This window comes from Ahaetulla prasina, chromosome 2, assembly GCF_028640845.1.
Source record: "Ahaetulla prasina isolate Xishuangbanna chromosome 2, ASM2864084v1, whole genome shotgun sequence".
NCBI classification, from domain to species: domain Eukaryota; kingdom Metazoa; phylum Chordata; class Lepidosauria; order Squamata; family Colubridae; genus Ahaetulla; species Ahaetulla prasina.
In genome coordinates, this window is record NC_080540.1 from 168,287,421 (window position 1) to 168,575,778 (window position 288,358).

General features: G+C 43.4%; 2 protein-coding genes and 1 long non-coding RNA gene across 4 annotated transcripts; 2 read left to right on the top strand and 1 right to left on the bottom strand.

The window, feature by feature from the left end:
* Window positions 1-59,524: 59,524 nt before the first annotated feature.
* KRT8 (keratin 8) lies at window positions 59,525-75,897 on the top strand. The gene is made up of 9 exons (XM_058170922.1): window positions 59,525-59,954; window positions 64,435-64,643; window positions 67,369-67,429; window positions 67,525-67,620; window positions 68,990-69,154; window positions 70,095-70,220; window positions 71,359-71,579; window positions 72,559-72,614; window positions 74,825-75,897. The coding sequence occupies exons 1-9, from the start codon at window positions 59,613-59,615 to the stop codon at window positions 75,013-75,015; spliced, it is 1,467 nt and encodes a 488-aa protein (XP_058026905.1). The 5' UTR covers window positions 59,525-59,612; the 3' UTR covers window positions 75,016-75,897.
* A 2,379-nt stretch (window positions 75,898-78,276) lies between these two features.
* ITGA5 (integrin subunit alpha 5) lies at window positions 78,277-180,796 on the bottom strand. Of its 2 annotated transcripts, none has more exons than XM_058170198.1 (30): window positions 180,480-180,796; window positions 151,408-151,541; window positions 139,470-139,570; window positions 129,671-129,794; window positions 127,164-127,225; window positions 126,768-126,813; window positions 125,183-125,308; window positions 122,739-122,783; window positions 120,364-120,407; window positions 117,690-117,746; window positions 114,156-114,208; window positions 113,117-113,325; window positions 108,294-108,485; window positions 105,927-105,972; window positions 104,729-104,836; window positions 102,210-102,265; window positions 98,673-98,827; window positions 97,725-97,862; window positions 95,238-95,305; window positions 92,860-93,010; window positions 91,067-91,159; window positions 90,437-90,516; window positions 90,010-90,090; window positions 85,966-86,065; window positions 84,916-85,068; window positions 84,077-84,178; window positions 82,711-82,824; window positions 81,789-81,890; window positions 80,385-80,507; window positions 78,277-79,336 (listed from the first exon to the last, which is right to left on the bottom strand). In XM_058170198.1, exons 1-30 carry the CDS (start codon window positions 180,686-180,688, stop codon window positions 79,253-79,255), a joined length of 3,156 nt encoding a protein of 1,051 aa, XP_058026181.1. In that variant the 5' UTR covers window positions 180,689-180,796; the 3' UTR covers window positions 78,277-79,252. The 2 variants fall into 2 exon arrangements, with proteins under 2 accessions (XP_058026181.1, XP_058026182.1); XM_058170199.1 differs by having other exon boundaries at window positions 180,734-180,794.
* Window positions 180,797-231,725: 50,929 nt separating this feature from the next.
* On the top strand, window positions 231,726-238,895 carry LOC131190255 (uncharacterized). Its single transcript, XR_009153273.1, has 3 exons — window positions 231,726-231,881; window positions 236,448-236,566; window positions 238,849-238,895. It is a non-coding gene; the product is annotated as an uncharacterized LOC131190255 (long non-coding RNA).
* Window positions 238,896-288,358: the final 49,463 nt, after the last annotated feature.

Here is a 288,358-nt window from a genome sequence, read left to right on the forward strand (position 1 = left end):
GTCTCCTGATCTCAGACTTTGAGGGTTGAAACATATATGTCAAATTAGGGGGAGGCTTTTTTTTTTTATTCCATACAGATTTTGCAATCAGAAATTGCTTGAATTAAAACAGATACTATTTCAGGGTGTATTAATACATAACAGTGCAAAAAACAATTCTGATCTGTTATGATCAAACAAAACACACAATGGAAAGAGCTCAGATCATTTGCCCAGTTTGGGGTACAAGCGGTGGTGGGATTCAAGTAATTTAACAACTGGTTCTCTGCCGTAATGATTTCTTCCAACAAACTGCCAAACTGCTCAGAAAGTTAATAACTGGTTCTCCCGAAGTCGTGCAAACTAGCTGAATCCCACCACTGGGTACAAGGTCTCTTGACTTGGGCCAAGGAGGCTCCCTTTGCTGCTCTGCCTCAGAGTTCTTAAATCTGATGTGTTCTCCATTCTGCAGGCTGCTTTAAAGCAGGAGGAAAATAGAATTCTCATAATAAACCTGCAGCATCTTTAACCTGTGGACACAAATCAGAGCAATGCCATGTCTTTCCTCCACCATTCTCTTCCCTAGAGAAAAGTCACATCCCAGGCTAATGTCTGGGGTGCAAAAAGATGACTTATACTGATCCCTTTGATTTATGGGTGGGTTGGAAGCTGGGATTTCTCACTCTCCCCTTCCAGGTTGAAGCCCTGACACATTCCAGAGATGGTGGAGAGCTTTAACATTTCACTAACAGCTATCTCCACCATCCTCTAAACTCCAGCTGGACTTGGAGAAGCTCAGCTTGATGAACAGTTGAGATAGCATCTCCAGCATTCCAAGGACTCCTGATTTATCTCTGCTCTGTTTACAAAAAGCCTTAAAACTCTACTTTTCAATTGTGGTTTCCATAAGTGAGGTAGAAGGTTTTGTTTTTTTAAAAAAGATATCCCTTGCAGAAAAAGACCAGCTCAAGTACTGGAGGAATATTCTAAAAAGGACCTGCCAGTGTGATTAGCGTATTTTATTCCAATAAACTTATCTAGTGGGTAATACTTTTAATGGGCCATGAGCAAGAACACGAAGGCAGAGAATATAGCAGGGGAAAAAAAAAAAGACTTCCAGGCCATGTCTGTATTGCACTTAAATGCAAGTGAGGAAAGACTCATAGCATGGCCTTTTCCATAGATGATTGCCCTATGAGATAATTGCCCAAGAAAACTCTGTATGTTGGCAGAGGGCATTAGTAAAGCAAAAGGTGCATAGCTCAGACAGAGCCTTGCCAAACAGGGAACTGGGCATTCCCACCATCCAAAGCAGAAGCAACTCCATGCCTTGTTGCAGGGTGATTGTTGACTTCCCGGTCTTCAAGCTCTTGGATTGCTTCCCATTCAGATCCTAGGTCTGATTCACCTCAACTTTTAGGCTCAGAGAAGAGCAAGCAGGAGTTCTCGCTGCTCAGTTCCAATTTCTATACCATCAACTAAATGAACCCCTTTCATTCTCTATTTGAAATGCTGTCCCTCGACCAAACTCACCACTGGTGGAACTCTTCCGTGCTTATAAATTATAAACATGTTTTATAATTATAAACGTATTTTATATTTAAAAAAAGATGTTGAGATTTTGGAAAGACAAAGATGATTGGGGGGGCCTGGAGGGTAAAACAATATTAAAAATGGTTGCAGTGAAGTAGTCTAGTAAAAAGAAGGATTAAGGGAGATATGAGGGCAGTGTTCCAATATCTAAGGGGATGCCACAAAGAAGAGAGGCTCAACCTATTTTCCAAAACACTAGAAGGCAATACAAGAAACTGGATGGAAACCAAGCAAGGAGAGAAGAAACTTAGAAATAAGAAAAAAAAATCCAGAAAGTGAGAACAAGTAACCAGTGGAATGGCTTGCCTACAGAAGTGGTAGGTGCTCAGTTTTGTTGTATACATGATGTACAATGACAATAAAGGCTATATATTATACTCCAATACTGGAGGCTTTAAGGAAGAGTCTTGAGTTCCACTGGGATGGTATAGGGCAGGGGTGTCAAACTTGTGGCGTCACATGACATATGAGGACATTTTTGCCCCTTTGCTAAACTGGGCATGGGCATGGCCAGCCTGTGATGCATCTGGCCCATGGGCCATGAGTTCGACAGCCCTGGTATAGGGTCTCCTGCTTGAGCAGGGGGTTGAACAATATGACTTCCAGGCTCCCTTCCAACTCTGTTAATTCTGTTATTTCCCAAACTTACACCCTCTCTGTGTTAAATGCGAGTTTTTCAGCCTGCGTTTTGCCTCCTTTTCTTTTGGCAAATCGGCAAATGTTATCACCCTTATTATGTGTTTAAAGAAAACTCAACTGGCTGACCTTGATAATTTTAATTGATGGTGGATTTGCAGTTGGGGGGGGAGGGAAGAATTGTAATCTCTTGCCAGTTCTTTTTGTTCTGACTTTGCTTGTGTTTAGAAGCTTGGTTGGTCAGGGCTTGTTGCAAACACAACAGCTGTGCTGACACACAACATGCTTTACCTGAGCTGTGTGAAGCTGACAATATTGTGGTTGAATTGACCTCCTGACATACTGCCAGATTCTATGAGGAAGCAGAACTTTGATGTCCTTAATGCTTTGCAAAGCAGGGGAAACTTCAGCCAATAGCCACATATTTTTCTTTTCTATCAAGTGAGGCTAGCAACCCACTCTTGGCCCAAGAATTTGGGAGTTCATTGTGGTGCTGATTATTCCCCAGGTGAAAGCTCTTTGAAATAGTTACTCATTGGTAGCACCCGCCTTTGATGGTATGGTAGCTTGAAGGGATAATCAGTTTTTATCTTCTTTCAATCTTTCGTTTTCTTCAAGCTTTTCTGCCTTTCTTCTTCCATACACCTTTGTCCCAGGCTGCCAAAATAAATAAATAAATCAGCCAGGAAATAAATCAGTCAAATACCTCTTCAGAAAAGGCAATTAACCACCCAAACTTCCTTCTGAATAACTTCAGGGAAAGAATGAACTCTCTATGCTACAACAAAACCACATTAACCTGGAAGGTTGCCAGAAGCAGATGCTGATTTTGAAATAATCTATGAATCCTACAGCAGGATCTGAATCTTTCCCGTTCTTGTGCTCAGATTGCAGCCACTCATCAATCACACAAGTTTGACATGGTTGTCAAGTTCACTGAAGTTTCCTAACCCTAACCCAGCCACAGGAACACTGTTGTGCATATTGAGAGAAACACACCTGAAAATCTGCCAATAAAGGAGAATGTTTGTAGCTCGGGGTTGAAACGATGGGTCCTCGAGGCCCTCTGAGCTTGGTTGCAGATCAGTGGTGGGTTTCAAATTTTTTTACTACCGGTTCTGTGGGTGTGGCTTGGTGGGCATGGCTTGGTGGGTGTGGCTTGGTGGGCATTGCAGGGGAAAGATACTGTAAAATCTCCATCCCCACTCCAAGGGAAAATTACTGCAAAATCTCCATTCCCTCCCAACTCCAGGGGAAGGTTACTGCAAAATCCGCATTTCCTCCCGATCAGCTAGGACTTGGGAAGCAGAGAATAGATGGGGGCAGGGCCAGTCAGAATTTTTACTACCGGTTCTCCGAACTACTCAAAATTTCTGCTACCGGTTCTCCAGAACTGGTCAGAACCTGCTGAAACCCACCTCTGTTGCAGACGTTTCATTACCCAAACTAGGTAACATCATCAGCACTAGCGTGAAACGTCTTGCAAGAAAAAAACCAAGCTCAGAGTGCACCAAGGGCCCTCTCATGTGAAAATGTGTAGCGTAATATCTTTGTGGCGAGACATTTTTGGTATGAAATTCACGGACCTGATTGTGAATTGAAACAATTGGGAAAATGGAAAATGTGAATAGATAAAAGTTATTCATTTCTATATCTGCACCCATGGGGAGACAATATTTGTGTGATACGCTTGTAGGACGTTAGCACCCACCCCTCTCCTAGAAAAATGAAAGATTTTAGGAAATATTAAAAGGGCAGAATATTTTCCCAAAAAGGGAGGCAGAAACTCAGCCCCCCCCCACCTTTGTTAATGAGCCATTAAGGCCTGAGCCAGTCCATTCTACATAACAAAGGTAGTATTAGCCCTCTACCCATCTCATCACATGGCATCTGGGAAGATGACATCATCCTCCAGTAAGGTTCAACCAAGCCTGGAACTCAAAAGACAGCCTACAGAGTTGCCCCTGCATGGCCCAATGGGAGTCTGACAACCAATCAGAATACAAGCTCAAATTCAAAGCCCAACAGAGGGCATAAAACCAAGGCACTCTCAGCATCTCTGCCCTTTTCTGCACAGGAACTCAAGCCACGTGATCCTGTTCATCAATAAACCTTCTTTCCACGCAACTTCCATGAATCCAGTGTCTTTTTTCCCACTTGGAACTGGACCCAGGAGGATATTTCTTCCAACGTGCTCATCTACACTTTTGACTTTATCTTCCTTTTTGTTTTGCCTTAGTATAATTAAGCAGATCAAAGCCCAAAAGAGAGCAAAACAGTGTGGTGACCTTGGACCAGTCACTTCTGAAAAACTTGCCAAGAAAACTGCAGCGGCAGGCAGCCACTGGGAAAAAGCAGGACTGCCTTGTAATTGTCCATACATAATGTGTACATGGGTTATTAAGCTAATACATAGGGTGGGTTTGCACAATACAAATAGGTTAACATGTAGGTGGTAAATTTCTGGTTCAGAGTGTTGTAGGTATGAGTTTTCTGACTTTCCCTCCCTTTGAAATGTCACTTGCTTCTTGCTTCTTTAGTAACTGACCCGAAAGGGGGGAAAAAATACCCTGGTTGGCCAAATAGCTGCTCCCTATTGTTTCTGCTTAGCTGGCAGGCCTCAAGCAAAACACAGATTTGCAGAGAAACTGAGGACACAAAGATCGTTAGATTTATTTTATATTAGTGCTTTTTGTTTTTCAGGTTTTAGATGCCTTCATTCCTCTTTTAAGTTTCATAGTTTTAATTCACACACAGACAGATATCCCTTCACATCCTTTATATTGCTTGGGGCATTTATTGATAGTGAGACCATGCAAAAAGACAGTTAAATAAACAAGTAAAAAACAAGCCCAATGCCAGTGATCTTCTGGGCTAGGAATTTAGTCCAATTCCCTTGGAGGACAGCAGTTGGGAGAGAAGAATCCTGTATATTTTCCATTTTTGCTGCTTCACAAGCTGCTTTCAGTAGTTGTTTAAAAAAAAACTGCCACTCAGTATCCCTGTTACTTGTCTTTCTTTCCTCCCAACAACTGCTAAATCTCCCAGCATTCACCATAGGTCAGTTTCTCTGTATGTGCCAAAAGCGCGCGCGTGATAACTTATGTGCAAGCCGGCACCGATAATGCAATGAGCACCCCTGTGCATACGCACATGACCTCCCCATGCCCCCCCATGCATGCGCACATGACCCACCACACCTACTCGGCCTCCTGCACCATGGAGGCTTTCCTCAAAGGGAGGGTGAAAACGGTCTCCAGAAACCCTCCGGAGGCTGGAAACGGCCCCATTTCTGGCCTTCCAGAACTTCTGGGAGGCCCGTTTTTCACCCTCCCCAGGCTCTGGAGGCTTCTCTCGAGCCTCTGGGAGGGCGAAAACAACCTCCCCCAGTCTCTGGAGGCCTTCTGGAGGCCAGAAATGGGCCCTATTTACAGATTTCCGGGAGACCCGTTTTTCACTTTCCCCAGGCTCCACGTGAGCTCTGCAGTTACCTGGCATCCAAAACAGGCCGTGTGGAGCCTCCTGGGTCCAAAAAACAGGCTGTTGTGTCTGCGCCCCCCGAGCCAGCCCTACTGACTTGGAAAGTGAGAGGAAAGGGCCGTCAGGACTTACCTCAGGAGTACCGGCTCTCCTGGCTCAGCTCCAGGAGCCAGAAGCAGGCCAGGTGGAAGAAATAATGAGGCCTCCATCCCCTGACTCTTCCCCCCCCCAGGCCATGCCTGCAGACCCAGCTGACAGCAATCAGGCTTGGTTGAATCCTAGGTTTCGTAGGAAGGAGAGGAGGGAACAACAGAAGCAAGGGTGGGGCAGGCCTAGGAAGTGCTGAGTCATGGAGCCACACCCCACAGGATATAAAAGGCAGCAAGAGCTGGTGTGTCTCTTTGTAACAGGCAAATCCACTGATTGACTAGAGCTGAAGTTTGTGACTCACCAGCGTCGTGGAAGATAACGAGGGCTCTTGGCAGACGTTGGCTCTTTTGCCGCCAGAGCTGATAATGACGGCTAATTAAGCCACCATTCGGACGGAGGCGGAGGAGGACAGAACACAGGTCCTGGGGGGCATGTGACACCCCGCGCTCCGTCCCACGCATGTGCATGTGATCCCTTCCCACCCATGCATGTGTGCGCATCTCCCGCATGCCCCCTGTGCATCCCAAGAGTCAGCTAGCCGGCAGGCGGCACGCATGCGCATGTGCAGTGGAGCTGAGCTGGGTGACAGCTCATGTGCCCACAGAGAAAGCTCTGCATGCCAGCTATGGCACATGTGCCATAGGTTCGCCATCACGGCCATAGGTTAACTTCCCCTAATATAATGTAAGAATGCTGCTGTGAGCATTTGTGAGCCATGGCGACGCAGTGGTTAGAATGCAGCATTGCAGGCTAATTCTGCTGACTGCCAATTGCCAGCAGTTCAACAGTTTGAGTCTCACCGGTTCAAGGTTGACTCAGCCTCCTATCCTTCCAAGATGGGTGAAATGAGGACCCAGATTGTTGGGGGCAATAGGCTGACTCCATAAATCACTTAGAGAGGGCTGTAAAGCACTGTGAAGCGGTATATACCGGTAAGCCTAATTGCTATTACTATTGCTATTTTCACCTCGCATATCTGATAAAATGGAGGAACACCAGAGCTGTCTTTTGCTGGTGTAGCCAAGTGTTTCATGTTGTCTTGGAATCTCTCTGAAGTTTCAAAAGTGGTTTGAAGTCAAGAGGGATTTGGGAGAAATCTGCAAAGTGGTTAATATAAAATGAGTTGTATGGCCCTTGGATAGCAGTTGAAGGAGGAGCAAGGTCTGGCTTTACTTGAAGCCTGTTGTGGTTCCTGTTTTTCACCTACTAGTTTTGGTTATGGTTTTTTAGTAGTTTAGAGCAGGGGTCTAAACTACTCAGCTTTGCTGGCTGAGGGACTCTGGGAGTTGAAGTCCACAAGTCTTAAAGGGACCAAGGTTGGAGACCCCTGGTTTAGAGAATCTTTATGCCCTTGTACAAAGTGTAGAAGGATCCACCTTGTTATGTTTTTATTTTCCTCTAAGAAGATTAGGGCAGTGGATGTGATTTGACCTTCCCTTGTTTATTTTTTTTTATGTCTACGTGCAATAGATTTAGTTGAGATCTAATGTTTGGCCACCCTCAAAGCTTTACTGTTGAAATATTTGTGGATTCTGAGTTACTCCAGTCCTAGTCCAAGGCTTGATGGGATCTTAATCCACACCAGACCGTTATCCCAATCACTGTGTTTACTAGACTTGCTAATAAATCAAAGCTCTACCCAACACTGCCTGTTTCTCATCATCTGACAATTGATGGCGATCAGAACTTATCCAGAAGTTATTTGAAACACCACTGATGCAACTATGGGAATGTTACCCGATGTAATGTATGGATTATCATGCCGAAGGACAAGTAGATAGGGTGATGGATATAGGGGGCCTATAAATTGCAGGAGATCCTCCCAGCTTGTAAAAGGTTTGCCAGTATTCATGTCATTTATAAAGCTTATCTCCACACCATCCATCTCCCTGGCTTTTATTTGGAGGAAAGGATGCTAACCTTTAGCCTCAGCATCTGTGTGCCTGAACTCTGAATTGCTCCCCAAGGTGTGGCTGGAATGTATAAAGGGATAGCCAGCAAATATTTTGAGAAAGCAAAGAGGCTCTTGCTGAACTCCAGTGCTGAAGTCAAAGTCTGGCTTCTGCCAGTCAAAAATATTCAGGAAGAGGAGAAAACAAGTTTTCTATTTCTCCTTTTTCCATCCACTCTGGGATGTCAAAATGGGGACCGAGGAAAGCTGCATGGAGAGTGTTGGGGATTCGCCAGAGTCCATTTGAGTCGAGTAGCCAATACATTTGAATGAAATAAATGTTATGATTTAAAACACAAGATAAATATTTTTGATCGATTGATTGCATGCCATCAAATCAGTATGGACTCTTAGCAACCGCATACATAGATTTTTCTTCATGATGATCTGCCCCAATCTGGTCCTTTAAATCAGGGGTCACCAACCTTTCAGACCTCAGGGACCACTAAATTCATACTTTTAAATCCCACGGACCACTAATACGATCTGCCTAATTGACCAGCTGGGTGGGTGTGGCTAGGTGGTCATGTGACTGGGTGGGTGGGGCCAACTCAATGTCACTCACGTCAAGGGGCACCTTGCCAGCCTCTACTCGCCCCTCCCCTCCCAACCACTCCTCGCCTGCCCACCTGGGCTCCTTAAGGCCCAACAGGAAGCAATTGTTGGGCCTAAGCAGCCACCATGAGAAAGAGTTGGCAAACAGCTGGGTCAGTTCAAATTGGATGTGACCGAGAAGGAGACTCAACAGAAGCACCTCACTCAGGACTAGGAGCATAGGCTTTCCAAGCAGAGGGAAGACCTGCGGGAGTGCAAGGCCAGGTACCAGTGCCTGGAGGTTCAGTGGGCTGAGATGGTCAGCCTGTTCCAGGCCATGATGCAGTCTCACTGGAACAAGGTCCTCTTCTCTTTGCCACCAGTGTCGTTTCCCTCCAGCCTTCGCCCAAAGCCCTGCACCGGGAGGCTGAAGCAGACCCCAAGTCGGAATTCCCCCCCCCGACCTACACAGAAAAGACCCCGAAGGGGGAGATTCTCTGCAGCAACACAAATGTTCATTGCACCTATCTGTCTCAGGGGCTGTAGTTTGAGCACCCCTGATTTAGTGCAATATAAAAAATGCAAATATTTTTTCTGTGGACCACCAAAATTTTCTCGTGGACCACCAGTTGGTGACTGCTGCTTTAAATCTTTTGACAGGATACTTATAACAACTGTAACTGAGTCCGTCCACTTTGCTGTGGGTTGTTCTTTTCTTCTCTTTCCTTCTAACATTGCCAGCTTTAGAGCCTTCTCCAGAAACCTAAGCCTTTGTGTAGTGATAAAAATAGCCTCCAGCAATCAATAATAATAATAACAATAATATTTTAATTTGTATACCGCCCTTCTCCCAAAGGACTCAGGGCGGTGAACAGGCAGATAAAATACAAATACACACAATAATTAAAAACATCCCTTAAAAAACTAATTTAAATGCCCAAATGTTAAAATAATATACTCCCCCATAAAATCACAAAACTTTAAAAACCCATCAAATAAAGATAAAAATCAGGCTAGTCCAGCCATACGAAATAAATAAGTTTTAAGTTCGCGGCGAAAGGTCCTAAGGTCAGGTAATTGTCGAAGTCCGAGGGGAAGTTCGTTCCACAGGGTCAGAGCCCCCACAGAAGGCCCTCCCCTGGGGCCGCCAGTCGACACTGTTTGGCTGACGGCACCCTGAGAGTCCCTCTCTGTGGGAGCGTGCGGACGATGGGAGATAGAGGCCGGCAGTAGGCGGTCCCGTAGATAGCCGGTCCTAAGCCATGGGCGCTTTAAAGGTGGTAACCAATACCTTGAAGCGCACCGGAAAACAACAGGTAGCCAGTGCAGTCTGCGCAGGATAGGTGTTATGTGGGAGCTCGAACCGCTCCTCAATAACCAGCGCAGCCGCGTTCTGAACTAGCTGAAGTCTCCGGTGCTCTTCAAGGGAGCCCCATGTAGAGAGCATTGCAGTAGTCCAGGCGAGAGGTAACGAGAGCATGAGTGACTGTGCATAAGGCATCCCGTCCAGGAAGGGACGAACTGGCGGATCAGGCGAACCTGATAAAATGCTCTCCTGGAGACGGTCGCCAAATGGTCTTCAAAGGACAACCGACCATCCAGGAGCACGCCCAAGTTGCGTACCTTCTCCATCGGGCCAATGATTCACCCCGACAGACAGCCGCATCTGCAGCTGACTGTACCGAGGTGCCGCATCCACAGCCACTCCGCCTTGGAGGGATTAAGTTTGAGCCTGTTCCTCCCCATCCAGACCCGTACGGCTTCCAGACACCGGGACAGCACTTCGACAGCTTCACTGGGGTGGCCCGGGGTGGAAAAGTACAGCTGAGTATCATCAGCGTACAGTTGGTATCTCACCCCAAAGCCACTGATGATCTCACCCAGCGGCTTCATATAGATGTTGAACAGGAGGGGTGAGAGAATCGACCCCTGCGGCACCCCACACATGAGGCACCTTGGAGTCGATCTCTGCCCCCCTGTCAACACCATCTGCTTCCGGTCAGAGAGGTAGGAGGAGAACCACCGATAAACGGTGCCTCCCACTCCCAACCCCTCCAACCGGCGCAGCAGGATACCATGGTCGATGGTATCAAAAGCCGCTGAGAGGTCTAATAGGACCAGGGCAGAGGAGTAACCCCTATCCCTGGCCCTCCAGAGATCATCCACCAGTGCGACCAAAGCTGTCTCAGTGCTGTATCCGGGCCGGAAGCCGGACTGGAACGGGTCTGGATAGACAGCTTCATCCAGGTACTGGGGTAGCTGACATGCCACCGCACTCTCTACAACCTTCGCTGTGAAGCGAAGATTGGAGACTGGCCGGTAGTTCCCTAAAACAGTTGGGTCCAGGGAAGGCTTCTTGAGGAGGGGTCTCACCACCGCCTCTTTCAAGGCAGCGGAAAGACCCCTCCCAGAGAAGCATTTGTAATCCCTGAGCCAGCCTCGTGTCACCTCCTGAGTAGCCAGTACTAACCAGGAGGGGCACGGATCCAGTAAACATGTGGTGGCGTTCAGCCTACCCAGCAACCTGTCCATGTCCTCGGGAGTCACAGGATCAAAGTCATCCCAAACCACCTCAACAAGACGGGCCTCAGAACCCTCGCCTGGATCTACCCAATTTTGATCCAATCCGTCCCGAAGCTGAACGATTTTGTCGTATAGATAACCGTTAAACTCCTCGGCACGCCCTTGTAGGGGGTCCTCCCGCCCCTCCTGTTGAAGGAGCGAGCGGGTCACCCGAAACAGGGCGGCCGGGCGGTTATCTGCCGACGCAATGAGGGAGGAAACGTAGGAACGCTTCGCAACAGTGCAGTCTTCGGCAAAGATAGTGATCAGTGGTGGGATTACAAAAATTTTACTACCAGTTCTGTTGCCGTGGCTTGGTGGGTGTGGCTTGGTGGATGTGGCAGGGGAAGGATACTGCAAAATCCCCATTTCTTCCCAATCATCTGGGACTCGGGAGGCAGTGAATAGATGGCGGTGGGGCCAGTCAGAGGTGGTATTTACCGGTTCTCCGAACTACTCAAAATTTCTGCTACTGGTTCTCCAGAACTGGTCAGAACCTGCTGAATGCCACCTCTGATAGTGATATATCTAGACACCTACCCATTTTCACTTTTTCCTTGAGTGTAGAAAAAGTGCTTGATAGGAAAAAGAAATAGAAAAAAAAAATCTATTTCTAAAAGAGAAATTGAGCAAATTAGCTTCTGCTTACTAGTATTGTAAGAGGGCACAGGATTTTTGGCTCAGAGGATCTTTGCATTAAGAATTCTCCTCCCTCAACTGGCAGCATTAGGGAGAAATTAGCTATGGTACTTTGGCTGTAGGATGAGTGTAATGCAGGTAGTCTTTGAGTTACAACAGCTCATTTAGTTGTCGTTCAAAGTTACAACTGTACTGAAAAAAGTGACTTATGACCGTTTTTCACACGTAACAACTGTTAATAATAATAATAATAATAATATTTTAATTTTTTATACCGCCCTTCTCCCGAAGGACTCAGGGCGGTGAACAGCCAAGTAAAAACAATACAATATATTACAATAAAAACTATTTAAAAAACTTATTCAATATGGTCTAAATTTAAATATAAAATACATAATATAAAATAACCCCATTTAAAAACAAATTAAAAACCCCTATCAAGCCAGTCCTGCTCGGAAGAATAGATACGTCTTCAGCTCGCGGCGAAAAGTCCGGAGGTCAGGAAGTTGTCGAAGTCCTGGGGGAAGCTCGTTCCAGAGGGTAGGTGCCCCCACAGAGAAGGCTCTCCCTCTGGGGGTCGCCTTCCTATGGTCACGTGATCAAAATTCAAACGATTGGTAACTGACACATATTTATGATAGTTGCAGTCTCCCTGAAGCTTATATGATCACCTTTTGTGACCTTCTGACAAGCAAAATCAATGGGGAAGTCAGATTCACTTAGCAACTGTGTTATTAACTTAACAAGTGCAGGGATTCACTTAGCAACTGTGGCAAGAAAGGTCGAAAAGTGGGGCAAAGCTCACTTAACAACTGTCTTGCTTAGCCCCAGCAATTTTGGGCTCAAATATGGTCATAAGTCAAGGACTACCTGTATATATCTTTCCTCCCTGAAATATACAATCTTTTGACCACTTTTACCTAAACTTAGTTTCTAAAGTGAGGATTGATGTCTGGTTTTAAATTTGGTTGTCAGGGGCTGAAAAGGTTTAGAGGAATATCAGCATTTGCAGGTGGAAGGGAGAGGTTAAAAACAGTCTATAATCTCGATGGTAATAACTGTGCAATTCGATTAATTAGAATAGAGCTGGAAGGGATCTTGGAGGTCTTCTAATCCAACCCTGCTCAAGCAGGAGACCCTAGACCATTTCAGACAAGTGATTGTCCAGTCTCTTCTTAAAAACCTCCAGTCAGTGATGAAGTACCCACAACTTCCAGCAGCAAGCTGTTCCACTGGTTGATTGTCCTCAGTGTTAGAAAGTTTCTCTTCAATTCCAGGTTGCTTCTCTCCTTGATTATTGATGCCCTATTTACTTTCTGTATATGTTGGTATCACATATACATCAGTATAACTGCCATGTTACTTTTGAGAGTTAATAGGGAAGCGGCTGAAACCCCTTAGTGTGGGTAAGAATCAAAGAATTCAGTATTGGCTCGATGAGGTAGATTTTTTATTTTAAAACAGTTTTTATTAGTTTATAATATAGCATACAATGAAGATACAAAAGTAAATAGCAGGGAAAATAGGGAAGGGAAAAGTGAGGGAAAGAAAAGGAGAAAGGCAATGACTTCAGACTCCCTTTGGTGTAGTAGAATAAGGAATAACATCAAACCTCAACTTTTTACTTTTACATAATAGTATAAACCAGAGGTTTCCAACCTTGGCAACTTTAAACCTGACGGACTTCAATTCCCAGAATTCCCCAGCCAGCTTTGCTGGCTGGGGGATTCTGGGAGTTGAAGACCGCCAGGCTTAAAGTTGCCAAGGTTGGAGACCCCTGGTATAAACAACAACTAATCTATCTAATTGGTAAAACCCAAAATGAAAGTTTCATTTTTTTTACACGTCAAACACAAAGTCCAGAAGTGTTTTCCAAGTAAAACTAAAAGTGTTTCTACTTTTTCCTTTGATCAAAACAGTCAATTTAGCTGTCTTGATGAGGTAGATAAGTTTTTCCTCGATTTGCAAGCAAGCTTGTCAACATGGCATGTTTCCTTCTGGTTTTGCATTTGGTTTTTGTTTAAACAAATTAAGTGAGCTGCCTATGGAAAACTAATCAGCAGGTGCTGATGATAGGATTATGTGCAATTGGTCAGACAATGGGATCATATTTTGAGGGCCATATTCCTTTTCTTTTTGCATATGTGACTAAGTGTTCAGAGTTGATTATTGTTACTAAAGAGGGAGTAACAGAGCTGTATAAATTCCTGTTAAATTAACTCCTCTGTGGCATTGTGTGAAAGAGGAATCTATTCATTAATTTAGAAATGAATGAAATTAAATAAAGATAATTTAGTGTCCCATTTGTACTAATTATCATATATTATTGGCAAGGGTTGGCTTTAGCTTTTCTCAGTGATAATAGCAACAGTGACAATACAACTGAATGTCATAACTTTATTTTATTTATCAAATTGGTAAGGTTGCCTAACTCCATGTCTGTCAGCATTATATAATATTAAAAATTATACGAGAAAGACAAGGCAAGCATCCAGAAGCAGTAAAACAAATATTATCCCTCACAAATAAACCAGTATTTTTATAGTAAAGTTATATGTAAGGAGTGGTGAAATTCAAATTTTTTTTACTATCGGTTCTGTGGGTGTGGCTTGGTGGGCGTGGCTTGGTGGGACCCTAACCCTAATCCCACTCCACAGGAAAGATATTGCAAAATCCCCATTCCCTCCCCACTCCTGGGGGAAGGATACTGCAAAATCTCCATTCCCACCCCACTCTAGGGCCAGCCAGAGGTGGTATTTGCCGGTTCTCCGAACTGCTCAAAATTTCCACTACCGGTTCTCCAGAACCTGTCAGAACTTGCTGGATTTCACTCCTGATTTAAGGGATCCATTTGTCGTCTAATGGTCCTTCCGCTTAGTAAGTGATTTCTTGTATCTAAACTGTTTAAAGCTTGTTTATTAGTTTTAATGAAAACCCCAATGTGTCTCACAGCTCTTATGTACAGGAATAGGATAGTAAAATGGCCATTTGCTTCACCATTGAAGTACGAAACATATTACATTTGGTAAAGCAATTTACTCACAATAAACTATGATTGAGATGTTTGAAAGCTTCTTCCAATGCTAGTGGACCATTGCTTGTGCTTCAGACTAGAATGGAATGTTATAAGATTACTCTCCATGTAATGTAGGGATTACTTTTTCCCACTTCAATCCCATCTTTTTCTCACGTTCTTTATTTCTCTCTAGATTCCACTATACCTCCATCATTCTTTTTTTATCCTTCTTTTACCATATTAAAGAACTAGCTTCGTATAATGGTTAAAGCACCAGGCTAGAAACTGAGGGACCATGTGTTCTAGTCTTGTCTTAGACAAGAAGCCAATTAGTTGTCCTTGGGCCAGTCACTCACTCTCAGCCCTAGGAAGCAAGCAAGGGGCAAACCACTTTTGAAATCTTGCCAAGAAAACTTCAAGGACTGCTCTGGGCAGTCTCCAGCAGTCAACAATGACTCAAGGGCACAAAAACAAGGACAAATAAAACCACACACCATATTATTTTAAAATTAGTTTCAAGGCAATTACAAAATGCAGTTATTATCTGTATTACTCTAGAAGGTTTCCTCAAACATGTTGTCTAAACAAATGTTTTTTCTTTGTTTCAGTTAAATTAAATCTTTGTTCCCCATGGCTAACAACCTATTAACTCTTTAAGCCTTGGGGGCCATTGTAACTCTGGGAGAGATTTCACTTTGATGATTGTTGGAAGTACAATTCCCAGGAATCTTGAAGGCAAGTATGACGTGAAAGCATTTCAACATAATCAAAAAATGTAATCTTTATTGTGGCAATCTTTTCAAAAAGGGGGAAGACCTTGGCCAGACAGATGGCCACAACCAGCAGAGATTGTTTTATCAAAGTTAGAAAATGTATGCATGTTGTTTCAAGGTGGTAGATTAGGGCTGTAAGTATAATTGCAAGGTGATTGAAACTTTTTTTGGGTCAGTTAGAGAGCAGTTTTGGTTAAAGACTCTGGCTAGGAACCAGGAGATGTAAATTCTAGTTTGCCTTAATCGCAATGAGTGGGGTGAGTTTTAGCCAGTCACTTTCTCTCAGTCCTGAGGAGAAGACACAGGCAGTCAAGAAAACACATGGATTTGTCCACGTAGTCATCAGGTGTCAAGACTTACTGGACAATACAACAACAAAAGTAATTGATACTCAGCAATGGCCAAGTTATGGTGACTAAGTATGCATCAAAGAAGGAAGGAAAAAGATGGGTCATAGATTTGCATTAAAAAAATACATATCCTGATTTATATCAAAAGGTGTAAGTATAAAAACAAAGAATTTAACTTGACTTGCAATTTGTCATCCTTTGGGAGAAAACTGGGCCTAAGTGATCAATACATGGTTTTAGGTGCTAACTCATTTTGCAGCACGATGGGCAGCTAAATAAATAAATAAATAATAAAATAAAATAAAATAAAATAAAATAAACTCTTTAAAACTGTCCTGATATTCATTTTATGATTTTCCCCTTAAACCAGATGAGGGCCTCTTTGGCCCAGGGACCACTTGGCCAAGAGTTGCTAGGCTGATTGCACTTCCGAGGAATAATTTGACTTTGACATGGATTTGAACCTTATGTGAAATCTGTCTGGTTGCACTCATAGCAAAACTGCAGTGGCTCTTTGCCTGCTTATAGGAGAAAATGCTATTTTTAAAACAGAACAATGAAGGATGATTTTGGGGCCACATTGTGAGGATATACCAGAAAAAAAGATTTTTAAAGAAGAGATTGGACAACCATTTGTCTGAAATGGTGAAGGGTTTCCTGCCTGAGCAGGGGGTTGGACTAGAACAGTGGTCACCAACCACCAACCACCAGTGGTCCACAAGAAAATTTTAGTGGTCCGCAGAAAAATTATTTGCATTTTTTATATTGCACTAAATACTATTTATCTTTTAAAAAAATTCATATTAGTGGTCCTCGGGATTTAAAATTATGAATTTAGTGGTCCCTGAGGTCCGAAAAATTGGTGACCCCTGGACTAGAAGACCTCCAAGGTCCCTTCCAATTCTGTTATTCCATACTCTTTAGATATTGCTAGAGCATGTTTGTGCCATGCTTAGATACAACTGGGGAAAAGCTGTTGAATCCGACAATGCCTCAATTAATTAGTTGTAAATGAAGTATTAGGTAGACGGGCTCACCCTTACTTTCAGTGCACCAATAATTAAAGCTCTTTTTTTCCTTCTAAAATTATCTCAGTTTCTATATCTCTTCCCAGAAGCACAACACACAAGAATTTAGCTGTCCAAGCATTTTCTGCCCCGCAGAAAAAGGGATGAGGTGCCGGGAAGCTTCTTTGACTGAATTCCATGTAAGGCGTCAAGGCTGTTCTTTAAGGAATGAAAACTAATGGTGTGATGTTGACCTCTTTGCTCCAAATTATTTCTCATCTCTTTTTGCTGACTTTTTTTCTGGGTGCACTTGCTGCATTCTAGAGATCTGCATTCCTTCATTATTTTGCTCATCATGCATGGTGCATTGATTTTAGGTTGTTGTTATTGGTATTCCTGCCGTGCTGAACTATAATAACTATTTGGCAAGATATTAACCCAGAACGGCAGATCTTCTGCTTTTACAAACACAGTTGCCAATTCTTATCATCTCACGGGAAAGATTCTTGATTGGTGAGATTAAAAGAAAAACCAGGTTGATAACACTGTGCTTCTGTGGCATACCGCATTTTTCACAAACCAATTTTGAAAATTGCTGGATTGCTAAGGGCTAATCCCTGTTAGAACCAATGGCATTTTGAAACTATCCAAATCACTCAACCTGGATCCAATAATCCTTTCTTCATTGAACTGGGGCTGGTTTGAAGATGGTGATATTCTCATTCAGATGCCAGAAAAAATTAGAATGAATTGGTTTGGGCAGGGAAAGAGATTCAATATATATAACATCTATTCTGTCCACTTTCTTCAGGAAACGCCTACACCTTGTTGGAAGAAATGTCCATCTGGGTTCAGTTCCAAGTGGGGAAAAAGACACTGGAAACATGGAGACTGCTTGCAAAGATGGTTTAATGGAGGACAGGATCACATGGTTTGAGTTCCTGAACAGAAAAAGGGCCGAGATGCTGAGCGTGCCTTGGTTTTATGCCCTCTCTGAGCTTTGAACTTCCTGGGGCACAGGAAGAGTATCCTGATTGGTTGTCAGACCCCCAGGGGGTGGGGGTCTTAGCTAGCCTTGCTGGCTGATGTAATCTTCCCAGGTGCCATGTGGTGAGTTTCTGTTGCAAATGGGATCTATTGTGTTGCAGATGATGGTCCATTGACAAAGATGGGGAGAATGAGTTTCTGCCTCTGGCCCATTGACAAAGGTGAGGGGGAGGCGGGAAGCTGCAGGGAGCTGCTTTGTCCTTAAAACATGTTTCTCCATTTCTCATCCAGGGAAATATAATATTCTGCCCTTTTTAATATTTCCTAAAATGTTTCATTCTTCTAGGAGAGGGGTGGGTGCTAATTTCCTACAATCTCATACAACAGGAGTGTCAAACTCAATCTCATTGAGGACCTCATCACAGCTGTGGTTGATCTTGGGGGGGGGCTGGCATGGCTGCCTGGGTGGGTGTGGCCAGCTTGACGCCATTCCCCAAACTGCTGCATGTTTCCTCTTTGCATTGGGTAGATTGGGCTGAAGCGATGCTGGCCGGCCCCTTATATTTTCCAGGCCAGCCCCGCAGGCCAGATCAAGCCTGCGGGCTTTGTGTTTGACACCCTTGTCATACACTGTTACATCAGGAGAAACCTGGCAGGATTGTAGCTCCTTCTTTAGTGACTAAGCTGGTACCAGTAGGTGTGACTTGAGCACCACGGACAATCAATGTTTGGGAGATATATTTCAGGTTGCCTACGTTTGGCAGTAAGGAAGAGCTTTGACTCATTCCAATGAAAAGCCGCCACCCTATTCTTTCCAGCTGTTAACCTTTGAAGACAGATGTGGAAACTTAATCAAATGACTGGATGGAGTCACTTTCCATAATGCAACACAAGAGACTGGGTGCAGCTAGTTCAATGCTGCTCAAGATTGATTTTCTTTGGGATTCATTTAACCCTATGGGGCAGTGTTGAAATCCAAGTTTTTAATACCGGTTCTGTGGGTGTGGCTTGGTTGGTATGGTGTGGCTTGGTGAGTGTAGCTTGGTAAGCGTGGCAGGGGAAGGAGACTGCAAAATCTCCATTCCCACCCTACTCCAGGGGAAGAATACTGCAAAATCCCCATTCCCTCCCCACTCCTGGGGGAAGGATATTGCAAAATCTCCATTCCCACCCGACTCTCGGGCCAGCCAGAGGTGATATTTGCTGGTTCTCCGAACTACTCAAAATTTCCGTTACCGGTTCTCCAGAACTGGTCAAAACCTGCTGAAACCCACCTCTGCTGTGATGGTTGTAAGAATGAAGACTGGGCCTGTTATTTTTTTTTTTTCAGTGCTATGATAACTTTGAACAGTCCCTAAACAAGTGGTCATAAGTTAAGGAATACTTGTATCTGGTTCTCAATTTTATAATTATGAAAGAAAGGTATGAGCTTTATTCCAATTTATTTCTAATAATACCGGATAAAGCAAATGAACAAATAAAAATTAAATCTTTATTATCTTCATATTAATGCAGATTCATTGTTGTCTTGTTGCAAGCTGTTTCAACCTTTGCTGGATTGAGAGTTCATTCAAGAATTGAGGGTAAGGAAATCTCCTTTCTAATGTTTTGTTAACAACTGCTGCCAGGACAAAACCCAAATATTAGATAAACATCGGCTTTCTTGCTCTTTTCTCTTCAGTTATACAGCTTTTTCCCAAGTCAGGTTTGCTTTCCGGAGGTATTTTCAAGGTCAGGACAACACACAAAAAAGGACAGCGTGGGATGCGGGAGAAAAGGCCAAAGAGTTTATTGTTGCCCTTTGCTTTTCTTGCTGGAATGTTTGGGTGTTTTGAATGGTATCCAAGAAGTACATTTCACAACTCTTCAGGGGAAGAACCCTCATTTGATGCCAAAGGACACATTTTTCATGCAGATGCTGGTGTCCAAAATAGTGAAAGATACATCAATAATATCACAATGCATAGCTCTGCTCTTTCACACTCTTTCAGACACCGCCAATGAGCATGTGAAGAGCGGAGTCCGCACTGTGAGATCACAATGCACAATTCATCATTTGCATTTCATGGCCCTTTTCTGTGGATGCCTATGGTTCTAGATTCAATCTAGAATCTCCAGGAAGGTATCTCCAGGAAGATTAGAGAAGATTTCTCTTTGGGATCCTTGAGCAGTGCCCCTCAAGCCAGTGGTGAAATCCAATTTTTTTTACTACTGGTTCTGTGGGCTTGGCTGGGGTGGGCGTGGTGTGGCTTGGTGGGTGTGGCAGGGGAAGGGTACTGCAAAATCTCCATTCCCACTCCACTCTGGGGCTAGCCAGAGGTGGTATTTGCCGGTTCTCCAAATTACTCAAAATTTCCGGATTTCACTCCTGCCTCAAGCCATCAGTCATCAAAGAAGCCGCATTGTATGGCCTGTTTCATTTTGACTTAATGATTCCCAGAACGCAAGACTAGTATAAATATGTGGAAGGACGTGGCTGTCATTTTTCCAGAATGGAAGAACGTGGAAAGGATGGTGCTAGTGCTAGATAGACTTCTAAATAGTTGAACAATCATATCAAACATATGTCTTTAATGGATTTACGTTTAGTTAAAGCAGTATACAGACTTTTAGAGTCCTGTCCTGGATGACCTGGTCTTCAACACTATTATAAATGACTTATGAGGAAATAGAAGGGATGCTCAGCAAATTTGCAGGTAACAACACATAGCTGGGCGGATTGCTACCATTAGACCCTATCCAACCAAATGGTGTTCAATAGTGACAAACAAAGTTCTGTACTTCGTTTGGAATAACCAGATCCACAGATACAAGTTAAGTGGTAATGGCTCAGTGGCAATATTTGTACAGAAGATCTGGTGTCCTAGCAGACCACAGATTTAAGTATAAGCCAACAGCTACCAAAGGGCCAATAGAAATTGAAGTTGCATCAACAGGGCAACAATATTAAGATTTGGAAACTGATAGTTCTGCTCTGTGCTGCACTGGTCAGGCTAAACCTGATTTTCTTTGTCCAGTTTTAGTTGCCATAATACAAGAGGAAAACTAGGGGACTGAACAGAATATAGAGAAGAGCAACAAAGATAGTGAGGGCCTTGAAAGCTAAATTGTATGAGGAACATATGCGGTATGTTTAGTCTAAAGAAAGGACTATGGAGAGACATGATAGCGGCCTTCCGATCCTTCCAGAGCTACCGCAGGAAAGAGATCATGTATTTGTTCTCTGCAGTGCCTGAGGATAAGATAAGAATGAATGAGTGGAAACTTTACAGAAGAACATTCAAACTTGAAATAAGGAGGTAGTTCACGGTCATGAGAACTATTAAGCAATGGAACTGCCTTCTTCCTGGAGATGTAGGTGCTCCATCATTGGACATTTTCAAGCAAAAAGTGGACAGCCATTTGTTTGAGATGATCAGAGGATTCCTGGATAGAAACTGAACCCTCAGATATCAAGAACGTTTTAATAAATTCTAGTGTACAGAGCGCATGGGAGATACACAGATATTTGGAGCTATTTCTTAGTAATCTGTTGAGTTATACATTTTTTCTCACTTTTAGGACCTCTCTTCTCTGGTAGTTGATGAGAATTATCTGTGGGCCAGAATTGGTAAGAGCTTGAAGATCTCAGAACATGCACCATTTATTATCGTTGGCCATCAGTGGTTTAAACTGAGAACTGCTAATTCACTGTCTATCAGTTAAATTTCCAACCACCTTTAATCAAGTCTTGAATAGTCTTGAATAGCATCCTTGTTGACTGGAAGTGAGTTCCCTGTGTTCAATAGAATTTAATTCCAAGGAACTCTGAAAATTCAGTAATGGTTACATTAATGCCACGGTTATAGGTGACATTGTGCCTAATTTAACTCTTTACACAAAAACCTGATTTTGTGAACAATAGTTTGTTAATGTAATACAAATGTGAGTAATATATCATGCTAAGCCATAAGCGATGGCTTACAAATCACAGTGCCTAGCCCAAACACTAAAAAAAACCCAAAACACGATTGCCAGCTCAGGCTTTGTGATTGTAAGGTCAGCCTTTCTTTCATTTGTTGTTTTGGCTTCCACATTTTGAGTCTTGGGAGTTTAGGATCCAATACTTAGTCTCCTATAATATATAGTCCCATAAGGACTACAGGTGATACAATATCAGTATTCCAGTATTTGAGGGGAGAAGAGGGGGTCAACTTGCACCGGAAGGCAAGACATGAAACAATGGATGGAAACTAATCAAGGAGAGAAGCAACCTGGAATTAAGGAGAAAGTTCCTAACAATGAGGACAATTAACCACTGGAATGGCTTGCCTTCAGAAGTCATGGGTGCTCCCTCACTGAAGGTTTTTAAGAAAAGACTGGAGAGCCACCTATTTGAAATGATATAGGGTCTCCTGCTTGAGCAGGGGATTGGACTGGAAGATCTCCAAGGTCCCTTCCAGCTCTATTCTGATTATTTATTTAAAAAATAATAGTAAGGGCCCATTGAATTTCCATTATAGGCCATTTCCCCACTAATGATTTATGGTGTCCTTAAGCGTGGCCTCTAACCATCCAACCTTTGTGCTGAAAATCAGCAATGCTTTGCAGTTGCCACAGAATGAATGAGTGAGGCTGGGAAAACCATAAATCATTAGTGGGAAATTAGCCCCAGGCTCTTTCTTCATGTCCGGCTTTGTTAGTAGCCACATAAATGTTATCAAGACCCATTCCATTCTGACAAAGTAATGGTGATTAATTTGTGTACAGAAAAAAGTGATGCAAAGCACGGAATGGTAAAAATTAGATAGGAATCAGGGCAGCTCAGCAGCTCAGCTTAAATAAGTTACCTGTTCCGCCTCTCCCACTTCCCCCATTCCATCATTCCACTGCAGACAGGCATTTCGAAGAAGGTTGTGGTCTATTATCAGCAAGCAGTAATGCTGTTCCATTATTCCCACTCTTTGAACAATGTTAAGTCTAGAAGTAAACATTATGAGGATCTCCCTGATAATTGTTTTAACAAAGGGGGAAAAAAAGGGCTTAGGCCACAAGGCAACGAGGATGAACTTAGACAGGCCCAGTAGACACTTAGAAGGGAATGGCACAATTCACTTGTCAGGGAAAGGGGCTAACGAAAGCAACTTGTACAGAGTGTGCCAGATGAAGAAATAGTCACACAACAGGAGGAATGATGCACATTGTAAAACTTTTGCTGGTGGATAATTAATGGTAGTAGTAAGGATTTACTCTGGCACGATTCCGTCTATTGTGTGTAGAACTAAACTATTGTTTGTAGAGCTAGCCACTCTAGCTGGTATCATTCTTAGACTGAACCTGACAGTAGAATGAAATCAGAGGCTACTGGCAGATTGGTGGGTTTCAAATTTTTTTACTACCAGTTCTGTGGGCGTGGCTTGGTGGGTGTGGCTTGGTGGGTGTGGCAGGGGAAGGATACTGTAAAATCTCCATTCCCTACCCACTCCAAGAGAAGGTTTATTTATTTATTTATTTATTTATTTGATTTTTATACCGCCCTTCTCCTGAAGGACTAAGGGCGGTGTACAGGCAAGATAAAACCAACAATACAATATACAGGTTAAAATACAATTTAAAAAACTTATTTAAATTAGCCTGAAGATTAAAATTTGCCATACTAAAAAACCCCGTTTAAAAATTAATAAATTTAACCATATTAAAATTTACCATACTAAAAACCCCGTTTAAAAAATTAAATTCCAATTTAAGCCAGCCCCGCGCGGATAAAAAGATGTGTCTTCAGTTCGCGATGGAATGTCCGAAGGTCAGGTATTTGGCGTAAACCCGGGGGAAGCTCATTCCAGAGTGTGGGAGCCCCCACAGAGAAGGCCCTTCCCCTGGGGGCCGCCAGCCGACATTGTTTGGCGGACGGCACCCTGAGAAGTCCCTCTCTATGGGAGCGTACGGGTCGGTGGGAGGCGTGTGGTAACAGCAGGCGGTCCCGTAAGTACCCAGGTCCTAAGCCATGGAGCGCTTTAAAGGTCGTAACCAACACCTTAAAGGTTACTGCAAAAGCCCCATTTCCTCCCAATCAGCTGGGACTTGGGAGGCAGAGAATAGATGTGGGTGGGGCCAGACAGAATTTTTAGTACTGGTTCTCCAAACTACTCAAAATTGCCACTACCGGTTCTCCAGAACTGGTCAGAACTTGCTGAAACCCACCTCTGGCTACTGGTCCAGTTCCTAAGGCAATTTCAGACATAAGTAATTCTATATATATATCTATTATTCCAAAAACGAAATACCTTCATCTACAGAAAGTATAATATGGTATTTATTTATCATCATTCTGATCTGTTGTGTTTGTTCTCTTGACAATAGTACATGGCATGGGGTGTGTGTCGGGTGGGTTTCAAAAATATTTACTACTGGTTTGGTGGGTGTGGCTTGGTGGGTGTGGCCTGGCTTGGTGGGTGTGGCAGGGGAAGGATACTGTAAAATCTCCATTCCCTCCCCACTCCAGGGGAAGGATACTGCAAAATCCCCATTTCCTCCCAATCAGCTGGGACTCGGGAGACAGAGAATAAATGGGGACGGAGCCAGTCAGAATTTTTACTACTGGTTCTCCAAACTACTCAAAATTTCCACTACCGGTTCTCCAGAACTGGTTCAGAACCTGCAGAAACCCACCTCTGGTGTGTGTGTCCCTATTGTCTTCTGCCAATTCTCCAACATTTACTTGCAAAACAGAGTAAGCCAGTCTTCTGAAGCACATTTTTCAGATTCTCATGGACAGCCCAGCCAAGGGAGCTCCTGCTTAAATCATCTAGCCGAGTCATTTATCCAGACAAAGTGGGTGTGATCCAGATGCTTTTGTCTGAAGATTGCTTATGGCGCAAGGAACTAAGCTGCCCCGCTCATTCTAAGTTGCTCAGTTTTACAAGACAAATTGGCAGATATGTATGCTGTGGGGTATTGCTCTTAGCTAAAAAGGTCTTTTCTTCTAGCCTGGAAATCTCAGAGGAATATTCATGTTGCAATGGTATCAGTGAAATGTCCTGTGATATCTTCAAAGCTTCACACTTGCAGCAACACAAAGCCAGAACTGATTCAGATACAGAAGTGCATTTCCATCCCTGCTATCACTTGACACACACATAGTAAATAGTGGTGGAACCATTAGGCAGTGGTGAAATCCAATTTTTTTAGTATCGGTTCTGTGGGTGTGGCTTGATGGGAATGGTGTGGCTTAGTGGGCGTGGCTTGGTGGGCGTGGCAGGGGAAGGATACTGCAAAATCTCCACTTCCACCCCACTCCAGGGAAGGATATTGCAAAATCCCCATTCCCTCCCCACTCTGAGACTAGCCAGAGGTGGTATTTGCCAGTTCTTCAAACTACTCAAAATTCTGCTACCAGTTCTCCAGAACCTATCAGAACCTGCTGGATTTCACCCCTGCCATTAGGTCAGGATTTGGGCCCCGCTCAGCTGAATACACATCACCTATCAGTATCAGAATGGAGTTTTGCTTCCAGTAGTGGGATTCCATGGGGCTGGATATTGATGAAATACTGCAGAAGATGGGACTGGCCAGCAGTCTTTCCTTATCAGTTGGTTCTTCTCATTCAAAATATTGGTTAATAAATACTTGCACAATTGACTTCACCCACGAGGGTGCATGATTTCCATACAACTAACTGTTGAGTTGTATTATGCTTTGCAGAAGTAGCTGCCATATCTTATTATGCTTTGCAAAAGTAGCTGCCATATCTAAGCAGCCCAGTCATCAGCTGTTAATTTGATTCTATGCATAATTTTAAAACCCTCAAGTATGAAAATCATAGCTTTTAATAAAAGGTGGAGGAGCCCAGTGGTTAAAATGCAATATTGTAGGCAAATTCTGCCCATAGCCAGGAGTTCGATCCTGTCAGGGCTCAAGGCTGACTCAGCCTTCCATCCTTCTGAGATCAGTAAAATGAGGACTCAGATTGTTGGGAGCAATATAAATAATGCTTACATTGTAAAAGGCCCAGAGAATGCTCTAAAGTGCTATATGGGGTGACATATAGGCCTAAATGCTATTGCTATTCTATCGTACCATCGTGGTTGCCATTTTGTTTGTTTTTTTAACTCTATGCTGTGGACCCCACTAAAATGGGTGAAATTCAGCAGGTTCTGACAGGTTCTGGAAATCTCGAAAATTTTGACTAGTTCAGAGAACTGGCAACTACCACCTCTGGCTGGTCCCAGAGTGGGGTGGGATTTTGCAATATCCTTCCCAAGGAGTTGGGAGGGAATGGGGATTTTGCAGTATCCTTCTCCTGGAGTGGGTTGGGAGTGGAGATTTTGCAATATCCTTCCTCTGGAGTGGGAATGGAGATTTTGCAGTATCCTTCCCCTGCCACACCCACCAAGCCACAAGCCACACCCACAAAACAAGTAGTAAAAAAATTGAATTTGCTTATTTTCATTGGTAACAATTGGGTTCTTCACCTTGCAGCATTGGTAGGTTTTGTGTATAGTTTTGCATACATAATCACGTGCTTGATGGCTTTTTTTCTGCTCAGAAACTGAAATATTATCTATCAATCAGGTTGCTTGCCCAAGTCTGCGCATTAATTTAGCATTTTTTTAATTTTGTGTGCAAAATAGAGTACCGTTTACTCAAAATGATTTGAATTATGAAGTTGAAAATAGGAAAGACTTAACTGAAATAGCAACTTCATATATATACATATATATATATATATATCAAAGACCTTGGAGTTTTCATATCCAATGATCTAAGTGCCAAAGCCCACTGCAACTACATCGCAAAAAAGACTTTAAGAGTTGTAAACCTAATCTTACGTAGCTTCTTCTCCAGAAACACTACACTACTTACCAGAGCTTATAAAACATTTGCTAGACCAATTCTTGAATACAGCTCGCCTGTCTGGAACCCATACCACATTTCAGACATCAATACAATTGAACGTGTCCAGAAATATTTTACAAGAGGAATTCTCCACTCCTCTGAATACAACAAAATACCTTATGCCACCAGACTTGAAATCCTGGGTTTAGAAAACTTAGAACTTCGCCGCCTTCGACAGGACCTGTGTTTAACTCATAGAATCATCTATTGCAATGTCCTTCCTGTTAAAGACTACTTCAGCTTCAATCACAACAATACAAGAGCAAACAATAGATTTAAACTTAATGTTAACCGCTTCAATCTTGATTGCAGAAAATATGACTTCTGTAACAGAGTTGTTAATGCTTGGAACACACTACCTGACTCTGTGGTCTCTTCTCAAAATACCCAAAGCTTTAACCAAAAACTATCTACTATTGACTTCACCCCATTCCTAAGAGGTCCATAAGGGGCGTGCATAAGAGCACAAGAGTGCCTACCATTCCTGTCCTATTGTTTCCTTTCATTATATCCAATTAATATAGTTATTACATACTTATACTTATATATATATGCTTATATATTATATAGTTACTTTCATGCTTATGCTTATATATACTGTTGTGACAAAATAAATAAATAAATATATTTTTTGCAGTGTACTGATAAACTCTTTAACCATGAGGAGACTTAGTTTTAGATTGTTACTTTCCAGGTAAAAGATGGGATTTGAAAGATGGGATTAGCTTTCCTGCTAATCCACACTGTGTTTAGGAGCTAAATAGAGTGATTAGTTTTGAAAGAGGAATGACAAATCGCACGTGGTAGGTTGTAAGCAGGAGAGCTGACACACGTTGGGTCTAAAGTTTTACTGTTCAGAAGAAATGTGGGTTGTGAAAGAATCAGCTAGAAGAATCCTGTTGCTTCACAACCTAGGAATGTAGAGGTTAAAGGGGAGATTTTTCTCTCAGCCCTTGGAAACCTGTCATGCCTGCATAGAACTGAACTTTTAAAATAGAAAGCTTTCAATGTTATTTGCCTTTCAGAGCTCTGTCCACTTGAGAACCATTAGGGTTAAGGCCCAAAAAAATCAGCAGTGAAGAACAAACAGGTCAGGGGTGAAATCCAGCAGGTTCTGACAGGTTCTGAAGAACCGGTAGCAGAAATTTTTAGTAGTTTGGAGAACCGGCAAATACCATCTCTGGATGGCTCCAGAGTGGGGAGGGAATGGAGCAGTGGTGGGTTTCAAATTTTTTTACTACTGGTTCTGTGGGCATGGCTTGGTGGGCATGGCGTGGCTTGGTGGGCGTGGCTTGGTGGGCATGGCAGGGGAGGGATACTGTAAAATCTCCATTCCCATCCCACTCCATGGGAAGGATACTGTAAAATCTCCATTCCCTCCCCACTCCAAGGGAAGGTTACTGCAAAATCCCCATTTCCTCCTGATCAGCCGGGACTTGGAGGCAGAGAATAGATGGGGGTGGGGCCAGTCAGAATTTTTACTACTGGTTCTCCAAACCACTCAAAATTTCCACTACCGGTTCTCCAGAATACCGGTTCTCCAGAATCCAGAAACCCACCTCTGGAATGGAGGTTTTGCAATCTCCTTCCCCCCGGAGTGGGGAGGGAATGCAGATTTTGCAGTATCCTTCCCCTGGAGTGGGGTGGAAATGGAGATTTTGCAATAGCCTTCCCCTGCCACATCCACCAAGCCACGCCCACCAAGCCACACCACGCCTACAGAACCGGTAGTAAAAAAATTTGGATTTCATCACTGAAACAGGTTATGCAAACCTGAACACCATAGTCCATTTTATCATCCAAGATGCCTCTGTCTTTCTGCAAAAGCTCTCTGGGACTATATCGAGTCTTCTCTAGCTTGATCTAGACCAGTGGTTCTCAACCTTTATAGTGCTGCGACCCCTTTAATACAATTCCCCACGATGTGGCGACCCCAACCGTAAAATTATTTTCGCAGCGATCTCAGTGCGCCTCAGCAGCCGCAGAAGGGGAAAAAAAGCGGCAAACTATTTTTTTGAATTTATCGCGCCTGAAGCCGTATTGGCTAGCGATCTGAACTGCTTGCGATTGCCTTGAGGACTGAAGCATTAAAGCAGAGACTCCTCCCCTATTAACTTTATCATGCCTGAAGCCAGATTAGGCTAGCGATTGGGAGTGATTGCTTGTGGAGTCAACCATTGGAGCGCGATTCTTCGACTCGCAAGTATACTTCCCATATTTCCGATGGTCTTAGGCGACTCCTGGCAAATCATCATTCGACCCCCAACGGGGTCCCGACCCACAGGTTGAGAACCGCTGATCTAGACAAAGTTTACTGCTTTTCTCAGGATGTGACCTATGCTTTAAGAAGGGACGCATCAGTTTTTCTATCTCAAGTTTCCCTTGCAGGACTAATGCAGAGGAAAGAAAAAGACAGGAGGCGTATAAGCTTCCCTACAAATCCTGCACAGGGTTTCTCTCTCTCTCTTTTTTAACCATTTTTTTTACTGAGTTATAAAATATTATAAGATACAAAATGCAAAAGTAAATAGAAAAGCAGTGGGGAGAAAAGAGGGGGAAGAGAAGTGAGGAAGGATAAGAAAAAAGAAAGAAAGAAAAAGAAGCATTGACTTACGACTCACTCTGTTGCCGTAAAATAACAACTTTTTGATGTTTCATCATAATACAAACAAGCCATTTCTACCATATGGAAATGGTATAAAGATCTGGTATATAGTATAAAGCCGTGATGCTGAATCTATGGCACGTTTGCTAGAGGTGGCGCGCAGTGCCCTCTCAGTGGGCACATGAGCTGCCGCCCCAGGTCTCTGCCGTAGATGCACAGGAAGCGGAGCGCACGTGAGGGACCCATGCAGGGCGCATTTAGGGGGCGCACACATGTGCACATGCGTGGGGCACACGTGCATACGCGGGGCGCATGCAGGGCCCACATGCGCATACACAGGGCTCGCAGGCGCGGTGGTGGTGCACACATTGCATTTTGGGGGTTTGGGTGCGCGGGCTTTGGGCACTTGGTCCAGAAAAGGTTAACCATCACTGGTATAAAGAAATGGCATAAAGATCTACCAATCTACTCAGTAAAACCCCAAATCGAAGTTTCATTCTTTTTTCCACTTCAAGCACGAAGTTCAGAAGTGGTTTCCATGTGGAAACAAAAGTACTTATGTTCATATCTTCAATCAAAATAGTCAATTTTGCTCTTTCAGCCGCACAGGTTTCTCTTGCCAATGCTTTTTCTCTTGGACTACGATATGGGGATATATTACAGCCCGGTATGTGCATGGTGCACGGGGAGGATTTCCAAGGGGAGCATTTATTGGTGTGGAAATGACTCGAGGTTGTTTTCCTTTACTTGGTAAGATATCCCTAGAAAGTGCCTACCCCCTTCTTTCAAAGCAGAACTACCAATGCACAACTGGCAGCATCTACCTGTTTACCAGGGTTAATAAAACACTTTGCGGCATTAAAAAAGTCTAATGGTTTTTTTAAAATGAGTGTTAAACCTATGTATATAAGAAGGCTATGTAAGAATTGACCTTATGGGCATTACGGGAGTTCGCCTTGTTGAAATGTGCCCACCGGGTTTCCGAGCATTCCATCAACCGAGGGCCCAAGGTAGAGGTGGGGGGGTGGCGGTTATTATTAAGGAAAGTCTAAAACCGAGGGAGACCAATGTACCTCAGATAGCCGGTTGTGAATCCTTCTTTGTGAAGTGGGGTCATAGGGTTCAGATGGGCTTGTTGATCACGTACCTGGCTCCTTGCTGCATGACTACAGCCCTGCCGGAGCTGTTGGAGGTGCTTGCCGGGGTGGCAGTTGAGACTCCCAGACTTATGGTCATGGGGGACTTCAACTTGCCATCGACCGGCTTGCCATCGACGGCGGCCCGGGAGTTCATGGCCTCCATGACGGCCTTGGACCTGACACAAATAGTTGATGGCCCTACTCACATTGGGGGAAGCACACTGGATCTGATTTTTATCTCTGGACAGTGGTTAAATGATCTGGATTTAGGAGATTTAGTGACCGAGCCTTTGTCATGGTCAGATCATTCTCTCCTTCGCCTAGACTTTCGGACTGCCACTCAACACCGCAGGGAGACGGGACCAATACGTTGGTTCCGTCCCAGGCGCCTGATGGACCCGGAGAGGTTCCTGACGGAGCTTGGGGCGTTCCCTGAGGATCTGGCCCATGGCACGGCTGAAGAACTAGTTGCGGCCTGGGACTTGGCCGCAGCTGGTGCTTTAGACCGGGTCGTGCCTTTGCGGCCTCTAACCCGGCGTAGATCTCAACCAGCTCCTTGGTTCTCTGAGGAGCTGAGGGAGATGAAACGCTGGAAAAGACGCCTAGAGAGTGCCTGGAGATCCAGCCGTTCCGAAGCTGACCGGACACTAGTTAGGTCTTATAGTAGGACCTACCTAGTGGCATTGAGGGAAGCGAAGCGTTTTTATGTTTCCTCCCTCATTGCATCAGCAGATAACCGCCCGGCCACCCTGTTTCGGGTGACCCGCTCTCTCCTTCAACAGGAGGTGTGGGAGGACCCCTTACAGGGTCGTGCCGAGGAGTTTAGTGGTTATCTATACGATAAAATCGTTCAGCTTCGGGATGGGTTGGATCAAAATTGGGTAGATCCAGGTGAGAGGTCGGAAACTCATCTTGTTGAGACTGTTTGGGATGGATTTGACCCTGTGACTCCCGAGGACATGGACAGGTTGTTGGGGAGGTTGAATGCCACCACATGTTTACTGGACGTGCCCCTCCTGATTGGTGCTGGCCATGCAGGAGGTGACACGAGGCTGGCTCCGGGGGATTATCAATGCTTCTTTGTTGGAAGGGGTTTTCCCTGCCGCCTTGAAAGAGGCGGTGGTGAGACCCCTCCTCAAGAAGCCTTCCCTGGACCCAGCTGTTTTGGGAAATTATCGTCCGGTCTCCAACCTTCGCTTTGTGGCGAAGGTTGTGGAGAGTGTGGTGGCACGTCAATTACCTCAATACCTGGATGAAACTATCTACCTAGACCCATTCCAGTCCGGCTTTCGGCCCGGATACAGTACGGAGACGGCTTTGGTCGCGTTGGTTGATGATCTCTGGAGAGCAAGGGACAGGGGTTGTTCCTCTGACCTGGTCCTATTAGACCTCTCAGCAGCTTTTGATACCATCGACCATGGTATCCTGCTGCACCGGCTGGGGAGTTTGGGAGTGGGAGGCACCGTTTATCGGTGGTTGTCCTCCTATCTCTCTGACCGGTCACAGATGGTGTTGGCAGGGGGGCAGAGATCGACCGCGAGGCTCCTCACGTGTGGGGTGCTGCAGGGGTCGATTCTCTCGCCTCTCCTGTTCAACATCTATATGAAACCGCTGGGTGAGATCATCAATGGCTTTGGGGTGAGGTATCAACTGTACGCTGACGACACGCAGCTGTATTTCTCCACCCCAGGCCACCCCAACGAAGCTATTGAAGTACTGTCCCAGTGTCTGGAAGCCGTACAGGTCTGGATGGGGAGAAACAGGCTCAAGCTCAATCCCTCCAAGACGGAGTGGCTGTGGATGCCGGCACCCCGGTACAGTCAGCTGCAGCCGCGGCTGACTGTTGGGGGCGATTCATTGGCCCCGGTGGAGAGGGTGCGCAACTTGGGCGTTCTCCTGGATGGGCGGTTGTCTTTTGAAGATCACCTGACGACCGTCTCCAGGAGAGCTTTTTATCAGGTTCACCTGATCTGCCAGTTGCGCCCCTTCCTTGACCGGGATGCCCTATGCACGGTCACTCATGCTCTCATTACCTCTCGCTTGGACTACTGCAATGCTCTCTACATGGGGCTCCCCTTGAAGAGCACCTGGAGGCTCCAGTTGGTTCAGAATGCAGCTGCGCGGGTGATAGAGGGAGCCGCACGTGGCTCCCACATAACACCACTCCTGCGCAGGCTGCACTGGCTATCTGTGGTCTTTCGGGTGCACTTCAAGGTTTTGGTTACTACCTTTAAAGCGCTCCATGGCTTAGGGCCAGGGTACTTACAGGACCGCCTACTGCTACCGAATGCCTCCCACCGACCTGTACGCTCGCACAGAGAGGGACTTCTCAGGGTGCCGTCCGCCAAGCAATGTCGGCTGGCGGCCCCCAAGGGAAGGGCCTTCTCTGTGGGGGCTCCCACCCTCTGGAATGAACTTCGTCAATTGCCGGACCTTCGGACCTTTCGCCACGAGCTGAAGACTTACCTGTTTATTCGCGCAGGATTGGCATAGGAATTTTAAATAGCCTTTAATATTTGATATAAATTTTATGGGGTTTTTATGGTTTTAAATGTTTTAATATGGCCTTATATTTAATAAGTTTTTTAACTATTGTTTTATTTGTATATTGTAGCTGTTTTATCTTGGCTGTAAACCGCCCTGAGTCCTTCGGGAGAAGGGCGGTATAAAAATCAAACAAACAAACAAACAAACAAACAAACAAACAAACAAATAAATAAATAAATAAATAAATAAATAAATAAATAAATAAATAAATAAATAAATTGCTAGAAAATGTGGCTGGGCATTATTTAATTTAGTTATTTATTTGTACTTCCCTTAGTATGAAACTGCTTTTGTGGAAACCAAGGGTCTGGCCACTCTCGGAGTCCCAGCCAAAATATCCAGGGAGGGTGGTGCCCAGTGGTGAAATCCTCCACGATTTGCCACCGGTTCACTGCTCGCGCACGCGCAGTTGCACGCCAAACACATGCTTCTCACATGCGCATGAACAGTGCACGCCAAACGCGTGCTTCGCGTGGAAAAAGGACGCTTAACAAGGTAAGTAGAACAGCAAGTGTGGGGGGGGGGAACAGCTGTGCCGCGCAATTTAGATTTGCTAGAAAGCAGGAAATCCTGCTTTCTAACGAATATAAATCACCCGGCACAGCTGATTGTTAGAACTACCGCTAGGTAGATTTTTTTTACTATCGGTTCGCCCGAACTGGTAGCTTTTATCACTACCGATTTGCCTGAACTGTTGCGAATTGGTAGGATTTTCCCACTGGTCGTGCCTAACAAGAGGAAAGGAAGCGACCTGCCTAAGTGGCCGACAGGAGCTGGGCAGATCCCAACCCCTGACTGCCTCATTATCTACATCACAATGGTGTGTGCTGTACCCCACCCACAATAGAATTTGTATCAGGAAAAGCGGAACAGGCAAAGGTGACATCACACTGCCTCACCTCAGGGGTGGGAAGGGCAACATTATGAGGACATTATGGAAGAACATTTGTTGAGATGACTATTTAAGATTGAGGAGGCTGAGATTCAGGACTTTATTCATCTTGAAACTGACTGAGGTCATTGGTGGGAGTGCCTCTCTGCTTAATCACAGAGTTCAGCCACTTTACCATGGCTTAGGACTGGAATACCTTCGAGACCGCCTTCTGCCGCCGATTGCCTCCCAACGACCCGTGCGCTCCCACAGAGTGGGCCTCCTCAGGGTGCCGTCGACCAAACAATGTAGGTTGGCGACCCCCAGGGGGAGGGCCTTCTCTGTGGCGGCACCAGCCCTGTGGAACGAGCTTCCTCCGGGATTACGACAACTCCCCGACCTCCGGACCTTCAGACGTGAACTGAAGACTCTGTTATTTCAGCGCGCTGGACTAGCCTAAGAATAAAATGTTTTAGCTAAATTTTAATGGGGTTTTTAATCGGTTTTTACCGTTTTTAGTGATTTGGCTTTGTTAATATTTAGTTTTAATTGGGTTTTTAATGCTTATTTATTATATTGTCTTTTAATATGCCTGTGAACCGCCCTGAGTCCTACGGGAGATGGTGCGGTATAAAAGTATGATTAATAAATAAAATAAATAAAATACCTAAAAGGGTGTTCTGGGAAAGTATTGTAAACCGAGGAGAAAAGCAGGATACTAAAGTTTGGCCTTTTCATGTCGTACTGAATCCTCGCATTAAAAATTGTCAACCGCTGAAGGAAAAAGCTAAGATTGGATACCTGAATTCTGGGAGAGAGGGAGGAATGGATGGACCCTGCTACCTTACTTTCCAGGTGAAAATGATCTGCCTCTGAACCCATATTATAAATTTACTACAGTCCTTGACTTACAACAGTTCATTTAGTGACCGTTCAAACTTACAATGGCACTGAAAAAAGTAACGTGACGGTTTTCCGATTTACGACCATTTCAACATCCCCATGGTCGCGCGCGATCAAAATTCGGTCGCTTGGCAACGGACTCCTATTTATGATGGTTGCAGTATCCCGGGGTCATGTGATCCTCTTCTGTTAAGCAAGGTCAATAGGGAAGTCAGACTGTCTTAACAACAGTATTACTAACTTAACAACTGCAGTTATTCGCTTAACAACTGTGGCAAGAAAGGTTGTAAAAGGGGGCAAAATTCACCTAACAAATGTTATCGCTTAGCAACAGAAATGTTGGGCTCAGTTGTGGTCGCAAGTTGAGGACTACATGTACTTCTCATGCATCAAACTCAAACTGGCCCTTAACTTGAGTTTGGCATGGAAGTCAAATAGACAATCTTTCTTCACTCCTTTCTGTGTTATCATTTGCACTTCCCGGGTGCTAGATAGATGTGATAATAGTGACTCTGTAAATTCCAGTGCCTAAAATAGTATATTTTCTTAGGATAATAGGAACCTACCAAGTTATAGAATTGCTCCACCTAACCTACAATTGCTTCAGAATGGTTTTGCACTGGGAGGCCCAACCTGGAGTTCACCCGGATGCTAGCGCTAAATTATGTCACAAGACCATGCAGTCAGGCCTGATCTGACATTTACACAGCACCCATCCCAATGGTTATACACTTTTGATCTAAGCCATAGTACTAATAGGTAGCAGGCAGACCCTGCCAGAAGTAGCCAAGATACATCAAACAGCAAATTGCATTTTCACTACAATATTAGTGAAGGGCCAACAGTTTTCAATCAGCTGCCTCTATGACCTTGTCCCCATCATTCATTTAAGCAAGCTGGAAGGTAGTGAGTTGTGAGAAGACTCAGGGGTTTTGACCCAAACAACTAATTCATGACGAATTAAAGATAGCCCTAAAGGGATCCAATCATGCACAGAGTTAAGCTAATTTTATCCTCTTTGCGCATTGGGAATCTTATCAATTGATCGCTTTTGAATAATACTCCCTCAGGAAAAAGAGCTGGAGAGAAAGAGTAGCCGACAGAGTAAGTCTCTCCCTTACTAAACTCTCTTTCAAAAATCTCCCCCCACCACCCATGCTGATTGGTCACAATGTCCAATCTCACCTCCCATTGGCTGCCTGTCATAAAGACTTGCTAGTACTCAAGAGTTCTGAGCTACCTGGCAATTTTTGATGAAAATGGGCAGTGCTCATTCTAAACCAAAATGACTTTTTTGTCTCAGCCTGATTTTGTACTACCAGAAATCTCTCGGTTGGTGGCTGACTGGGCATACGTTTGTTGGAGGAATATTGGTATGCAGTGAAGCATCTATATTTGAAAACAGAGTAAGAGTCATTTAAATTCAGATCCTTGCCAAGTTGGCCCCTGGCTTAGCCAGTAAGACTTACTAGTTCTTTGGCATCCAAAAACATGTTTCATTGGCTAGGCCGTTCATGGTTGGCATTGCCATATTATCCATTACAGATAATTCTTGATTTATAAATTATAATTGTTTGTTTAAAATGGTCCAGAACTATAATGGCCATTGCAAAATGATGCAAATCCCCCATTTCCCCCCATCCCCGAGATCTGTGGTTGCAATCTGGATGCTTGGCAACCTCTTTGCACTTACAAACAGTTGGCCAAGCATCCCATGGTCATGTGATTGCCATGCACAATCTTCTTTGCCGGCTTCTGTTTCTGGGGGCTGGCTAAAAGAATTGCTCCCTGAGGGGAACTGAAGTCCTTCAGCTGGGTGCAGAAATGGAGCTGAAATCCTGAAGATTTTATCTTTGTTCCCGCGTCCATGAAAGGAGTTGCCTTCCATGCATGGAGGGGAGCTGCTCTTTTGGCAGGCAGCTCTTTCAGCAAGCCCCCCCCCAAAAAGAAAAGACAACCAAAATCCAAGCAGAGAGTGTAGAGTCAGCATGATATGGTAAGGGGTATGGGCTGCCTCAGGTAGGTAGTGGAGGCCCTGCGAAAGCCGTGTGTGAATGCCTCTCTGCTTGGATTTCAGCAGGAAGGTTTTCAGCCTCTGAAAGGAGCCTCACAGGATCTCCCTCATGTCCCATGAAGCACGCCATTCTCCTTATCTGGGATTCCATCCACTTAAGGATCCAACCAGCTGAGATCCACTTTACAGCCACAGCTGGGATTGAAGTTGTTGAACAAAGAAGTCACGTGAATGTCTTGCTTAAGAAGCTGCTTTGCTGTTGGAACCAAAATCCCAATTCTAGTTGTGGCCCTAAATCAAGGATTATTTATCTCTATAAAAACATCAATTTGAAAAATAGCCTAGCAGTAAAATGCCAAAATTAGAACACTCCCTCAGGCCATTACAGGTCTCCATGGAGATGGCCTTGACTTCGCCCAGTTAGGATGTGTTTTGTTTTGACTGATATGTGAATTCCTCGGTGCAGCTGTGAGGCACGATTTCCCATTCCCCTGCCTATGGCAACTCAGAAGCAGGTGAGGAAAGCTTTGTGAGTTGACACCCATCACAGTATCCTAAATCCTTTTTCAAAACCTCCATTGCTTATCCACCCAAGTACAACTAGTCTGTGGTATATGTTGGTTGTTTATTGATAATTGATCTATATACCACTTGTGTATTTTTATTGTCAGTTCTAAAGTTGGTTGCTGTATCTGTTGTCATTAATTTGTTCTGCTCTATACTTAATCGTAGTTCCATATTTTTTCCCATCGTGCTTCCTACTTTCATAACTAAAGCTTGCACGTCATTTCTATTTTCACCTACTAGTTTGCTTCATCAGCAAAGGTGTTGTTTCTTCCGCCTATTTTAAAACTATACTTATCTTCTTCCAATCTACCTTCCTTCAATATATATTATGCATATAAATTGAATGAATAAGGAGAGAGTACACAACACCATGTCGCACTCCTTTGTCAACCTGGAGTCAGGCTGTTCCATCTATTCTGTGGCTTCCTGATCTGCATATACTGTAGGTTTCACATGAAAACAATATGATGTTCTGAGATTCTCATTTCGGGGGTCCTTAGTGCTGTCTGAGCTTGCTTGTTTTTGTTCTGACCCAGGCCCAAGTAGGGAGCAGGAAACTCAGTCAATGAAAAAACAAACAAACTTTATTCGAACAGCTGAGAATTACTTCATTCTCAGCGTAGTTCAACTAAATTAAAGCCAATTCCTCCCAGCACAAATTCCTCAGTTCTATCACAAACCTTGGTCCAATTAGGCAAACTGCCAAAGGCCTTTCTTGGCAAACGTTCAGAAGTCACTGATAAAAAATAAATGCAAGAAGACGAAGCTACCAACGTTGTTCTCCGGCAAAGCCCAAACGCTGTTGCTGGTCTGTTTTAAGCCTTATGGGAGGGACCAATCATCTCTTGGCCCTACTACCGAGTCGTGCTTTTTGCTTGAGCTGCTCTTGCCTTCTGGCAGCTCTTCTCAGGCATGCATTAGGAACAGGCTCCTTCTGTTCCTCTGCCTCACTACTATCAGCCTCTGGAGGCTCCGGAGTCCACACCTCACTCCCTGATGGCCCTGGCCCCACCTCAGCCTCTGACGCAGAGCCCTCATCCGGGCCTTCCCCAGCCTCCAGGATTAGCCCACACGCTTCTTCAAGCTCACTGCTCTCTGACTCCATTGCCAGCTCTGCAGGCTGCTGGCGGACCATAACAGTTTTCTTGCAGACGTTTCATTACTCTAACTAGATAACCTCATTCTCATCCTCAAGAAGCCTTCCCTGGACCCGGCTGTTTTAGGTAATTATCGTCCGGTCTCCAACCTTCGCTTCGCGGCGAAGGTTGTAGAGAGTATGGTGGCACATCAGTTTCCCCTTCACCTGGATGAAACTGTCTATCTAGACCCGTTCCAGTCCGGTTTCCGGCCCGGTTACAGCACTGAGACGGCTTTGGTCGCGTTGGTGGATGATCTCTGGAGGGCCGGGGATAGGGGTTGTTCCTCTGCCCTGGTCCTATTAGACCTCTCAGTGGCTTTTGATACCATCGACCACGGTATCCTGCTGCGCCGGTTGGAGGGGTTGGGAGTGGGAGGCACCGTTTATCGGTGGTTCTCCTCCTATCTCTCCGATCGGTCGCAGACGGTGTTGACAGGGGGGCAGAGGTCGGCCCCGAGGCACCTCACTTGTGGGGTGCCGCAGGGGTCGATTCTCTCGCCCCTTCTGTTCAACATCTATATGAAGCCGTTGGGTGAGATCATCAGTGGCTTCGGTGTGAGGTACCAGCTGTACGCTGATGACACCCAGCTGTACTTTTCCACACTGGGCCACTCCAGTGAAGCTGTTGAAGTGCTGTCCCGGTGTTTGGAAGCCGTACGGGTCTGGATGGGGAGAAACAGGCTCAAGCTTAATCCCTCCAAGACAGAGTGGCTGTGGATGCCGGCATCCCGGTACAGTAGCTGAGTCCACGGCTGACTGTTGGGGGCGAGTCATTGGCCCCGATGGAGAGGGTGCGCAACTTGGGCGTCCTCCTGGATGAACGGCTGTCCTTTGAAGATCATTTGACAGCCGTCTCCAGGAGAGCTTTTTACCAGGTTCGCCTGGTTCGCCAGTTGTGCCCCTTTCTAGACCGGGATGCCCTATGCACGGTCACTCACGCCCTCGTGACATCTCGTCTGGATTACTGCAATGCTCTCTACATGGGGCTCCCCTTGAGGGGCATCCGGAGGCTTCAGTTAGTTCAGAATGCGGCTGCGCGGGTGATAGAGGGAGCCCCTCGTGGCTCCCATGTGACACCTCTCCTGCGCAGACTGCACTGGCTGCCTGTGGCCTTCCGGGTGCGCTTCAAGGTCTTGGTAACCACCTTTAAAGCACTCCATGGCATAGGGCCGGGCTATTTACGGGACCGCCTGCTGCGACCGAATACCTCTCACCGACCCGTGCGCTCTCACAGAGAGGGACTCCTCAGGGTGCCGTCAGCTAGGCAGTGCCATCTGGCGACACCCAGGGGAAGGGCCTTCTCTGTGGGGGCTCCCACCCTCTGGAACGAACTCCCCCCAGGATTTCGTCAACTTCCAGACCTCCGAACCTTCCGTCGCGAGCTTAAAACATATCTATTCATCTGTGCAGGACTGGATTAGATTTTAAATTTTATATTGGTTTTAATGGGTTTTATTATTTATATTGTTTTTAAAAAATTGGGCCATGTAGAATAAGTTTTTAACTGTTATTTTACTCTGTATTTATATGTACCTTTTATTTGCCTGTGAACTGCCCTGAGTCCCTAGGGAGATAGGGCGGTATACAAATATGATAAATAAAAAATAAATAAATAAAATAAATCTCACTACAGACAATCCCACAGCATGATATGACTAACACGTTAAAAGGCCTTTATTTAATTAATGAAGCCTATACTGACTTTTATGTGTGTTATATGGCTTTCTCAATTATTCAGCATGCATCAGCAGTAATGTCTCATTATTCCTTAGACTTTTCTAAAGCCACTTTGGACGCTTGGCATCCTCCTTTCCATGGAGGGCCCTAATCTGCAATGGATGATCCTAAAATTATTTTGTTGGCAAATATCACTAGGGTTAGGGTTACGTGATTGTTTGCACGTTTGGTTTAAGTCTCTTTGGTACTGGCATTTAGATCGAACTCTTCTAATCTGATGGCTACTGAGACATTCTCTACATCTGATGCCACATATCAGATGTAGATCTGATATGTGGATTAGAACTTAATCTAATCCATATCATATTGGATTAGAATTTAAAACTGGTTTTTCTTTGCCTCCCTTTGCAGATATTTCATCCGAAGCTTTTCCAAAAAGGCCATTTTTAAAAAAAAAAATGAACAAGGATGGGGATAATGACTAAGCACTGATCTAGCGTCATCTTTTAGTGCTAGAGACCCTTGTAAGGAATATCTTCTAAACTATCTTGGATGTTGACATTTCTATTGCACAGAATGTCACTATATTTCTTCCGTCTTTGTTTGATCTTTGTTACTAATCTTTGCCCCTGACGTTCTTTAGCAGGCCAGTTGAGATTGGAGCCTCCCTCTGATTTTAGGGATCTTATAGAAGAAACATTTTGGGTGCGTCTGATTTCATTTTTGATATTTTTAAACCAATATCAAAATATCAAAGCAATTGCAATGTTATTGTAATTCTCTTTAATGTTATTTTTTTCGTTAAATAAATCCCTTCTTTAAAAATCTGTTTTTCTTGCTTTGTCTTTTCTTAGCAATTTCCACTACTCATTTTGACACCCAGCTTGGTTTCTTTAGTTTCTTGCTCTTTAGCAATTCTCCACCCCCCCGCCCATCACATACATCCTTTACAACTGTTTTGTTTTATTTCCTCTGGTTCCCTATCAATGAGATTGATAGGTTGGTGTAGCGCAGTGGTGAAATCCAATTTTTTTTACTACCGGTTCTGTGGGCATGGCTTGGTGGGCGTGGCAGAGGAAGGATACTGCAAAATCTCCATTCCTTCTCCACTTCTGAGGGAAGGATATTGCAAAATCTCCATTCCCACCCCACTCTGGGACCAACCAGGGGTGGTATTTGCCAATTCTCTGAACTGCTCAAAATTTCTGCCACCAGTTCTCCAGAATAATGGATTTCATCCCTGGTGTAGTGGTTAAGGTGTTAGCCTAGAATCCAGGAGTCGGTGAGTTCTAGTCCCACTTTAGGTCAGGGGTGAAATTTAAAAATTTTCCTTACCGGTTCTGTGGGCGTGGCTTAATTGGTGGGCATGGCATGGTGGTCAGGTGACTGGGTGGGCATGGCCAATAACAATAAATAATAATAATAAATTACACAAAACAATAAGAGGAACCAAAAACCAACTTTCACACTTTACACACACACAACACAACACAACTGACTCACACACAATGTAACAGCAGCTGCACCTCACCCAAAATGGCCCCTGTAACAAGCAGGAACCTCACACAGCCACAAAAAGCCCCAAAACCAACTTTCACACTTTTCACACATGCAACACAACTGACTCACACACAATGTAACAGCAGCTGCACCTCACCCAAAATGGCCCCTGTAACAAGCAGGAACCTCACACAGCCACAAAAAGCCCCAAAACCAACTTTCACACTTTTCACACATGCAACACAACTGACTCACACACAATGTAACAGCAGCTGCACCTCACCCAAAATGGCCCCTGTAACAAGCAGGAACCTCACACAGCCACAAAAAGCCCCAAAACCAACTTTCACACTTTACACACACGCAACACAACTGACTCACACACACACACAAAATGCCACATACAGCTTTGTGAGATTTTGTGTGCTTGTGTAGTTAGAGTGAAACACTACAGAAACACACCAAATCTCAGAAAGCTGCACAAATATTTTATTTTATTATTTTATTTTATTTATATTTTTAGATAAAAGCAGCTAAATTTAAAACTTCCTTAACTTTAAATTGCTGTCTTAAAAAAAATAAAACTCCTAAAAAAAACTCCAATTAACTTTTTTTTAAAGCTCCTCCCCCCTTACTTACCCAATTCAATAGAAAAGGCAGGCAGATTGAGTTGCTCACCGATGAGATGGATTGCAGGCAGGCAGATTCAGTTGCTAGCTGATGCAATTGATTGCAGCAGCCGAAGCAAGGCCAGAATAGCTAGTGAGACCGAAAGAAGCAGAAAGCTGCCAAGTAGGCAAGTGGATGACAGGGCAATTGGGGGGGGGGCATGGGCGGGGGGGGGCAGGGATTTTTGCTACCGGTTCTCTGAACTACCCGCCCTCATTGCTACCGGATCGCACGATCCAGTCTGAACCTCGAGCATTTCATCCACTGGTGAGATTCAGCCGGTTCGCACCACTTCGGGAGAACCGGTTGTTAACTTTCTGAGCAGTTTGGTGAACTGGTGGTTGGAAGAAATCATTAGGACAGAGAACCGGTTGTTAAATTACTTGAATCCCACCACTGATTTCACCCCTGCTTTAGGTATGAAAACCTGGTTGCATGACTTTGGGTAAGTCACTCTCTCTCGATCCAACTCACCCAACAGGATTGTTGTGGGTAAAATAGGAGGAAGAAATATTGGTTATGTTTGCTGCCTTGAGTTGTATATACAAATAAAAGTAGGATAAAAGTCTTAAAAAAAGGATTCAGGACTACAATATAATTCCTGATTATCTTCTTGAAAATGGTGGGTATATACCAGTGGTGGGTTTCAAAATTTTTTACTACTGGTTCTGTGGGCGTGGCTTGGTGGGCGTGGCAGGGGAAGGTTACTGTAAAATCTCCATTCCCTCCCCACTCCAGGGGAAGGATACTGTAAAATCCCCATTTCCTCCCAATCACCTGGGACTCAGGAGGCAGAGAATAGATGGGGGTGGGGCCAGTCAGAGGTGGTATTTACCGGTTCTCCGAACTACTCAAAATTTCCACTACCAGTTCTCCAGAACTGGTCAGAACCTGCTGAAACCCACCTCTGATATATGCTCAATATCATATAATGGGAACTTTGTTTTTCTGTTTTAGAACTCGTATATAAGTAACTCATAGCCAGTACCACAATTTTTGCTTTTCCACCTCTTTGTATCAATGTACACTTTGTATCAATTTGATTTCTGTGTATCCATCTGATGATGCCCATATATATAGGCATATTTTGGTTCATCTCCAAAATACAGACTTCCCATGTGAACATTTACAAATGCACATTTAAAAAGAATTACTTTAAGCAGAACAACAATGAGCTCATCTGAGCAGGAAAGATTTAATTATTTAATCCCAAGTGCCTATTTCATTAGACTATAAAGGTAGTTGTTTATGATGAGTGACTTCTAGGCTGTTCCTGCTCTTCCTTCTTTATCCTTAATCTTATCTTGGGTGAACATTTATTGTATTAAATAAACATTTAATACACTGGAAGTTCAGCTCAATGTAAACCTTTAGAAAGGTAGTCCTTTATAAAGTGGCCACGCTTTAAACCCAAGGATGGGGTAGATAGACTGAATTTTCTTTTAAAATATGCCAGTTCTGTTTTAGTTCTGGTAAGAAGAATCAATTCATTATTAATAAATACATTAACTTTTTTAACAAGTTCCTAGTTATTTGACATATTTCATATGATACCTACTCTTTGCATCATATAAACCATCTTTCCATCATCTGCATTCACCAACTGAATCTGTTACTCCCACAATTTTCAGACAGTATTAACAGTGGCCACGCTAGTTAAGAATTTTAGGAGATGCTATTTAGCACATCTGGAGAACTCCAAATTAGGGAACAATGACAGTTTCTTCTACCGCAGCAGAGTGAATATTTGTAGGAAACAGGCTAGCCATAGTGGAACTCCAAAGTGATGTTTGATCATACACTTGTGATGGAAATGTTTAATTGCACCCATTTTTCTAGACCCATATCCTGGACAAATCCTTGGGGTGAATCTAACTGCATTCTTCCTTCAGTCTCTGTAAGAATTCCACTGATTTATACTACTCCCTGGCAGAAACAGACGGGAAGTAGTTTGACCCCACTTGTCTTTGGGATGTTTGGTGGAGACTGGAATGTAGATTAAAATCTACTCCAGTTTTGTGTGTTTTAACTACCAGAACAGTTTTTGTATGGACCTGCCTGAGGGCAACTTAAGATAACATCCCCCTAGGGACATGCAGGTATATGATTCATTGTCTCATTCCTTAGGCTTTTAAAACCTTTTAAGGTTGCCTTGCTACATCCATTTCTTCAATGGAAACTCATCTTTTAATCTTTTGATTTTTAATCCTGCTTTTCTTCAAGAGTGCAAGATGATGTTTCTTTCTTGCCTCCACAACAACAAGCACTGTGAATGAAGTTAAGCTTCACCACTACTGCACTCTTACACTAGGAAGTAAATACATTCACAATAGGTGAACTGCCTTGTTTTCCCCCAAAAAAGGCTTGGAAAATCCCTCAAGAATAAAATAAAGTTCAAAATGAGCAAAAGCTGTTCACCAATGTGTTGGAAATGCGAGGCAATACCAGGGATTTTTTATCATATGTGGTGGGAATGCCCGAAAGCCAGAGACTTTTGGCATCAGATAAAACAATGGCTGGAAGGAATGTTAACACAAAATACAGAGTTAAAGCCAGAACTTTTCTTATTGGGTATTACCAAGGATAGATATAACAAGGGAACAATATATCTAATGTTACGTATTCTAATGGCAGCAAGATTGGCCTTTGCACAAAACTGGAAAAATAAAGAGACCCCCTCAGAAGACGTATTAGCTAAGATACTAACTTACGCTGAAATGGACAGGTTGACTTTGGAACTCAGAGATAAGAGCGAAACAGAGTATTACGAAATCTGGAATAAATTGTATTATTGGTTGGAGAGGAGGAGGAATGCTGGGATAAGGGATTATTGATGAGTTGAAAGTTTAGAAATCTTTAGGTTAGTTTTCTGCAGTAGATGGGAATGAAATTGGTATTGATGTAACTTTCACCGATGAAAGAATTTATGTACTTGAATTGTGATAAATGGTATATAATTGTACAGCAAAAAGAAACTGTATTTATTACAAGGTAAAATCTGACGGAAATGTCTAAACTGTCCAATGTTTTTAATTGTATTATTAATAAAAAACTTTGTTTTTTAAAAAAGAGTAAAATAAAGTTTCCTTCAAGTAGGACTTCAAGTTGGACTTAATACCTGGTGATTTAGTAGCCATAACTATGCATTTTTCTTGATAGTGATGTAAAACTTTTCTGGACCTTTCTGTTTTGATTACCAGAGCTATAATTATGACATTCTTTGGAAATCTCCATCAAGTCATACCAGCTCAGGAATGATCTTGTTTAGGTTGTGAATCCAGATGCTGCCACTTCTTCTTGGCTAAATTATTGGGATGTGTTCTTCAACATACTTGCTGTTTTCATCAAGAATCGGCCCAGTATGTCTTCACTACAGCTTTGCAAATGTTAAATCTGTAAATCAGTCAAACCCAGTCTCTGTGTTGCCCACTGTAAATTTAACAATCGAAGTGATCCACTAACTTAGACCAGAAGTCCATTAGTTTGGCATGGTGTTTACCATAATGGCAACAAATAGTCCGCCAGCTGGCTTCCAACAATGGTTTTGGGTGGCATCAGACTGCTGCTGAGGCTGGAGATTGTCTACAGCTGAACAAACTAACAGAGATAGACTTCTCCCAGATTTATCTAGTCTAGTCTCTCCTCCCAAACGTATCTATGGGTGGAGAAATTAGATTTATCTATATACTAATTCATCATCTATGTTACAAGCAATATTCATGTTTCTCCAGGTAGTTGTTTTGGAGTTAACATGCCTCAGTTCCAGATGGCATGCTCAGAGGGCAGTAATGGGTGAAGATGACAACAGCTACTCCAACATATCAGTAGGAGCCTCTGCACTTCAGTATAAAAGTCATGATATATTGGCTGGCCTTTTGTTTTCTCCAGGATCTTGTCAATACAGACATCAGCAGCAAGCTAAAGGAGCATCAAAATGATGTGTGTGCATAGTGATGTCATGGTGTAAATCCCATCCTTACATCTTAGCATTTGACACACGAAAGTTGCAACTTTTGCGTCCTGATGTCATGAAGCACTTTTCATCACCTGCCACTTTGCCGTAAGTATCTGTTGCTGGATGTGACAAAACTATGACAAACGTCTATGTCAATCTGCCCTTTTTTGTTCTTGCATCCTAACATTAGATACAGGTGTGTAAATTATGGGGTTTGCATTCTAAAGTCATAATGCATTTGCTTGTTAATGACTTTTGCCCGATCACTCCAAGTTTGAATAAGATCAAAGGAAAACAATTTCTCTCTTTCTCACCTTACCAGGTTTAATTTCATGCACCATCGGATCACTTTTGTTTTGGTTTGTTTTTAATATTTAGCAGTTCTGGGTGGAGGAGACATTCCAATCCTTTGATCATTTCAATTATTTTTTCTGCATTCCTTCCAACTGTTAGATAACCGGGTCTCAAAAATACATGATCTTTTATACATCGGCAATGAATTCATCTGCCAAGAATGAGCCTTGTCAATTTGTAGTTTCAGTTAGGCTACAAAGAATTTATTCATGTCGTTCCAAATCTTTGTTTTTCCCCTACAGCAATAAACACTAGAAAGGTATGATCCCCCACTTTTCCCATTGCATTCTCTAGATAAACCAGAGTATATCCAAAGGCATAATAGAAGAATAAAGGAAGTTAGTATAGCATTGAGACAAATTTTTTTCTGAGCAAGACAATTATATCATCTGCCAAACGTGATTGATGGACTGTCCTGGTTCACATATGAAAATGACACAGATTTTTTATTTTATTTTATTATTGTTTGGGACATTTTAAAGGAGAAGTCAGAAAAGAGCTGGAAAAAATAATCAAGAGGAAGTTGTTATAATAATTTCTTCCATAAACATCTAGCACCTTGGAGGGTAATCTATAGTAGTGGCCAGAATTGTGGAAACCTTTTGAGAAAACTTGTATTTTCTAAAACTAGCTAATAACACCACTTTTTGGGGGAGTAGTACCATTAAATTATATGTCAATGGAAAGATAATTTAATCAAGAATGTAATGCAATAACTTTTATGAAGGATTTGTGATTAGAATCAAAGTTACAGAAAAAAGAAGAAAAGTGAAACACGTAGAAAAAATGAGATATAAAAAAATTACCATGTCAGTTAATAGTTGGGTAACCTTTAGCATCTAATAGTTGGGTAACCTTTAGCATCTAAAGTTACCCATAGTTGGGTAACCTTTAGCAACTAAAATCATGGCATCCGTCCCTTTCAATTCCTGGCAGATAGATGGTGAAGAAATGGAGGTAGTGACAGATTTTATTTTCCTGGGCTCCAAGATCACCGCAGATGGGGACTGCAGCCAAGAAATTAAAAGACGCTTGCTCCTGGGGAGGAAAGCTATGGCAAATCTAGACAGTGTATTAAAAAGCAGAGACATCACTCTGCCAACAAAAGTGCGTATAGTCAAGGCTATGGTTTTCCCAGTTGCAATGTATGGCTGTGAAGGTTGGACCATAAGAAAGGCTGAGCACCAAAGAATTGAGGCCTTTGAACTCTGGTGCTGGAGAAGACTCCTGTGAGTCCCTTGGACTGCAAGGCGAACAAACAAGTCAGTTCTAGAGGAGATCAACCCTGGCGGCCAGATCCTGAAGATGAAACTGAAATACTTTGGCCACCTAATGAGAAAGAAGGACTCACTGGAGAAGAGCCTAATGCTGGGAAAGATTGAGGGCAAAAGAAGAATGGGACGACAGAGAACGAGGTGGCTGGATGGAGTCACTGAAGCAGTAGGCATGAGTTTAAATGGACTCCAGAGGATGGTAGAGGACAGGAAGGCCTGGAGGAACGTTGTCCATGGGGTCGCTATGGGTCGGACACGACTTCGCAACTAACAACAACAACAACAACCTTTAGCATGAATTACGGCCTTACAACGTCTTCCCATGGAGTGAACTAAGTCTTTTAGTTCTGTTATAATGTGCAACCAAGATTGAATGATGGCTTCTATTAACTGGGTTTTATTGCTGGGTCGCTTCTGACTAACACATTTCTTTAGTCGGCTCCATAGATTTTCATTTGGGTTAAGGTCCGGGCTGTTCCTAGACTGTTTCAGCAGTGGAATATGATTATCTTGAAACTCCAAAAAAAAAAGTGGTGTTATTAGCCATCAAACCTCAAAAATAGACTTTTCTCAAAAGGTTTCCAAAATTTTGGCCACTACTGTATTTATTTGCATAGCAGTTTGCTTTCCTATATAAGGGATATATTCCAGCTAGTGAAAATGGAATCTTTTTTGTGGCTCGGTGTTATAGTTAATAAAGTTGGTTTATTAAAAGGCTTCAAGATCTATTTTACTGCTTAATTTAGCTGAGGGAGTGAAAAAACAGATTTCCGTAATACAGTGCTTTGATGCTGAATTTCAGAAGGGCAGTCTTGGGGGACGCTGGGATTGCGAAAAATGTCAGGACACATCTAATGTGTCACAGATTGACAACTATTGTTTAAACAGTTTGGATTCCATCCTTCCTTTCTGCCAACACGTTCCTAATTTTGATCATATTCTTTTATTACTGTACAGATATTCCTCGACTTACAACAGTTCATTTAGTGACCATGTGAAGTTACAACAGCACTGAAAAAAGTGACTTATGACTGTTTTTCACACTTATGACTGTTGCAGCACCCCCACGATAACATGATTTACATTCAGATGCTTGACAACCGTTTCATTATGAGAGCCGTGGTGGCTCAGGTGGTTAGAACTCAGTATTGCAGGCTGACTCTGCCCACAGTTTGGAGTTTGATCCTGACCAGCTCAAAGTTGACTCAGCCTTCCATCCAGTGGTGGGATTCAAATTTTTTTACTACCAGTTCTGTAGGAGTGGCTTGGTGGGCATGGCATAGCTTGGTGGGTGTGGCTTGGTGGGCATGGCAGGGGAAGGATACTGTAAAATCTCCATTCCCACCCCACTCCAGGGGAAGGTTAGTGCAAAATCCCCATTTCCTCCTGATCAGCTGGGACTCGGGAGGCAGAAAATAGATGGGGGCGGGGCCAATCAGAGGTGGCATTTACCAGTTTTCCAAACTACTCAAAATTTCCGCTACCAGTTTTCCAGAACTGGTCAGAACCTGTTGAATATCACCTCTGCTTCCATCCTTCTGAGGTCAGTAAAATCAGGACCCAGATTGTTGTGGGAAATAGGCTGACTCTGTAAATCGTTTAGAGAGGGCTGAAAAGCAGTGTGAACCGGTATATAAATCTAAGTGGTATTGCTGTTGCTATGACTATTGCAATATCCCGGGGTCATGTGATCACTTTTTGTAACTTTTGACAAGCAAAGTCAATGGGGAAGCCAGATTCACTAAACAACTGTGTTACTAACTTAACAACTGCAGTGATTCACTTCACAAATGTGGCAAGAAGAGTCATAAAAAAGGGCAAAACTCATTTAACAAATTTCTCACTTAGTAACATAAATTTTGGGCTCAATTGCGACTGTCAGTCGAGGACTATCTGCATTTGTAACTCACCATGGGAAGCTGTACTTAGAAGATTGAACAGAAAGAATTGGAAACTCTTTTCATTACTAGGATTAACTTCCAACTTAATCACTAAACACTGGACATGACAGAATAGAAGCTGATGCAATGAAATTCAGTAAATTCAGTAAATCCAGTGAAATGTAGTATGTGTGGGAAAAGTGGAAAAAAATAAAAGCAGAAATACAAAATTGGGCTCTACTTAGGCAGCAGAATCACAAAAAATTAACAGGTCTGGTGGGTTTGGGTTTGATTTTGGTCTTCCTCCCCGACCACCATCAAACCAATACACAGTAGATTAAGCACAATGAAAGTTTCCCATTGTTATGGATAAAAGAAAATATAAACCATGATTACTACTGCAAATTATATACGCTTTCTTTGACACCACTGAATTTAGAAGAATGTACTTCCAAATAAGGAGCAAGAAGAATTAAACAGCTAATCCAAAGGGCCATGGCTTATTATATTATTTGTACCACTATTCAATTTCCTTGTTTTTATATCTATCATTGTTTTAGTATTGTAAACATAGCTTTTATGGTCTCATAAAAACTAATGCAAACTAAAGTCAAAGAAAGTAAAGAGAGAATAAAAAAATCAGAGAAAGTTTAAAAACAGAGAAAATAAAAAAAAAGTGAAATAAAAAAGAGATATATAAAGACTTGAAAATATATATAAATATATATATTAAAGATATATATACAGACTTGAACATTGGGCGCGATCTAACAAAATGAAATTCAACAGTGAAAAAAGTAAGGTTCTACATTTAGGCCAAAAAAACAAAATGCACCAGTACCATATATGTGGTACCTTGCTCAATAGTAGTACCTGTGAGAGGGATCTTGGAGTCCTAGTGGATAACCATTTAGATATGAGCCAGCAGTGTGCAGCAGCTGTTAAAAAAGCCAACACAGTTCTGGGCTGCATAAACAGAGGGATAGAATCAAGATCACGTGAAGTGTTAGTACCACTTTATAATGCCTTGGTAAGGCCACACTTGGAATATTGCATCCAGTTTTGGTCTCCACGATGTAAAAAAGATGTTGAGACTCTAGAAAGAGTGCAGAGAAGAGCAACAAAGATGATTAGGGGACTGGAGGCTAAAACATATGAAGAACGGTTGCAGGAACTGGGTATGTCTAGTTTAACAAAAAGAAGGACTAGGGGAGACATGATAGCTGTGTTCCAATATCTCAGGGGCTGCCACAAAGAAGAGGGAGTCGGGCTGTTCTCCAAAGCACCTGAGGGTAGAACAAGAAGCAATGGGTGGAAACTGATCAAAGAAAGAAGCAACTTAGAACTAAGGAGAAATTTCCTGACAGTTAGAACAATTAATAAGTGGAACGACTTGCCTTCAGAAGTTGTGAATGCTCCAACACTGGAAATTTTTAAGAAAATGTTGGATAACCATCTGACTGAGATGGTGTAGGGTTTCCTGCCTGGGCAGGGGGTTGGACTAGAAGGCCTCCAAGGTCCCTTCCAACTCTGATGTTATGTTATGTTATGTTAAAGAAGAGACTTGTAATCTATATCTCGCAACTGGTATAAAATTTGGTAGCTCCCATTTCCTTGTTCTCTATGGGACGTGAATCACAAGAAATAATAATTGGATTGGGAAGTGAAGCTTTTCTCAGTCTAGGGATAATAATTTGGAGACAAACTTAGTCAAATGTACAGTGCAGTTGTTGAAATAAATGGGATAAATTAGTTATGGGATTAATTTAGATCCTATTTATTCGAATGGGGGATATTCAAAGTCTGAATCCAACTAAAGGTCAAGCTGCAGTTGTGAATCCCAAAGCACAAAGTTCCACTTTTGTGTCAAACTGGGTGACACCTGCACGACAGGAATAAGATATGGTAAGTAGATGGTAAGCAGACTGTGCAATACTGAGAAAATAAGGGCAAAAAATGTATCTACCATGCGATAATCAAAATATCCCTTCCTTCATATAGCAACATCTGTCTCCTTGTTCCCAGATGCTGCAATCAGACACTAATATTTATCTTGGTGTTTATATCCAGGCAAGCATTTCTAATCATGCTTTCTTTTTATGTGCTTTCCCACTAAATACAAACAGGGCTTGGATGTTACACATTCCTTCTGTCTGTTTGCAGAGGCTTTTCCTAGTCATAAGAGGGGATTATCACATTCCTGTCTTCTGGGTTGAGACTTTCCTGCAGAGGGGAGGTGCAGAATTTAAGAGGAGAAATAAATCTCTCTTCCAAAGAAGATATTTTTTAATGTATTTACTTCTCTATCTGTTATTTAGGATGGGATCCCCAAAATGATGGGGGGAAACACGCTGCATTCTCATACTAGAAGTTCCCTTTGAGTGTGATGAAAGAAAATTTGCTTCTGAAACTTCATTCAAAGAAGAGAACTCTGATGAAATTCTCCTGAGTCAACTGTGAAATTGCTGTGTTCAACAATCATATCTCCAGTGGTCTGTGGCAATATCTGTCCTCCATGCTTTAAGTGAAGGTTATGGAAAATTCACAAAGGAATTCAGCTGGCTTTTCCAGACTGGAGTACACGTGCTGCTTTGGAAGGCTGGAAAAATGTTGAACAAAAAGCAAGACCAGCAGTAATATCCAGTACAAGCCTGCAAGAAATCAGAAACCAATTCTCAAGTGACCTGGGATTAAGGTAGAAAAACAAAGAGAAAAATCGCTTTGGACAAATTGCAAGGCAGGTTTTGGCACAGCATTTTCAAGAACTTTATTTCTCAGATCGAGATGATCTTCCAAAAGTTAAAAGTATGAAAATATATACAGTGAAGTGCAATGCAGTGCACTTTATAAGGTAGGTAAAATGAGGACCCAGATTGTTGGGGGGGCAATAAGTTGACTTTATAAAAATATACAAATAGAATGAGACTATTGCCTTATACACTGTAAGCTGCCCTGAGTCTTCGGAGAAGGGCGGGATATAAATGTAAACAAAAAAAAAAATACAATCATGGAAGATCGGACCGCTGATGGCCATAATATCCATATTCAGATGCAGTTCACCAATTCATACCAGATGCTACTGTAGAAAAAAAAAATTACCTGGTTTGGAAACAATATTTAAAATGAAATCTATGATGAATATGATGAGCAGCAAACTGCTTATATTCATTATTATCTTACTATGCTATTTGCTGTGATTTACGATAGATTTATGTAGGTATACAGATCTTGTTCCACATGCATTACAGAGGCATAATATATATATATATAACTTGCTAACCACACAAAGGTTTGATCAATGGCAAATATTTCATAGACTCATAAATGATTCACAAAAAGAAGAGTAGGGAAATTTTTTAATGTTTATTTTCGATTATTAAACTTTCAGAGTTGAAAATGCTTGTTATAACAACAGCTCTAACAACCTATTTTGATTCACTTCATCATAGTACAATTATGAACTATTTTAAAACATCATTAAGTTAGATAATATAGCACAGCAATTGCCTAAATTTAATCTTAAAAAAACAACAACCTCTGATACACGTTACAGTTAAAAACTCTTCTTTTCACCTTTGCATTTTTGTCTGATTTTGGAGACAGCGATTTCTGAAAGACGAAACAAAAAGAATAGGAAATATGCTTGAACTAAGTAGTGATGCTAGGCACTGGGCTGCAATCACCTGCCATTTTTATTTGCAAGGGGTTTGCGGGTTCTGAAACATTCTTTGAAATCAAGCAAGGCCTTAAGCAACAGAACAGGCCAAGATTGCTGGAGGACTGAGCCTTATGTACCTAACAGAGGTTAATTCACATTCGCTAAATACAAAAGAGCAGCTGAAGTGACAGTAAGATTGAACTACAACCTAGTCAGAATCTGTACCAAGTGAGATACTTTAGTCATGTGTAAATGCTGTGTCTCAATGAGACATTCTTTCTCCTAGTTCCTTATCTCACTTTTATTGATTGAATCTGATTAGTTGTGTCCAAGCCAGCAGCTGCACTGACCTCTTGGGATTTTTTGGCCAGAACAATTAAAAAAAAAACCAAGTCAGAGGTAGTGTTATCAAGGTTGCAACTATTACAGAGAGGGAACATATACTATAAGTGCACTCTGTACCCTCTAGTTGCTAGAAAACCCCCAAATATTATCTCTGTCCGCAGGGTAACCTTCTCCAGTTCATTTTTCAGACAGCATGGCTAACTGGGTGGAGTACCTCTAGCTGGGTTTGCACATACATGCTGGTTTATAAACCACCTAGGATGGGTGCATATAACATTCTGCTCTAAAATGTATAGTCTGCAGGTTCTCATGTTGTGCAATTCTAGTTACTGGGTAGGAAGTTATTTTTGATGCAATAGTTCAAGAATCTGTCAAAAATGTTCCTATAAATTCCTTTATTTTCAGAAAATATTGAATATAAAGGACTGATATTTTCCTGATTTTTTATTATTCTGGTGATGGAGGAGAACGTAAACAAAAGTTATTTCCTCTTTCCTATATTTCATTTCCCTTACCCAGGAAGAATCTCTAAGAAATAACATTCAACCCTGCTTGTCAAGTCTGATGATCTCACATTCATTAGCAAACTAAACACACATGCAATTAAAGTATTATTTGCTGATGGAAGTGTTTCCCAGGCAGAAAATAAAATGTGGTGCAAAAATAAACCCAAGGATTAGATCCAACATGAACTTGGTATCCTGACTTCTGAACTCCAGGGCATAATTCAGTTTAAGATTTGGTCAGTTTATATTATTTCCCCCTAATAATTGCTCATTTTTTTAACAATGTTAGCACATACCTGCAATCTACCAGTGGTGCTGTCAGAACTCCCGTTGTCCTACTTTCCAAAAAGGGAGTCAAATGAATTGCAACTTCAACAGAGGGTGCCAAGTAGAGAAAATATGTTCCATGTAATCAAAACTAAAATAAATCTAGGGAGTTGCAGGATTCTATGTTTTATTTTAAGACAAATTTCCCATCATTACCAGCTCGTTTTGTAATTTTTTACCCAAACAATTAACACTTTGTTACTGCTTAGACCTGGTTGTTTGATTATTGTATCTTCTGCAATCTATAGGACTCTTCCAAGCATGACAAGTCCTCTGTTGTGGATCTCAATGGCTGATTTTGGTTTTAAAATTGATGGTGCAACTTGCTGTTAAGAGGGAATGATTTACATTTCTCCCATCCATTGAATGCTTCTCTTCCATTTCATTCTGGTCTGCGTACTTATACACTTAAGATATCCCAGTGGACGGGATCATGACAGGAATGATGTATGCCAGTGCCCCCCAAATATTTGGACACCAGGGACTGGTTCCATGAAGAAAGGTTTTTCCGCAGACCGGAGGGGCCATGATTTTGCATGCTGTCTGCATCCTGCAGATGGGGCTTTGCTTCTCTGCGCAGTCCTGTTGCTGGCATGCCGCAGCCCGGGGAGGTGTCTATGAACTGGGGGTTGGGGACCTTTGAATCAGAGGTGGGTTTCAGCAGGTTCTGACTAGTTCTGGAGAACTGGTAGTGGAAATTTTGAGTAGTTCGGAAAACCAGTAGTAAAAATTCTGACTGGCCTCACCCCCATCTATTCTCTGCCTCCCAAGTCCCAGCTGATTGGGAAGAAATGGGGATTTTGCAGTAACCTTCCCTTGCCATGCCCACCAAGCCACACCCACCAAGCCACACGCACAGAACAGGTAGTAAAATTTTTTGAAACCCACCACTGCTTTGAATGTATGCTGTTTGCATTAGCTGAGTGACATGATGATGCTCCTGATGCCTTTGCCCCCAGCAGACACTTGTAAGCATCATAGTCTCTCTTTCTGACTTTGAGTTGGCTTTGTCTGTGCCTAATAACCTGGAATTAGTGCAGCACAGAAGAGACAGATTTGAACATAACTGCAAGTAGCATGCATTAATATTTTTTTATAGTCCGACACTTTGATCACAAGCTTACAGTGTTTGGTCTTAGTTCAATTTTTTTAGCAAAGTGTTTTAAGATATATTGTGTTGTACCAGCCCTACTGAGTTGAAACAGTTTTATACCACTTCTCATATAGATTCATACAACACATCAAGCATCGGTTAACAAAATATACTTAGTTCACATAGTCCAACACACTCAAATAAACCATATTATGGCTTAATATGATGGTTCATATGATGGAGGAAAGCTATGGCAAATCTAAACAGCGTACTAAAAAGCAGAGACATCACCCTGCCAACAAAAGTGCTTATAGTCAAGGCTATGGTTTTCCCAGTTGCAATGTATGGCTGTGAAGGTTGGACCATAAGAAAGGCTGAACGCCAAAGAATTGAGGCCTTTGAACTCTGGTGCTGGAGAAGACTCCTGCAAGTCCCTTGGACTGCAAGGCGAACAAACAAGTCAGTTCTAGAGGAGATCAACCCTGACTGCTCTTTAGAAGGCCAGATCCTGAAGATGAAACTGAAATACTTTGGCCACCTAATGAGAAGGAAGGACTCACTGGAGAAGAGCCTAATGCTGGGAAAGATTGAGGGCAAAAGAAGAAGGGGACGACAGAGAACGAGGTGGCTGGATGGAGTCACTGAAGCAGTAGGCATGAGTTTAAATGGACTCCAGAGGATGGTAGAGGACAGGAAGGCCTGGAGGAACGTTGTCCAAGGGGTCGCGATGGGTCGGACACGACTTTGCAACTAACAACGATGGTTCATGCAACATGCTAAGACAATAGTTTACTTCCATCATGTTGAAATACAAGTGACCCAACTCTACTTTAGCCTAGTCTAGCCCACTGTGTGATTCAGCCATAGCATTGCTGCATCATCCTTTCAAGGATTCAAGATGTTAAGTAAGCCGATAGGTTAAGAATGTAATTATTCCTTCCGTCTTAACTATCCCTCTGAGTCTCATAGATAGCCTTTTGCAACTAAGAGAATGTCCTCAGTTAAGTAATTGAGAGACTGATTTTCCCCAAAGCAATAAAGCCAATTGTGCCATAGTATAGGGAGGATTCTGTTTTGCTGCCTGTTTGGAATGCACAAACAAGACCAGAGAAAACCATGGGGATAACAAGCCAGCCATAGGACTTGTGGAAAAATATGGTAGGTAGAGTCATCGAAAGAGGTCTAAAAAAGGGATGATTTGGTTTCCCTTTTAGGGTATTTGATTTGTACTGTAAGTAACTAGGGATGGAGATTAATTAATTATTAATTAATTATTAAATATTAGAGATTATTAAATAATTCTACAGTGACTAGTCATCTAAACCTATGTAAAACTCATTTACCGGTAAATAGCATCAAGGATCACCCGGTTTACTCAGAACGGTTGATTATGTGCTGTGTATTTATTGCTAGAGATATTCAACAGGCAATTGCAAGTTCTACCAAATTCCAGTTTCCTTTTCAGCAAGCATGCAGATTTTAGCTTCAGGAATTCTTGAAGATATGAGAGAGACACACCCACCCATCCATTTAACATTGCAATCCCAAGGCATCCTTAATTGAGAATAAGTCCAGTTGAACTCAACAGGATTTATGTATGAGAAAACCTGCACCAATCAAGATACATGTCTGTTACAGTATATCTTCACGTCCCTTCTGTGTTTCTATCAACCTCTTGGAGGATTTCTTAATGATCAAACAAATTACACAACAATGGCTTTTCCGGATAATGGTTGTGTTTGCATAGGCTACCTCAAAAGGTAGATAATGACCAGAGTTTGGTAACCGCCTATCCCTACAAGGCTTTTATTAAAACTTTGAATACAAAGCAGTCATTATCTTGGATTTACAAAAACTGGGAGTCTGAAAGGAAATCCTGACATACAGTAGTTTCAATTGCCGGTTTGCATAAACCCCAAATGGTGATGTTCTGTGTTTGAATTACACAGGAAATCTATGATTCTGCTTAAAAAAACCACGATTAGTACAAGTACAGTAATGTGGCCAGCAGCAGGTTTAGCAACTGAACGTGTGAACCTATTTAAGGAAATTTATATGGCCACCCTCTCACGCTCAATGACTCTAAGTGGCTTACAAAAAATAAAAATATATGAATATGAATGCAACTCCATATATTGCCTTGTTATTTTTTTAATAGCAGAAAGTGATCCAAATGGAAAGTCTTCATTGCCCTGCTTTGGATTCCTAGTTTGCCCTTTAATTCAATAATTAATGTATTTGTTGCAGCTTCTTAGAATTTCTGACCTGCCTTTGAACATCTGAAATGCCAAGCTATCTTAAAATCAAGGCCCACATTCTAAATTCTAAAAAAAGAAAGTTACATTTACCTTTATAATTATGCAAATACTGTAATTTAAACAGGCACAGTCCAAAGGACAGTTAAAAACCAGGCAAGCCATATTAAAAACCCAGCTTTAAAAGGGCTACTCTGTGAAATCGGAGGCTGAACGGGCATTAGGTTTGGAGTCAGTAGGAATGTGTCCTCTCTAGAGCCTGGCAAACAGTCTTTCCTCTACAAACAGCCCTAAATCCCAGAGGGAGTTTAAAGATTAAACTTTAAATCATTAAACTTTAAATAGCGTCCCGGCAAGCAAAGGGTGGCTGCCAATGCTGAATCATGTAATCACCACAGCTGGTCCTGGTTAAAGCAATTGAGCAGCTGAATCCCAGCCATTCAATCCAGTTTGTGCATCTTCCCCTCCTCCTTACTTCTCCGGCCTTCCATTAATAAAGGTTCAGAGCTGGGGGGGAGGGAATCCCACTGACCATGAGTCAGCAGCAAAAAACAACAACCCTTAACTATGGGTAGTCCTCGATTTACGACCCTAACTAATTTTTCTCTCCCCCCCCCCAATTTAGGTTGCTAAGCGAGACATTTGTGAAGTCAATTTTGCCCATCTTAGGACTTGGGTTGCCTCAGTCGTTAAGTGAATCGCTGCTGTTGTTAAATTAGTAACCCGGTTGTTTCAGTGAACCCGGCTTCCCTGTTGACTTGGCTTTGTTGGAAGGTGGCGAAAGGGGATCACATGATAAGAAACCCCCCCCCCATAAATATGAACCGGTGGCCAAGCGTTTGAATTTTGATCGCATGACCGCAATGCCACAAGTGTGAAAGACTGATCCTAAATCCTTTTCCCCTCCCCCACCTTGTAACTTGGGTCACTTAACCAACGGTTGTAAATCGAGGACTCCCCCTCTCTATTTGGCGCCCTCTTGCGGCCCTCCGGGTTTTGCCTCCATTCGGACTCGCCAATGCTGCGGTTCGTCAAGAACTCCTGGTCCCAGTTGTTTTAAGCAGCCCCGCTTGTCCGCTTCTCCCCGAGCCGCTTCCTCGCTCCGTCCTTTGCCTTTCCCCGCGAGCTCTTCTGAGGGGACTTCCTCGCCTCGAGGCTCTCACGGTTCCAAAATTAAATAAATAAATAAATAAATAAATAAATAAATAAATAAATAAATAAATAAATAAATAAAGCATAAAGGCCGGCTTGCCCTCTTCGCTTGGTTTAACCCGCCAGAGCGAAGCGCCTCAACATTCCCGTGAGGGTGGGGTGGGGGAGGTTGGAGCTCAAGTCGTCCCGGGAGAGTGGACGGTCCCGGGTCAGCGCCAAGTTTGGGCAACTGCTGCCCTCTTTGGGTTTGTTCGCTGCCCGAAAACTTACAACGTAGCAAGCGGGAGTGAAGATTTGCGGGGCGGAGGAGGGGAGATTTCCCCCGAAGGTGGGTGCGCGGACGTGCCGCTCCCTCACTCGGGGCCCCTTTCCCGCTAGGAAAGAGTTAATAAGCGTAGTTTCTTCTCGCCGGGCAAAGCAGGTATCCGAGTTTTCGGAGCTCCGCCCCGTCGTGGTTGCAAAAGCCACTCAGGTGCTGCCGTCCTCTCTTCCAACCGCGCCCTTTTCCTCCCAACGCCCTCCCTCCAACGCGCTTGTCTATATAAGTCGGCGCCCGGCTTCCACGGCGTTCTGCTGCTTTCCAAGCTGCTCGGATCCTTCCCGCTTCTGCCTCTTCTTCCCGCGCTTGCTTGCAAAAAAAAAAAGAGCGAACATGATGAAGAACTACCGGAACACGTCTAGCACCGTCCGCAGTTTTAGCAGCCGGTCCTACACGCCTGGCCCCGTCGCCGGCTCTCGGATCAGCACCTCTTACTCCTCCTCCTCCTCCGGCTTCGGGGCCGCCGGCGCCGGCGGCAGGTACGGCGCCGCGGGGGCCGGCGGCTACCGCGGAGGTTCGGCGGGGAGCCTGGGGGGCATCACGGCGGTCAGCGTCAACAAGAGCCTGCTGGCCCCGCTCAACTTGGAGATCGACCCAGCCCTCCAGCAAGTCCGAGCCAAGGAGAAGGAAGAGATCAAGAGCCTCAACAACAAGTTTGTCAACTTGATCGATAAGGTGAAGTTTTGCCCGCTTTTTTTGGTGGGGAGGGGAGGGTCTTTGCAAGAAGCCGTTTTAAAATGGGGGCTGAAAAAGAGAGAGGGGGGAGCAACGCTTCTTTCAACCCAAATGGGCCGCTGCTCTTAACAAAACTTTTAGGTTAAGCTTTGGGGGGAAACTCAGGCGGGAAGGGAAAAGTGAGGCAAGCAGGTGCCTGCACTCAAGCGGAGGAATTGGAGGACTTTCGCCGCCCCCCCCCCGAACCAACGGCGTCTGTGAACAAGGGAATAATTATTTGTGATGGTGGGGGGGTGGCAACGGGGTTAGAGACTGGAGGCCAGAGATAATTCCTGCCTGTAGGAGCAAAAAAAAAAAAAGCTCCTCCTATAGGTGTGAAGGTTAAAGAGAAACGGAGTAAGACCAGCTGCCAATTTCATGTTTTATAAGAGGAGGAGAGCAGATGGCCTGCTACTCTACTCTTTGTAGTATCGGCAAAACCGACGGAAGCTCCGGGATGATACCCAAAGTTTTTATGATCCTCTGGCTTGTGACAAAGTTCATGCAAGTTTACTTCTGGTTTAGTGTGTGGGAGCCAACCTAATCGTTATTGCGTTATTACAGTTTGCTGGGTAAATGAAGTATGACTTCTAATGAGCTATCTAATCTATACTGTGTATAATTATGTCAATAGATGCTATAGTTAAGATACTATAGATTCTACATAGTATCTAGTATTTATATAGATTAGTATCTATATAAATGTATGTATACAAATACTAGATACTATCTATAGTATCTATATAGGTAAGATTAATATCTAATCTATACTATCTAATCTGAGACAGACACACCCTTCCAAAGATTTAAATGTATATTTTTAAAGTCTTTGGAGCCTGATGCCAGTTCAGTGCTTAGTAGTTCTAAGCCTACCAAAGCAATGTGAGAGGGAGGTGTTACTAGATTGTGCTCTTTCTATAGAATTGCATCTTGAAAATACCCTTTGTTAGGCTGACTGGCTGATAGGAATTGAAAAGGATAGTGGGATTCGGTTCAGATATCCATATATTCTCTGGATGTTTGCATTATTTGGGGGTGGGATACACCTTTTTAGTGTTTATCCTCCATTGAACAAAGAACGGAACGGCTGGTTAATTGCTTCTTCCTATCTTATCTGTTGCCTTTCTAAACTTGTTATGCTTATTATTATTGAGGACAATACGTATTGTGAAAAGGAACAGAATGTGTATATACATGCAGAGGTATTGTACCTTCACAGAGGTAGCTAACCCCTATGCCAGCCTGCCTCCTCAAGGCTACCATATCTGGCTTGCAAAAATCCCCATGGTTTCTAGCCACCATTGAAGATGATCTTTCTGTACCTCTTTGCTGCCACCTAATGGTCATTTGGATTTTTGCAGCTTGAATATGTTAGCTCGGGGATAAGTGAAGCTGGAGCGCTGCTGTAGTATCCTTGTTAAGGAACTTTGAACTAATGTGCAAAATCAGCCTTTTTTATGACTTGTGGTACTGGCGAGAAGAACCCTTTAAACTCCAGAGATAAATTATTGGATTAGCTTTTCTATTTAGTATTCAGCCAGTATCAGGCTGGTCTTAACAGTTAAGCCGCAATCAAGGCCATTGGGAGAAGATTGAAGGGAGGAAAGCCCATGCCTGAGAAGGGTGGCTGCAGGGCCAGAATTCTGCAACGCACTCCTAGTTTCTTAATACCGTAATAGCTGGCAAATGGGAGCTCAATGTGTGCACTGTACAATGGGAAAACAGTGCCCCAATTTGAAAGGAACATGCAGTACAAAATTTATTTTCCAGGTCTAAAGTACAAGTGGGAGAGTTCTCAGTTTGGTGGGGGCCTTTCTGCAGAGCTCTCTCCATGCTGCTACCAGCTGCTTTCATGGGTGAGGTTTTTCCTAAGCTTGCACTGCCTACATATTCCTTGAATTCCAGATCCCCCTGTTGGAAGCTTCAGTGAAACCAGCAGCGATTCCCCTAATTATTTTGGTTCATAATAAATCAGACAGGTACTGCAGCTTCAGGTGTTTCCTGAACACCTCCATCACTTAGCCAGCATATGATGAGGTGAGAGCTACCACACCTTCTGCTTTTGTTATTGCCAGCATGCTGCATCAACAGAGGTCTGGAAATCCTGGGAGAAAAGTATTGTCTCTGGATTTTTCCTGAGCCACCCCTAGCATTCTCACCATGCGCCCTAAAGCAATAGGGCTGAACTCAGCTGGTTGCTTCTAAGAAGTGCGCTTTTTAATCCACAGTTTTTCCCAATGTTCTTGAGTTTGTCAAAGCAGCTTTTGTACCCTTTTCTTCAGTCAGAAATCAGCCTAAAACTTTCTGATAGGAGACCATGTGAAAGAAAGGAGAAACCCAAAAATGTTTTTGAGGGGAAGGGAAAAATTTGATGGTGGCATTTGGATGACCACCCCGATGAATAGAAAATGAGTTTTTCTAACATAACCCTAGTTCCCACTGCGTCTATTCTCAGCCTGTTCCTCTTCTAGGTTCTCTTCTTGCTTCGCTTCCCGCTGTTCCCCTTCCCTGAGGCAAAATGGTTCTTCCAAAGCTGTGTTTATGTTTTATAATAAATGCCCCATCTTTCATTAGTCTGTGAACTCCTCACAAGACTGTCAAGCTGCAGTTACTCCATCGTTAAAGCATCTGCCTCTTCAGTAATCTTCTGGAATTGCTGAGTGCGTTCCGCCATTAAAAACCGGTTTCTGTGTTTAAGTCTTGGCTGACCATGCTTCAGATTAGATGCTGGCTCTCTTGCCTTTACCATGGCTCAGATAAGATATATTGAATCAAGGCAGGGTGACGAGATTTTTAAAGACCCCTTCTGCCTCAAGGAGGGTTGTTGGGGCATATGCTTCAACCCACGAACTGTTCTGCTGGGACTGTATTTTCAAAAGTTAAATATTCCTGTAATAGTGGTTTTCAGGTATGTAATCACCTAAATATGTTTCCAGACCAAGAGGTGCACTCCCAAAGCTTTGGGTGTGGCCCCCAGAGTGCTTTTGAATTGTAATTTGTAATGAGTGGAGGGGGGAAAAGGTTATTGTAGGCCTGAGAGAAGTAATCAAATTCATTGGGTCTAATTCAAATTAAATCAAAGTTAACTTTTGCTCCTGCCTCTCCGACACTTTGAAGTGCAGCATTTGGCCTTGGGCCAGTGAAAGATCAGTGTACCTTAAGCCCCAAAGGACCCATGCATCTCTTCACCTTGCATTTCTGGAAAAAAATCTGTTTGCTGTCTTTTTATTATTCAGAGCAGGCTTAATCCACAGGGAACCTAGGAATGGTCAAGTTTGCAGGGCAGCACAACCAAACACACTAAACTGAGATGATAAAGTTTGCTCCTGCAAGCAGCTATATAAGAGGTAGCATTTTCAAATTCCAGTTTTGCTGATTTTTCCAAACCTGAGAACACTTTAGAACTATTGGGACTACGAATTTCCATCTTCCTTAACTAATGGGAATGATGCAATGGAGGAATATTACATTGAGACAGACTATTGTCAAAATAAGCAGAGAAGTGTGTGATGGAAAATGTTTTTCATTAGCCCAACCTGCTACAATTTTTAGCTGTCTTTTCCCCCTCTTTAATCTGGCTTTCTAGTTATTTAAAGTTGTTTAAAATAAATCAGATCTTTTCATTTGGGGTTACAAGCAGCGGTGGGATTCAAGTAATTTAACAACCGGTTCTCTGCCCTAATGATTTCTTCCAACAACCAGTTTGCCAAACTGCTCAGAAAGTTAACAACTGGTTCTCCCGAAGTGGTGCGAACTGGCTGAATCCCACCACTGGCTACAAGCCACACTTGATTTCTTTGTGGATGCAGCAGCTCACATTCCAGAAAGTAGGAGACACTGGGAAAGAACTAAATTTTATTAAGCTAAATTAAAATTAGGTAAATATTATGATTGTTCCTTGGGAATTTAATGTTCTGTTTATATTAAGTTTTACAATCTAGTGCCAACTTTCAGAAATATCCTGGGGTAAATGGCGGTCACACGAAAGGCTACCTATAACTGTAGGGGTTCAGATTATATCTTTTTAATCTAAAATAAAACCTTGCGTAACGTCCAGAAAGTAACCTCAAGCAGATACATCTCATCAACTACTATAGATTCCGTTTGGGAATCCATGAAATACCACAAATAAATTATGCATTGAGCCAGGAGGCATACTCCTTAGTACGTATATCTTTTGTTCTCGGGTTTCTAATAATTAAATAGTACTTAATAATGTGCTAAGTTTGGGAAGGCCTGCTGAATCCATTTATTTGTAGCAGGAACTACAGCTTTGCGAGTTGCTGTGAACCTTTTCGGACCGTGGGGTGATGTTTCTAGCTTATGCCATAGAAATACCAGTTTGACCTCTGATGAAAAGGATAAATGAAGTTACCCATCTGAATGGGGCTGCTGACATATCAGGAATTTATTTCTTAATCTGTTCTCCCTTCCCTCTCAGGTTCGCTTCCTAGAACAGCAGAACAAGATGCTGGAAACCAAATGGAGCCTCTTGCAGAATCAGAAGACTACACGGAGCAACATGGACAGTATGTTTGAGGCCTACATCAACAACTTACGCCGGCAGCTGGAAAACTTGGGTCAGGAGAGGGCAAGGCTGGATGCCGAATTGTCAAATATGCAAGGCCTGGTGGAAGACTTCAAGAACAAGTGAGTGGGGGTCTTCTGGTTTCATTGCTCTGGGTATGTCAGGGCGGGACAAAGTAGCTTTATTACCCATCTTATGCTTAGACCTATGGAAATGCCACAGCAATCCTTCATTCTGCTATGATGGCTTAGTTTACCCAAACTATTTTTTAAAGTCCCTGCCAAATCTTAAAATTGTTAATGGCTGCTGGTGGGTTGTCTTCTGCTGGTGGGTTTTGCTATCCTTGTGTTTGATTTTGCACTGTTATCATAGCCCCTATCTCTTAATCTTGGCCTGTGTCAACCAGGTAACCCTATACACATTTATTTGGTGTAATATAAGAATATAAAACTTTGGTGGACAGAGCTGGAAGGATAACTATGTTAAGGATTTATTTATCAAGCCATGCTAAACAAAGGAATTGTACCAAAAGGCTGGGCAGGGATTATTTCCAGAAAAAGGGAAGTGGTAAACCAGAACACATATATGATCTCTTTGAAGTTGTTGAGGATGGGAGGACACTGCCGGAGAATTATTCAGTCCTATTCCTCTATGTGGTAGCACATCTTCATCACACATCTGGGTGTCTGCTTTGTACCAAGCAAGATTGCTGTTACGACAAAGCGCTTATGGGAGAATTACCTAACCTGTTTTGTAAGTGTCTGTTTTTAGCGGAGGCGGGGACATTGAGGACAAGCTGCATTGTTAGTATGTCATTCTTCCCCATTGCCTTTACAATCTTTACAACTTCCTTGGCAGGCTGGTGCTGCAACTCCAGGGATACCTCTGGGCTGGAATGCCAAATCGAATGAGAGTATTTTACAATGGCAAGGAATGGGATATTGTCTTAAGAATTTCCAGCTTTCCAAATATTTCTGAGATTGTGAACTGGACAGGAACACAATGCCTAGAATGTCAAGGGAGTCTCCTTTTAAATAAAGAGGAAGAGTTGGATGACAATAATTTGGGATCTTTATCTTTTTCAAAGAGTCATCGTGTACAGCTCTTCTTTCTTAGGCATTTTCAAAGTGAATATTACACTTGTAATTCTGTTGGTTATATCCCTTGCAGAAATAGAGAGCTTACAAAGTTAGGATTGGAGAAAGTGGGTGCTGGAGCATGGGAAGAATGGCTGGTGCAAATGACCTCTTGCCTGTACATATTTTTGGTTTCACACCCTGAAATTTCACATACACTCTTGGTAGAGTTAAGGAGGAGGAGAACCTGTCGTATCTTGAGTTTGTATCCAAATCAACAGTCCCTGGCTATGGCACATTCTTGCTCCAACTTTCCCAGTTCCAGAAGTGTTTCATGCGAGACCACGTAAATAGTTAAATTTGCCATCTGCAGGTTTCACACACACTCATCTTTCTAAAGATGGATTAAGGGATGCCTGAGCAAACAAAAGGTAGTTGACAGTGAATGCATTTTGACTCTGCCGGATGGTCCTTGGATTATAACCATTTGTTAGCGACCACTCATAGTTATGGTGCTGAATGAGAGGGACTGATCCTTGGAGGCTCCTGCCTGTTGCAGCAAGTCACAGCCATATGATTTCAATTTCCGATGTTCCCTGCTGGCTTCCCATAACCAAAGTCAATGGGAAAGCCACTAGCAAGTCACAATCTTGTGAGGTCCTCACTTAATGCCTGCTTGGTCCTTGTTTAAATCTGGTAACTGGGACTGCTGTTGCTAAGTGATGCGGTCATCTGACAATATGGTTACAAGACATTGTGCTTCACAACTATATTGCTTAGCAATGAAGTTCCCAGTCCCAATTGCCTTTGTAACCTGACGACTACTTGTAATATATGCCCACTTCAAGGATTGTAGCCAGAAAGCAAATATGATGAAGGTATCCCTAAACTGCTTTTAAGTCACCCTCTACCTCTACTAATGATCTAATAGCTGGTTTGTTGTGGGTTTTTTTGGGATGCACTGGTAGGCCCAATTCTTAAATAATGTCTTTCAGCTGTATTTTACATTTTTTATATTCTAGGGTTCCTTGGGCATTTCTGAAAATACAGTTACTGTAATGCTAGTGGTTGACAAGTTGCTTTGCAGAATGCCAGTTTTTCATATGTACATTTAAAAAAATTAAAACAATGTAAATAGGATTTTAAAAATACGACAAGAGAAGAGCCTAAAAGGCATCCTAAGGGGGATATGGACACTATATCAAAAACGTCAACAAAAGTGTTGGTTTGAATAGTAAGGCCCAGGAATTCTCTGGGTTTCTCTGCGTGTATTGCTGCTGTACAGTTTGACATCTGTCCAAATAATGCAATTCACTTTTGAACTATTAATTTACTGTGCAGCTGCCATTTTTTCATGAAGATTTTAACAGAATATTGTGCATAAATGAACACTGACCAAATAAATACTGACAAATGAAAGAGATAATCATAATGGAAGCCACAAAAAGTTACTCAAAAAGTAACCTTTGGGAAAATACAAACACAGTCCTATGCATTCTTAATCTATCCTGCCTTTCTAACTAAAATATTCAAAAATTCAAAATTAATTGGAAAATGAAACCTTTTTAAAACCATGATAACCTTTTAATTTAGGGCCTTCCACTCCCAGCATCTATATTTTGGCAGTGATTAGTCAAGGGATGCAGCACTTTGCACATGGTCAGTTGCATCGCTGTCTTTACATATTTCTAATGGTGATCCTAGCACACGCTGCTTAGTGTTGGTCCAAATTGCACGTAATAAAAGCCACTTAACTTCCTTTGCCCTGCAGGTATGAAGATGAAATCAACCATCGTACTGAAAAGGAGAATGAGTTTGTCCTTCTGAAGAAGGTAAATGGCCAGCTGCTCATGTTTCTTGGCTAATGATCACAATTTTGAGATTTTGTGTATGAGTCTTTACTTATAATGGTGCACTCTTCCCTCAGGATGTGGATGAGGCTTACATGAACAAGGTTGAATTGGAATCCCGCCTGGAATGTCTAATGGACGAGATCAACTTCCTGAAGCAGCTTTATGATGAGGTAGATAGTGGATTTAATTGAGCGAAGAACGGCTTTTTTTAAATATAACCTTTTTGAAGACACGGGCAGGGCAAGGAACTGTGGTGTCTGATTAGATGACAAAAAGGCAACTAGGTTCCCTTTCTACATACCGAAAGAAGCCCAGAATGGCCACTGCAGCTAATTTCAATTACTCCTTTGGTTAGTTAATGGGGTTGGCAAGCTAATTGGCTCTAGTAATAATAATAACAGTTGGAAGGGACCTTGGAGGTCTTCTAGTCCAACCCCCCTGCCCAGGCAGGAAACCCTACACCACTTCAGACAAATGGTTATCTAACATCATCTTAAAAATTTCCAGTGTTGGAGCATTCACAACTTCTGCAGGCAAGTTGTTCCACTTATTAATTGTTCCAACTGTTGTGTCAAAAGCCTTTTAAGAAGTCCCAAACAAGGTTATATTCTTACCTATACTTTATGGAATATAATATATAATGTATATTATAGTTTGCCTTTCTACACAGTGACATTCTGATCTACTTTCCATTTCTGCATGAAATATGAGAATCGTGTAGTAAGTTGTAGTAAGTTGCTATTTTATTACAAAGGAGAACTTTTGGTGTGACGTTTGTGTGGGGAAAAGGCTGCAGTGAGAGCAGTAGTGGGGATGCAGAGAAAATAGAGCCAGGATATATTGGGGCTGGTGGGGAAGACAGAAAAGTTCTTCCTTTTATACATCATGTTTAGCCTATTTTATGACCTATATTAATTTTTTCTTTCCGTGAAAAGGTGCTGTCGGATTGTGGCAGCTATGGTTAGAAATAGCTTTGAGGCTGCAGAAATTTGGAGACTACATTCAGCTTTAATGGGGATATCCCTCACAAAGTGCTGTTTGATTTCATTTGCTTTGCTAGGAAACATAGTGTTTTTTTACTGAAACCTTCCCCAGAGACTTCAGTTTTAGCAAGGTTCCTCTTCATGGTTGACACCGCTCGGCCTGTAATAAGTTTTCTCTTTAATTATCATTTAATTCAGTGCCCCCCCCAGCTTTTCGGGCACCTGGGACCAGTTCCGTGGAGAAAGGCTTTTCCATGGACCAGAGGGGGCGTGGTTTTGTGTGCTGCCTGCGTCCCATGGATGCGGCTTCACTTGTTTGCGCAGCCCGGTTTCTGTCATGCTGTGGCCCGGAGTCTCAGTCCACAGGCCGGGGTTTTGGGGATCCCTGATTCAACTAGTTCTGCCATTAGTTTTGAGACTTCACCTGTTGAATCAGATAGAAGTTTCTTGCCAGTAGAGGAATGAGTAGGAAAGATTTGAATCCTCACCTCACGGCTCCCTGAGGGTTGCATCCTCTTTGATTCGGGATAATTCTGAATGTTACCTTTTGATGCAGGAGCTGCGTGTCATGCAGTCTCAAATCAGCGACACCTCTGTGGTGCTGTCCATCGACAACAACCGCAGCCTGGACTTGGAAGGCATCATTGCTGAGGTCAAGGCCCAGTATGAAGAAGTTGCTAACAGGAGTCGGGCTGAGGCAGAGAGGATGTACCAGATCAAGGTAAGCTCCAAGCTGACACTGGCTCTCCTTGACCATACCTGATGAAAAATTAATTTGCAGTGAAGAGCTACAGCGCCTTCACTCATGTTAGGAGTTGGGGATAAATCATTTCACAGAAGGAAGGAATCGACGCTTCATGCAGCGACGAAAGAGCAGCAGCATCCACACTCAACATACTATCGTGAGTTGAGGTTGGAAAAAAAATCTGTTGTTTAGTATCCAGTATAACTCAGACAGTATACTCATAGCACTATTAGGCCAATGATGGAAGCCCTGGATTATAATTTTCATTGCAAATAAAAGAAGGCGATTGAGATGAGGAGCTAATTACTTGCCTGAGGTTATCCAAGTAATATTTGTGGTTCACGTGAGTTTTATGATGCGCTTCTCAGTTTATGATGCATTTTTCAGGTTGTTACTCAGACACTCCTGGCAACTTCAGTCGATCAGCTGTTTGAACGGAAATGGAGGATAGATAACTAGGCACTTTCTTCCGAGATTAACTTTTGCATTTGCTCTCTTGGCTCAGATGGGATTGGGGAATGTGGCTGGTTTGATTTTGATATGTGAACTTAACTATTGTGACTTATCAAGCACGGATTATGGTTCAGTGAGGTATGCAAAAGCAAGCCTCTGGTTTATATAGCAGACCTTGCTTAAAATAAACCAGAGTTTAGAGTATGTGTGATCCCAGTCAGTGAATTCTCCAATCTCCTCTGCCTGCCCTCAGGTAATCCAGACAGGTTGAAATTTACATGGTCGTCTTGATTGGAATTAAGGAGTTAATTCCAGGAATTAAATTAATACTGTACTATGGACCACTTTGTTGAAGAGATGGTTGAGAACTCTGTGTGTTATGGGTATATAAAGAACTGTAGTCTTTGCAGCCTGTGGTTTTCCTGTCATTGCATCTCTTGTCCCTTCTGTCTCCTCTCTTTAGTATGAAGAGCTCCAGACTGTGGCAGGCAAGCATGGGGATGACCTCCGCAGCACCAAGAATGAAATCAATGAACTGAACCGAATGATAACCCGCATACAGTCAGAAATCGATGGTTTGAAAGGCCAGGTCAGTCTTCTGCAATCCTCCTTAAGTTGGTCATGCTGTAGGTCTCTGCTTTGCCCCCAAGGAACATACAGATTCTATTGGTGGTCTCCCAACTTTCTACCAGCATCCAGAGTTATTGGACCAGAGCTCTTACAGTCACCAACAACATGGATAGGATATGGTTCAGTATCGGCTAGGTTGGGAATGCCTGTATTGAGAAGGCCAGCCTTTTCCAGGGCAAGAGTGAGGATGAGCCGAAACTTGATGGTAGTACCCATTGTTATGTATGTAACGGTCCTTAGTACAGTCTAGTCTCCAACTAGGTTGGAGAACCAGTTGTCTCCTTTATGCAGTTTCTGGCTTACAACTCTTCTCATCCTGTAGTCTTGCGCTGCAGGAATGCTGCAGCTTCATGATTCTGGAGTAAATGCCTGAGAGAGACTGACTTCTCTTTGACCCCTTGAAGGCCATTCAGATGACCAGAAGATCAGTCGACTTTCCTTTCATGACCACATGAAATGGATGGCTCTTGTCTGGGTGTTGCCATTGGTTCTCGGAGAGTAGGGATGAGGGTTGCTGGTACGATTGAAGCCCTGGGAATGTGGGTGGGTGCTGTTGAAGGCAAAAGGTAGCATGTTAAGCAGAGAAGGATGGATTTTCAACTTTTCTTGCTTTCTGAGTGCAGTGGGGGGGGGATGGCCTACATTCCTCTCTGCATTTTATTCAGGTTAATTCCTGTTATTTCCACCTATGATAGGTGGAATATGGTTATTCTGGGAGCCTGCACATCATCTCACCTTAACATCTATGGTGTCTTTTTTTTTTTTTTTACACAAATGAAAGGATTGGGTGAAGAATCTTGGCTTGTGGCTTTCACCTTCTTGGAAGAGATATGAAAGTATAGGAGTCATTCAATCCAATTATACTTAATTGTGCTTTGATCAGGTATAGTTATCCTCATCTGGGAAGAGACAGTTCTCATTCCTTAGCTTTAGGCTATTTTCCCAGGGGCAAATCTGTCCATTGTATCTTAATTCCCCATATCACAGAAGGGTGAGAATATTGGATAACTGCTGTATCCTCTCCACCCCCTGCCTTCTTCCTGGTTTTTGAGATTTGAGCTGCCAGTGGAACTCTTTGCTTCCTTGCTCCCATAAAGCGTGCAAGCTTGGAAGCAGCAATTACTGAAGCAGAGGAGCGTGGGGAGCTGGCCGTGAAGGATGCCAACAGCAAGCTGGTCGAATTGGAGGCTGCCATGCAGCGAGCCAAACAAGACATGGCTCGGCAGCTGCGGGATTATCAGGAGCTGCTGAACATCAAGCTGGGCCTGGATATAGAGATCGCCACCTACAGGAAGCTGATGGAAGGAGAGGAGATCAGGTAAGGATCGGCCCAACATATAGCAGCGGTCACCAATTGGTGGTCCGCAAATTTTTTTTGGTGGACTGCAGAAAGATTATTTGCATTTTTAATATTGCATTAAATCAGGGGGCCTCAAACTACGGCCACTGGGCCAGATACGTGCAATGAACATTTGTGTTGCTGCAGAGAGTCTCCACCTTAGGGGTCTTTCTGTGCAGGTCGGAGGGCAGAAATTCCAACTTGGGGTCTGCTTCAGCCTCCTGGTGTGGGGCTTTGGGCGAAGGCTGGAGGGAAGCGTCACTGGTGGCGAAAAGCCAGAGGGCCTTGTTCCAGTGGGACTGCATCATGGCCTGGAACTGGCTGACCATCTCAGCCCGCTGAGCCTCCAGGTGCCATTACCTGGCCTTGCACTTCTGCAGGTCTTCCCTCTGCTTGGAAAGCCTATGCTCCTAGTCCTCAGTGAGGTGCTTCTGCTGAACCTTCCTTCTCGGCCAGATTCAATTTGAACTGAGCCAGCTGTTTTGCCAACTATTTCTTATTGTGGCTACTTAGCTCCAACAACTGCTTCCTGTTGGGGCCCTAAGCAGCCTGGGTGGGCGGGCAGGCGAGGAGTGGGTGGGAGGAGAGGGGCAAGTAGAGTCCCGCAACGTGAGTGACATGCCCACCCAGTCACATGACCACCTAGCCATGCCCACCCACCCAGTCATTAGGCAGATCATATTAGTGGTCTGCGGGATTTAAAATTATGAATTTAGTGGTCCCCCCAAGGTTTGAAAGGTTGGTGACCCCTGCTTTATAGTGATCTGTGTGCTAGCGTAACACAATGATTGAGCTCATCGGTGCATCAACAAACGGTTCAAATTCTGTTCAAATTCAACTTGGCTGCAGAAACCTGTTCTGTAGGACTTTCATTTTGTCTGACTTAATATCATTTCTTGACTGATTTATTGTTTTTTTGGGGGGGGGAACTCTTTCCCAACCCTCCCTCTTTTTACAGACTGGAATCTGGAATGCAGAATCTCAGCATTCAGACCAAGACAACTGGTTATTCAGGTAAGGAAATGTCGCATGTCGAAGAAGAGGGGGAGGGTGATCAAGATATCAATGCAAATGTCAGAAATTAACCAGAGCAGGGAATCCTGTATTTATTTAGAAGATTTAAGACAGCCGCCCAATTCGCATAATTGCAATTCTGGGTGGCGTACGATACATAAAAATATTTGATTGCCTAGTTAGATCTGTTTCAACACTGTTAAAGTGATGTTTATTTCCCTTGCTTTTATTTGGGAACCTGTTTAACTTGATACCTGCGCTGATCTTAATAAAGAATGGCTTGTTTTCCGATGACATTTTTTTCATAGAGGAAGTGAAATAAAATAGTTTAACTTCCTCTATTTTACAAACTGATGTGTAATCAATCAAAATTGTAATAATATTTCGGCATATGAATTTGGATTTCTTCCCTGAGTTTGATGGTTGGGTTTTATGGCTTAAGTGATGCCACCCAAGTCCTATTTTATTACAGTCTCTCCCCTCCCCCCAGTTTTATTATTTCCCATGGCAGTTGAAAAATCACTGCAGATTAGTTGGCAGAGAAACACGTGCCAGTATGAAGACAAACAACCGTTTTCAGAGGACAAACCATCATAGTTGAAGCATGTTTGGCTGTGCAATAAATAGTTTCTTCTTTACTTTTTTAATCGTTAGTTTATTAAATTTGTTTGCCATCCATATCACCACTTTTTGGCATTGTTCCCTACAGCTTTCCTCATCCCCGAGCCCTGTTCCAGTAGATCTAGAGGGCACAGGGTGGAGAAAAGTAGTTTTCTGCATAAAAGACCCCCCCCCCTCTTTTACTTCGCAGAAATAATAGTGATAAAAAATAGGCACTGTGAAATTGTTTTTCCTCCAGATACTTTAAAGAGCAAAGATGTTTAGCAAGGATTTACCCATGATAACATTATGTTGCAAGCAATTGCTCAGGCAGTATTTTTGAGACTTTATGGGTAGGAGGTTGATTTTTCAAAAATTAAAAATTGGTCTGTTCTTTTCTTTAAATGGAGGGAAATTTCAAAGTCTAACTGAGGAAGCTGGGCCATAACTGGCAGAAAAAGAGGCTGGAAGGCAGGGCTTGTCCATTCTTTGTCCAAAAGATGCAGTTTGGAAACATCTGCAGTTGGAGGTAGTTCAGAACAGCTTTCATCAACCTGGTTTCTTCCAAATGGGTTGAACTCCATTTTGATGATCTCCAACTGGATGAGGAACTGATAAAATTCATAGTCCCGATACATTTGGAGAACAGCAAGTTAGCAAAGACCGAGGTAGCATTTGCTGAGGACTCTTTGTGCCAAATTTTGTCCCCCCCCCATTTGCAATTCTGAGACCTTATTATCCAAGTCGTTGATTTCCAGAAATTTTAATTAGTTTTACAGTGCCACATGAGAAAAATATGTATACAAAGTGTGTGTTTCTGCATATGGAGAATCAAAATGGCCCGCTACTTATCCTTTCCTCTTCCCTATGGGAGAATAAGTGCAGGTGGTCCTCAACTTACAGCCATCATTGAGCCCAACATTTCCTTTGCTAAGCAAAACAGTCATTAAATGAGCTTTACCCCATGCTATGACCTTTCTTGCCATAGTTAAGTGAACCACCGAAGTTAAATTAGTAACCCACTTGTTAAGCGAATCTGGCTTCCCCATTCCTCACTTTGCTCATGAGAAGGTCACAAAAGGGGGGGGTTACCTGACCCTGAACCCTCAGTTGCTAAACGTCTTGAATTTTGATCATGTGACCACAGGGATAATGCAACGATTGTGTGAAGAAAGGTCATAACTCACTTTTTTTCAGTACTGTTGTAACTTTGAACGGTCACTAAATGAACCATTGTACGTCGAGGACTACCTGTATAAGGTTGACACAGTCTGTAAGATGAGAGCAAGAGGGGAAACCTGTTGTCTATTTTAATCTCGGGCATTCCTTTCAAAGGGCAAAGCTGGCTGAGAAACTCTGGGAGTTGAAGTCCACAAGTCTTAAAGTTCCCAAGGTTCGAGACCCCTGCTTTAGGGAATGTGGCGTGGCTGGACAAGGTAGCAAGAGAGGGTCTCATCTCCACCTGGGAATGAGGAAAATAAATGCATATAACTGCTTTTTACTGTGCCACTCTTCCCATTTCTAGATTTGGAGATAAAAGCTAAACCAAAAGATACCAAATGCTGGAAACTGCTTTTCTCCCCTTCACCAGTGTTCTCTGTCTTTTCCAGGTGGCCTGAGCAGCGGCTATGGTAGTTACGGAGGTGGCTACAGCTCTTCCTACTCGAGCGGTGGGTATTCCATGAATACATTGCCCATGGAGAGCTCGGCCGTCAGCAAGACCAAGGCTATTGTCATCAAGAAGATCGAGACCCGCGATGGAAAGCTGGTGTCTGAATCCTCCGATGTGCTGTCAAACTAGCTTGGTGGGGTCTTGAGCCAATGGAACCACTATCGGTTTTAAAGTGCCTGAATCCAAAGAGCCTTACCTAATTTAGCTAAGATGATGAGCCACTTCTTCTTCTTTTTTTTTTCCCCCTAGAAGGAAGGATTTATGTTTGTCAGATACTTGTGGGCTAACAGGTCCCATCCGCCCTTTTCTGCCCATGCTGGATGAGGCTGGTGGGACTGGGGAGTCCGGCTGCAACTGGGAAGTCCGCTGCTGCCTTTTGAACATCTCAAAACGTTGCCACCGACTTGCATGAGACGTGATCAGGGAGGAAAAAAAGCAAGGGGCGCTTGTACCGCCGTTCCCTTTTTCTCAACACCTTGAGGGAAAAGAGACTTGCTTTCCCCAAGGGATCTCATGGTTTTGAAAGTATCCCATCAATAGGGGCAGCTGTTGGAAAAAAAGGCAGGAAAACAGCTTTCCCAAGCTAGGGTCAGTGAGCAGTCTTAACTCTTTTAGACCACTATATGTAGAGATGACCTCCTCAGAATTGCAGTTTGTAGCTTTCACGTTGTTTAAAAGCTGCCCCGTTGTAGTATTCACCCCTCTTCCTACTTGCATATCGTTAGGTCAAATTTTCAATCAAAACCAAGGCTTGGAAACAGTTTATTTTGAAGGATGGATTTGGGGAAAATCTCACCCGAGTCTTATCACTGGAGACAGCAACTCCTATCAATGATCACACTAGCAATCTAAAGATGATGTGAGTTGTAGTCCCACCCGGTCTGGGATGATAGGAAGAGAGGAGGTAAAGTGGGAGCCGAGTTGGGCAGAAGCACAGAGCAAGCTGGTTCTGTGAAGATTTTTAAGAACTTCATATGGTTTTCATTTTATTTGAAATAAAAAGGTTTTCTTCCAATCTTTGATATTAAATGGCTTTTTTTCTGTCTGCGTTGGTTTTTCTTATGGGAAGGCCCAAGATAAAGGTTGAATGGAAAAGCAGGAGAAATCTACTCTTTCAAAAGCATGCGGGGCTCTGAAAGCACAAAGAGATTGTTAATGGGTTTAGGAATTTGGGAAGGGTGGACAACTAGCCCCCTCGAAAGTTCTCTTGACATTAAGGCTCACTGGCCCACTGAGGTTGCTCATACATTGCAGTTAAGATTTGTTCCCGATGCTAACTAATGGAAATTAATTCGCAATGACACAGAATTTTAAAGTGCACATGGCTGGGTCATGTTCCCTCAGGGATGTCATATAGTCCTTGTATTTTAAAAGCATTTCACATGGACTATGAAACTAGTATCTTATTCTGTGATGATAGGGCAAAGCTGGTCTTTGAGGGACTCATACTCAAAAATAACACAACGAAGCACCTTTTCTGAGACTTAGAAACATGTTATTTCAGTCACTTGGTGCTTTATTGGAAGCCCCTCGCCCCTCTTTCAGGCACCAATAGGGTAACATGTTAAAGGAGGTTTGAGTTGGTTAAAGGCTACAATAAACTCCCACTTGCTGGCAGAGGAAAATACTAATTGATGAAGGAGAGGGGTTGGTGTTCTCTGGGCTTGTTTGTTTTCTTGCAGATGTTTCATTTTTAACTGATCCTCTCCTGACACATGGTTGCTCAAGAAGACAATTGTTAGCATAGCTTAACATTCCATGCACAGCCTAGGGTTAACAAAACATGTATTCGGGGGAAAAAACACCTTCCCTGTTCGTGCACATACATCTAGAAGTTCTAAGCAAGGCCTATCAAGCTGGAATGTTTGTTGTGATGGAAAGTTATATAGCATAACCCCCAGAATAATTTTTGGCTGTCCAGAACACCATGGTACTACAGGTAGTCCTGGATTTATGACCACAACAGAGCCCAAAATTTGTTAAGTGAAACATTTGTTTCGCTCCAAATTGTTAAGTGAATCACTGCAGTTGATAAGTTAGCAACCCGGTTGTTAAGTGAATCTGGCTTCCCAGTTGACTTGGCTTGTGAGAAGGGGATCACATGGCCCTGGAAGACGGTGAGGGTCATAAATATGAACCAACTGCCAAGCATCTGAATTCTGATCACACGATTATGGGGATGCTTCAGAGGTAACTGTATTCAAGCCTTAATTTGGGATCAGACTTACTAGCACTTAAGACATATTTCTTTATGGTTTTTGGACAAAACCCATTGACTGGGTTCCCTCTGCCAAACCAAACCCAAACAATTGATATTGAAGGCTTAATATATACTACATATGAACCAAGTCAAATGATTCTAGAATTTCCACTTTGCCACAAGGAGACTTGTGATTGGTGTATCGGGCTGACTTCATTAACCAGGATTAATGCACATTCATCCCCAAGGCTATGTAAGGAAGAAAAATGTACATTCTGAAATAGCCAGTTTAAAGCTCTGCAGGAAACATGTCATCAAACTATTTACTGGAGTAAGTTCACACGTCTTATGTAATATAATTAATTAACACAGCTATGTAGTCCGATTTGGCCACTGGCACATCTTGTTTTTATTGGCCTTTCGCTTCCCTTTAGTTTTATTATTTTGCTATTGGTTGAGGCCTAAAATATGGCACAAAATGTTTTCATGCTTTTGCACAAGCCTAAAAATGGCAACGAAAGCAAAATAGATTTGCACAGGTCCATCCCTGCTCTCAATATTCTCATTTGGAAAAACCCAAGATCAGTATTTTAAATCAATTTCATGACTCAAATAGCTTTCTGTCATGGTCTGCTCCTATTTATTACCCAACTCTGTATTACACTCTTACAGCTTGTTTTCCTGTTGTTTGATTCCATCCAGCTGACTTGTCCCATGTTATGTTGCTTTTTAAAATACTTAAAAAGATATTCATTTCAGTCTTTAACTCCCCCCCTCCCCCCAAAAAACAGGCTAAAATTTAGCCTCTTGGACTCTCGCAACACCAAGAGCCAGAACAGCAAAAACTAAGGTTAAAAAATGTTGCCCCAAAAACCTGCCTCAACAGAAAAGTTAAGAAACATATTTAAAAGGCCAAAGTAAATAAATAAAAAAATAAATACTTGCACAGCTACGTTTCGCTTCCATATTAGGTTATATATTGATTTGGAACACGTAACAAGAATGCCGAGGGGCAGAAGATTCTCAGGGCACCCTAAAATGACTTCTGCATTCTGTTTTTGCAAGCCTACCTTCATAACCATCCCAAATAATGCTTCAACCAAAGCTCTCAGCTGTTTCTTTTAAGTGACTCCTGCTACCGTTTTCATTTACACCATCAAAATTGTAACTCCGTTGGACAGAAAAAAGCAGTTCTAGAGGCTCGAGCCCATAGCCAACCACATGGCACTAATATTTACTAAGTAAGTAGACGAAGTAGAAAATAGGGAAGCATTTATTGCACATTGGACATTTTAAATTAAAAACAGCAACCCCTGTCTGCTACCAAGAGGTGGCCCTCGCTTCCTCATTCCTTCTTTTCATTAAAGTGGCATCTGAAAAATAAAACATCTCTTAGCGGTTTCCGGAGATCAGTGCGAAGACCGTCGGCAAGTCCGGGCCGACACCGGGTGATGGCTTGGCTTCCTAATGTGGCAAATCTTTGGCATTGTGGGAGCATCCAGCTTTCCCAGCTAAAGTCTCTGCCCCATGTCGTCCTCCACAGGAAGCAAAGCGGGGAAGACGGGAAAGAAGAGAAGCGAGCCCAGGATCCTCCATTCTGGCCCACGGAGGAGAAAGAGCTGGACTCAGGAGGTGATTGTGCTTTTATTTTTTTTTCCTTTTTCTTTTGTTTTTTTCAGCCAAGCTGTCTCAATCTAAAGAAGACCAGCAGCTTGAAAAACTGTCCATGACAACAATCCCTTCCCCGCAGATGGACGGAACAGACAGCTTGACTTAAGGGGCCTGAAATCAGGCCAGCACCTGCCGCTCCAGCGGCTTCAAGTATTCCCTTGGGCTGGAAGCGAATGCCTGCTGCAGCCCTCAGTTCAGGACACATGTTGTTGTTAGGATCCAAGCCTCAGGGGACGGGAATGGTTGGGAAAGGAGGGCACTTAGTGTCAAGGTTGGAGCCTCTTTCACGGAGGGAAAGCAGAGGTGCTTGGTGCACTGAACCCTGCAATCGTCCAAGGGGCCCAGTGTCTGTGGCCCTGCCCTCCTACGCCTTGCCGGTGTTGGTTGGAATCCCTCCTCCCCACCCCTAGTGCTTTTGATGGGCGATCTGAGTGCCTCTTCGCAGGGCGGCAGCAGCAGCAACAACACATATATATGGAGGGCAACATTGACCTGCTAGGCCTCTGAAGCTGCTTGTGGTTTCAGCTGAGCTTTCTCCATGGCTGTGCCGTAAGGAAGGGAACGTTTGAAAAAGCCCAGCTAAAAAAGAAAGAAAGAGAGAAAGGTCAGCATCTATAGAGGACCATCACCCGCCGAATTCTCTTTCAGGGCAACTTCCATTGTGGTTGAGTGGTCTTGTGGAAGCACATTTATGAGTCCTGCTTAAGACAACTGTAATCAAAGTAGTGTAGAAATATCTCTAGATTTTTATTTAAAAACAAGAGATAGTTTTCTCTCTCCATCTCTCTAGAGCATCTCCTGGCATAATGACATTATTGCTGTCATTTTTAGTGCTTTTGAATCGTTCTCGATTCCTAGAGGCTACCTGGACAAGTCCCTGCATTTTTTTAAAGCAACATTTTTGGAAGGGGTTTATTATCACTATCCTCTTGCTAGGGCTAAGAGAGGATTGACTGACCCAAGGTCGCCCAACTGGCTTTCTGTCTAAGGTGTTCAAGTTTCTAGCCAGATGCCTTAAACTACGATATCAAACTGGGTCTTAACTTGATTAATGCTACAAAATTAAGTTTGTAGTTCTCTAAACTCATGAGAGCTGGAGCCATAACAATTAAAAACTCTTGGCTCAATGACATAGTTATGTGCATCACGCGCCCCACCTGCAGAGTTTCAGCTGAATATTGGAAACCGTCTCTCTTAAAAACTAAATGTTGATTCAAGCTGCTTTCATGACTGTGCACAGGCTGCTTCATGCAGGTGCAGAATGCTTAAAATGTAATTATATGTGCTTTGGGGCTGCAATTCTCCGTTGCAGGCCAAGCTGTACACTTGTCGAATAACAGGGAAATGAGTCAGAGTCAATTCACCAGGGCAGGTCTAGAAAATCACAGGTGTTGCAGAAGATTCAGATGCTGTCCAGGGTGCTGAAGACACTCCCCCATTGACACCTCTTAATGTTCTATACACCACAGCTTTTAACTGGCTTCTGACATTTCAGAATCTCTCTGACTACTCATATTTTCTTACATCTGCAGTCCTTATAAATCAAGGAATACCCAGTACTTCAGAGCTTTAAAATTTTCTCTCCAACCCTGAATTCCTCGATTATTAGATTGTTCCGTGAACTCACCTTGTACAACACATAGATGAGCAGTGCCAACAGCAGCAGTCCAATCAAGATGGCTAAGATGATGATCCATAGAGGAACACCCTGGCTAGTCTCTGCCTTAGCCCAATGGAGTGATGTTGACACCTGTCACCAGAAAGGAAGCATGAATAAGAGATATCCAAAAGTTGTAATTGAAGGTATTACATTGGTAGCATCTAAGCCCTGTTAGATCAGCATATATGCTATAAGTCATTCTTCAAAATGTTAGAGGACCTGTACATAAATTGAATAATTTTACCATATGTAGTAAATATGTACCATATGTAGTAAATAAGTATCTGAGAGCTGACTTCTTGTTATGGAGAAAACGTACTGCCTTGAGCTGTACGGAAGCAAAAATAGGATGTACTGTAAATCAAATAAATAAGAATAAACTCCCCTTTATGACCCTGTAATCTTAGGGGTACAGTTGGGGAAACTGAATGGAGCTGAGCGTTTACTGGCTGGATGCCTGCCTGATGCGATGTGGCGTTCGCAGCAGATATTTTTGCTTTGCCCCCTAGGAGATAAACATCTGCCACTACTTAGGATTGAACTCTCAACCCTCCAAATGGGAGAAAAGAGTCTTCACCACTAGGCCACTAGGTAAAGGTAAAGGTTCCCCTCACACATACGTGCTAGTCGTTCCCTACTCTAGGGGGTGGTGCTCATCTCCATTTCAAAGCCGAAGAGCCAGTGCTGTCCGAAGACGTCTCCGTGGTCATGTGGCCAGTATGACTCAACACCAAAGGCGCACGGAACGCTGTTACCTTCCCACCAAATGTGGTCCCTATTTTTTCTACTTGCATTTTTACTTGCTTTTGAAACTGCTAGGTTGGCAGAAGCTGGGACAAGTAACGGGAGCTCACCCTGTTACACGGCAGCACTAGGGATTTGAACTGCTGAACTGCCGACCTTTTGATCAAAAAGCTCAGCTTTTTAGCCAGAGTCACTACACCACTCTAATAAATAAGAATAAAGCATCCTAAATCCACCAGGGTGCCAGGTATATCATTCTCAGAAATTTCAAAATAGGCCACTGGAAAGAGACTGGCCTTCTTTAGTTATCCTAGGTTTCACATCATTCAGCCTCACTAGGCAATCTAACACCTGAATTATAAGAGAAAAAATTACTTCTCCTACTCCACTTTTTGCCTTCTTACCACAACTTTCATTTATCCGCTTTTCAAGAATATATCCAAGCTGGACTGACCCCACCCATTCAGAGCTAAGAGTTACCTGCTTCTCTGAGTTGAACTGATCCCAATCGCTCTCTCTGTTGTAGCAAAGTCTCTCGTAATTTTACTAATGCAATTGGAATTATCATCTTGGAAGAATTTTTATTCATAAGGGCAGCTTCTTCCTACGATAACTGATAATACTGACCTTCAGATGAGTGGTGGGGTGCTCTAGAGGCTGGATTTGGTAGGGCACCTTTTGCATATGGTAAACGGCTTCACACTGGATAGCCTGGGGATAGTTCTCTTTCTGCAAGTGAGGAAAGAATAATGAGAAATGGCTCTGCACAAACGTTGGGTTGAATAGATGTACTGGAAGCGAAAGAACCTTAATGTGGAGGAATCAAACATCCCATTCCCAAAGGCTTAATACTATGAGTAGTAGTACTACTACTACAAAATGAATGGGAAGGAGCAGGCCATTATTTTTCTGCCGAGATTATTACATTTTTTCTGCATGCACATAGATCAGAGGTGGGCAACTGGGATCTTTTAGCCTGAGTTATGCTATTCCCTCAACTTTCATTCATTTCTGTGCCAGCTACTGCTACCACCAAGAATAATAGAATAAGGAAGGTGGAAAAAAAGACACACAAACACACACACATAAATTTGTCCCAAACAGCTGAGGTCTGGTGAACACCAAAAATACAGGGGTGGGCTGCTGGGGGTTCGCAGAGGTTCGGGAGAACCTCTAGTTAAGATTCTGTGCAGTTTGGAGAACCCCCAAATCCCACTCCTGGTTGGCCCCACCTACCCTGCCCCTCCCATCCCCAGAGTCCCGACACAGCCCATTTTGGATGCAGGTAAGTGGAGGCTCAGGGAGGGCAAAAAAAACAGGCCTACCAGAAGTTCAGGAAGGCTGGAAATGGGCCACAGGGCCTCTGGAGGCTGGGGAGGCTCAAGGAAAGCTTCCAGAGCCCGGGGAGGGCAAAAATACGCCACTCCCACCATGGTGCTGGAAGCCGACTAGGTCACACCCACCATGGCCACATCCACCCATCAACCAGGCAGAGAACCCCTTGCTAAAATTTTTGAAGCCCACCCCTGCCAAAATATAATAAGTTTACCTGCTGAAAGCTTTTGGACCAGATGCGAAAATAGAGGCGTAAACTGAGACTTTCCTGTCGTTGCAGTGCTCCCATGCGGCAGTGAAGTTGGAAGCATTCATCCTCATTACACTTCTGCAGTGCAAGAACATTGAATGACAAAAATGAGACATCGGATGAACATATCTCATCAACCTTCAGTTACTTCCAATTTGGGAAGAATTTGGCCCAAGCATCTTTGTGAACCTGAATGTCTAGCCTTTCTTGACCTAAGTATCTTCTTGTGGGTTGGATTAAAGCTCATAATTCCCAGACAATGCAACAAATAAGTGTAAGATCTTGAGGACCGCAGAATGGGGAAGCCTGTTCCAGTGATTAAAACCAAGAGAATGTGCGTCAGGACATTAGACCTAAGTTCTTGTGGATGCATCTTTATTTCGAAGACTATGGCAAACGAAGGATAATTAGCTTTCAAAATGAGGTACTGAAATGCATGTAGTGCTGCTTTTTGAAAATCATCTTCCACATGCATTTATTTATTTATTTAAATTTATTGGCCACCCAACTCCCATAGACTCTGGGGGAAGGCAATGGTGTTAACAAGAACAATGAACAAACACTGTGGTGGTAAGACAATCATTAGTGCAGCTCTTAGGTTAGCCCTAAAACCATGATGGTGAACCTATGGCACACGTGCCACCATTGATGGGCACGTGAGTGTTGCCCTAGTTCAGCTCCGGTGAATTTGGAAATAGGCTGTTTCTGGCCTCCGGAGGGCCTCCGGGGTGTGTGTGTGGGGAAGGCCCATTTTTCCCTCTACCCAGGCTCCAGAGCCTTTCTAGGAGCCTGGGGAGGGCGAAAATGGCCTTCCCCACCACCCGGAGGCCCACTGGAGGCCGGAAATGGCCCGTTTGCCGACTTCTGATGGGACCGGAAGGCCTGTTTTTCACTCTCCCCAGGCTCCAGAGACTTTCTAGGAGCCTGGAGAGGGCGAAACCCTCAGAGGCCAGAAACAGCCCATTTCGTGACTTCCAGAAGTTGGGAAACGGGCCATTTCCGGCCTCCGGAGGGCCTCCAGCGGGAGTGGGGAAGGCCATTTTTGCCCTCCCCAGGCTCCTAGAGAGGCTCTGGAGCCTAGGGAGAGTGAAAAATAGGCCTACTGGGCCCACTGGCCCATCACATGCCAAAAGTAGAGGAGCTGTGGGGGGAGGCGATCTCGCGCACATGCGTAGGGTCTGGGCACACGCACACGCCCCACTGCACTCCCCCCGCTTTTGGCACACAATTGCAAAAAGGTTTGCCATCACTGCCCTAAAACATCCTAAGGATATCAAAGCACAACTCTGTGTTTTTAAGATGTTTCTTAAAATGATGATGCAGGGCTTACCAGAGGGAAAGTGCCTCCAATGTTGCCTGTATGCCATCCTCCATCTTGCTTCTGCACATAGTGTTGCTCCTGCCCAGGAAAAGGTGTTGGAGGTTGCTCCAGCTAAATAGAGGGTGGGGAGGGAGAGAAAGAGAGAGAGAGAAAGAGAAAGAGAAAGAGAGAGAGAGAGAATACAAATGTGAATCTTTATCATTTAATTGTCTGTAGCTACCAGTTGTAGTCTTGCTGATTGTTAATACAGTTCTCCATGGCCTGTTAAACAGGGGCTTTCCTTGTGATCTGATTAGCTCGAAGTATCAAAGGGTATCTTTGCAAGGTATCGCAATACAGCTGCCAGTCAAAAAGGCCTTTCTTTTGAATGCCAGTGTTACTTTGGCTGACCCCAAGGTACCACGGTCTTGTGCGACACATGCTTCCCAATAGCAGAAAATCCTCCCTCATTGTTACAACTCAGTCTCAGGCTTGTGCGTGTTCTAACACAAAGCAAAGGCTCTGCAGAAAACAAGCTACTTGTTGAAATGTTTATGAAAGAAAACCTGCGTGTAAAAAAACAATCCAAGCAGGTTACCAAAATGGGGTGGAAAACAACACACAAAATTCCCATTGCTGAGAAAAGGATGGTAAGTTATTAAAGCAACCAAATAACTTATAGCCAGATTTGGGAAAACTTGCTTTCTTCTACAATTTATTGCTCCGTCCTTCATGTTTATTTTGACTTTCTAAGCCATCTCGGCTGCAGCCTTTAAGCTTCAGGGGCCGAACTCCAGTCCCAACGTTTAGCAGCCAGGCCAAGTCACTTCATCCTTTGTAGTCCCCCACCCACAGGGCTCCCCATTTACCTGCAGACGTGATGGATTAATGGGGCTGCTGGAGGTACAATTTGCTTGCACCGTGTAGCGGGTGACATACAGTACAGCGCGTCCTTGCACTCGGAGAGGACAACTGATGTCTAACACTCCTTCACTGATGTCGCTGGGCCCCTCGTTGACAAACTACAGAAAAGAAAAGAAAAGAAATAGAGGAAATTATTCGAGGAACCAAGAAACCACTTCATTCTAGATAAGGCTGCTCATTTACTTTGTTCTTCAAGGCTGAGATGCAGAGAAGCCTATCATCAGCTGAATGACCTTGCAAACCAGCAGAAACTTGGAACCTGCTATAATGCAGAACAGCTGAGTTACAAGACCTCCCAGGAGACAAGCTGTAGCCATTTCATAAAAGATATCTTGATCAGCAACCCAATAGAGGATAATGCCAATAAAGGGTAGTGCTGTAACAATAGTCAGTAAATCAGCCACTTTTCCACTGTTAGCCAAACTATTATTTTTGGAAAAATCCCAGCTATGAAAAAAGTAACTTCTGGATAAACTTATACAGAAGTATACATCACCTTATAAAGTTCAGCTTTCACAGCAATATCAGCCTATGCAGGTATATTGCTGTGAATGTTGAGCTTTAATTGGACTTGTGTTAATTTAGATCTGCCTCCTTATTGTTAGTGTCTTTCAGAGGTATAGGTTTGAAGCTCCCATAATTCTACGCTTGTATGACTTACACCAGGCCTGTCAAACTGGCAGCCTGTGGGCCGGATATGTCATGCGCAGGCCACAACCACCCCAGCTCCACAAAGGCAAAAAACGTCCCAAAACGTCACGATATGTCACGTGACGCGATCGGGTTTGACACCCGTGACTTACACTCATGTTCCTTAAGAATTTTGAATGCTGAGGCAGATTCATATGGAGGCTACCACTTTGAAAAAGAGTGGGACAGAAGGACCTTTCAGGAGCTGAACTGGATCCCAGAAAAAAAAATAGGTGCTCCCATTTGGCCCATTGGGAAGTTCCAGCTATTCCATCAGCTTCTTCTGCTCAGCAAGAAACACCCACCTCATAGACATGGCGGACCCCAGGGCCGATATCTTGTTCACGCTGTACTGATCTACCAGGGACCCAACCAGGCAGAGACACAGTGTCTGGCATGGATGCTCTGTGGAGGAGGTAGAAAAAACCATTTCGGGCACAGAAATTATTCACTAGGGACTAGAGCCATTTAAATCACCAACACAAACCTCAATGCCTCAATGATGTGAGGCAAAATTAAAGCAAAATCAAAACGACAGTAATCAAGTCATAAAGTCACATGAAGATCATTGTGATGTCTGCTAACGTAGAAATGACCTTTACTGGGATGTGTAAGCATGGAAATCAGAACATGTGTGTGTTCCCCTGGCTAAAAATTCAACACTGAACTCCTCCTAGTATATTTCTTTTCATTGAGAAACAAATTGCAAAACTAATGTTTGGCAACAATACGATTTGCTTATTTGGTATTTTTATCCCATTTTTTTCTATAAGACAGACACAGTCTTCAAAGGATAATTAGAACTGCAGAAAAAATAATTGTTAGCAACCTGCCTTCAATTGAGGACCTGTATACTGCACGAGTCAAAAAGACAAATATTTACAGACCCCCTCGCATCCGGGACATAAACTGTTCCAACTCCTACCCTCAAAACAACACTATAGAGCGCTGCACACCAGAACAACTAGACACAAGAACAGTTTTTTCCTGAACGCCATCACTCTGCTAAACAAATAATTCCCTCAACACTGTCAAACTAGTTACTAAGTCTGCAGTACTATTAATCTTCTCATCATTCCTACCACCCATCTCCTTCCACTTATGACTGTGTGACTGTAACCTTGTTGCTGGTATCCTTAAGATTTATATTGACTCTTTCCCTATAACTATCATTAAGTGTTGTACCTTATGACTCTTAACGAATGTATCTTTTCTTTTATGTACACCAAGAGTATATACATCCACAAATTCCTTGTGTGTCCAATCATACTTGGCCAATAAAGAATTCTATTCTATTCTATTCTATTCTATTCTATTCTATTCTATTCTATTCTATTCTATTCTATTCTATTCTATTGAATGTAATTGGTGAATTATGTGTTAAGACCATGGCCTGCAAATGTCCTGCTCTACTCAACATTTGATCTCTTCCATCTTCTCCGATCCTTTATCAAGACTACAATGAGAAAAGTCTGTATAAACTCAAACTACCTCAGATTATAACCCCCCTGAAGTGATTTTTTTCCCATTAATGTTCTACCACTTGGTAAATTAGGAGGCATTCATTCAAAACTGTTTTGTAATTTTAACAGAAAATGTCTAGGAAGCCTAGGTACAGAGGGAAGGTGAATGCTTAATTGTGGAGATATTGAAAGCTCTACATGAAGAACCTCAAAAATTTAATCCTTGGCATTTTAAGAAGCAAATGTTGGGGAAGTTTACCAGCAGACCTTGGAAATCAACTGCCAGAAGCTCTCCCCACCTGAAGCCTGTGAAAAAGACAGGCTTCTTGATGAGACGAGTAGAAAGACACGTGCAACTGTCTGATTGTCAGAAGCAGAGTTTAGAAAGGAGGAGACAGGATCTTCCTAAAATCCCAGAGTTGCCTCTAGGCGGCAAACAAGTCTAATAAATAAATAAAATAAATAAATGAGAAATATAGTCCTCAGGGCTATAGGCTCGAGCTTCCTCATTCCTGGTTTATACATATTTTTTTTTTGGAAATTCCATCATGCTCACACGTCTTTCTATAATTAAAGAGCATTTATTTAAATTGCTACAATTAGATGAGGTATTATTCTAAGCTACTTCTGCAAAAGCTACTCGCCTGCCTAGCGCTGGTGCAACTGCTAATTGCGAAACAGGCATTTTCTTAGGAAACTGGGGGATAGAGAAAGTTGCGCTGTTGGATTCACGAGGACTATTGGAAAAAGAAAGCTTGTCTAAAACTTTTGACCAATGGTTTCAAGTGTTGACTTGTGACCGGAATATAACAGGCCCTATGGTTTTTGTTCAAGAGAACGCTAACTAATCAAGAATGTTTGCTAATCACTGTAATCAAATGGACTGTTTTCTCAAAGTACTTGAATTAAAAGCTGATTCATACCCTCCAAAATGGGACATTAAGTCATGTGGGAAATTATATTGTCTCTCCAGCTGCATATTCCTTGAATATAAGCTAGCCAAGCTTTAGGTAAAATGTCTAGTTCAATCGTTTGTGTTTTCTGGAGGAGAAAATCCTGGGTGACTACAACATTAAAGGTTTCAGAAGAAGAACACTTCCCTTGGGGTAAATACCAGCTGCTACCACATTGGAGAGCATTTCCCAGAGATACTTATATTTCCATAAGAAAACGTTCCTGCAACTAGCGTTCCACTGGTGTCACATAAGAAAGTGGGCGCAAATTCCAGACTGAACCCATGCAATCAGCACAGCGAAAAGTGATATGTGGACCACTCATCCTTGGCTAAGGGGACTGTCGACTGGCTCTACAGCACTTTAAAACAGTGGTCACCAACCAGCGGTCCGTGAGAAAATTTTGATGGTCCGCAGAAAAATTATTTGCATTTTTTATATTGCACTAAAGACTATTTATCTTTTTAAAAAAATCGTATTAGTGGTCCTTGGGATTTAAAATTATGAATTTAGTGGTCCCCGAGGTCCGAAAGGTTGGTGACCCCTGCTTTAAAACTTTGCAAGATGGTTGTGTTTTCTTCTGATTTACCAGCTGTCCAATCAACTAAACCTTATGTTCCTGTGCTAGATATCAGCACCGTTTCCCATTTGATCTATCCAATACAAATGTGGAATAACTTGGTTGCATAAAGCAGACTCAAATATGCGTATATTTGAATCCAAGCAATAAATGTAGCGGTGAGTGATTAGAGTTATCTTCTAAAAGCAAACCAGGTCTTCATTTAAGGGAGAACAGAGAAAGAGAAAGATGGCGAAGATCTAAGAAAGACCATTTTTCATGAAGGGAATTTTTCAGGAAAACAGTGTATCTTCTCCAATGATGCACTTATCAAACCAGACATAAGTAATATTGCCCTTCCTAATAAATTGAAAACTGTAAATTGACTGGGGGAAAAAACTAGACCCAACTTCATTGAACTCGTTTTTAAATTATTGAATCAATAATGCCAACATTTTGGTAGTCTCTCTTCACAGGATATTTTCTTTCTTTACAGGTAGCCCTCGACTTGCAAGAGTTCATTTAGTGACCGTTTGAAGTTACGACGACACTGAAAAAAGTGACTTATGACCATTTTTCACACTTGTGCAGCATCCCCACCGTCGTGTGATTTACGCTCAGATGCTTGACAACTGGTTCATATTTATGACGGCTGCAGTGTCCCGGGGTCATTGATCCCCTTTTGTGACCTTTTGACAAGCAAAGACAATGGGGAAGCCGGATTCCCTTAACAACGGTGTTACTAATTTAACAATTGCAGCGATTCACAACAAATGTGGCAAGAAATACCATAAAATGGGGCAAAACTCCTCAGTGAACCCAATTTCTTACTTAGTAGCCTAAACGTTGGGCTCAGTTGAGGTCGTAAGGCGAGGACTGCCTGTATTTTCTCCACTGTTTAGCTCAGGGGTCTCCAACCTTGGCAACTTTAAGCCTGGTGGACTTCAACTCCCAGAATCCCCCAGCCAGCTTTGCTGGGAATTGAAGTCCTCCAGGCTTAAAGTTGTCAAGGTTGGAGGCCCCTGGTTTAGCTGATCCTCCCAACAATGCATGTGGCAAAACACACAATAAGAAGACGGCAATATTCTCGGTGTCAGGAAAGTAGGAAGACTTTTATTGAAAATTGTTGGGAGAAAGGAGGATCAATTTTATGAAGGGATGAAATGGCAGCTGGGTTCCTGGCCTGGCAGCTGGTACAGCCTTCAGGGCTAAAATGATCTGCCAACACATGGCACCTTTCCTTTGTTATTAAAGGTGTGATTTGCCCTCACCTGTTTATGATGAACTTCTAGCATTTGCATGCCTTGCAGGCAACAACAGGCCTCGGACATTCTTTTAACCATTAAAAATAATTACTCCTGGCGTGATACTTACCCATGGGATGAAATGCGAAAGGAAGCCTCCACGCGCAGGACAAAAGATTCCACTTCGCTGTGAGAATTATTGGCGTTCTTGCTGCGAAAAACAGATATGGCTATGTGGAAAGGTGTAGGCTAAAAGCACTGTGCAGGAAAGAAAGAGCCCAGGAGGTCAAGGACAGCCAGACCAGCGGGGAAATCCAGCTGGATCTATCCGGCTCGTACGAGCCGGTAGGGCCGGCAGCGGGAGGCTCCGCCAACCTGCTGGGACGTCATTATGTCCTGTTTTTGGTCCTCTGCGCATGCGCAGAAGAGGCACATACGCTCACATGTCCAATCCAGTAGCGAAGGTAAGTGCATTTTACCACTGAGCCGGACCTGTCCATGAGCTCGAGGTGAAGGGAGGGGAGGGGGCACTGACAGATTATCTACGGCGCTTTTACCTGTGAATCTGGAAATCAAACTGGATGGATGGCTTAGCATCGGTGATGCGAGGCACAGTAAAGCGCAGGCCACCCCAGAGCTAAGAAGGATAAGAGAAAAAAGAAGAAGGTGTCAGAATCAAGGTCTTTATTCAGATCTCTTCTATCAAGGGTTGCGCATGTTGGTTTACTTTGGTCTTGGTTGTTTTCTTGTAGATGCTGCACTACCCAGCTATGTAATAGAGTGGGCTGTTTTGGCTGTAATAATTGCATGTTGATTGACCGAAGCCAACCGTTTAGTACAGAGGTCCCCAACCCCCGGGCCTTGGATGGTGATGGTCCTGGGCCTGTTACGAACTAGGCTACACAGCCGGAGGTGAGTGATGGGTGAGCAAGCGAAGCCTCATCGATATTTGCAACGGCTCCCCAGTGTTAGTATCACTGTTTCAACTCTGCCTCAGATCATCAGATTAGATTCTCACAGAGAGGTAAACCCTACCATAAACTGCTCCTGCAAGAGATCTAGGTTGTGTGCTCCTCCCTCCCCCCCCACTACCTCCCAGTCTGCGGAAAAACTGTCTTCCACGAAACTGGTCCCTGGTGCGAAAAAGGTTGGGGACCGCTGCCTTAGTACATAGCACCAACACTCACGCTGACACCTGCTTTCATCGGGTTGCCAAGGTCACAGATGACCATATTTGTGTCGTTCACGGTGTCATAGCGGCAGCTCTGGCTGGAAATGTTCTAAAGGAAAGACAAAGAAAAAGCGCGTTTAGACCACGGGTGTCTAACTCAGCCCATCACGTTGTTGTCACGTGACATTCCCCCCCCCCCTTTGTGGAGCTGGGATGGGCGTGGCCTGCACGTGATGCATCCAGCCCGCAGGTAGCCAGTTTGGCACCCCTGATTTAGCTACCACTGTTTTGCCCGACTTGTGAGAATTCCCACTGTTAGAATAAGAAACCTTAGTAAACTTTTCATGTGAGCTTCTATCCGTTTCAGCTGCTAGAGTTCGTACGTGAGTAAAAACGGTTCTGCTGAAATATTTATAATCATCAAACCAATAGCTCCCGGCTTAGTGAAAGCATTCTCTTCTGTTACATGAAAGGGAAGAATATTTTTATTGACTTAACCATTAGGTTTCTATGTTTTTGGACAATTTCATTCCTAAAAAGGACTTTCTTTATTACCCAAATTGAATTGATTCTTCAATTTTAAAAGATTTGGGTTGTTGTTGTTTTTTAAAAAAGGAGGAGGGCTGCGATCAATCAGGAGCAGCTATAAATGCATTAAAAAATAGAATAAAGAACAAGGTAACTAACTACTGTAGCCTTTTCATTCTTCTCATTTCTAGAATCTTCTGGGAGGGTGGGTGAGGAGCATGAATATCAGCTCGATACAGGTGGTCCTTGACTTAAAACAATTCATTTAGTGACTATTCGGCGTTATAGCATCACTGAAAAAAGTGACTTAATGACCATTTTCCGCACTTAGACCATTGCACCATCCCCATGGTCACTTGTTCAAAATTTGGATGTTGGCAACTGGTTCATATTTATGACGGCTGCAGTGTCCCAGAATCATGTGACTCCTTTTGTGACCTTCTGACAAACAATGTCAATGAAGAAGCCAGATTCACTTAACAACCGGGTTACTAACTTAACAACGACAGTGATTCACTTAACAACCATGGCAGGAAAGGTTGTAAAATGGGGCAAAATTCAGTTAACAGCTGTCTCACATAGCCACAGAAATTCTAGCTCAATTGTGGTTGTAAGTCGAGGACTATCTGTACTGATTGGCAACTGAAATGGAGTCACTTTATGATGGCTTGAATTTTTGAAAATAATAAGTCATGTGGTACTTTCAGCTAGCATATTTATTATGGCATAAGATTCCAAGGATTAATTGAATGTGTTATTTTTTGAAATGCCAAAAAACAAAACAAAGCAAAAAAAACCCCAACCCAGCCACTGTTGTATTTTTGCTGCTTCAGAAATCAGAAATATTGACCTGCTGGAATTCACAACATCATCATCTTTTAATAATCCCATAATCCGTTGCGGGGTGGAGTCTGGGCAACTGAATGGAGCAAGCAGAATATTTTTAATGGCCGGATGCCCTTCCTGTTGCCAATGCGGAGTTTTGTGCAGCAGACATATTCTCATTGTGACCAGAGAGAGAGAAATATCTGCCTCTACCTAGGATCGAACTCACAGCCTCCTGATTGTGAGGTGAGAACTCCCCCTCTAGGTCACTGCTCCACTGGAATACATAACATACCCCCACAGTTCACAATCTTTTACTTTGTTCAAAGAACAGAAGATGTGTCCCAGGGATTCTTTGAAGGACAGTCCCCATACTGCACTCATGCTGTAGTTTGACAGTTAATGGATGGAACATCACTGGACTTTGAGGGAGAAGGTTCGTTATGGAGCACCTACCCCGTAGTTGCGTTGAACTCCTGTATAGTCTGCCTCGGGTGGGATTGTCACATGGAGTTCAGCTTCATAGGCACCACCTTCTCCACGGTTCACCGCATGGAATGAAAGGTTCACTGAATTCTTGTCTCCCAGATAGGCAACAGTTTGGTCGCTGCAAAGGGTAAAATCCAAAACGAATGAAAGCGCACATTAAAACAATCTGAAACAAGGAGAGCACAGATCGAAGGCGGCAAAGCTAATTATTCGGGCACCATCCAGAGAGTTCAGAGAACGTAGTACTGTAATTTTATGCAGTGGTGAAATTCAGTTTTTTTTTTACTACCGGTTCTGTGGACGTGGCTTGGTGGATGTGGCTTGGTGGGTGTGGCAGGGGAAGATTACTGCAAAATCTCCATTCCCACCCCACTCCAGGGGAAGGATACTGCAAAATCCCCATTCCCACCCCACTCCTGAGGGAAGGATATTGCAAAATCTCCATTCCCATCCCACTCTGGGGCCAGCCAGAGGTAGTATTTGCCGGTTCTCTGAACTACTCAAAATTTCCGCAACTGGTTCTCCAGAACCGATCAGAGCCTGCTGGATTTCATCCCTGCTTTTATGTCTCTTTCAGATGACCCTAGTCAACTAAATTTTCAGGCATACAATTTAAATCAATCTGAACTCCATACTCTTCTTGGCAACCTTGGAAGGAAGTTGTTTTATATAACCAATGAGCCAACAAGGCCTGGAAAGTTTCAAGTTCCCCCCACCCCACCTCCACCCTGTAACATATGAAAATGTTAGTTCTTTTCAAGCACCTAAACCTTTGGCTCATTCCTAGGTTTTACACCCATTAATCAAACCAGTGTGCTTGGTGTCCATGTCAGATAAAGATCCTGCAGCACAGAAAAAAGATTGCGGTTTTGTTCTGTACTAATAATTATTACAAGGCATAGACCCAGTGGAAAAAGACCACAGAGAACACTGGAAGTTTCCATTCTTATCACAAGCATATTGGAAAAATAGAGCGATATTGGCATTTAGAAGGTGCTTAAACTGTGCTTCTCGTGTCAACTCCCTACACGAGCATTCCCAATCTGGTCCCCTCCAGCTATGGTTGGATTAAAAGCACGGCAATTTCCTTTCCTTTCCAACCACATTTAATTGAAATTAAATACACTTAATACATTGACTCCTGCTAATACTACAATTGTAGCACAGTAACTGTTTTTAGATAACTCTAGGACTGCACTCAAGAAGGGGTCAGATAGTACGGCTACGATCTACTTCAATCTTGTCCATGTTGATCAGCAAAGGCTTTCTGACATTTCTTTCTCTAAAACGAGACTTTTTGGCATGCATAGCATGTGTTCTGCAACTGCATATTTCCTCTTTTGACTAGTGTAGAGATTCAGATAAGAAATATCTATTGGGCATGTAGCCTTTCCTGAACAAAGATTTATCATCTTTCTTATTCATACAGTTGATTCACAGAGCACATTCATTTCGTATTTATTTGTATCACAGTATGCTAGGCCAGGGGACCTCAACGCCTGGGCTACGACCCTGTAAATCCATGCAAGCAGCAGGCAAGTGGGTGAAGTTCCATTTGTGTATGGGGTGGGTAGATGTGCCCGACGCTTGTGCAGAACCATCCCTTCTGTCCCCATCCCCACTGCTGCTGCCACCTCTGCCTCCATCACCACCAGTCCACAGAGCCGGAAAAGTTGGGGACCACCGTTGTAGGTGACAATGTAAAAAAGGGATATGATTCCTCAAAGTGTGTAAATATTGATGTGTATGTCCGTTTGTGTTACAAGCAACAAAAGATGCGAAGCCTTTAAAAGACACTGTGAATGGATCGGTTGATAACGAAAGAGCAAAAACGATTGCACCCAGAAGGAATTGCAAGGCTACATTTTCCAGTTGGAAATCTTGCATGCCTGCGTTTCCGTCTCACGATGGGAAGAGATACCAAATTGTCAGTGTTTAAGAAAGGGACAATACTGATCCACAGGTCCCCAGGACTAAAAGCACACTAAGTTATGCATGCAAGTTGCATTTTGAAAGATGGGCTACTCTGGGATTTCCAATACTGTTCTGATTGTTCCAGAAGTATTCTGGAAGATGTTAAGCACGCTCCTACTAAAAAGGTAGAGTTGACTTGCAAATCAGCAGATATTGGAAAACAACATTACTGTACAGGAGATGGACCATTTCCATCGCTTGACTCCTCCAAAGTCAGACTTGTGCTCAAAATGCATGAGAGAATGCAAAATATTAGATTTAGGAAAGAGGAGAGTCTATTTGGATTTCTTGAGATCAAGGAAACATAATGCAGCTGTCCACCTTCATCCTTGTTTGTGGCACAGCAGGAAAATAACATGGCAGAGACTTACCCAAAGACGTCAAGTTGCAGGTCAGGGACACAGACGTTGTCCTCTCCACAGTCTAGCTGAATTTGGGCCTGGGAAAGAATTCCAGCTATGAGTTAGATAAAACTCTACATGTTCATGTGTGTTAAAATAATAATAATAATAATAATAATAATAATAATAATAATAATAATAATAATAATAATAATAATAATAATAATAATAATAATATTTTAATTTGTATACTGCCCTTCTCCCGAAGGACTCAGGGCGGTGAACAGCCATATAAAAACAACAATGAAAATACACAATACAAATAAAACAATAGCTAAAAAACTTATTAAATTTGGCCCAAAATTTAAAATACATTTAAAATCCAAAAACTAATTAAAAATTAAAACCCATAAAACCCATAAAACATCTAAAAATTCTATGCCAGCCCCGCGTGGACAAATAAGTAGGTCTTAAGCTCGCGGCGAAAGGTCCGGAGGTCAGGGAGTTGTCGAAGTCCAGGGGGAAGTTTGTTCCATAGGGTAGGAGCCCCCACAGAGAAGGCCCTTTCCCTGGGGGCTGCTAGCCAACTGCTTGGCCGATGGCACCCTAAGGAGTCCCTCTCTATGAGAGCGCACGGGTCGGTGGGAGGCAAACGGCGGCAGTAGGCGGTCCCGTAAGTAACCCGGTCCTAAGCCATGGAGCGCTTTAAAGGTGGTGACCAACACCTTGAAGTGCACCCGGAAGACCACAGGCAGCCAGTGCAGCTTGCGCAGGATTGGTGTTATATGGGAGCTCCGAACAGCTCCCTCTATCACCCGCGCAGCTGCATTCTGGACTAACTGAAGTCTCCGAGTGCTCCTCAAGGGAAGCCCCATGTAGAGAGCATTGCAGTAGTCCAGGCGAGAGGTAACAAGAGCATGAGTGACTGTGCATAAGGAATCCCGGTCAAGAAAGGGGCGCAACTGGTGGATCAGGCGTACCTGATAAAAAGCTCTCCTGGAGACGGTCGTCAAATGTTCTTCAAAGGACAACCGTCCATCCAGGAGAACGCCCAAGTTGCGCACCCTCTCCATCGGGGCCAATGACTCGCCACCAACAGTCAGCCGTGGTTGCAGCTGACTGTACCGGGATGCCGGCATCCACAGCCATTCCGTCTTGGAGGGGTTGAGTTTGAGTCTGTTTCTCCCCATCCAGACCTGCACAGCTTCCAGACACCGGGACAGCACTTCAACAGCTTCGTTGGGGTGGTCTGGGGTGGAAAAGTACAGCTGCGTGTCATCAGCGTACAGTTGGTAACTCACTCCAAAGCCACTGATGATCTCACCCAGCGGCTTCATATAGATGTTGAACAGGAGAGGCGAGAGAATCGACCCCTGTGGCACCCCATACATGAGGCGCCTCATAGTCGACCTCTGCCCTCCTGCCAACACCATCTGCGACCGCTCGGAGAGATAGGAGGAGAACCACCGAAAAACGGTGCCTCCCACTCCCAAACTCCCCAGCCAGCGCAGCAGGATACCATAGTCGATGGTATCAAAAGCCGCTGAGAGGTCTAACAGGACTAGGGCAGAGGAATAACCCCTGTCCCGAGCCCTCCAGAGATCATTCACGAACGCAACCAAAGCTGTTTCTGTACTGTACTGACTTATGTCTTTCTTTTATGAACTAGTCTGAGAATCCCAGAGTGGTAACACCATGGAAAAGTTACATAGGGATTCAAAAATTGGCCTGTTCAACTCTAATCCATCTAAGCAGCTGCTCCGCCCTCCAAAATAGTACCTCTAGACTACACCAAGCACTTGCAAGAAAGGTTTGTCCTCAGATTAAGGTCTCCAGTTACAAGAATAAGCCAGCTGACTCCATACAGTACATTCTGGGGAAGGCACACAACCAGATGAAAGCAGTAGCCCATCCATCATAAAAATATTATTTCCTTTTCATAAATTGGCACATATCTGTCAGGGCATCCCACTCTATGCCACAATGGCCTTTCCAACATTAGAGAAAACAGGATCCATCCTTCCCCTGCACCCTCCCCCCCACCCTGAGTCCTTTGGGGATTGAAAAATATCCAATCATAAATTAAGCTGGGTGGGGAAAAAAAGGAATAATAGAATTCATTCATTTACTTATTTATTTATTTCTGCAACATGGTGGCGAAGTGGTTAGAATGCAGTACTGCAGGCTACTTCTGCTGACTGCCGGCAGTTTGATTCTTTCTGGCTCAAGGTTGACTCAGCCTTCCATCCTTCCGAGGTCAGTAAAATGAGGACCCAGATTGTTAGGGGAAATAGGCTGACTCTGTAAACTGCTTAGAGAGGGCTGTAAAAGCACTGTAAAGCAGTATATAAGTGCTATTGCTATTTCCCTGGCAGATGACTAAAGTTTTACCAGGAAGAAGGGAAGTTCCTTCTAAGTCATGGGTATCCAATTCATTTGCAAGCATCACTCAGAGATTCCATTATTCCTGCTAGGCAAAGCCTCCTTTGACACCTTCAAAGGCTGCGCGGATCATACCTTCTGTTCAATGTGGTTGCGTGTGTGGTAGTTAAAGATGGGCTGTAGGCCATGTGCATCGGGTGGTGCCTCTGGATCCAACGAGAAGTTCAGTGACAGGTGGATGGGAGAGAGCTTGTCCCGGAATTCTGACTCACTCTGGAGTGACAGAGGAAGAGATTGAACATGGTGGGGAATAAGCCATGAGGAAATGCCTACTACTGTCATACGGACTTATTTGCTCTCTTTTTGGCTCCTCTGCAAACCAGAGCTTTATAACCAACCACATCCCGGCTGCATTGTAGTTACAATATTCCTACACTCCTAGCCCTCCGTTATTATTCTGCAGTTGAAAATTGCAAGTTCGTGAGGCTCTTTTTGTGGCCTCCCTTTAAAAGTATCCATAAATTATGTCAAGAATATCTATGGTAAATAGAACCGGTTACATCTTTATTCCACTGTTTCTCAAAAGGTAATCATGATCGGTCCGGTTGATCACGATTTTCCTTCTGTGACCTCCAATTTTATTCTAACAAAGATAGTTTGGGTGAGGAGGGATGAGGTGGCTGGGAACCGAGATGGAATCCAGTCCTCCCCAGAATTAATTTGATGTTCTTCCCTTTACGTTATTCTGGTTTGAGTCTTTAAATACAGGTCCAATCTTAGCAGAGATTTAATGACTTAGGCACCTAGTTCTACAAATCAGGGTGTTCCCTTGTAGCTTCATTAATGGGCAAAGTACACAGATCTGCTGAAGGCCTGTGTGAGCAAGACCACTGTCTCAAAGGGGCACAAAGCAAGGAACATTTTTTAAATGCTTCCCATCCATCCCAGGACATAATTCTTCCATTTAGGACAACATGGCAAAAATGAGCATCATCACAGCGGCCATGGGACGTTTCACATTCTGGAGAAGACAGTGCACAAGAAGAGGGAAAAGCAAGATTCGCAGAGGTCGACTCAACTCACCCTCAAGTAAATCTTCATCTCGCGGCACTCTGAACTGGCTCCGTTGTGGACTTGGAGGGTCTGAATAAAGTGGGATTGCTGGGAATGCAGGAAGAGGGCTCGCTTTATTGCTCCTTTGTGTTTGAGGTGGTCAAGATGCAGCTCCACGGTGAATCCTGCCCAATAAGAGAGAAAGCAGAACCAAGTGAGATATTTGGTCTTCCATGCTTGACCACAGTCGATGAAGCTCAAGGATCTATCAGGAAAAAAAAAGCAAATCCCATAAGCCTGAGGTCTGCTCAACCCTGCGACATAAAGGTTTGGTTGCCTGCCATACAAAAGGGATTGCAAAAGGATTTGTTTCTGCAGGTCCCTCTGGATTATGAACTGCCTCAAGCTGATATCAGATCTAACTTCCTTTTTAAAAAATGCCTCTTTCCCATGCATCGGTTGAGCCACTAAGCATACAGGCATCCAAGGTGGTTCACAGTAGTTAACTGTAGAGCCTTCCTCTTGAAAAGAAAACATCCAAACAATGTGCTTCATATGTGCTGGTAAGATCATGCTTGGAATAGAGCACAGAGAAGAGCAATAAAGATGATAAAGGGTTTGGAGGCTAAACCATACAATGAATGATTGTGGGAACTATCTTAGATTTTAAATTTAGAGGGGTTTTAAATTTAAATTGATTTTAATATTTATATTTTATATTTATATTTCTATTTTTAATAATTCGGGTGCTAGAATAAGTTTTTTAAGGATTATTTTAATTTGTATATTGATATTGATGTTTTATATGCCTGTGAACCGCCCTGAGTCCTTTGGGAGATAGGGCGGTATATAAATTCGAATAATAAATAAATAAATAAATAAATAAATAAACTAGGTATGTCTAGTCTAACGAAGAGAAGGACTAAGGGTGAAATGATAGAAGTAAGTCGAAGGGGTCAACCTATTCTCCATAGCAGGGGTCTCCAACCTTGACAACTTTAAAGACTTGTGGACTTGTGGATACAATGAATGATTGTGGGAACTAGATATGTCTAGTCTAACAAAGAGAAGGACTAAGGGTGAAATGATAGAAGTAAGTCGAAGGGGTCAACCTATTCTCCATAGCAGGGGTCTCCAACCTTGACAACTTTAAAGACTTGTGGACTTGTGGATACAATGAATGATTGTGGGAACTAGATATGTCTAGTCTAACAAAGAGAAGGACTAAGGGTGAAATGATAGAAGTAAGTCGAAGGGGTCAACCTATTCTCCATAGCAGGGGTCTCCAACCTTGACAACTTTAAAGACTTGTGGACTTCAACTCCCAGAATTCCTCAGCCAGCTTTGCTGGCTGAGGTATTCTGGGAGTTGAAGTCCACAAGTCTTAAAGTTGCCAAGGTTGGAGACCCCTGCTCCATAGCATCTGAAGGCAGGATAAGGAGTAACGGGGGAAGTTTATTAAAGGGAGAGCTAACCAGAATTGAGGAGAAATTTCCTAACAGTGAGAACAATTAATCAGTGGAGCAGCTTGCCTTCAAAAGTTGTGGGTGGTTCTTCACTGGAGGATTTTAAGAAGAGACTAGACAGCCATTTGTCTGAAATGGTATAGGGTCTCCTGCTTGAGCAGGGGGTTAGACTAGAAGATGTCTAAGATCCCTTCCAGCTCTCTTATTCTATGTTCCATGTTCTAATGTTACTACACACTATTAAAATGTAGTCTGAAACCCAATAATTAGGGATCCTTGTAAAAACTGAGATTTAAAAATCCTTATTATTAGCGTCATACTCACATTATCTTTTGGATGATGGGAGGAAAAAAATAAATAAAGGAAGCCATATCTTTTGTCATGATGATTTTAAGATTTCTTTTTTAAAAAATACAAAATTCTAAACCCCATCAGATGTTGGTGATTATTCTTTCAATGTTTGGGGATGCATCATAGGATTATTGTCCTTAAAGTGCTTTTTTTCAAGAGGCAACTGGACTTTCTTCAATTTTAGCCCTCTCTATAAGGCTTAACTAAAATTCACAACATTCCTCATCGGCAAAGCCAAAACGTCTTGTTTCTTCCTTGATACCACTAGGCGACATCGCTAAGGCTCACTGCCTTTGAAGAGTGAGGGAAAATCCTCAGGGACGACTCATACCCTGGTCAGCACGAATCAAGAAGAGGGCCGTGAAAATATTTGCAGATCCCTCGCATCCTGGACATAAACTGTTTCAACTCCTACCCTCAAAACGACGCTATAGAGCACTGCACACCAGAACAACTAGACACAAGAACAGTTTTTTCCCGAAGGCCATCACTCTGCTAAACAAATAATTCCCTCAACACTGTCAGACTATTTACTGAATCTGCACTACTATTAATCGTTTCATAGTTCCCATCATCAATCTCTTTCCACTTATGACTGTATGACTATAACTTTTTGCTGGCAATCCTTATGATTTATATTGATATATTGACCATCAATTGTGTTGTAAATGTTGTACCTTGATGAACGTATCTTTTCTTTTATGTACACTGAGAGCATATGCACCAAGACAAATTCCTTGTGTGTCCAATCACACTTGGCCAATAAAAAAAATTCTATTCTATTCTATTTATTCTCCTTCCATTGGGAAGGAGATACAGAAGCAAAGCCAGCCGCACAAACAGGCTGAAGAACAGTTTTTATCTGTGAGCTGTCAGACTAGTAGTAGTATTCAGCTTGTTCTATCTGGTTTGGGTGAACTGGTAGCGGCGGCTATGGGAGGCTCTGCCCACCCACCCGGACATCATCATGTCCCGTTTTTGATGCATGTCCCGTTTTTGACGCATGCGCACTCACATTTGCAAACCGATAGCGAAGGTAAGTGAATACCACCCCTGTGTCAGACTCTTGAATGAAAAATAACTACAATAAAACATAGTATGATTGACTTGTAGGGCCGGCGTGACATGCAATAAGTTCACATGGTGCAATAGGATTGGGTGTTAGCAGGATTCACTGGGATAAGGATTTTTGTTTTCTTTTGTCTTTCACTGTGAGTCATATTGTGCTGGGGTGGTGATGCACAAAGGGAGGCTCAGCCAATCTCATAGTGCGCATGTTGTACTCTGACAATAAAGGTTTGAATTGAATTGAATTGGATTATTCTAGCTTTATCCAGGGCTGTCTACCATTTGATCCCTTTCTGACTACTGGATGGTTGTCTTTCTAGTCTCCAAAATCATTTCATGATCTCACTGTCAGCTTCTGACTGTGCAATCTAAACCAGGGGTCTCCAACCTTGGCAACTTTAAGACTTGTGGACTTCAACTCCCAGAGTTCCTCAGCCAGCTTTGCTTAAAGTTGCCAAGGTTGGAGACCCCTGATCTAAGCACACCTAGTGAAGTTACTTCAGTTTGATCTCCACTGTGTTGGAACAACTCCTGGATCTACAGAGTATGTGTAGTCAATTCTGATGGATTCTGAAACAGCTGTCTTCTTTCAGCATTGATAATGATATGGACATGTGAAGGTAACTAGATTGGCCCAACAGCTGCCAAGATCCTTTCCCCCTTTTGCCCTGCAGTTACTCACCAATGGAATCAGGAACATGCTTCCCAGATGCATTCAGACAGAAGCTCAAGTTGATGCTGTTGACACGTGGGGGAAAAAAAAGAACCAATCAGCCAATATAAGAAATATGTGAGAGAAAATGCACTCTGATGACGAGAGCTGGGCATGTGTGGTAATGCTCAGGCTGAAAAATATGGGCCTATTTCAAACAAATGGTTCGGGCTACACCCATTTGTGAAAAGCATGTTGTCACAACAAAAAGGAACATTGATATGCACTTGGAGGAGCAGATTGTCCAATATTGCACACCAAATGGAAACACAACTCCACCCGAAGGAGAAATGATAGAAAAAGGAGTTAATTCTAAGGACCTTTATTGGTTGTTAACAGTGGAGAAAGTCATCACACCTGATTGGGATAAACAGCGATGGGTAGGACCCCGCCTGGCTGACTCAGCCTCTCCTTCCAGCCCTGTGGTCCCAGATGGGTCATGAGCTGGACAATCGCCCAATTCACGAACATGTTTAACAAGCAGTCAGGATAACCCCATGAAGCCGAGCATTTGGAAAAACTCTTGTCTGTAAATAAATTCCCCCATTATCTCTATCACAGATTGAAAACTAGCATTGTTTTAGTTAGATCAAATCTACAAGCCACATGGCTGGTTTCCATGTTATTTTAGCCCAGAGGGACAAATTGCCATAACCTGTTGCCATAAAATATCACACTAAACGACGGACTTTCTTATTCTTCTTTTAGAGTCATGGAATCATGGAAGGGGACATTAAAGCCATCATCCCCCAGCTGTGTGCAAGGGTCCAAGTGCAACGCATCCCAGATACACAGCTGTCTAGCCTCTTCTTGAATACACCCCTTCACCTTTAGATGGTTCATTCCAAATGACTCCTGCTTTTAGGTAGCTCTGAATAGAAAAAGTGACTGACTGGAGATAGGCAAGGTAACTAAGTCAGTGTTCTTAATCATATGTCCCTGAGATGGTCAGGAGTCCTAGAATTCTTAGCTGGCATTTGAGGCTCTGGATTCTATAAACTGTTTCCCCCAACATCTGCAGGGGGTCAGGTTGGGAAGACCAAACTACAGAATCAATTCCTGCAGGAAGGCCAAGATAAGACATTATAAAGTCAGGAGCCTACAGGTAAATATAGCAACTGTTGGTAATGACAGCTGCCGCTACCACTTGCAGCTCTTTCTGTTCTCACTATTGTATCCACTAACATACATTGTGTACAGGTGGCCCACTGTGTACAGGTGGTCCTCGACTTACGACCACAACGGAGCCCAAAATTTCTGTGGCTAAGTGAAACGCGTGTTAAGGGAGTTTTGCCCCATTTGAGGGCCTTTCTTGCCACGGAAGAACAGTGAATCGCTGCAGTTGTTAAATTAGTCAAACTGTTGTTAAGTGAACCTGGCTTGCCCCATGGACTTTGCCCGTCAGAAGGCTGCAAAAGGGGGGGATCACATGACCTCAGGGCACTGCAACCCTCATAAATATGAGTTGGTTGCCAAGCGTCTAAATTTTGAACACATGACTATGGAGAGGCTGCAACGGTCGTTAAGTGTGAAAACTGGCCATAAGCCCCTTTTTTTCAGTGCCGTTGTAACTTTGAACAGTCACTAAATGAACTGTTGTAAGTTGAGGACTACCTGTACTTAAAATAGGCAAACAGCCTTCTTTTAAATATTGGGTTCAAATAACCCAAACTGTATTTCTTATAGACGCCCAATGTGGTATAAAAATGAACAAGCCCATCTATATAGTCTACAAACACAAACCAAATGGACTACTGAGAACTGAGGAGAAAAGAAATAGAAACCCAGATAACGCCAGAGTAAGTGGAAAAGGGGGATGGGGGGGGGGAAAAGAAAGAAGGTTATAAATATAAATGTACAACTATAAAATGATAGATTGGGTAAAATGGAAAAGAAATTGAAAAGAAAGTATATGTTATTACAGAATCGGAGTTGCTCGGATACCAAATAAGGGAAATATTATACAAGAAATAGAAGAAAGAAAGAAGAAAGAAGGAATAGAGGGTAAGATAGAGGAGGAGAGGGAGAGAGAGGAATGGAAGGAAGGGGAAGGAGAGAAAGATAGGAGAAGGGACAAGAGTAGGAGAGAAGATGAGAAAGGAGGAAAAGAGAAAAAGGGGGGGAGAGGAAGGGGAAGGAGGGAGGAGAGGAGGAGGAAGAAAGTAGGAGAAGCGAAGAAGGAGGGAGGGGAAAGAGGAGAAGAAGGTTTGTTGTGAAATGAAGGAAAAGAAAAGGTAGAAGAGCAACCCTGAATGTAATTAAAATGTTTTATCTTTGTCTTTCTTCAGAAAAAAAACATGTATGATTATTTATGGACAAGAGAATGTACATTTACAATATGTGTATAAGACAAGAAAAAATTAAAAAAAAACTTTTTTATATATAAAAAAGAAGAGAAAACGCTCCCTAACTGATCATCTAAGAACTGTAACAATAGAGAGCCATGAAAGGACAAAGGGAAAAGATAACTTCCCGGGATCACTACTCACCATGCCACAGGGGTACCGGTTTCCTCCAGGGTGCATGCGCGTTCCTCAGGGTTAAACATAGTGGGGAAGATGCTGAGAGTGGCGGTGGCATGAACAATGGGGCGTCCTCTGTGGTAGGAAGCATAAGGAAAGGGAGTGAGTGAGTGGAAGCCATTTTTCTATTTGGACGGGGGAAATGAAAGACTTAGGAAGCCGATCGTTCACTTAGTTATTATCAAGCTTGGCAAGACAGTCACTTCGGCTGAGGAAAAGTCAGCTCAAATCTCTGTCTACAAAGTCCTTGGAGCAGTGGTTCTCAACCTTTATAGTGCTGCGACCCCTTTAATACAATTCCCCACGATGTGGCGACCCCTTTAATACAATTCTCCATGATGTGGCGACCCCAACCATAAAATTATTTTCGTTTTGAATTTATCGCGCCTGAAGCCGTATTGACTAGCGATCTGAACTGCTTGTGATTGCCTTGAGGACGGAGGCATTAAAGCGGAGACTCCTCCCCTATTAAGTTTATCGCGCCTGAAGCCAGATTAGGCTAGTGATTGGGAGTGATTGCAGCTGGCTTGAGAGGGAGACATCAGAGCAAAGATTTCTCTCTTTTTTAATTCATCGCGCCTGAAGCTGAATTCGGCTGGTGATTTGAAGAGCCTGCAGCTGGCTTGTGGAGTCAACCATTGGAGCGCGATTCTTCAACTCGCAAGTATACTTCCCATATTTACGATGATCTTAGGCGACCCCTAGCAAATCGTCATTCGACCCCCAACGGGGTCCCGACCCACAGGTTGAGAACCGCTGCCTTGGAGGCACCTATCCAAGATGGCAGCAGCCCCATGGTTAGGGGGTAGGAGTTCAAGAGCAGATTGGTATACATGGAGAAGGAGGGCCTTTTCAGTGATTTATGAGTCACCCTAATTCATGACTTGTCTTGGCAGTTCCAGAAGAAGGGGGTTACAGCCAAGTAATATGATATGTCTGAGTGTTCAAGCAAACAATAAGCAATCAGGGAGGGAGGGAGGAGAGAGAGAAATATAACCTACAATGGAGTCATAATCTCATCACTTTTTCCAGGGGAAATTTGCTCTATCATTTTCTTCAATCTACTATGCATTAAACATATTGCATTTCCACTCCCATATGCTTCATTCAGACAGCACAGGCCTGGGGAAAACTGATTTTCATTGTCTCCAGAGACTTTACTTACCTGTAAACCATGGCTCTATCCACGCCAAAGGCCCCCACAATTAGATCTGCAGGACAAAGAAGGAGACAGTCTGCTGAGCACTGGGCAGACAATGGCAACTGCATATCATGATACAATTTCAGGAAGCTGTTTTTAAAGCAAAGGAGGAAAAACACACCTTGCTTGCCCACATAGCAACATTACTGTGAAACCTAGTAATTTCTCATTAGTTAGGGAGGAGGGGAAAAAAAATCATATAGCGCCCGCTGAAAGAAATCCTGGTGGCCTCTCGCATCAAAATGTCATCACTGGGCTAGCTAGATGATTCCTTTTGAGATAAGGCTGAAACAACATTATGACCTTTGTATTATAGGCCCTGCAGAGAATCTGAATGCATTGCTTGTAGCATGAAGGCACTTGTGTTTTTTTGAAAGTTTGCTGCAGTTGCTTCAAGGCCCTTTTCCAATCATTGGAGCATGTACTGCTCCAGTCTGGAGCAGTGATTCTCAACCTTTTCTTCACCACCGAAATATCTTTTCTTCACCACCTTTAAATATCTTTTGTGGCCATGAACCACAGCCACAGACTCCCCCCAAAGACTTAACTCAAGATTTAAATCGTAACATTTGTTCAAGCCCCTGTGATGATATCATACACACCCCTCTCCCCCGAGGTCCATGGACCACAGGTTGAGAACCACTGGACTGGAGGAAATATCATCCACAGACACACTCAAAATTTGTGGAAAGGGCCTCAAAGCAATTACAACTAACTTTCAAGAGATATGGCTGCCTTGATACTCTGACTGCGTGATTTGGAGGAGTCCTCTCTGCATGCTTGATGTGGCTGATTATGATTCTTGATGAAGGTATATTTTCTTTTATGTACGCTGAGAGCGTATGCACCAAGACAAATTCCTTGGATGTCCAATAACTCTTGGCCAGTAAAAAAATTCTATTCTGTTCTGTTCTGTTCTGTTCTGTTCTGTTCTGTTCTGTTCTATTCTACTCTACTCTATTAGGTTATGAATCTAAGATTAGAAGATCTCATGAACATGTAAGAGTGATCATTTCTTGACAGCTTAAGTCATTTTGGTTATTGCCAACTTCAAGTACTTCTTTTGGAAAATTGTTGACAAAAGCTCTTTGAAAGAGACTGTCTGGAATGAGTTAGGTGCAATGGCTTTTACAATACCCTTTGAAGACCTTCCTCTGTGTGACTTCTGACAGATCACAGAGAAGTTGCCTCACTCCTGCTAAATAATTAAACAGTAGAAATTAAACCAGGGCGTTCAATCAGCCATCCATTTAAGACCTATCAAGAATATAATTATGTATTTCCCATGTTTCAGCATGAATGGCAAAATGGCACTTCCCACCAGTAGGCGTGAGGACATCTGAAAATACTAAAAAGTGTAAGAAATCATCAGAAAAAACCCTCTCAAATTAGCTAAACATGACCAGTGACCCCAAATGTTCAGTAACTGTAACAGTATGTGGGAATAACCTTGAGAAATGGGGGGGGGAAGAGATGTTGCCTAGAGAATGGTTAGATAAGAGAAGGCATAGCCTATCGCCGTATAATGGTTGGGGGGAAAAGACTATAAAGGAAATAGCAGATTTGCATTTTTAGTCTTGTAAAATTTGGTTAATGTAGCCTTACGATAAAGTAGATTTAATTCATTTGGTGATGTTTCTTGTCTGGTGTACTTGGGAAGGCCAACATCAACCTTGCAAGTCTGAAAATACAAATCTCCCACCATCTCTTTTACAATCTGAGGCAGTCTTGGCAAACCTTTTCGGACCAAGTGCCGAAACGGGAGTGCACATGCGTGCATGCCGGAAACCGGAAGAGCAGCCGCCTGGCGTGCATGTGTGCACCGGGTGGCTGTTCTTCCGGTTTTTGAAGCGCGCATGTGCACCGGCCAATTAGTCTTCCGGTTTCTGGCATGCATTAAGACCAGTTGGCCAGTGCGCATGCGCACATCAGAAACCAGGAGAGTAGCCGCCCGATGCACATGCATGCGCCGTAAAGATGTTCCATTTTCTGGTGCACATCTTCACGGACACATGCACGCCAAAAACTGGAAGACCAGGTGGCCGGAGGGGGGAAAAATAGACCTCTAGATGAGAAGGGAAATGGAATTTGTTAAGAGGAAGTTATTGAACAGTGAACAAGAGTATTTCATACTTTGCTTTTTTTTTTGTTACATGTTGCAATGGAAGTTTTTTTTTTTATTAAAGCAGCTATGTTACCCCACATATTTAATGCTCCTGTATAAGAGCTCACCAGATAACAAGCATCATATCTGCGGCCTCAGACCTGCCAAATACGCACTCTCCCCAAGTTCTGGTGTGGTTCTGTTACTTCTTCACAGGTCATCCTCACCTGGGTAACCGTTTCCATCCAGGTCTTTGGCCCCACGCAGAGCAAACCCATAGAAGTCTGGGACTTGACCAGGTGACCAGTAGCCTTGCAATACTTGAGACGGCTTGGGGTGCAGCCCATTCTGTTGGCCATTATACACGTAGACCACGCCTTGCTTTGCCGTGCCGCCAAATGGCACTCCAATGGCCACATCTATGGGAACAAACGCCTGTGTCAGCAGCATTGTTGGCAGGGTTAATGCAGGAAACAAAAGACAAGATGCTATACATACATACATACATACATACATACATACATACATACATACATACATATATATATTGGATAAAAGGTAATGGAAGGATAGGCTAAAATCCTGTTGCAGAAACATGGAGACTTCCAGATGATCTCTTGAAAGACTGCTAGACCGTAGGCAAATCAGTTTGGAACTTCTCATCTGCTGACATCTCAATCCGAGCAAAACTGAACCGCATAAGCTTATTTATGTTTGCAGGGGCCCCAACATGGTACAATTGAGCATTGATATGAACAGGAGTTCATTCCATCCTACTTTTGAACTCATCTTCCTTAAGATTATACTAGGCTGTTGCCTGAAGGATCAGATCTCAGGAGACCAGGTCCTCATTAGTTTCTCAAAATAAAACATTTCTCAACTTCCACTCCTGATTGGGCCCAGAAGTGCCAGGGAATCTTGTCAAGAGCAGCTTGAAGATGAGACTGATTGCTTCATCAGACTCACACAGGAGGTGTGCAATTTTTAATTGGTAGAGACCCAAGAGAATCTGCTGCTAAGGCAGCAGAAGTAAACAATACACGTTTTTTTCTCTTGTGTGCCTTACAGGGGAAATCACCTTACCCTTCCATCTACTTTGAGAGAATCCGCAGAGGAACGCAGTCCAAATTGGCCCTGAGGACTCCCTATACAGCTATCTATAGAGGCTGATGCCAAAGCTACCTCACCATGTAGACCTCCAAGGCAGCGGTAAAATCCACTTACCTTCGCTACTGGTTCGGTAACAGGAGTGCGCTATGCGTGTGCTACACACACTCAATATATGTGCATGCTACACACACATGCACCTCTTCTGCACCTGCGAAGACCCTTCTGCGCATATGCAGATGGTAAAAAACAGGATATAGTGACGTCCCAGTAGGTGGGCGGAGCCTCCTGCCACCGGCGTTACCGGTTCAGCAAGCCGGATAGAACCGGGGGGGGGGGAGGGATTTCACTGCTGCTCCAAGGATTCTCTTAGAACAATACATAGAAGCTGGTAAAATGGTCTGCCAGGGCAACCAATTGAGAGACTGGCATGGAGCCATCAGGGCCACTTTGCAAGAAGGCTCTTATCTTCACACTGTGGATGCTGCTGATTGCCACCGTACTCTACTGCTTAAGAGGAAGGGTGGGGAACCATGGCCCTTTTATGACTTGTGGATTTCAACTCCCAGAATTCCCGAGCCACCCGGGATTCTGGGAGTTAAAGTTCACAACTCATAAAAGGGCCATGGTTCTCCCACCCTTCCTCTTAAGCAGTAGACTAGGGTGGTGATCAGCAGCATCCACAGAGTGAAGACAAGAGGGGAGGGCAGGATGTAACTCACTGCCCTTTTGTATGCATGCTTTGCTGCCTTCATTCCTTTGACAGTAGCAAGAGGATTCTGGAGAATAGCCCACAATGCCCATGGTTGGCCCTTGTCCCCATCTGGCTACCTGTTGTCTTCCGCCATCCAACGTGCCTAGGCAGACTGTGCATTTTCTTTGGCTTAATTGATGGTGCAATGTTATTATTTTTGTTTGTTTAGAAAAAAGAAGTTAAAAAGCGAAATTTTGAATATTTTGGACATGTGATGCGACACCCGGAAAAATACGCCATACATCACTTAATCCTCCAAGGAAAGATTGAAGGCAAACGAGGTCCAGGCAGAAGAAGAACATCATGGCTTCAAAATCTAAGGGACTGAGTTTGGACAAAACTCAACAGCACTTTTTCGTGCAGCTGTTGATAAAAATAGGGTTGCCAATGTCTGATGACAGGTATGGTAGAAGAAGAAAAGGAGGAGGAGGAGAAAGAAATAAAGAAAGAAAGAGGAAGGAAGGAAGGAAGGAAGGAAGGAAGGAAGGAAGGAAGGAAGGAAGGAAGGAAGGAAGGAAGGAAGAAATCTGATTAGAAAGATTAGAAAAATTAGAAAGATCCAACAGTAGATGGCAGCAGTAGAACATGCAACAACTTCTGTCAAAAATCCAAGCTAAGGATTTCATTAAAAAGAGCTGCCCCAAAGGCCTGCTTATCTGGATCAGGATTCCAGCTTTGCCCATCAACATGAAGGAGGAGGAGAAGCCTCCTCTTAATGCTAGAAGCCATTATGTAAAACAGGGCTGTTAAAGGATAATGAATCCATGTTATCTTGAATTTGCATACAAGTAGTCCTTGATTTACCATCACAAACGGGCCCCAAATTTCTGCTGCTAAGCGAGACAGTTGTTAAGTGAGTGTTGCCCCATTTTACGACCTGTCTCGCCACACTTGTTAAGCAACTCACTACAGTTAAGTCAGTAACAATGTTGTTAAAAAGGATCTGGCTTCGGCGTTGACTTTGCTTGTCAGAAGGTCTCAAAAGATGATCACATGATCCTGGGACACTGCAACCGCCATAAACACGAGTCACTTGCCAAGCGTCTGAATTTTGATCATGTGACCATGAGGATGCTGTAATGGTCGTAAGTGTGAGCAACTGTCATAAGTCACTTTTTTCAGTGCTGTTGTAACTTTGAATGGTCACTAAATGAACTTTTGTAAGTGGAGGACAACCTACCTGTACTATGGACAGGTGGTTAGTCTTGAGTCCCCTTTTTCTACTTGGATCAGGCGTGTCAAACTCAAGGCCCGCGGGCTGGATTCTGCCCATGGGGTGATTAGATCTGGCCCCTAGGGCTGCTCTAGAAACAGGAAATGACCGGCCCGCAGTGCCTAAGCCAATGAAAATGGAGATTGGGAGGGCTGCGTGAGACCGTCCTGAGTTTTCGCTGGCAGAGGTTTGGAGGAGGCTGTCGCAGCCGAAAATGGAGCTCGGGAGCCTGTTTTCGCTGGCAGTGCTCGGGCCACCACAGTGACGTCCAGCTTGTCATCCCACCCTGGCCCCCCCAGGTCAAACACAACCCTGACTGCAGCTCTCAATGAAATCGAATTTGCCACCCCTGATTTAGATCATGGGTGCCAAACTCGCCTCGTTGACGTGAGACATCCGGCCCACGGGCTACCAGTTTGACACTCCTGACTTAGATGATTCCTACCAGTGCTCCTTTTGTACCACTTTAAATTTACCTCCACCCGGACTAAGTAAGGTCCAGGTCTCAACTGTACCACCAGATTGATACAACAGAGTTTCTCTACAAAAGTGGCTGCGGCAAGAAATGCAATTAAGAAACTGAGGAGGACTGAATCGTACAAAGTACCACACCTAGAGCGCAGTTACCTGTAACAGGAAAACTAAGAACAGGGAATTTCTGGAAGTACAATTTGACAAGATGTTGGCTTGAAAAATGGACTCTGCTAAATGTCCTCACCAGTCCCAACAATCAAGATTGTCCAAGTTCCTCCCTTGAAAGCTGGCCATTGCTCTGAAATTTCTTTCTTTCTTTTTTGCTGGTGCAGTAGAATGTGTAGCTAGAGGGCATCTCTGTGATGAATGAAAGGAATTAAAGCTTCCAAGAAATCCAACCAGAAGCCTAGATTTTTTTTCTCAACATCTTCTGACTGGCGTTCAGACTACATTCTCAGACTTTGGCCAGCAAGATACCAGGGACTTAATTTAGGACTGCAAACCATATGCTCTTATCGCTAGTGTTATCCCTGCTCCCTCCAATAAAACATAAACAGATTGTTTCATCCAAGTCAAAATCATTCTGGCATCTCTAACCCACAATGGCTTTTTCAACTGGCAAAATTTCAGGTGGATATCCTGCTATTTAAGATTCCTTTAGGCAGGAACGGGAAAGGATAACCGCTGGGAATTTTTATCTGCGAGACACAAGCTACAGTCCCTTTTGAAAACGTCTGCTGAGAAAGTTCCTTGCTGCCTCTCCTGGCAGTGAAGCCTGCCTTTCTCCAGATGTCTCTGCCAGAGATTAGATAGTTTTGTTGTGTCTCTGCATTGAACGCGATGGATTTAGTCACCCTCCATGTAAATAAAGCAAAGTTTCCAGATAAATTAGCTCTCAGCTGCCTCCTTCCAATGAGAAGGCATATTCAGGACAGGAAAAGCATGCAGATAACTTTTGGCTCGGTGGGAATATGACTGAAACGTGCTTTCATTTTTAAGGCACATACCAGGAGAGAGGAACCTGTAAGTCTCTGGGTAATGTTGGGTTTCCATCACCCATTAGCCACTGGGAGTAGGACCAATGGTCAAGGCTTATGGAAAATCCCTAGATTCCCATCTCCTATCCTACACCAAAATAAGGTGCCTCCGTCTCAATTATGAGCTGTTTGGAAAATATCCAATAACATGCCTCAGTCTCAGTTATGTGTATCCCTTTAATTGGAACATAGATCTTGCATCAGTTTCTTGTTTGATTGTGAAATAAGATAAGGTAAGAATTAATGAGCGGTTCCACGAACCCGGAGGAAAGGAAAGCATTTAGTAACAAATCAGAACTCTAGTAATGGAAATCTTTAGTTTGCAGATAGGCTGCTGGATATCCCTTCTCCTTTCTCTGTGTGAAAACATACATTGACAATTCATCTTGGCCAAGGAGGTAACTCAAACCTGGTGACCTCCTGTTCCTTTCCCCATGCCAGTCCCCTCCTATCCAACTTTCATACCATTGTAGCCATCCTGGTTGAGGTCTCCCAATGAGGCTATAGCACTGCCAAAGCGGCCAAACTCTTGGTGACCGGTCAGTACAGCTGAGGCACCGGGCTCCATGCCATATATCTTTTGCAGGTAGACATAGACCCTGCCCACCTCCTGAACACGGCCATCTTCCGTTTTTTCCATAAACAAGGGGGCACCGATCAGCAAGTCATCCAGTCTGCATGGCAGGAGAGAGAGGGAGAAATGAAACCATCAGTTCTAAGCTCTGGGAAATAAATCACAGATGGCTAGGAGGATCCAGAGAACATTGCAGAGTTGCCCGAAAGAGGGAGGGAAACGGGATCTAGATTAGCTCTTCTCAGTATGGTTGCTTTTCTAGAATTCTCAGCCAACATGGGATACACCAGACCAGTAATGGCGAACCTTTGACGTCACCGCGTGCCGGCCTGCATGCCGGAAGTGGCACCTGAAACCATCCCGCAAGGTATGCGCAGCCCTGCTGGCTGTCACACGCGTGGGAGTGCCGATACCCGGAAGAGCGGTGATCCGTCGCGCATGTGCGAGCCGGCACCGGAACACTGGCATGGACATGCACCCAACAAACAGCTGGCCATCGCGCATGCACGCAATGTCAACCCGGAAGTTCGGGTGCCTGCCTGCGCATGCGTGACAGAATGCCACTCTTCCGGGTTTCGCCACTCCTGCGCGCACAATGGCTAGCTGACCGGCGCGCGTGTAATCACAGGAACATGGAATAGGAGCCAGCGAGACCATGCATTCTTCACAGGATGGTTTCGCATGCCGCTTCCGGCACGCATGCCATAGGTTCGCTGGCACTGCACCAGACCCTCTTCTCCATCATGCCCTGACTGCTTCTCCCTATAATTCAATCTTCTCTGCAGATGGACAATTTCTGTATGGTGTGCATCAAGACGTCACCCAAACTTAAATCTATTATCACATTCAATTTCTTCAGGAGCTGGGAAGAGCGGCTTCCATCCCACTCCAAGCATACTGTTGACTAAGCAGCCCCTCCCCAATACTCACCCATCACCGTTGATATCCACGGCAGCCACAGCATACCCAAAATAGGCAGCCATCTGTTGAGACAAGTGATAGGGATCAAGAAATGTCAGGACAGAAAGGCATTTTGAGATCACAGAAAATTGGAGCTGCCCGTTTCCCTGACATACTCCTACAACCTCCTCATACCTATCCTTACTGCAGTATTTGCCCACTTCCATAATGAATGATAGGAACAAATATTCTCCAAGAGGCTGGTTGTCAGGTTTTACAAGACAAGGATAAAGATACTGTGCCCTCCCAAGTGATGTCAAACTGCAATTCCCAACAGCTCCAGCCAACATGGCCAATAGTGACCAATGATGGGAGTTGTGAAGGCCACAGTTTCCTCACTTCTGCTCAGCTTCCACTACTCAAACTCGTCAGTTGACTTAATGTACTACACTCAAATTCATTTTAGCTGGAAGTACCTTCCCCCTCTTGGGAAGTGCAGGCCGCTGAGGTTCTACAGTGAAGTATGACCAAAAGGTGTCAGTAACCAATGGTACAGTAAATCTGAGAGATAAATAACAGGCATATAAACAAAGAAATAAATAAAGGCAAGAAAAAAGGCTAAAATCCTGCAGAATGGACTTCAAAACCTGTACCACGAAACAATTACAGTGTAAGAGGCCATTTCGTCATGATCTTATACTAGATGCCATAAAAGTTGGAACTCTGCCATAGAAGTTGGGGTTAAATGGGCATTCCCCAATTATTGTAAAAGTTGGTCAACGCCACTTCCAGCTCCTGATATATCAACAGGCCTTGTGTTTTGGGTATATCTTCACTGACATAAGGGCTAGAAGCTTGTGACAATGATGAAAGAACAATGAAATCCCTATCACAGATCGTAAAAATGTTAGAATTTGCTGAAATGGAGAAAAAACAATTTTCCCCCCCTGAAAGACGGGAAATCTTGTGTGGACTTTTTACTGAAAGAAGAAAAAAAGATATGATGATTTATAGTTTTATGGATTAAAGAAAGATGTGGACTAAATGAGAGGCTGAAGGGATCTGTATAACATTTAAGAGAGAGGGAAGATTATTAGATTGTAATTATTTGTCGAAGAGAAGATTGAAAGTCATTATATTCCAAACTTTTGGGTTTTTCCCTTTTCTTGCACCTTTTTCTTTCTTTCCTTTCTTTCTTTAGTTTTGTCTTTTATTTCATGTAAAATTCTTAAAAAATCTAAATAAATAAGACACTTGTGACATTGAAATGGAAACTCGAGAGTTTCGGAAAACAGAATTCACAATCTTTTTTTGTGTGTATTTTTTGCTATCAACCTCAAGTAGTGGAGAAGGTAAGGAGGGATACGGGTGCTCCACAAGGAAAGTTTACCTCATCTATGTGTTTTTCTCCCCTAACCAAATTATTCAGCAACTGTTCAAGATTACAATGGCACTGAATGAATGGTGGTTATGAACCTGGGAGTTCCAGCTGTCCCAGCATGTCCCTCCCCCATCACATGATCACAACTGAGATGCTTAGCAACCCATTCACACCGACAACCAACTGCCAAGTGCCCCATGATAACATGAATGCCAGTTGCAGACTTCCATGCCCCAGAAAGTCAAAGGAAAGCTGATAGGAATTGCAAGTCGCCGGGATAAGTCTCCTTGACCCGCGCACCCTCTCCCAGCCAGCCCCACTGGCAGGGGTGAAATTCAGCAGGTTCTGGAGAACCGGTAGTGGAAATTTTGAGTAGTTCAGAGAACCAGCAAATACCACCTCTGGCTGGCCCCAGAGTGGGGTGGGAATGGAGATCTGCAATATCCTTCCCCCAGGAGTGGGGAGGGAATGGGATTTTGCAGTATCATTCCCCTGGAGTGGGGTGGGAATGGAGATTTTGCAGTATCCTTCCCCTGCCACGCCCACCAAGCCATGCCCACAGAACCGGTAGTATAAAAAATTTGAATTTCACCACTGCCCACTCGGTTTGCATTATGCCAGCCACTTGCTTACCCATACACACCCTCTCTACCTGTCCCAAAAGTTCTTTTTCAAAAGGCAACTGGACTTTTTTGTGTTCTTTTTTGGAAGATGTTTTGCTTCTCATCCAAGAAGCTTCTTCAGCTTTGATTGGTCAGACTGATGAAGCTCCTTGAATGAGAAGCAAAATGTCTTCAAAGAAAAACAAGAAAGTCTAGTTGCCTCTTGAAAAAGCACCTTTGAGACAACCATGATCTGGATAATTGAGAATCTCCATGGACACCCTTTCAACCTGTGCCGTGTCCCACACACACTCCCTGATCCACACCACATCCCTGTGCATCCCCCTAACTTGCATGGCACCTCGTGTGCATCCCAGGCACCCTTCCCTACCCCTATTGGCACCTCTTCCATACCCTCCAGACCAGGGGTGAAATGTTCCCGGTTTGGACCGGATCGCCTGATCCGGTAGTGATGGCGGCAGGTGATTTGGAGAACCGGTAGCAAAAATCCCTGCACCCCCCCCCATGCCCAGCTGAGCTGCGCGATCATCAGAGGTTTTTTTTTTACTTTTAAAACCATTTTTTCTTCGCCCGAAAAAATGCTTTTAAAAGTAAAAAAAAAAAAAAAAGCCTCTGATGATGGTGTGGCTCAGCTGGATCGTCTGAACCTTTTAAAAGCATTTTTTTTCAACCTCTTCAGCCGAAGAGGTTGTAGAAAAAAAGCTTTTAAAGGGTTCTGGCAATCAGGCAACTCAGCTGGGATCGCCAGAGGAGCCTTTTAAAAGCATTTTTTCTCAACCTCTTCAGCCGAATATGTTGTAGAAAAAAAGCTTTTAAAGGGTTCTGGCGATCAGGCAACTCAGCTGGGATCGTCAGAACACTTTAAAAGCATTTTTTCTATAACCTCTTCAGCCGAATAGGCTGTAAAAAATGCTTTTAAAAGGCTCCTCTGGCAATCCCAGCTGAGTTGCCTGATCATCAGACACTTTTAAAAGCATTTTTACAGCCTATTCGGCTGAAGAGATTGTAAAAAAAATGCTTTTAAAAGTTTATTTTTTAAAAAAGTTGCTCACGTCCACCCAGTCACATTACCCCCTCCCCAACCAAGCCACGCCCACAGAACCGGTAGTAACAAATTTTACATTTCACCCCTGCTCCAGACCCTTCCCCAAACATCCTCGGAAGCCTTGTTCCCTCCTTTATCCAGCACCGCCATTTCTCTGCAGGCTTGGGAATTGCAACATCCTGTCAAGATTCCCCAGTTCCCACTTTTGCTATGGGAAGCTGGCAGGAAGGTGCCTTGCCTAACGATTGTGGGATTCAGTTAACGATAACAACTTGGGACTGCAGAGATTGCTGTTGCTAAACAGGGCAGTTGCACTTTACAGTTGTGTTGCTTAGCGACAGAAATTCTGATCCCAACTGCCGTCGCAAGTCAAGGCCTATCTATAAGACTGTTCACCACAGTCTGCTAGGAGCAGGCCATATAATCTCGTAAGGGAGAGAAAATTATTCTGATTTAAGAGGCTTTTTCAATAGCTGGGCCCAAATCACTTCAGTGTAACAAATGGATTTCATTACCTGTTCTCCAGAAAAGTTGTATAACGGTCGAATGTCACTTCCATTTAGAATTGTTACCTGGTGGGGCAAAAAAAGAAAAAAAAAGAGGAAAAATAGATGTAACATCAAACATCATCTCTCCACAGAAATTCATCAAATGTTTTTAGCTTTGTGAAGTGGAATCTAAATGGTTCCTTGTGACACAAATGCTGTTTTCTAATTGCTTCTTCTAGCTTTGTTTCCCCCCCCCTGCAAAAATGAATTAAGGAGGTGAAACAGTCACAATATTTTCCATTTGGATTGGCACAGCTGAGAGAAATCTGATCTAGAAGCACATCCGGACACCAAGCTACAGTTGTAGCTTTTAAAAAGGGATATAAAGGTAGTCCTCGACTTGCAACGGTTTGTTTAGTGACCCTTTGAAGTTGCAACGGCACTGACAAAAGTGACTTATGGCTGTTTTTCACACTTATGACCCATTGCAGCATCCCCAGGGTCACACGATCAAAATTCAGATGCTTGACAACTGACTACTCATATTTACGAGGATTGTAGTGTCCCAGGGTCAAGCGTTCATCTTTTGTGACCTTCTGACAAGCAAATCAGTTGGGGAAGCCAGATTCACTTAACAACCACGTTACTCACTTAACAACTTCCGTCTTACACTTATGGCAAGAAAAGTCGTAAAATGCACAAAATTCACTTAACAGCTGTCTTGCTTAGCAAGAGAAATTTTGAAAAGTCGAGGACTACCTGTATTTCATTCAAATGACCATAACATACCCCTCCTCTCATATTAACATTTTTGTTGCACATTTTTGTTACCCTTTCCCCAACTATTAGTAGAAGAAATTGGGAGGTGATAGTCCTGGGGTAAGCATTCTTTGTTTGAATTTAGAGATCTATTCAGATTTTTTTTTTTAAAAAAAAGTTAAGTGTCACTTCTAGGTCATAAAGCCACTGAGTTAACACATCTGGGTTGTGAAAACCTTGAGAAGAAGCAGCTGTTCATACAAGTGCTGTGTCATCCACGATTTGGTAGCTGAGGTTCCTGTCAAATGTCCTATTTGAACAAATTAACAGCGAAGTTACAGTATTTGGGAGAAGGGAGTGTCAAGAGAAGAGGAGGAGGATGGGAAGCCAGGTCACAAGTTGAAGGCATTAAAGGAAAGAACCCAACATGACTACCACATCATGGGTCTGTGCTCATCCATAATCAAAAACGCCTTAGGAAAATCAGATTTCTTTATTTTGGGGCCTCTACAGTCCCCTCCTCCTTAGAAATACATTGGTTGCTATAGCAGCCACAGGGATCCACAACAAACAAGCAATTCCATGAAATGAAGATGGGAAGGAGGAACCAATCTCATATAGCCACAAGGCAATGTCTTGTTTCGCGGGTGACCAGGTTAATTCACTTAACTTTTATCATAATCTGGACACAGTACAACTGATGACTAGAGGTCATGGAAAGGGCTGATGTTTCTAAGAAAATCTGCCCTTGTTGCAAGCAAGCCCAGCATGACAAGCAGAAGGCGAACCATTGATCTACTCCAGCAACACAACATCTGATGCCATGGCAGCAAAAGCACAACCTGAGAATGCTGTGAGGTTGCATGATGGCCAGCTGGATGCTCTCAGTCATAGCATCTATGGGACTTTCACCTTTGCAATGTACATTTGCCCTTCTTCCAAACCTTACAATCCCTGTTAAAATTACTCAAGTATTAGGGAAGTGCTTTTTTTTGGGGGGGGGGGGCAATGCTACCAAATCCTGGAAGATCAGGTGGTTATACTTTGAAGACGAGAGGGCTGTATAGAAAGCTCCAAAAAAACAGGGGCCACATTAAGATTTGAATGAGGCATTTACAACTTTAAAAACTCTGCTTCTAAGCAGTATGGAAATTATATACCGTATTTTTCAGAGTATAAGATGCACCTTTTCCCCCCTAAAAGAGGCTGAAAATTTGGGTGTGTCTGAATGTAGCTTTTTCCAAGCTTTTTTTCAGCCCTAATGAAGCGCTAGCGAGTGAAGCGATCTCCCCGTGCTTTGCCTGCTTTTCTCACTGCTGCTTCCTCTCAGTTGTGCCTTAGAAGTTGTTTTTTATCCCCAAGCAGGGGATAAAAACCCCCAGCAAACTAATGTGCTAAAATTGACCAGACTAAGGATGCTAGACAGATGAATACCTGGTAGGCAGATTTTTTTTCTTATTTTCCTCCCCAAAAACTAAGCTGCGTCTTATACTCCGGTGCGTCTTAATACTCTGAAAAATACGGTATTTCTGCAGAGAAAGGGACACTGCTTCAATCTGGCTTTGGGCCAATTTTTGGAAAAATGGGAATTCCCAGTTTACGGCTCAAAAGACCTTATTATGCTCCCTCAGCAGATATTTCGGATAGCAGGGGACGTTAAATGACTGAATAGAACCGCATACAGGAAGTGTTTTTTTGAAGACTTAAGACACATAGTGATTTGGGAGAAGGCTGGCATTAAATTATACCTGGAGAAAACCGTAAGCTTGGCTGCATTCTCAGCACTATGTGAGAGCAGTCAAAATGCTGCACCAGCTCATGGCCCCCTCCAAGTAGCCTTCAGTTGGATTATAGGACCAAAGCTAGCAGCTCTAGTAAGGAGGTGAGGGGGGGGAGGTGATGTCACAGACAGTTTGAGAAATGACAAGGATATGGCTCTTACGTATCCATAGGTGAGATTTCCTTTGGGAACACCAGCCACGAAATCTGCAAGAAGCAGAGTGATACAAGATATACAATATGGCATTACAGCATGGGTTCTTCTACTTAGCAACCATTTGGAGTTACGACAGACTCCACCCTCCTCAAATCTATTTATGATCCAATTCTGAAGTTCCAATGGCTGCCCCCACTCACTGTAGTCACGTGACAGGATTTGGAGCAGCCAGCAACCAGCTCACGCTTAAAGTACAGTGTTTCTGCTGCTGGCCCACTTCTGCAGCCGCTTGCCGCCACTCACACGTGTCACCTGCAGGCTTCCATTTCACCTTCAGAGGCCTTCCCGGAAAGCCCTCTTCAGCCAATAACAGCTGTTATCGGCTGCAGAGGGGTTTCTGGAAGGCTCTGACAGTGAAACGGAAGCCGGGGGTGACACGAGCGTCAATCCGGATCTCGTTTCTTGGTTGTAGAGGGTTTTCTGGAAGACCTCTGATGGTGAAATGGAGGTTGGGGGCGACACACGCAAGTGACGGCAAGCGGCCGCAGAAGAACAAGGCCTGCAAGGCAAGACAGGTGTCGGGGTGTGTGAGGCCTGATAAGTAGGTTGGGGGATGGTCCACCCCTCCATCCCCACCCTAGCTTAATTTTTACCCGTGCAGCTCGCCCTACCCCATGCACCTCGGAGTGGGTGGATGTCTTAACTAGAGCTTATTTTGGGGGGTAGGGCTTGTATTGGGTGCACGTGTAAAAATCAAGTTAGGACTTACTTTTGGTCATATTTTGGGGGGAACACGGTAGCATCCCACAGCTACATGACTGAAATTTATGATGTTTCTGCCAGGACCTGGTATTTACTTCTGGTTTTTGGCAAACGCGGCTCTTAGCAAATGAAGAGTTCATTGAACAACCGCGGCATTCGCTTAACTACAGCATGTGCTTTATGGTTGCTGTGTTCACTTAACAACCATCTCAAAATGGTCATAAAATCAGGTGTAGTCACATGCTGACCCATTTAGAACCATCACGACTTATGGCCATAATTGCCAGACTCAATTATGGTCATATGTTGAACACTACCTGTAATACAAAGTACCGTATATACTCGAATATAAGCCGATCCGAGTATAAGCCGAGGTCCCCAATTTTACCCCAAAAACTGGGGTAAACTGGGGACTCGAGTATAAGCCGAGGGTGGGAAATGAGGCACCTACCGGTTGGGGAAACCCTCCCTCCCTCAGCTGAGAAGGCTGGCGGCTCCCCCGCCCCCCCCTCTCACTGCACCGGCAGGGCTTCCCCGCGCCGTCCGGTAAAATGTGAAAAAAAGAAAAGAAAAAAAAACTCGAGTATAAGCCGTATATACTCGAGTATAAGCCGAGGGGCTTAAAAAAAAAAAAAACTCGAGTATAAGCCGTATAGACCCGAGTATAAGCCGAGGGGACGTTTTTCAGCACAAAAAACATGCTGAAAAACTCGGCTTATACTCGAGTATATACGGTAAGTTTCTACTCCTCATTGAAGAGAAGGTAATCTAATCAGACACAGACTTGAGAGGATAATTAGAACTGCAGAAAAAACAATTGCTATCAACCTGCCTTCCATTGAGGACCTGTATACTGCACGAGTCAAAAAGAGGGCTGTGAAAATATATACAGACCCCTCACATCCTGGACATAAACTGTTTCAACTCCTACCCTCAAAACGATGCTATAGAGCACTGCACACCAAAACAACTAGACACAAGAACAGCTTCTTCCTCAATGTCATCACTCTGCTAAACAAATAATTCCCTCAACACTGCCAAACTATTTACTAAATCTACACTACTATTAATCTTCTCATCGTTCCCACCACCCATCTCCTTCCACTTATGACTGTATGACTGTAATTTTGTTGCTTGTATCCTTATAATTTATATTGATATTGTTTCCTGATTGCTTATTTGTACTCTATGACTATCATTAAGTGTTGTACCTTAGAATTCTTGATGAACATATCTTTTCCTTTATGTACACTGAGAGCACATGCACCAAGGCAAATTCCTTGTGTGTCCAATCACACTTGGCCAATAAAAAATTCTATTCTATTCTAAGTTATTTATCGTAACAACATTTGCTCTCCTAAGTACATGAAGCCTCCATTTTTGGTGATCAAAACAAAGCAGCAAACAAACAACAATTGAATTATATAGACAATCTGAAAATATTTTACTTTTAGAAAAGGGTTAATTGGCAAATTTAGTGGCATTTCATTCGGAAGGCAATATAAATTCTGTATTATTGGTATATATACAGTGCCAGCTTTTTATTCCCTCCCAAAAGCATACATGTACTATCTCCAGCAGCAATGAATGTGATAGTCCTCCCTCAAGCCCCATAATACCTTCAGTGGCATCTCCGCTGAATTCACCTACAGCCACAGAATAACCTAGAAACAAAACACAAGGAATAATGCAATGGATTTATTTATTTATTTATTTAAATTTTTAAATAAAAAAAAATTTGTCGCTAATAGCTACCAAGGCCCTTGGAGGGTCCCGTTAACATTGCAAACAACAGAGGATCCTAAATCACAAAATAATGCTTATGGTTTAGCCAGGAATGCAACCTATACTCAATATCACCTAAGCAGCCTCATCTCAGTTGGGTTCAGAATAGTCAGTCCTTGTGCTTTCCCTAAAGATCAGCATATATCATTTGTAGAGAGAGAAAAACCACCACCACAAGGTGAAAAAAATGCTTGCATTTGGCCCCAAAGAAAGATAAACTCATAGAACAGAGCTTATTTCAATTCCAGTGTGAACCCTCATTGGTTTGTTTCCCTGAAAAGGCAGCCAATCAGAAACAAAAGAAGCCCGTAGTATTTACAGTATTCTAGAACAGTCTTTTTCAGCCTTGAAGAGATGTGGTTTACAACTCCTAGAATTCTCCAGCCAGTTATGCTTCCCTTATTGGTTAGGGAATTTTGTGAGTTGAAGTCCACACATCTCCAAGTTGCCAAGACTCCCTAATAGTAAAGTTCATAAATAACTCATCACAGTTGTCCTCGAACAGTGTTTCCGACTGTTCAAGGACAACTGCGGTGAGTTATGAACTTTACTATTAGGGAATGACACACATCAGAGGCAACACTTCCCCTCAGAAATGAAGAACCACAGGTCAGGCAGAGCATATTGTCTGGTTGCGGTTTATAGTGACCTCCGAGTCACCTTACAAGTCCGTGGGCTTGATTTGCAACTCATTAACTAGCTTTATTCTCTGAACTTAAAGAGTGTGTAAAGTGGCTGACCTCTAGCCTAGGAGAATCAGACAAGCCAAGAACTCCTTCACCCTCTCTGCCAGTATGAACTGTAGTGAGTGCTTTCATGCAGCCTGGCCTTTTGTGTAAAGAGCACCTCAGGGGCTCAGCACTGGTTCCATCTATGTTCTTCGTTGCCTGCAGGCATGAAGAACCAAGCAAAAGACCTGCTGAGAGGAGAAGTGCTGCAGGTTCAGAAGGGATTAATGAACCTCCCTCCTGAGTTTTCTATTGGGGAGAGAACTGGGATTTCCAATTTGGGGAAGACAGATGAATTGTACGTGTTTGTTGAGCTCCTTGGAATCATGGACAACAAGGCAAGATGCTTTAAGGATCTGAATTTTGGGAGTCCAGCACAGTGTGGGTTTCAAATTCTTTTACTACCGGTTCTCTGGGTGTGGCATGGCTTGGTGGGCGTGGCTTGGTGGGCGTTCAGGGGAAGGATACTATAAAATCTCCATTTCCACCCCACTCCAGGGGAAGGAAACTGTAAAATCCCCATTTCCTCCCGATCAGCTGGGACTTGGGAGGCAGAGAATAGATGGGGGGCGGGGCCAGTCAGAATTTTTACTACCGGTTCTCCGAACTGCTCAAAATTTCCGCTACCGGTTCTCCAGAACTGGTCAGAACCTGCTGAAACCCATCTCTGGTCCAGCAGCTTAATCCTGGTATAAACAGATCTGAGGATGAGAGGTAGTTTGGTCTAGTGGTTAAGGCACCAGGCTAGAAATCAGGAGACAATGAATTCTATTTCCACCTTAGGCATGAAAGCCTGCTGGTGACCTTGGGCCAGTCCCTTTCTCAGCCCAATTCACCTCACAGGGTTATTGCAGAAAAAATAGGAGAAGGAAGGAATATTAGGTAAGTAAATCCTATTGAGGAGAGTAACAACAACAACAACAATAATAGCAGCAGCAGCTGTGGCAGTACCTGGAGACAGCAGAATAGAAGAGAAAGAATTGGAGAAGATAACAAAATACAAAGACCTAAATACAAAATAGAAATAGAACAACTGTGGCAGAGGCAAGCAAGGGTAGTATCAATAGTAATAGGCCCTTCGGGTGCAATCCCAAAACAACTGGAGCACCACTTGAACACCATTGGCATTGACAAATTCGCCATTGGTCAATTGCAGGTGGTTTTACTCAGAACAGCTTCCATCCTACAACAATATCTGTAACACTGTCAAACATCCAGATCTGCCTATCCCAGGTCCTTGGTAAGGGCTTGATAGGTAGGAAAAAATTCCAAACCTAGTCTGAACATCTGGCTAACTCTGTGATGATGATGATGAGGAGGAGGAGGAGGAGGAGGAAGAGGAGGATTACTAGTAGTATAGAAGTTAGAATAAAAATAAATAAATAAATGAGTCAACATCTGAGAAAAATCAATCCTGTGAAACTGGCTCCATAACCTAGGATGCCTATCCATGGCACACAAAATTAACAAAAGCAGAATGGCTGCCACGAAAAAAAAATTGTCACAGTCAAGGCTGCTTCTCCATCATCTGTCTTCTCTGTCGAACTCACCTAGGTAACTGTCATCCGCTTTGATGTGAGCCTGATGTGTCTTGAGCTCTTCTCTAACCACAACGATTAAATACTCGGGGTCATAGGATTCTTCAATGGCCTCTTGAGTTGCTGAGATCACTTGGCCTAAGGGGAAAGCAGGGTGCAAGAATTAGCGCCTTGAGCTAAGATCAGAGAGACCCAGGTTCAAATCCCCATTTAGGCTGGAAATCTCTTAAGGTGAGGAAAACTATTAATGTCTTGCAGCTCAAGTTATTTCACAGAATTCCTATGGAGAAATAAGTGAGAGGGGCGTCATGTTTCTTGGGGGGAATAGGCAAGAAATAACATAATGAAATTTGAGAGATGTCAGAGAAAGATTGTCGGAGACAATGTTCAGATATGTGAGGCAGCTGGCGCTTATGGTTATCAAGCAGTCACACGGAACTTGCAAACAAAATACATATTTCCAATAATGCCGTTTGTGAATCTTAGCTGCTGCTTTCCTGTTGAAACTTAAGAAAGGAATTCCAACCCCCATGGGTGAGAAGGTACGCTCGAAAATAGGACAAAGAATAAGATTTATCTGATCAGGCAAATAAACATTGTCGGATTAATGAATACATAAAACACAATGTATTTCAAGTAACAAAAACAGAGGGAAATATGCTTTGGAAAGAATCCAGTCCCTTCCTAGCCCTCTAAAAGGGATTCTACTCGATCTCACGGAGGCCTCCTTTTCTCTATATCAAATTGATATAAGAGTTCTGAATCAAAATCACTTATTTTCTGTGAGGGCCCTTTATGTGATGTTCTCAGACACCATACAGAGGGGATGGGGAGGGAGGAAAGGGGCACAAGGAAGCAAAGGAAAATAGATAGGTAGTCCTAGATTTACATCGGTTTATTTAGGGATTGTTTGGAATTTTTCCAGGACTGGAAAAGTGACTCATAACCATTTTTCACACTTACGACTGCTGCTGCAGCATCCCTGCGGTCATGTGATGAAAATTCAGATGCTTGGCAATTGACTCATATTTATGATGACTGCAGTGTCCCAGGGTCATGTGATCGCCTTTCACGAACTTCTGACCAGCGTAGTCAATGGGGAAGCCAGATCCCCTTAACAACCACGTTACTAACTTAACAACTGCTGCGATTCACTTAACAACTGCGGCAAGAAAAGTCGTAAAAAGGTGGGGTAAAACTCACCCAACAGCTGTCTTGCTTAGCAGCATAAATTTTGGGCTCAGTTGTGGTTGTAAGTTGAGGACTACTTGCATTTCCATTAGATCAGCTTTGCAAGCTTTGCAAAAACAGATTCCCCTATGGCACGAACAGCCACTTTGACAATGTGGCAACATCCACCTCTCTCTGGGCCTACACACATCATTCTAGCTGTTACCTCAAATTCCCAGTATTTTTTTAAATATACAGATCTCCCTAGTCTTTGCTGCTGCTGCCTTTTCTCTTCCTTCATGCCCAATTAAAATTCCTCACAGTACCGTTTCCCACTGTAACCTGGGCTGAAGGTGAAAGAGATAAAACCAAGGCCTGCCTCTAACCTATGTCGTGCAATTGTGGGTAGACGTAGCTGACAACTCACCTTGCCAGAAGTAGCTTCCAGGGCCACCAAGAAGAACCCGTCCTGCCTGCAGAGAGAAAGACATTTTTTAAAATCCACAAAATTCTTATTTAACCACCTTTACCTCAATGTATTGGAGATTTCCCCCTTAAATGTCCAAACTAGGGGTGCAATCCAGCAGGTTCTGACAGGTTCTGGAGAACCGGTAGCAGAAATTTTGAGCAGTTCAGAGAACCAGCAAATACCACCTCTGGCTGGCCCCAGAGTGGGGTGGGAATGGGGATTTTGCAGTATCCTTCCCCTGCCATGCCCACCAAGCCACGCTCACAAAACCGGTAGTAAAAAAAAATTTGGATTTCGCCACTGGTCCAAACTTAATGTGTATTGTCCTTACACTCAAAAAGGAAGGAAACTGACCTTTGTGAATTCAGCACTGAAGCCACTTTGACAATAGCCTTGTCCAGCAGGTGAGTTTAGATCTGGCAGGAGAGAAAGGGAAGAAGAGAGTTGAGAAATTCAGAGATGCTAAACAAGAAATGAGTGGCATGAAATCATGGTGCAACAACAGTCTATGTGGGTAATGTAAGAAGCCATTGATATTGCAGCTTCAATTTTTTAATGCGATGTCTTTCAATTGTGTTTCCTGCACATGGAGGCACACATGTATTAGAGGAGGTTCAGGATAAAACTCTCACTTAAAGGCATCAAGAAATAGGAATCCAAGATTATCTCTTCTGCTCCCCTCGCTTCTTCTATCCCTCAAATTAAACCCATCATTTAATCTGATGTAAACTGAGCAAAGCTTCATCAAAATGGCTGAGCATCAGACATGGAGAACATGTGGTGTTCATTAACAATCAGAAGGGCCACAGGTTTTCCATCCTGCAGTGCAGAGCTTAAAAAAAAAAGGGGGGGGGGGCGCATACATGAATTGCTTATTTTAATAACATAGCGGGATGTATTTCTTTAAACACTTCATTAATGCTTCCTGAATGATAAAAGTGGAAAGATGGGTTACAAGCAGGGATGTGCCAAGTTCTTCTATTTGGGAGTGGAACATTCTGCTTCTCCTCTGGATTAGCCAATTTCTTTTGGACTGTGCCATTTCAAGGGTGGTCTGGCGGGTTTCAGAAGTAAATCATCTAAACTGGAAGCAGTTTGAGGCATCTTGGGTGTGGTCTGGGCATGAAACAGGCCTGTTTCATCCAGAATGCCATGTCTAGGATACCTCAAACTGTTTCCGATTCAGAGAATTTACTTTCAGAAACAATCATACTGCCCCAAAGTGGCACGGTCCAGAGGGGAATAGAATGTTCTTTAGTTCAAAGGAATGTTTCGTTCCCCACATCTCTAGTCATGACAGAAAGAGATTTCTTCCAGCAAGCATTTAAAACAATATTTTAATTCAATGCCATCTGGAAAGAGGCACCAGCTGTGCCTTGCCTTCCAAAAGGCATAGGCATGGAACAACACTCCCTTAGTCTCATTTACATACGTGTTTTGGGATTAGTTAGAATTCACATTTTTATTTATTAATCAAATTTATAGAGCCACCCATCTCATCAAAGGCATCTCTGGGCAGCACACAAGAAATATTTGGGAAGCATCATTGAGAAGACGTACAACATCTCTCGCTTTCTGTCCGTCTCTCTCCCTCTTTCTCACTCAATCATTATTATTTTTATAAATAATAATAATCAAATAGAGCTGGAAGGGACCTTGGAGGTCTTCTAGTCCAGCCCCCTGCTCAAGCAGGAGAACCTGTACAATCTCAGACAAGTGACTTTCCAGTCTCTTCTTATAAACGTCCAGTGATAGAATAGAATAGAATAGAATAGAATAGAATAGAATAGAATAGAATAGAATAGAATAGAATAGAATAGAATAGAATAGAATAGATTAGATTTTTTTTAATTGGCCAAGTGTGATTGGACACACAAGGAATCTGTCTTGATGCATACGCTCTCGGTGTACATAAAAGAAAGGATACATTCATCAAGAATCATAAGGTACAACTCTTAATGATAGTCACAGGGAAACAGTCAATATAAATCTTAAGGATACCAGCAACAAAATAACTCAAGGTGGCCAATATACTTAATACTCCTTCCTCTTTTCCCCACAATACCAACCCTGTTAGATGGGCTGAGCTGAGAGTGAGTGACTGGCCCATGATCACTCAGCCGGGTTTCATGCCTAAGGCATGACTAGAACTCACAGTCTCCTGGTTTCTAGGCCAGCCCCTCAGCTACTACTCCAAACTGTGTTATGCTCCAAAATATGGCATAAAGGCCTCCAGCCTGGGAATCTAGCACTGCCAATGTGCTATAGACACCATGTGATATTTACTTCTCCCTGTTCCCCCTGACGTTTTACATCACTAAAGCATGCTTTCAGTTCTGGATCATCTGTTCAGAGAAAGATCAAAAATGACAAGGGATAATAATGATTGTTTTCTCTGAGGAGAGCCTAAAGGGGATAGAGATATGGACCACAGCTGCCATAAATAGTTGATTTTAAATTGGGGTTTTAGTGATTTTAAATTTTTAAATTTTTTAAAATTATCGGCCGTTTATTAATAGTTTCTTTTAATTTCTTTTAATTGTATATATTCTGTATTTTATTCCGGCTGTACACCGCCCTGAGTCCTTCGGGAGAAGGGCGGTATAAAAATCTAATAAAATAAAATAAATAAATAAATAAAATTCCATAAATGAGTAAGCTCTCCCACTGCAGCCATTTTCTAAGAGGGCACACACAGCATGCTCTCAATGTTTCAAATTGTCCAACAGACTTCAAAGGTTGGAGACCCAGGCCAGATGTCTTGAGGTTCCCCTCCCCATTGACTATTCTTTATTTTAGAGGATGAAGTTATACAATAACATTTTCATTAACAATCCCTTCTCTCATAGACCGCATATTACCTGAGCGGCAAGGAGCATATTCTACGAATTTAGTAAAGTTGTTGATTGACAGGTAGCATGTGCCCACAACTTCACGTTGAGGTTCATCCTTAGTTGTCCGCCAGCTGTACAAGGGGGCACAGGCCTGGTAGGAAAAAAAAATCACCCTGGTAAGCAAAGGCAGAGAGCTCAAGGGTCAATGAGTGGCATCTAACCTACAGCCAACCTTTCCATTGTTGTCATTAGATCAGCTAGGCCAGGCCCTACCAGAGGGAAACCCTGCCTTCAGAAAATCGCTGTTCCATAGCTTCTCCAACAACCAACTTCCTTTCCAATACTTTCATTCACAAGCAGTTAGGTTCTTATCCCATCCTGAACATCAGTTCCTATGAAGGGTTTAGCCTTCCTTTCAAGCAGCCAACTCAGGCAGCAAATGTTAAGAGGTAAATAGAATAGAATATAATTTTTTATTAGCCAAGTGTGATTGGACACACAAGGAATTTATCTTGATGCATATGCTCTCAATGTACATAAAAGAAAAGATACGCTCATCAAGAATCATAAGGTACAACACTTAATGACAGACCTAGGGTACAAATAAGCAATCAGGAAACAATCAATATCAATATGAATCAAAGACAGATGTTGAAGGCCATGTGACCTGCATGCTCATACACACACACACACACACAAACATCCTTGCTGCTATCTCTCTGTCTTAAATTGCAATGGAAAATCTTGCTCTGTTGCCGATATTGACAAAAGTCAGGTTACTTCCGCGGAACAAGAACATGGCTGATAACCGCTTCTTCATCTGAAACAGCCAAATGCCTTGATTCAGTCCAGTCTAGAAAAATAAAGCCTCTAGCCTCATCACTGGCAGCAATTTGTTTAAAGCAGGATAGGTTTGACAGTGTCTCTGATTAAGGTGTCTTCAGATTTGTTAATTAACGTGAGTTCCTGTTTTGGATATAAGTTCTTGAAATGTATAAATACTGCTCAGAGACTTCCCAGTGCAGCCTCTGCTAAAACTGGCAAGTTTTAGAAGTTGCTTTAAAGCCTCACCATTGGCTAAAATAAACCCCTGCTTGTGCTTCTTCCTGGGGCTGTTTCTACTTTTTGCTCTCACTTGTTTCTTACAGGAGCAATCTGTATTTCAGACTTTGAATATTTGATTTTGCAAAGCAGCCTGAAATCAAAACTGAGGAAAAATAATCTGCCTAGCCATCTTTCTATCTACCTTTATAGTTCAAGCAAACAGATCGTAAAGTAAAATGTGTCTCTAATATAATTTGGGGGAGGAACCCAACGACACCAGAAGAGAAAGGAATTCCTTTCCCTATACAATGGTGCCAAACCCCAAACCCACATGGTTAAAGAGCTGGAGGCTCTTCTTCTGCCTCTCCCACCCCCACCCCCACCCCCACCCTCGAAATTGCCTTTTTAGCTACACCCCTCTTTAGGGTGTTGGAGAGTTGAAGCAGTAATCTGCAGTATAGCTAAGTGACGACTGAAGTAGGAAAAAAAACAGCGCAATAGCATTCTTGACCCATGAACTCTTTCAATCAGTGGCAGGTAAAACTAAATGCAGATGTTGATAAATGAAAAATTTTTCTAAGGTGGTTTTTTTTTTAGACGTATCGTAATCAAGAATCTATTGAATGAAAACTTCAAACTTCCCTTTGAAGTGGCCAGGAAAATATTCTTCATTCCAAATGTCTGTTAGAGGCTTCCTGGAAGAAGCATTGAATTGGCATGATCTACAATCTTCAGACCAGTGATAGATTCACGTTAACCCTCAAGATAGCAGAATAACATAGTTGGAAGGGAACTTGGAGGTCTTCTAGTCCAACCACTTTGGTTCGGCAGAAATGATATTTTTTTCATGTTAAACTTTATAGGAAAAATTTGTTGTTGTTTTTTAAAAAACAAAAACTTAGAAAGTGGTGTTAGATCGGGGTGAAATCCAGCAGGTTCTGGAGAACAGGTAGCGGAAATTTTGAGCAGTTCGGAGAACCAGCAAATTCCACCTCTGGCTGGCCCCAGAGTGGGGTGGGAATGGGGATTTTGCAGTATCCTTCCCTGGAGTGGGGTGGGAATGAGATTCTGAAATATCCTTCCCCTGCCACGCCCACCAAGCCACGCCCACAGAACTGGTAGTAAAAAAAATGGATTTCACCACTGTGTTAGATTGATGACAAGCCCAAAAGCCACTCCTTTATCTCTTCTTCCCCTTGAGGATTTGGATTAAACAGCCTCTCTGCTCCCTGCTAGTGGCGACAGCATTTAAACTACAAGACTTCTAGCCTTCGTGAGTAGAAAGATTTTGTTCCAAATGTTGGGATCAATAGATTTAGAACAGGGTTCTCCAACCTTGACAACTTTTAAGACTTGTCGACTTCAACTCCCAGAATTCTTCATCCAGTTTGTGGACCTCTTGGCTTGGCTGAAGAATTCTGGGAGTTGAGGTCCACAAGTCTTAAAGTTGCGAAGGTTGGGGTTCCCTGATTTAGAAGACAAATGTGTGTGAAGGGGATGGGGAGGAAAGAGGGGGGGTGGGACGGAATCTGAGCAGGATTCTCCACAGTCCAAAATGTCAGGGTTTGGATTTCATTGCCCTGTATAGACCTGCCCCTCCCGTTGAATAGCACAAGCGGAACAATGAGTGAAATGTATACACTTCACGGCATTCTTTCTTTTTAAGAAAACACCACAAGCAGAGAGAATAAACAATGGGCATTATAAAGCCATTTTATACACAAGCAGGAATTTGCAACAACTTAGATCCTTCCATATATTGTTGATTGGAAGGCTGGCAGCCTAAAACACCCGGGCAGCCTCTTTTTTTGTTGAAAAGTCCTGGCCGCAAAGGAGACCGGCTGTGTGTAATGTAACAAGCAGGTCTTGATAGCTATCTTTAAATACTCAGCTGCTTCAAAGAGGACCTAAGATAACTCTCGTCTCTTATCACAAACAACTGGACAAGATGCCAATTCCTTGAAAACGGCAGGAAGGCTGACTCGAGGGTAGCATTAAGGGCAGAACAAATATTTCCCAACTAAGTAAAAATGGAAAGAGGCAATCAAGAAGCTGCCTAGGCCCGGGGTCTCCAACCTTGGCAACTTAAAGACTTGTGGACTTCAACTCCCAAGCTGGCCGAGGAATTCTGGGAGTTGAAGTCCACAAGTCTTAAAGTTGCTAAGGTTGGAGACCCCTGGCCTAGGCCATCTTGAATACTGAACTGACTTTATAGAGAGTCTAGTATTTTTAACACTAGTGATCTCCAGATGTGTGGACTTCAAATTCCCAGAATTCCCCAGCCAGCATGGCCATGGCTGAGAAACCTGAGCATTTGGGATCATGCCAAACTGGAAGTCAATGCTATTTGGGGAGAGCAGAGTCTGGTCTGTAATAAAAGGGTGATTGATTGGGAGATCAGAGAGTTACAATTGACTTTTGCAGGCTGCAAAACCACTTGCACTTTGGGGTGCTTGTATGCAGCTTTCAAATTCAGGCTGCACACTGGAGTACCAGCCTGTACTGACAGGGGGAAAAAAACAACAGACAGGGACATCCCCAACTGTCTTGATTTTATTTTTTGCTTGCTATCCCTCCCCCCCCCCATTTCCTTCTTTCCTTCAGGAGCTCAAGGTGACATACAGAGCACTCCCTCCTCAATTTTTTCCTCAAACAACAACCCTGTGAGGTAGGTAAAGAGTGAATTTCCTGAAGTCATCAAAAAGGAACTTCCATAGAGATCTTAACGTTAAATATAGAACCTAAACCAGAATTTTTCTTATTGGGCATTAAAGGTAAAGGTTCCCCTCGCACATATGTGCTAGTCGTTGTCGACTCTAGGGGGCGGTGCTCATCTCCATTTCAAAGCTGAAGAGCCAGCGCTGTCCAAAGACGTCTCTGTGGTCATGTGGCCGGCATGACTCAACACCAAAGGTGCACGGAACGCTGTTACCTTCCCACCAAAGGTGGTCCCTATTTTTTCTACTTGCATTTTTACATGCTTTTGAAACTGCTAGGTTGGCCAAAGCTGGGACAAGTAACGGGAGCTCACCCCGTTACATGGCAGCACTAGGGATTCGAACCGCTGAGCTGCCGACCTTTCGATCGACAAGCTCAACATCCTAGCCCCTGAGCCACCGTGTTATTAGGCATTATATATATATATATGTGTGTGTGTGTGTGTTTTCTGAGGTTTTCGCGGGTGTTTGTATGTAGATCTTTGGTTATTCGGGTTTTCTCCCGCGTAAAATTGGAAGTGTCTTGGCGACGTTTCGACGAAGTCTCATTCGTCATCTTCAGGCTTCAGCTTCGTGCTTCTGGGAGCAATGTGTGACTGCAGCTGTTTCTTCCTTTTTAACTGCTAGTGGGGGTTTGAACTGATTGGGTGGGAGCTTGGCTGTGCTCTGATTGGATGGGGGTTTTTTGGTGCTCTGATTGGATGGGGGTGTGTCCTCTTTGGGTGGGGGCTTGGTTGTGCTCAGATTAGTCTGAGCTGCAGGGGGATTTGAGCTGGTGAGCTTCACAGCTGTTGTCCGGCTTCGTGTTCGCGGTCGTGCCACATCTTCACAGTGGGTGTCCGTCTGCTGCATGTATGGATTGGAGGGGTTTGAAATGGCCAATGTTGCAGCTGCGGTCTGGCTTCTGGTCCTTAATCGTGCTTCATGATCAGTGTGGGTTTGGGTCTGATTTCTGGGTGGATGTGTGATGGTGACATCCTGTGTGGACCTCGTGAGTGTGGGTCTGGTGTCATTCCTCGTGTTTGGAAACCTGCCCTTATTGACAAACGTGTCCCTAACACGAGGAATGACACCAGGCCCACACTCACGAGGTCCACACAGGATGTCACCACAACACATCCACCCAGAAAGCAGACCCAAACCCACACTGATCATGAAGCACGATTAAGGACCAGAAGCCAGACCGCAGCTGCAACATTGGCCATTTCAAACCCCTCCAATCCATACATGCAGCAGACTGACACCCACTGTGAAGATGTGGCACGATCGCGAACACGAAGCCGGACAACAGCTGTGCAGCTCACCAGCTCAAATCCCCCTGCAGCTCAGACTAATCTGAGCACAACCAAGCCCCCACCCAAAGAGGACACACCCCCATCCAATCAGAGCACCAAAAAACCCCCATCCAATCAGAGCACAGCCAAGCTCCCACCCAATCAGTTCAAACCCCACTAGCAGTTAAAAGGAAGAAACAGCTGCAGTCACACATTGCTCCCAGAAGCACGGTTGAAGCCTGAAGATGACGAATGAGACTTCGAAACGCCGCCAAGACACTTCCAATTTTACGGGAGAAAACCCGAATAACCAAAGATCTACATATATATATATATATATATATATATATATATATATATATATATATATATATATATATATATATATATATAATTATTATATTATATTGTATTAGGCATTATAAAGGGCAAATATAACAATTTACCTAATATTATGTATATTAACACCAGCAAGATTAGCCTTTGCTCAAAAATGGAAAAGCAAAGAAACCCCTACAGAAGGAGAAGTGCTAGCCCAAATCCTTACTTGTGCAGAAATGGACAGACTCACTTTGGAGTTCAAGGATAAAAATGAATCAGCATACTATGAAATCTGGACTAAATTTTATCGATGGTTGGACAAGAGAAGGAATGCTGAGATTGAATGTTTAGAAATTTGTTTGTTAAATTTGTGTGTGAGACATGAATATATTGAGTATTGATATAGCTGTTACAGAGGAAATAACTTATATGTCTGAAATGTAAGAAGTAATGTAAATCTATACAAAGATAAGGAAGTGTACTATCTACAAGGTTAAATTTGATGACAGTGTTTAAAACCAGAGACGGCAAACCATGTCCATTGTTTTTAATTTAAATTACTAATAAAAAACTTTTTATTAAAAAATGAAAAAGGAACTTCCATGACTGAGAGTGGGCTTAAACCTGCATATCTCCAGCACCTTTAACCATGACATCACACTGGCTTCTGTTGTTCAGAGCTCAGAAACAGACTATCCCTTGATGAAAGCTAGTTCAGGCCACAAAGAACGACTCATCTTGCCATGAGGTTCAGCGTGGCACATTCCTGTTGATCCCTATACAGACCATGATCCGGTTCCTGAAGTGCTTGAGAGAAATCACATGGGACAGTTTAAAAGAGAGAGCAAGCAGTAAGGGGTAATCTGTTTCTACCCTAAAATCACAAGGCAAGAGAAAATTCTAATGGCAGGGCTTGGTTGTTGCACCATATATTTTTCCTATCTTTGCAGTCTAAACTATGAGGGATAACTCAGCCTGTACAGGCTCCTCTCATCAGTACATGTGGTTAAAAAAGAATTCAGCACATACTGGACAACCCCCACAATAAGATTCACAGCTAAGGTTACCAACATGCTGCATCTAGATAAGATCAAATTTACAAACCCGCCAGATCTGCGGGATTTGAAAATGTATACTTCATGGACATAATTTGGTCTGCTCTCTTAAAAGCAGGAGGTATTAAAATCCTGCTTTTGCAACGGGATGAGCTCCTGTTCCTTGCCCCAGTTCCTGCCCACCTAACAGTTCAAAAGCATGCAAATGCGAGTAGATTAATAGGTACCACTTGGGTGGGAAGGCAATAGTGCTCTGTGTGCCGCCTTTGATGTATAGCCATGCTGGCCATATCACCCTAGAAACTGTCTTCAGACAAGGCTGGATCCCTTGGCCAAGAAACAGAGATGAGCACTACACCCTAGATCAAACACAAAATTGGACAGGGAAACCTTTATCTTTTTACACACACACACACACACACACAGACACACATTTTTAAAAAATGAAAACATTTTTTTTTGGGCCGCGGTGTGGCTCAGGCTGTAAGAAGCCTGTTATTAAAACACAGCTGCCTGCAATTACTGCAGGTTCTAGTCCCACCAGGTCCAAGGTTGACTCAGCCTTCCATCCTTTACAAGGTAGATAAAATGAGGACCCAGATTGTTGGGGGGGCAATAAGTTGACTTTGTAAATATACAAATAGAATGAGACTATTGCCTTACACACTGTAAGCCGCCCTGAGTCTTCGGAGAAGAGCGGGATATAAATGTAAATAAAATTTAAATTTAAAAATTTAAATTTAAATTTAAAAAATTTAAATTTAAATTTAAATTTCCAAGACATCTAATCCTGAATTCCTTATTTCCAAGGGAGTTATCTAAAACAGGGGTCTCCAACCTTGGCAACTTTAAGACTTGTGGACTTCAACTCCCAGAATTCCTCAGCCAGCTTTGCCATGCTGGCTGGGGAATTCTGGGAATTTGAAGTCCACACATCTGGAGATCACTAGTGTTAAGAATACTAGACTCTCTATAAAGTCAGTTCAGTATTCAAGATGGCCTAGGCCAGGGGTCTCCAACCTTAGCAACTTTAAGACTTGTGGACTTCAACTCCCAGAATTCCTCGGCCAGCTTGGGAGTTGAAGTCCACAAGTCTTAAAGTTGCCAAGGTTGGAGACCCCTGATCTAAAAGTCTGGAAGCCGAATTGGTGTTTTTTTTTTAAAAGGAAGCATGGGGCAATCTTAACCACTGGGAAATAAGTACAGATAGTCCTCAACCTACGACCACAATGGAGCCCAAAATTTCTGTTGCTAAGCCATATTGTTGTGAAGTGAGTTTTGCCCCGTGTGATGACCTTACTTGCCACAGGTGTTAAGTGAATCACCGCTAGTTGCTAAGCTAGTAGCATGGCTATAAAGTGAATCTGGTTTCTCCACCGACTTTGCTTGTCCAGAAGGTTGTAAAAGGGGTTCATGTCACTCCGGGACACTGCAACGGTCATAAATGTGAGTCAGTGACCAAGCATATGAATTTTAATCATGTGACCGTGGGAATGCTGCGACGGTCTTAAGTGTGAAAAACAGTAATAGGCCACTTTTTTCGACCATATTGTAACTTTGAATGGTCACTAAAAGAACTGTTGTAAATTTTACCTGTAGCATGTTTAGCAATAGAAAAACTAGCCTAGGAGTTGGCTAAGCCAGAGTTTCAATTTTCCTTTAATAATCGTGTCTTTAAAAAAGTTTTTTGCAACTTAACATAAGAATAATCTCTACAGGTAGTCCTCGATTTACAACAGTTCATTTAGTGACCATTCAAAGTTACTGTCGTGTCCCACTCCTCCGCTGACGGCTGGGTCAGGGAAATCCGAATCAGGCTTGCCTCTGCAGCTCTGCCCAAAGTCCTGGCAAAGTCCTCAGAGCAGGCAGGAGACCAGTAAGTGACTTCAGCAAGATAAGTTTGACTTTTGCCTGACTCAGAGACTGCCAGAAAGTAGATCCTTTATATAGGCCATGGGGTGTGGCTCCATGACTCAGCACTCATTAAGGCCTGCCCCTCCCTTCCTTCTGTTGCCTCCGCCTATCCAGTCTTCTGATGCGAGGGTCACTCCAATCAGCTGTTGTTGGGAGTAAACCCTCCTCAGGCTCACCGGCTGTGGAGGAGGGGGAGGGGTCTAGCTGCTCCGTTTGCCTGGGCATGGAGTCAGGGCTGGGGCAGGGAGATTCTCCTTCTGCAGTTTGTGTGGGCATGGAGCCAGGACTGGGGCCGGGAGGCATACATTCCTCAGTGTTCGGGAGCAGGTAAGAAGGCCCCGGCTGCTCTGAGGGCGGGCAAGACACAACAGTTACAATGGCACTGAAAATGGTGACTTATGACCATTTTTCAAACGACTGTTGCAGGATCCCCGTGGTCACGTGATCAAAATTCAGATGCTTGGCAACTGGTTTGTATTTATGATGGTTGCAGTGTCCCGGGGTCATGTGATCTCCTTTTGCGACCTTCTGACAAGCAACGTCAATGGGGAAGCCACATTCACTTAACCCTGTTGCTAACTTAAGAACCGCAGGAATTCACTTAACAACTGTGGGAAGGAAGGTGGTAAAACGGGGCAATCTCACTTCACAAATGTCTCACTTTATCAACATAAATTTTTGGCTCAATTCTGGTCATAAGTCGAGGACTACCTGCACTGACTGCCTAACCTGGTGACCACCCATATGGGTTTGACAATAGCTCCCATCACCCAGCCGGAGCAGCAGAACTGGCTGGACTTATGGGAGCTGCACAATGGGGTGGGGGACGGGACTGGGGATAAGCAGATTGGAGAAGGTTGTTTTGCAGACATCCTTAAAAAAATACCTTTCACAAGGTAATATGATGTGACCACAGACATCATGTTGCAATTGTAGCCTGAATAATAAAGATTGAAAAGTAAGATGCCTGGTCTTCTAATATGAACATGAATTAAACGTTAAGATGGCCAGGAGAGAAAGAGAGAGACAGTGGAGTTAGCAGTATCTTCTGTTTGTTTTCTAAGAAGTTAAGTCCGGCTTTGGTTGAGGAGCTTTGCTCCAAGATGTATCACTGCAGAGTTATAAACTTGTTATGAGCCTGTGGATGAAAAGACTACTATTTCCACACAGTGGGTGAGAAGGGCATGTGTCTCCAAAAATCAATGCAGTGGCACCGTGGTTTTTGTTTCTCAAGACACAGGAAGAAATACTTCAGTTTTGGATTTCATCACTCCCAGATTTCAGCTGATCTCACAACAGCCAACAATGTGGTTGTGACAACTTCAATCATCCTGGAGCATCTCTCTTGGGATCAGAGATTCTTGTACTACCACATCTACCATCCAAAGCATCTCCATCAGCAAAGGAAGGAAGCAAGCAAGCAAAGTAATCTATGACTGAGCTCGAATCATTTGCACAAACGCCTCCTGTTCAACTATCCATTATGGCAGCCAACACTTACCAAGATGGATTTGTCGTGTGATCGCACGGTAGCTCCAAACCATTGGAGCGATTTAAATTCCATTTGCTCTAGCGTCCCATTGAGTTCGTCCAAACGGGATCCTGCAACACAAAGTACAAATGTGGCCTAAAGACGCATTTTTAAATATTTCAGTATTTGCGACACAATTTTTATCTCTGGTGGAAAAAAAAAACAGATGTTAGTCTCAAGACAAGAAAAAGTTGCTAGGGTTTTAATACTGCACTAAGTTTTCCTTAGTGGAGGTTAATAAATAAACCAAATTAGCTAAGTTCACACAACCCAGGGTTGAAAAACATTTGAGCTGTATACTGAGCTGTGGCTTTTGTTCAATATATGGTATTCGAGGCCTGAGATCCGGCAAATATTGCAGTCTAGCACCTTCCATCCCAAGAAAATTGCTGGCTTGAAAAAGAATCAATAAAATAATCCAAACCAAAGCAACCGGCCTCCACCCTAGTATCCTATGATAGACTTCTGCATGAGTTAATAATTTGGCTTTGCTTCCTTAGCTTTTGAGAAATTCTGCCACATCTGAGTATACTAGACCATTCTGTGCCGAACAGTGCAGAAATACCCAGAGGTTTTCTGTTGTCTTCCTGCATGATTTAATGCTTCTTCCAAAGACTAAATATTATATGTCCTGATCAGCAATTCAAGCAGAAATTCTATTAATAAACACTTTCTAAAAGTACAATTTTTCCAGAAGGCACTCGTCCAATTTTAATTTAGCATGGGGGGAGTGGGTTTGAAGAGGTACCTCAGCTGTCAGAAATTCCAAAAACCTTGGCCTAGAAATTTTAAACGATGACCTCGATTTTCCTGATAATTGGTGCTGTTGGTTTCAATCCAGACCTGAAAAGGCATCCCTCTGGCTCCGAATCAAAGAAGTTCACTAATATTCCCACTGCTCAGTGCCAAGGCAACAGTCCAGAAGAATACAGCAATGCATCCTGGGATCTTGGAATAAGACACCATGTTGTCTTTTTCCTCTCTCCCAAAATCCCATTGCAGAGTGAATTCAGTGAATTGCTGCAGGCCAGGTGCAAGCAATTGAAAAGAGTTACTAGTTATTTCTGGTCTGGAAAGGCCTTTCCATTTCTCTTCCTCCCCTGCCAAAAATGCTGTTACATTCTATATAATTCTCTCCACTTCCACCCTCCTGCTTCATTCCATTGACACTGTTGCCTGAAAAGTTTAAAAAAAGAAAAAAGAACAAGCAAAAACCCTTTTCATTGTTTACGGTTTCAAAAATCCCACAACGCTGCTCTGACGAGGACTACAGAAATTCCTTCACTATTTATTCACAGAGAGAGAGAAAAAATGTCATAATACCATATTGTTTTCCATCTCTCCCCCCACTCCACCCCAATTTCCCATTGTTTCCCTTTGGCAGGAGAAGGGAGGACTCAAATGTGGGCAAAGAAGAGGGCAGAGGAAGTTCCTGTGTCTCAAAAAACGCAGACAACTTTCTGCATCCCCACCCTGAAACCCACCACCACAATCTGCCTGAACTGTCTCACATCTACGATTGCTGCAATTCTCCATCTTGTGAGACGAAGAGCCCCAAGGCCTCTTAAAACCTTCTCAAGACTCCTACATGAAAAGATTAATTCTTTCCCTGCACCCTGCAGGAGAGTGGAGGGTGGGCTATGACCTAATCTAACATTCACATCCTGCATCTCTGGAAAAGCTGCCAAGACCCCAGTAGGGCCCCCCTGACACCTGCCCAGTGCCCCCCCCCACTTTTAAAAGCCAGCAGCTGCCATTTTAGTTTTCCACAATATTCTTGATTGATATTAAATTGGGAGCATTATGGTCAATGGAAATCAAAGCTCTGCAATCCAGCTGCTTGGGGTTATGTTATGGATAGGTAAAAAGGAAGAATCCCACCAGCACAGAATGAAACTGACTGGTTGCTTTGCTCTGGACCTTGGTGTATCTAAACTGAAGCGTTGCCAGAATCCTTGAGAGGCAACCAATAGCCAACCAGGCCAATGCCCTAAAATTCAATTTCATTTGAATTTCAGGGTTGTGTTTGACCTGGGGGGGGGGGCAGGGAGGGCATGGTCAGCTTGACGTCACTCGTGTTGGGAGCACCTGTGGTGGCCCGGGCAGGGCTGGGGGCAGAGTTGGGTTTCAGCAGGTTCTGACCAGTTCTGGAGAACCGGTAGCGGAAATTTTGAGTAGTTCGGAGAACCGGTATTAAAAATTCTGACTGTCCCTGCCAGTCCCAGATGATGGGGAGGAAATGTGGATTTTGCAGTAACCTTCCGCTGGATTGGGGAGGGAATGGAGATTTTACAGTATCCTTTCCCTGCCATGCCCACCAAGCCACACCCACCAAGCCATGCCACGCCCACAAGCCACACCCACAGAACCGGTAGTAAAAACATTTGAAACCCACCACTGGCTGGGGGTAATAACCTCCTTCAGTCTTCAGCCAGTGAAAATGGAGCTCCGTTTTCAATGGCAGAGGCACTGTGGGCCGGTCCTCTGTTATTTCCAAGGCAACCCCATGGCCAGGTCTAAGCACCCCGTGGGCCAAATTTGGCCCATGGGCCTTGTGTTTGACAACCCTGCCCTAAAACATATCCCCAAAAAATCAAACTACCCCTTCCCACCCTTAAGGAATCATGGAACTTCTGGACCTGTTCCCTGTAAACCTCAGAGATACAAAAGCAACAGTAAAAGTTGTGTGATCCACAGATTTACAAAACCTGCCCATCCATGTTCTATTATATTATGTAGCTGCTTGTGACATAAATATATAAGGGTTGTCTGGCAGTCAAGCACATATCTGGCCTGCAAAAATCTTGGTGGCCATTAAAAGTAAAGGTAAAGGTTCCCCTCTGAATGGGAGGTAAGAGTCTTCAACCCTCCGAATGGGAGGTAAGAGTCTTCACCACTAGGCCTCTAAGTAAAGGTAAGGGTTCCCCTCGCACATATGTGATAGTCGTTCCTGACTCTAGGGGGCGGTGCTCATCTCCGTTTCAAAGCCGAAGAGCCAGCGCTGTCCAAAGACATCTCTGTGGTCATGTAGCCGGCATGACTAAATGCCAAAGGCACACGGAACGCTGTTACCTTCCCACCAAAGGTGGTTTCTATTTTTCTACTTGTATTTTTTACCTGTTTTCAAACTGCTAGGTTGGCAGAAGCTGGGACAAGTAACGGGAGCTCACCCCATTATGCGGCACTAGGGATTCGAACTGCTGAACTGCCGACCCTTTCGATCAACAAACTCAGCATCTTAGCCACTGAGCCACCCCAGGGTGGCCATTAGATGATAGTAAAAAGTCAGAGAAAATTATTTCTCTACTGGTACCTAGTAGCCAGCTGGAATTCTACAGCTCAACCACGCCAAACATGTCTTGTGCACATTCAACAGGGAATTAATTCCCTAAAAGTAAAAAAGTAAAAAATCTCTAAAGAATCTACAAAAGGGAGAGAGAAGCCAGGTGTTGGAAGAGGATTACAATTCCTGCTTTCTCAGAATGCTTACAGGTAGCCCTTGACTTTCAACCATTGGCTTAGTGACCATTCAAAGTTACAACGGCACTGAAAAATGTGACTTATAACCGTTTTTCAAAGTTACAACCTTTGTAGCATCCCTTTGTGATCAAAATTTGGATGCTTGGGAACTGGGTCATGCGCTCATCTTTTGGGATCTTCTGACAAGCAAAGTCAATGGGAAAGCCAGATTCACTTAACAACCATGTTGCTAACTTAACAACTGCAGTGATTCACTTAACAACTGTGACAAGAAATGGTGTAAAATGGGGCAAAACAGGTGTCTCACTTAACAACATAAATTTGGGGCTCAATTGTGGTCATAAGTTGAGGACTACCTGTACTTTGAGCCCTTGCAGCATCCCCATGGTCATGTGATCAAACTTCGTATGTTTGACAACTGGTTTATGATGGTTGCAGCATCCTGAGGTCATGTGATTGTCTTTTGCCAACCTCCCAGATAGTTTCCAACAAGCAAAGTTAATGGGGGAAACCAGATTCACTTAACAAATGCACTGATTCACTTAGTGCAAAAAGATCATGGCAAAAAGATCTAAATTGGATATGATTCATTTTAAAAAAATGCCTTGTTTAGCAATGGAAATTCTGGTCCAACCGTGGTCATAAATTGAGGATTATCTGTAGTGGGCTAGTATGATGCAGCTTGTTTGTTTATTTGCTGTTTGTATACACTCCTCTTCAGGATCTCTCTCAAATCAAGTTAATTCACCAGACTTATGTAAAGAGACGACGGAATAAAAAATTAGCATGTATCCTCCAAAACTTTTTCAGCAGAAAAATGTAAAAACTGTCATCATGAAAAATGAGATCAAAACCTCTAAGCTAAGAGCATTTATGTTAGGCCATTATTCCATGGCCTTATTGGACTGTTGGGAATTTTTATGTAATTTATCAACCCAGGCTTGGTTGACATCACACTTTTGTTACTGTGGGGTCACCAAAAAGATCCAGTGAATATTAAATTCAACATTGATTAGACCTTTCCCTTCACCTTTTTGCCTGAACACAAGAAGACAATTTGGTTTATTTGTTTGTTTAATAAATGTGTAAGTTTATATGATCAGGTTTTCTACTATTTTCTACTATTAATAGTTATGGGAGGCTCAATTAACAGAATAACAGAGTTGGAAGAGGCCTTGGAGTCTTCTAGTCAACCCCCTGCTCAAGCAGAAAACCCGATACCATTTCAGACAAATGGTAACCAAATCTCTTCTTAAAAACTTCCAGTGTTGGGGCATTCACAACTTCTGGAGGCAAGTTGTTCCACTGATTAATTGTTATAACTGTCAGGAAATTTCTCCTTAGTTCTAGGTTGTTTCTCTCCTTGATTGGTTTCCATCCTTTGCTTCTTGTCCAGTCTTCAGGTGCTTTAGAGAATAGCTTGACCCCCTCTTCTTTGTGGCAACCCCTGAGATATTGGAAAGCTGCAATCATGTCACCCCTAATCCTTCTTTTCTTTAACTAGGCATACCCAATTCCAACAACCCTTCTTTAGGCTCCAGACCCCTAATCATCTTTGTTGCTTTTCTATGCACTCTTTCTAGAGCAGGGGTAGTCAACCTTTTTATACCTACCACCCACTTTTGTATCTCTGTTAGTAGTAAAACTTTCTAACCGCCAACCGGTTCCACAGTTATGCGCCATGTATCGTCGTCTGTGAATGCCTCTCGCGCATCGTGGATTGGATTTGGGGGGGGGACGCCAGCTACCAGCTCTGCTTGTCTGTTACAGCTGGATGGTGTAGGGGGAGATGCGCGAGCTATTCTGGGATGAGGCTCTTTTTTTTGCGGTCGCACTATAGCGCCATTTAGTTTCATTTAAGTAATGTGAACTAAACTTATGCGTGGGCGATACAAATAGTATATTTTCAGAAATTTAAATTGTCAGAGGGAATTTTATGAAAACCTAATGAAAATGTTTTTAAATAATGCTATGAATTTTTTTTAAAAAGTCAATTAAATTAAAAAAAAGGAAAGTGCTTCAGTATCGGACAAAACTCCTACCGCCCACCATGAAAGCTGGAACGCCCACTAGTGGGCGGTAGGGACCAGGTTGACTACCACTGTTCTAGAGTCTCAACATCTTTTTTACATATGGCGATCAAAACTGGATGCAGTATTCCAAGTGTGGTTTTACCAAGGCATTATAAAGTGGTATTAACACTTCAGATGATCTGTTAGATTAATAGAGGAGGTTTAACCAATAGAGGAGATTTAAAACGCCCATTCATCCTCAGGATTTTATTTATTTAAACAATCAATATGGCTAGTTAACAATATGTTAAAAGTCCACAAAGAAACCAGTAACAAATATACAGTATACAATGTGCCAGAACCCATTAAAGATAATGTTTATTATTCAAACCACACAGGTCCTGCTCACCCAACATCCTGCCCACAGTGGTTAGTGGAACAGCCAAGGCTTTCCAAAAGGGTAACGAGGTTGGACTCCTCCAAATTTTAAGGAAGTGCTCTTCCAGACACTGCCAACAGCAACTTCATTTTTCAAACCAGCCTTATTGTACTGAGATTTATACATTCCAGAATCCAGTTATTCAGTTCCTTCTGTTTCCCACCCCCCCTTTGCTTTGAGTGATTCTGCCACAAAATTACAGCAGTCTACATAAATAAAAGGTCTGCTTCCAACACTGTGAACAGTAGTTGATATATAATACAAATGGAGGGTTGCTTCCAAGATAGAGGGGTGCCTAGATATTATTAGCTAACCAGTCCCCCAAAATCAGATTCCATTGCTTCCCAAGGCAGCGATCTGTTCTGCAGTCTGGCTGAAATCTAATCTCTGTATTTCTGGCCCATCTCCATCAGGGACTGTCCACGTTAAGGCAACAATGCCAAATGCAGGGAAACCCAGTGCCAGTTCAGGCAGCCAAAAGCCCAGGCTTTTCAAGTGCGTGCGCATGTGCGTGCTTGAGGAAACTAGAACTCTTCTGCTACACAGAATACACCAGGGGCTGCAATATGCAAGTCTCAGCATGTGTAAATTAAAAACAGGCCATTGACAGAGCATTATCTCAGCACTTATTTTATTCCTAGCGCTATGCAGCATTTTGGATTCAAAAAGAAAATGACTGTTTGGAGCGCACAGGGGCTCTCAGCTAGCCTCCATCGGCAACAGCATAAAAAAGAAAAGCAGCTGCATCTTTTCCAGGGATCAGGCGGCTACTTTCCACAGCTGCAAGGGGATTCAGTGAAGACGCTGTTATTTTAAGGAGTCACCAGCAGCCCACACCAAATATTTTGCCTTTAAATCTCAAGCGCCGCACAGCCCTACAACTTACGTATGTTCTGTGTTTAACCTGAGCTCAGAGTGACACGCCGATCCTCCCCTTTCCCATTTCATCGTTATGACACCCCTGTAAGCAAAGGATGAGCCTAATTATCTCAACTATCGGAAGGAGTTGTGACTTTGCAGGGCAACTATTTGAACTCCCAGTTCAGTCTTTGGCTTACAATATCTTGGAAGTCTGTGCCAGTCAGCAGCAACAAGCAAAATGGGATTTGGCACAAATAAAGCAGCTTGACCTATTGGCAGACAAGAAGAACTTTTATGAATATGTCTTTTCAAGCTCAATATTACACTGCACTATAATCTGCCTTTCCACAGATTGCTTGTTTGTGCTATCCTTGGTCCTAAAATTGACCTGACATCCATTAGGAAAGATTTTCTTAATCTCACCAACTTTAAGATGTGTGGGATTTTAACTCTCAAAATTCCCCAGCCAGAATGAATTCTGGGAGTTAAAGTTCATGCGTGTTAAAGTGGCTGAGGTTGAGAAATGCTGCATTTGAGAGCCAATATGGTGTAGAGATCTAACTATTGGGCTAGTATTAGGGAGGCCCATGTTTAAGTCTATCCTGAGCCACAGAAAATTCCTGGGCTTTGAACCAGTCATTCTCTCAGTCCAGCCTACCTCAAGAGAGTTGTTGTTGTGAGGAACATGGGAAGATAAATTGATCTCCTGAAGGAAAGGCAGGATATAGCATGGATATGAAACTTGATCATGTCATGTGACATATTGTGATGTATCGCAGCATTTTTTGCCTTTGCGGAGCTGAGGTGGGCGTGGCCTGCACGTAACAGGCCTGATTTATAGATTCAGACTATAAATCTATATAGGTTTATAGATAAAGTCTATAAACCAGACTATACTTCTATAAAATTTATAGATAAGTCTATGAACTGGTCTATATGCCTATAAACATATAGATATACAGCTATAAACCAGTCTATACATCTACAGGTTTATTTATTTATTTATTTATTTATTATTTAAATTTGTATACCGCCCTTCTCCCGGAGGACTCAGGGCGGTTCACAGCCAGATAAAAATACACAATAATATTACAATATAAATACAATTAAAATACAATTGAAAAACTTATTCAATTGGCCGAGATTAAAAATTTAGGATAAATAATAAAAAAACCCATTAAGAAACCCATAAATTTAAAAACTAATCCAGTCCTGCGCAGATGAATAAGTGAGTTTTAAGCTCGCGACGAAAGGTTCGGAGGTCCGGAAGTTGACAGAGTCCTGGGGGGAGTTCGTTCCAGAGGGCGGGAGCCCCCACAGAGAAGGCCCTTCCCCTGGGCGTCGCCAGACGACACTGTCTTGCTGACGGCACCCTGAGGAGTCCCTCTCTGTGAGAGCGCACGGGTCGGTGAGAGGTATTCGGTAGCAGTAGGCGGTCCCGTAAATAGCCCGGCCCTATGCCATGGAGCGCTTTGAAGACGTTCACCAAAACCTTGAAGCGCACCCGGAAGGCCACAGGTAGCCAGTGCAGTCTGCGCAGGATAGGTGTCACACGGGAGCCACGAGGGGCTCCCTCTATCACCCGCGCAGCCGCATTCTGGACTAACTGAAGCCTCCGGATGCCCCTCAAGGGGAGCCCCATGTAGAGAGCATTGCAGTAATCCAGACGAGACGTCACGAGGGCGTGAGTGACTGTGCACAAGGCATCCCGGTCTAGAAAGGGGCGCAACTGGCGCACCAGGCGAACCTGGTGGAAAGCTCTCCTGGAGACGGCCGTCAGGTGGTCTTCAAAAGACAGCCGTTCATCCAGGAGGTTGTAGATTATGCATCTACAAGTTTATAGAATTCAGTTTGTAAACCAATCTATACATCTAAAAGTAAACCTAAACCTCATTCAGCAACTGCCTTGTTTAGTGACTGTTTACAGATACTATGGCGATGAAAAAGTAACCTTAGGATAAATATTTATATTTATGACTTTCACAGGTCTGTAAAGCAAAGGAAAGCTGAAGTAATATGGTAAACCTAGTCACAGTTTCACTTAGTGACTAGTTCACTTAATGACCAAATTGCAGGTCCCAGTTGTAATTGCTAAACAAGGATGACTCTTAAAAATATGTATTTATTTCAGTCTACAAACCAATCTCTACAACTGCTTAAAGTTTATATAGTTAGTCTATAAATCAATCTATACATCTATAAATATAAGACTATAAATCAGATTTGAGTCAGTCCCTTATGACAGAAAAAGTGAAATTTCAGACTCCTAAAATAATTTCTTCCCACCCCAAAGAAAGCTTTGAAGAATGACAGCATCCTGGCCAAAAGGTATACAGCTAGTCCTCAACTTGTGACCACAATTTGGATCAGAATTTCCACTGCAAGTCAATGGTCAGAAGGGGAATCATCATGTGATTGGCCCTGATTTTACAACCATTTTTATTGTTGTTGTTAAGTGAATCACTGTGATTATTAAACAAATCACCTGGTTGTTAAATGAATCTGGCTTCCCCAATTGACTTTGCTTGCAGAAAGCTGGTAGGGAAAGTTACAAATCGCGATCACAATAGCAATAGCACTTAGGCTTATATACCACTTCACAGTGCTTTACTCTCTAAGCAGTTTATAGAGTAAGCATACTGCCCCCAACAATCTGGATCCTCAGAAGGATGGAAGGCTAAGTCAACCTTGAGCCAGTGAGAATCGAACTCCTGACAGTGAGCAGTGAGTTAGCCCTGCAGTACTGCATTCTAACCACTGCGCCACCACGGCTCAATCACATGACCACAAGATGTTACAACCGTTGTAAATGTGAGCCAGGTGAGCCAGGGCTGGGAAGTGGCTCAACAGGCTAATGTAGCCTGTTATTAACACACAGCTGCCTGCAATTACAATTACTGCAGGCTCGAGTCCCACCAGGCCCAAGGTTGACTCAGCCTTCCATCCTTTATAAGGTAGGTAAAATGAGGACCCAGATTGTTGGGGGGGCAATACAAGTTGACTTTGTATATAATATACAAATGGATGAGACTATTGCCTTACACAATGTAAGCCGCCCTGAGTCTTCGGAGAAGGGCGGGATATAAATTCAAATTTAAAAAAAATGTCCAAATTGCAATCGCATGATCGCAAGAGTGAGGCGACGGCTGTAACTTTGAACCATCGTTTTTCCAAAGCGACCGTAACTCTGAACCATTATTAAATGAATGATCATCAGTTGAAGGCCACCTATATCCTCTTATGTTTTTGGTATCAGCAGAAAACAAGGAGAACATCAGCAGGTACCATTTTTCCTCTCAATATGATGAGAGAAGCACCCTATCTAAAAACTCACTGATTTTATTTCTTGCTTTTGAACAATAAGGGGGATCCTATGTAAAAATATGAATCTGATCTCCCTCCTTGACAGTTTCACCCCATGAATCTCTCGGTAAAGTCAGTTAGGGCAAGAATCCTGACATTCAACAATACTTCAGTCCCTTCTGAGTTCAACAGGGCCAATCAGTAGCTATTGTTGTTTTTATTACATTAAGCTACCTAGGAAGGAAAAGGGCGGGCCTTTGCTGCTAAGCAACCACAGACGGGCAAGAAGAGTGGTAGCACTCTGAGCTTCCTGTTTGCAACTGATAGTTCAGTCAGCTGAGACAGAAAAAGAATTGAGAGAATTATACTATTATGTAAAAGTAAAAAGAAGTTGAGGTTTGATATTACTGTCTTATTCTACTGCATCAAAGAGGGTCGGAAGTCAACGCCTTTTCTTTCTTTTTCCCCTTCTTTTCTACACTTTCCCCTTTCCTTTTTCCCTCCCCTATTTTTCCTATTATTTGTTTTTGTATTTTTATATTTTATATTATAAACCAATAAAAAGGACCACTTGGAGAAAAAGAATTGAGAGCAGCCACCAACGGCTTGTTGCCTTCCAAAGGGACCATGCTAAAATTGTAGCTGGGGATGCTGGGAGCTGCATTCAAATACATCAGAAGAGGCATCAGGTTGGGACAGGGTGATACCTTTTGCGGATTTTCATTTAATGCTTACTTAGCAAATCCAGCTTTAGACTCTGAAGTGGCAATCGGTTGTAGCTGAACACTCCAAATTTCACTGAGGTCTTACCACAGACCAAACGTCTTGCACACCTTCTCCCAGCCAGAAATGCCTAGGAAGGGAGTCCTAAGCTAATGTAGAACAACTAATGGGCAAGGATTTGTCTGAAATGGTATATGGTTTCCTGCCCAAGCAGGGGGTTGGACTAGAAGACCTCCAAGGTCCCTTCCAACTCTTCTCTTCTCTTCTCTTCTCATGCTTGCACTATCAAATTGAATGCAGACTTTACTCAGATAGTCAATGATAGAGAAATAGAGTCTGCATCTTATAAATGACAATGAGTGTTGAGTGCCGCATCAATTTAATAGGCTTGGCAGTCAACATCGGCATCCAATTATATTTTAAGTCTATGTTGCTGGCAGACTTGCTAGGGGCTTCATTCCAGATTAGAGATAGTAGCAGCAAAAGCTGGCTAGAGATGACAGATTTCCAAACATTTGCTTGGTTTTCCCAACAAACCTATCCACCAAGCTTTGCCAGGCTATTCCCCTAGAAATATACAAAAGTGCTCTGAAGTTAAGACAAGGGGGGTTGCTCAACTACAATTCCTGGCATCCCTCACTATCAACTCAGGATGCCTGAATTTATAGTTCAGCAAAATCTGTTGATGTAGGAAAACCACACTGATAAATAAGATCTAAAACAGCAAAAGGAAGAAAATGAGTCTGGGTGGAATGTGAGTTCCATCAGGGTCTAGGAGAGCGGTGTCAAACTCGATTCCATTGAGGAATCCAGGTCAAACAACCTGGGGTGGGCGTGGCCAGGGTGGGTGTGGCCTCCTGCAACCCTCTGCCAGCAAAAACGGAGCTCCATTTTCACTTGTAGAGGCCCTGTGGGCCGATCCTTCGCTGTTCCAGGGTGGCCCCCACGGGCCAGATCTAAGTACTCTGTGGGCCGGATGCGGCCTATGGGCCTTGAGTTTGACAACCCTAGTGTAGGATACTGAACTGCAAACTTAGAAGGAAGAACAGGCAGGTAGCCAGCCTTCCCCCCTGAGGTCAACCCAGCTTACCTTTGCTGCTATCAAATTCAATGGTTGTGCAGCTGTTGTTGCCAAGATGCCAGGGACAATAGAAAACTGCACCTCCTTGCGTAATTTCTGAGTGGCCTGTTTCAGCCTTGGGTGCCCCGACAAGGATGCTGCCACTGAAAGGAAAAAGAGACAGGAATAAGTAGGGGAAGCCAATCCAGAAACTCACTACAATAAAGCAAAGCAAACCTCTTCTGTATCTCCTTTTTCTTGCAACAAATTTCTTTTTTTATTGCCAACAAACTCACCTGCTTCCGACAGTGTGAGTTTTCTATACATGCCAGTACAGGGTACCAGGGACTACAGGCTGAATGGTGCCAATTACGGCCAGCCCAACCATTAGGCAAAACTGAACTAGCAGCTGCAGAGGCTGAGCAACATGGAGGAAAGAGTAGAAGGTATCTTTTGATGCACACCTTTCCTGGAGAATAAAACAGTGTTTTCAGAAAACTCATCCATACCCTTTCCTCTTTAAAGTAAAAGATGAGAGGTGAAACATGTCATACCTCTTCGTTTCTCAATAGCTTTCTTTTGGATGCATTTTTATTGGTTCTCCCACCCCACCTCACCCCAGAATCATTATTAGGGAAAAGGTGACAATAACTGAAATAAACGACTACAAATAAATGTGAGAGCAATATTTTTTAAAACTGCAGGAGTTGGCTGCCCACAAAAATACAACAGAAACTACGAAAAACAATCAGGAGACCCTTGTCCTTCAGAGAACTATTCCTCACTACCACAGATAAAGGCACAATGTTGTACCTTATGATTCTTGATGAAGGTATCTTTTCTTTTATGTACATTGAGAGCATATACACCAAGACAAATTCCTTGTGTGTCCAATCACACTTGGCCAATAAAAAAATTCTATTCTATTCTATTCTATTTTATTCTATTCTATTCTATAAAATAAAATAAAATAAAATAAAAAACCGTTTGTTTAGAATATTATGGTTTTCACCTAAATAGGCAGAAAAGGTTTCTAATCCACCTGATGACAAACCTGGGTTTAAAAGGTAGAAAAGTAAAGTACTCTGATTAACGCATAACCTTCTTCCAAGCTTTGCATACTCAAAAGCCGTTACGAACAAAAATGGGCCAAGCTGCTAAGTTCACTTGGAACTAAGAACGTATAGTAGTTTTGAACTGGGATGAACCATTTTTTTTTAATGGAAGGTTGAACCTTGGAACAGGAAATTGGATTAGGACAAGGTGCCTCCTACAACCACTTGGTCAGGATCTGGCCTGAGTATCTGCTGAACAAGGTAGAGGAACGGAGGCAAGCAGTACTGCATTTCCCATCCCTTGGCAATTTGATATCCCCGCCCTCTTGTATCATCTGATCAATATCCCTCATTCAATGATCTCTCCCTACTCCCTCTTTTTTCCGACAAGGGATAAAAATCTGAGGAATAAGTATATAGGAAGATAGCTGTTTGTGAGTCATCCTTAAGAAAGTCAAGGCGGGAATTCTGGACACTGTCTAATGAGGCAACAAGCTGGGAACCCAGTGGCTGAGATCTCATTCTTCAAGAAGCAATTTAAGGCAGACCAGACGGAGTCCTTTCTCTCAATACCTTTACTGACTCCTACCCAATTCCTTACAAATAGGGATGGGGGGCAAAGTAGGCTGGATTATGGGCCAAAGTGGCTTACTTTCCAGTTTAATTATAACTCCTGAGTGAAGCCACATCTCTAACCCCTGCACCCAAACTGAACAAAAGCCACTCTAAGCACCAGATCTACTGACAAGGAATGGTTTGTGTGCGATGCTATTATGATCTCTGCTCTGGTTTGCTAACAAGAGGCTTCAGGAGGCCTCTGGACTGTTAAATCCATACAGTCAGTGGTGGGATTCAAATTTTTTCACTACCGGTTCTGTTGGTGTGGCTTGGTGGGCGTGGCATGGTTTGATGGGCGTGGCAGGGGAAGGATACTGTAAAATCTCCATTCCCACCCCACTCCAGGGGAGGGTTACTGCAAAATCCCCATTTCCTCCCAATCAGCTGGGACTCGGGGGGCAGAGAATAAATAGGGGCCAGTCAGAGGTGATATTTACTGGTTCTCCAAACTACTCAAGATTTCCGCTACCGGTTCTCCAGAACTGGTCAGAACCTGCTGAATGCCCCTTCTACATACAGTGTTATCTGCATAGAGCTCCACAGGGAGATTTCTTGCCCTCCCTCTTAGTATATCTTGCAATACACTTCCCCTAGGTGAGAACTGACAGATAGGGTCCCTTTCTTTTAAAATACCTGCAGATTGGTTAGTATCTTTAGATTGTGTGGGCGGAACAGGTTGTGTAAAATGAAGGCAAATTTCACTCCAGTCCCCTCCTCCTTGGCTCTTCAACTCCTGACTACCTCCCTATTTCCCTTCAAACTACCCTTTCCATCCCCTACTCACTCTCCCCCCCCCCTTAGAATTCCCTGGTGCAGGACAAAGGATCCTTGTGCAGGCAGTCAGGTGTAGAGTTCAGCAGCTGCTAGCAGGCAGTGAATCCACCCCTCTTGGGGCCCACAGGCCTGGGAAAGAGCTTAAAATACTCCATAGTGGTTGAGGAAGTCCCATAGTAGGAAAGCAGAGAGGACAGGCAGGATAGTAAGGAGAATCTCTGCCTTGGCAGCCTCCTTCCTGTAAACCTGCCAAATGCATTTGATGCTACAGTTATCTGTGGGAGCTCAAACCATCTCCCGTTTCAATCTCTGTGGGGAGCCGGCAGCCAAATACTAACCCAGGCATATGTTATTGAGAGAAATGTGCAAAGATTCCCAGCCCGTCTTCAAACTTTGACAGAAAACCTCATACCTATGAGAACCTTAAGAATTGTCAACCTGGGATGAAGAGAAACGAGAATGAAAAGCAGAAACCGAAAAAGAGGAGCCAATTCCCCCTTCAAAAATAGTTTGGCATCCAAGAGCAAAATGTATCAATTATAGCAAGCATAGCTTTACCCACAGAGTAAGTCAAATCTCAGAATAATAGAATAATAATCACTCTGCCAAACAAATAATTCCCTCAACACTATCAAACTATTTACTAAATCTGCACAACCATTAATCTCATCGTTCCCATCACCCATCTCCTTCCACTTATGACTGTATGACTGTAACTTCGTTGCTTGTATCCTTACAATTTATATTGATATTGTTTCCTGATTGCTTATTTGTACCCTATGACTATCATTAAGTGTTGTACCTTATGATTCTTGATGAACATATCTTTTCTTTTATGCACACTGAGAGCATATGCACCAAGACAAATTCCTTGTGTGGCCAATCACACTTGGCCAATAAAGAATTCTATTCTATTCTATTCTATAAGAGTTGGGAGGAACCTTGGAGGTCTTCTAGTCCAACCCCCTCTTCAGGCAGGAAGCCCTGAAGAATTTCAGACAAAGATTTGTCCAATCTCTTTTTAAAAAGTTCCAGTGTTGGAGCATTCACAACTTCTGGAGGCAAGTTGTTCTGCCGATTAATTGTTCTAACTGTCACGAAATTTCTCCTTAGTTCTAGGTTGATTCTCTCCTTGATTAGTTTCCATCCATTGCCATGTATCCCCATGTAGTACACTTTCTCCAGCTCAAAATCCTTGTAGCAGGATATGTGGAAGTGAACAAACAGACTCGGATGCAAACGTTCTGCAGGATTGCTAAATGGAGTTTGATTTCTTCTGCAATTGTGGTCTGGCTTGCAAACATTAACACCAGGAGAAGTCCTACAGAGTTTGATTCTTAGGCAGAACCACCTGATTGAACCAGATCTCAGAAACCAAGAACTTCTGCCACTGAATGGCACAATCAGTAGCTATGACCATGGAAATGTTCCCAATCTGAACTTAGCTTGGGTAAAGAATTTCTCACTCATGATGCAGAGTGTAGCAGGAATGCCATCTCCCAAAGTTTCCTCCCACAACAACGCTAAAGATAAGGCAAGAACAAAGGAATCCTTTTCCACAGAATGCAAAATTACTTTTTATCAATCCATTAATAATGAATAAGAATGTCACTAAAGGCTGAGCTCTAACATAATTCACTTTTAAGGAAACCTTTCTTAATAAAGGATTACAGTAATACGGAACATCATGTTTGGACTTGCAATCTATATTAATAATTAAAGTACCAGATCTGGGGGAAGTGAGATAATAAAGCATGCTCTTCTAGATAAGATATTCCAAGTCTGAGCTTTCACTGGTATCAAAATAGGAATTAAGATTTAAATTCAGTGCCTACTTTGGAAAAAGTTCAGAGAAGAGCAGCTAAGATAATCAAAGGCCTAGAGACTAAAACAGATGAAGAATGGCTGCAGGATTTGGCTTGGCTAAAAAAAAAAAAGAATCAGGGGTGACATGATAGCAGTATTACAGTACTTGAGGGGCTGCCACAAAGAAGAGGGGATCAAATTATTCTCCAAGCACCAGAGGGCAGGACAATGGTTGGAAATTAATCAAAGAGAGAAGCAACCTGGAATTAAGGAGAAACTTCCTAACAGTGAGGACAAGTAACCAGTGGAACAGCTTGCCTTCAGAAATTGTGGGAGCTCCTTCAATGGATGTTTTTAAGAAGTGTCTAGAGACAGTCACAGTCACTTATCTAAATTGGTATAGGTTCTTCTGCTTGAACAGGGGGCTGGACTAGAAGACCTCCAAAGTCCCTTCCAGCTTATTCAATTCTACTCCTAATTCAGCACTGGTACCAGTGTACCAGTTTGATCATACTTCAGAGCATTGAGAATGGGATTCAAAGGTAGGATTGATTTTTCCCTTCTCCAACTCATCAGTCAAACAATGTTAACCTTCCTATAAGTAAACAGTACAACCTGTCATGTCTGAGGTCTTTATCTACTCTCTACTCTGTTTGCTGAGCCCGATTCCTGCTCCAGCTAATCTTCTTGGCACCAAGACAGGCATTGGAGACATCAGAATTCATCATTCTCCCTCTTTGGTTCCAGATGGGCATGCAGGTGCACGCTACACAGAACAGCTGAGGGTCAAAAGGTAACATCAGCATTGAGAAACAAAGGTCTTCCTTCCTATAAACTACTCTGTTATGACAGAAGGTAAACATCCAAGAGATCCTGTATGCACACAAGAGACAGTCAACCGTGCATCTCAGTAAACTGGATACAAGTGAAGGTGTTATGGATATAATCACATGGAAACCAAATATAGGAAGAGCAGCTGGATTCATTAGGATATTTCACTCTTCTGGATTATAACGTTTATATTGGTCTTCCCTAGTGGGATGGCCCTTAAGATAGAGGAACAATATTGTGAATTTCCAACTAGCACAGTTACTTTACAAGACTTCTAATCCAACACATCTGGAGGGCAGCAAGTTAGAGATGGTTATTGCTCTTCATATCATCTTTGATGGAGTGGAGAGATCATACTCATAGCTCTTCCCCTTTGGGAGCTGATTTCTCACTCACTTGTAGCATTAAACGCTCACTTCGTTTTATGAACAGCTTGTTCCAAAATGATGGCTAAAAACCATACCTCTGAGTACCTGTTTCTGGGTTAGCTTTCCATAGACATCTGCTTAGACCAGGGATGTCCAACTCAAGGCGCGTGGGCCAGATCCATCCCACGGGTTGCTTAGATTGGGCCCACAGGGCTGCCCTGGAAGCAGTGAAGGACTGGCCTGTGGTGCCTCTGCCAGAGAAAACGGAGCCTGGGGGGCCCCCCATCCCGGCCACCACAGGTGCCCCAGATATACATGACATCGAGCTGGACATGCCCACCCAGGACACCCCCTCCCTGCCCCCCCGAAGTCAATACAACCATGATGTGCCCCTCAATGAAATTGAGTTTGACACCCCTGGCTTAGATGATGTGGGAGATCAGGACACTCAAGTAAACGATATGCTTCTGCTATAATATAGCAGGGCTCTTAAAGAGAACTCTGAAGCATTAGGAAATATCTATCGTTTTTCTCAGTCTGGTCTCCAAATGTTGCCTACACTGCAATTCACACTGTCCCCATTATAGGACTCAAGTTTGGTGCAAATCAGTACCTGAGCACGTTCAAAGCAAAATGGCTACTTGCAGGTATTTCAGACTATAACTCCTTAGCCAGGAAAATCAGAGTGGCAAATGAGCAGGAATTGCAAACCAAACGTGGCTACCTCTACGGAAAGTGCCAGGTTGCCTATCCCGCATTACCTGATGTAGGTGGGAAGTACGTACCTCCATGCTCCTGACAGAGACTTTTGGGGGCAGCATTGGCAATTGAGACCCTTGCCAGTAACTGCAGACCTGAACAATCTTCCATGCAAGAACAGCTTATGCAATAAGAGATCAGGGAGAAGGCGCTGTCTACCAGAGCTCTGCAACACTTTGAATTCAAAGACCAAAAAGTGCTTTAGGACACCCAAGGAGGTTTGCACAGTGCCTACCTGCAATCAGTTGCATCTTTTCCTGGGATTGCACAGCTGCTTACTGTAGTACAATTCCAGGAAAACACTGATTAGGTAGAAGAAGGAATAGACAAATACTACTTGAGTGAAATCCCATGCTAAGCATCTTTTAATTTGGGGGCCTGAAGCATTGCACAGATCTACCTGGGGCCTCCTTTGACCACCAAGTGAAGGAGGACAAAATGGCAGCATTATCATTCCCCTAGGCCAGGGGTCTGCAACCTTAAACACTCAAAGAACCATTTGGACTCATTTCCCACAGAAAACACTGGGAGCCACAAAACCCTTCCTGTGCCTGACTATTTCTTGAGTAGACACAAAACTAGCATATGTAGTTGAATTAAATGTTCTGTTTTCTTCTGAAACTTTTCTTTTCTTGGATTTATCCATGATCGGCCTACTAGTGGTTGGAAAGCTCAATAAATCACGTGCTGGCGGGTGTTGCACATTGGCTGTTGTGATCCATATTTTGAGTGACAGGGAGCTGCAGCAGAGGGGTGAAAGAGTCATATGTGGCTCCAGAGCCACCTGCGGCTCCAGAGCTGCAGGTTGCTGACTCCTGCCCTAGGCCCACAAGAATGTAATGACACAGGATTACTTTCTCGGGGGAAAAAGAAAGCTTTATTCAGTGGCATCCACCACCGTTGGCACAGTGGTCCTTTCATCTTCTTGATATCACCCACCCACCCACCCACCCACCCACCCACCGAAGGTTTTGGTCTTGGGTCACACTCCTTCATCCCAGTGAAGGATCTTCATCCCAGATCCCTGCAGCTTGCCCATCAAATAATCAATGGTTTGTGGGGCAGATGGCACAGGTTGCCCTCTGCTACTGCTGCATAGTTACATATACATTGACAGAGCTAAAAACACATCGCCTCTGGGTGGGGTCTCTCTTTTTCCAGACACTATGCAAGGTTTTTGATTTTTTAAGAGAAAGATTCAGAAGGTTTCTGAAGGTTCAGTTCCCCTATTGCAAAAAAGCCACTGTTTCCTGTATAACTTGTCAACAGAAAAGTTGCCTTCCTGATCGTAACAGGAAGGCATACGAGATGTACAACCTTAAGAGGATTGGTTTGCTGATCCTATACACCCCAGGTTAAAATATGACAGTATGTACAAAACCATGATGATTATGTAGAATATAATCTCAAGTATGTAAGAACAGAGGATGTTCTCACAAGTAAGATCCATGTCGCTTTTATGTTTGTTTTGTATTGGGGTCCAGTAATTTGGCCCCTACCTCCCATATCGTATGGAGAGGCATTCTTTGGCAGTACGGCACCTTCACTGTTGAATTTTACTGCAGACATGCCAAAATAAGAACATACAATATTCTAGAAATAACAGAAGATATTAGCCTAGGATGGGTTTCAAAGAGAAGGATTAAGTTGGTATGCCAATGAACATCTATGGAATTTATATTTTATCATAACAGAGATAATACTTGGTTTATAGATCCATTTTTATAACTTTGGAGCACTTAACCTCTCTTCAGACTTGTGGAGTTTCTTTGAGCTTTTGGAGTTCAAAATAGAGAAAAACTTAATCCCGTCCACTGCCCATACAAGATTCAGTCCTTTGACCTGCCCCTGGGAGAAATGTACTCTGCTTCTAGTTTCAAAGAGGAAAGACTTCTGTGATCAGAAAAAATGTCAGATGAACTGGGGAAATGTTCAATGCATAAAATAAAATCAACTCTGTGGACACATTTCTCAGAATCTTGAATGTAAAAGCCAAGCTTTGTTTTGTTTAAGAAAAAGACAGTAGCAACATTTTAAACTAACGTGCCTATTCTGAGTTGTTGTCCAGTCACTAAGTTGTCTTCAATTCTTTGCAACCCCATGGACCAGAGCATGCCAGGCCTCCCTGTACTCCAATGTCTGCTGGAGTCTGCCCAAACTCATCCTCACTGCATCAATGACACTATCTAACCATCGCATCCTCTCCTATCCACTTCTCCTTTTGCCTTCAATTTGCCTTTACAACGAAAGAGGGTCAAGCTCAGCATTTCAGTATAAAAGTTCATACCAGTGTGGGTTAGTGGTTAGAGAGCCCCATTTGAAATAGAGAAACCCTAGTTCGGGTTCCCATTTAGCAAGAAACTGCTTGGGTGGTATTTCAACAGTCACCATCTCTATGTTCAGTTACCCTTTTAAAAAAGTGTTATATTGTTATAAGACATACCTAGAATAGAATAGAATAACAGAGTTAATTAGTTAAAACCTAATACATCACATTACTTTGATATGCTAATATTTCAAAGTGTCGACTAGCAATTATTGCCATTTTAATCTTTACATAAGATTAAGGATTTAAAGAGGTATTATATCAGCATTAACTATGATTTAAAATGTTGATGTTAATACTGTAAATTAAAGATTATTTTGATTTTACAGCCAAAGTTGAGCATTAAATAACAGCTGCAAATCAGGGCAAAGTATTATACAACAGATAACACAGTACAGCGGGTATCTTAATAATAAGAAATCAGCTTAAGACAGAAACCTTTGTTGTACAAAGGTCCTAAGCTGATTTCTTATTATTAAGATACCCATTGTGCTGTTACTTCTTGTTTGTCCATGTTGAGAAAAAAAATACATAGACAAAGCAAAATAGGAAACAACAACTAATCACATAGAGGCGTTACGAGGACAAAGAAGAGTGAAGAGAATACTACCCATCCCCTTGTATTCTTTGGCACTAAGGCACAACAAAAATGTATGTGGCAAATAAACATGGCCCACTTTAGATGACTCCAGTAGGGATGACCTCTGCTTCCTCTGGAGCTTACCCAAGTGATTGCTAAACATCACAATGGCAAAGAATTAACGCTGCAATTTCCATTCTAAGGAAGGAAATGATATTGAAGAGCCCAAAAATGACACTAGAAAAGTGATGTCTGCCTAAGTCAAGCTTGACTCCTTGGGATTTCACTTGACACATTCATAGTTCTCTTGACAACCATAGGGAAGTGTTTGTCAATGTTTTCCCCACCCAACTACAGAATCTTCTTCTGTTGATTCACTCTTTATCTGAATGAAGGACGATTCCAAGTTTGCCTAGATTCTGACACATTCCCTTATGCTCACCATCATCCCTTTCTCCTCCACACTTTTCAGTGTTCCCAAAGTAGCCAATTGTGGTTGCTAACCATCCAGACGTTATCTAGCTATTTATCTAGCTATATATACTTGTTATATAATCTTCCACATTTCTTGGGACCCCTTTTGGCCCAAACCCATACTCACATACCCAACCTTCTCCAAACTGGCATCTCCATGAAATGTTGGGACTACAATCCTGGTGATTATTTTAAAAAATTCTCTTTTAGCTGAAAATCCTGCTTCCTGAGGAAGCCACTCAATCCTGTTCCAGCTTGGTAAAAGGAATCTTACATAGGAGGAAATGGGAATGCTACAAAACAGTAGCAGTGCCCTGGTCTCAAATGGGAACATGTGAGTGATGCACAGTGATAGGAGGCCAAAGAGAGAGGTGATAAAACAAGACTCCAATACTTTCAGAGCCAGTGTTCTGAGTGAATAAGCCATCGTCTTGTAATCTAACTCGCTGTGAAAAATTGCTTCCAGAAACCGCCATGCGATCATTTTACATGCTATATCCTATCCTGACTTTTGAAAGATGTGGGAAAGCAATGAATTTATTTTCAGGGCTAGTAATGCCAAGTCAAACCCAAGTTTTGGGGTTTCAGCTTTCTACTTTCAAGAAGTTTATTCCACGTCTACAAACAACCCCATCCCCGCACTATGGTGGTCCCATAAAAATACAGGATACACATCTTTCTATTTCTGATTGTTAAATGGTGCTTGTGTATAGCAAGAGCTAACAACGTCTCTACATCCTATTATATCCATTGCTCCTGATTACTGATATCATCCATATGCAGGGCACCGATACAGCCTCCTGCTTCCAACCTAGGAGAGTTTACATGATTTGTGATAGGCTAACTTAGTTTAATAGACTATTAAACTAACAATTCTTGTTAAAGAATTCCATTCTTGTTAAGACATGAATGGAAACCACATGGCTACAATGGATGGGTACCAGTAGATGGAAACTATATTCAAGAGACAAGCCAGTATGTGCCCATGGGACATCATCAGGGAACAACTGTTACTTAACTATTGTATGATTTGTGACATGCAAAGCTAAAGTGGTTGTTATTAAACTTTCAGCAAAATATACCTTTATTTTGCAAAAGATTTTGGGAAATTTTCCCTGTGTTTCATCTACGGCTTGCTGGGTGTGGGGGAGGTGACTTTATTCTCACTCTTTGTATCTAACAGCTCTTGGAGATATCAGGGGCACTTTTGACCTGCTACTGATTTCATTGGGGTTCTGGTGGCTAGCGTTTAAGACACTGAGCTTGTCAGCTGGAAAATCAGCAGCCCAGGTTCGAGACCCAGGTACCATGCGACAGAGTGAGTTCCCGTCCTCGCCCCAGTTCCTGGCAACTGATAAACAGATGTCACTTTGGTGGAAAGGTAAACAGGTGTCACTTTGGTGGGAAGGTAACCGCAGTGCATGGTGTCATTCTGGCCACATGACTATGGAAATGTCTTCAGACAGCACGGAGTCAAGGGCCTTGAAATGGAGACGAGAATCACCCTCTCTAGTCGGCAACAACTAGTGGGGTAAAATCCAGAGGGACTCCTTAACTGATTTTATTATGGAATTCACTCTCACTTAGGGCTTCACAGATGATATTCAGAGAGAAAAATTATTTAGGATACCTCCATGCATAGCAAAAATCTTCTGTTTCTTAAAGGTTTCTCTATCAGGGTCATTACAATTGTTGTTAAGGCTAGGCAATGTTAGCCTGGATTGCATTGGATAGCAATCCTTATAATGGATTTATAAGATGCTTCTTTTAGTACATTCTTTTAGTACATTCTATAAAGCAGCTGTGTCTTTTTCTGGGTTGTGCTTGCAGCTGTAACACCATCCCAGAAAAAGATACATTTCATTTGGTGGAGCACCCAGGGATACTGCCCATGCATGCACAAATGCTCCCTTCTCCTTGAAGCCCTGATTCATCTTTAAATTAGTACATATTTTGCCTGGTGTTCTACTTTGCCTTGTAACCCAATTTTGATTGTGACTACCCCCCCCCCCCACCAAACTCCTTTAGCTAATCGCCAGGCTACAAATATTTCAAATAATAATAATAAAAAAGAATTCCCATTGACTCCCTGTGGTCATGACTGTGCAGGAATTTAAAAACGTGCCACAGTGAATGTGCGTAAATGTGCTGAAACAAACCAACAAGGACTTAAAGAGAAACACCTTTGTTCTCACCTATCAGGAATGCAGCAGCAGCAGCAGCAGCTGGTTGCTCTGAAAAGGCCGTCTGAGGATGGGGGAGCAAGGAAGGGCAAGGACACCCACAGCCATCCAAAGACAAGGGGGAGCAAAGTCATTAAGTATGGCATGCAAAGTGCTTGAGATGCACCACTGATCAGAGGTGAGGCCCATGAAGGGCTGGTGCTGAGATGAGCTGCCCGGTCAGGTTGCTGCCACCTCAAAGGACAGGTGCTGCTTTGTACAGGTGAGTTTGCTCTACCCCAGGTACTTCCTTTCAACCAGACATCAGAGAAAGTATCCCACTGACTTTCATTCCTTCCCATCAGCGACATGTCTAGCTGTCCCCACGTACATCGGGAGGCAAAACACGCCTTTAAATGCTTAGTTTATCACCAGTTTCCATTTTAAAGGCAGTCCGGAGGCACAAGGCACAGGCACTGCAAGCAGATATTATCGTTAAGAGTGGCTCGCCAGGCACAAAAAGAAGCCGATAAACAGAGTGGCTTCTGCTTAGACAGCCAAAGGCTTCCTCCCCATCGCTGTCTGCCACAACCTGGGCCTCCTCTCGGTCACATGCCAGGAAGCCAAATAAATCTGACAGTGGGGTTGCGCCTGCCCTGGGGCCAGGGCCATTCTCTGAAGAGGACCGCTGTTCTCAGGTGGGTGAATCAATAGCTCAAGCTAAGCAGCACTGGTTAATCTGCAACCTGCTGGAAAGGCCACCGGTCCCCTGCAAGGCCTTTGATGATAATAATGGCATGTAAAGAGAGCTAAATGCTTTTCCTGGGAAAGGGGAAGGCAGCTTATTTTCAGAGTCGTACAGGAATACGGAAGGTTGTAGCTTAGTGGCAGAGTGGCTGCTTTTAGATGTTTTTTAATCCGACTTTTAGTATTTTTTTATAAACCACTCAAGGCGGTGAACATACCTAATACAGTCAGGTAGTCCTCGACTTACGACCTTTCGTTTAGTGACCGTTCAAAGTTAGAGTGGTACTGAAAAAAGTGACTTATGACCATTTTTCACAGTGCAACAACCGCTGCAGCATCCCCATGGTCATGTGATCAAATGTGGATGCTTGGGAATAGAAATAGAAATAGAAATAGAAATAGAAATAGAATAGAATTCTTTATTGGCCAACTGTGATTGGACACACAAGGAATTTGTCTTAAGTGTATATGCTCTCAGTGTCCATATGGAGAATAAAATACATTCATCAAGAATAAAAAGATAAAACTGACCGAGAGGAAGAACAAGTAAAGGAAACAATGATAGCTTGGGCAAAGAATTTTGGATATTCAATTGATCTAGAAAAATGGCAAAAGTTATGGGAAAGAAATTATAAATTAACAATGTCCACAGCATATAAAGAAAATCAATATAAAATGTTTTATAGATGGGATATGCCCCCTGAGAAAATGGCAAAAATCAGCTAAATGTTGGAAATGTTACAAGTTACCAGGATCTTACTATCATATGTGGTGGACATGCCCAGAAGCTAAAACTTATTGGAATAAAATTAAGATATGGTTAGAAGAAATGATACAACAACATATTTATTTAAAACCATAGCTGTTCCTATTGGGTATCCTCCCAGAAAAAAATCAGTAAAGAAAATATGTATTTGATTATACAGGTTATAACAGCTGCAAGGATTGTTTTTGCGCAAAATTGGAAAGCAGAGAAAATACCTTTAGAAGAAGAAGAAGTAAATCTTAGAATGTGCAGAAATGAGTAGATTAACTTTGATAATTAAAGAAAGAGAGGATTCAGAATATTTTAAGATACGGGATCAATTTTACCATTGGCTGGAAAAGAGATATAGATAAACAAATTAATAGTTATATACAAGAATGGTATAATTAGAATAGTGTATTTTTGGAGAAATGTTGTAAAGGTGTGAATGAAGACAGAAGAAACAACAAAAAGACGGAGATACAGAGAAAACACCGAGATGTCACATGGAAGGAATGACTGATGTATTATGTGTTTCTTTGTGTATAAAATAAAATATATTTTTTTCAAAAAAGAATAAAAAGATACAACACGTAGTGATAGTCAAGATTACTAATAAGCTATCAAATCGTACTAGGTAACAAATAAAAACAATCTAACTGAAAGATACAAGCAACATAGTTATAGTAATAAGTGGGAAGAGAGAGATACTAGTAAGGAAGAGAAGAATAATAGTAATACAGTCTTAGTAAATTATTTGACAGATTTATGGGAATTAGTTGTTAAGCAGAGTGATGGCATTCGGGGAAATAAACTGCCCTTGTGTCTAGTTGTTTTGGTGTGCTATGCCATATAGCAGGGGTCTCCCAACCTTGGCAACTTTAAGACTTGTGGACTTCAACTCCCAATATTCCTCAGCCAGCAAAGCTCGCTGAGGAATTCTGGGAGTTGAAGTCCACAAGTCTTAAAGTTGCCAAGGTTGGAGACCCTGCCCTATAGCAGTGGTGGCGAACCTATGGCATGCATGCCAGAGGTAGCACTCGGAGCCCTCTCTGTGGGCACGCGCACCTTCGCCCCAGCCCAGCTCCATCGCTTTTCTCTCACAGGGGAGAAAGAGAGAGGGAGGGAAAGAGAGAGAGTGAAGGGGAGAAAGAGAGGGAGGGAGGGAAAGAGACAGAGAAAGAGAGGGAGGGAGGAGAAGAGAGAAAGAGAGACAGATAGGGAGGGAAAGAGAAATGATATTACAAAAGTTTTCTTTATTATTATTGCTAAACATAATTCAAAAGCAGGGGAAAAAATGAAGGGGCATAAAAGTGCATTTATCACATTTTTCTTAGAACAATTAGCTGAACTCTGCCTTGTTTATCGTTATTTTAGGTCGTAAAATCCCACTATTCAGGTTAAATTGCCATGTTGGCACTTCACGATAAATAAGTGGGTTTTGGGTTGCAGTTTGGGCACTTGGTCTCTAAAAGGTTCGCCATCACTGCCCTATAGAGTCTTTTTGAGGGTAGAAGTTGAATTTATGTGCAGGATGTGAGGGGTCTGTAGATATTTTCACAGCCCTCTTTTTCCCTCATATAGTATACAGATTTTCAATGGAAGGCAGGTTGGCAGCAAATCGTTTTTTCTGCAATTCTAATCTCATATTTATGATAGTTGCAGTGTCCTTGGGTCGGGATCAATCACCTTCTGATAAGTAAAGTCAATGGAAAGCCAGTTTCACTTTACAACTAGCTTAACAACCGCAGTAATTCACTTAATGACTGTGATACGAAAACTGTCTCCACAGTTTAGCCACAGCAATTTTGGTCTCAATTATGGTTGTTAGTCAAGAACTACCTGTACTCCTTCTTCCTCCTCTTTTCCCCACAACAACTACTTGTTGAGATGGGCGGAGAGAGAGTGACAAGTCCAAGAACATCCAAGCTGACTTACATGGCTAAGGCGGGACTAGAACTCACAGACTCCTGGTTTCCAGCCTAGTGCCTTAATCACTAGCCCACAAAAGCCCCATGGTCAATATCTAGCACTTCCACGTGATATCCTCTGGAAGTACAAAACTTCCAGACGGTACCAAATTGTTTACTCTCAGGTAGGTTCCACACATTTAAGATCCACCAGTGGTCTGGTCCAGGGGTCTCCACCTTGGCAACTTTAAGACGTGTGGACTTCAATTCCCAGAATTCCTCAGCCAGCAAGCTGTTGAAGTCCACAAGTCTTAAAGTTGCCAAGGTTGGAGACCCCTGGTCTGGTCTGGTCCAATATAAAGGAAATTCAGTCCAGCTACTATGTTCTGAATCTATTTCATGAATAGGAAGATGCAAGTTCCCGCCAAAAATATGAGACACAATACGTTTGTTGGGAGCAATTATTAATATATAAATATATATATAATAAAATCATTGATTATTCTTAGCCAAAAGGCCAAATTATATCCCCTAAATAAGCACATAGCCTGGCCTCTTGTTTTTAACATAACCTTTGGCCCTCAGAGGCTGGGAATAGTTTAAGTAGGGAAAATATAATCTACCGTAGCATTTGAATATCAAATTTGTATCAGCTTCCAACCACAGCTAATTCTCAACTAACCAGGCCAGAGTCATTTAGATGCTATCACTTTCCTTCTCCTTCGTTTTCTCAGTCCTTCTCACACTCACTGGTCACCATCAGTTTCAAAAGAGGGAGGGAGGCAGCCTGAGAACCTACTACAACTTTCCCCAATCCTGTGTCCTCCAGATGTAGTGAAGACTTCAAAACCCATCATTCCCAACCTACACACACGTTCTAGATCAGGGGTCTCCAACCTTGGTCCCTTTGAGACTTGTGGACTTCAACTCCTAGAGTCCCTCAGCCAGCAAAACTCTGGGAGTTGAAGTCCACAAGTCTTAAAGGGACCAAGGTTGGAGACCCCTGATCTAGATTGCACACACAATCAGAGACATGTTCCTCCTGGAGGAGAAAAGGATGGACCTCTTTTAACAGGACAGAGCAGTCCTTTGAAAATGGCAAATATATTAGATGTGCAATCTTAGTTTTTCAAAGCTTTTTCTATTGAGGTAAAAGAAGAACCCCGATTTATGGCAACTATAAGTAGAGCTGAGCAGGGAATACTGAGAGGAAAAAACCTATTTTCCTGCATTTTTTTTTCTGGGAATTTTTTTAACCTCCCAATATTTTTGGATTAGTCTGATTTTTAAATTTACATGTATTCTACTTGATTTCCATGACAGAAAAGAAAAAAAAGGTAGCATTGAACTGAACTAAAACTAAGAAATAAATGGCCAGATTCAATAAGCATCTGCTTCTCCCAGCCCCTAAAAGAAATTCATCTCCCTCAGTCTAAAAAAGGAATTAAAAAGACAAAGCAGCTGGACAGACCCGGAAAGCAGCACGTGTTACAGGAGACCCAGCGCTGATCAGCTGTAGTGCAGCCCTTTGAAGTGCCGCAGCAGTCACTTAAGGCCATTTGCAGCTATATCACCACCAAGAGCTTGAGGGACAGAGAAGAGGAACAGCGAGGCGTGGGCGGTGGGGGGAGGGCAGGGATTTTTGCTACCAGTTTTCCAAACTACCCGCCCCCATCGCGTGATCTGGTCCAAACCGGGAGCATTTCATCCCTGGTTTGAGGGAACTCAAGCAACAAACCACATATCCAAGTCAGAACTTGAATCAGGACCCGTGTCCTTCCTGGTAGTACTGGCTGCTCAGGAAGTGACACGAGGCTGGTTCCAGGGGATTATAAATGCTTCTTTGGCTGAAGGGGTTTTCCCCACCGCCTTGAAGGAGGCGGTGGTGAGACCTCTCCTGAAGAAGCCTTCCCTGGACCCAGCTATTTTGGGAAATTATCGTCCAGTCTCCAACCTTCGCTTTTTAGCGAAGGTTGTAGAGAGTGTGGTTGCATGGCAGCTTCCCCGGCACCTGGAGGAAGCTGTTTAAAATCTTGTTTTTCCACAATAGTTGTTGGGGACCAGAAGTTTGACACAGTGTGCAACTGTGTCCATTGTCACCTGGATTTTGAAAAGGAAGTAACAACTAAACCCAGTTTAATTCTGGGATTGGATGTCCTTAGAATGCAAGCTCCAGACACCGGATCCAGGGCTGTTCCTCTGCCTTGGTCCTATTAGATCTCTCAGCGGCTTTTGATACCATCGACCATGGTATCCTGCTGCGCCGGTTGGAGGGATTGGGAGTGGGAGGCACCGTTTATCGGTGGTTCTCCTCCTATCTCTCTGACCGGTCGCAGGCGGGGGTGACAGGGGGGGAGGGGTCGGCCTCGGGGGGCCTCACTTGTGGGGTGCCTCAGGGTCGATTCTCTCGCCTACCCTGTTCAACATCTACATGAAGCCGCTGGGCGAGGTCATCAGTGGTTTCGGGGTGAGTTATCATCTGTACGCTGATGACACTCAGCTGTACTTTTCCACCCCAGACCACCCCAACGAAGCGGTCGAAGTGCTGTCCCGGTGCCTGGAAGCTGTACGGGTCTGGATGGGGAGAAACAGACTCAAGCCCAATCCCTCCAAGACGGAGTGGCTGTGGATTCCAGCACCCCGGTACAGTCAGCTGCACCCGCAGCTGACTGTTGGGGGCGAGTTAGTGGCCCCAAAGGAGGTGGTTCGCAACTTGGGCATCCTCCTGGATGGCCGGCTGTCCTTTGAGGAACATCTGGCGGCCGTCACCAGGAGGGCTTTTTACCAAGTCCGCTTGGTTCGCCAGTTGCGTCCCTTCCTTGACCGGGATGCCTTATGCACGGTCACCACGCCTGGTTACGCCTCGCTGGATTATTGCAATGCTCTCTACATGGGCTGCCCTTGAGGTGCACCCGGAGGCTGCAGTTAGTCCAGAATGCAGCTGCGCGAGTGGTAATGGGAGCCGCCGAGGCTCCCACGTAACACCACTGCTCCGTAGTTTGCACTGGCTTCCTGTGGTCTTCGGTGCGCTTCAAGATCCTGGTTACCACCTTTAAAGCGCCCATGGCTTAGGACCCGGTACTTACGAGACCGCCTGCTGTTACCGTATGCCTCCCATCGACCAGACGCCTCACAGAGAGGGCCTTCTCAGGGTGCCGTCCGCCAAACAATGTCGGCTGGCGGCTCCCAGGGTAGGGCCTTCTGTGGGAGCACCGACGCCTGGAACGAACTCCCCTGGCTTACGCCAAGTGCCTGATCTTCGGACCTTCCGTCGTGAGCTAAAACATACTTATTCACTCAAGCAGGACTGGCATAAATAGTTGATTTTAAATTGGGGTTTTAGAGATTTTAAATATTTGTAAACTTTTAAATTATTGGCCATTTATTAATAGTTTCTTTTAATTTCTTTTAATTTTATATACTCTGTATTTTATTTCGGCTGTACACCGCCCTGAGTCCTTGGGGAGAAGGGCGGTATAAAAATCTAATTAAAAAAAAAAAAAAAAGAACTAGAAGCCAGAGTACTACCCAGTTAAGAACCAGGAACTGATATGCCTTTAAGAATATATATATATATATATATATATATATATATATATATATATATATATATATATATATATATATATATATATATATATATATGCAATGGCAATCAGACACATGTGCACAAATTCATAATTCACAATGAATGTAGATGGCTTGTATACTAATTCCGAACACAAATGCCAGTTCTGTGGCCTGGTTCAGGTTTTATCTGGTGTCAGGTATTACAATTCATTCAGACAAAATTGAAATTACTCCTCCACTCTTCCCATCGGTGGGTGACCCATGCAATCAACCCATGCAATCTTCCCATCGGTGACCCATGTAACCGCCCTGAGTCCTATGGGAGATGGTGCGGTATAAAAGTATGATTAATAAATAAAATAAATAACCTAGGATATGGCTACTTCACCCTCGTTTCTCATTTCCCTCAAACTAATCAACTAGTCATTAGCTTCAGAACAAATCAAGAGCTCTAAATTCTTATTTAAAATGCTTAAACCAAGTGTAACCCCCGAGTTTGCAGTGTAACATGCAGACCATGCCATGGTGGGACACTTGCCCATGCACGTCACAATGTGTGACACACTACTTTCTCTCTTCTGGCTATAATTTCCTCTTCTGTACAATAAGCTAATTAACAGCTCCTGATTCCATCTACTAGGGCAGTGTTGGCAAATCTTTTGCATTCTCGCGTGCTGGCCCGTGTGGCCTGCGAAACCATCCTGTGCTGAATCTGCGGCCTTGCCAGCTCCTATTGTGTTAGTGCGCTGAAACGTGTGCTGGCCAGCTGGTGCCACGGCGACCCTGGAAGTGCAGCGATCCATTGCGCATGTGCGGCGATCCATTGCGCATGTGCAGCGATCCATCGCGCATGTGCGGGATGCCAACCCGGAAGGTCAGGTGCCGCTTGTGCATGCGTGATGGACCGCCGCACTTCCGGGGTCTGCCGGCACCATGCATGCGATGGCCAACTAGCCGGCGCACGTTTCACCACATAAATGTGATGAGCCAGCGAGGCCATGCATTCGGCACGGAATGGTTTCGCCTGCCACTTCCGGCACGCGTGCCATAGGTTTGCCAACACTGTATTAGGGAATTGAAACTCCTATAATTTGAATCCATACATTCCATTCCCTCTTCCCCCACCTCAGTACAAACCTAATCATTACCAGCATCCCATCTCTTGGAGCTAGCAATTAACTGGGGAGGGAATAGAGAAATTTCACCTTTTATATGGATGGCATGCGTACTTATTTTATGGGAAAAAAGTGGATAGGGCTTTTAAGAATCATGTGTTGAGAAGTGCTCTTTTGCGGGTCTGGAAAAAATATTCCTATAAATTAGATTACAAGATTCCTATATGGGCGAGCCCTAGACATGCAATAGAGAATATAAATATAGAACAGAAACAGGAAATGATTACATATAAAGAACTTTTGTATGCTGAAGGAGGTAGATTGCAATTAAAATCATTACAGGTATTAAATGAAGAAGGGAGGAATTATACTTGGTTTCAATATGGGCAAATAAGTGCTAGATGGAAAGAAGATCAAAAATTGGTATAATGCAAAGGAGGAAAATTTAATAAAGCAAATTAGAAATCAGACCCAGGAGCATATAAAGAGATTGTATAATGTGTTGCTTGAAATAGATTCGAAAAGGATTTGGTAAAGGATTGTATGATAAAATGGGCACAGAATATTCAGGAACCAATAATGTTGGAAACATGGGAGAAAATCTGGGTTAGAAATGTTAAGTTTACACAAGCACAGAATTTAAGGAAAATTTTTATAAGATGTTTTATAGATGGCACTTAGATCCCAAAAAATTACCATGTATGTATCCTAATATCCAAGCGAAATGTTGGAGGTGTGATTGTGATGATGCTACATATTTTCATATTTGGTGGACCTGCAAGAAAATTAAGGTCTTTTGGATAAGAATTTGGTGGATTATTCAAAATGTACTGAAGAAGAAGATAAAGTTCCTGCCACAATTTTTCCTTTTGGGAATTATAACGGATTGTACAGGGATTGAGACTAAATTGATTTTGAACTTAATAACAGCAGCAAGACTGTTGATTGGACAATACTGGAAGAAAGAAGAGATACCTACAATAGAAGAATGGATATTGAAAGTTATTAATTTGGCTGAGATGGCTAAAATCTCAGCTTTTTAAAAGACAATACGCAGGAAAGATATTTAATTGAATGGAAAAATGGATTGATTATCTACAAAACAGATATCAGATTAAGAAATATCAGATTGCCTTTGAATAATTAGAAAGTTATTTTATGTAATGGGAGGGGTTGGGAGATGAAAAGCTTTGGATGTGGTTATTTGGATTGAAGGAAAATTTTATTCTATGTTTGGTTTATGTATAACTTTACCTTGTGATTGACCCGGGAAGCCGGGGGTGGGGAGGAGGGGGTGTTTTGTTTTTGTTTTTGGGAGGAGGGGAAAAAGGGGGAAAAATGTTTTTGTTTTTTTAAAACTTTTTCAATTAAAAAAAAAAAAAAGAGAAATTTCACCTTTGCAAAGGCAATCCACAGAAAAGCCAGAAACAATTTCCACCAGGCAAGCTGCATGCAAGAACTGTAATTCTTGAACCAGTTCTAGCCCTACCGCTGTATTATGTTGTTATTTCATGCATGTGCCTCTGAGCAAAGAAGAGGCCAAATGCACATGCAGAGTATTTCTGGAGAACCGGAGCACATGCTGGTTACATCTTTAGAAATCCACTGGATCGGATCGAAGTTCCAATTGGCCCATTGTTGTTGTTTTTTTAAATATTAAGAGACTTTGCACACGATTACCTTTGTTTGTTCTAACATTTACTACTCGAGGTATACTACTATTAAACAGTGGGAGTTTTATTTGGCTCTCTCTCATAGTTATCCACCACCCAGTGATCTAAGCTTTACGGTCAACACTGCCAGATCTTCAGCAGCTTTTCAGAAGATGTGAACTCCAAAGATTTCCATTCTAAACATTTACAATGCAGGATTTATTCAGACAGACATCCTGGTGCATCTAACAAGGCTAATTCCAACATCAGGGATATGTTCCAATCAGGTTAAACCTGGTTCAACAGAAATGCACTTCCAGTAAATATCCACATCATTCTGCAGGAAATGCTACACCATCATCTTGTTAATCTTCCTTTTTGTAAACTCTTCGAGATAGAGATATGTGATTTAACAGGAAACAAACCACTAGTATTCAACAAGCATGAAGGAACAGCAGTTGTAGAAGCCAGTCTGGTGGTATGGTTAAAGGCACTGGAGTCAGAAGTGGGGACTAAACCTGAGTTTTAGTCCTGCCCGAGTTCTAGGCACAAAATCAACCCAATGACCTTGGGCCAGTCACTCCCTTGCAACCCTTAGGAAAGAGATGTGGACCAAGATCAAAGGCCCAGAACAACAATAGAATTAAATACGGGATCTGACATTTTAGAATAATGGGAAACTTTTTGTTGGGCAAGAAAAGTATTTGTAGCAGAGTTAAAATAGGCCTAATATATTCAAGCTGCAAAACACCAAAATAACCACTAAATGCTAGCAAAGGGACAGATCAACCAGTGGTCACTTGGATTTCTACTATCCAGATATGGTAGGACTAGATTGGAAGTACCAGCACACCAGTGGTGAAATCCAAATTTTTTTACTACCGGTTATGTGGGCATGGCTTGGTGGGCGTGGCGGGGGAAGGATACTGCAAAATTTCCATTCCCTCCCCACTCCAGGGAAAGGATACTGCAAAATCTCCATTCCCTCCCCACTCCTGGGGGAAGAATATTGCAAAATCTCCACTCTGAGGCCAGCCAGAGGTGGCATTTGCCGATTCTCTGAACTATTCAAAATTTCTGCTACCGGTTCGCCAGAACCTGTCAGAACCTGCTGGATTTCACCCCTGCAGCACACCCTCTAAAACTAAATGGGGACATGACTATAATCTGGCACATGTTGCTCAGGGTGCACCTCTTGCTATTCCTGGAAGGCCACCAGTTCATGCAGCTTCCTATTGTCCAGGCTAGAGGCGATCAGCTGGACTGCTGAGAATAGATCATGGATATTTCACTAATAATAACAGCAAAAAACCACAGCAATACTGAGCTGGGGATAGGGCAGCTACATTAAGCTTGGACTGAAGGCGCACTCTCTCCTCTCCCCACATTCCTCCTAAAAATGACAGGGTTTTTGCAGTGGGATACCAGCAGTCTTCAACTAGGGCAGGAGTCTGCAACCTTAAACACTCAAAGAGCCATTTGGACCAGTTTCCCACAGAAAAGAAAACTCCGGGAGCCACAAAACCCTTCCTGTGCCTGCCTATTTCTTGAGTGGCCACAACACTAGCATATGTAGTTGTATCAAACGTTCTGTTTCCTTCTGAAACTTTTGTTTTCTTGGATTTATCCATGATTGGCCTACCAGGGATTGAAAAACTCAATAAATCATGTGCCGGCAGGTGTCGCCCATTGGCGGTTGTGATGCATATTTTGAGTGATAGGGAGCTGCAGCAGAGGTGTGAAAGAGCTGACCCCTGAACTAGGGACACAGGCAAAGTAAGGTTGGACGCAGTGGTGGAATTCAAATATTTTTACTACGGTTCTTTGGGCGTGGCTTGGTGGGCGTGGCATGGCTTGGTGGGTGTGGCAGGGGAAGGATATTGCAAAATCTCCATTCCCTCCCCACACTGGGGCCGTATTTGCCGGTTCTCCGAACTACTCAAAATTTCCACAACTGGCTCTCCAGAAGCTGTCAGAACCTGCTGAATGGCATCTCTGGTTGGACTGTAGGTAACTTCTCTCGTTCCATAATCATCACAAGGTGGTAGATACGGAGTAGGACTAACTTCCCACCCTTCTTTCTCAGAGATTGTCCTTAAATTTGGAGGTTTCAAACAGGGATTGTTTGAAACTCTCTAAGGTTCCCCTCACAACCCCCACAGAAGGGGTTGCTAGCTCCATTCACTATGCTAGTAGACCTAAGCGCTGCTTCTATTTATTTGGCTGCAGTTTGCAGATTGATTGTGGACGTCATTTTGTTTTTTACTTCATACAATTTCTCCCCTTTCCTCTCTCCCACCCCCCCTCCACAAAGCTTAATAGACCATTCCTATTTTACAATGCATCCGATTGTACTTGGTGCTAAAATAGCTACCACATTCAGTTACATTTAACTGTTCAAATAGGCAGAGATGGAAAAGAAGGGAAACAATAAATTGGATCTGTCTGTCCTTAGATGCGTACGGTATTTACATGCCTGTCCATCAAGATTTGCATGTATCCGCACTGATACACACACAGGCACTTAAGAATGAGAAAAAGAGTTTGAGGAATTTCAATACTTAGGGTTATTTATTTTTTTTAAATGCATTTGCAATGCTTTCTCAAGAGACCAAAAAAAGAGGCTGTGATTCACCAGGCAAAGGAACCATAAAACAGACATTTAATGCCTAAGGATCTAGCTTGAGGAGCCTGGCAGGAAGTTCCCGCCAGGGCAGCCTCTAGCAAACTCACCTCCTGGCTCTTCCTGCAATAAAAAGGCAAATACTGTTGCTTCCTGGCCTGGAAGAAGCTTTCCTCTGCAGCCCATAAAAATGTCACATTTGCAAGAGCTACTGCATCTTACATTTTGCAACGATGGGCCTGTTTGGGGGACAAGGACATATTTGGCACATATAAGTTGTTTGTGATAATAACTACCGTTGAAGGAAGGCTTCCCTTAAAACCCCAAGTTCGGTCTTTTGAATCTTAGGTTGGGAGAAAAAGACCACCGCTTTTGATCTTGACAAGCAATTGTCAATCAGAGAAAGACTGTATTGAGTAAGGCGGACAACTTGGGTCTCCTGCACTGAACGGGTGGGGAGTTTCACATCATCAGATCAACGGAACCCTTCGGAATCTCTGATTAACTAAATGAGGCAGTGAAAAGATTTTGCTAGGCTAGGGATCTGCAACCTTAAACACTCAAAGAGACATTTGGACCCATTTTCCACAGAAAAGAAAACACTGGGAGCCACAAAACCCTTCCCATGCCTGACTATTTCTTGAGCGGCCACAAAACTCGCATATGTAGTTATATTAAACGTTGTGTTTTCTTCTGAAACTTTCCTTTTCTTGGATTTATCCATGGTTGGCCTACTGGGGGTTGAAAAGCTCAATAAATCGTGTGCCGGCGGGTGTCGCCCATTGGCGGTTGTAATTCATATTTTGAGTGATAGCAGAGGGGTGAAAGAGCCACATGTGGCGCCAGAGCCGCAGGTTGCTGACTCCTGTCCGAGGCAGAGAGGGCAGAGATTCCAAAATCAGCATCCTAAGAAAAGCCTGGAAGGTCAAGTATTTGGAGCAGCTGGAAAATGTTGCTTGGGTTCGGAAACTAAGCAAATTCAGACCTGGTTTGTATTTGACGGAGGACCACAAGGAACCCCATGCTACATTTGGAAGAAATGTTCCAGAAGAAAACAATGGCAAAGTACTTCCACAGCGCAATCCAGGCAATTACAACAGACCTGTTGGAGAGGTCAAAAGACAAGCTTGGCACAAGAGAAAGTTGACTCGATATCAAGTAGAGAACTTCAGGAGTCTTCCCTGTCAGTATTCTAATCTGGTTGGGAATTCGTAGAATCCCAGCTTTGGAAAGAAAGACTGCTTAATTGCTTAATTATAGCCTATGACTATCATTAAGTGTTGTATCATTAAGTGTTTTATCATTAAGTGTTAAATTTGTACTCTAGGACTATCATTAGGTGTTGTAAGTGTTGTACCTTGATGAACGTATCTTTTCTTTTATGTACACTGAGAGCATATGCACCAAGACAAATTCCTTGTGTGTCCAATCACACTTGGCCAATAAAAAATTCTATTCTATTCTATTCTATTCTATTCTATTCTATTCTATTCTATTCTATTCTATTCTATTCTTTGGAAAGAAAGACTGCTTCTCCACAGGAAAAAAAGATGCAGTTTGCTGGGGCTTAAAATATGGGCAGATGCATCCAGCAATGGAAGAACAACCAACACTCCACTCTCTTGTTTACCGGTCTAATCAGAACAAATCACGTACGCAACAATTGACAATAACTTGAACTGAGGTGTGGAAACGCCAGTCCCGTAATGATTAAAGGCGGCTTCAAAATAACAACAAAATTCCCTTATATGTGGAAAATATGCTATCCACAGAGACTCGTTGGGAGTATGTTTCTCTGCACAGATCGTATGCTACACGCCCATGCACGGGTGTGACTCTGCAGTGTGTGAGCACACACACACACACACAGGCGCCAAACACTGGTGATGATCCATGTCTTGGTTTGTGTCCTCTGCAAATGTTTCCAGCTAGGAAGTTGTACTGCATCTGAGCCAGTTCTGCTGGCAAAGCTCCCATAGAAAATCTTCTCATCAGACCTCAGGGCATTGACCTCAAAATATCCTGCTAATGCTCTGGAAGTGCCTGCAACAGGCCACAGAGTTACAAGCTTAATGCTGTTTGGAGAACCACGTACTGCAGCTGACTTCTTTCAACCAGAGGACTCTGGCTAAAAGCTCGGAGGAACTGTACAAGCTGGCTCAGCTTGATAAAGGAATTGTATAGCTTGATCTCTTGGAGAAAGGATAAGGCCTGGAGGATGGCAAGGGAAGGACTGGATCAGGTTCTTTCTGATCAGGCAATAAGAGAAAGGAGTGCAGCCAACAAGCAAGCCGTTGGCTTCTTTGAAGCTCATTGCAAACATGACTCAATGGGAACTTTTCCCGTGGCAAAAGCAGCCTCGGGAGACGCACAAAAGAAATATTTCAGGCGAAATATTTGGACAACTGTCCCTCAGCTACATGCAGGAATCTAGCAGGGATGCATTGCTTGCCATTCATAGCAACATCTTTGGGAAAACTGGAGTTAGCCAAGGAAAGTGATGAGCATAGAGGGATTTTCCCTCCCTAATTAGAATTAGTTTCTCATTTCTTAGGACACAGGGAGAAAGACATCAGCCACTCCCATCTCCCCAATCAGGAGGTGGAGTAGACTGCATATACACGCAGCACCAATGTCAGCATCCTGTAGACATCTGCTCCTCTCCACCCACTTGATTTTTCGTCTTGAACAGCAGCCTTTAGCATCATTCAGAGCACAGTGGCAGATCAGACCTATTCACCCTACTGTGCTTGAGACAATGCTACTATTACATGTCAGAATGTCTGCTCACTGACCAAAAGGGGCTGTTCAGGACAGAGATTCCCTCAAGGTGGAGAAACCCACAGCACAGAGCAAACCAGTAACGAACAGAAGGAATCAGTTAGGATTGCTCTAGATCTCCTGGAACGCCATTCCCAGCTACATTTTGCGGACAAGCATCTGTGCTTTTTCCCCTCCTCACTTCATTCTGTACAGTAAAGTCTGAGGCGAGGATTTGTGACTGGTTTTCCCAGCTCTTCCTAACCTCACTGTCTGGTTTCCAAGCTGTGCTGGCTCATTGAAGCTATAGGCATATTAGCAGGGTGTGACCTGAAGATCATCACTGCAGATTAGTTACGGCTTTAAAAAAAAAAACTGCTCAAAACCCATTCTTTTTTTCACAAAACCCTTTTTTTCCCCACACACCATTGTGGAATGTTTAAAGGGAAACTCGAGAATGTTAAAAAAAATCTTACAGCCACGCTTTGCAATATGCCTCTTTGTCAGCAGAGGCACAAGGCTCCCAGTCCGTTGATTAACGTAAGTGCTTAGCCTGCACCTCCAGAAGTTTTCGGCCCTTTTATATGTGTATTTATTTAATAAGCCCTAATAAATTAAGTCTCTTGGCGAGTTAAATCCAGAAAAAGATCTATTAAATCTACTTAATCTCTTCCCTACGGTATCACGGCGGAGGTGGGGGTCTTTGTGTGCACCCATTAGCACACTTATCAACCACCCAGCCCATTTGCCCAGGATCAGCCTTTCAATCTGGAAATGGGTGAGATCTGGGTGTAATACACACATTGTCCCCCTGTCCCTCCCTTGGCTGGCAGATACCAGCTGACTTTCATAAGCTTTCCCCAGTTAGCGAGTAAAAACCACGTGCAAAGGCAGAACTAGCCATCCAGGACCGGGGCAGTCTTCATCAGCATCTTTTCTTTCTTGCAAACCAACCACCCCAAAAATGGAGACAGGGAGCCCATAGTCAATCCTCAACATGCCACTAACATCCTCAACTAAAGAGGAAAGCGATTGGGTATGAATTTCTGCCAGACCCTTTCAGCTTTGCTGGCTCATACAAAGAGAAAGAGAGACAAGTTGGATGTTCCCCATTCAGGATGAGGCTTCTTGTTCAACATATCCCCAAGGAGAGGGAGGAGAGCCTGGAATACGACCCCCCCCTCAAACACACACATACACATCTCATCTGCACCAGTTCTCTTGCCGGATTCCCCCCTCCACGGTGCTGTATTTGAGGAGGGGGAAGCTTCCGGCTGGCTATTTGCCAAATCCTTTGGCCAATACACACACCTGGTGGAGTGGAGATCAGAGACCCCCCCCTTTTTTTTCCTTTTACCACTCCCTTCCAAGCTAAATAGCAACTTTTTTTTTACAGACCAGCCCCACATAGGGCGCGGGTTCTCTCCCCCCCCCCGCTCTCTCCGCCCAAAAGCCCGATCCCCTTCTTTCTCTTCCCCCCCCCCGTCCCCTGGAAACCAGAGTGGCGGGGCTGAGCTCCGATTACAGGAAATGCTCGGTTCCGAGCCTGTTGGGGGGCGACCACGAACGGAGAGGGGAAAAGAGGGGGGTGGTGTTTGGAAATGTGTGGACATGCACGGAAAATCCGCCAGGTTTCCCCTTTGCGGGAAAGTTGGACGCGCGCGTCTCCCTCCGGTGGAAAAAGCGGGGCCGGCGGCTCCCGCCAAAGGGGGGAGCGTGCGGGGTGGAGGGACCCCCACTAACGGGAGCGGGTTGGGAGGAAGCGCGCAACAGGCAGGGACGGCGTGGGTCTGCAATCACTTAGTGGGGCTAAGCAAGAGGGAGCGGGCGCCAGGCCAGGCCGAGCGGAGAGGGGGGCGTGATTTGGAAGGGAGGACGCGGCTCTCGCAGCCAATGCAAGCAGCAAAGCCAATGCAATTTCGTTGCCCCGGGCTCAAGGGTCCCAAGTGTTTCCCAGAGGGTCCCAGCATCTTCAACCGTGCCTGCTGGCATCGTATGCAAACCCACCCAGTCTTCCCAGTACGGTCACTAAACTTTCCACTCAAAAATCCTCGAAATACTGGAGTGGAGTGGAGTGGGGTTGTGGGTGTAGGAGAGCTCGACGCGGCGGGATTGAGACGACCCCAGCCGGGCTCCCCTTCCTCGCAGAAGTGCGAAATGCCCTCCACTCCTCCCAACTCTCCCCCTCCCTCCCCTCTTAGGATCGCCCCGTCTAAATCGGACCCACCTCTGTTCTTCCGGGAGGTAAAAGTCCACCGAGAAGCCAAAAAAGCTGCCTGGGGGGCCGATCAAAACCGTCGGCGCCTTGGAGTCCAGGTTAAAACCCCAAGCGCAGAGCCCGCTGAAAAGGAAGAGCAAAGCCCGACGGAGCATGGCTGGGCTCGGGGAAAGAAACAGGGGTCCGGATGTTCGGAAGGCCACGGCGTCCCAAACCATCGCTTTAGCTAGCCAGGGGGGTCGCAAAAGAGCGCTCGCTCCAACCTTTTCTCCAAGCCGCTCGAAACGTGAGTGCCGCGGAGACTCCCTGCCTTTTCTCTCTCTCTCTCTCTCTCTTCCTCGGGAATGACTCACAAAAGGAGGAGTTTCTCGCCCTCCCCCTCGACGGTACGCACGGGGGACTGGGAGGGGGGGCAGGATGGATCTCATTAAACTGCCAGCGCTGGGAATTTTGGAGAGGGGCCAAGAAGAGCCGTGATGAATATTTCGATGGGGGGGGGGAAGGAGGAGGAGGAGGTGGAGATGAAGTTGGGGTGGGGGCTGTTGAAAGCAAAGCAACGAATTTCCCCAAAAATGTTTTAACCGCTCTGTCTGTTGAGACTTCTCATTCTTCGGCGCTGTGCGCTGCGGATGATGTCACGTTGGGGTTTTCCTTCCTGCAAAAGGGAATCGAGCGCCGGCGTTGCCAAAGGCGAAGGTTTGGTTGTGATTGGTTGCCCTGCGTTACCATAAAAACGAAATTATGCTCCGCCGAGGAAGAAAAAAAGATATAAGGCACCCCAGTCAGGTGTGGAGCTTTCTTCTCCCCCTCCCCTCCCTCCATCCTACTACAAGTGGGACTATTTGAAGCATCCAGCTTGGTTGCTGTTCGTGGGTGAGGTTCTGGAAGTGCCAGTACAGGTAGTCCTCAATTTATGGCCACAACTGAGCCCAAAATATCTGTGGCTAAGTGAGACAGTTGTTAAGTGAATAACTGCGGGTTTAAGTTAGTAACAGAGTGGTTAAATGAATCTACCTCCCCATTGATGATAACAACAACAACAACAACAACAACAACAACAACAACAACAACAATAACAAGAGTTGGAAGGGACCTTGGCGGTCTTCTAGTCCAACCCACTGCCCAGGCAGGAAACCTTACACCACTTTAGACAAATGATTATCCAACATCTTCTTAAAAATTTTCAGTGTTGGAGCATTCACAACTTCTGCGGGCAAGTTGTTCCACTTATTAATTGTTCTGACTGTCAGGAAATTTCTCCTTATTCTAAGTTGCTTCTCTCCTTGATTAGTTTCCACCCATTGCTTCTTGTTCTACCCTCAGGTGCTTTGGAGAATAGTTTGACTCCCTCTTTGTGGCAACCCCTGAGATATTTGAACACTGCTATCATGTCTCCCCTAGTCTTTCTTTTCATTAAACTAGACATACCAAGTTCCTGCAACCGTTCTTCATATGTTTAGCCTCCAGTGCCCTAATAATCTTTGTTGCTCTTTGCACTCTTTCTAGAGTCTCAACATCTTTTTTACATCGTGGTGACCAAAACTGAATGCAGTATTCCAAGTATGGCCTTACCAAGGCAAGGACTTTGCTTGTCCGAAGGTTGCAAAAGGAGGTTACGTGACCCCGGGACACTGCATAAATATGAGTCGGTTGCCAAGGAACTGAATTTTGATTGTATGAACACGAAGATACTGTAGTGGTTGTAAGTGCGAAAAGCAGTCCTTAGTCACTTTTTTCAGTGCCGTTGTAACTTTGGTCACTAAATGAACTGTTGTAAATTGAGGACTATGTGTAACAGATCTGTCCAATAACTTAACCTTTTACTATGCAACCCTATGCAAGTCAGCCTGGACCTAAATCCCACTGAATACTTACCTGGCGGGGGAGACACCATGATCACTGAATTCAATTAATGAAGTTTCTTCCCAGGTATAAAATTCCCCCAAATCTTAAAAGCAAGATAGAGATATCTTGATCCCCTCCAGTTCACTAAAGTCTTGCTCCACCCTTAAGATTCACCACATTTAAATTGTCAGTTGACTGAAAAGTTGTTTGCACAACATCCAGGAAGTTGTAACTTTGGGCAGAGAAAAATCATACACACCTTTACTCCCAACCTCAAACCTATTACTATAGCACAATAAAATGTGAGGGATTCTCTCTCTCCTCCTTCCCCCCTCCCACCCTCATAAATATGCTGAGTATTCTGGCTGAATTGCAGACATTTAAACGAGAAGTTTCCCTACAATGAGTCAAGCCATTTAGGGTTCATCCGCCTATGTTTCTTATAACTGGCAGCCATTCAGGTTTTCCAAATCCTTCTAAGCTGGGATGTGACAGAAAAAATGAGAGATGGGTCTGTTTGGAAACAGTGTGCATTTAAACTGCAATCTTAGACACACCCACCTGCAAGAAAAACACCCTTGAAAACATCACACTTACATTTAGATAGTACAAAATGGCATCTTTTGTTCAAGATCTCTCCAAAACCTCCCCCTGGAAATATTATTTATGTATTAAGATTATGTATTAAGACATACAAGTTGTTGTTCAGGTAGTTTCAGAAATAAAGAAGCACAATAGGTTTCTTGAAAAATCTTAAGGCATAAGTGAATAGGTGTCCTTCCAAGCAACCATCACTCTGAATTGCGGACAATGTTGATGGCAGCTTTATTCATTTATTACATTTATATGGTTTCCTTTTTCCTGAAAGTTCAAAGCAGCATGCTGGAAGACCTCTTCTAATGTTATTACCACAATAATCCAGGGAGAGTGACTGGCCCAAGATTATCCAATCAGCTTCTGTAGTCAGCCTGGATCTCCGAGATCCAACAAAACCTATCCTATCAGGGGGACACACTTTGTCTTCTTCTGGCTCAAATAGAAATAGATCATTCCAGTATTTGAGGGGCTGCCACAAAGAAGAGGGGGTCAAATTATTCTCCAAAGCACTGGAGTGCAGGACAAGAAACAATGGTTGGAAACTAATCAAAGAGAGAAGCAATCTGGAATTATGGAGAAACTTCCTAACAGTGATGACAATTAACCAGTGGAACAGCTTGCTTCCAGAAATCGTGGGTGCTCCATCACTGGAGGTTTTTAAGAAGAAACTTGACAGTCACTTGTCTGAAATGATATAGGGTCCCCTGCTTGAGCAAGGGGCTATAGTAGAAGACCTCCAAGGCCCCTTCCAGCTCATTCATTCTATTCTAAAATCAGCAACTTTTGCTGTTATGAAATAACATCCTTGACATACTAGAGTTTGATAGTCCTAAGCAAGTGAAAGGGAGAAAACATACATTCTCAAGATCACTGTAGCTTCCAGTCTACGATTTTGTGCAATTAATAGGAAGCTGTTTGGTGGACATGCCCTGCTAGCCCTTAGAGTAACCTTTTGATGACTGGAGGCTATACTTTACTTCTTTAGTGCACACATGTGAAAACAAAAGCTACAGTTGGTGGAGTAATGATGCAAAATGGCAGGGTGGGGTTGCATAGGAACAAAGCAAGGTTTTTTTTCTTATTTCCCTTGAGTTTGGGGGAAAAAAACTTTCTAAAAGCAGCGTTCAGCTAGTTTTAGCATTTGCGCTATTTATGTACTCCAGTTAGGTTTGAAGAGTACAGAAAAATTACTCAATGAACTACATGCAACCCAGTGGCCACTGGTTGCTCACTTCTACTTTAACAATCTTGTTTTTAAGTTTTTATTGATTTTATTACAACGACACAACACAACACAAACATACATAGCATAAACACATACTATGTGTTTTCTTTTTACATGAGGTTTTTGTTCCTTCAGCTTTCTACTTTATACATTTATTTATTTATTTTATTTTATTTATTTATTTATTTTGTCACACATATATAAGCGTAAGCATGAAATAACTATACAATATATAAGCATATATATAAGTATGAGTATGTAATAACTATATTAATTGGATATAACGAAAGGAAACAATAGGACAGGAATGGTAGGCAGTCTTGTGCTCTTATGCATGCCCCTTACAGACCTCTTAGGAATGGGGTGAGGTCAATAGTAGACAGTTTTTGGTTGAAGCTTTGGGGATTTTGGGAAGAGACCACAGAGTCAGGTAGTGTATTACAAGCATTAACAACTCTGTTACTGAAGTCATATTTTCTGCAATCAAGATTGGAGCGGTTAACATTAAGCTTAAATCTATTGTGTGCTTGTGTATTGTTGCAATTGAAGCTGAAGTAGTCTTCAACAGGAAGGACATTGTAATAGATGATTCTATGAGTTAAACTCAGGTCATGTCAAAGACGGTGTAATTCTAAATTTTCTAAACCCAGGATTTCAAGTCTGGTGGCATAAGGCATTTTGTTGTATTCAGAGGAGTGGAGAACTCTTCTTGTGAAATATTTCTGGGCACATTCAATTGTATTGATGTCAGAAATTCCCCTTTTCCCTTCTTTTTTACTATCTTTGACTTTATCTATCTGCTTTAACAATCTTGCTTATCCCTTGGAGGTAAACTTCAAACCAATATGAAGTTTAAGAAGGTTGAACTGATCATTTGTGTACAACCTCCAGTTCCACCTCCTTGTTTTGCAGGAAATCTCCAGATGTTGATGAACTACTATACCTTCCAACAGCTGTAGAAAACAGGGCCAATCATGAAACGTGGGAGCTGTAGTTCAGCAACATTTGGAAGGGCACAGGCTGAGCATCTCAGTGTACTGAAAAAGGGCAGGTGAGTGATGACAGGATTCATGGGCTATATTTACCAAGAGGAGCTGGAAGGTATTATGAGGAAGAAAACAAAGGGAGACAGAGCAGTACTTTATTTATTTAGGAAATGTATAAGGCTCAACTCACAGTGGGCAGTTTATAGACAAAGTAAAAAATAAGAGAAAGAAAGAAAGGAAGGAATAGAATAGAATAGAATAGAATAGAATAGAATAGAATTTTTTATTGGCCAAGTGTGATTGGACACACAAGGAATTTGTCTTGGTGCATATGCTCTCAGTGTACATAAAAGAAAAGATACGTTCATCAAGATACAACACTTACAACACAATTGATGGTCAATATATCAATATAAATCATAAGGATTGCCAGCAACAAGTTATAGTCATACAGTCATAAGTGGAAAGCGATTGGTGATGGGAACAATGAGAAGATTAATAGTAGTGCAGATTCAGTAAATAGTCTGACAGTGTTGATGGAATTATTTGTTTAGCAGAGTGATGGCCTTCGGGAAAAAACTGTTCTTGTGTCTAGTTGTTCTGGTGTGCAGTGCTCTATAGCGTCGTTTTGAGGGTAGGAGTTGAAACAGTTTATGTCCAGGATGCGAGGGATCTGCAAATATTTTCACGGCCCTCTTCTTGATTCGTGCAGTATACAGGTCCTCAATGGAAGGCAGGTTGGTAGCAATTATTTTTTCTGCAGTTCTAATTATCCTCTGAAGTTTGTGTTTTTCTTGTTGGGTTGCAGAACCGAACCAGACAGTTATAGAGGTGCAAATGACAGACTCAATAATTCCTCTGGAATTATTGGATCAGCAGCTCCTTGGACAGTTTGAGCTTACTGAGTTGGCGCAGAAAGAACATTCTTTGTTGTCCTTTTTTAATGATGTTTTTGATGTTAGCTGTCCATTTGAGATCTTGCGATATGATAGAACCCAGAAATGGGAAAAGGAAGGAAGGAAGGAAAGAAGGAAAGAAAGAAAGAAAGAAAGAAAGAAAGAAGGAAGGAATAGAATAGAATAGAATAGAATAGAATAGAATAGAATTTTTATTGGCCAAGTGTGATTGGACACACAAGGAATTTGTCTTGGTGCATATGCTCTCAGTGTACATAAAAGAAAAGATACGTTCATCAAGGTACAACATTTACAACACAATTGATGGTCAATATATCAATATAAATCATAAGGATTGCCAGCAACAAGTTATAGTCATACAGTCATAAGTGGAAAGAGATTGGTGATGGGAACAATGAGAAGATTAATAGTAGTGCAGATTCAGTAAATAGTCTGACAGTGTTGATGGAATTATTTGTTTAGCAGAGTGATGGCCTTCGGGAAAAAACTGTTCTTGTGTCTAGTTGTTCTGGTGTGCAGTGCTCTATAGCGTCGTTTTGAGGGTAGGAGTTGAAACAGTTTATGTCCAGGATGCGAGGGATCTGCAAATATTTTCACGGCCCTCTTCTTGATTCGTGCAGTATACAGGTCCTCAATGGAAGGCAGGTTGGTAGCAATTATTTTTTCTGCAGTTCTAATTATCCTCTGAAGTTTGTGTTTTTCTTGTTGGGTTGCAGAACCGAACCAGACAGTTATAGAGGTGCAAATGACAGACTCAATAATTCCTCTGTAGAATTGGATCAGCAGCTCCTTGGACAGTTTGAGCTTACTGAGTTGGCGCAGAAAGAACATTCTTTGTTGTCCTTTTTTAATGATGTTTTTGATGTTAGCTGTCCATTTGAGATCTTGCGATATGATAGAACCCAGAAATGGGAAAAGGAAGGAAGGAAGGAAAGAAGGAAAGAAAGAAAGAAAGAAAGAAAGAAAGAAAGAAAGAAAGAAAGAAAGAAAGAAAGAAAGAGAAAATCCTGTTTAGCTACTTACAACAGGATGTGTGCAATTTGATCTATCAGTCAAGGATGAGGCTTATGGAGTTCATTAAGCCTCGCCCCACACCCCTGCCATCTAATTCTTTCTCTGTATTTCTGCAATGGTCATAAGACCTCATATATATCATCATGGCTGCTGAAGATCAGAGAGTTTGGGTGGGGGGCAGGGGGGAGATTAGGCCCATTGTGCTTTGTGGCAATTGTATGTTTAGAAAGCTGTAGGTGAGAGAAGTGATTTGGCTATGAGGGAAGCTGTGTGTAGGCTGCGAATATCATAACCATCTCTTCTTTCTAGATAGCGCTACTGAGGTTCTGTGGATCTGCTGCTTGTCTCCACCCACTGTACGGTACTGTCTATTTGAATTTTTCAAGAACAGTGGCATTCTGAGAATCGTAGGCCCAACATATTTGGAAAAGCCAGGATGGAGAAAAGGCTGTGGCATTATTTACCAACATAAAAAGCAACCACACAGTAGTAGGTGAAAAACTCTCCCACTCATCCATCTGATTCATTGAGTAAGGTTAGCTGACAGTACTTTTTCTGTAACGGTGATAATTGTTCCAGATTTCAACATTTGGCTTCAGCTTAGGTTTTATGCAACTGTGAACATTGCCCATGTGTGTGGCTCATTTATAATAATTATTAGTTAAAGGGAGGGTGGGTGGAATCATATGGAAAGCAGCAGCACTGGGGAAATCTAGAGAGACCTACTTCATTGCTGCATAAACAAAAGCCTCTCTATTAATTCTGCAGCTGTTAATGGAAGAGAAGGGCAGTTGTGCTAAGTGCTGTCCCAGACCCCATGGTTTAACACTGATTTTCTTTGTGTGTGTGTGTGTGTGTGTGTGTGTGTGTGTTCACTAATTCTGGATAATGTTCCATCTGACAAAGAATAGGCACTGGCCCACGATGAAAGTTTATACCAAAATAAATTGATATGTGGTTCAGGTATTGCAAGAATTTAGCCAAGTTTGCTGCAAAAGCTTAAGACATTTCGCAGGTTGGGGAAGCTAGAAGGCGCCAAGGCCCTGTTTGGAAAACTCACTGTCTTTGAAAAAGGGCTGATTAGGAGAAGCCAGGTATGGATCAAGAGTTCAGGATGGACACAAGAGATGTGCCAATAACCATGTGCATCTCCCCCATGTTCTAATGATTTTCAGGGAAAAATGCAGATGGCTTTGTACTTGAAAAAGGCGCTTTTTGTCTGATTTCTAAAGGCTTATTCATACCTGTGGAATTACTCCTCGATGAATGGACGTTCAGCCACCATGGATCAAAGGAACCTGTCTTAGGAGTTTTTGTGGTCCCTTCTGGCTGCTTCGGCTGCTCCACATCCTGAGTGTGGAGATGATCTGAAGTGGTTGCTTAAACAGCAGGTGAGCAATGGGATCACTCCAGCCCATTGTGATGCACATAGGCATCATAATGCTCCACCCACTGCCTACAGTGTGGATTTGTGCAGGGAGGGAATTTTCATACCTGCAGCTCTCCATAAAAGAGGAACTCATATTATTGGGATACCCTCTAATGCAGGGGTATCAAACTCGATTTCATTGAGGGCAGCATCAGGGTCGTGTTTGACCTTGGGGGGGGTGGGCCGTGGCCAGCGTGGGCATGGCCAGCTCGACGCCACTCGTGTCAGGGGCGCCTGTGGTGGCTCGAGCACTCTGCCAGCAAAAATGGGCTCCTGAGCTCCGTTTTCAGCTGCGACGGTCTCCTGCAACCCTCTGCCAGGAAAAATGGAAAACTCCATTTTCGTTGGCAGAGGCACTGTGGGCCAGTCCTTTGCTGTTTCCAGGGTGGCCCCACGGGCCAGATCTAAGCACCCCGTGGGCTGGATCCAGCCTGGGGGCCTCGAGTTTGACACTCCTGCTCTAATGCGCATGAGTCAAAAGATTTGTAAAATGACAGGCAGGTAGACCTAAGAACTAGGAGAAAAATGGCTGTTTATTGTTGGTGCTTTGGTGCAGACCTTTTCAATAAAGTTTAAAAGAGTCTTGAGTTCGTCCCATCATAACCGCCTTGTTTGGATTTCTGAGCCTCACTTCCCCCTGCTGTAAAATGGGAAGAAGCAGCTAAATCATAAGACGCCCCATGGAGAAAACGAACAATTTGGTGCAGCTCTTTGTTTAATTTTATTTCTTTAGGAACCATAGCAACTTTGGGTGGTTTAATTTTTTCCCAAACTCTTGTTACTGTTAGCAGAAGGGAAGAGTGAGTGATGAGAGCTGTCAGTCCTAGGTCAAGAACAGCCCTTTCTTGGGATTAACAAAAAAAAAAAAAGCCCCAGCTCTCCAATTGCTGTTAATAGCAAGCGGGTGGGATTTTGGGCTCAGCTTCCCCACAGGCAGCCGTGGCTTTTGTTTGCTTGCCCACCCTTTCTAATTAGGCCCCTGGGTGGGGTGCTTAGACTGAAAGCAGACCAAGCTTCTTCTCTGACTCAGCTGAGCTCATGGAAAGGAACGAGTTCGGCCGATGTTGCAAAACATTTGCTTAGCTGTGGAAAACATTGTGTGCTAATAATAAATAACTGGTGGCCTGTGGAGGTGAGAATTAAATTGGGGACAGACCAGTTCCACTGCTTATGAATTCCTGGACTCGGAGAAAGCTGTCATGTCCCATCCTGGATCTGAGCCTGATGCAAATCCTCAGAAGAAAAGTTGATTGTCTTTGGATGGTGATCAGCTCTCTCAAGCCAGGGCACTACCCTGCAACCTACTTTTCAGCCTTTCGTAGGCTGGTGCTTATGAAAATAGAGATGAAGGGATGGAAATTCCCCCCTAGAGTCTTTCTGAATTATAATACTGCAATAATTCCTTTCAAGTATTCCGATCGTACTGCTCGAATGTTATCACAGAAACCGCCTGCAAGGGGTTCAAGAGTTCTTCACTTTGTGCTGCAGGTTAAAAAGCTGAGGTAAGGGAAATTTGGTTCCTTGCCTCATTGGTGTCACACCTCTGCTTGATTGTCCTTCTGAGAGTAGGCCCCAAATTTCGAAGTTCCATTCAGGCATATCACATACCTGTCAGAGAAGTTCCTCCTCCAGGCCCCTGTCTCAAGAACTGGGTTGTTAGCTTGTCTTTTTCCTATCAAGATTCCTGCGAGTCAGTGGCAGAGTGGTAGGCAGAAATTCCAATGGAGAGTTTTTCTTGTGAGGGGGTTGAATTTTTATCAGAGGAATTTCTGGCTTGCAGTGTAAGTCTTTAAAAAAATTACGCTGATCTGTTCTCCTTCCACACGAAGACACAGATCATTCTGTGTTGTCCAGACAATAAAAATTACAGCAAACAGGAAGGTAATCTAAAGACAAGGGAGCTAAACCATGCATTTTTTTAAAGACAATGTTTCTCGACCTGGTTAACTTTAAGATGTGTGGCATGTGCTGGCTGGGGAACTCTGGGTGTTGAAGTCCGCACATCTTAAAGTTGCTCAGGTTGAGAAACAGTACTTTGTGAAGATGGTCACTATCAGTGGTGGGTTTCAAAAATTTTACTATCAGTTCTGTGTATGTGGCTTGGTGGGCGTGGGGTGCCTTAGTGGGCGTGGCAGGGGAAGGATACTGTAAAATCTCCATTCCCTCCCCAATCCAGGGGAAGGATACTGCAAAAATCCCCATTTCCTCCCGATCAGCTGGGACTCAGGAGGCAGAGAATAGATGGGGGTGGGGCCAGTCAGGATTTTTACTACCGGTTCTTCAAACTACTCAAAATTTCCACTACCGGTTCTCCAGAACTGGTCAGAACCTGCTGAAACCCACCTCTGGTCACTATGCTTTCTATTTCCGTTCCAGAAATTTTGCTTCCAAGTCTCTTATCCCATCTCTTTCTGCTGCTGGAAAATTTCCTTCCCTTTATATCCCCTAAAAACATTCTGGCAGCTCTTTTGAGTGAGCCGGCGGTGTTGTTGACATTTAGAAGAAATTATTTCAATGATCTTATTATTACTTATTAATTTGTGCCATCAACATCCCTGGCACTTGGCAAAATGTGAGAATGTTTAATTGATAAGCATGTTCCTGAACATCCTGCTGCAGGGTACTATTTTTCTGAAGAAATCTGTTCTGGAGAGATTATATTCCAGGATCTGTGTTTTTTATATGTTTGCAAAAACAGTATAGTGTAATAGTGTAATTTGTGATTGTCAAACTAAAAATAGCCTGCTCTATGTGGAATAGACTTAAGGGTATTAAAAGTCTTTCCTAGTTTCTCAAACTCCATGTTTACTTTCAAAATTAACTTCATAGCATATTTCCCCATCTGATGTTCTCAGATACATAAGACTATAAGCTTCATCGTCCCCCAACTGCTTGCTATTAGGGAATGACAAGTAGTCTTGTCCGGCTGAAGGGCTCCAGTCTGAGAAAGAGAATTTGGATGAGGACAGAAAAGTCCTGCTTCTCTCTCAACCATCATGGTGGATAAGCCCTATTCTGACTCCCGTTTGGGTGGTGACATTAACTTGGTTTAGATTCATATAGTCCTGAACAGTGGTGGGTTTCAAAAATTTTACTATCAGTTCTGTGTATGTGGCTTGGTGGGCATGGGGTGCCTTAGTGGGCGTGGCAGGGGAAGGATACTGTAAAATCTCCATTTCCTCCCCAATCCAGGGGAAGGATACTGCAAAAATCCCCATTTCCTCCCGATCAGCTGGGACTCAGGAGGCAGAGAATAGATGGGGGTGGGGCCAGTCAGGATTTTTACTACCGGTTCTTCAAACTACTCAAAATTTCCACTACCGGTTCTCCAGAACTGGTCAGAACCTGCTGAAACCCACCTCTGGTCACTATGCTTTCTATTTCCGTTCCAGAAATTTTGCTTCCAAGTCTCTTATCCCATCTCTTTCTGCTGCTGGAAAATTTCCTTCCCTTTATATCCCCTAAAAACATTCTGGCAGCTCTTTTGAGTGAGCCGGCGGTGTTGTTGACATTTAGAAGAAATTATTTCAATGATCTTATTATTACTTATTAATTTGTGCCATCAACATCCCTGGCACTTGGCAAAATGTGAGAATGTTTAATTGATAAGCAGGTTCCTGAACATCCTGCTGCAGGGTACTATTTTTCTGAAGAAATCTGTTCTGGAGAGATTATATTCCAGGATCTGTGTTTTTTATATGTTTGCAAAAACAGTATAGTGTAATAGTGTAATTTGTGATTGTCAAACTAAAAATAGCCTGCTCTATGTGGAATAGACTTAAGGGTATTAAAAGTCTTTCCTAGTTTCTCAAACTCCATGTTTACTTTCAAAATTAACTTCATAGCATATTTCCCCATCTGATGTTCTCAGATACATAAGACTATAAGCTTCATCGTCCCCCAACTGCTTGCTATTAGGGAATGACAAGTAGTCTTGTCCGGCTGAAGGGCTCCAGTCTGAGAAAGAGAATTTGGATGAGGACAGAAAAGTCCTGCTTCTCTCTCAACCATCATGGTGGATAAGCCCTATTCTGACTCCCGTTTGGGTGGTGACATTAACTTGGTTTAGATTCATATAGTCCTGAACAGGGGTGGGCTTCAAAAATTTTAGCAAGGGGCTCTCTGCCTGGTTGCTGGGTGGGCGTGGCCATGGTGGGCGTGGCATAGTTGGCCTCCTGCAGGACGATGTGGGGGGGCATTTTTGCCCTCCCTGGGTACCGATGGCTTTTCTCGAGCCTCCAGGAGTGCAAAAATGGCCTCCCCAAGCTCTGGAGGCCCTCTGGAGGAACTTCCCAAACTTCCAGTAGGTCCTTTTTTCGCCCTCCCCAAGCCTTTGTGCATACCTTGCACTTACCTGCATCCAAAATAGGCTGCATGGGGACTCCTGGGAGGGGCGGGAGGGGTGGGGCCAGCCAGGAGTGGGATTTGGAGTTTCTCTGAACTGCACAGAAACTTAGCTAGAGGTTCTCCCGAATCCCTGTGAACCCCCAGCAGCCCACCTCTGGTCCTGAAGTGTATTTAAGTACCTTGGGATTTGTCAAGTAGGTAGGAAAAAACCCTCACAACCTCTTTTGATTGCAAGGGTATTCGTGCTATAATACTGGAAAGATGCACCCTCTCTTCTCTGCCAGTTGACAGAATATCTTATTTTCATTTCCGTATTCAAATATTCCTCCTATCAGAATTTCTGCCAGTGTTTCCCAGCATGCATTTGGCAATAGGGCTGTGCAAAAAGAACCATGCATGCGAATGTGACCTTGCATCACTTCCTAATGTGAGAACCATAGGTGGGTTTCAGCAGGTTCTGACCAGTTCTGGAGAACCCGTAGCAAAAATTTTGAGTAGTTCAGAGAACCGGTAAATACCACCTCTGACTGGCCCTTCCCCCATCTATTCTCTGCCTCCCCAGTCCCAGCTGATCAGGAGGAAATGGGGATTTTGCAGTAACTTTTCCCTGGAGTGGGGTGGGAATGGAGATTTTACAGTATCCTTCCCCTGCCACGCCCACCAAGCCAACCCACCAAGCCATGCCACGCCCACCAAGCCACACCCAGAGAACTGGTAGTAAAAAAATTTGAAACCTACCACTGGTGAGGACAATTAACCAGTGGAACAGCTTGCCTTCAGAAGTTATCAGCGCTTCATCACTGGAGGTTTTTAAGAAAAGACTGGACAGCCACTTGTGTCTCCAGCTTGAGCAGGGGGTTGGACTAGAAGAACTCCAAGGTTCCTTCTAGCTCTATTCTGATTGATTGATTGAATATAAGTTTCCCCTGCCAGAATTCTGCCTGTCATAGAACCCAAATGAGGACCATCTAGAGTTTGATGGACTCTAGACCAGGAGTCACCAACTTTTCGGACCTCAGGGACCACCAAATTCATAATTTTAAATCCCGCGGACCACTAATATGACTTTTTTAAAAAGAGAAATAGTATTTAGTGCAAAATAAAAAATGCAAATAATTTTTCTGTGGACCACCAAAATTTTCTCGTGGACCACCAGTGGTCCACGGACCACCAGTTGGTGACCGCTGCTCTAGACCATGTTAGCTAGGGCAGAAGGAACCATTTGAGTTGGGGTAAAACATTTTTGCCATGTGTCTGAAGAAATCTCATTTCCAGCTGTATTCAAGAGAATAATTCCAACTACAACTTTTCTGGCCACAATCCAAAAGAAGCTTAGTCTGATTGAGAGACCCATTGAAATCAGAGAGATGGATTTGGTATGGCTGACTTCCCTTAATTTCAGCATAAGAACATGCACTTTACTTGGGCTGAGATTTTGTAGAGATTGGGGGATGGACGGATGGAAGGACAGTCCCAGTCAGATGCAATGACTAATGTATGTTTGACATGGAAAGAGTGTGAAAAGGTTGTTGTCTATATATCTCCAGTGACTAAGCGTTGTTTGATATATACCCTCCGAGTTACATACTTGTACAACTGTGTGTGTGCCATCTCGCCATCTCCTTTATTCACCGTGCCCCATGATGAAAAATTACGCTTCTTTCTAAAATATATGTGCTCTTACAAAAAATAAAGCTGGCTTACTCTATCCAAGAAGCATTTTTGCTTATGTTGTCTTTATATATAAATTTTAGAATGCTTCTGATACAAAAGCATCTTTTTGCCAGGTTTTGCAAATTTAAACATGGCATATTTACCTTCATGCATGTGTACACACAGCACAGCTTCACATATGAGAGCATGATTTCTTTGTGCAAACATAGTAGGGAGAACAGCATTTCCTCTGTAGCTACACCCACCGCTTAACTTTTCATGCCATTCTTTGGTGGCTCTTTTGATAATATTCAGTCAGCTCTGGGTATTGCTTTCCCTCTGGGTGACCCTCATTCATTCCATTCTGCTATCATTTGTGATTTATACTGGTTCCTCCTTTCCCTCCAATCTCTCTTGCATTCCCGGCTATAAAGTTATAACACGGTCATCATTCCCACCGTTCACCACTAGGGGGGGTGTCACATGGCACAATGCTGCTGCAAAGTAATGCTTAGGCAGAACCCCACTGGCTACTTGGGGCTCAGCTGCTGTTTAACTTAATTTTCATTGTTGTTTGGGCCTCCCACAAGCAAAAGTGTTAAATAAACTGTACACAGCAACACTTCAAACAGAGGCTTGAATCTGATATGATATTCCGATCTTTGAAGAAAGGTACAGTAGATGGCAGAAGTGGGTTTCAGCAGGTTCTGACCAGTTCTAGAGAACCGGTAGCGGAAATTTTGAGTAGTTTGGAGAACCGGTAGTAAAAATTCTGACTGGCCCCACCCCCATCTATTCTCTGCCTCCCAAATCCCAGCTGATAGGGAGGAAATGTGGATTTTGCAGTAACTTTTCCCTGGAGTGGGGAGGGAATGGAGATTTTACAGTATCCTTCCCCTGCCACGCCCACCAAGCCACACCCACCAAGCCAGGCCACGCCCACAGAACCGGTAGTAAAAAAATGTTGAAACCGACCACTGGTAGATGGGCGCTTTTCTTAATAGAAGGGCCTCAAAATACATTATTTTCAAAGCCATCAACTTTTTATAAGTACCGTTCATGCCCGTTTACACATTGCTTGGTTGCTTTTTAATCTGATGAGGTACAGATGAGCTGCTTGAACTGACGTCATTGAAATGCCTGGGGTTTGAGGCAAGAGAAATTTCAACTGGTAGTGCTTGATTTGTGTTGGCTCACCCGCCACCCTGACCCTTCAAGTTATCATATGAGATGCCTGTGTGACCCAGCTAGAGACTAAATATAATCAAGGCACGGCTGGAAGTGTGTGGGGCAGGGAGAGCTGTCTAAATTATTGTGCAGACTGTGGCATGCACTACTTTTTTTTTCTTGCTGGGCTGATGTCATGGGTTGTGTCCTCCGTGTACTGTAATTCTTCCTTTCCCCAGAACGGATTTATGTTTTTGAAGCCAAGACAACTGACCTGGAGGGGCTGAGAAGGGCAAGGATTGTCTTTACACAAAATATTTAGCCATGGGTAACTTAGACATGCTTTGCTGAATTGAACTACTTTTCAAGATTTGTGTGATTCCCTGAATCAAAGGAGATGATTGTAGATTTTAGAAAGAGCCAGCATAGTCACGCTCCACTTGGTATCAAGGCTGCAGCTATGGAGGAATACTCAATGGTATTAAGTATCTGGAGATACAGATAACTAACAATGGACTTGGTCTCTTCATACCTTATCTTTAGTGTAGAGTGCAAACCAGTGTCTGCATTTCCTGCGTCAGATGAGGAGAGCACATCTTTCTCCTTCTGTCCTGGCCACTTTTTACAGAGGTACGATTGAGAGCATTTTAACCAACTGCATCATTGTTTGGTTTGGTCAAATCGTATAGGACTTTTCTATCCAGTAACCTTTTTATCCAGTAATATACATTTTTCTTCCATGCTATCTAGAAATCAGTGGTCCTAGCCTTCAATGGCACCAATGATATGGGGAATATATAGTATTGGAAGAAAAAATTATATTACTGGATAGAAGGGTTACTGGATAGAAAAGTCCTATAGGATTTGACCATAATTTATGCCCTGTGCCTGGGCCTATATTTCAGAGTGGAATGCTTACGTCCTGTGATCCTGACTCTGTGTTTTGGTTAATGCACCCAGGATAGTATTTGCCTTTTTAGCAGCTGCATCACATTGTTGACTGATGTGGCCAACAATGTGATGCAGCTGCTAAAAAGGCAAATACTATCCTGGGTGCAGGGACGCAGTGGCTCAGGGGCTAGGACGTTGAGCTTGTCGATCGAAAGGTCGGCAGCTCAGCGGTTCAAATCCCTAGTGCTGCCGTGTAACAGGGTTGAGCTCCCGTTACTTGTCCCAGCTTCTGCCAACCTAGCAGTTTCGAAAGCACGTAAAAATGCAAGTAGAAAAAATAGGGACCATCTTTGGTGGGAAGATAACAGCGTTCCGTGCGCCTTTGGCGTTGAGTCATGCCGGCCACATGGCCACAGAGACGTCTTCGGACAGCGCTGGCTCTTCGGCTTTGAAACGGAGATGAACACCTCCCCCTAGAGTCGGCAATGACTAGCACGTATGTGCAAGGGGAAACTTTACCTTTACTTTATCCTGGGTGCATTAACCAAAACAGAGTCAAGATCATGGGCTGTAAGTGCTCCACTCTGAAATACAAGCCCAAGCTCAGGCACTATAATTCAGAAAGGATATTGATCAATTATAGCAAGTTCAGAGGCAGACTATCAGAATACCCTGTTTCCCCGAAAATAAGACATCCCCTGAAAATACGTCCAATTGGGCTTTTGAGCGCATGCACTAAAATAAGCCTCCCCCGAAAAAAAGCCCTCCCTGAAAATATTTAAATACAGTGCTGGAAATAAGGTGAGACGGCAAGAGGAGCCCCATCTTGCTTCACGCGCCCCAAAATAATAAGACCTCCCCGAAAATAAGGCCAAGCACTTATTTCGGGGTTCAAAAAATATAAGACAGGGTCTTATTTGTGGGGAAACACGGTAGTAAGGGTTTAGAAATCAAGCACTATAAGAACAGTTTAAGGATCTGGTTATTACTTTACAGAAGAGACAACTGAGTGGAAATATCATAACAGATATTGAAGTACCATGTAGAAGAAATATATCAAATACTGTAAAACGGGTGTCAAACTCGCAGGCCGGATGCGTCATATGCTGGCCATGCCCATCCCTGTTTTCGTGAAGGGGGGAAAAACAGCGAAACGTCATGCGATGAAAATGTGATGCCGTGAGTTTGACACCCCTGCTGTAGAAGTTTGACACCCCTGCTGTAGAAGATAGTATGGAGTTATTCTCCATCACTCCAGAGCAGGGGTCTCCAACCTTGTCAACTTTAAGACTTGTGGACTTCAACTCCCAGAGTCCCAGAGCTTTGCTTTGCTGGCTGAGGAACTCTGGGAGTTGAAGTCTGCAAGTCTTAAAGTTGCCAAGGTTGGAGACCCCTGCTTCAGAGGATAGGATCAACCGTAATGAATTAAAAGTATAAGGAAGAAGGTTCAGGAGGAACTTCCATGACTGTACATGTTGTCAGCCAGTCATAAGAAGTTGTGAGATCTCTTTTGGTGCAGATCTCCAAAAAGCAGGTGGATGTCATCTGTCAGAGACATTTTAGTGGATTCTGCACCGAGTAGGCGGAAGGGGGTGTTGACTAGATGATCTCCACCATCCCTTCCAACTCTCTCCTTCTATTTCAGTCTGAAATGCTATCCATCTAACATATAAGTGGTAGAGCTGAAGTGTCAGAAAGTATGGATAAAACAGCAGAATTAAAAAATTGGAGTTGTTAGGGACAAACCAGACCTGTAGAAAATAAACCATGTTTCCTTGCAATGGAATGAAACCACATAACCAGAGAGGACATTTATAGAGGAGGTGCAGTAGTAGTGGATGAAGGGAGAATATTTCTAAGTTTCTTAATTTGTTAAGAACTGGGTCCCACAAGTATGTTCCAGTTGAGCAATTAACAATAACAAAAAAAGGGATGGTGTCTCAAAGCTTAATCATCAGTGAAGCCCCAGACCTCGTATGACACATACGTTATTGACCTAGAATAAGTTTTTGCCATAGTGATACAAAAATTCAGTTGTTATGTAGGCAGGCATATAAATAGAAATTAACGTTAAAAGAGGAATCTTCTTTTAAAAAATGAGAAACTTGGTGAGAAGGAATTCAAAAGGAAAATTAAGAAAGTCATATCTCAGGGTTATTTAACATCATGAAAAGAAAAGCCTAGCTGGAATTAAAAAAAAAAATCAGGAAGAGTCCCACTAAAATTCACCAATGCAATTAACAAAGAAAGTCTAGACCAGCGGTTCTCAACCTGTGGGTCGCGACCCCGTTGGGGGTCGAATGACAATTTGCCAGGGGTCGCCTAAGACCATCGGAAATATGGGAAGTATACTTGCGAGTCGAAGAATCGCGAATTCGGCTTCAGGCGCGATGAATTAAAAAAGAGAGAAATCTTTGCTCTGATGTCTCCCTCTCAAGCCAGCTGCAATCACTCCCAATCGCTAGCCTAATCTGGCTTCAGGCGCGATAAACTTAATAGGGGAGGAGTCTCCGTTTTAATGCCTCCGTCCTCAAGGCAATCGCAAGCAGTTCAGATCGCTAGCCAATACAGCTTCAGGCGTGATAAATTCAAAAAAACAGTTTGCCGCTTTTTTCCCCTTCTGCGGCTGCTGAGGTGCGCTGAGATCGCTGCCTAAAAAAAATAATTTTACGGTTGGGGTCGCCACATCGTGGGGAATTGTATTAAAGGGGTCACAGCACTATAAAGGTTGAGAACCACTGGTCTAGACTATTTCACAGAATGGGAAAAGATAGATTGACTGGTTTAAATTTTACCTTTCTATTCAATTTAACTCTCAAGGCAGCCAACAAAAAGACAAATACATAAAACCAAGGTTTAAAAAATAGTTAAAATTATTTAAATGTTAAATGTTATATAGCTAGCAACAAGAAGGGATATTTCTTTTTGATTAAAAAAATGCAAACAAGAAATAAAAGTGTGATAACAACAATTGCATCACTAAAATATTTAAACCAGTAGTAACACACATTTAAATAAAGTAATGGCAGCACTGGATACAGATAAATGGTTAAGCCACTAGATAATACAGTTGTGAAAGATATTCTAAAATAGCATAAAGAGAATGCAGAGACAACTTATGAATTATGGTGGCTAAATGGCTGGATTTGGATCAGCAAAGCCCAGATTCACATTCCTGTTTTCCTGCAGAGATCTCAAGGGGACTTTGGGCCAGTTGTCTTCTGTCTAGCCCAACCCCACCTTACAGGGGAAGTGGTACAATGTGAATAAACAAAGTAGGTGGTGCCAGGGTAGTACACTGAGGTGGACAATGGAGGGAGAGTCTCAAGTTACTTTGAGGTCATGGGAAAGACAGGCTGCTGCCAGTGCAATAAATAATTGCCTCTCTCTTTATGTTGGAAGGACAGATATATGAACCTGTTGGAAGAAACGTCCATCTGGGTTCAGTTCCAAGTGGGAAAAAAAACACTGGAAACATGGAAACTGCTTGGAAAGATGGTTTAATGGTGGTCAGGATCACATGGCTTGAGTTCCTGAACAGAAAAAGGGCCGAGATGCTCAGCATACCTTGGTTTATGCCCTCTCTGAGCTTTGAACTTCCTGGGGCACAGGAAGAGTATCCTGATTGGACAGACCCCAGGGGGTGGGGTTCTTAGCTAGCCTTTCTGGCTGATGTAATCTTCCCAGATGCCATGTGGCGAGTTTCTGTTGCTAGATGGGTCCTATTGTGTTGCAGATGATGGTCCCATTGACAAAGGTGGGGAGAATGAGTTTCTGTCTCTGGCCCATTGACAAAGATGGGTGGAGGCAGGAAGCTGCAAGGAGCTGCTTTGTCCTTAAAACATGTGTTTCTCCATTTCTCATCCAGGGAAATATAATATTCTGCCCTTTTTAATATTTCCTAAGATATTTCATTCTTCTAGGAGAGGGGTGGGTGCTAACTTCCTACAAACCCAAACAGATATCAAGAGAATCTGGCGATGAACAATATTGTACATGGCAGATTCTTAACAGCCCTGGTGTTTGTGATAACCAGGAAAACCTATAGCTGGATAACCACAGTTCAAAGAATCCTACTAACTTGGGGATGAAGCCAGACTGATGTGGGCCCCAAAATCCAAGCACCAAAGAGAGGTCAGGGCTGTAGTTTGTTGGAGGTTGTAACTTAATTTATCATAAATACAATTTATCAAAATTCCCTCTTCCTTCAGGAAACTGAGAGTCAGCAACTCCCATGGTAGTCATAAGCCAATCTTTTTGGGAAGGGTGCCACAAACCGAGTCCAAAATATGAAGCAATCCCACAACAATACGGTATGCAGAACATTCCATGTGCTTTCTTCAACCTGGGTGCTTTTTGCAAATGGTATCTTTAGTTAAGAACCAGTGATACACTGTTTGAGCCTGTCCAGTATTCTGACAATTACCTGTGGCCTGATGTATCCATATTATTGGGTTCAAAGCAGTTTTCCACAAATAAGAGTAGGACCGGCTAATATGTAAAAATATAAGTGGTGAATAGCTTCTGCTTTTTAGGCTCAACCATCAACTGTAAAGAATCCAGCAATTATGAAATATAGGTAGTCCTGAAGTTACAACAGCAATTGGAATGGGATTTTATGTTACTAAGTTATATGGTCATAAAGCACAACATCACATGATTGTGTTACTTAGCTATAGCAATTCCACCATTTCCAATTGCTGTCATAACCCAGGACCACATGAGTTGTTAAGGGGCAGGGGTCCCAGAAGCAGGGGAGAGGTGAGGTGGGCAGGGTAGTTCCATGGGAAGGTGTTATCAAGTGCCATAGGGAGATGCCACAGGCTGGCCCTATGGAGTGCAGGTGGGGTGCAGGCACCACAGGGGGTGGAGGAGCATGTGGGCTGGTGCCATAAAGCATGGATGAGTGTGCAGCTGCTGCGGAGAGTGGCATCAATCATGTGACTGCAGTTCACCGTGATGTTGTAATTGCAAAACATGCACTGAATACCTGGATTGTGACCATGTGGCCATGAACATGGCTGCAAATTTATTGTACATTCCCATTATTCAGCCCATTGTAACTTTGAACAGTTGCAGGTCCATAACCCAAGGATTATCTGTATATAGGGGCCTCTGTGGCTCAGACTGGTAAGACAGTCTGTTATTAACAGAAGCTGCTTGCAATTACTGCAGGTTCAAGTCCCACCAGGCCCAAGGTTGACTCAGCCTTCCATCCTTTATAAGGTAGGTAAAATGAGGACCCAGATTGTTGGGTGGGCAATAAGTTGACTTTGTAAATATACAAATAGAATGAGACTATTGCCTTACACAATGTAAGCCGCCCTGAGTCTTCGGAGAAGGGCGGGATATAAATGCAAATAAAATATATATATATCAGACTAGCATTTAGTAGGGTAGCAACGAAGCTCTTGGAAAGGATATTCAGATGCCATGATGTGTCTGTACTGCAAAGGTTGGAATTTTTCAGGCAATGGTTTTCTCTGTGATACGTCATGAATTCAAAATTTGGATGGTGAGGAAGCAGGAAAGAATACTTGAACAAGTGCTCAAGGAGATTTTGAGGATACCGTAGGAAAACCCACAAATGGATCATATAACAAATCAATCCAACATTTTCACCTGGGACATAAATAATCAGGTTTAAAATATCATCGCCTGGACACATTATATGAAGAGACAGCTGCTTTAAGAAATCCATTATGCTAGGAAAGGTAGAAGACAACCAGCAGTGAGACGAAGGCACCCAATTACAGTGGTTGGTGATGGCAACTAATTTGAAAGGTCATGTCTGGGACAGATATCATGGAGAAAGTCTAAATATGTGGTTGCTAAGAGCTGATGTCGGCCTGATGATACTTAAGTCAATAATTAAAATAATTTTGTAACAAAAACCACAGAACAAGCTTCTGAACCTGGGGCCCTGAGTAAATGTAAAAAGGGATAAATCAAAACGGGTGTGTTTGACAGCGAAAAGGGACTATCAATTGAAAATTATACATAAAAGGTAAAAGAAGCAAGAGTGGCTAGATGAATAGGTGGGCCCTGATAGAATGTTTATGAAACAGGGGGAAAGGACGGAAAAATGTTAACAGATGCAAGGACTGAAAAGAAGTGGGGAGGGGGAGGGGTCTGCTCAAATGAATGAGCATGTCAAAAGCAGCAAAATGCTTCTATTTAAGAGCATGTACCTGCTCTCTCTCTCTCTCTCTCTCTCTCTCTCTCTCTCTCTCTCTCTATCTATCTATCTATATATATATATATGAAAGCGAGAGTCAGTCAGAGTTCAATGTATCAGGAGAAAAAGCTGAAAAGCAAAGCGTTAGGGATACCTAAGTTGTGTTTTGTAAGATAGGAGAAGGAAGAAGGAATGGATATTGAATGAATGAATGAAGATACAAAAATGAGTGAATATAGTACCGGTGGTGAAATCCAATTTTTTCCCCACTACCAGTTCTGTGGGTGTGGCTTGGTGGGCGTGGTGTGGCTTGGTGGGCGTGGTGTGGCTTGGTGGGCGTGGCTTGGTGGGTGTGGCAGGGGAAGGATACTGCAAAATCCCCTCCCCACTCCAGGGGAAGGATACTGCAAAATCTCCATTCCCTCCCCACTCCTGGGGGTAGGATATTGCAAAATCTCCATTCTCACCCCACTCCTGGGACCAGCCAGAGGTGGTATTTGCCGGTTTTCTGAACTGCTCAAAATTTCTGCTACCGGTTCTCCAGAACCTGTCAGAACTTGCTGGATTTCACCCGTGATTAGTACCAATGTTGAAGTGGCTGAATTATAGAGAGAAAACGAAAGGTCAAACAATAGAAATAACGTTTGAATGAAAAGTGAATTGGTTGAGGAAAGAGGAGATCAAGAAACCTGAGATTGAATGGAGATGATATATATTTTCAAGAAGAGAGAGAGATGAACCAGAGACAATATGTGAATCAATGTATGGATAAGGTAGAAATAAAGATGGTTCACAAGGGCCGAAAAGCAATGGAGAGATATAATGAGATACCGTGAATGTAAACTAGATTTAACCATATTTTTATGTTTTCTCATATCTAATTTATGGAGAAGCTCTTTGTGGTCACTCGGAGCTGAACATTTCTTGATTGCACATAATAACTAATATATTTTACTAACTCTTACTTTTTTTTTCTACTTGTCATAATGCTATTTATCCCCTATCCCCACAAAATGTAAATATGTATGTACCAAGAAGTAGTAGATGTCAAGGAGAAATCCCTTGCCTACAGCTATAAGGGATTAGAGGAAGAACAACCATAAAACTTAGGATTCCTTATTTCCTTACCTATGTTATATTTTTCCTGCCGTCAAAATGTATTATACATTTGCAAAGGAAGACCTAAGGTAGAGAAAATGAAATGAAGGGGGCAAGAATGCTTTTCTTACACTGTTCCCTTCCCCACTAAGCTTCTACATCTCTACATCTATTCTACTGTAGTGGTCCGCCAGCAGCCTGCGGAGCTGGCAACTGAGTCAGACAGCGATGAGGCTGAGGAAGAACATGGGCCAGTTCTGGAGGCTGAGGAAGGCCGGAAGGCTCTGTGTCGGAGGCAGAGGTGGGGCCAGGGCCAACCGGGAGCCTCCAGAGGCTGACAGTAGTGAGGCAGAGGAACAGGAGGAGCCTGTTCCTAATGCACGAATGAGAAGAGCTGCCAGAAGGCAAGAGCAGCTAAAGCAAAGAGGATGACTCGGGAGTAGGGCCAAGAGATGATTGGACCCTCCTATAAGGCTTAAAAGACCAGCAATGGCGTTTTGGCTCTTTGCCGGAAAACAACGTTGATAGCTTTGTCTTCTTGCATTTATTTTGTATCAGTGTCTTCTGAACTTTTGCCAAGAAAGGCCTTTGGCAGTTTGCCTAATTAAACCAAGGTTGGTGATAGGACTGAGGAATTGTGTTGGGAGGAATTTGCTTTATTTTACTTGGACTACGCTGAAAATGAGTTAATTCTCAGCTGTTCTAATAAAGTTTGTTTGTTTTTACACTGACTGAGTTTCCTACTACCTACTTGGGCCTGGGTCACAACACCTACAGAACTGTTGTTCCTTGAGCTTCTTTGCAGATCACTCGCATCCTGGACATAAACTGTTTCAACTCCTACCCTCAAAACGACGCTATAGAGCACTGCACACCAGAACAACTAGATACAAGAACAGTTTTTTCCCGAAGGCCATCACTCTGCTAAACAAATAATTCCCTCAACACTGTCAGACTATTTACTGAATCTGCACTACTATTAATCGTTTCATAGTTCCCATCACCAATCTCTTTCCACTTATGACTGTATGACTATAACTTGTTGCTGGCAATCCTTATGATTTATATTGATATATTGATCATCAATTGTGTTGTAAATGTTGTACCTTGATGAACATATCTTTTCTTTTATGTACACTGAGAGCATATGCACCAAGACAAATTCCTTGTGTGTCCAATCACACTTGGCCAATAAAAAATTCTATTCTATTCTATTCTATTCTATTCTCCGGTGAAGGATGGCAAGGTTGGTGCAACCTTGCATACCTCTTTGGAAATGATGCTCAGAAAAGAAGTTGTCACTAAGGAGATGCTCAACATACTCTTCCTTAATAGTCACATTGGGCACCTTGGTTTTAAGTATGGGAGCATCAGACTGAAACATGTTGGTGTGCTTACACTGAGCTTGGAAACATTCCTGGTCTTTCAGCGGAGCTTGACCTCCTGACTTTCTACTCATTTGTCTACCCTTGGAAAGTAGGAAGCAGTTGCCTGCAGAGAAACACTTGTTGGATATGAACAGGATTGAGGCAGGGGAAGTGCAGGAGGTTTACTATTTGGTTGACGTCCCCTTGAATTTGCCCACAGCAATCTGAGTCACCGTGCTTGTCAGACTCACTGGTTTGCATCAGATACTCAGCCCTTCTTCCTGGGAGTTGATTCCAGGCCCTTCCTCCCATTAGTCCCTGCTATGTAACAAGAAAATGTGTTACTGAGCAATAACAAAGCAGCATTTCCCAGGTGTCAACCAACAACATAAAGAGCATTTTCATCTCTGCCTGGATCTGAATGCAATTCTTAACCTTGGCACTCACTGGCTTAAATTTAATCATCGTCCTCCAGCTGGTCCCGATTTAAGAATACTGGATGCCAACTGTCCAGGAAGTTACAGAACCTTGACCGAGTCATAATAGCTCTGGCGTCAAAGACTATGGAGCAAATCCCACGTTCATAATTACTGTGCATCTCCAGACCCCAAAATTGTAAAACCTAAATTCTATCCAACTCTCTCTGCAACTTTCTTCTGGGGGGGGGGGGAGGAGGACAAGAGATCTTTATGGTGAAATAATGCAAAGAGCAATTCTGCAAGCATGAAGAAGAACCTTGCTGCATATGATTGAAGATCAATCTTTCTGTTTTCTGGGGTGCCTGCGCAGATGTCAGCCAAGCCTTTTAAAGATGGATTTATTGAGCTGGTTCATCGGATGATGAGGTCATTTCAAGCATTTTATGCATATTCTTTTATTTATATTAGTCTGTTGAGCACCTTGAGCATGTTAGAAATGAGATAATACAGTGGGAGGAAAGAATATGGATAAGAATTAGGAACTGTGAAGATCTTACCCTAGTTTTCACGTAGTAATATAAAAAGGTCACCTATGATTTCTGAGGTTCAGGCTGCTGTTACAAAGAAGCTGGAAAATCTTGGTGATAGATACAGAGGAGTTTCTCTGCATTTAACAGGGGGCAGATCTCCAGAAAGCAGCAGAGGACTCTAGGCCAGTTACAAAGGACGTCAAGTTCATGTACCTTTGCAATAAAGCACAACATTCATTCATTCATTCATTCATTCATTCATTCATTCATTCATTCATTCATTCATAACAGAGCCCTATATTATTTCAGACAAGTAACTGTCTTCTTAAAGACCTCCAGTGATGAAGCACCCAGAACTTCTAAAGGCAAGCTGTTCTACTAGTTAATTGTTCTCACTGTTAGGAAGTTTCTCCTTAATTCCAGGTTCTTTCTCTCCTTAATTAGTTTCCATCCATTGTTTCTTGTCTTGCCCTCTGGTGCTTTGGAAAATAAGTTGACCCCCTTCTCTTTGTGGCAGTCCCTCAAATACTAGAATACTGCTATCATGTCCCCCTTAGTCCTTCTTTTCTCTAGTCTTTTTTCTTCTTTGATGCAGATAGCTAAGCATCAAAGAAATGCTGCACTGAACATGCAGCTGTGCTTTCGGGGAAAAAAAACGCCACCAAGTCCAATGAGATTCCTTCTTCTACACAGCTATAAAAAGTGCAGAGGTTCATCCGATCATTCAAGTTGGTGGCTGTAAAGGATTGGCAGCAGAATTAGCAAGGCTGCCTGGAGAGTTGCGTTATGCTTTAGATCTCACTTCATAAATTGTAGCTGTGTTTAATTATGTTCCACCAAAGACTGTGAGGAATAAAGTTCTTCTTGGAGGATTCTTCCAGTAGAGTCCATGTCCCTGGATCTCTTCCACCCCATCTGGTCAGTCTCTTCAGTTGGCTTGAACTAGTCCTGCTATGGATCAATGCTTGCTCTAATTTATCAGGCGCATTGCATGACTTTGTTGCATCAAAGGGTGGCAGCTCCTCCTTTCAGTAAACAACAATGTGAGTTGATTAAATATGAGTTAAAGAATGACAAATGAAGGAATCTGTTATAAACAACAACTGTTATAAACATGCACAAGTTCCAATTCCTTTTAAAGATATAACCAACATCTTCATAACTGCTCCCGGGCTGAATCTCCTTTGCATGTTCACCTATGCTAGGTTTCATTTAAAGCAGTTTTCTTCTAATCTGGCACCCACCAGATCTGTTAGAACACAACTTCCAAGCTAGCTAGGAATTAGAGAAGATTACCAAGACCAATTGAATCTTTTGTCTGCCTTCTCTGGTATTTGCTTTTTCATCCAAGGTTACATCCAAGCCGCAGTAAAAGATTAAACTGAACCTACAGTTGTGACTTCAAATATATTTCAAGTCACAACTTTAGGTTCAGTTTAATCTTTCACTGAGGCTTGGATATATATTATGGCACATTTCCTTTTCCCTTCCCCAATGGCTGCTTCTCTGTTAAACCATTGAGTTTAACAGATTCCAATTCAATTCAAGTTCCACTCATTTTCTGGCTACTAAATTAGATAACTGCATTTGCATAGCTTATTTAAACCAGAGTCAAATTAACACTTTTTTTTGGTTATCAAAATACTTTTGAGTTATAAATTACTCACACAGACTGGGTTTCTATTTCTGGCTATACTCCTCCCCCAATCTCATCAAATTATTGTAATTCTTTAAATTGCATAGGGAAAGTTGCTAGATTTTTCCCTGGCCTGGTCACTGCGTTTGAACATAAGTATGTAGCAAAAATAATAAGCCTCTCAATGGGGCAGGGTTTTTCCCTAGGGCAGGGAGGAGATCCAAGGAAATTGGGTGCTTAGCTTGACTTCAGGGAACATTATAAAACATGCCACCTATATAATATGGCCATGCAGGTTAGGCTCTTTGATGATATTAATAAAGGATTTGATCTGGTTTGGTTTTGGCTTAGAAAAATGTGTGAATTGAGACACTATGGTCTGAAAACCATGCTATTTTGGACAGCATCTATTCATTGACATCCCATCTGGCTCTGCCTTAGAAGTCTCACTGCAGGTTCCACCTAGACAAGGTACGGTCATTACATTTTGTAATTTATTGATGCATGTTATACTTTTTCCTCCATGCTAGTATTTTTCCATTTCTTTCTCTCATTCTCTCCCTCGTGACAGGTCTTACTGTGCTCTCAATCACATGTTGCTTTTTAAATCCAAAGTTCTGCCCAAAGGCAAGCTTGTCCAAGAGCCTTTTCCTACCTGCACCGATGCGGAAACATATCCTGGTGATTTCTTTTTTTCCTGCAGATTTCTTTTAATCTCATTTTCAGCCTGACAACGAGACATCACCCTTAAACCATGTTTAACTATGCCTGTGTTAATGAAACTTTATTCTAATACCATCCAAACTGTATCAGGTTTTCTCAGCCATTACTTGGAAGGAAGTCAGGAGATGGATAGTGATTGAGCAGTAGTAGCACTACAGATAAAAAGCATAAAGATTGGCAACTAGGCTGGTCAACTGACCCTAGTAATTTTCTATCAACTCCTAGATGGTTGGACAGTCGCACTTCAACTCTGCAGGTTTCTTCAACTTGGGATTCTTCAGATAGTTTGGACCAGAGTTCTTATTACCCTGCCAAGAAGAGCAAAAGATGGGCACTGTGGATATTGGTTGGGTACCAGCTTGGAGGAGAAGTTCAGACATAGGTGTAGTAGAGGAACATAGCTAGCTTTGAGAAGGAAGAAGAGAGGGGAAATCATTGTTCGGTCCTAGAAGGGTAGAAAGTGTAGAAAGAGACTTAGAACAACCCCACCTTCACTCTACTGTCCTTCAAAAGGAGCCCAAAAGGTTTTGGACAAGCTTTTAGGTTTTCGTTAACAGACAACTTTTTTGTCCTAGGCTATCTTAAAAAGATGACACTAGTGTTCTGTTTCCCAAAACATCCAACTAAATATCTCTAAGACTCCTGCAAAACAGAAGAGGAGTTTGGTAGACTTCTTTCCAATTGCTTTCCCAAATTGGGATTCATGACAGAAACAGGTTTCCATTAGCCATCTTGACAAAAGACCAGAGGTAACATTTGTTCACCTGAATTTGTCCTTTCAATACTTTCTCTTTCCTCTCCCCCCACCCACCCATTTAGTGTATGCTCTCTACAACCTTTCCTAATCTAGTGCCCTGCACATGTGTTATGATGACAATTTGCTGTCTGGGAATGATTGGTCAAGAGTTGTGTTAAAAGTATGGCAGCTATCCTGTTGCACCTTCCCTGCTTTTTCCCAAGGCAGTTTTGGGCATAGTTATTATATTCTGTGGGTTCCGTAATAATTGAGGCTCCACAGATGTTCACACATAACGTTTATTTTAACTCACAGAGACCAGCAACAACCAGCAGACCAGGCCTGCTTTGACAGCCCTCTTTCTCTTCAGCTCCAAAAGCGGGAGCCAATCAGAACAGAACAAGAAACCATCTCCACCACTAGGGGCCGCCACTGCCGGTGCAGGACATAACACTTCTTTCCCCCTAGCTTGCACAATCGTAATCCTGGAGATACGCTGGGCGCCGCTTGATTCGGCTGGATCTTCGTGGCTCCGTTGTAGCCATGGTCACTGGCTGACCCAACTCCTCAGCCTCTTCTGTGGGGGACGTCTCCGGCCCAGGGACCCCTAGCCCCTCCACCGGCAGAGCAGACAAGGCTTCCTCTCGGTTATCAGGTACAGGGGCTGGGCGTCTTATTCCCTTGTAGCTTAGCTCCTCTGCCCGGGATGATTGGGTTGGGCTACCTCCTGGCTCTTCCTGAGTGCCCCACTCTGGCAGCTGCCCATCCCCAACCTGACGCCGGGCCCTGAGCTGGTCACAATGTCTGCGCCACACTCTACCCTCATCTAACTCGACCCTGTATGAGCACGGGCCGGTGATTCCCACGATCTTTCCTGGGAACCATAGGGGGTGGCCGCTGTAATTCCGGGCATACACCGCCTCCCCCAAATCAAATCTCCTGTTTGCCCCCATGGAGTCCAATGGCTGACTAGGTGAGTATTGGGGGTGCAATCTATCAAGTGTGGTCCTCAAACGCCTGCCCATGAGTAACTCTGCTGGGCTCTTATTCGTAAGTGGGCACGGTGTGGAATGCTGCCCCAGGAGGTACTCATCCAACCTCTGCTGCCAGCCCCCTGGGCCCGACCTGGCCAATGCCTCTTTCACTGACCAGACTGCTCATTCTGCCCGGCCATTACTGGCCGGATGAAACGGGGAAATGAGAGCATGGCGTATTCCTAGGCCCGCTAAGAATGACTCAAAGTGGGCGGACGTTAGCTGTGGTCCGTTGTCCGAGACCACAAGGTCGGGTAACCCATGGGTTACAAACAACCGTCGCAAAGTTCTAATGACGGCTTCTGAAGTGGTGGAATGCATTAGTGCGATTTCCACCCACTTGAAAGCATCGACGACCACTAAGAATACTTGCCCTGGTACGGCCCGCAAAATCTATATGGATGCGGGACCAAGGACCCTAGGCTCCTCCCACTCTAGGGGAGACTTAGGCGGCAGCGGTCTTGTCTCCTGACACCGTGACAGGCCGACACAGGCCTCTATGTCTTTATCTAGTCCTGGCCACCACAGGTAGCTCCTACCCAGGGCCTTCATCCTAACAATGCCCGGGTGACCCCGGTGAAGTGTCCCTAGAATGGACTGTCGGAGGGGGGGGCGGAACTACAACCCTATGCCCCCAGAGGAGGCAACCCTGTTGGGTAGAGAGCTCGTGCTGCCTTCGCTTATAAGGCTGCAATTCAGGGCTGACAGGACCCTGGGGCCATCCACGGAGAACCCAATCAAGAACTTTTGAGATGACTCTGTCCAAGCCAGACATTCTAGCAATGTCACAAGCAGTAACGGGAAAGGCGGAACCGTCAATCAGAAAAACATGGGACGCTGGAGCCGGGTCTTCCACCTTGGTCATCAATGGGCAACGGCTCAGCGCGTCAGCATGGCCCAAATGTTTCCCAGGCCTATAGACCAGGGAATAGGAATAAGCTGCCAGGAACACCGACCATCTGGTCATTCTTGGTGATAGTACTTGCGGAGTCTGTCTATCCCCAGCCAAAATCCCCAACAGCGGCTTGTGATCTGTAACAAGTTCAAACGGGCGACCATAGAGATACTCATGGAACCGCTTGACCCCCGCAACCAACGCCAATGCTTCTTTATCCAACTGTGAGTAGTTGCGTTCCGCGGCAGCCAAGGTTCGAGATAGCCATGACATTGATGGCCCCCCAGTCAATTCATGCAGGGACTTGGGATGACTTCATGGCTAAATTAAAAAGACATTACGCCCCGACACCCTCCAGAATCACCCGGCGGCAGCTGTTTTACCATAGGGATCAGGCTGAGGGGGAATCGATAAACCAGTATGTAGCCACTTTACGTAAAGTGGCGCGCCATTGCGAATTTGTTGATCTGGATGATTACCTTTTGGACCGGCTCGTCAGCGGTGTCCGGGATGAACGCCTCAAGCAGCGTCTCATCGCTAAGCAGGACCTCACATTTCAGATGGCATTAGATGAGGCATGTGCCTCAGAGCTGGCCACCCTCTCATTAGCTGATATGCCTCGAGGGCAGAGCCCACAGATAGCAAAAGGAGCAACAATTCATTTCAACAAAGCTGATCCACTATATGAGGAGGAGGAGGAGGAAGACGCTGTCCATCGCCTTAAAGAGGTTAAGAAACCAAATACTCATGCGGGAGATAGCCTCCCTCTGACTGGCTGTTTTGGGTGTGGGGGAAATCATATGCGAGCCGCCTGTAATTTCAAAGACGCAATTTGCCGCCGTTGCGGCCGACGGGGCCATATTGCCCGGGTTTGCCGATCGGTCCAGCCTGAGAGGGTTCCACAAAAGGGTCCGTCAGCCGGCCCTTCTCTTGGAAGACGACCTCACCTGAGATCCAGGAGGCCGCAGGATGACTGCTATGCCATTTTCCGTGATGAGATGCGAGGAACAAGGATCAGGTGGCGATCTGAGGAACCGATCCAGCAGAAAATCCGAATTTCCGTCCTGATCGAAGGGCGGCCATGCTTGATGGAAGTTGATACCGGATCTGCAACTTCCATAGTCTCCTGGAGCACGATAAAGCGTCTGGTGCCTACTATTGCTAAGAAGCGTCTGAAGCCTTGTGCGCTGTTATTAAAAGACTATCAGGGACGGCCAATTCCCATTGTGGGTAGTGGGAAATTCAGGGTACAATTCAAGAAATTTGTAGGCCGCCATTGCCGGTGCAGGACATAACAATAGTCATTATCCATTTCTGGCAAAAAGCACTAGGACTACTTGTGGAGCTAGCCACAAGCAGACGTTGGCCTGGCAGGCAACAGACTATCTGTTTGCATATACATCGCTCAGCAACCAAACAATTCTGAGAAGGAGAGTATTACAGTGACTGTCATGTGCTTGTGTGTGTGTGTGTATTTTACTCAGCCAACTAGTATCTTCTTTGGAAGCGCATCATCACTTCTTTAGTTTTTTTTATTTAAATAATATTTTTTCTTTTTTAACAAAAAAACCAACAACCAGCCATAACAAACACTAACATAAAACATATACTCCTTCTTTACATCAGCTTCGTTTCGGTATTCCTCTATTATTTACATTTTTCCCCTTCTCATTTCCTTTAATTATACTTATCTTTTTTGTCCCATTATCCCTTATTTCTGTATATATTCCATCCTACCTATCATTATAACAATTCCTTTTCTTTCATGCACTACCCCTTTTTTGTATGCGTATATATATGACCTTTTTCCCTTGTTCCATCATTTACCATTTCTAATTTCTATCCAATTATACAATTTATTCCATACTATGTAATATTCTGTATCTTCTTTTTCTTTTATCTCCTTTGTTAGTTTATCCATCTCAGCACAGTCCAGGATTTTCCTCTTCACTTCCTCCTCCGATGGTCTATTCTTTAGTTATAATGTAATTCAGATGCTTCCCTAGAGAGCACCATCAGCACCCTGGAATCTTGCCTTCTGGAATCATGGAATCTAGGAAGTAGCCTGAGCTTCTGAAACTGTTGGCAACTGGCTGGAATAAGGGAAGGATAGAAGATATTGGGGGAAATTAATAAAGAAAGGGGAAACTATGGGTCCCAACTGCTCCCATGCAATTATGAAACACTGAGCTGTGTGGAAGGGTGGGTTGTTGGAGCCTAGGTTTTCAACTATTTCACTGTGTCTCTAGCCATCTCCACCTTATCCGTGGCTCCTTTTCCCAATCATCTTATCTCTCCCTTCAACCATCATTCTGGTTTGTTCCAGCAGCCTTTTTTCTTTCTCTCCTAGGAGCTGGCTGTTCTCACGTGGCGCTTTGCCGTTTAGCATGGTGCATGGCCATCCAGCCCAGTAATTGCCACCAACTTCCCTTGCCTAGGCTAAATTGTTTGTAAGCTCATGCTCTCAGTTTAAGGCCTGAACCAGTAAGCATGTTTTATCCTTCTGTGGCTGACGATGCCAGGTAGACATCAGGGAGGGTAAGAAGCTAATATGTTTTGTCTTGATTTACAGCACCATTTTTCTACCTCAACACATGTGGACTTCAACTCCTAGAATTCCCTCCCTAGCATTCTGGCTAGGGAATTCTGGGAGCTGAAGTCCATACATGTTGAGGTTGCTAAGGTTGAGCTACGCTGATCTATAATAGCATGGTGCTAAACTGTAGATGAAGGAGGTCTATTTCAGAGCAGTGCAGTGTCTGTCATTCCAGAGCATTATTTTACTTTATTTTGTTTATTTGTCAAATTTCTACATGTCCATTTCACCTAAGTGACTCCAGGATGTTTACAAACAACACCATAAAATAATATAAAAACTTGACAAAAACCACAGCTAAACACAAAATTAAAAACAGTTCTTGATATTCTAAAATGGCAGCCTGCCTGGGATGTCTCGTGGGTCCTTTGCCAAGGCCTACCTAAACCCTGGAACCTTCCTTGATGATAAGTGATAATCAACTACAGGATCCTCTTAGCTGCTGAGTGCATATTTACTCCTAAAGTGGATAATAAGGGCTTGTATGGTCAGTGTAGAATTTATGTTGTTTTATTTTTCCCCCCTGGAATATTTACATAGTCACTTCCCCTTTTCAGCTAGCTGTGTGACTGATTGTAAATGGCTGTGATCCTGGGCGAAATTCATCATTGCATCTGACACAGTACATCATTCAGGCGAATCCTGCACTGAAGTTGTAAAGTAAAATTTTCAGAACCAAAGAGGTTCCGAAATGGATCAAGGGAAAGAAGGAGATGGAAAATGCTCTTTTTCTCATAAGACATTTCCAAGTGCAGCCCGATTATGAACTTTGGTGCTGTTGAGTTGTTTTGACAGAGTTGGACTGTTGCCAAAACTCACAACTCACCTGCTCTCATTTTGAGCGCCTTCTCAAGTATTCCCCAGTCCATGACACACACCGGCTGAGGATGATGAGACCAGCATTTTTGGTGAGCGTAAGATTGAGGAAGCTGATAGAAGATAGCAAGGAGAAAGCTTGACTAGCATTTCTCTTTCTATGGAAAGATTACTTCTGAACATTGACAACTGTCTTACTTTAATGGACTCGACATCAAATGGCTGACTTAAAAGGCCATTTAATTTCTCACAACTGGCATGACACAGTGACATTTTGAATCAGGCCACTCATGGCTTCTGAATGCCACCTCTGCCAAGAGTGAACTTCAAGCCCATCAGAATTATTTGTCCAGCATATTTTCCTGGAAACCATCCTGTCAATAGGGTGGTATGAAGAGAGCTGCAACTTCTTGTTGACTGACACATACAGAGTAGAACCATAGCTCAGTTAGTGCTACCTGACCTGAGCTTCAGGTCCAATAATATGGTAAGCCATGGTGGCAAAGAAATTTGTCTGAATCTCTTTACTCGTCCCTGACATTTTCCAGCCAATTTTTTTTAAAATTTGAATTTATATCCCGCCGTTCTCCGAAGACTCAGGGCGGCTTATACTATGTTAAGCAATAGTCTTCATCCATTTGTATATTATATACAAAGTCAACTTATTGCCCCCAACAATCTGGGTCCTCATTTTACCTACTTTATAAAGGATGGAAGGCTGAGTCAACCTTGGGCCTGGTGGGACTTGAACCTGCAGTAATTGCAAGCAGTTGTGTTAATAACAGACTGTCTTAGCAGTCTGAGCCACTAGAGGCTCAACAATGGATCTTGTTTTTGGGATATAGAAGGTCCTAGGTTTAAGTTCTGGCAGGTCCAGTTAAAATACTACTGACTAAAATGCTGGAGAAATCTTGCAGACAATACTGGGTTAGCTTGTCTAACTATCTGACTTAATATACGGCTGTTCCCTATGCAAATATATATCCCTGTACTCCAAGCTATTAATCAGTCAGAAGTCCTGCCATTCCGATTGTGCAGAGCCTTAAGAAAACACATGGGTCTATTTTAGAATTGACAATAACAATGGTATATCCTGACCCAAAGAAGAAATAAATGCATTCTGACTTTTCATAGCCAAAAACGAGATTCTTTTGAAAGAAAGGAAGCCATGCCGGTTGATAAGAAAAATTCCAAACCATACAGTCAGCCAAATACAATTATTAAAATGAAAGTATAGAAAATATTGGGCCAGATTTCAAGCTCTCCAAATATCTTAATCAGGCAAGATACTGTAAAAAGCAGGTTGGGAAAGGGCAGGAGAATAAAGCGAGGAAGGCTGACATTATATACATGGGTGTATGCATGTATATGTGGAAGACGGGGAAAAGAGAGAAAGAGAGAGAGAGAGAATATATGTTTCAACTTGATGATGAAATAATGAAGTTTTCAGTTATAACATTCCAATCCCTATCTTTATGCCAAGGACCACAACATGAGCCTTCTCCTAATCTTTTTGAACAGTGTTAAACAGATTTCTCTGCATGCTATAATGAAAGGTATTATCTTACTCAGCAAGAACCTGGCTTCAGGAGCAGGCTGTATTAGTAAACTGTGCCCTTAAGAAAAGCTCACTTTGTTCTGAGAAGTTTGCACACTTACGTTGTTCAGTTACTTTATTTTTTTTATTTTTATTGAGTTTTTACAGATAAACAAATCTTACTTACATCTTACGCATAACTGCGACCATTTACATAGGATAACATTCCAATCCAAATAACATTCTATACATTTTTTACTATACATTTTAATTCTCTTTCTGTTTTGTCTCTTCCTCTTTCATTTTTTTCGTTCTCAATCCAACTGTATATTCAGTTACTTTATTGAGAAGAATGCAAGCGTGTGCAGGATTGCATCTCCTCGCGTGTGATTACATGTGAGCATCTTCTTCAGGATCATGCAGGATCAGGAAAGGTGGTATAATGTGGCTTGGAATTCTGTTCATGGTACAGCTGGTCTGCATTAATCTGTTAATAGAGGGTGGGAGGTTTAGCTGCCACTGAGAGTGACATACTGCTGGTGGGGTTGGTGGGTGGAGAGGATAGACCGAAGCCAGGGGAAATGGGGCCTTGAGAAGGTCTCCTAGTCTGGGTGGGGTGAGGGAGAGGGCCAACTGCTCCTTCTCCTTGGCTAATTTTGGTGATCTCTATCCCAGACTTATGTTTACAGAGAGTTTCCTTTGAGTCATTGCTCAGAAGCAGCACCTCGGTGCTACAGGAGGCAGGAAGGACCCAGATTTTGGCAGTCAGTCAATGCAGCACAGACCCTATATAGCCATGGGAGATAGGCTGAAGGAAGTTAGGAGCCCATCCTGCACGTGGGACGTGATTCTCAGCATCTCCCCCTCAACAAGATGTTCCTGTGCAGGTTGGAAGGTGGCTGTATGTAAGATCTTCTGATATTGGCCAGATCCCAGATGTTTTGCCAAGTCTGCTCCCCACTCTTAGGCTTCTGGATTAAGGCTGGAGTCCTATGCTCACTTACTTGGAGATTAGCCCTATCGGGATGGTGAACTTTACTTCTGAATAAACAGACTTGGCGGCCACAAATGAGTGGGCAAGCCTAACATTGTATTTAAAAAAAAAGATCACCAAAACTATTATTTATGTATCTGCAAAATATATAAATTCTTGGAAAAGCATTACTCATTCATGAAGAGAGAGTAAGGTGCGAAAGATCAGGTCTATTAAAGAGGAATAAGGAATCTCTTTTATTCTGTTTACATTTCAATGGCATAAAAGTACAGATTCCCTTCCAAGCCAGCTCAATTCCTAGGTGTATCCAGATAATCTGGTTTTATTGGCAACAGTAAGAAAGCTGCTTACTCTTGTCTTTTTTAGGGTGTTTTTCAATTCCCAACCCTGAGATTTTCAGGTGGTATTTTATCCAAATGTACAAGTAACTGCTTAGGTGTACATTTTAACATAAAAGTCTGTAGAGATTCTCAGTCATCCAGGTCATGGTTATCCCAAAGGTGCTTTTTCAGGAGGCAACTGGACTTTCTTGGGTTTTTTTTGAAGATATTTCGCTTCTCATCCAAGTAGCTTCTGACAGGATAGTGGGGTTTACTGGGTTGGATGGCCACACACCATGCTAAACAGCAAAGCTCCATGTGAGAATAGCCAGCTCCTAGGAGTGAAAAAAAGTCTCCACTATCCTGTCAGAGCTGAAGAAGCTTCTTGGATGAGAAGCAAAATGTCTTCAAAAGAAAAAACAAGAAAGTCCAGTTGCTTCCTGAAAAAGCACCTTTGGGACGATTTTAACATGAACACTTCTCAAATCTATATTGAAGAAGTTATTCCCACAGATCAACTATTTTTTGAATTTGGACAATATAATGAGCAGCACCAATAAAATTTGTATTCAAAATATGTGTTTGGGAGCACATATGTTATATGTATGTGCATGACTATGACAGATTTGCACCAAAGCAGATTTTAACTAGAAAAATACCATATTTTTCTGACTATAAGACGCACCAGTATATAAGACACACATAGATTTTGAAGAGGTAAATAAGAAAAAAAAAAGTTTTTGCCCTCCCCGGCCCTCAGGACCACTCTGCAGGCCTCCAAAATCTCTGTGCGCCCTGTTTTCCACAAAAACGAGGGCATTTTTGCCCTTCCCCAGTCCCAGGAGCATTCTGCAGGCCTCCCAAATCCTCTGCGCACCCCGTTTTTTGCCTGTTTTTGTGAAAAATGACCCCTGCAGAGGGTTTAGGAGGCCTGCAGAGTGATCCTGGCAGGCTGGGGAAGGGTAAAAATGCCCCCTTTTTTGAAAAAATTGGGTGAAAAATGAGTCTGTTTTTTGCAAAAATGGAACGAGCTGGGTGGGGCTTCGGGAGACCAAAAATGGCTGTATTCTGTGTATAAGATGCACCAACATTGCCACCCTCTTTTAGGGGAGAAAAAGATGTGTCTTATACTCCAAAAAATATGGTACTACGTTAAATGTGGATAGCAGGGGAAAATGTTAGGAAAACTGCACAGGGATGCATACACCTTTTTGGGTAATCTATTCAAAAAAAGATTAACTGATGCAGAAATAAAACAAATTTAAGATGAGAAGAATGGCTTGCACGAATGGAGCCATGAGCGCCCACCATGATGCTCCCACGAGTGGGGCTGTATGCACACACTGAGTTGCAGGCACTGGCTGGTCACTTAGGAGGCCCACTGGCAATTAGCCAACAGCCTGGTATTGGGCAGTGGCCCACAGGTTTGGGACTCCTGCTATATGAGATAGGTGGACATATCAGTTAATTAAATAAATTACATCTGATTAAAGCAGATAAGCCACATCCTTTTGTGTGATGATAATATGATACACTTGTAGTTGATTTTTTCCGCCCCACTCCCTCCCCCATGCTACAGGTCATAGATTTCTCATGGCTGTGTAGGAAGTTAGCACACACCCCTCTCCTAGAAAAATGAAAGATTTTAGGAAATATTAAAAGGGCAGAATATTTTCCTAAAAAGGGAGGCAGAAACTCAGCCCCCCCACCTTTGTTAATGAGCCATTAAGGCCTGAGCCAGTCCATTTTACATAACAAAGGTAGTATCAGCCCTCTACCCATCTCACCACATGGCACCTGGGGAGATGACATCATCCCCCAGTAAGGCTCAACCCCCTGGGAATCTGACAGCCAATGGGATACATTTCTTGTACAAGAACAGGAAACTCTAAGGCAGGGCCCAAAAGAGGGCATAAAACCAAGGCACTCTCAAGGTCTCAGCTCTTTGCTGCTCAGGAAGCCATGTGATCCTGTTCATCAATAAACCTTCCCAAGCAATGAATCCAGTGTCTTTTTCCCCACTTGGAACTGAAACCAGAAGGATATTTCTTCCAACAGCTGAATGAGAGTTTTCTCAATCAGTCAGATGGTTAAAATTTAGGCATGTGACAGATCTCTTATTTTTTTAAACTAGCATTCTAAAATCCTCTGATAAGAACATTCAAAGGAATTCACATAGCAGCAGTGGTGGAATTCATTTTTTTTTTCTACCAGTTTTTTTTTTAATTTGAATTTATATCCTGCCCTTCTCCGAAGACTCAGGGCGGCTTACACTGTGCTAAGCAATAGTCTTCATCCATTTTGTATATTATATACAAAGTCAACTTTATTGCCCCCAACAGTCTGGGTCCTCATTTTACCTACCGTATAAAGGATGGAAGGCTGAGTCAACCTTGGGCCTGGTGGGACTTGAACCTGCAGTAATTGCAAGCAGCTGTGTTAATAACAGACAAACTTAGTCTGCTGAGCCACCAGAGGCCCAGTTCTGTGGGCGTGGCTTGGTGGCTTGGGCGTGGTGTGGCTTGGTGGGTGTGGCAGGGGAAGGATACTGCAAAATTCCCATTCCCTCCCCACTCCTGGGGGAAGGATATTGCAAAATCTCCATTCCCACCCCACTCTGGGGCCAGCCAGAGGTGGTATTTGCCGGTTCTCTGAACTACTCAAAATATCCGCTACCAGAACCTGTTAGAACCTGCTGAATAGCACTCCTGCATAGGAGTCATATATGATCAGGTTGTTCCTTCATATAAAGATGCACAGGTGTGAAACAGTACTTTTGTTGAATTAACTCTATAGAAATGAGACATATGGATGACAAAATGGGACTTCACTGACAGCGTCTTATTCCATGCCTTGCATACTGTTCAATTTCTAATCTAATATAAACAATTTTATAAACATCCTATAAATACTTACCATAGGTTTATTTTGTCTATAAGATATCAAAGCCTCAAATACCCAGGAGGATTCTAAAGAACACAAGGCAGCTGGCTTGTATCTAGGCATCAAAATTGTTTTAAATGAAATCTTTTTCAGTTTTTGGCAAATGATATTTGGGTTAAGAAGAAGACTTGGAATATAAGTTTTCAACACTTTATTGCAGCGAGAGTGGATGAAAGGGGGAGGAATTGGCTTTTACATCCTACTGTTGGGTGGTGCTCAATTCTGCTAGAACAAGAATATCAGGGCAGCAAAAATGCAGATGCCCACCAGATGGCAGCAGAGAGTTCTTGGGATTTTTGCAGCCCAGATATGGTAACTCTAAGCTGTGCATACATGACTGAGGAGAGATCAATATACTTTAGTAACTCTTTCAACTGTGTGTGTGTCGTTTTTTAAATTTTTATTTAACATTTATACCAGAGTGCTGTTGGAAGAAGTATCCTTCTGGGTTCAGTTCCAAGTGGGGAAAAAGATACTGAATTCAGGGAAGTTGCTTGGAAAGAAGATTTATTGATGAACAGGATCACATGCCTTGGAGATCTTGGGCGAAAAAAGGGAAGAGATGCTGAGAGTCCCTGAGTTTTATACCTTCTCTGGCTTTGAACTTCCTGGGGCACAGGAAGAGTATCCTGATCAGTGGTGGGTTTCAAAAACTTTGGTTACTGGTTCAGTGGGCATGGTTAGGTGTGTGTGTGTGGGGGGGGAGGGTCATGTGACTGAGTAGGCATGGCCAATGTGACGTCACTCGTGATCACATGATCCCCCCACCTAGCCACACCCACAGGGATAGGTAGGAACATTTTTGGAATTTTCACCTATCTATCCCCACCCTCCCTTCACCAGTCACCTCCGTTTCCCCTCCTTCAGTGGCCCCGGCCCCAGCCCCAGCCCGGGCCCCACTTCCACACCCACCACTGCCTCTTTGTTCGGACTGCTTACCTTCCATGGTGGCTAGTCCAGAGTCCAGAAGGCAAACTGACCAGAATTTTCGGCAGCCCCCAGCCAGCTGCCGCTGCTGGAAAGCAGCTGGTAAAGAGGCAGAGTCTGGCCGCAGGCCACTGAAAAGTACCGTCGGAAAAACCTGCTGCCGTTGCCACCTTGCAAGGCAATGGGATGCGCATGCGCGAAGAACATGGCAGCAACGAACATGGCAGCCAGGGCGACCGGCGACAGGGGACCTGTTCAGGGACATGGCCAGCCAGCCATTGCTACTGGTTTGGAGACCAACGACAAATTATGCTACCGGTTCTCCTGAACCAGTGCGAAACGGTAGCAACCCACTGATCCTGATTGGTTGCTGTCAGAGGTCATGGCTAGCTTTGTAGGTTGTCTGTATGCTAAGTTTGGTTGAGTCGTTGGGTGATGCAATGAAGGGCAGTTAATTGGCTCTGCCTGAAGGAGGTAGATCTTTGTTATGTAGAATGAACTGGCTCAGGCCTTAATGGCCCATTAACAAAGGTGTGGGAGGCTGAGTTTCTATCTCCCTTTTAGGGGAAATATTCTGCCCTTTTAATATTTCCTAAAATATTTCATTTTCTAGGAGAGGGTTGGGTTTTAACTTCCTACAGTGCTTTTTCATGTAAGTGCTATTGCATAAGCCTATAGCATTAGTGTTTTGAAATGAAAAAAATAAAATTAAAAAACATAATGTTAAAATAGCAGTAATCAGGAATTTAGTATCTAATATGTTTGTCTACGCTTTGAAAATGATTCCGAAAAAAGGCTTGTTTCTTCATGCAAGTACACCATTTCTTTGCTATTCCTTAAAGTCATTTTTTTCAGGATTCCTTTTGAGCCTGGAAAGAAAGACACTCTTGTTTAAAGAGTCCACTCATTAAAACAGCCACCCATTTTTTCAGGCTCATGTGGAAATCTGAGAAAAGTTCACCTGAGTTAATGACTGTCTCAGATTTCCACATGAGCCTGAAAAAATGGGTGGCTGCTTTAATGAGAGAACTCTTTAAACAAGGTAGTCCTTGACTTACGACTGGTGGCCAAAATACCCAAACCTAAGCCCCAAGTGCTAGAAATGCAACCAGCACCAAGGTACCTTCTTTCATGCCTGGTGGTTATGCCCTGAAGCGAAAAAGTATTGGACCAAAATGCAAGATTGGCTACAAGATTTAATAAATTGCCAAATTGAGTTAAATCCGGAAACATTTCTCCTGGGAATATTAAAAACTAAATCTGATAAAAAAAATAAGATATCTGAGCCTACATATACTAACAGCAGCAAGAATTGCGTTTGCGCGATATTGGAAGGAACATAACTTACCACCAGGCGGCTTGATTATCCAGAAAATATTTGAATGTGCCGAAATGAATAAACTAACCTTAGAATTAAAAGAAAAAGATGATTCAGAATATTACGTGGTTTGAAAAATGGTATAGGTGGATAGACAATAGAAACAAAAATAGATAATATTTATAAGGAAGTTGAAGATGTATATGTATATATATATATAATATATATATGTATGTATATAATGTAGATTTTACTTGAATTGTTAATCCAAAGCATATAAAAATGACACTGTCTGTTTGACTATGTATTAGAGTTATGGAAAAGTAAAACTACAATAAAAATTATTTATATATATATAAAAAAAGAAGCACACCTTCCAAATCACTTTCAATGGATTCTCAATCCTAATAACAAATACTATCACTAAGTGGCATTACCGTATACAAGTATAAGAAAATGAGCCTGGTGTGGAAGATGGAGGTTCTACATTAAGGCCATTTGTATTGGGGTGAAAGTGCCTTTTTGTTAAAAGAAAAAGAAAAGGGCCAATGCCAGAATGAGCACATGGACAAGGCACGGAAGAACAAAGAATAGCCATTCCAGAAAAAACAGCAGTGGGGAAGCACTGCCGGTTTGAGTCCTGGCGATGAAGTTGTGATCCTGAAGGAAAAATTGGATCCAACTTTGTTTCCATATCAGCAAGAACGTCTAACTTTCCCCTTGAGGTTCTCTGGCTGTTGATGTCTCATGAGTCAGGATGTCTGGTGAGTTGGGGCCCAGGATGACTGATTGCAGTGAATCAGTGCTTTTCTGAGAGTAGGATCTAATACTGTGCTTCATTGCTGTGCCTAAAAAAGATCTGGCTATGATCCAGAGATGTTTAAAGCACCCAGAGAAATGTGGGTTCTCTTATGTCTGGGGAACATGCAGGTACCTGCTTCTCTCTTCTGATCTTTGGCACAAACTCTTCCCCGTGTGTCAGCCCAGACTTCACAAAGCAAACCCAGGGTGGTTTTGCCTGCACGCAGCCTGTGGGGGCGGGGGGGGGACCCTTGGCATTGATACATCATCCCTGCTCACTCAGAAGCCCAGGACGTCAGCTCCCTCTTCATCCCTCCCAGCCCTGGGGATCCAGTCTGCCTTTACCATACAAGTAAAGGAATGCAAATCTCCCCATCACTCCTTAGTCAGAGAGATGGGCAGAAAACGGGAACCCACAACGACCCCCGTTTCCAAGAAGGAAATGTTTTTGCTCAGAGCTTCATGCTCTAACGCGGGTTGCTTCTCTGGAAAGGCAACCGGACAGCACGTGGAAGGGAGGGAGTTACTACGAGTAGAGGGAAGACTGCTAAAGGGTTTTCCTTGCTAAACAAGGCAAGGGAAGGAAAGTTTTCTCATCTGCCAAAGGCAGAGTTCTGTTTCTCTTGTGCTGTTCAAAGACAATAGTATAGTATGGTATGGTATGGTATGGTATGGTATGGTATGGTATGGTATGGTATGGTATGGTATGGAATGGAATGGAATAGAATAGAATAGAATAGAATAGAATAGAATAGAATAGAATAGAATAGAATAGAATAGAATAGGATTTTTTATTGGCCAAGTATGACTGGACACACAAGAAATTTGTCTTGGTGCATATGCTCTCAGTGTACATAAAAGAAAAGATACCTTCATCAACAATTCTAAGGTACAACACTTAATCATAGTCGAAGGGTACAAATAAGCAATCAGGTAACTTAAGAACTGAAGCAAATATGTGTGGTGGCAGTGGCACTCTCTGACAACTCTGTTATAGTTCCTTTATTAAAAAAGAGAAATACCGTACAGAAGCAGATCCTTCCCTGCAAATAACCCTCATGTTGCAACTGTGGAGATCCCTTCCCCAATTTTATCTATTCAGAGAACTCTGTGAGCTAAATCAAAAGGTGGTGGCACTGAATGAGCTAAAAAGCCGAATGGGGAATCGAATCAGGTCTGTTCATTCCTAGAGAAATACTACTCCATGTAGTATTTCCTGTCTTGAAGTTCTTTATCCGTCAGCTCTGGTGAGAGATAATTGCCTCTTCTGGCAAGAGGAGAGCTCTTTAACCTCGATTTCCAATTTGATGGAACAAAGGACTTAAGCAGTCTCTGACATTGTTTAACTTTTAAAATGTTGTTGGCCACCATGGAAATATTAGTAAATAGATGTGCACATCGATTCATTAATCAAAGTCTACATTTACGTACTTATAAACAACAGTGGAGATTTGCTATAGACCAATGCCTGCAAGAAAAACGAGCGGGTCAGGAGGGAGAAGACGACTGAGAAAATTGTGGTTAGGATGCCCCGGAGAAGAACCTCAAAAAGAAAAATGAATAGTTTTAAGAACAAAATGTTCTTAAAATGAACTTTTGAAGTTGTGCGTGAACGGGGTGGCAGGAAGGATGCTTTTGCCAGGACTAAATAAATAAACAAATAAATAAGATATAGCGAGTGTGTTTTGGTGGTTACTATAAACTAGATTTAATCAAATTCCTTTTTCTTTTCTCGTTTCTTATCAACCTGCTTTGGATTTCCTTTGCTCCTTTTCCTCTTCTTCTGCACTTTGCATGATCCTGCTTACCTGGGAGGGCAGAGCGGGTACATGCAATAAAATTTCATTTTAATGTATGCCATTTAGTGTACATTCAAAATGACAATAAAGTTATTCTAAATTATTTTATTCCAAATTATTAAGTTATGGGGTGTGGTGAAAATGAATAAGTTCTGAAATACTAGAGCACTGTATCTTCTGATGAAGTTAAGTCATAGGAGATTCAGGATAGATAAAAGATAACACTTTTCCTCCAATGCACTAAGTTACTCTTGGAATGTGTTATTCAAAACCAGAGTATAGTCACTAACTAAGAAGGCTCACATAGAGAACTAGGCAAACTTACGGAAGTTACCAAGGGCTCTTAGTCATTTGGGGCACTATTTTAAACCTCTTACTATCTAATACCAGTTGTTAGAAAGAGCGGTAGTACCCTCAAAATTTGCTTGTGGGTTTCCCCCCTGCTCCTGATCTACAACCCAGTCTCTACCTATCTTTTTAAAGTCTTCTTCAGTAACAAAACAGCTTGCCCTACATTGTCCTCAGCTGGATGATTCTTCTTTCAGGGGAATTCTTGAAATAACAGCTTCTATCCATGAAATAGCAAAGGATTTGGTGGAAGGTGAATTCACTGTCTCCCTCACAAAGAATGGTTGATCTGAGAGTCAAGAGCTGGGACTTGGGATGCTGGTTTAAGGGCAAAGCTTCCTGAACCAACCTTGACTTTACCTCCATGGACATACCACAGTGTTCAAAGGATATTTGGAAGTTGTGATTCAAACCTTATGCTACCCCTGCCTCTCTTTTTAATAAATAGCTCAACTTTTTCAAGCATGCCAAGAAGCAAGAGAGGATGGGAGGCCTGGCTGTTTTATGAACCGTGCTCACTTCAATTTGTGAATTTCTTAATGTCACGGTGTCTTTTTTTTCCCCAGGCTCACAAGGCAGCCTGCAAAAAAAAATGGGGCTACTTTAATGAGTGTCAAGGAGATGGAGCACTTGTATTTGCAAAAGGTCCAAAGTACGGATAGGGTGGGGGTTTTCTTTGGGTAATAAGATAAGAGGAGTTTGCTACTTACTTTTTCTGGGAAATTTGATTTCCATATAGAACACTATTTTTTTATTTTTTTGTTTAAATAATTCAGCGTGGTGAACATACCTAGTACTTCCTCCTCCTCTCATTTCTCCTACAACAACTCCATGAGATGAGTTAGGCTGAAAAAGTGACTGGCCCAATGTCATCCAGCCAATGACTTCCAGTTCGGGTCTCAAACTGGAACTCACAGACTCCTGGTTTCTAACTGGTGCCACTTGTCCACTAGACCAAACTGGCTATTTCCTGTTTCCTGGTGATTTCCTATTCAAGCACTAACCACAAGCAAGAACTAATCCACATAACTTTCTGTGATTAGTCCAATTTCAATCAGCCTCAACCAGCATGGTCATCGGTAAGGGAATGGGCAGCTGTAATCACAAAACATCTGGAGGAAGCTATAGAGAAGCCTGATGCTATGATGCACATACCAGAACAGCTCTCTGTTAGAGAAACACATGAAACTACTTCCCCACACAGAAAATGGTGCTGGAGAAGGGAGGGTCTCTTTCTCGGCTGAAGAGGGTTCCAGTCTAGGCTTTCAGCCAGGCCCAAGGCCTAGGGTGGATCCACTGGGGGACCTGTCTTGTTAAGGGATGTATGAATGTAATGTTTATTACGGCCCAAAAACCCAAATGTTTAGGTAATTGAAGGATAACCCCTGGAAGGTGGCCATTTTGAAGCTGAATGTACAGTGTAGCCAATTTAAATGTGAGATTTGAATTATAGATAGCAGGCATACTTGAAAACTGATCTGAGCCTCCCCAACAAACAAATCTCAGGGTTTCTTGCAATATGCAACTTTTTTATAAAGCCCTTTATAAGGTGTGCATACTTAAGATGTGCAGGAAATTGCACAGTTTGACAACGGACAAAAAGTGTAGGAGAATGAGGAGTGGCCGCTGTCAGCGGTCAGATGAAAAGTATTCTGCATATTCTCAGAGGATTCACCCTGAGGTTTATTATGAATGCTTCATAGATTTATCTATCTCTCAGGATGACAGGGTCTTTAAAGCACTTATATTATTACCACTTCATATTTTCCATGTACTTGTAACAAAATGTTCTACTGAAATCATCTGTCCTAAAAAAAACCAACCTCCAAACTGCTGCTTATAATTTCTACAATTCAGTTATGCCCTTCTTTAGTATACATTTGTCTTGGTTCTTCTTCATCAGGCTTTATTATTTTAAAAAATTGGCATTCAACGTTTTACGGTTACCGAATATGCTCAGTTCTCATCTGGGCAAATTGTTTTTGGACTTTCCTCCCCCATTTGGGATCTAGTTTGTCTAGAGAACGAATTGCAGTCTTGTCTGAATTTACTACTTTACAAATAAAGTTGTCCTTTTGTGAGGAATGCTGCTCAAGACAACAACAGCCGTTAACTGTTTTTCATCTGACTTCATTTAAATTTAAGCTCAATTTGCAATGCTGTTATTTCTAAATAGACTGAGTGAATGCAAACACACACACACACACACAGAGACACAAATGCAGACACACATACACGCACAAAACATACACAAGACAAAATTTAAGTTTTGGATACTGATCAAACTATGTGACAATGCATTTGAAGTCTAAACAGGGCAAAGCCTGGCCTCCCTTTTGGGTGTTTTAAGAAATTCTAAGGAACTGCAATAACAGAATAACAGTTGGAAGGAACCTTGGAGTCTTCTTGTCCAACTCTCTGCTCAAGCAGGAAACCCCATACTATTTCAGACAAATGGTTATCCAATCTCTTCTTAAAAACCTCCAGCGTCGGAGCATTCACAACTTCAGAGACTTCAGAGACTTCAGAGGATAATTAGAACTGCAGAAAAAATAATTGCTACCAACTTGCCTTCCATTGAGGACCTGTATACTGCACGAATCAAGAAGAGGGCCGTGAAAATATTTGCAGATCCCTCGCATCTTGGACATAAACTGTTTCAACTCCTACCCTCAAAACGACGCTATAGAGCACTGCACACCAGAACAACTAGGCACAAGAACAGTTTTTTCCCGAAGGCCATCACTCTGCTAAACAAATAATTCCCTCAACACTGTCAGACTATTTACTGAATCTGCACTACTATTAATCGTTTCATAGTTCCCATCACCAATCTCTTTCCACTTATGACTGTATGACTATAACTTGTTGCTGGCAATCCTTATGATTTATATTGATATATTGACCATCAATTGTGTTGTAAATGTTGTACCTTGATGAACGTATCTTTTCTTTTATGTACACTGAGAGCATATGCACCAAGACAAATTCCTTGTGTGTCCAATCACACTTGGCCAATAAAAAATTCTATTCTATTCTATTCTATTCTATTCTATTCTATTCTATTCTATTCTATTCTGGAAGCAAGTTATTCCACTGATTAATCGTTCTGTCAGGAAATTTCTCTTTAGTTCTAAGTTGCTTCTCTCCTTGATTAGTTTCCATCCATTGCTTCTTGTCTTGCTTTCAGGTGCTTGGGAAGATAAGTTGACCTCCTCTTCTTTGTGGCAACCCTTCAAATATTGGAACACTGCTATCATGTCAACCCTCGTGTACTTTATTTTTCATTCCTGTTCACCAGCAGCCACCCGCCTCCCCTCCCCAATATGGAATCAACACTAAGATAATTTCCCAATTTCTGCACTAGATGAGGCCTAACTTTTATAATTTTAGAAGTTACTCTAACCTCATTTTGAGTGTAGGTTTGCAAGCACATTTTTAAAAAGTGCATGTAGAGCAGAAAGGCAGTTCATCTCCTCAGGACACAGGAGAAACATCTCCTGTGCATTCTTGACTTGCAACCATTGATCTTATGAATATCCGTAGTTCCGAGGGTATAGAAAAAAGTGACTTATGATCATTTTTCACACTTATGGCCATTGTAGTATCCATATGGTCACATGATCAAAATTCAGGCACTTGCCAACCAACATGTATTTATGATGGTTGCAGTGTCTGCGGTCATGTGATCACCATTTGTGATCTTCCCAGTTGACTTCCGACAAGCAATGTCAGTGGGAGAAAATGGATTTGCTTAACGGCCAGATGATTCACTGAACAATTGCAGTGATTTGCTTAACAACCATGGCAAAAAAAGACAATAAAATTGGATACAATTCACTTAAAAAACAGTTTTGTATAGCAATGGAAATTCTGGTTTGAATTGTTGTCAGGAGTCGAGAATTATAATTTGATGTTATATATATTGACGGCAGCAAGATTACACTACGCACAGAAATGGAAGAACATTTTGATCCCCAATAGGGATGAATGACTGCAAAAATTGATGAGTTAGCAGAGATGGCTAAATTGACTGCTTTGATCAAAGAAAAATTCAAATACTTTCATTTCTACTTCGAAATCGCTTCTGGACTTTGTGCTTGAGGTGGAAAAAACCCTTGACTTTGGGTTTTACTGATAAGATAGATTTGTTGTTACAGAAATGGCAAGTTTAAACTAATATGTAAAAGTAAGAAGTTGAGCTTTGGTGTTAATGCCTTATTTTACTGCACCAAAGGGAATCGGAAGTCAATACCTTTTCTTTCTTTTTCCCTTTCTTTTCCTCACTCTTCCCTTCCCTTTTCCCCTTCCCTATTTTTCCCATTATTTGTTTTTGTACTTTCTTTGTATGCTACATTATAAACTAATATACAGATTTTGATTCGGAGGAGTTGAGGATTAGCTGCAAAAACATTCTGAAGGGTTTCTCCTAAATTTTGAGAAGAGAAGCAAAAATTTACAACAGAGCAAGGATGAAGCAGTGGTTAACATGTTGCATTATGAATAGAGTGTTTTGGGTTCACCTTCAACTGCAAGCTCCTTGGGTGACTTTGGACAGATTGTTCTTTTTCTCCTCGTAAGGTTATTGTTGTCATGCAGAGGTGGATTTCAGCAGGTTCTGACCAGTTCTGGAGAACCGGTAGCGGACATTTTGAGTAGTTCGGAGAACCGGTAATAAACATTCTTACTGGCCCCACCCCCATTTATTCTCTGCCTCCCAAGTCCCAGCTGATCGGGAGGAAATGGGGATTTTGCAGTATCCTTCCCCCAGGAGTGGGGTGGGAATGGAGATTTTACAGTATCCTACCCCTGGAGTGGGAATAGAAATTTTATAGTATCTTTCTTCTGCCATGCCCACCAAGCCATGCCACACCCACCAAGCCACACCCACAGAACCGGTAGTAAAAAATTTTGAAACCCACCACTGTTGTCATGGGGCAAAATAGAAGGAGGGAGTGCTTCCTTGAACTCCTGGAAAGAAGTTGGTATATATATCTAAAAAAATGTGATTAAATATATACACAAACATCAAGATTTTGTCTGATCCTTTCTCCAAAACGTCTCTTTCTCTAAGCAGGACTGAGCAGAGGCCCTGGAGTTGGCAGCTTCCATTTTTGGCTTTCAACCTCATTCACTGAAAACTGGTAGTGAAAAATCCAGATTTCTATTATCAGTCCCAAAACTGGAAAATCAGACTAGCAAATGTTTGCCATGGCCAGCCTCCCCAAAGGAAGATGCCAATCCCGTGAATCTCTTTAACTGGCACATAACACTGAGCTATGATGGAGGGAGGGGGGTGTTTGCACTTTGTACAAAGCCAGAAAGAAGTCCAGAACCATCTTAGGGCTCAGGGTAATGTGTGAACCCAGTCTTTGATCAAACTCCAAGCCCATCTTACTCCGTAAATTGGTTGATTAAATCATGAATCATTATTGCTTCAAGCTGCAAACTGCTGCAGGATGCAAGAGGGCTGAAAATGTAGGCTTAGCTTGCATCATCTCATTTGCTTAGACAGAAAAGTAGAAGCAAAAAATGGTGAAAGCATTCTGACTTCTGCCAACTGGCACAGCAGCTATTTCCTATCAAATCTCCAGAAATAAGCCTTTTGCATACCAAGCCACAGGAAACTCATGAATGCCATTTTTGGGAAGTTGGTGGCAGGAAAAGGCTATGGCTCTCATTGCCATCCCCAGCTCCCACAGACATTTGGTTGGCTATCTGACAAAGCTTAGAGAGGCCTTCTATCCATTGTTTCTTGTCTTGCCTTCTAATGCTTTGGAAAATAGGTAGATCCCCTCTTCTTTATGGAAGCCCTTCAAATATTGGAACACTGCTATCATTTCACCCCTAGTCCTTCTTTTCACTTGACTCGCCATACCCAATTCCTGCAACCATTCTTCATATATTTTAGCCTCCAGCCCCCTCATCATCTTTGTTGCTCTTCTCTCCACTCTTCCTAGAGTTTCAACGTTTTTTTAATATTGTGGTGACCAAAATTGGATTCAGTATTCCATGTGTAGTCTTACCAAGGCCTTATAAAGCAGTATTAATACTTCACATGATTTTGATCCTTTCCCTCTGTTAATGGAGCCTAAGACTGCATTGACTCTTTCGGCTAATCTACTTCTGCTTTTATTGCGGCTAACAGATGTGGGCTGCAAAATCCAGATGACCACAGCAAAGAGACACAGAAAACTCAGTTGCTTTGTTGTTATCTAGATGTCACTGAACTTCCATTCCCAGCATATCGGTCAGATCATTGTTCAAATTGGCATATGCTGCTGCACTGAGAAATAAATTGACTGAAAAATCAAAGGCTACAATTGTAAGTACACTTACCAGTAGGTCAACCCTGGCAAATGACATCAGCTAATCTCTTGGTAAGCATGCATTACTGTGGGTGCAGCAGCTACACCCTCTAAGAAGTTTTATAGTCATGTTTCTGCATGCATCTATGCTCTGGTTTTCTGGGGATGGTGAGTACAGCTGTCTCTGTATCATGATCAATTCAAGCCCATGAAAAGACAAGCTATCCTAATGGTGCTTGCTGAGAAATGGAATACAGCAATGCACTTATGGGTGGATAACTCAAATTATCACCCTTAAATCTGTGCCAGATGTAAAGCAATGCAAGTTTCAGATTTTCAAAATGATTCTTGCTTACCAGATTATTGGAAAACAATTTAATCCATACAACAATGCTGTGAAACAAGTGCTGTCATATACATAATTAATAAGAAGTGTCACTAATTTCAATGGGTACTGTATATTTTTCTAGGGCTATATGCTGAAACCAAGGGTTTCTCGGCTCACATTCTTGGCTATACATTCTATTCAGCAACTATTCCCTTCTATATTTTACAGTGGAAAATAAGAACACTTGTTTTGCATTAAGGAAACAAGGGATTCAATAGCAATAATGGTGAGCAAGCCAAATATGTGACCGACTTCTGTTGGAGTGCCCTGCCAAAGGCCTTCCTTTTTTAACTTTTGGAAATCTTGTTAACTTAAAACGGTGCGTGCTTCTCTGTTTTCCAACAGAACAACATGTAGTCACATTTATGGTCTTTTGATGATGGTACATTTGCAGCTTAAAATCTCACAGGGAGCAGCAATGTACAGCTTTAGTACAAAATTAGCTTTAGCACAGGCCTTCCATAGAAAACCTGAGAAAATATCTGCAGACCCCTCACATCCTGGACTTAAACTGTTTCAGGATGTCGCTATAGGGCATTGCATGCCAAAACAAGTAAATGGTGAGACAGTTTTTTCCCCTCCTACCATCACCTCCTACCAACACCTAATTCCCACAGCAATGTTTCATATCTAAGTATATTTACCCATGTAATTTGGCTGTAATTATTGTTGTTGTTGTTGTTGTGTTGTAGTTCTAATCTTTTCTACTACCTCCTCTTACTGCTATTATTACTAAGAATATTATTACTCTGTTGTTTTGCATGCACATGAGAGCTTCTGCTCCAGAGACAAATTCCTTGTGTGTCTAAACACACTTGGCCAAATAAAGTATTCAATTTCTTTTTCTCATTTTGTCTCTCAAAATTGTAAGAGTTGTTTCTCTTTCTTAAGTTCCCAACCAAAGACCACTGTAGCTGCCAAAATATGTTTGAACAAAAGAAAGCTAATTGTGGGTAGTGGCTCAGTTAACTCACTATACAAGATACTTATATATTGGTCTTTATATAAATATCCTAAAGCTGTTCACATTTTTTAAAAAATGAGAAAATATAGTATGGAGGAAGCATCTTTCTGTCTTCTGATTTCCTCTCAGGAGAAAACAATCCATTACTAGCTCTAAGGGGGGCAACTGCTTAATATCTATGACTGAAGCCAGCAAATGACACCTCTGTCTCCACTCACCCTGCCCTTCAAATATCAAGCATAGTATTCCCCCAGTGCTTCTCACCTCAATAATTTAAAATATTTAATTATTTTTAGTTCTCAAGATAGGTCATTTTGCCTAACATTTGGGTTGGGCTTATCTAGAACGTAGTCCATGCTACAGTTCATTTGTTGGGTTTTGACCAGAGGTGAAATCCAGCAGGTTCTGACAGGTTCTGGAGAACCGATAGTGGAAATTTTGAGTAGTTTGGAAAACCGGCAAATATCACCTCTGGCTGGCCCCAAAGTGGGGTAGGAATGGAGATTTTGCAATATCCTTCCCCCAGGAGTGGGGAGGGAATGGAGATTTTGCAGTATCCTTCCCCTGGAGTGGGGTGGGAATGAAGATTTTGTAGTATCTTTCCTCTGCCACGCCCAGCAAGCTACACCACGCTCACCAAGCCACGCCCTCCAAGCCACGCCACTCCCATTAAGCCACACCCACAGAACCGGTAGTAAAAAAAATTGGATTTCACCACTGGTTTTGGTACATTATCATAGAATAGAATAGAACAGAATCTTTTATTGGCCAAGTATGATTGGAATACCCTGGCTATTGTTATGATTATAACTGTTTATAACTTTGTTACCAATCGCATGGGACTATTTAACATAAATCAGCAACACCAAATAAAACTGAACCAAATCCCAAACCACAGGCCAGACTAAATAAAACGGCTTCATGGCTTTGTAGAGGCCAACAAGGGGACCAGGCATATCTCTGAGACAAGGTGCTCCAAAGCATCAAGGCTGCCAAAGAAGAAGACTGCCTCAGTGTACAAGCCCTTTCATCTTAATAGCAGCACCACTCTTGATAGCAATAGCACTTAGACTTATATACCGCTTTACAGTGCTTTTACAGCCCTCTCTAAGCGGTTTACAGAGTCAGGATATGGCTCCCAACAATCTGGGTCTTCATTTTACTGACCTTGGAAGGATGGAAGGCTGAATCAACCTTGAGCCGATCAGGATCGAACTGCTGACAGTATGCTGTGGTTTAGCCTGCAATACTGCATTCTAACCACTGCGCCACCACATACAATGGGAAGAATGATTTGGAAAGAGGCAGTTTCTCTTTCAACTAACTTCATATTGGATAAGGCTTTATAAATAATAGCTGCCACTGGGAATTGGACCCAGAATTTATAGGGAACTAACAGAACCAATAAAGGAGAATATTTGTAGCTCAGAATGCAAATAACCGGCTGTCTGAAAGGAGTATAAATTCTCCCATTCTCTACCATCCAGTCAAAGCTGAAGAAGCTTCTTGGATGAGAACCGAAACATCTTCAAACAAAAACCAGAAAGTCCAGTTGCCTCTTGAAAAACAACAACACACCATTGGGACAACTATGACCTTGATGACTGAGAATCTCCATAGACATTTGTAGCTCAGAGTTGAAATGAGGGATCCTTGGTGCTTTCTGAGCTTGGTTGTTTCCTTGCAGATGTTTCCTTACGCAAACTAGACAACATCACCAGTGCTAGTGCGACTTGCACTGATGATGTTACTTAATCTGGGTAATGAAATGTCTGTAAGAAAACAACCAAGCTCAGAGAGCACCAAGGACCCCTCAACTAACAGAGCACTCAACAAAGTGCACCTGCAGCAGCTGAGAGGGAGGGTTTGGCCTAGTGGTGAAATCTAAATGCCTTTCCTACCGGTTCTGTGGGTGTGGCTTGGTGGGGTCATGTGACGGGGTGGGTATGGCTATGTAACCATGTGACTGGGGGATCAAAAGACAGAAACTCACTTCCAATGTCCTGCTGGAACAGGGTTGGACTAGATGACCTCCAGGTCCCTTCCAGCCCTGGATTTTTTTTTTTATTATTATCCTCTGAAGCTGCGTCTTGTGCCAGGTTTGTAGTTCTTCCTTCCTCTCCTTTTTCCTTCCTTCCTTCTTTCCTCTCTCCCTCCCTCCCTCCGTCCCTCCCTCCCTCCCAACCTACCTACTTCCTCCTCTTTCTTTCTTTCTTTCTTTCTTTCTTTCTTTCTTTCTTTCTTTCTTTCTTTCTTTCTTTCTTTCTTTCTTTCTCTCTCTCTCTCTCTCTCTCTCTCTCTCTCTCTCTCTCTCTCTCTCTCCCTCGCTCCCTCCCTCTCAAAAACGAACCCCCCCAACCTCCATTTTTTGCCTACACCCCCCATTTTTTGCCTAGCAGGCTTCAGCTTTTTTACCTTTAAAAAAATGCTTTTAAAAGTTTAAAAAAAAAAAAGGCTCTGACGATCACGCGGCTCAGCTGGGCATGGGCAGGGGGAGAGGGATTTTTGCTACCGGTTCTCCGAACCACTCACCGCCCTTACTACTGGATTGGCTGATCTAGTCCAAACTGGGAGCATTTCACCCCTGGTTTGGCCAACCCAGAACTTTCTGAGAAAGAGACCCAGATCAAGAGACTGAACACTCTGGAGCTGGAAGGGAAAGAGGGGAAGAGGTTCAGAGAAACCACACCCTAGAATCACTCAGGATATATCTAGCAACTTAGAAAGTTATAGCTTTAGTTTGGCAAGGTTTTGTAATTCTGTTAGATGTAAGCAAATAAAGGATTGGATTGGATTGGGTGTCACTGTCTCGTCTCTAGGCTTGGGCCTGACAATTGCTGTTCCATAGCCAAAGCAGCCTTTGACTGCCAGCAGCCTAGCCACTGCCTTGCGTGCCAGTTCCAGCTTCCAAACCACCTTCAAAGGCAACTGCTGCCGAGCGTGTTGCAGACGTCTGTGTGGAGATAAAGGCGTGAGTCACTATTGGCAAGCCTCATGGTCCAGGAAGGGACAGCTCCAGCTGGACAAAGCTTGTCCTGGCCACTGTCTCTACCTGCTGATCTATCAAGAGCTGCATGGCTAGGAGAGCCCCCAAGTCACCCGGGAAGTTATTTTGGGGAGTACAACTCCACCCGGAACTATCACTTGGTGCAAATGAGCACCAAGACATTTCTGAAGGAACCCTAACTCCCTTTTGCTAAGATTTAATTTCATCTTTTTGTTCACATCCAGTTTTGCACAGAGGTCCCCTGCAGATCTCCACAGCATCTTCAGCATAGTCTGGTGTGGTGATGTGCCATCATCCAAATTCCACATAATTGTGTCAGACAGCAGGGCGCAAGTATGTTCAGGTATTCCTTGCTTAACAAACAAATGCTTAGTGACTATTATAATAGACCCTTAAAAAGATACTTATGACCCAGTTTTGAAATTCTAATTTTAGCCCCAGAGTCATGCTTTTGGCAACAAGCTGGCATTTATGGCCTTTTGCACCATCCTTCAGTCATGTGACCACAATTTCTGGTGGTTTTTGCCAGTTAGGTAAAGGTAAAGGTTCCCCTCGCACATATGTGCTAGTCATTGCCGACTCTAGGGGGCGGTGCTCATCTCCGTTTCAAAGCCGAAGAGCCAACGTTGTCCGAAGACATCTCCGTGGTCATGTGGCTGGCATGACTCAATGCCAAAGGCGCACGGAACGCTGTTACCTTCCCATCAAAGGTGGTCTCTATTTTTTCTACTTGCATTTTTACGTGCTTTCGTAATGCTAGGTTGGCAGAAGCTGGGACAAGTAATGGGAGCTCACCCTGTTACACGGCAGCACTAGGGATTCGAATCACCGAGCTGCCGACCTTTTGATCGACAAGCTCAACGTCTTAGCCCCTGAGCCACCGCATCCCTTTTACCTGCCAAAAAATACCCATTGTAGATAATGGATTCATTAACAACCTTAGTGTTCACTTAACAACCACCACAAAAAAGGTTGTAAAATCAGGCACGCTCACAAAGGTGACTCACCTAATGATCACTGTGACTTACAACTGTAATTCCGGACTCAAGTACAGTCGTACTTTGAGGACTACCTGTAATAGTGGCACTTGGATTATGAATCCCCATGCTGATCTCATCACTGCAATTTGATTGGCTGCCTGAGGGCAGATTGGATCTAACCTAGATTTTGCATAGGATCAAAATTAACTCCATCAATTAGCTATGCTGGGGCAACATAAAAAAAAAAACAGCCAATTCTTCTCTTTTTAAAACTCAATCTGTATACACCTAAACATTCTGGAGAGAAAGTCAGCCTCTCAGCTACAGATTTAATTGTCAATTCTTGGCAGCGTACAACTGTCTTCCCACACACACACAGAATGACTACAATGGCCAAGTCCCACCTACTGCTGCGTGCCTGGCCAATGGGGAAAGGGCTAATGAAGTCATGCTATCTCACTTTAATTCTCCTCATGCAATACCATTTGGGGGAAAAATGGAGTCCCTATTGGACATAAATGGGTGGGAAGTCTGTCTTCCCCAAAGCATAACCCTTTGATTTATGTCGATCCATGACCCAATTCTGGCTCGATGTTATCACACTAACCACTGGCAAGAAGGTCTGAACAACAATGTCCATATGAGATCACTGCGTTCCCCAGAATGAGAAAAGCAGCGTCACACTTTCTGCATATGCCCACAACATCATTATACACATAGAAAAGGAATGGTGTGTCCTGACCCTGTGATGCTGCTGACATGAAATTTTGGTGAAATTTATGTTCATACATTATGCTAAGTAAACCAATGGATGCACATTTATGTTTGGTTAAATAAACCACCATTGGTTAGGTGCCTAAAGCACAGTTATAGAATTGCATGACTCATGTATGCTGTAATGAAGCAAGCCACGTCTTGATTTAGAAGTTGTGGTCCAATGTATTTATGATTTTGTGCAAATTAATCAAGAAGAAAGTTTTGCTGCTTTTAATGAGGCTGCAACTTGTCTAACATGGTTTCTTCTCATACAAATGCTGTTATCTCCAGCAGCAGCGGTAGGTTTCAGCAGGTTCTGACCAGTTCTGGAGAACTGGTAGCGGAAATTTTGAGTAGTTCGGAGAACCGGTAGTAAAAATTCTGACTGGCCCCGCCATCAATTATTCTCTGCCTCCGGAGTCCCAGCTGATAGGGAGGAAATGGGGATTTTTCAGTAACCTTCCCCTGGATTGGGGAGCGAATGGAGATTTTACAGTATCCTTCCCCTGGATAGGGGTGGGAATGGAGATTTTACAGTATCCTTCCCATGCCATGCCCACCAAGCCATGGCACGCCCACCAAGCCACACCCACAGAACTGGTAGTAAAAATTTTTTGAAACCCACCACTGTCCAGCAGGCCTGTTCATTGAAGATTTCAAGAATTGGAATGGAGGATGCTCTACAAGAGAAGGTTGCCTGGTCTGTTTAAGATAGTTTGATTAGACTGTGTGACTTCAGGACATAATAATACATAGAACAAGATGCAGATAGTCCTTGACTTATGAGCCGAAAATTGTTTGAGGAAGTTTATGGAGATGCTCAGATGACAATGTCATCCTGTGTTTTGTTGCCAATTGTCTCCTACTTTTTTTTCCTTTCTTTCTACAGAACCACCATGAAAGATGGAAAGATGGGATGGGAACACAACACCTTTTGATGAATAGCATTAGAAGCCCCCTTTTTTGAAATTTCATCAGGATCAGATATGCTACACGTCAGCCATCCATTTGATTCTTCTTTCAAACCACCTTCCAGGTACACTTGGCTTTCATTGAGTAAAAAGCAACACTGTTCATTAAACAATTTCACTGATTGAATAAACTACAGTTGGTGGCTGTTTTATATTACGGTTTAGTGCAATGTGTGAACTAGATCAAAATTGGTTTTCAGCTTGTATGTCTTGATTTAGAACAAGGCCAGAGGCCATGGCTCGGTAATTAAATCCAAGTGCAAGATCTGAAACTCTGGAGATTGGTGGGAAAAGACCCCGTTCAATAACCTGGAGAGATGCTGCAATTCTGGCTAATTGCTGAGCTTGATGGCCAAATGCTTTTGTTCGTTTATGTTCCACCTTTTCTCCAGGTACTCAGGATAACAAAAGGGAGGTTGGGCAGAGATGTAATGCCTAGCCCCAACAGGAATCTACTGAGCATCTTTGGCTGAGATTGAGCTGATCCTTTATTTCACCCTCCCAATCCAACTTCTTAACCTACAACATACTGGTCTGCCTTGCCATAAATTCATTTCCTGTTGCATACATAAGTCTATTTTAAAATAAGAGTTCAACAAACCCTTCACACTACTTCCTGGTAGTAGCAACGACAACAACAACCCTGGTAAGCGGGATGGGGGTGGGGTTGCCAACTGAACAGCTGGGGAGAAGGACTTTGGAAGTCTGCTGTTGCCACCAGCAGTAAGTTCCTATGTGTCATTTCCTCTTGCAGAGGCTATGTCCTCTTGACTTCCCAGAAGGTGACTCTGTTTAATCCTTTTCGTACCGGTGGGTGAAAAATGTGTGCATAGTGGAAGGGGGCTGGGAGGGGTGACCTTTGCCTGTGAAACCCAAACAGGATTCTGTTAGGAAGCAGAGCAGACAAAGGTTGCCACTGTTGATCCCAAAGGATAGGAGATTCAAAGTGGCAAGCAGGAGTATTTATTTTTAAAATCACATTTCTATTGTGAGAGTGTTTGTAAGTTGTGCGTACACACACACAGAAATATGTATATGTGTGTATGTATACATATACATATACGTATATATAATTATTTATTTATTTATTTATTTGTCACAACAGTATATATAAGTATAAGCATGAAATAACTATACGATATATAAGCATATATATAAGCATAAGCATGAAATAACTATACGAATTGGATACAATCAAAGGGAATATTAGGACAGGAACGGTAGGCACGCTGGTGCTCTTACGCACACCCCTTACAGACCTCTTAGGAATGGGGTGAAGTCAATAGTAGATAGTCTTTGGTTAAAGCTTTGGGGATTTTGGGAAGAGACCACAGAGTCAGGTAGTGCATTCCAGGCATTATTTTATTTATTTATTTATTTATTTATTAGATTTTTATACCTTTCTCCCGAAGGACTCAGGGCGGTTTACAGCCAGAGAAAAACATAAGAACAAGATAAATACAAGATAAAATACTATTTAAAAAACTTATTCAATTTGGCCCAAATTAAGATAAATTTAAAACAATAAAACCCATTAAAATTAAAACTATATAAAAATCTAAAATCCTATGCCAGTCCTGCACGAATGAACAAATATGTTTTCAACTCGCGGCGAAACGTTCGATGGTCAGGAAGTTGGCGAAGTCCTGTGGGAAGTTCATTCCAGAGGGTAGGGCCCCCCAGCCGACATTACTTGGCGGACGGCACCCTGAGGAGTCCCTCTCTGTGAGAACGCACGGGTCGGTGAGAGGCAATCGGTAGCAGTAGGCGGTCCCGCAGATAACCCGGCCCTAAGCCATGGAGCGCTTTAAAGGTGGTCACCAGCACCTTGAAGTGCACCCGAAAGACCACAGGTAGCCAGTGCAGCCTGCGCAGGATTGGTGTCACATGGGAGCCGCAAGCGGCTCCCTCTATCACCCACGCAGCTGCATTCTGCACCAACTGGAGCCTCCAGGTGCTCTTCAAGGGGAGCCCCATGTAGAGAGCATTGCAGTAGTCCAAGCGAGAGGTAACAAGAGCATGAGTGACTGTGCATAGGGCATCCTGGTCAAAGAAGGGACTGGCGAATCAGGCGAACCTGATGAAAAGCTCTCCTGGAGACGGCCGTCAGGTGATCTTCAAAAGACAGCCGTCCATCCAGGAGGACGCCCAAGTTGCGCACCCTTTCCATCAGGGCCAATGACTCGCCCCCAACAGTCAGCCGCGGCTGCAGCTGACTGTACCGGGGTGCCGGCATCCACAGCCACTCCGTCTTGGAGGGATTGAGCTTGAGCCTGTTTCTCCCCATCCAGACCCGTACGGCTTCCAGACACCAGGACAGCACTTCGATAGCTTCGTTGGGGTGACCTGGGGTGGAGAAGTACAGCTGCGTATCATCAGCGTACAGTTGGTACCTCACCCCAAAACCACTGATGATCTCACCCAGCGGCTTCATATAGATGTTGAACAGGAGAGGCGAGAGAATCGACCCCTGCGGCACCCCACAAGTGAGGCGCCTCGGGGGCGATCTCTGCCCCCCTGCCAACATTGTCTGTAACCGGTCAGAGAGATAGGAGGAGAACCACCGATAAACGGTGCCTCCCACTCCCAAACTCCCCAGCCGGTGCAGCAGGATACCATGGTCGATGGTATCAAAAGCCGCTGAGAGGTTTAATAGGACCAGGGCAGAGGAATAACCCCTATCCCTGGCCCTCCAGAGATCGTCAACCAACGCGACCAAAGCCATCTCCGTACTGTATCCGGGCCGAAAGCTGGACTGGAACGGGTCTAGATAGACAGTTTCATCCAGGTATTGGGGTAATTGACGTGCCACCACACTCTCTACAACCTTTGCCACAAAGCGAAGGTTGGAGACCGGACGATAATTTCCTAAAACAGCTGGGTCCAGGGAAGGCTTCTTGAGGAGGGGTCTCACCACTGCCTCTTTCAAGGCAGTAGGAACAACCCCTTCCAACAAAGAAGCATTCGTAATCCCCAGAAGCCAGCCTCGTGTCACCTCTTGTGTGGCCAGCACCAACCAGGAGGGGCATGGGTCCAGTAAACATGTGGTGGCAACTCTACAATTAACAACTCTATTACTGAAGTCATATTTTCTACAATCAAGATTGGAGCAGTTCACATTAAGCTTAAATCTATTGTGTGCTCATGTATTGTTGCGATTGAAGCTGAAGTAATCTTTAACATTATATATATATATATATAAAAACAACCCTGACTGCTCTTTAGAAGGCCAGATCCTGAAGATGAAACTGAAATACTTTGGCCATCTAATGAGAAGGAAGGACTCACTGGAGAAGAGCCTAATGCTGGGAAAGATTGAGGGCAAAAGAAGAAGGGGACGACAGAGAATGAGGTGGCTGGATGGAGTCACTGAAGCAGTTGGTGTGAGCTTAAATGGATTCTGGGGGATGGTAGAGAATAGGAAGGCCTGGAGGAACGTTGTCCATGGGGTCACGATGGATCGGACATGACTTCGCAACTAACAATATATATATGAGAAAGAGAGAGAGAGAGACAGAGAGAGAGACTCTGGGACTCCTTGTATGTACATATATTCTATAATATATACAGTGTACAGGCAGTCCTCTACTTATGACTACAACTGAGCCCAATATTTCTGTTGTCAAGTGAGACATTTGTTGAGGGAGCTTTGCCCCATCGTACAACCTTTCTTACCACAGTTGTTAAGTGAATCACTGCACTTGATAAGTTAGTAACACAATTGTTACATGAACCTGGCTTCCCCGTTGACTTTGCTTGTCAACCATCATAAATATGAACCAGTTGCCAAGCATTTGGATTTTGATCACATGATCATGGGGATGCTGCAAAGGTCGTTAACTGTGAAAAATGGTCGTAAGTCACATTTTCTAGTGGTGTTGTAATTTGCAAACTGTTGTAAGTTAAGGATATCCTGTATATCAGTACATGTAGAAAATATCTTGGTATATGTCATCATAAATGTTGTTGTATCTTATATAGTAATAAAAGCATGGCTTGGTGAACAACGTGCAAGCATTTGAAGCTTTCTGTACTGTGGTGAACCTGTACTGGAGCAGCTCAAAAGCACCGTCTGCCTTTCTACTAGTGCCTACACCACTGTCTACTTTGTAGCAGGGGCGAAATCCAGCAGGTTCTGACAGGTTCTGGAGAACCGGTAGTGGAAAGTTTGAGCAGTTCGGAGAATTGGCAGCGGAAATGTTGAGTATTCGGAGAACTAGCAAAACCCACCTCTGGCTAGCCCCAGAGTGGGGTGAGAATGGAGATTTTGCAATATCCTTCCCCCAGAGTGGGGTGGGAATGGAGATTTTGTACTATCCTTCCCCTGCCACGCCCACAGAACCGGTAGTAAAAAAAATTGAATTTCACCACTGCTTTGTAGGCCTAATGCTGATGCAATAATTCTCTCTTGCGAATCCATAGTTAGTCATTTCTTTTCTTCCTCCCTTTAATAGGAACGTTTCTGTATTGCACCAGTCTTAATGCTCATCGCAGTTTGCTGGCCCACTTCTAATTATGGTTACAAATCATGTCTGGGCAGTGCTTGTGGTTCGCGCTGGAGTGGCTGGCCCCAAGCCTTTGGCTTCAAAAGTTGTGTGAAGAACCCACCCATTTTGGCTGAACTGTATGAATTAGGGCACTATGATTTGCTCAATAAAACACGTTTTTAAAAACCCGGCATAGCACAATATGCCAAAAGCAATCAGACCATACACATTTTTAGGCTAGCTATGATTTTGCTTCCTGACCAAAAATACAAAAAAAGGATTTATATGTGAGAAAGGAAGAAGTGAAGAGGAAAAATTCACACAAACCCAGAGGCACTTATCTTTAATATCTAAGTTTCAGGCCAGTTTTAGGTCTGTATTATTTCATTTGGAATTCCCTTCTGTAATCTACTACAGGTAGCCCCTGAGTGATGGTTTGAAGTTATGGCAGCACTGAAAAAAAGAGACATGATCGGTTCACAGAGTTATTATTGGCACACCATTCCCGCAGTCATATAATCGCAATTTGGGGTGCTTGGCAACCAGCTGCGTTTACCATGGTTTCAGCATTCTGCAATCATATCATGATTTGTGACCTTCCCAGCTGACTGTTGACAAGTAAATTTAATAGGGGAAGCCAGATTTGCTCAATAACCACAGTAAAAGTTCCTTTATATATTTTAGACAATTTAGTCTGGTCACATGATGACTCGCTTTATGACCACATCACTTAGCGACCAAAATTCCAGGCCCTATTTTGGGTGTAAATCGAGGACTTGCCACCAAATCTATTGTATTCTATTATTTCTATGTGCTAGCTATTAAGTCCCGAGAACCCACAAAAGAGGTCAGAAGCAACTGAGTTCAATAACCTTCTGTTTATTCACAAACCGCTACAATCAACAAAACTGATTAACAACTAACTAACTGAGAGAGAAACTGAACTGTCTCTGACAGCTTCTCTCCGAACACGCCCCGAGCTGTCGGGGGCGCAAACTAATAGGAACACTCGCAGCTTCCTGCTTTTGCTGTTGCCTGCGCTTCAGCCAATCGGATCGGTTGACAGCAATCCTGGCTGAGGCAGGTCGTACAGGCGAGGACACAACACTAACAGATTGTGTGTTGGGTATGAAGCCACTTGTCTGGATGTTGTAGCCCAGGGGCGTCAAACTCAAGGCCCGCGGGCTGGATCCAGCCCACGATGTGGCTAGATCTGGCCTGCGAGGCTGCCTGGAAATGGTGAGCGGGTCAGCCCCCCGCCGCCTTATCCCCACCTTCTCCTCGCCCGGCCAGGGGTGGGCTTCAAAATTTTTAGTAAGGGGTTCTCTGCCTGGTTGCTGGGTGGGCGTGGCCATAGTGGCTGTGGCCTAGTCGGCCTCCTGCACCATGGAAGAGGGGGCGTTTTTGTCCTCCCCGGGCTCCGGCAGCTTTCCTCAAGCCTCCGTGAGGGTGAAAACAGCCTCCCCAGGCTCCGGAGGCCCTCTGGAGGCCAGAAATGGGCCTGTTTCCAGTCTTCCCAAACTTCCGGTAAACCCATTTTTCACCCTCCCCAAGCCTCTGCATGTGCCCTGCACTTACCTGCATCCAAAATGGGCTGTGTGGGGATTCCTAGGAGGGAAAGGGCGGGAGGACCGGGGCCAGCCAGGAGTGGGATTTGGGGGTTGTCTGAACTGCACTGAATCTTAGCAAGAGGTTCTCCCGAACCCCTGGGAACCCCTAGCAGTCCACCCCTGCGCCTGGCCTTAACTCACCTTGCCCCGCAACAGCACCGACAACAGCACCAGCAGACTTGAGGAGATAAGCATGGCTGGTCACCCCCTCGGGGAAGCTGGGCTTGGCTGGACTGTGGGGTCATGATGCCCCAGGAGCTCAAGAGCTGGCCATGTCCATCCCGCCACACCCACCTTACATGCAACTGGCCCTTTGACGGCAACCATAATGCTAATGCAGCCTTCAGCGAAATTGAATTTGACACCCCTCCCTCTGATACGTTCCAGAAAAATTAGACTACAAATCCTAAGGATTCTGGGGACTGTAATCCAGCTCATCAGGAGAGCACCGGTTGGGGGATGAAGTGTTCCTCTGAGCCAAAAGATTGTTTTGGGGCTGAGTTATTATTCTAACTGCAAACATCTCTGGTTGCCACAGGTCGACTCGAACTCCTCTGGAAGCAGAGGAAGTAAGGCAGCCAAAGAAGTTAGAAAAAGAAGATGTAGCCCAAAGAAAATAAGAAAGACAGGAAAGGAAAAGTCGCCTAGCACAGGAAGGGAAACTAGAAAAGAGAAATTGTATTGGCTACAGAAGTAAGGGAAGCTGATGTTGATGAATGGCTTGGAACTAACCAGGCAGATTTTGGGTTATAGGCTTCTGGTTTTCCTGTAACACAACTCCTTTTAACCCGATGGTCAGAAACACATCTGCAGTGCCTTCCTGTTGCATAAAGAAAATGGAATCCATAGACACTGTTCCTTGGGGAATTCAGTGCAATGACATCAGCGCTCCAGCCCACTGCCTGTCCCGCAAGCTTCTGGTAGGTCCTCTAATCCTCTTGGCCTTCCTTTCCAGCAGAATGCTATTTCCTTATCAGGAAGAGAGAGACTCAGATGCCTGGATGAGAGAACTGCCTGCTTGCAATAGGCTTAATTTCAGTTACTTCAAAGAAGAGAATGGGCCATAAAAGCAAACAATGAAGCTTGCTTTTTGTTTGGAACCTGGTTTCCGTCAGGCTCGGCTTAGATCCAAGAGAATGGGATATAAGGGCTGTTGCCACCGTCTGGCTTGACTCAAAGAACACAAGTGCCATTACTGACACTGGAGAAAACATCCATTGAAAACAAGTTGTTTTGCAGTTATTCCCTCCTTCCCAGAAATAAGGAGTTAGGGTTCAAAGATTTTAATAGGGCGATATCCAGAGATTCAGTAGGAGATGTTGCCACCATATAGTCTGTGGCAGGGGTGGGTTCTACTTACCTTTACTACCGACTTGCTCCGCTCGCACGCGTGCGCGCTCTTCTGCGCATGCACAGAAGCTTCTGCGCATACGCAGAAGAGTTTTGATGACGTTTGGGTCAGTGGGCGGAGCCTCCTGCCGGTTTTACTACCGGTTCTATAGAACCGGTTCGAACCAGGGGCAACCCACCGCTGGTCTGTGGAGATTCTCAGTCATATAAATTGTCTTTTTTCTCTTTTTTCAAACAGTCAACTGGACTGTTTTTTTCCTTGAGGAAGAAGGAAAACATTTCACTTCTTATCCAAGAAACTTCCATCAGTTTTGATGGCGGGCGATGGAAGGATATTCTATGCTGCAGTTTGGTCAAGTCAGTTTTGGGACATAGCACTCTTTATTTCAATTTGTATTAATCCCCTTTCTTATGTCCTGCAAATTGCAGTTGGGGTAATGCATCTGTAGCCTGTAGTTCATGTTGTTCCATTATAACTGCCCTGCATGCAAGCTGTGCTGCATAACAGCACATAACCCAATTCATCTACATATTGAGCTAAGCCCTGGATTAATCATGGTGTATTAACTCAACTACAATTAGCTAACTTCATAATACATTACACCTGCAAACAACAAAGTGTTCACACAACACACTAAGCCAAACTAAAATTATCTTGAATGCTAGTGAGATACACCACTGTACCCAGATCACTTGCGTAGTCAATCCCAACTGTTTTGAGGATTTAAGGGATGAGAAATCTAGCAATATGAGAACACTCAAATTAGCAATAACACTAAGCAATAGATTTATATACTGCTTCATAGTGCTTTACAGCACCCTCTGAGTGGTATACAATGTCAGCATATTACTCCCAACAATCTGGGTTCTCATTTTACCACCCTTGGAAGGATGGAAGGCTGAGTCAACTTTGACCCTGGTGAGATTCGAACTGCCAAATTGCAGGCAGTGGGCAGAGTTCAACTGCAATACTGCATTCCAGTTACACCTGAATTGCAATGCTCCTTGGGACAAGTAGTTTTCTAGTCATCTTGGTTATTCCCATCAGGCTTCTATAAGATATCTCCAAAAGAACACTGATGTTGCTAAGCTGAATTCCATGAGTAATGATGATCAGGAATCTGAGCAAAAGTAGGGCTACCAGATCTGGGCTACAAACATATGCTCCATTACCAGGTAGAAAGAATCTGTTAAAGCTTCCAGTAGCTTTGAGATGGTTACCCTAAATAAAAGTCTTGTCATGTGAACTGATGTAGCTACATCTGATACTCTGTGAAGAATGGCAAGGGCGAAGGTATGAACAGATGCAATCAGTGGAGCTAAGCATTTTCCGCTGCTTATGGGTATACAAAATTTCTGCACCAATGTTGGTTTGTCTCCTCCAGCATCAAATTGAGACACCCCTTGTTATGGAGCAAGAGGCCATGTTGCCTATGAAATTGCCCTTGCCAGTTGTATGCATGGCAGCCTTGCATTATTACACCTCATGGGTTGATTGGACCTTTGGACCAACTGGTAGTTAAATTAAGCTTACTTTACAAAGGGCTTCTGTTTGCTGCCCTGAGAACAGTGGTGGGTTGCTACCGGTTCTCCCCAGTTCGGGAAAGCTGGTAGCGGAAATGTAGATGTGAGAGTGAACTGGTTCGCTCCGACCGTCAGCTGGACCCTCCTGCCCGCCCCTGCGTTATACCTACTTTTATTCCTTCCTTTTTAGCCAAGCTGAATGGCACGGCAGAGCGGTTTGCAATGCCTCAGCTGTTCTGCAATTCAATGTGCTTGTGCAAAGCCGATTGCATGCAAAGCATGTGTGCCAAGCGAACCTGTGGTACCACCAGTTAGGACCAGTGGTGGGATTCAAGTAATTTAACAACCGGTTCTCTGCCCTAATAATTTCTTCCAACAACCAGTTTGCCAAACTACTCAGAAGGTTAACAACCGGTTCTCCCGAAGTGGTGGTTGTCCCACCACTGGTTAGAACCCACCACTGCCTGAGAACCCATGTTTCTTGTTTGTGAATACTGGTTGCCTTCTTTACTCCTAAATATGGCCATACTTCAGCAACTTAGTCCATGTTTTTCCCTTGAAAGAGATTCCAAGATCACTCCTGAAAGCCTTCAGAACTGCAGTGTGATTAGGCAGCTAGTAGAATTCCAAACCCGAGGTGGGTTTCAGCAGGTTCTGACCAGTCCTGGAGAACCGGTAGCGGAAATTTTGAATAGTTCGGAGAACCGGTAGTAAAAATTTTGACTGGCCCCGCCCCCATCTATTCTCTGCCTCCCGAGTCCCAGCTGATCGGGAAGAAATGGGGATTTTGCAGTAACCTTCCCCTGGAGTGGGGTGGGAATGGAGATTTTACAGTATTCTTCCCCTGCCATGCCCACCAAGCCACACCCACAGTAAACAATTTTGAAACCCACGATTGTTTCAAACCTCATGATTCCAGGTAATATCCATGAAGGTTGGGGATGATCCAAATTTAATCTAAAATCATGTGCAGCTTGTCACTCTAAACAAAAGTCACAGACACAGACAAATAATGAGTTAGGTGAACAAACAGTCTGGCTTGGTAGAAAGCAGCTTCCTCTATTCCTCAAAGGAAGGAACTCTTTATTTATTTATTTATTTATTTACTTATTTAAATTTCTATACCGCCCTTCTCCCGAAGGACTCAGGGCGGTGTACAGCCAAAAATAAAAAACAGCAAGTATACAAAGTTAAAATATCAATTTAAAATACCTATTCCATAATGGCCGCATTAAAACCGTCAAATTGACCTAACCTAAAATACCCCATATAAAATTACAAAGGATTAAAACCTTAAAATTTAGAATTTAAAAATCAGTCCAATCCCGCTTGAATAAATAAATGAGTTTTTAATTCCCGGCGAAAGGTCCGAAGGTCAGATATTTGGCGCAAACTGGGGGGAAGGTCGTTCCAGAGCGTAGGTGCTCCAACAGAGAAAGGCCTCCCCCTGGGGGCCGCCAGCCGGCATTGCTTGGCGGACGGCACCCTGAGGAGACCCTCTCTGTGAGAGCGTGCGGGTCGATGGGAGGCATAAGGTACCAGCAAGCGGTCCCGTAAGTACCCAGGCCCTAAGCCATGGAGCGCTTTAAAAGTGGTAACCAAAACCTTGAAACGCACCCGAAAGACCACAGGTAGCCAGTGCAAACTGCGCAGGAGCGGTGTTACCCGGGAGCAACGAGGAGCTCCCTCGATCACCCGCGCAGCTGCATTCTGGACTAACTGGAGTCTCCGAGTGCACTTCAGGGGTAGCCCCATGTAGAGAGCATTGCAATAATCCAGGCGGGAAGTGACGAGAGCATGAGTGACCGTGCATAAGGCATCCCGGTCCAGAAAGGGACGCAACTGGCGGACTAGGCGAACCTGGTAAAAGGCTCTCCTGGAGACGGCCGCCAAATGATCTTCAAATGACAGCCGTCCATCCAGGAGAACGCCCAAGTTGCGTACCCTCTCTGTTGGGGCCAGTGACTCGCCCCCAACAGACAGCTGCAGTTGCAGCTGACTGTACCGGGGTGCCGGCATCCACAGCCACTCCGTCTTGGATGGATTGAGTCTGAGTCTGTTTCTCCCCATCCAGACCCGTACGGCCTCCAGGCAACGAGACAGCAGTTCAACAGCTTCCTTGGGGTGGCCTCTTAGATCCAACATTTGTTTTCTGCTGTTGAAAGAAACCTTAGAGCTGTGATGGTCTCACCGTAAGATATTGTGAGCCTTTATAGCCCTCTGAAAGCTGGGCCCACTGTTGCCGACTCCAGATAACCATCCTGCTGTTGTTTACATGAAAATTTCTGCAAGAATGAAACCAAGGTGAATCAAGATATTTCCCTATCGTGCTGGTGGTTTCCTTGAATCCAGACTCTGATTCACCCTTTGACATGTAAACAAAGGAGAAGCTGCTGTGAATCAAAGGGCTGATATCCCAGAATAAAAGTCTGCAGGTCTTAACAAAAGCATAAGCAGCATTAATACTTCCTTTTTTGTTATCATAGTTGGGTGGTGGCTGAAGTGATTTGGCTCCTTGGCATTTTAGAATCTCACCCAGGAGGAGCAATCCAACCTACATTTACTTTACATCTTTGCTTGTCTTCATCTTAGGCTATTTAATATAAATTGCTAAGCTATATAAAAACTAACTACATTTAGCGATAGAGGAGAATATTTGTAGTTCAGGGCTGAAAGGAGCGGTTCTTGCATTAGTGGGTTCCTCTTACCTTTTGAGTAGTTTGGAGAACTGGCAAATACCACCTCTGGCTGACCCCAGAGTGGGGTGGGAATGGGGATTTTGCAATATCCTTCCCCCTGGAGTGGGGTGAGAATGGAGATTTTGCAGTATCCTTCCACTGCCACACCCACAGAACCAGTAGTAAAAAAATTTGGATTTCACCACTGTTGTAGTCCCATCCTGTAATCTCAAACTAGGGAACGCTCCCTTTCTCTAGAAGCCACTGCTTCAATCACACATTCAGATATACATGTAGGCCCTGTTCTCACAAGATGCTTAGCAAGGGCTTAGGTTTTGTGGGAACAAAATAAATAAATATTTCAGCTGACCTTTTGTCTCACTGAGTGCAACTGTGTGATATCAGACACCTTAATCAGATATTTAACTTGCTTGGTGGCTCAGTGAGTTCAGAGCATTATGGAAACAGGGCTATTATTTGTAGTATTACACATTTCTAAAGATGTCTTGCTACGCACTATAATCTACAATCAGCTGTTTGGGGTTAGCTTTCAAAGGAGAGGGTGTGACTAAACTGACCACAGCCATTTCCTTCTTTAGAACTGAAAAATGCAACACCACCTTACATCTAACAATATGTTCTAGACATGCTTATTCTAAAATAGCAGATATGGCATTATATATATATATATATATATATATATATATATATATAAAACATACATACATACATAGTGACCAGGGGTGGGTTCTACTTACCTTTACTACTGGTTTCACATTGTGCCCTGAGCATGTGCAGAAGCTTCTGTGCATGCAGAGAAGAGTTTTGATGATGTTTGGGTCAGTGGGTGGAGCCTCCTGCTGGTTTTACTACCGGTTCTATAGAACCGGTCCAAACCAGGGGCAACCCACCACTGATAGTGACTCAGGGCAATGTACAGCATCAAAAACCCAAAGTTAAAAAGCCACAATTATTGAACTGGATTGAAGGGGGGGAAACAATTAATAACAATCTGAGGGGAGGAATAAATCTTTTTTTATACCAAATCTTTTCAAAGAGCAAAATGGTGGAGGGGGGGAGGTTACCAAATGACAGAAAATAAGGACAATCCCTTATTTATTTTTTTATTATTTACATTTATATCCCGCCCTTCTCCAAAGACTAAGGGCAACTTACAGTGTGTAAGGCAATAGTCTCATTCTATTTGTATATTTACAAAGTCAACTTATTGCCCCCCCAACAATCTGAGTCCTCATTTTACCTACCTTATAAAGGATGGAAGGCTGAGTCAACCTTGGGCCTGGTGGGATTCGAGCCTGCAGTAATTGCAGGCTGCTGTGTTTTAATAACAGGCTATCTTACAGCCTGAGCCACCACGGCCTTATAGATAGGGCATCTGACAAGTAGGAAAATTTTAGAGCAATGTATGGATTGCATAGGAGCAGCAATGAAGTGTGTTCCATATTCTTTAGACTACAAATTTATTCATTGTAGTCATTCATTATTCAAGGCGGCAAACATACTTAACTCTCCTTCCTCCTCCTATTTTTCCCTCAACAACAACCCTGTGAGGTGAATTGGGCTGAGGGAGAATGACTGTCCCAGCCGCTTTCATGTCTAAAGCAGGACTAGAATTCACAGTCGCCTGGTTTCCAGGCCAGCATTTTAGCTACTACCAAATTGGCTCTCCACTAATTAAACCACTAACTAATCCCACTAGCCCCAAGCAACATGGCAAACTATTATAGAATAGAATAGAATAGAATAGAATAGAATAGAATAGAATAGAATAGAATTTTATTGGCCAAGTGTGATTGGACACACAAGGAATTTGTCTTGGTGCATATGCTCTCAGTGTACATAAAAGAAAAGATACGTTCATCAAGGTACAACATTTACAACACAATTGATGATCAATATATCAATATAAATCATAAGGATTGCCAGCAACAAGTTATAGTCATACAGTCATAAGTGGAAAGAGATTGGTGATGGGAACTATGAAACGATTAATAGTAGTGCAGATTCAGTAAATAGTCTGACAGTGTTGAGGGAATTATTTGTTTAGCAGAGTGATGGCCTTCGGGAAAAACCTGTTCTTGTGTCTAGTTGTTCTGGTAATTTATGGAAATTATTGTCCAGAAAGCTGCCAAAAATTGTCATGCAACAGTATAATAGGCTGGAATTAAATTCAGCAGTGTGATTGCTGAGTGTGCACACACACAGTTCAAGGAGAAAGGGCAAGTGAGATGTTGCAAATGACTCCTGTTCCCGATCTTCCAACTTTACTCAACATGTTCTAACCACTTTCATTTTCTTAGCTGTCAGGCAACTGGCATGAGAAAAAGAATGCCCTTTGGCACATATACAACCGAGGATTTGTGATTAAAATCACAACTTGTTTATTAGGTCTTTAACTACTACCAAAACTACAGACCTTAAGAGACATTTTCCCAACACAAAGGTAAGTCCCTTCTGACTGACTGACATATCAGAGTTTATTTCCCACCTCCAAAGAAAGAGTACAACCAGTTGTCAAAGCAATAATACTAGGGGACTGTGCACCAAAAAATGGAAAATGAACTTTTCTAGACATTTTGCCCCACTGATTAATCCTTCCATTAAAAAACCCTAAAATTTCAAGGATCCCCTGCATTGCATTCACTGTATTAGTGAACATCCATGATTATCTAATCAGCTTGTAAATTGATGAATTATTTATTTAGAATTTAGAAGAATTTAGAATAATAGAGTTGGAAGGGATCTTGAAGGTCTTCTAGTCCTTCTAGGGTAAGTTTGTTACATGAGTGGGCTACATTTGTCCTTTGGAGGTGGTTTAATTCAAGCTTTTCAGAGTCTAACAGGCAAGCCAGTGAGAGAGAGAGAGATGATCAGGAGTGCAGATCCAACACCAAGGTACCATGTTGCTCATTTTTGACCTGTTTTCTAAGGATTACAGACAACTTGCATTTCTGGATTTGTTCCAAGGCTCCCCCGGGACAACAGCAGGGGAGCCTAGAATCCTTCTCTTTCTTTCTGATGTTGCTTCTTTGCTTACTTTCTGCAAGAGATGTACCAGCAATGAGGAGAATGAGGAGGAGGTAATTAAGGAAGGGAGTCTTAGCCATGAATCTTCTAAACCGGGGAGGAATATTTACTGTAGTAAACGCACAAATACATGAAGACGAGACATATGTGACTCTGGATATAGGGTGGGCATGAGTTATTGATTGATGATTATGTGTTATCAAGGTGATTATTGATTCTTATTTATTTATTATTTATTTATTTTATTAAATTTTTATACCGCCCTTCTCCCGAAGGACTCAGGGCGGTGTACAGCCAAAGTAAAAACCAAAGTAAAAAAGTAAAAACAAAGATATATACAGTTTAAAACAACAATTAAAAAGAGCAAATTTTAAAGGCCGATTATTAAAATTTAAATTAAAAAGTTAAAAAATATTAAAACCCCAATTAAAATACATCACTAAATTATGCCAGTCCCGCTTTAATGAATAAATATGTTTTGAGCTCACGACGGAAGGTCCGAAGATCGGGCACTTGACGCAGACCGGGGGGAAGTTCATTCCAGAGCGTCACTGCCCCCACAGAGAAGGCCCTACTCCTGGGGGCCGCCAGCCGACACTGTTTGGCGGACGGCACCCTCTCTGTGCGAGCGTACGGGTGGGAGGCAAAAGGTAACAGCAGGTGGTCTCGTAAGTACCCGGGTCCTAAGCCATGGAGCGCTTTAAAGATAGTTACCAAAATCTTGAAGCGCACCCGAAAGACCACAGGAAGCCAGTGCAAGCTACGGAGCAGCGGTGTCACGTGGGAGCCACGAGCGGCTCCCGTTACTACTCGCGCAGCCGCATTCTGGACTAACTGCAGCCTCCGGGTGCACCTCAAGGGCAGCCCCATGTAGAGAGCATTGCAATAATCCAGCCTAGACGTAACCAGAGCGTGAGTGACCGTGCATAAGGCATCCCGATCAAGGAAGGGACGCAACTGGCGAACCAGGCGAACCTGGTAAAAGGCCCTCCTGGCGACGGCCGCCAGGTGTTCATCAAAAGACAGCCGTCCGTCCAGGAGGACACCCAAGTTGCGAACCGCCTCCTTTGGGGCCACTAACTCGCCCCCAACAGTCAGCTGCGGATGCAGCTGACTGTACCGGGATGCCGGCATCCACAGCCACTCCGTCTTGGAGGGATTGAGCTTGGAGGGATTGAGCTTGAGTCTGATTGAGCTTGGAGGGATTGAGCTTGAGTCTGTTTCTCCCCATCCAGACCCGTACAGCTTCCAGGCACCGGGACAGCACTTCGACCGCTTCGTTGGGGTGGTCCGGGGTGGAAAAGTACAGCTGAGTATCATCAGCGTACAGATGGTAACTCACCCCGAAACCACTGATGACCTCACCCAGCGGCTTCATATAGATGTTGAACAGGGTGGGCGAGAGAATCGACCCCTGAGGCACCCCACAAGTGAGGCGCCTCGAGGACGACCTCTGCCCCCTTAGTAACCACACAGTAAGTAACAGTTACTAAGGACGACCTCTGCCCCCTTAGTAACCACACAGATAGATTTTCTCCAGGACGATCCATCCTCATTTTGGTTCTTTGGTTTTTCCAATTATTCCTCCGTTGCCACTATTATTGAGTCTATCCATCTTCTTCTGCTCATCCTACTCTCCTCTTTCCTTCCATCTTTCCCAGCATTATAACTTCTTAAGAGAACTAGTTCTTTGTATACTGTATCCAAACTATGGTAATTTAAACCTGGTCATTTGTACCACAAGTGAGAAGGCTGGGTTGATTTGTTCATCCACTTATTTGTTTACTTAGCTGTCTCTGATATTCTCAGGCCTCTTCCTCAACACCAAAATTTAAAAGTCCAACTTTTCCATAAAGTGACACAGGGAAAACCCTGCCTGCATGATTGTTTTCTTTGTTAAGTATAGACACCTCCTGGCATCCAAATAGTCTTTTGCTCTGCCAAGTTCTAGTCTGCGCGGTGTATTTCTTGACTGCTAGTTCCTTTTTCTTTGTGATCTTTGGGAAACACACATTTGTTATATGGGGCACGATGGCTCAGTGGTTAAAGATGCTGAGTTTGTCAGCCAGCTGACAGCACGGGTTTGAGACCCGAGTGCCACATGATAGGATGAGCTCCTGCCCACATAGCAGTTGAAAAGGATGCAAAAGTGAGTAGATAAATAGATATCACTTTGGTGGGAAGGTAACAGAATTTTGTGTGCCTCAACGTATAATTGTGCTGGCACATGATCATGGAAATGTCTTCAGACAATGCTGGCTCTTTGGCTAGGAAATGGAGATAAGCACCGTCCCCTAGAATCAGACACAACTGGGCAGGGGAAACCTTTACTTTTATCCAGTGTTGGAATTCAGCCAGTTTGGGCAAACTGGTTGTTAAACTGCTGGCTGGCCCCACCCCTTCCCCTTCCGCCCCTTCCAGGAGTCCCCACGCACCCTGTTTTAGTTCCCAGGTAGGTGCAGGGAGGCCTACTAGGCCCAAAATGGGGCGCTGGTGTGTGTGTGGCATTTCCACCCCCCGTGGCCCGTTTTTGCTCCTAGGAGGCTGCAGGGAGGCCTACTAGGCCCAAAATGGGGGGCGTGAGGGCGTGTGCCCGCCCGTCCCCCATTTTTGCTCCCGGGGGGGCTGCAGGAGGCCGAGTGCTGCCTGTCACACCCCCTGGCCACGCTCACCATGGCCATGCCCACCGAGCCGATCATTATGTCAGAGAACCAGTTGTTAAATTATTCGAATCCCACTCCTGCTTTTCTCTTTACATTTCTTACGGTTTAGATTTAATGTGTTGCCCGCCCCAACCACCCTGAATGGTGGGACAGTTATCTGGGCTACCAGAAAACACAATACCGATCTAAATCATGAGCTGAAAAGCAAAAGGGAATCCCTAGGGTTTTTGTCGAAACTACCACTTGTAAAGTTCAGTCCTGCATGTTTCCCATGTTCTTTTTAAATCGTGTCCTTGTTAATATAATTTTAGTGTGGCTTTCTGGGTATTTTAGGAAAGAGAAAAGTGACTAATACAGCACATGCCTATTTAAAAATAAAGCCTATTGAATACTTCCCAATAAGGGTAAGTTTGTTACATGAGTGGGCTACATTTGTCCTTTGGAGGTGGTTTAATTCAAGCTTTTCAGAGTCTAACAGGCAAGCCAGTGAGAGAGAGAGAGATGATCAGGAGTGCAGATCCAACACCAAGGTACCATGTTGCTCATTTTTGACCTGTTTTCTAAGGATTACAGACAACTTGCAATCCCCAGGCCTCCTTTGATTGAACAAGATTGTATTGCTGACACTGATGAGCAAATTGCCAAATTATGCGCATTCCAACCTTAAAAGAAAAGTGGTGTGTTAGCTTTAGGATTTGTTTTCAACAGACATCAAAACAGTGTAAGAGAACCTTATGCCCTCTAAACCAGCGGTCCCCAACCTTGTGGGCAACAGGGACCTGTTCCATGGAGAGAGGTTTTTCTGCATACCGAAGGGGGCATGGTTTCACATGCTACCTGTATCCCACGGATGGGGTTTTGCTTGTTTGTGTGGCCCAGTTTCTGGCATGTCATTAAGTGTTGTATCTTATGATTCTTGATGAACTTATCTTTTCTTTTATGTAAATTGTGTCCAATCACACTTGGCCAATAAAAAATTCTATTCTATTCTATCTATTCCATAGCCCAGTGCCAGTCCCTAGCAATAGCAATAGCACTTAGACTTGTATATTGCTTCATAGTGCTTTACAGCCTAAGCGGTTTACAGAGTCAGCCTATTGTCCCCAGCAATCTGGCTCCTCATTTTACCCACCTCAGAAGAATGGAAGGCTGAGTCAACCTTGAGCGGGTGAGATTGAGCCAGTGTACATAAGCACACCAGAGTGCCTACCAGGGGTGAAATGCTCCCAGTTTGGACTGGATCACCCAATCCGGTAGCGATGGTGGCGGGTAGTTTGGAGAACTGGTACCAAAAATCCCTGCTGCCCCCCATGCCCAGCTGAGCCGTGTGACCATCAGAGTTTTTTTTTTTACTTTTAAAAGCATTTTTTCTTTGGCCAAAAAAATGCTTTTAAAAGTAAAAAAAAAGCCTTTGATGATCGCTCAGCTCAGCTGGGATCGTCAGAGGCTTTTAAAACCTCTTCAGCCAAAGAGGTTGTAGAAAAAATTCTTTTAAAAGGCTCCTCTGATGATCCCAGCTGAATTGCCTGATCGTCAGAGGCTTTTTTTTCTTTTAAAGGCAAAAAAAAATGCTTTTAAAAGAAAAGAAAAGCCTTTGACGATCAGGCAACTCAGCTGGGATCATCAGAAAAGCCTTTTAAAAGAATTTTTTCTACAACCTCTTTGGCCGAAGAGGTTGCAGAAAAAACGCTTTTAAAAGTTAAAAAAAAAAAAGTTGGGCACGCCCACCCAGTCACATTACCTCCTCCACCAAGCCACGCCCACAGAACCGGTAGTAACAAATTTTACATTTCATCCCTGGTGCCTACCGTCCCTGTCCTAATGTTTTCTTTATTCATGTCCTTTTCATGTATTTATAATTATGTTTACACTTGTATCTGTCATAAAATACATGATTGATGAAAATAAAAATTTAAAAAAAATAAGATTTGAACTGCCGAACTGCAGCTAGCAGTCAGCTGAAGTAGCCTGCAGCACCGCACTCTAACCACTGTGCCACCTCAGCCCTGGTCCTGTGGACCAGGGATTGGGGACCCCTGCTCTAAACAGTCCCATTGCCTGCTTGGGCAATCTCATCCAGTTGCCAGTGCCTGGATTCTGAAAATTAATGCTGATCACTAAAGTGACAATATTCTCCCCGCCTTCCTTGTTGGATAGGGAAGTGAGAGCTCAGAGAAATCCTGCGGTATCATTACTATCTCTGCCCCTAAGATATTTTTTTCTGAACCAACCAGGCCCTGAGTCACTCTGCTGAATATATATATATAAAGCTTGATTGAGGCTGGAACATTTTCTTTCTTTGAATCATTAAAAAAAAACGTTCTTGAGAAATATCTCCCACAAATATTTCTCTGGGTGAGAACCTACTTTGTACATCTTACCCCATTAGATGAATCACAGAAAATAGATCATCTCGACTTTTCTTCCTTGTCAGCAGAAAATCCATATTGACTGTGGATTAGCAGGACTGATGTTGCCTTTGCACCACCAGATGTGTTGAGTTGGGGCAGAGCTTTTGTCCTAATCAGAGAAGTTCGGGACTTTGCTCCTTCCTTAGCCAAATCATGGGCTTTCTACAGTGTAGTACAGGGGTGTCAAACTTGATTTCATTGAGGGCCACATCAAGGTTGTGTATTACCTCGAGGGGCCAGGGGGCATGGCCAGGGTGGGCTTGGCCAGCTCAACATCTGTTTTCAGCTGTGATGCCTCCTGCAACCCTTTGCCAATGAAAGCGGAGCTCCAGGTAACTGCACACGCCCCGCCCCGCCCCCAGCCCCGTTTTAGGCTGCGACAGCCTCCTGCAGCCCTCTGCCAGTGCGGTCTCCCCAAGCTCCATTTCTTCTGGAAGAGGCACCACAGGCTGGTCCTTTGCTATTTCCCGGCTGGTCTCGCAGGCCAGATCTAAGCACCCCATGGGCCGGACTCAGCCTGCAGGCCTTGATTTTGACACCCCTGGTGTAGTAAGTAAGGAGCTTTTCCCACGGAGAAGTCAAAAGATGCACAGTGAAATCTGTCCCCTATTATTTCACTTGCATTTCATTAATTGTACTTCAACGCTATCTTCTATGGGGAACTCAATATATATGAAAGAGAGCTCCTCTCACATTTTCCCCATGGCGACAATTCTGTAAGGAGGCTGGGCTGAGAGAGACACTGGCTGACTCGGTCTGTTCTTTGCTAGGTTAGGAACTTCAGTCTGAGTCAGAAAATGTTCCATTCGGTTCAGAGCAACTTCATGACTTTTTGAATGAGTAAATGAGAAAGAAGGGAAATAAAGCCCTGTTATGGTTATGTTTACAGTATAACAGTGTTTATAATGACGGCAGAATCCTTCTGTCCGTGACACATTGGACTACAATTCATCATCAGCATCAGCTCACATGGTCAGTGACTGGGGAGTCTGTTCAATGCTAGGATAAGAGTGGGGGAGGGGATGACTGTGGAAGAGGAAACCAGGTTCTCATAGAGCAGTGGCCCCCAACCTTTTGGGCACCAGGGACCGGTTCCGTGGAGAGAGGTTTTTCCATGTACCAGGGGGGTACCATGGTTTTATGTGCGGCCTACATCTTGCGGATGGGGCTTCGCTTGTTTGCAGGGCCTGGATTCTGGCATGCCAGGGACTGATGGGGGTCCACGGACCAGGGGTTGGGGACCCCTGTCATAGAGAACATCTAGATCCAGAGTAGTGGTGGATTGTCCCCGGTTTGGACCAGTTCTATAGAACGGGTAGTAAAACCGGTGGGAGGCTCCGCCCACTGACCCGAACGTCATCAAAAGTGTTCTGTGCATGCGCACAAGCTTCTGCACATGTGCAGAAGAGCGTGCACGTGGGCATGATGCGAACCGGTAGTAAAGGTAAGTAGAACCCACCCCTGATCCAGAGCCCTTGTTAAATTGACATTTCACAAAGATAGGGGCTGGGCTCAAAAAGGACAGACTTTTTTGGGAGTGGGGAGAGCAAATGCTAAGTGTGGTCTAGTGGTTAATGCATCAGGCTAGAAATCAGAGGCTGTGAGTTCCAGTTCTATCTTAGGCATGAATACGGTTGGGTGACCTTGGGCCTGTCACTGTCTCTCTCCCAGCCCTAGGAAGGAGGTCATGGCAAACCACTTCTGAAATCTTGCCCAGAAAACTGCAGGGACTTGTCTAAGTGGTCACCAAAAGCCAATGTTCTTGAAGGCACACCTACATATGCAATGGTGGGATTCAAATAATTTAACAACCGGTTCTCTGCCCTAATGATTTCTTCCAACAACCAGTTCACCAAACTGCTTAGAAAGTTAACAACTGGTTCTCCCGAAGTGGTGTGAAGCGGCTGAATCCCACCACTATACATATGCAAATGCTAAACAGTCTCTCTTTAAGTGAGGAGATGCAGTATCCCTTTGGGTGTGAGGCTCACAATTTCTTTATTTGATTTTAAAAAGGGGACCCATTGCCTTTCAAAGCCAAATATCCCCCAGGGAGCTTGAAATGGGCTTATCCACCAATGCTGACATAATCCCCAGCTGCTGCTCTCCAGATGTCTTTGGACATCAGCTCCCATCTTCTCCAGACTTCAAGCTGTTCTGGCTGGGAATGATGAGCTCTGTAATCACGCACTCTGTTCCTGCAGTTTTAAGAAATTGGCCTTACTTAGCATTTCCCTTTTTGACTAACTGGGCCAGGATGGGCGATGAGCTACTGCAGATGTGCTTGGCCAGCTGCCAAGACAATCCTCTTGGCAGGACTGTCCGGCCAGCTGTCAGCAGACCAAGGGAAGGCGTGAAGGGCATGTGGGTCCCTTGTTTGCTTGCCCTATATTGTGTCATTTCTGCTGCTTCGAATGGGCAGGGCCTCCAGTGATCATTTCCTCTGCACATTGTTCTGAATTTTTCACTATGGGGAAATAATATAGAAACACCCTTTATCCCCGTTCTTTAGCCCAAAACTGGACTGACGGCGGAGGGAGCAGAAGCCGCTGTAAAATATAGCCAAGGAATGTGGGATATATATATATATATTTCCTTTTTAGCCAGCAGGGAAATCTGGACAATGTGGGAAAAGCCAAGACTTGAAGTCCATGACAGTAGCCTACCTAACAGGGTTGTAGGGTTCATTGCAGTAATTTGTGCATTTACTAAAAAAACCCAAAAACCATAATATAACCAGTGTTATATTATGGTGATGTTGAATTCTAAAAGTCACCCATTGTGAATCCAAGCAGTCTAAAAGCCGTATCTTTCCCTGTGGTAGGTCTAATTGTTCCATCTTATTGAGCAAATAGAATCAGAGCTGCATTTAACAGAAGAGTCCCCCAGCAATTTCCTGAGATTTTAAGCTAGGCACATCCTTAACTCAGGAAGCCTGAGAGATATCATCCTATCTAGGGAAATAAAGGTAGTCCTCAACTTAACGACCACAATTGAACCCAACATTTCTGTCACTAAGTTTCTTTGGTTGTGTGAGTTTTGCTCCATTTTATGACTTTTCTTGGTTAGGTGAATCACTGCAGTTGACAATTTATTAACCCAGTTGTTAAGCGAACGTGGTATCCCACATTGACTTTGCTTATCAGAAGGCTGCAAAAGGGGATCCCATGACTTTGGGGGACACAGCAACGGTCATAAATATGAGCTAGTTGCTAAGCATCTCAATTTTGATCACATGATCATGGGGATGCTGCAAAAGTCCTAACTGAGAAACGGTCATAAATTGCATTTTTTTTCAGTTCCATTGTTACTTTGAACAGTCACTAAATGAATTGTTGTAATTCAAGGTCTACCTGTAGTCACATTTGCTTAGCAAACTGTCAGCATTGACCTACATATCAGTGTTATCCTTTAGGCCCCCAGAAAGACTGCGAGGTAAGTATCCCTCCTTCGGGGATGTATGGATGGAGAGTTCAGGAGAAGTGTGAAGAACCTTTTAGTTGTTACAATAAATCCACCTATTCCAAAGTTTCATTGTGTTGCTTTCATTGTTCATTTGTGTTCATTTTGTTTGGATTTTTAGAGGAGGGGTTGTACATTAAGACTACACTAAAGGGGTGGGACTCGGGGATGAAATGTAAAATTTGTTACTACCGGTTTTGTGGGTGTGGTTTGGTGTGGGGGGGTAATGTGACTGGTTTTTTTTTTTTAACTTTTAAAAGCATTTTTTCTACAACCTCTTCGGCCGAAGAGGTTGTAAAAAATGCTTTTAAAAACTTCTGATGATCAGGCAACTCAGCTGGGATCGCCAGAGGAGCCTTTTAAAAGCTTTTTTTTTACAACCTCTTCGGCCGAAAGGGTTGTAGAAAAAATGCTTTTAAAGAGTTCTGACGATCCCAGCTGAGCCGTGCAACCATCAGAGGTGTTTTTTTTTACTTTTGAAAACATTTTTTCGGCCGAAGAAAAAATGCTTTTAAAAGTAAAAAAAAAAATGGGGGAGGGGGCAGGGATTTTTGTTACCGGTTCTCCGAACCACCCGCTGCAATCACTACAGGATCAGGCGATCCGGTCCAAACCGGGAGCATTTCATCCCTAGTGGGACTGAAAAAAGCTAACAACCGGTTCTCTGCCTGATTGCTAGGTGGGGGTGGCCATGGGAGTGTGGCCTACTTGGCTTCCTGCACCATGGCAGGGTGTTGTTGTTTCACCCCTCCCCCAGGCTCCTGAGGCTTTCCTTGAGCTTCTGGGCGGGCAAAAACAGCCACCCCCAGGCTCCGGAGGCTGGAAACGGGCATGTTTCTGGACTTCCGGGACTTCTGTTAGGCCCATTTTTCACCCTCCCAGAGCCTCCGCGCGGGCCCTGCACTTACCTGGCATCTAAAATGGGCCCTGTGGAGACTCCTGGGAAGAACGGGGTGGGGTGGGCGCAGTCAACCAGTCCTTGTAACTACCGGTTCAGCGAGCTGATTAAAATTAACATCCGGTTCCCCCGAACCAGTCCGAACTGGCTGAATCCTACCCCTGGGTGTGATGCAGTGGTGGGTTTCAAATTTTTTTACTACCTGTTCTGTGGGCATGGCTTGGTGGGCGTGGCTTGGAGGGTGTGGCAGGGGAAGGATACTGTAAAATCTCCATTCCCTCCCCAATCCAGGGGAAGGATACTGCAAAATCCCCATTTCCTCCCGATCAGCTGGGACTTGGGAGGCAGAGAATAGATGAGGGTGGGGCCAGTCAGAATTTTTACTACTGGTTCTCCGAACTACTTAAAATTTCCACTACCGGTTCTCCAGAACTGGTCAGAACCTGCTGAAACCCACCTCTGGTGTGATGGCAAAAGGTTTAGGAATCCCTGCCCCAGAACAGTGTTGAATATTTGATATGGCACATAAAAGATTTCTGAAGAAAGCAAGAAATTTAATTGAAAAAGAAGATATTCAGAAGCTAGAAGGATTGTGCCTAACTGACAACAAAATTCAAAGTGAATTGAATTTTGAGCTCAGGAAATACAGCTCTCTGGTTCTATAGTATCACCCCGGAGGACCTCTGCCCTGCGCTCTATACCCATCAACTCTGAATTGATACATTATGTGGAGGATCTTAGTTCAGTAGTTGCAAATCTTATTACTATCATTGTTGCAGCCAGAAAGTAACGTTGGCATATGGCGTGCATAAGAGCACAAACGTGCTACCGTTCCTGTCCTATTGTTTTCCTTTGTTATATCCAATTAATATAGTTATTACATACTCATACTCATATATGTGCTTATGTGTTGTATAGTTGTTTCATGCTTATGCTTATATATACTGTGCGACAAAAAATAAATAATTTGATGCGAAGTACTTCACATAGCTGGCTGTTAAGGATGTCTCTCAATGCAATATGCAAGGACACCTGGTGGTTAAAAAAGATATTGCAAAGATTCAGAGAAAGAGAGAGGGAGAGAAAGCCATGCTATGACTAATTGCAGGGGTGGGGTATGTGGGGTATATGTTAGAAAAAGTTGTATGCAATTCTTGAAAAAGGGCTGCCGTGGAAAGATGATCTCTTTTTGACCCCAGATTTCTCTGTAGCGGCCTACTGTTGAATGGAGGAAGAGCGCATCCCAGGTGTCTGATCAAGTCAGCAGGTATTTGGGGTGATCCCCAAAGTCTTGGTGCCTGGCTCAACTAAGTCACAACTTGGAATGAGTGTGCCACGAGGGCCTTGGAGCAGATGGCATTGCTCCTCTGCAGATTCTTTGTGTCCATGTTTGCCAGAAGAGTCCCCTGTTTCACAAAGGTGTTGCAGGAGATGAAGCAATGCAAGAGATACCTAAAGAGATACCTAAAGTTCCCCTGGAGAACGGCAAAGGAGTGAATCCAACTGAGCTACATGTGAAACTTTATTTGAACTACCATGGTATAACAAAAAGAGTGGCAAAATGGATTGACTTCCCCACTCTTTATTGCATCTGAAGCAGGTCAGCCAATGGCCCTCCTTTAAGTAGCCCAAGAAGGATTAGGGGAATTCCCTCTGGTCCACAGTGAGGACTATTCTCAACATGTGTCAGATACAATCACTTGGGTTCACTTTGAATTTGATTCCAACTTGGCGAATCATTGGCCCCAGTGGAAAGGGTGCGCAACTTGGGCGTCTTCCTGGATGGATGGTTGTCTTTCGAAGATCATTTGACGACCGTCGCCAGGAGGGCTTTTTACCAGGTTTGCCTGGTTCGCCAGTTGCGCCCCTTCCTCGACCGGGATGCCTTATGCACGGTCACTCATGCTCTGGTTACCTCTCGCTTGGACTACTGTAATGCTCTCTACATGGGGCTCCCCTTGAAGAGTATCTGGAGGCTCCAGTTGGTTCAGAATGCAGCTGTGCGGGTGATAGTGGGAGCCACATGTTGCTCCCATGTAACACCTCTCCTGCGCAGTCTGCACTGGCTACCTGTGGTCTTTCGGGTGCACTTCAAGGTGTTGGTGACTACCTTTAAAGCGCTCCATGACTTAGGGCCAGGGTACTTACGGGACCGCCTGCTGTTACCGAATGCCTCCCACCGACCTGTACGCTCGCACAGAGAGGGACTCCTTAGGGTGCCGTCCGCCAAGCAATGTCGGCTGGCGGCCCCCCGGGGGAGGGCCTTCTCTGTGGGGCTCCCACCCTTGGAACGAACTTCCCTGACTTCGGCAACTGCCGGACCTTCGGACTTTCCGCCGAGAGCTGAAGACCTATTTGTTTGTTCGCGCAGGACTGGCATAGGATTTTAATAGGATTTTAATTAGTTTTAATGTTTTAACATTTTAAAATTTGGGGTTTTATTCTAAATGTTTTAATTCGGCCATTTGTATAATAAGTTTTTTAAACTATGGTTTTATGTGTATATTGCTGTTGTTTTTTATTATGGCTGTACACCGCCCTGAGTCCTTCGGGAGAAGGGCGGTATAAAAATTTAATAAATAAATAAATAAATAAATAAATAAATAAATAAATAAATAAATGAAGCACATCAGTTATTTGGGTGGAGCTTCAGCTAGTTGAGTAAGTGGACAGGGTCCTTGTGGTTGTGAACTCTGCTGCCCATATTCTGATTGGTTAAGGTCTCCCAGGAGGTGTTGCGTTGCTGGATACAAGTAGTGGTTACCTCTTTCCAGGAGGAGTAGTTCTGCCACTTGAAGGAGGTGAAGGAGGTGACGGTTTGCTTCCTTCTTAAGAAAACATTCCAGGACCTGAACTCTGTTGGACCACCTCACTAGGGTAAGTTCTTGAGATGGTAGTAAGCATTCAGCAGCTCCAGAGGGCCATGGATGGAACATGGAGGTCAGGTCAGGATATAGTACTGAGATGATATTGGTTGTGCTTGCGGATAACCTCTCTGTTGTGACCCAGGCCCAAGTAGGTAGTAATAAACTTAGTCTGTGAAAAAACAAACTTTATTTGAACAGCTGAGAATTACTTAATTCCCAGCCTCGTTCAACTCAAAGTAAAACAAATGGCTCCCAACATAAATTCCTCAGTTATCACACAAACTTTAGTCCAATTAGGCAAACTGCCAAAGGCCCTTCCTGGCAAATGTCCAGAAGCCACAAAAACAAAAACGTATACAAAACAGAAGACGAAGCAGAAGACGCAGCTATAATGTTGTTTTCCGACAAAGCTGAAACGCTGGTGCTGGTCTGTTTTAAGCCTTATGGGAGGGGCCAATCATCTCTTAGCCCTACTCCCGAGTTGTCCTCTCTGCTTGAGCCGCTATTGTCTTCTGGCAGCTTTTCTCATGCATGCATTAAGAACAGGCTCCTCCTGTTCCTCTGCCTCACTACTATCAGTCTCTGGAGGCTCTGGAGTCTGCATCTCACTTCCCGATGGCCTTGGCCCCACCTCAGCCTCATTGCTGTCCGACTCTGTTGTCAGCTCCGAAGGCTGCTGATGGACCACAACACTCTGGAGGGCTCAGGATGGGGCTGGGGTATCCACGCTAGCCTTCCCAGATCACTTCTCATTTGGGATACTGCAACATGCCCTATACGAGGTTCCCTTTGAAGACCACTCAGAAACTTCAGCTGTTCCAGAAAGCAGTAGCATGTGAAGTTCTGGGTGCCCCACAATTTGCCCATTTTGCACTGTGTGCTTCAGGTGTTGCATCGCTCCCAGTTTCTTTCTAGGTGCAGTTATAGCTGGTTGCTACCTTTAAAGGTAACATGGCATCGGGACTATAGGACCAATTCTACCTGAAGACATCCATCCATCCCACTAGATTGGATGGCGTGATCAATGCTCCAGGTCCCCTCTTTTAAATGTCATCTGCTGGGAGCCAGGCAGATTTTTCTGTAGCTGTGCCTACCTTAAGGGACATAACATCTCTTGAAATACAGAGATACAGATACAAAAATATTTACAGACCCCCTCACATCCTGGACATAAACTGTTTCAACTCCTACCTTCAAAACGATGCTATAGAGCACTGCGCACCAGAACAACTAGACACAAGAACAGTTTCTTCCCAAATGCCATCACTCTGCTAAAGAAATAATTCCCTCGATACTGTCAAACTATTTACTAAGTCTGCGCTACTATTAATCTTCTCATCGTTCCCACCACCCATCTTCTTCCAATTATGACTGTATGACTGTAACTTTGTTGCTTGTATCCTTACGATTTATATTGATCTTGTTTTCTGATTGCTTATTTGTACCCTATGACTATCATTAAGTGTTGTACCTTAGAATTCTGAATGAGCATATCTTTTCTTTTATGTACGCTGAGAGCATATGCACCAAGACAAATTCCTTGTGTGTCCAATCACACTTGGCCAATAAAAAAATCTATTCTATTCTATTCAGAGGAGGGTCCTCCTAGCCTACCTTCCAGAAGAACATTAAGACCTGACTTAGGATCTGGTATTCTGTTATTCTGTAAGGAGGAGTGGGGAGAAGAGCCCAACATTTGTGGTTCTGTGATGTGATTGTTATGGTACTAAGTAGTATAAGAAAGTTTTTTTTAAATGCCTTTTTTATTTGTTTGATTGTTAGTTGCCTATAATTATCATATATAATAAGGGCAGCCCTGCACAAAAGAATCGATGGGTTTCAAAAGCCATAGAGAGTCCATTGATCAGAACTGGAAGCAACATATGTAGCTGAATTTCCTAATTCCTTGCTTCAGAATACAGTTTTATCTAGCTCTTAAAGCTTGGATATATTATCCATTGAAAATAATTTCCTCCAAAATATCCCAGAATAGAAGTTACACGTGTGCAGTTAGCACCTATGTCATCACAGGATTTCATTGGGTTCATTCATTGTACCAAGCCAATATTGTACTTAACTACAACTTATTTCCTGAAACACAATTGGCAGGGCTGACATAACATACTTGCCATAACGTAATTTATTTTGGGCTAAACTTGCCATAGAATTCAACCAGTGTACTTTGCAGCATATAGTTCTTACTGTATCTTGCATTGTGAACCTCAGTTATAGTTTACAGGTAGTCCTCAACTTATGGCCACAATTGAGCCCAAAATTTCTGTTGTTAAGTGAGTTTTATCCCATGTTACGATGTTTGTCACCTCAGTTGTTAAGTGAATCACTGCAGTTGATAAGTTAGTAACCTAGGTATTAAGTGAACCTGGCTTCCCCATTGACTTTGCTAGTCAGAAGGTTGCAAAAGAAGATCACATGACCATTGGGGGTGGGACGAAGCAACGATCATAACTATGAACCAGTTTCCAAGTATCTGAATTTTGATCACGTGCCCCAGAGGTGGGTTTCAACAGGTTCTGACCAGTTCTGGAGAACCGGTAGCGGAAGTTTTGAGTAGTTCTGAGAACCGGTAGTAAAAATTCTGACTGGCCCCACCCCCATCTATTCTCTGCCTTCCCAGTCCCAGCTGATCGGGAGGAAATGGGGATTTTTGCAGTAACTGTCGTGTCCCACTCCTCCGCTGACGGCCGGGTCAGGAAAATCCGAATCAGGTGTGCCTCTGCAGCTCTGCCAAAGCCCTAGCAAAGTCCTCAGGGCAGGCAGGAGACCAGAAAGTGACTTCAGCAAGATATGTTTAGACTTTGCCTGACTCAGAGACTGCCAGAAAGCAGATCCTTTATATAGGCCATGGGGTGTGGCTCCATGACTCAGTACTTATCCAGGCCTGCCCCTCCCTTCCTTCTGACGCCACCGCCTATCAATTCTTCTGAAGCGAGGGTCACTCCAATCGGCAGCTGTTGGTAATAAACCTTCCTCAGGCTCACATGCTGTGGAGGAGGGGGAGGGGTCTAGTTGCTCCGTTTGCCTGGGCATGGAGCCAGAGCTGGGGGCTGGAGATACTTGCTCTTCTTCAGCCTGTCTGGGCATGGAGCCAGGGCTGGGGTCGGGAGATGCCCGCTCCTCAGCCTGTCTGGGCATGGAGCCAGGGCTGGGGCCGGGAGGCATGCTAGGACATTCTTCAGCGTTCGGAAGCAGATAAGCAGACCCCGGCTGTGGTGGTGAGATCGGACGAGACACAACAGTAACCTTCCCCTGGATTGGGGAGGGAATGGAGATTTTACAGTATCTTTCCTCTGCCACGCCCACCAAACCCGCCCACCAAGCCACACCCACAGAACCGGTAGTAAAACAATTTGAAACCCATCACTCACGCGCCCATGGGGATGCTGCAGAGGTTGCAACTGTGAAAAACAGTCATAAGTCACTTTTTTCAGTGCTGTTGTAACTTTGAACGGTCACTAAAAGAACTGTTGTAAGTCAAGAACTACCTGTATTCAATAAGTTATGATTAATGCATTTCATAAACACAGCCACTCTCTAAGAAAAGCACCAGTGACCAGATTAGCTAATCAACTGGCATTTTGTCTGGTCAGGAGATTATTTGCTTTTGAATCCAATTTTATTATCCTGCATACACACATACCTCTTTTTTGTTGCTATTCCTAATTCAAATGCAAAACCCTCTCTTGTATCAGGGTGTGTGTGTGTGTGTGTGTGTGTGTGTGTGTGTTTGCAGAAAGGGAAGACACTGACATTGTGAGGCTGGTATTAAGGGCCCACAATTCCTGAGGAGTAACACCCTAAAGCAGGGGTGCCAAATTCTATTTCATTGAGGGCCGCATCAGGGTTGTGTTTGACCTCGGGGCGGGGAGGAGGAATAGGTGTGGCCAGGGTGGCCATGGACAGTTTGACGTCACTTGTCGAGGCTCCGTGTTTGGCCGTGACGGCCTCCTGCAGCACTCTGCCAGCGAAAATGGAGATTGGGGAGGCTGAACTCTGTTTTTGCTGGCGCAGGTACCGCAGGCTGGTCCTTTGCTGTTTCCAGGGGGGTCCCGCGGGCCCGATCTAAGCACCCCACGGGCTGGATGCAGCCCACAGGCCTTGAGTTTGACACCCTTGCCCTAAAGTATCTGCCCCTAGCAACATCAAATGACAACATTTACATAAATTTTCCCAGAAGTGCTGTGATAGCATTCCTGTTTCCAGGCATTGGGCTAATCTTGGTTTGGATTTAGCCTGTCGGGTGAATGCAAGCAACGGTGACACACACAAACCATAGTTTGAACATCATGGTTAATCATGATGCATGAAACCAGTCATAGATTAAAAATGTAACAATGAGATTTATATCCCATTCTTTTTTTGTACAGGAGTTAACCAGGGGCACAGGCATCATTTCAATCAATGCCTTGACTGAAATGATGACAGCAGAGTCACATGGTAAGCTGACCCCTTTGTGTGTGCATGTGATGTCGCAACATATGTGCCAAAGGAGCCATGTTTGCCATCAATAGAACAAGACTGTTTTGCCAGTCTCTCCCACTGACACCCCTGCGGACCTCTCTGGAGTCTTGATAGAGCACACAATGTGCTCTTCTTCTGTTTTGTGTAACAGTAACAACAGTGGGAGGTAGGTTGGGAAAAAAAAAAGGGTGATTGCTCCAAAACACACAGTGAGTTTCCATAGCTCAAGGCAAACCAGAACCTGGTTCTTTTGGGTGCCTTCCCAGTCTCTTAACTTTACCCCATGTTGTAGAATAGAATAGAATTTTTTATTGGCCAAGTGTGATGGACACACAAGAAATTTCTCTTGGTGCATATGCTCTCAGTGTACATAAAAGAAAAGATGCGTTCATCAAGAATTCTAAGGTACAACACTTAATGATTGTCATAGGCTACAAATAAGCAATCAGGAAACAAATCAATATCAATATAAATCGTAAGGATACAAGTAACAAAGTTACAGTCATACAGTCATAAGTGGGAGGAGATGGGTGATGGGAACAATGAGAAGACTAATAGTAGTGCAAATTTAGTAATAGTTTGACAGTGTTGAGGGAATTATTTGTTTAGTAGAGTGATGGCGTTGGGGGAAAAACCTGTTCTTGTGTCTATTTGTTCCGGTGTGCAGTGCTCTATAGCATCGTTTTGAGAGTAGGAATTGAAACAGTTTATGTCCAGCCCTATTTTCACGCCCTCTTCTTGATTCATGCAGTATACAGGTCCTCAATGGAAGGCAGGTTGGTAGCCATTTTTTTTTTCTGCAGTTCTAATTATCCTCGGAAGTCTGTGTTTGTCTTGTTGGGTTGCAGAACCAAACCAGACAGTTATCGCTTCCATAGCTTAAGTCAAACCAGAACCTGGCTCTTTTGGGTGCCTTCCCAGTCTCTTAACTTTACCCCATGTTGTAGGATACCAGTTAGATTCAATTTATTGTTCGACGAACCTTTTCTCTCTCTCTTTACATACTGTGGGACAACTGCTGAGTTCTTGAATTAGATCAGCTGTTTGAGTCCACCCCTCAAGGGATCACATGGGGAGGACCTGTCCCTTGCTGAACTAAGCCCTTTAATTACATTTAGCTGTGGAAGAAGGCAAGCAGAGGATGAAAGATGGAGAGTTTTCCTACCCCAAACTATAATCTGCTGCATAATGTTCTTCTGCCCCACCAAAGCCAATGCAGCCATTCTCTGCCTTAATGCATTTTTAACTTTGTCATTTTGTGGGGAACTCTTTTTTTACACTGGTTCCTTTTAATTTTTCAATGTAATAAATGCCAGAGCGAGACCTTTAGATTGATGTCATTCCGCTTTAGCAGTTTCATTCCCCCAAGGATGTTGTAGGTTAAGTTGTGCAGACTGACAAATTGATTGCTTTCTGGAATGGAACAAACCGTCCATCTAAAAATCCTTTGGAAATTCTGTACGGTAGCAGCCTTTCCCAACAGCCTTCTGGAAATGATGTTCCGGAATTCTTTTAATTTCTATTGCTATTTTGTTTAGCTGCATCTTATGGGAAGATGGTTTTGGCTGGCTGCATTGCTCACTTCTTCTGCTGTTTTCTGTCCTGTCCAGTGGAGAAGAAAGGAAGGGAGGAAGGGAGGAAGGAAGGCATATACCTAGAGGTGGGCTTCAAAAATTTTAGCAAGGGGTTCTCTGCCCGGTTGATAGGTGGCTGTGGCCATGGTGGATGTGGCCTAGTCAGTCTCCCGCACCATGGTGTGTGTGGGGTGTTTATGCCCTCCCTGGGCTCCAGAGGCTTTCCTTGACCCTCCAGGAGGGCGAAAACAGCCTCCCCAGGCTCCAGAGGCCTCTGGAGGCTGGAAATGGGCCCGTTTCCAGCCTTTCTGAACTTTCAGTAGGCCCATTTTTCACCCTCCCTGAGCCTCCACCTTATGTACTTACTTACATCCAAAATGGGCCATGTGGGGACTCCTGGGAGGGCCGGGGTGGGGTGGGTGGAGCCAGCCAGCAATGGGATTTGGGGGTTCTTCTAACTGCAAAGAAACTTAGCTAGAGGTTCCCCCGAATCCCTGCAAACCCCCAGCAGCCCACCCTGCATATACCTCCTTGTCTATTCCTTGTGGTTGCATAGCAACGCTAGTTTGCCCTTGCACAGAGACAACGGAGAGAGATGAGATGAAATGTTAGTGGAAGTTATTTTCTAAGAAAAAAAAGATGTAACCTAAACTCTGAAGTTTGGAGATGTGCCAGGAGCCAAACTTAGAAATTTGTTGACAGATGCTTAATAGTTAGCTATTGATAATAGCGATTCAGTAGGAATCAAAAGACTTTGACTATATTTATAGACGCAGTAAAGACCTGTTCATACAATGTGCTTAGCCAAGTTAGGAGAAGACCTGGTGCGTGGAGTTACACAAGGTACCCAGCTTGATTAAGGTCTGTCTTAGTTAGACTTCTTGATACATTTATTCACAATACAAATACTGACTCCAGATGTCATTTTGTAAATGGGTCCCTGCATACATTTTATGGTGTTACTTACAAATTTTTTCAAAGCAAAAAATTCTCACTATCTCAGAAAAGTTGAATATATTTGAATTAGGATGCTTGTTAATATATGAAATAAGTAACTATATCTGACAGGTGGCCCCAGCAGTTAGTTTCTTAGAATGACTCATTCCCACAGACTATTATCCGGAAGAACTGTTCATATACACCTAAAGCAGGTGATGACTCTATAATCCTAGGTTTCCTGGACATATTCATGTTTATCTGTTGTACCATGTAGAAAGAATTTTACACTTGGTTTCACGGCTTGCACTCAATCATATAATAGCAATAGCACTTATATACCCACTTCACAGTGCTTTACAGCCCTCCCTAAGCAGTTTACAGGGTCAGCATATTGCCCCCAACAATCTGGGTCTTCATTTTACCGAACTCAGAAGGATGGAAGGCTGAGTCAACCTTGAGCTGGTGAGGATCGAACTGCTGGCAGTTGGCAGAATTAGTGCCCCCTATGGTGATGGGGTTGCTGTGTCAAGTGCCTCAACTGGTAGTGACAATGTCACCATGGACCAACAATATATTAGTAGTAATGATGTCTATATAAAAGAAACAAGACAAAACAATAATAGAATGCATGTGACACTGCCATAGCAACGTCCTCAACTTTGTCCCTATTTTTAGGGCTTTATAAGTCAGCCCTGAAGCACCAACCCTACTTTTTTAAGGGGATTGAAACATGCTCTTTCTAATGAGAATTATTTAACAGAGCTTCCAGAAGGTATTTTTTTGTAAAAGCAGGCTGAAAATACTCTTATTTTTGGCATTTTTACAAAAACCATCACCTTTACACTCAATTTGTGAACTATTGGAAAGCAGTAGAAGAATGACATTTTATATTCTACAAGCTTGTGTTGCTAAGTTATTACGCACAAAGTTTTACGTTTCTCATACCTTTCCTTCCAGAGATATAAGAAGCCAAACTTTACCCTTTTTTCGGGCTGCAATCATTTTCGGCCAACTTTGCTCCAAATTATCTAGGTCGCTCATGAGAATGTTTTTATTATTTTGTTTAATAGAACACAACAAGTTGTACAAGATGGCCAAGTTTTGTTTCTCTCCACAAAATATTGCCGGAGATATTATGTCTCAAAGTTGCTGAAATCTCAGAGTCATACTGTTGAAGGATTGCATCCATCAAAGAAAGGGACTGAGTTACTTAGCAATACATTCACAGATTTTCTGGATAAACATTTAAACTGAACAGTGGGGACAGAGAATTAACTGATACAAAAAATTTCTGTCCCCAGCAATCGAAAACTAAAAGGGTTATAAGTGCATGTAACATAGATGTCTGTATGGGTAAGACTAACAGCCCTGCTATCAAGCAAAACCAAGCATTTAACAGTGAGTGCCATACCATGTGCACTAAACCAACAGGTGGCAAGAAAGTAGGGGCAGTCAACACAGGTTATATAGACAGTAAACACAAGGTCAATCCAAATGGACTCAAATGTCTATACACCAATGCACAGAGTATGAGGAATAAACAGGGTGAATTAGAAATCCAAGTAAATGAGGGCAGATATGATATTGTTGCCATTACGGAAACTTGGTGGGATGAAACTGACAAATGGAACATACAGCTAGAGGGATATAAATTATTTAAAAGAAATAGACCAAATAAAAGAGGAGGTGGAGTTGCACTATATATAAGAAATAACTACATCTCTACAGAAATAGAGCACAACAATGATGAAAATCATCTTGAATGTATTTAGGTCAATATAAAAGGGGTGAAAAACGATATTGCCATAGGTCTATACTATAGGCCACCCAACCAAACAGAGGAAGTAGATGAACTTTTTGCTAGTCAGCTAACTAAGGTATGTAGGAAGCACATCACAGTAGTAATGGGGGATTTTAACTACCCTGACATCAACTGGGAAACAAACTCTGCACCAAGTGGAAGATCCAACAGGTTCCTAACAAACCTAGCAGACAACTTTGTTTCCCAAAAAATAGAGAAGGCGACAAGGGGATCAGCCATACTGGACTTAATTCTCACTAACAGAGATGAAATGATAGAAGGTGTTGAAGCTACAGGAACCTTGGGGGCAAGTGACCATGCAATATTGGAATTTGACATTAAGCAAATACAAGTAGTAGAACAAAGTCAAACTAGAGTCTTGGACTTTAAGAGAGCTAATTTCAATAAACTTAGAGAGAGCTTGAGAAGGATTCAATGGATGAGAATCCTCAGAGGGAAAACAACTTAAGAAGCTTGGGAAATTTTGAAAAGTGAGATTATAAAAGCGCAGTCTAGCACAATACCAATGAAGAAGAAAAATAATAGATCTCAAAAGAAACCAGCATGGATGCATAAAGAACTATCTGACAAATTGAAAGACAAAAAGGACAAATATAAAAAGTGGAAAGAGGGCAAATAACTAAGGCAGAATATCAGCAAATAGCCGAGCCTGTAAAGATGAAGTGAGGAAAGCTAAGGCTCACAATGAACAAAGGCTAGCGACAAAAGTAAAAATAACAAAAAGCTTCTTCCAACATGTTAAAAACAAGAAAAAAGTCAAGGAAACAATTGGCCCATTGCTGGGAGAAAGTGGCAAGAAGATGACAAGCAACAGGGAGAAAGCAGATCTACTTAACTCATATTTTGCATCTGTCTTTACACAAAAGGAAAAACAATCCAACCTATCAAAACAGCACTACAAAAACAGATTAGAAACACAAGTTAAAATAGGGAAGAAAATGGTAAGTGAACACCTGTCTACCCTAGACGAGTTCAAATCACCAGGACCGGATGGATTACACCCCAAGGTTCTGAAGGAACTGGCAGACGTGATCTCAGAACCACTGAACTATATCTTTCAAAGATCCTGGAGCACAGGGGAGCTGCCAGAGGACTGGAAAAGAGCTGATGTAGTTCCCATCTTCAAAAAAGGAAAAAAAACAGACGCAGGAAACTACAGACCTATCAGCCTGACCTCAATACCGGGGAAGATTCTAGAAAAGATAATCAAGCAACGAATCACCAAACACCTAGAAGCAAACAAAGTAATAACCAAAAGCCAACATGGGTTTGTCAAAAACAGATCATGCCAGACTAATCTTATTGCATTCTTTGACAAAATGACAAAATTAGTAGACCAGAGGAATGCTGTCGATATAATTTACTTGGACTTCAGTAAAGCATTTGATAAAGTAGAACATAACCTACTACTAGATAAAGTAGAAAAATGTGGGTTAGATAGCACCACCACCAGATGGATTCGTAACTGGCTGCCAACCGCACTCAACGTGTAGTCCTCAACGGAACTACATCCACATGGAGGGAAGTATGCAGTGGAGTACCCCAAGGCTCTGTTTTAGGCCCAGTACTCTTCAACATCTTCATCAATGACTTGGACGAGGGGATAGATGGGGAACTCATCAAATTTGCAGATGACACCAAGCTGGCAGGAATAGCCAACATAGAAGATAGGCTCAAATTACAGAAAGATCTTGACAAACTTGAACATTGGGCGCTATCTAACAAAATGAAATTCAACTGTGAAAAAAGTAAGGTTCTACATTTAGGCAAAAAAACCCAAAATACACAGGTACCGTATATGTGGTACCCTGCTCAATAGTAGCAGGGTAGGGATCTTGGAGTCCTAGTGGACAACCATTTAGATATGAGCCAGCAGTGTGCAACAGCTGCTAAAAAAGCCAACACAGTTCTGGGCTGCATAAACAGAGGGATAAAATCAAGATCACGTGAAGTGTTAGTGCCACTTTATAATGCCTTGGTAAGGCCACACTTGGAATATTGCATCCAGTTTTGGTCTCCACGATGTAAAAAAGATGTTGAGACTAGAAAGAGTGCAGAGAAGAGCAACAAAGATGATTAGAGGACTGGAGGCTAAAACATATGAAGAACGGTTGCAGGAACTGGGTATGTCTAGTTTAATAAAAAGAAGGACTAGGGGAGACATGATAGCTGTGTTCCAATATCTCAGGGGTGCCACAAAGAAGAGGGAGTCGGGCTGTTCTCCAAAGCACCTGAGGGTAGAACAAGAAGCAATGGGTGGAAACTGATCAAAGAAAGAAGCAACTTAGAACTTAGGAGAAATTTCCTGACAGTTAGAACAATTAATAAGTGGAACGACTTGCCTGCAGAAGTTGTGAATGCTCCAACACTGGAAATTTTTAAGAAAATGTTGGATAACCATCTGACTGAGATGGTGTAGGGTTCCTGCCTAGGCAGGGGGTTGGACTAGAAGGCCTCCAAGGTCCCTTCCAACTCTGTTGTTATGTTATGTTATGTTAAGGCTGCGGTATGGTGGTCAAACAAATGACTATATCTCCGCAAGTATTGCATCGGCAAAAGTAACACTTTACCAATATTCACTGGGGATGTGTGTGCATGTTCACATCAAATTTCATTGAAATCCATGTTTGTTGAGCTAGGAGCCCCAGACCACTTGACATGGAATGACCTTTAAGCTCACGCCTACTACTTCAGTGACTCCATCCAGCCACCTCATTCTCTGTTGTCCCGTTCTTCTTTTGCCCTCAATCGTTCCCAGCATTAGGCTCTTCTCCAGCGAGTCCTTCCTTCTCAATTAGGTGGCCAAAGTATTTGAGTTTCATCTTCAGGATCTGGCCTTCTAAAGAGCAGTCAGGGTTGATCTCCTCTAGGACTGACTGGTTTGGTTGCCTTGCAGTCCAAGGGACTCGCAGGATTCATTTTAAGGGGTGAGTCAATGTTTAAGGCTCTTACTTTACCATATAAGCTCCTTGTTCCAAATATTGTTTGGCCCCATTCTGTTTAAGGTATTATGTGCTCAGCCGTAATCCAGGAGGGCTAAGGGCCCCACAGAAAAGATGGCAATTTTCTCTGCACCCCTGAAGAGTGGCTCAGCACACTCTGTGAATGGAGCCAAATGTGGCTTCTTCAAGAAGCCCTGCTTAACACAAACACGGTTTCTATTCAGTAAAGAAAACAAATAAATACTTTTTTTTCTTCTTCGTTCAGTAGTACAAATGACAGTCTGCCTCCAAGCGTGTAAATGTGTTGGTTTGAGGTGAAATGAGGAAATAAACTTTTGTTGTTGTTGTTGTTGTTGTTGTTGTTGTCAGATCTTAAGGCTGGTGATTTGAATTTGTTGGTCTCAGGGCACTATTCCTTGGCATTTGGGAGTTTTGTTGCCTCCGGGCTTCTCCCTCCTCCTGCTTCCCTGGGGGGGAGGGGCGGAGGGTGGCAGGAGAGGAAGGGACATATGGCGATGCTCTGAGCTGAGCCTTGGGAATGGGAGTGGTGCCCAGCTGCACGTGAGGCTCCTTAATTTTGGCAAAGCAGCAAATGGTGCTGGAGCAGCTGATTGGAAGGCCTTCCCTCTAAGCCTAATTCCTTCCCGCCCTCCTCCCCCCCCCTTCCCCCAAATGAGGTGAATCATCGCGGAATCCCATCCTCGCCTCCTGTACGGGGTCCAGGAGAGGCCCAACGTGGGGAGCAATGTAAACAAACAATGGTAACCATGATGACTTCAGTCTGGGAGATTGGGATCTGAGGTGGGGGTCAGTACTGGAGCACCGCTAGATTTCTTTTTTTTTTTCCCTCCCACTTCCCCACCCATAAGAGAAGAAGAGAAACACAATCCTGCTGATTTGCTGATTTGCATGCTTAGGTTGCAGGATAAGGGCTTTTGGTGATGGCCTTTCCTATCAGAACCCGGTTGGAAAGACTGAGCGCATAAGGGACTGTCAGCTATGAGGGATCCTCCTCGGTGCTCTCTGAGCTTGGTTGTGTTCTTGCAGACGTTTCGTTACCCAAACTAGGTGACACCAGCAGTGCTAGCATGTTCCCTGATGACGTTACCTAGTTTGGGTAATGAAACGTCTTCAAGAACACAACCAAGCTCAGAGAGCACCAAGGATTCCTCATTTCGTCCCTGAGCTACAAATATTCTCCTTTATTGAGAATATCAGCTAGCTAGGTGGAATGGCTCATCAGGAGCAGATTGCCAAGCACAAATCAAGGGGGAGAGATCAAGGATAAATTGCTGTTTAGTAGTCGTGGTGGCTAGATTCACACAACATAAGATGCACAAGTCAAACAAGACACTGGAAGGTTTGGTGCACTGGATAATCCCAGCTATTACAAAACTATCTGATGCTAAATCAGACCATTGATTGGCCCAGTGGTGAAATTCAAATTTTTTTACTACCGGTTCTGTGGGTGTGATGGGCATGGTGTGGCTTGGTGGGCGTGGCAGGGGAAGGAGACTGCAAAATCCCCATTCCCACCCTACTCCTGGGGGAAGGATATTGCAAAATCCCCATTCCCACCCCACTCTGGGGCCAGCCAGAGGTGGTATTTGCCAATTCTCCGGTATCTGCTCAAAATTTCTGCTACCAGTTCTGTCAGAACCTGCTGGATTTCACCCCTGGATTGGCCTGTTAGTACCAGCTTTGCGATCAACTGGAAAGACAAATGACTGATGCTCAGATTTTCTATAAAGTAAGCAAGAAGTAGACTATTGAGATTTAAATCGTGTTAATATCATCTCTGTTGCTTCTATATGCATGGTGATAATTAAGCAACAGGATTTCCCTCCTGTTCCTTATGACTGAATTAAGGGTAAGGATTCAAATAAAAACTATGGTGTTTTTATGGGTGGTGCTTACTCTGCAGTTGCTCAGATATTGAATCTGATTTTTTAAGGAATTTATGCAACTTGGGGAGGGGAAGAGATCATTGGAAACCCCTCTCACACATTCCTTTTTTTCTCACTTCTTCACTGTCACTGAACCGTTTCCTCCTTTCATTGAAATAGAATAGAATTTGTTATTGGCCAAGTGTGATTGGACACACAAGGAATTTGTCTTTGGTGCAAAAGCTCTCAGTGCACATAAAAGCTATAAGTGATCAATCATGATCATAGTCATCGTAAAAATACATTCATCATAAATCATAAGATACAACACTTAGTGATAGTCATAGGATACTAAATAAGCAATCAACATACATCATACTAGGAGACTAAATAAAACAATATAAATCATAACGATACAAGCAACAAAGTTGTAGACGTAAATAGAAAAAGAGATAGCTAATAGGAAAGATGAGAAGACGAATAGTAATACAGCCTTACTAAATAGTTTGACAGTGTTGTGGGAATTAGTTGTTTAGCAGAGCGATCAGAGTAAATCAGTTGACTGTTTATCTCACATGTGTGCGAAAATTTAAAATAATAAAATAGCACTAGACTTTACATTATGTGAAGATCTAGCTGTCTGGAGAAGAGTCTATTGTTGGGATTCCAGTAGTGATGAGTGGAAGACTTGAAGGACCAGGTTAGGGACAAATCAACCTGGAGAAAATCTGTCTTTGTGTTCCCTAATACAGATTTGATATCACAAACAATAAAAAAACATCACATTTCAGCTGATCTGATTTTCTGCTTTGAATGAAAAATATTGATCCATCTGATCGTTTCCAATATTGAATTGTATTTCAGATGGGGCTCTGAAAAATTGTTCCCATCCCCAGCTTTAAAAAGCCTGTGCACCAAATTGCTGAATGTCGGGTGTGACATTCAGATGCATGCTTTTGGTAAGGTTATCTCAATACTGTGCACTTGCCTTTCTATGTTATTTATTTGTATCATACTTTAATTGTTTTCTTAAATAACTCAAGGTTGCAAACTTACCTAATATTCCTTCCTCCTCCTATTTTCCTCACAACTGAATCATTTAGAATAGAGCTGGAAGGGACCTCGGAGGTCTTCTAGTCCAACCCCCTGCTCAAGCAGGAGACCCTAGACCAGTGATGGCTAACCTTTTCCAGACGGACTGCCCAAAGCGCATGCACGCGCCTGAACCCCCAAATTGCAATGCGCCCCACCTTTGCGCATGCGCGCCTCCCCTGCATGTGCTTTCGCATGCACGTCTCCCCAGCATGCACCCACACATGCCCCCCCGCATGTGCCCCACCCCCTACACATGCGTGCACAGCCCCCTGCATGCGCCCCAGCCTCTGCTCATGCACTGCAGAGACCCGAATACCAGCTGGCCGGCGGGAGGCACACACGTATGTGCAGTGGAGCTGTACTGGGGCGACGGCTCATGTGCCATCATGAAACTTTTCTCTACTTTAATTTAATATTTAAGGAATTTATGTAAATATTAAATTAAAGAAGGATCCGGATAAAACCTTACCTCAGCCTGTCTCTTCTGGGACTGAATCTGACAGTTGGCTAGCATGGTTGATGAAGATGATGTTTTCATAAGAGTTTTGCTTTCAATAGAAACAGACTTTTGTCAATGATTGCTCATCTCAGATAATGGTTAGCTCACATACTTGTTCAGCCTAAACTGAACAAAATGCATTTATGCTGAGTGGCACTTAACAGTGATAGAAATTCAGGCGATTCAAGAGAGGTTCTTATTTGATGGTATTAAAGGTTTCATCGCAGGATGTAACCTGTTCCAAGTAAATTTGCCTTTTGCAATTGACTGGTGTTGGGTTCGTCAATGCTGATAGTGTTAAACTGTACTCCAATTGTTTTAGGATTGCACCCTATTAATATTGATACTATCTTTGCCTTCTTGCCACAGTTGTTCTACTTTGATTTGCAGGTCTTTTTATTTTCTGGTTTTCTCCAGTTCTGTCTCTTCTGCTCTGCTGTCTCCAGGTCCTACCACCGCCACTGTCCTTAGACTTTTTTGTTTTGCTTACCAACAGTTTTTAAGTCTGGGATGTTACGTGGCAGATGCTTGTCTGTTTGAATTCAAAAACTCAAGAGCACTTTAGTTTTTTCCTTTTCTGTCACTTTGTCTGCAAGCAAAGTCTGTCCCACCAGTCTTTGCTGGCAGACAAACTATTTTTTTCAGCTATTCCAATGCATCATTGTTGCTGTTTTGTCATGCCACTGCTTGTAGTCAATCTGTGTGATCTTGCAGCAGCTGACTAGGGGGTCTACTGTTCCTTCAGCTTCTGTGCAGAGGCAGCATTTGCTATCTGTTGCTATCTTCTCAATTCTGGCTTTGTATGCATTTGTTCTTAAGGGTTCTTTTGTATGTGTTTGTTTTGAAGTATGCAGACAGAATTAGCCCCTCTGTTTCCTTCTTCTTCTGTCCTGCTCTTAGCCATTGCCAGGTCTTGTTATCTGCTTCATCTTCCTGTGTGAGTGTGTGCCTATGTGTCAGGCTTCCAGGCTTGACATGTATATTGGTCATGTAATACTTTGTAATACTATTCTAAACCGTTGGGCTTCAAAAATTTTAGCAAGGGGTTCTCTGCCTGGTTGCTGGATGGGCGTGGTGATGGTGGGCGTGGCCTAGTCAGTCTCCTGTACCATGGTGGGGGAGCGTTTCTGGCCCTCCCTGGGCTCTGGAGGCTTTTCTTGAACCTCCGGGAGGGCGAAAATGGCCTCGCCAGGCTTCAGAGGCCTTCCCGAACTTCTGGTAGGCCTATTTTTTGCCCTCCCTGAGCCTCTGCTTGCACCCTGCACTTACCTGCATCCAAAACGGGCCGCGTGGGGACTCCTAGGAAGGGTGGGGTGGGCAGGGCCAGCCAGGTGTGAGATTTGGGGGTTCTCCGCACAGAATCTTAGCTAGAGGTTCTCTCGAATCCCTGCAAACCCCCAGCAGCCCACCCCGATTCTACTTTTAGGTTTTCTTGTTGGCCAATTTGGTCTCTGGTATTGGAAGAAATGTCCATCTGGGTTCAGTTCCAAGTGGGGAGAAAAACACTGGAAATATGGAGTATTAGGTCCTCGCCGCTACAACCTGATCTGAACATGCCTGTCGCTAGCCGCCACTGATTGGTTAAGCCACGGCTAGCAGAATAAGCGGGAGCCGGCAGCCTCCTGATTGGTTACTCTGGCTTGACAGCTAGCTATTTAAGCAGCTGTCAAGCTAGAGTTCGTCTGAAGAGAACCAGCTGAGTTAGGCACGCTAGTTTCACTGTTATTGTTAAGTTCTGTCACGAATAGAATTAATCTGTTATGACCAAGCCTCGGACCCGCCTTGTTTGTTCTCAGTATTGAACATGGAGACTGTTTGGAAATATGGTTTAATGATGGACAGGACCACATGGTTTGGGGTCCTGAGCAATTGAGCACATGGGTGAGAGTGAGAGAGATATTTATACCCTCTCTTTGGGCTTCCTGTTCCTGTGGCAAGGGCATGTTGTCAGACTCCCAAGGGGCCATGCAGGGGTAACTCTGTAGGCTGTCTTGAGTCCCAGGCTTGGTTGAACCTTGCTGGGTGATGCAATCTTCCCAGGTGCCGTGTGGTGAGATGGGTAGCGGGCTAATCCTATTATGTCCTGAGGGTGAAGGTCTTTTGTTTTTTAGATAAGTTGGCTCAGTATTGTGGCCCATCAGCAGCATATGGAGCTGGCAATGGAGTCGGACAGCGATGAGGCTGAGGTGAGGTCAGGGCCATCGGGAAGTGAGGCGCGGACTACAGAGCCTCCAGAGACTGATAGTAGTGAGGCAGAGGAACAGGAGGAGCCTGTTTCTAATGCACGCATGAGAAGAGCTGCCAGAAGGCAAGAGCAGCTCAAGGAAAAAGGACAACTCGGGAGTAGGGCCAAGAGATGATTGGCCCCTCCCGTAAGGCTTAAAACAAACCAGCACCGGCGTTTGAGCTTTGCTGGAAAACAACGTTGGTAGCTTTGTCTTCTGCTTCATCTACGTCTTGCCTTTATTTTTGTGACTTGTGAACATTTGCCAAATTGGACCAAGGTTTGGGAGAGAACTGAGGAATTTGTGTTGGGAGGCATTTGTTTTAATTTGAGTTGAACGATGCTGGGAATGAAGTAATTCTCAGCTGTTTGAATAACGTTTGTTTATTTTTTCAAGGATTGAGTTTCTTACTACCTACTTGGGCCTGGGTCACAACATTCAGCCTTTTGTCATGTAGATAGGTTGACACCAAAATATCTGCTGGTTTTGGGGGTGGGGGAGCTGAGGCTCTGAGTTTATGTCTCTAGAAACATGTTTCCCATTTAAGGAAAATATAATAGTCTGCCTTTTTAATATTTCCTAGAATATTTCATTCTTCTCTAGGAGAAGTGAAGAAGATGCACATTCTGGGAGAAGGTTGGGTGCTAACTTTTGTTGGAAGAAATATCCATCTGGGTTCAATTCCAAGTGGGGACAAAGACACTGGAAACATGGAGACTGCTTGGAAAGATGGTTTAATGGTGGTCAGGATCACATGGCTTGAGTTCCTGAACAGAAAAGGGATGAGATCCTGTGTGCTCCCTGGCTTTATGCTTTTTCTGAGCTTTGAACTTTCTGGGGCACAAGAAGAGTACCCTGATTGGCTGTCAGACTCCCAGGGGGTGGAGGTCTTAGCTAGCCTTGCTGGCTGATGTAATCTTCCCAGGTGCCATGTGGTGAGTTTCAGTTGCTAGATGGGTTCTATTATGATGCAGATGATGGCCCATTGACAAAGGTGGGGGGTGGCAGGAAGTTGCAGGGAGCTGCTTTGTCTTTAAAACATGTTTCTCCATTTCTCATCCAGGGAAATATATTCTGCCTTTTTAAATATTTTCTAAAATATTTCATTCTTCTAGGAGGGGGGTGGGTGCTAAATTCCTACACTTTCTACACTGGTATTCAGGAAGCCTTCGTGATATGCTATCTTCAGTGCATCTTCTTCACTGTCCTTCAGATATTCTTCCACTACTCTTTTCTTCTACAACTGTTTGGTCTATTTGCAATTTTCCCCATCCATCTATGCTCCTTGGTAAGTGCATAAGAGCACAAGCGTGCCTACCGTTCCTGTCCTATTGTTTCCTTTCGTTATATCCAATTAATATAGTTATTACATACTCATACTTATAAATATGCTTATATATTGTATAGTTATTACATGCTTATGCTTGTATATACTGTGTGACAAATAAAATAAAATAAAATAAAATCTCCACATGCTTTTTTTTTAAATTAAATTTATATGCCACCCTACTCATAGGGACTGTGTATGGCAAAGGTTGCCTGGGAGGACAGGAGCATTGCAACCCTCTGGATACAGTTAGCAGAAAATATAGAGAGGTGGGATTTAACAGGACTAGAAGTTAACACCTACTTAGCTGGTGTCATTTCTACACTTTTCTGAATAGCTGTTTCCATCTCCTCAAGCTCCTGTTGCAGATGGAAAATTCTCAGGCAACAAGCATTCCTTAAGGAGGAAAGCCAAGCAAAGAGAAAGGGAAGCGGGAATAGACAGTGTAACAAATGTCTATTCCTGCTTCCGTTTTGTTCCTCTTTGTCTGGGTCTTTCCCAAAAGCACAGCAGGGGCCTTTCTTTCTTTGCAATTGGTTCTCCTGAAGTCAGCCGTCTGGATTGCAGGCATAACAATTCTCCCAAGTAATATTCCACTTTGCTTACATTATTGGTTTTCATCTGCTTATCCCAGGAGAGCTGGGATGAGGAACAATTATTTCCGATGGTGAATGGCGATGGGCTGTCTGAAAAGAAACTCTTAATTTGCTGAAGACAAGAATTAAACTCTGACGATTCATAGCCGCCTCCTTTATAGAGTTATAGTTCTCAGGACTCTCTAGGGATAGTTGTAGGAAGTTAGCACCCACCCACCCTCCTAGAGGAATGAAATATTTTAGGAACTATTAAAAAGGCAGAATATTATGTTTCCCTGGATGAGAAAAGGAGAAATGTGTTTTAAAGACAAAGCAGCTTCCTGCAGCTCCCTGCCCCCTGCCCCCTTAAGCTCCAGGGTGATGGGATTAAAGCATGGCCCTCAGGACATGATACGATTAGCACTCTACCCATCTAGCAACAACTCACATGGCACCTGGGGAGATTGCATCACCCAGCAAGGTTCAACCGAGCTTGGGACTCAGGACAGCCTACAGAGTTGCCCCTGCATGGCCCCATGGGAGTCTAACAACCAATCAGAATACAAGCTCAAACCCAAAAGCTCAGAGAGGGCATAAAACCCAGGCACTCTCAGCATCTCTTCTCTCTTTTTTTGGTTCAACCAAGATCTTCAAGGCACGTGATCCTGTCCACCATTAGAACCATCTTTCAAAGCAGCCACCATGTTTCCAGTGTCTTTCTCCCCACTTGGAACTGAAGCCAGAAGGACATTTCTTCCAACATAGTGAATGGTTGTTAAACTTTTGGAATAATCTGTCCTCTGATATTCTTCCTTATTATATTTCCAAATAGCTGTGAAATCACAGCTTTTCAGAAGAGCATTGGAGGGGGGACGATATGAATGAAGACTAAGTGGAGGCAGAGTGAGTTGGTTGCTAAGACTGTTCCTTAATTTGTCCTTTTATTTCTAATATTTTAATCTCATTTCACATTGCTCTGCATTAAGGGCATGCAGAAATTTTGAGAATGGAGTGGCATCTAAACTTAAACCAGTTTATTTTTGATTTGTAATATTGAGAATTATATTAAATATACCTATTCAGGGGAACTTTTCCAGAACCCCACTCAATGAACAACAGCTTCATATGTTGAACTGTAACTATTCCTCTCTTTTAATGCAGAATGTCAAAAACAGCTGCTTGGTTCCTTTTTCAAAAGACATAAACATGAAACAGCATCATGCCGTAAAACATTTTTTCACCTGATCACTGTAAATGGAAGCCATCTGGATGGACTCTTGATGAGAGACGATCCAAGATCCCTCCTGAAGTGAGACAAAAATCCCAATGGATCTCTTCTGTAACACTCCTAGTATGTACTTTGATAATTTATAATAATAATAACAGAGTTGGAAGGGACCTTGGAGGTCTTCTAGTCCAATCCCTTGCACAGGCAGGAAACCTTATACCACTTCAGACAAATAGTTATCCAACATCTTCTCAAAAATTTCCAGTGTTGGAACATTTACAACTTCTGAAGGCAAGTTTTTCCACTCATTAATTGTTCTAACTGTCAGGAAATTTCTCCTTAGTTTTAAGTTGTTTCTTTCCTTGATTAGTTTCCACCCATTGCTTCTTGTTCTACCCTCAGGTGCTTTGGAGAATAGTTTAACTCCCTCTTCTTTGTGGTAACCCCTGAGATATTGAAACACTGCTATCATGTCTCCCCTACTCCTTCTTTTCATTAAACTAGACATACCCAGTTCCTGCAACCGTTCTTCATATGTTTTAGCCTCCAGTCCCCTAATCATCTTTGTTGCTCTTCTCTGCACTCTTTCTAGAGTCTCAACATCTTTTTTACATTGTGGCGACCAAAACTGAATGCAATATTCCAAATGTGGCCTTACCAAGGCATTATAAAGTGGCATTAACACTTCATGTGATCTTGATTCTATCCCTCTGTTTATGCAGAGCCAACAGTGTCAGCTTTTTTGGCAGCTGCTGCACACTGATACAGATAACCACTGGCAAATGGTTGTACATAGAGAGAAGTCCCAGCACTAAGACACAGTGGTCTTGGGTTTGGAGACAAATGGGCTTCACATATTTCATGCATGCGAATTGACTTGACTTAAATAAGGATCTTAGCGCTCGGGAAATCTCAGCTGCCGGTATTGTGATGTCCTGCTTCCCTGCCGGCCAGCTGGTCTTTGGCTCTCCGCCAACCAGCTGATCAAACATGCACTGCTTGTTGGCTCATTGGCCTCTGGATATCAGATTCCCACCACCCAGCACCAGTTCAGGGGTTCCTTCCCCACCCCCCAGGTATGGCAAACCCATGCGGGGTTTGACAGCAGCATGGGTCAGGCACTATCTCAGGGCGGAGAGCAGATTGCGCATGTACCCAAGCGACCAAGGCTTGTCTGGCATCAACAAGGGCTGGAAGTAGCTCCCACTGTTTTCTGCTGCAGTCTGTCAGGCAGCGAGACTCAGCTAGAGATGAGGTACCAGAGAATCAGAGAGAGAGAGAGAGAGAGAGAGAGAGGAAAGACAGAGAGAGAGAGGAGAGACAGAAAGAGAGAGAGACAGAGAGGAGAGACAGAGAGAGACAGAAAGAGAAAGAGAGGAGAGACAGAGAGAGACAAAGAGAGAGAGAGTCAGAGACAGAGAGAGACAGAAAGAGAGAGAGAGAGAGAGAGAGAGACAGACAGACAGACAGATACAGAGAGAAAGGTGAACAACACACTGGAGGCCGGGTGTGGCAAGGGGTGGCTGGGGTGGCGGTGAGGCGGGGCTGGGCATGGGAAATAATTTAATAACCAGTTATCTGCCCTAAGGACCGGCTGGGTACGTGTGGCTGGGAGGTCATATGATTGGGTGGGAGTGAGTGATGTCGAGTTGGCCACGCCCACCCAGTCACACCAGTTGTTAAATTATTGGCTCCCAGTGTTTTCTTTTCTGTGGGAAACGGTCCAAATGGTTCTTTTAGTGTTTAAGGTTGCAGATCCCTGACTTGATACCATGGCTGCCCTTCTGGCTGCCCTGCATAGGACAGACAGCCCCCAGCTGACCTTTGCCATTTTCCTAC

What these genes read in the sequence shown, in the direction of transcription:
- KRT8 (XM_058170922.1), top strand. Translation starts at nt 59,613, where the DNA reads ATGATGAAGAACTACCGGAACACGTCTAGCACCGTCCGCAGTTTTAGC. An exon ending in AGTTTGTCCTTCTGAAGAAG is followed by an intron (nt 67,430 to 67,524) that starts GTAAATGGCCAG and finishes CTCTTCCCTCAG; the next exon opens with GATGTGGATGAGGCTTACAT. An exon ending in CAAGACAACTGGTTATTCAG is followed by an intron (nt 72,615 to 74,824) that starts GTAAGGAAATGT and finishes TGTCTTTTCCAG; the next exon opens with GTGGCCTGAGCAGCGGCTAT.
- ITGA5 (XM_058170198.1), bottom strand. Translation starts at nt 180,688, where the DNA reads ATGGTTTGGGACGCCGTGGCCTTCCGAACATCCGGACCCCTGTTTCTT. An exon ending in TCAGTGCTGAATTCACAAAG is followed by an intron (nt 126,814 to 127,163) that starts GTCAGTTTCCTT and finishes TTCTCTCTGCAG; the next exon opens with GCAGGACGGGTTCTTCTTGG. An exon ending in TGGAAGCTACTTCTGGCAAG is followed by an intron (nt 125,309 to 126,767) that starts GTGAGTTGTCAG and finishes CTTTCCCCTTAG; the next exon opens with GCCAAGTGATCTCAGCAACT.